General features: G+C 37.8%; 2 protein-coding genes across 3 annotated transcripts; both read right to left on the reverse strand.

Moving 5' to 3' along the window:
• Positions 1–1872: 1872 nt before the first annotated feature.
• ARHGAP20 (Rho GTPase activating protein 20) lies at positions 1873–124940 on the reverse strand. Of its 2 annotated transcripts, none has more exons than XM_050757658.1 (15): positions 124630–124940; positions 105544–105626; positions 50694–50858; positions 44570–44719; positions 37259–37300; positions 36255–36339; positions 33361–33438; positions 31021–31087; positions 28599–28787; positions 16622–16800; positions 15268–15429; positions 10783–10892; positions 8340–8529; positions 7145–7259; positions 1873–6034 (listed from the first exon to the last, which is right to left on the reverse strand). In XM_050757658.1, exons 1-15 carry the CDS (start codon positions 124732–124734, stop codon positions 4179–4181), a joined length of 3576 nt encoding a protein of 1191 aa, XP_050613615.1. In that variant the 5' UTR covers positions 124735–124940; the 3' UTR covers positions 1873–4178. The 2 variants fall into 2 exon arrangements, with proteins under 2 accessions (XP_050613615.1, XP_050613616.1); XM_050757659.1 differs by lacking the exon at positions 124630–124940 and adding an exon at positions 124168–124593.
• A 76370-nt stretch (positions 124941–201310) lies between these two features.
• Positions 201311–203204, reverse strand: LOC126935801 (heterogeneous nuclear ribonucleoprotein A1-like). The gene is made up of 2 exons (XM_050757748.1): positions 202995–203204; positions 201311–201715 (listed from the first exon to the last, which is right to left on the reverse strand). The coding sequence occupies exons 1-2, from the start codon at positions 203202–203204 to the stop codon at positions 201311–201313; spliced, it is 615 nt and encodes a 204-aa protein (XP_050613705.1).
• Positions 203205–288358: the final 85154 nt, after the last annotated feature.

A 288358-nucleotide genomic window follows, 5' to 3' on the forward strand; every position in this document is an offset into this window, starting at 1 on the left:
CACTCTGGGAGGCCATGGCGGGTGGATCACCTGAGGTCAGGAGTTCGAGACCAGCCTGACCAACATGGAGAAACCTCGTCTCTACTAAAAATACAAAATTGGCCGGGTGTGCTGGCACATGCCTGTAATCCTAGTTACTCGGGAGGCTGAGGCAGGAGAATCGCTTGAACCCAGGAGGCGGAGGTTGCCGTGAGCCAATATTGCGCCATTGCACTCCAGCCTGGGTAATGAGGGTGAGACTCCATCTCAAAAAAAAAAAAGGAGCAATGGTCATCTAATACCATCATCTGTGTGTACTTCTTTGGGATTTCAAAACAAGACTTTACAAATTACAACCCAGAGCCCTCTGTCAATTAATTCTATCATAACATCTGACATTATGGAGGGCAGAGCTAAGAATTCATGGTATTTAAAAAACAAAACAAAACAAAAAAAACCTGAATGCAACATGAAGGTGGCTCAGGAACAGGGTAAAATGCTAGCTCAGGGTAAGTCAGCACAGAACTCAAGAATACTTAGAAACTTACCTTATGAGAAATCCTCACAGCCAGAATAGATGTTGAAGAAAGTAAACATTTTATCCAACTTTATTATTCAGGGAATAAAAGTAATTTACTAAATTTTTTTTTTGTAATGAATTTTTCTTTACATTGGAATAGGCAGTTTGTAAAGATGTTTTCTGTGTCATTAAAACATGAGCTGGCACTTTGGGAGGCCAAGGTGGGTTGATGGCCTGAGCTCAGGAGTTCGAGACCACCCAGGGCAACATGGTGAAACCCCGTCTCCACTAAAAATAAATAAATAAATAAACAAACCGGGTATGGTGGCACGCACCTGTAGTCTCAGCTACTTGGGAGGCTGATGCAGGAGAACTGCTTGAGCCCCAGAGGCAAAGGTTGCAGTGAGCTGAGATCACGCCACTGCACTCCAGCTTGGGCTACAGAGTGAGACTCTGTCTCAAAACAAAAAACAAAAACAAAAACAAAACAAAACAAACAAAACATGACCTGGAAGGAAAATACGAATTAAACACTTGCCACCAAAATTTGGATGAAAATACATAATATTCTTAGAATTTTTTTTTAGCAGAAACAATATGGCATTAGTTCAAAGATATACATTAGATCCCTTTGAATCAATGTTATGTCATGAAAAGTAGAAAAGCACAAAGGAGATAATCTCTTAAATTCAGTGCTTTTAGATTAAGACTCTTTTTAAAAAGTGAAATTAATTATTGTGTTTCTGAGAGAAATCAACACCAGTGTGTGTGTACATTGCCCAAATATTACCTGACTGGAGTTGTGTTCTTTTCCACCCAGTTAGAAGAAATTCTTTCTGGACTAAAGTAGTATATGTTTTTGAATCGCTTTGAAATAGTGATTAACTTTACACAGAGGGGAAACTCAGCCAACTTTAAGACGGCAAAGCTGTAGCAGTCATGACAGTCTTGTCATATTAAATACATTTATATGACCTGAAAAGCAGAGACGTCTTGGCATGTATCTGGGGTCATCTGGGTATTCTGGCTAGAATGGTCCAAACTTAGATAAGAAAATCTCACACAATCGAAGTGATCTGATGGTTCTTTGACATAAAAATACTGACTATATCTCATTCCAGGAGCACAATGAAAACATAATGCCTAAGAAAATGAAGACTTTGTATCTAAAACATGACTTGTTTGGTAAATAACATTAGAAAAAAATATTTTATAAAACCACTTTTCCTAAAAAGACAGACTGACCATGGGTTCTGACTAAAAGCTCAAGGTTCAAATTCAACATTAATTATACTCTATGAAATTTCCAATGTTAGGCAGAGACTAGGATCATTAACTAGAACAATTCTACAAAGGGCAATATTGCTCTGGTGGGATGGTTAATTCTGCAGAATGGCATTTTATTTAACAGACAGCATGGACTTCATACATATCCATTATCAGTGCCTTGAAAACCAAACAACTTTAAAAGTTAGCAGCAGTTTCTGCAAGTACAAAAATACACATTTATTACATAACATATGGTAGTAAAATTTGTCAAGATATATTATACAAACTCAAAGCATTTTAGATAAAGCATCAGTCTAATATATTATAGATTGATGGAGTATAATAAAATGACATATAGTCTGTCTTCAAATCATACAATATAATACTTTACAGTAATATTAACAAACTATTCACATTAAGAATTACAGGAGTATCTAAGGGAACACAGATAGTAGGAATGGTTATTAAAAAACCTCAGCAACTATTTTCTTCGATGCTTCAAACTGGGTGAATGATTTTTTTACCTGCTAATATGAAAAAGAAAAAGGCAATTTCTTCCAGAAAGACACTCCAAGCCATAAGAGCTTCATTCACATCTTGCAGTTCTGACAGTAGTATGCCTAAGGGAAAGGGGAGTCCCTGCTGACTTTATATATTATACCAAAAAAGATGCATATGGCCACTTAGGAGTCTTAATATGTGGGACTGGTTAGTTATAAAGTGAAATCGACTTCACATGTGTGACTGAGATGGCCAGTGTCATGAAGTAGCTCTTTGGATGCAGAGTTCTTAAAGATCATTGTAATGGTTAGCACAAACAGGGCCATGTCCCCACGAGGTAGGTAGCACCTATAGCTAATACTGAAATAACTTCTTCTATCTTAGAGAAAACATTTTTTCCCTATAACTGAAAATGCAACCTTTAGAACAAAAAAGAAAGAACATTTGATATGACCATTTTCTGGCTGATTGATAAGACAAATAATTTGGAATAAGCTAGCTTGTGAGAGAAAGATCCATCTGGTGGTGAACTAAAGAGAATGGGCTCAGAGCAACTTCTTATAGGTAAGTAGTTAATGTGAAAGAAGATGCACATCCATTTTCAGTGCCGTCCCTGCATACTAGTTGGCAAGGCCTGATAATCTATTCCTAGGTGATGAGATGTACTGCTGTAAACTTTAAGTCAAAAAAGTGGAGAAAGGTCCATGGATATAAAATAAATCAATTAGGGTATAAGCCATGAAACATTTGGAGCAAAAATACGAAACAACGTCTGGAAGTAAAACCCAAAGCAAATGGCTGTCTGAGAAGGCCTGGTGGCCACTTTGTTGGGTATTCTATTGTGGGACTCCTTATAATCTGCCACCCTCTATATTGCTCTCTCAATTGCCAAACTATAAAAATCAGAAAAGGGATGATTTATGTTTTTTCTGGCTGACTATAACCTAAGAGGCAGGACTGTGCAGAAACATTTCAGCAAAGTGATGCCATGGTTTGATCACGTTAACAGCATTCGTGTAATTGAGAAAGGACTGTTGTTGTGGTCTTTTCCCGCACACTGAGAGTGAATGCTGTCAGGAGGTCACCTTCTAAATAGAGAAAGTTGCTTTTCTGAAGAATGTTTCTAGCCAGAGACACCTTTGAAAAGGGTACTGACATGAGCAGCCATTTTCTTCTTTCTCCTCACAACTCTGTTTCCTGAAGCCTTTGCAAAGCACTTCAACACTAATGAAAAAACAAATTGACAAATACAACCAACAAAACTGATTATCATGGTACCCATGGCTTTTGAGTCACTCTGTTTTTCTCCACTCTAGCTGTAGCAATGGCCTGGTTCCTGGAATGATTCTGTAAGGACACATGATTAGTAAGATCCCACAAAAATGGCCACTGGCTTGGATTTAGGGAAAGGTTTTACATGATGTTCTTCATTACTGGACACACTTAATGCTTTGATTAGTGGCATTTTTCTTGCCTACTTATTAAAAACATTCCATGGAATGTAGATGGTTTCTCTGTACCCTTCCCCTCTCTCCTCAGGCCCCTATTCCTCATTCATGATATCTTGGTCTTCTCAGGACACCAATCTCACAGACTGTTCCCATAAGTGGTTCCTCTACAGAAGATGCTTTCGCTAGCCCTCTGTTAGTATCTCTAAAACCACATGACAGGACCAATCCCAACCTTTAATAAGAAAAAGCCTCCTAAACACTTAGGTGACAAAAGTTTTAGCATAAAGTTATTTGTCAAGTAGTCTCAATAAAGAGAATTATTTCATTGTCCTAAGTATTAGCAATGATAATCCTTATGCTACCTCTCCCAGGTATCTTATACAAAGTGGTCACAATAATTATTGTCTATTATTATTAACCCAGTTCCTGTTCTTGTGGACATCAGATTCTTATTATGGTTAAATGTCTTTGGTTAAATACCTGTCCTCAATGTCGCAGACCACTGTAGGCCCTGAGTCTGGGCTGGTCACATCCTCTAGAGTCCAAGAGCTGGCTGAGGCTCTTTCCCAAGGGAGAGAACCAGAAGAGCTCTGACTACCAGGCTCTATTTCCTCATGTGACTTCATACACAGCTTGAGTCTGCTCTCCACCAGGCTGAATGGAGAGCTACAGTGTCTCTCTGAGTCCTGGAAGGGAGAAGAACTACAACTTTGGGCTGACTGCATGGGGGCCAGTCCTTCAGCTGCCCTTAAGGGCAAGTCTTTTTGTTCCTCTTGCAGTGAGTTGGCTTCTGGAACACCAGAAGCATGTAGGGGTGGCTCTAGGGGTCCTTTTGGAGAATCTGTTTTCTTTTCCTCTGGTCTGGCTGCCTTTGCTTTCTTTTTGAGGGACCAGTTTTTCAAACTGGCCACACCATTTCTCAACCATGTGCTGGGATGAAGAGTTACAGAATGCATTTGTGAATGCCACTCCATGGTGTCCTTCTTTGTATAGGCTGGGCGGCTGCAAGCCTGCCCTGATGAGGGACCGGGCATTCCAGAAACATGGCTGGCATTGCTAAAGTCAGGAGAAAGCTCTTCCCGTTTTCTCTGAGCCTGAAAAGTACAATCTATTGGAGAGGAAGTCTCAGTGGGTGTAAACACAGAGTGTTCAGAAATCTGAGAAAAAGCACTGTCTTGGGAGCTTACTGATGAGCCAGATGGGGAAGTGCCTGGGGAGGATAAGCTGGAATAGCTGGTCCTTGGGCAAAGGTTTAATTTTGGGGGTAGAACCTTCTCAGTGTTTTGGTTTGTGGCACTACTCTTGCCCACCTCAATCCCCATGACTAAACTCTGATTAATAAGCTTCTGCCCCTCCATTTGCAAAGACTTATGCCGTTTGAGATAATCCTCCTCTCCATGCAAGAGACCAGCTTCACAGCTGGTTTTATGTTGTTTCTTTGAATAAATTCCCCTGAGATAGGTCAGCTTGCGGTTCTGGTCTTCTATGTTGGGCTCTGAGCAGCGCCGGTGTGTCCTTGGACCCTTGAGGGCATCTGCTGTGTGTGGTGGGGAGTATCCAGATGTATCCACATCAAAGGGCTGGTTCTTGGAATGATCCTGTGAGGACACAGGACTATAAGACGCCACAGAAATGGCCACTGGCTTGGACTTAGGGAAAAGTTTCATATGATTTCCTTCACTACCAGACAAGCTTTTCTTCTTAGTGTTTTGAGTAGTGGGATTTTTCTTGCTGACATCAGTGCCTGTGACTAAACTCTGTTTAAAACATGTCTTTCCCTCTTCCTGGAGGGGTTGATTCTGCTTCAGATAGTCTTCATCTTTTTGAGAAAGAATTGTATCACAGCTGGACTTGCGTAGCTTTTTCTGATAAAACTCCCTGAGGTAGGAAAGCTTTGAATCCAGATAGTCGATGCTGGGCTCTGAGCAACGCCGGTGTCGCCTCAGGCTTTTTGCAGCATTTGCTGCAGCTGTGGACAGGTAGCTGGGTGTGCACATGGCAGACGGGGCCCTGGCATGATCCCGCAGTGGGATCTTTGTGTACACTAAAATGTTCACTGGCTTGGATTGAAGAGGCCGTTTCATTTGAACATCTTCATCTTTAGAATGGGCCAAGTCAAAGTCACTTAGGGTTAAAAGGCCTTCCACCTCGGGCTGGTCAAGATCATAGTCACTGAGGGTTAAGACAGAGTCCATGCTTCTGCTCCCCTGGCCAAGTTTCTTTACCAAGTCACTGCATGGTGCATCAACATCCTCATTTAGCTCATTTTCCAAGCTGTCATAGGAGGAGTCATTCAGTTGAAAGCAAGAAATATCTGTCAAAAAAATTAAACCATAATTAGCATGTTTACTTACCACAAATATACTTATGCTTCCTTAAGAACAAACTATAGTGCTTAGCTGAATTCTCTTTTCATGTGGAGTGTGCAAATTCCTGCTCTCAAGAAAGAATCTTTCACAATCTCAATTGTTAGTGAAGAATAAAAATAAAATTACGGGGGTATAGGAGATTTATATCAGTTCCTGACGAATGGGCTTTCCTTAAAATTTTCTTAAGGCAATGAACATGTCATATGACCAAGAAATGGTGAAACATATGAAGGAATTAATGCTTTCATAGTATAAGTATATCCAGATTCTGAGTGAGACTCTGCCTTCTAACAGGTTGCTGGTGGTTACACATACTTAACGCTAGTCTTGGGGAAACCATTTACTAACTCTAACAATGTCCTTTTACAAAGTTCTTTAATACCCATTACCTTATTTAATCTTTACAACAACCAGAAAAGTTAGACATTATTTTTATCCACATTTTAGAGATAAAGACAATGATGTTCACTGGCATAGAATAACCAGCCAAAGATAACATATCTAGTAATTGATGGCACAGGGATTCAGGTTCTGAAGGCAGCTGTATGTCTTCGAAGTCAATGTTCCCCCACCCTCCCAGCCAAATGATGCTAGTTGTTTCAAACTGTTTCATAGCACACTAGAATTCTGAGGTGCCTGAGGGACCAGTATGAGGAAGGAGAGGACTAAAAACAAACAAACAAACAAACAAAACCACTCATGCCTCCACTACCTCTGGGCTTTCTACACCAGTTTCGCCCACAGCAGTTCTGTTATACATACTAGGGTTATTCATAAAAAGCCCATCAAAAACCATCATACCACAGCATGCTGCCACTAACTTATTGAAGGCTGGAACCTAATCTTTATATAGTTCTTAATCCCACTACACTGTTAGCACATGCTAACCTATTGGCAGGCCATCTAAGGAAGGATCAAAAGCCCTGGGCCCCACTGACCTGGATCAGAGGCTCCCTTCACTTCAGCTGCTGTGGACTCCAGGAAAACCCCTATCCCAGTATGTTTACAAACATGTGTGTGTTTCTCACAAAAACCAATCCAATTATTCAAAATACCTGAGGCATTCTCTCTAGTGTCACATCTCACTGAAACCTCTCTGAAGAGGGAAGTGATTTCTTCTCCAAATATCCTAAGGCAATTCTCAATCAGAAATTGTATAAGCAGAGAAACCTGTAAGAAAAAGGACAAATGAAGTATTACTTTTCATATTACATGTTTATAAATCACATTTCATATATAAATCCTGATTTTAACAACAAAAAGCACATGTACCCACAGAAAACTTCATATCTGCTTTAAAAGTACATTAAACAGTTTCCCCTAAAAAACTATAATACTTTTAAAAGTACTTTGGGCATAGAAATGTAATCGGTGGACTAAAGTTATTATTTGTAGCCTTGCCTTAATGTTAACGTTTTATACCAATGGCTCTGTTTGTAAAACTGGGTAAAGAAATATACTTTGTTATTAAAATTTATAAAGCATCATTAGACAAAGACTTATAAAAACCATTTATTGTGTAAAGGGCAGGCTGTCATAAACTTGGGAAGAGGGCTCATCTGTGAGTGCACTGTGAAGGAGAAAGACAGCTAGGAAGAAAACTTGTGTTCCTGACTAGTCTCTACCCAAGCATTTGGCTGACAGGTCTATCCATGTACTGCCACCTTCTGCTAGGCTCCCTAACAAGAGGTGCTTGTGGGGAAAGGTAAGAGTTTATTAGGGAGCTTTGTGACTCCATTGAGAGGTACTGGAACCTTTCTGAAGTTTCCTTGCCCCAGTAGCTGAAGCCAAGGGGCAGGAGAAATGTTAAGAGCAAGGGAACTGATATCCCCACACCCCTTATTAACTGCCCGGGACTACAGGAGTGTGATTTCAAATAACTACTGTAATATCACCGACTCCATTTTATTTCTAGATGAGGACACTGTAGGTCAATGTAACTTTGCCCAAGACTATACATCTGGCAAGGGGGTAGAGCTGAGAATGAAAGCTTGGCTGTCCTAACTCCAAAGTCCTTTTTTTTTTTTTTCATTTTAAAAATCATATCAGCTGCTTTCTCACTTTATGGTTTTAGTCATAGTGTTTAGCCTCCTTAAAGGGAAAAGAGAAGTAACCCATCTGCTATCATTTCCTACTTAACAAATCACTTTCCTAAAGTTATTTAAGAAATCATCTTTTAGAATACCCCAAATTTCAGTTTCAAAATGGGGACTCAGTCTCCCAGGGCATAAAAATGAAAAACTTCATTACCTTTTTTGTAAATTCGTTTTCTAGTTCTGGGCGGGAGGAAGTAGGAGGCCAAAGAATACTTGGAGCGACACACACAGCTAAATTAAATGCAGTCATCTGATTGGATGAGGAATGTTGCTCAATGTTGTGTAACACCCCAAAAAGATACCTTAGGAGAACAACATTGGCTCTCGGAAGCTGGTCTAATAGCCTAAAGACAGAAAAATTACTCTTTAAGCAAGACATTTCATTTAAAAACTTGTAAAGACAAGCAACTCTCACTTTGGATGGGGAAGAGGGCAAATCAAGAACATAGTTCAGATATGCAAGAGTTTCAGTTAACATGGTACCATACAAAGTGAGGACTGCCTGGACAGAAAGAAAAAATAGGCATTGGGAATTTATTTTTTGTTTTTTTTAATATTGTCTTCACATCTCAATGAAAATGTAAAATAATGCAGAAAAATGTTTCATTCAAAAAAATGCTACCTGAAATATTTCCCTGAAACTAGCATAATGCAAACTTAGGCCAATCCTGTAACATTTCAGAATATTTTCAACCAAAAACGACAAAAAGCTTTTTGATAAAATTAAACAGTAATTTATAAAATGCTCCTTTATTTCCAAGTAGCAGCACAGCAATGCTGTCTCATGGTAAGAACCCAAACCTTAGCTATCAAGACGTCCAGGTCCATTTTGAGAGCTTATGCTCTGCTCCACCAGCTTCCAAGGTCAATTTTGTCCTAAATCTGTTTCATCGTATCACTTTCACATATAAGTTGCTTATAGTAGTATATTTTCTACTGTTCTCATGTTGTAATTGATAAGGAATTTTTAAATGATCAGTCACCAAAAATGACTACTATTATCCAAAAAAACTACAAATACACTGATATTCATGACTCTTTTTTTTTTTCAATAGAAACTTGCAACCTAGGGAAAACAAGATAGTCTGACTGCTGCTTGCACAAATAACAGGGAGGCCTTTCTTCAGTACAATAGACCAACAATGAGCATAGTTTTTGTAAGGGTAAGTTATGAAGGACTTTGAAATAGAACAAAAGATTACTGGGTGTATTCAATGGAAAATAAGGCATCTGGCATAAGCGTTTGGGTTTTCTGCTTCTATAGGGCCCTAAGATTTTTCACAATAAGAGGTATTTTACAACTCTGTGTAAGTTGTAAACAACTGATAGCAGAGCATCTAATACTTGTCTAAATATGTGAAAATTCCTGTCTGGTGGAGAGACAACTGATTTATCTGCACCCCTGCCCTGACAGAAAAGGTCAGTTTTGTTTGTATTTATTTGCAAATTCACTTTAGCATTTCTGATTCATATATATATGAATATGTATATGATTATGAATATATGAATATATATGAATGTATATATGATTTCAACTTTGAAATCTCCTTTGAACTGGTTAACATCTTACTAGTTCCCTCATAAATGATTTAAACAAAATATTTCACGTGTTCATATTTGCATGAGAGTCATAATTTTACCTTTTTCCAAAAAAAATCATTTAACAGCTTATAGGATATATAGTGTTTTAGACAATTAGCAACAAAGTTTAGAATTTGATGCTCACTATCTGAATGGTTTACGCCAAACTATAATGGAAGTGGAGGTGGTGTTTTGTTAAACGGCCTTGGTTTCTGGTGTCTTCAGCAGCTGTACTATGTTCTACTGGTGAAAGATGTAGATAGTTCATATATGAAAGTTGCTTAAGAAAAAAAACCAACTGTACTAAACAAGCAAATACAAGTAAATAATATTGAGATTCTTGAGTATTCACAGAAGTAGAAATATTGCTTTTTGTTAAGGGACGTTTCTTTCCTATTCTCTTATAATGCAGGAAACATTCAGGAATGGGGTAGTGAGTTCTACCAGCAATTTCCCTTTGCATGAGTAGAGACAGCACATCCTTTATGATCAGATGTACTTTGCAACTCTGCTTTTCCTTTCCACTTTTCAAGGACTTAACTGTGCCTTTGCTGTGCTTCCACAACACTCTCCAAATCTCCCCCCTAGCACTGATTGTACTGCATTGTAATTCTTGATTTTTCTATCTACCTTACCAGGCTGTGAGTTCTGTGAGAAGACAGAATAGCTCATTTTCTCTGTATGACTTCAGTTGGTGAATGCAATATATGATGAGTTGTCTGGTTAAATATTTACAAAAATTAAGATCATAAACTGAAGACTGGGCCTATAGTACTAGCTAGTGGACTAATGGATTTCAGCTCCCATCAGATTCAGGTATATGGAAGGTATACAGTGTTCAAGTATTACAATGTTCAACTATAAGATTAAGGAGGAAAACAATGACAAACTAGCATAAATCTATTTCTAAACTGGTCCACATGGATATGACTTTGATAGCTGTCATTATTTTAATAAATAATCTTATAAAATATTTTAAAAGTATATTTGAGACATGACCAAATTAGAATAATTACCTTTGAACCGTATTTATTTTCTCTTCATCATTTCCTTGATCCATTACAGAGACCCAGTGATCATAGAGATCTGATGAAAAAATACTTCCTGGAATATTTCGCAGAAAATCCTTAAATAGATTGAAAAACAAATATTTCAAATCATTATCCTCATGCCAAACATGTATTAGAGAAAGTAGAAGACATTTTGTTGAAAAGTTCCCTTAAGTACTCTCTTCTGTGAACTACACAGCTCTGCACCAACTCTCCACTGACTTGGGGACACAGAAACATGTACTTTGATTTTCTTACAGCAAAAATCATTGGGATAACTGGAGTCTTCATTATTGTGGGAAAATAAAGGACAACCCATTTGGCTGAAACTTCCTGTTTGCATACATTTTAGTGAACTAGTATGACATAAGAAGGTCTGGCAGTAAACCATCCTAAATTCCTTTCCTCTGTCCCTTAGACGGCTAGTTTGAGGAAATGCACCAAGGTATCTATGAGGTTCATTGTCTGATAGTCATTAATTCAATCATTCTATGTGCATTTATTCATATGTGCCAAGCACTATTTAAGTTGCTGGGGATAGAGAAGTGAATAAAACAAAGTATCTGTTACCTTAGAACTTTATATTCCAGTGGTATTAGTGCACAGTTGCATAAAGAGGTACTTAAGGTTTCTCCCTGTATTCCCTGTAGAAAGGTTCTCATATATTTGGGGAGAGAGAGCATTTCAGGTGATGGCTGGGTTCTAGAAACTTGGGCAGCACACCCATGCCTGATGTACACTAAATAACATGTCCACAGGATATTATCCTTTTCTAGGAGACCCTATTCTGCTGAGATCACTGGCAGGGCTGAGTGTGGTAAGGCTGAACTATGACACAAACAGCAAATGACCAAGGATGTTTGTTGTTTAGCTTTTGTTGTTTGGTTTTTGTTTACAAAAAACTTAAAAATAACAAAATTTGGTTCTTGTCCTGGTCCTACAGAGTTGACTCTAGGCCAACTGTCTCTCTTGCTTTTGCTGTGGCATTACCAAGGTCAAGCTTACAGTCTGATCTCCACCTTAGTAAACTTTAGCCAGAGTAAACTCAATATCGTGTTTAAGCACCATACACATGGTTGGCTACCCTCTTGCAATTCCCTGCTTACAACATGAGGACAGGTGAAAGTCAGCAATTGGGCAATTTTAACTCTTGCTAAATCAAATCAATAATTTTACCTATGTGCCTTATTGAAGGCAACACACACCTTGTTACTTAGATATCATGTTTATAACAGTAATATAGAAGCTGTGATAACTTATTGCTACAATTAGCTGATTGTGTGGGCATCTTCCCCACTTGCTTATGAGCTCCTCCAGGGTAGGGACAGACCCTTACCTTCTTTGTACATGTCAATGCCAAGCACAGTCCTAGTCATAGTAGAGGTCATTAGTGAACTACTGCTATATTGCATATGGCCAAATATTAATGGGAGCCAAGAGAAGGCCAATCAACTGTAACTGAGATTTTAAGATAATCTGAAAAGCCTCTTTGTAGTCATGTCACTTTATTACCATCCTTTTTTTTTTTTTTTAGAATGTTTAACAAGAAGGAAGATTGACTAATTCAAAGTCTTCTTCTGTTCTATTATATCTTCTAGCAGAAATGTACTTGCATACTTGTGATTCAGGTATATCATTACAAAAGTTACCTCTTTTTGGGTAAAGTGATTTAATTTTCATAATTCCAAACTAATTTTAGCTGCTGTACCCACTTTAGAAGTTAGATTTAGAAGAGGCAAAATTTGTTATTTCAAAATGTGGTAGGGACAATAGCTCTCTTTTTAAATCTCCGTGGAAAACATACTTATGATCTGTCTTGAAGAAAAACATCATTAACATCTTAAACCTACACTTGAAAGATAATAACTCGTAACATCTCAATGAACTCTCCCACAGCTGGAATAACAAGTTACGAAATACAACCATCATCACAGCTGAGAAGGATGTGAGAGCCGATTCTGAACTGCAATCACCAGCTCACAGCACTTAACTGAATGTCTCCTCTCCTCCAAAAGCAGAGCCAAGGCCATCAGCAGAACCCCCAAATTCATTTGAGATGAGATACTGCAGGATTAAATATGAACTCTTCCTCAAAGGTTTGATGGATCAAAGTTATAGTGTCTTAAGCAATTTTCATCCAATTATAGTTTGAAGAGTTAAGCTTTAACTTAAACTTATATTTAAGCAAAACCAGCATAAGTGAAAAATTAAAGGAAAATGTAAGTACCACTTCAAAACAGATTTAAAAACAAGAAACAAAACAAAAGCTTAAAAACTTTTGCTAAAAATTATCTCCCTTTCTGCAAGCACTTGGAAGAAAAGGGGGTAAAACATACGATAAAATGCTAATTACTTGGAACACATTTAACCAGATTTTTCAATCAGTTGGATCATTTTTTGCCTTTTGGTTATTTTTGGACAAATATTTCTACAATTTGAAACATAATTTAACTCTTCTAGAACCATGCTTCTTTGCAATAGCATCAACAGTTTAGCACAAAATTTTAAGAAGTGTAATGCTATGAAGAACAGCACAGTAAGAATTTTTTTTTTTTTCTGCAGACATTCTTGGTTGTTTAAAGAAAATTGTTTTAAAACACAAGCTTGGCAGGCCGAGGCAGGCGGATCATGAGGTCAGGAGATTGAGACCATCCTGGCTAACACAGTGAAACCCCGTCTCTACTAAAAATACAAAAAAATTAGTTGGGTATGGTGGTGGGCGCCTGTAGTCCCAGCTACTCTGGAGGCTGAGGCAGGATAATGGCGTGAACACGGGAGGCAGAGCTTGCAGTGAGCTGAGATCACACCACTGCACTCCAGCCTGCGTGACAGAGCGAGATTCCGTCTGAAAAAACAAACAAAAAACCCCAAAAAACACAAGCTTTACCTTTGTAAATTAAGAGATATATAAAAAAAATTTTATCATGCATAAAAAACCTTGGCATATATATCTGGCTACATATTTTTACATATGTGTATATGTAAAATACGTATTCATATTTTTAGTGTGTTCCAGGACTGAAGAGTAATCATAAACCCTGTGCAAAACAGATGAGATGACCTTAGCTTCAACCCTCCAGTTCTCTTGCATGATATTTAATTGCAAAAATCTATAGCAGGGTTTAAGAGCAGATATGGCTTATTTACCAAGAAACATCTGATTGTATATAAAGTCATGAAGTAACATTCTATAAGCACCTGGGCACTTAGCTGGAGTAGGGGTATGCAAGAATCTTCTTCACCATATTTTCCTTAACTTGGTTTTCATGTTTCAGCCTGAGATACAGGCTGGGGCCTTGTCTCGACCCCTAGCTCTGGTGCATTCTAATTCTTTGGGACGTGGGAGCCTGACACAGGTCTGCAGAAGATACTGCTAAGGTCAAAAGCTCTGCTTAAAGCTCATTTTGACTGTAGGTGTTTCCAAAAATGTAGAGCATTTCCAAGAATGTGGGGGCAGAAAACATTTCAGAACTCTGTATCTCTGTAACTATGGACGTGACAAGTAACAATGGGTAAAGTGTAAGAACCATAAAGAATGCCAAGTGTGGTAAAAGTGAAAGAAAACTTAGATGCTGAAGTCGTTCCTACTCCACTTTTAAAGTAAAAGGCATTAGGTCTGGTGCGGTGGCTCATGCCTATTATCCCAGCCCTCTGGGAGGCTGAGGCGGGCGAATGACCTGAGGTCAGGAATTAGAGACCAGCCTGGCTAACATGGTGAAACCCCGTCTCTAGTAAAAAAACAAAAATTAGCTGGACGTGGTAGTGCACGCTTGTAATCCCAACTACTCGGGAGGCTGAGGCAGGAGAATCACTTGAACCCGGGAGGTGGAGGTTGCAGTAAGCTGAGATCATGCCACTGCACTCCAGCCTGGGTGACAGACTGAGACCTCATCTCAAAAAAAAAAAAAAAAAAAAAAAAAAGGTAAAAGGCATTAGGGGACAAGGGAAGGCATGATGATTATGAAAATAAATAGAATTTTCAGTGATTTCAGCAATTTTTTATTTCAATTGTGAGGCAAATGTTTATTATGGCAAACTTCTTTACCTATTTTCAAACATTTAATGTTTATATTTGAAAACTGCTTTCATTAAGAACGTAGTGAGATAGTGAGGACATCATAAGCAGGATGTCTCTTTTGGTATACGTGTGTTTTTTGATTTTTTAAACTTAAAATTTTTATTTTTTACATGGAGTGGCAGAAGTAAAGATGAGATCAGTGTGGGATAAAAAATTTAAAAAGCATATTTGATATGTTATATCATCAGTGGTAGCTTTTAAAGTCCAATGTTGACTTTGTGAAATGTTTTTTAAACACTTTTTAGTGTAAAAATTATGTTAAATCTATTATGGGTCTTTGCAGATAGAAATAATGTTCATAATGAAAAAGTAAAACACCCTTTTCTTTCTCTAGAGCTACACCATGGGGTGGATAAAGGGAGGACTTTTCTTACCTTTAAGACAGATGCTATCACAAAAATAGATTCACAGTCTAGGTGTACTTCAACTCCAGAATTCAATTTCTCTTTTAGTTCTCTGCAGGATTTCACATTGGCCGATTGCCGGAAGATACCTTTGGTGAGCGGTCCTTTTTGATTAAGAAAGAAAAGCATATCCTATGGGGAAGCAAAGGAAAATAAACAAAATGATACTTCACACACACAAATAAGGCAATGTATATACTTGCCCTCTTTGGATGCCAGAGGCTAGGGTGTGCTAGGGTAAAAGCACTGAAGGATTGGAGCTAAATAAATGGCTGGAAAAATTAAAGTCACCTTTTTGGAGAGTGGAAGGGTGGTTACCAGGGGCTGGGCGTGGTGGTGAGGTTGAGGAGATGTTGGTCAAAGGATATAAAATTTCAGTTAGGAGGAATAAGGTCACCTGATCTATTATATAACATTATCATTATAGTTAATAATGCACTGTATTCCTAAAAATTGCTCAGAGAGAGTTTTAAGTGTTCTCTAATTTTGCTTTCTATCACTATGTCCTCTGCTTACAGTGTAAGAAGAGAATGGGTTTTGAACACAAGCAATCCCTGGGATTCAAAACCTAGTTATGCCACTTAGTTACTGTGTAACATTGAGTACAGTACTGAGGCTTTAAAACAATTTGTAAAGTAGGGATGGGATGACGACATGATAATAACTATCCCCTAAATCTGTTGTGAAGAATAAACAAAGTGGCTAGACAAGTGTCTGGCATTTGTAGATGCATAATACAGTATAAAATGCCATATATCTAGTATAGTGCTTGAAGGATACTGGAGACTCAATAAATGCTGCTTAGCAGTGATTATTTAAAATATCAACTGGAGATAATATAAACCCAGTGGCTTTCATCTGACCCACTCTATATACAAAAGATAAACAAATGCCAGGGAATGTATCTTAATGCCTGAGCACTTGAAATAGAAATAAAACGGATTTAAAAACCTAAGTGTGACATTGAGTAGCTTCTGCTGCTACAATGATCAAAGAAGACTTTGAGAACAATGTGACGTTCAAGAAAGGATTTGTGAGGAATAATGTGAATTCTCTGTCTACAGAGCAAATTCTACTTTATCTGAGCAGGCTTACGTGGCTCTTTCCTGAAATCAGTAGGCTAGGTTATCTCTCCCTATTATGTCTTCCTTCTGATTTCACAGTAGCTAAATCTGATTTTGTTATTTGGAGGAATAATAATGAAGATTCTTAGCCAAAGACAATGATGTCTATAATTTTTCCATTTGGGGGCAGATTTACCTTGCAGAGCTCTCCTTTCCCAAACACCCTTCCCCGTCAGTTTACAGACCAAAATGAGCCTTACCAAGACAGGTTTGGGCAGATTGTCGTTCTCACAAATATTTGGCAGAGAAATTCCAAAGAGCTGTCCTGGCATAGGTGATGTTGGCGATGTGGGCAAGTTGTCCAGGTGAGTGCTAGAACCTCGCCAGAAGGCCCAGTTTATGATAGATCTTCTCCTTTTAAATGTCTTATGACCTGAATCTAAGGAAGAAGTGAGCTTATTAGAAAAATGAGTTTCATTCACTTAATTTTATTTCTATAATTTCCATTTTATGGTATGTTTGTTGCTATGGTTCAAAGAGAAAAAGATGCTAATATGTGGCTTTTGTCATTGAAAATTCAACCTATAAAATTTCATTATGGTATCTTATAAATGAAAGACGAATCAATAAAGGAAGAATCAAATGTTTGGATTCTTCTCCCACCCAGTTTTTGGACATCACTGGTCTGTTCATACAAATCCATTTATTTTCCCACTTTAAAGAGGAGACTAAGCATATGAAAAGTTTAAATAAGACTATAGTTAAATACTGAGAAAAAAAGGAAGTGTGAAGAGGGAAAGATAAAGGTGGAAGGGGAAGCAAGAGTAAGAGAAGGACAAGATGAAAGGGAAATGGAGGAAGAAGGAGGAAGAGAAGGGAAGTGGGGAGAATAATGAGGAGAGGAGTTTTCTCGGTTAAGATGTTCTTTAGAAATAATGCTTTAGTATCTGACATCTTACTCTCCTCTTGAGAACACAGACAGGAAGCTAATGTCCTAAAGTTTTTTCCTTCCTTTGCAACTGCAGACTTTTATGTTTCTTTTCAGTTCTTGACTTTAAAGTATGTTTAAGGCAGCATGGATAGACACAAACATGAGTGAGACTTGCCGTTACTGATGAAGTTTATAATCTAACAGAGATGAAGAACTGGTTGGGGTGGAGAGAAAAGCAAGTATGTTAATAAATATAATGTCATAAGGTAGGAACAAAGTACTAAAAGCATTCAGAGGAAAGTAAATCACATGTGGTCAATAAGAGGGAGGGGGTGATCCTGGGAGTGTTTGCATTTGACTTGGATTTTGAATGAACAAGATTTTAACAGGTAAGAGCATCTGGCATAGTGCCTTCCATCTAGTAAGTACTCGCTAAGTCATTATTAAACAATAATTGAAATTGAGGAGGGATTTAAGTAGAAAAAGACAACATGAAAAAGAATAGGCAGAAGAAAGGTCAATAGTAAGGTATGGTTTTATACTATAGTGCCAAAATGTTTTTGGTGTCATTTGTGTCTAATTTTAATATGAAGTTTAACAGGTTTGCTTATGATTCAATAGACAAAAAGCTCTTTAAGGTTCCACTTTTAAAAGTGGCTGACCTCTCTGTCCCCTCTTCCCAACAGATACACACAAGTAACAACTATAAACTCTGGAAAACCAACCAAAATAAACCTAGCTGAAGGCACTAAAGAGTGAACAAAAGAAGGTAGATATAGAGGTCAAAGTGTGACACTTGGATGAAGGAAATGGCATAGCACTGGGTCAGTTTTCTAATCTTACAGCTTTTAGGCTGAGAGCAGGCCCCAGGGTAATAGGGGTGACTAAAAGTTGGGAAGAAACCTCTACTCTTACTGGCTTGAAGAACTAGAGAAGGGAGACAGAGGTACCCACAGCTGGAAAGTGAGGGTGGATCCCAGAAAGAAGAAAACCTGATAGTGGGAGCCCTAAATATTGTGTATAAATTCTGCCCACATCTCTGGCTAACCCCTGAAGCTTGCATTCATGGGGGCAGATTCAAAAAAGCTTGCAATTAAGGTTGACAGAACTGAGATCTGAGGAGCCATAATGCCTAGGTAGTGCCCACTCATGGTTTGACTCCTTTTTTTCCAGTGAGAGTGCATGGGAATTGGTAATTAGACTGGCTGTGTGGCACTGTTCTTTATGACGCCAAACTAAACCAACATTCCCTGATAATGAAATACTGAAGGATTGATCTTTTTAAGGAGGACACAGTCAGCAGTCTTGTCATTTCAGTGGAATTAGACATGTTAATTCCAAAGAAGTCTTCTATATTGTTTGGCTATAATGAACCTTAGAATTTTATTTCCTTAGAATAACCTACTTAACTCAATATTTAAAAAGCCAAGTTGTGGGAGGATAAATAAATAAGCAACATTTTACCAAATGGCCTTAAGACCATCATCTACACACCACTTCCTTGAAATACAGCAAATGCATCATTGATGTACACACACACACAGGTATGTAAAGCTCTTTGGCTCCAGAGTCAGGAGCTTCTCTGCACTCACAGTTCACTTATTTAGACCAAGTTACTTAACCCCTTTTCTTTCCTCAACCTTAAAATGTAACGGATATGAATTAGCCCTCAAAGGCTTATTGAAAGGATTGTATAGGACAGTCTCTGGAAAGTACTACTTTGTCACAGTGATCTTGATGAACGTTGCCAAGATACCAATCTCCTCCCCACAAAGAGGACAACCTCTCTGCACCTCCTCTCCATGTGGTTTCACAGCCTTCAGCAGGTATCCAGTTATGAAGGAATACCAATACTCCACTTAACTAAAGCAGTTTCTTCCTGTCCTGACATTCCCAACCTCCATTATTTAAAAAATAAAACAAAAACAGAAAAGGAAACTAAACCTTTTCTGAAGTCCAGGAAGGGGTTCCTGTATTAGCAAGGTCAATCTATGCAAATGTGTGCTTAATATATATGTGAATATATATGTTGAGTACTTGTGCTCAGTTGTGGTTTGCTTACATTTACTTGATGTTTATTTTTTATTTATTATTTTTTTAAGAGATGAGGTCTCACTATGTTTGCCCAGGCTGGTCTCAAACCCCTGGGCTCAAGCAATCCCCTGCCTCGGTCTCCCAAAGTGCTGGAATTACAGGCATGAGCCACTGCACCCAGCCCTGATTTTATTTCTAAAACAATCAAAATAAAAAGTTATTTGATTTTTTTTTTAGCTTTCACATACTTAAGAAGAATGCTCTATTAAAAAGTTATATACTTAGCTACCCTATGAGTGTTGACAGAGGATAAAGTAGAAATTGAGTCCTTTACTTTATCATAAATACTTTCAGCTGTAGCCATGCCTTTTGCTATATATATGGCATTCAACCTGAGCGTTCAGGATTCCTCTGGGTCTGAGAGAAAAAAAAATTCATTAAAGTTTACTTTCTTACAGAGCTTTTAATGCACAGATCTTACTTTCTAAATGTCACAAAGGCTAATGAAAAAACGTGCTATTGCTATAAAAAATACGAGTGATGTAAATAAATGTAAAGCAAACTAAATTCAAGTAAATCTAGTTTTCCTAAATGTCCCTGGCAAGATTCAAGTTAGTGTGTTTACATGCTTAAATTAGATAACTGAATGTTAAAATTTACAGTGCTTAAAACTTTGTGTTTATATAATAATAATCATAACAAAAATGTTAGAAATTCTATTCCGGCCATATAACTTCCCAAATTAAGAATATCCCCACCTTTTTTTTTTTTTTTTTCCTAGAGTAGAAAACACAGAGGTGAATACTGGAACTACAGGGTAAACAGGTAGAAAAAAAGATGTATCCCGTATTTTACCAGCCACCATAAAAGTTCAATTCTAGTTCAGTCCTAAGTCTGAAGTAGGTGTGGAAAGTGAACCTACTTTGGGCATAGAGCTGGGAGTTCAGGACAGACTGGAACTCTAAGAACTATTTCAGACTACACTCACAAAGATTCCATTTAATTCCAGAACTCTTCCACTCCAAGTTTTTCCATACTAGGGATGAGTAAGCCATTCAATCTTTCATTTAATTTCTACTCTGTTCTATACACTAGACTAAGCCCTGGGATGAGTTCCCAGGTCTTAAGAAGGTCATTGTCTAAAGAGACAAGTAGATTATATAAACAGATAATCATAATGTGATTTTAAAAAATGTGTTACACTAGAGATATGTATAAAGTGTTACCTGCCTGAAAGAACGAAGAGTTCCTAGAAGTAATGATGGCAGCAGTGGGCTGTCTGGAGCAGCTGCTGCAATCACACTGGCTGTAGCGGGGAGGCATGGCCAGGGCTGCACACTTCATGGAGCTGGCAGGCGCTTGGGACAAGTGGGAGCCCTGCCCCTTCTGAGTTGGGTGGGAGGTACCTGGGTGCCTCTGTAGACACCCAAGCCATGGCTATGGACGTTGGCATCCCTGGGCTCTCAGGACCTGGGAGCAGGTGGGAGCCCTGCCCTCCCGGGTACAGCTGCAACCACCTAAGTTGTGGTTGCAGGCCTGGGCTTCTCACTCCACAGAGCAGGTAGGAGCCCTGCCCTCCCAGGAGCTGCAGCTACCCAGGTCATGGCTATAGACCAGGCCTCCCTGTGCTCTTGTAGGGGGCAGGTAGGAGCAGGCAGGAACACCGCCCTCCCAGGTGCAGCTCCAGTCACCCAAGTCATGGTTGCAGACCCAGGCCTCTTGCTCCATTGAACATGCAGGGCCCCATTCCCCATCCCCCAACACAGCTGTAGCCAACCAAACTGCAGCTGTAGACATAGGCATTTCTGTACTCTTGGGTGCTCTGTAAGGCCACCCCTGCCCTCGCAGGCTCAGAAGTGCCTGCTACCACTGCCTGGCTTCTCCCTACTGTCTGCACCTGCTCTGATCATGGTGCAAAGTTGGGTGAGCCCAGGTGCTGTTGCAGCCCAGCTGGGTTGTGCACACACTTGGGGCAGTGCTGACATGCCAGCCCCCTGGTGCTTTGGCCTGCTCTGGACTTTGGGTGCCAATGAGCATAGCAGGAAAGCCAATGGGGGGTTGAGGCAGCTCAGCACTGGCCTGCAGGCGCCTCTTTGCACCTATAGCCCAGGCACCATGAACAGCAGCAGGAGGCAGAAAGGTTCCTGGGCAGAAGGGGGTGAGTCCCTGGTGAGGCCTACTTTCAGGCCAGGGAGGGCCTGAAGGCTGGGAGCCAGGCTGCCAGTCCTGTGGACTGGAGTGGGAACTTGTGGTGCTTTTTCTGGGCCTGCCCATGGCTGCCCATGGACAAATAAGCATGCTCTTCCTCCCCTCTGAGGCCCATAAAGCTCCTAGGCTCAGCCAGAGCTAAGCAGATGTCCTGACAACCAGCTGCAGAGAGGACTACCCACTCCAGGGCCTCCTTTCTGCTGAGAGCTGCAGACGTGAGGATGACCATCTGCAGAGAGGAGCTACCCACTCCAGGGCCTCCTCTCTGAGAGCTGCACAGATGACAAAACCAACTACAGGGAGGAGCTACCCTCTCTGCTAGGAGTTGGACATCTGACGGGACAACCTGCTTGCAGAGAGGAGCTACTCTCTTTGCCAGGAGCTGAACACTTGATGGGACACTCTGGCTGCAGAAAGGAGCTGCCCCCTGTGGGTCTCCTCTGAGCTGTTCTATTGTTCAATAAAGCTCCTCTTCATCTTGCTAACCATTCACTTACTTGTCTGTGTGCCTCATTCTTCCTGGTCACAGGATGAGAACTTGGGACCCACTGAATGGTGAGGCTGAAAGAATGGTAACACAAACAGACAGGGCTGAAACATGCCCCTTGCTTACCACGTTGTGTGTGAAGAGAAGGAGATAAGAGCGGTGGCCCTTTGGGAAGCCCAGACCTGGGAGCTCCCTGAGCAGGGCTGTGGCTCCCACTTTGAGTCCCTGCAGTTCCTGGCATCTCCAAGCTTCTGGGCACCACTGTGTTCCCTGGTGCCAGCCATGGAAGCTGCTGGTAGTGTGCCTGATCTGGCTGCAGCCTCACAGCCAGCCAGCACCCGTGCAGGCACGTGGAGCTGTCCGCTCGACTGCAGCAGTTGGTCTGACTGTGTGCAGTGGCCAGGCCCCAGGCTCACTCACACACCCCTCGCCACTCCACACCTGACTTGCCTCTGGCAGGCATGGGATCCAGGCTGGTAGTAAGAGCCAAGTGCAGCCTGCAAGGCCGAGTGGGTGGAATGAACCCAGTGGACTGAGCAAATCTTGGGCAAAGGCGTCATTGTCCACAGAGATTTCTGGCCGGAAAAGTGACAACCCCAAAGTGTTGTAACAGTAACATCTAATAGTAACATGCAACGGTAACAGTAACCTGTAACAGTAACATGTGAGTGGGGCCTTGAGGTCAGAACTTTGAATGTCTATATCTTGAACCTTCACAATTAACACTAGAGCTTTCCCACTGGGGACCAACCATTCCAAAGACGAGTTACAGATCTCAGTCTCAGAGGGGGCCTTCTGAAAGATCTACTGCTCTTATGTTTTCAGTATAAGGCTGTTTACTAGGAGGCCTTCTCTACACTGAGGCAGAAATTTGAAAAACAGATTGGCAATGACTGTGTTCACCAATGGTTATCCTGGTTAACAGGGATATTTTCTGAAAGCTTATTAGAGAAAGCTTTATATTTAGTTTAAAAATAAAATATTTTTCTCAGACAATATTCTAACAGAAATCATTAGATTTTAACCCTTTGTTTCCAGGGGAGAAAACAAGACATGTTTTTCACATTAGAGACCGTGCAAAATACCCATTTCCTAGGACTAAGCAATTTAAGAATTTATGAATTCTGTGGATTTTAAATATACAGGCCACAAACAAGTGTGAAAGATTCTGACTAGAACAATTGGCACTTGGTAAATAAGGCAAAATTCTATGTTTATACTATGTGCCAAAAAAGAAGTATTAGCTCATTTTTCCCCATTAGAAGTCAGGTTAATAGCTGGTATGTATGTGAACAAAGGAGCATGAAGATACTCTTGCTCAAATTAGAACATGACAAAGAAGTAACAGGCAAAGGAATGAAGACAAGTCAAATAAGATGGCTGTTACTTGTGTGAGCTGTTATAAAGTCTTGCAGAATATGGAGACTTTAGCTGGCATGTTTTAAATTATGCATATTTTAATCATTCAATCAGAGGGCACAAACTATGCTCCCTGGACCAAATCTGGCTTGCCACCTCCCTTTGGATAACTTGTGAGCTAAGAATGGCTTTTACATTTTTAAAAAGTTGAAAAAAATTCAAAAGAATAATACGTAGTAACACATAAAAATTATATGGAATTTAAACTTTAGGCCAGGCGTGATGGTTCATGCCTGTAATCCCAGCACTTTGGGAGGCCAAGGCGGGCAGATCGCCTGAGGTCAGGAGTTTGAGACCAGCTTGGCCAACATGGTGAAACCCCATCTCTACTAAAAATACAAAAATTAGCCAGGTGTGGTGGCAGGCGCCTGTATCCTAGCTACTCGGGAGGCTGATATAGGACAATCACTTGAACCCGGGAGGTGGAGGTTGCAGTGAGCCAAGATTGTGCCACTGCACTTCAGCCTGGGTGATAAGAATGAGACTTCGTCTCAAAAAAAAAAAAATTCAAATTTTATTGTCTAGAATAGTTTTACTGGAACATGACCACACTTATTCATGTAATGTCTATGGCTGCTTTCACTTCACACTCAATAGCAAAGTAGCTGTGACACAGATGGTATGTGGTGCGTTCATTACTTTGCACTGCTGCTCGGGGCACTACAAATTGCAGTGACCCTGTTACATCTTGACTGTTTCAAATGCCACATGTATCATGATACCACAACATCTTTTTTATTACTTATTATGTAAAAACAATAAAAGAAAAGTGGACTTCTTCTAATGTTAAATTTTTAAGGCAAAGTGAAATGCAGATAACTTTGTTAGGAACTAATGGCAAAATATTATGTTTACTGTGCAATGAAGTAACAGCTGTGGTTACAGAATATAATATATGTCAGTGGTTAACAGACCAATGGTTAATCATAATGTTCCCAACTCATAAGCAATGGATCAGAAAAATATTTAATATGAAATATATCATTACTGCAGCATTTCCTCACAAAAATAAAAATGAGGCTACAATAAAAGTTTCTGAGTGGCTCATTTGTTAGCCAACCAAGGAAAGCCATTTACCCATTTACCAATGGTGAACTGATTAAATCTGTGTGCTTGCAGTAGATTAAGAAAGAGGTCCAGAGAAACTAGATTTAAGATTATCAGCCTTTTAGTGAGAATAGATGATTGAATAGTTGAGGGCATTAGGAGTAATATCAATAGTAAACTAAAAAACAAGGCAAGTGACTTTCCTTGTTTCTTGATGAAGTGACAAATGTTACCAATAGCACTAAGTTGTCTAGCTAAGAAGTCAATGCTGAGTTTGAAGTGACTGAAGAAATAACCTTGAATAGTCTGCATAGAACAACTATGGGTAAGAATATTTTCAAAGCATTTGAGAAAACAATAATTCAGTACAACCTGAAGTGGAATCTGCTGTGTTATATTTCATGGTAGTGAAAATATGTAGAGCAGAAAAAGATGTAATTTGACAAATTTAGAAAGCTTGTGAAAATTTAAAGTGTTTAATACCTATGATTATTCATTGTATTGTTTTGATCAGTGGTACTGCCTGAAAAATATGGAAATTTATCAAGTGTTACTGGATCAGTACTGTCAACAGTGAACTTCATTTACTCTCATGGACTTAATTATTGTCAGTTCTGCGAATTTTTGTTAAAAATAGATGCTAAACGTTATCCTGCATTATGCTATCACACAGCATTTCAATGGCTCAGCACTGCTAAAGTTTCATAGTGATATTTTGAACTCAGGGCCCAGATTGAACTTGTTATGAATGAGAACAGCCTTCGACCTCTATTAATGGACACTAAATGGCTTTGAAAGTTAGTTTTTGCTGTAGATATGATGATGTTTCATAATAAATCCAACCTAAAATTACGAGGCAAAATAGTGCTTACATACAAAGTTTTTACTGTAGTCATTTGGAAAACAATGAATGTTTAATTACAAGTAATATTAAGCTGCTTTATACACTTCTTGTGCCATCAAAAGTTAAAACAAGAAGCAAGATCTTGATTCACATAAAAATTTACAGCAGATATGTTTTTTGAGTTCAAACTACAGTTTGAGTAGTGTTTCTCAATACAAGAGCAAAGGCGATTTCCATATCTCAAAATCCATTTCACTATGCAACTGAAGAGCTTCCACCTAACCTTCAATTGAAAGTGATTATCTGCAATGAAATGATATGCTAAAAGGCAAATATCAGGAGAAGAATCTAACAAAATTCTACAAATGCCATGTAAAAGAGACATATGCTGAACTGAAATTAGATGCTTGTAGAATGATATCAGTATTTGGCAGTACCTATGTGAGAAAATATGTTTTCAAAGATGAAATATAAAAATTTTATTATAGATCAGAATGTTTGTACTCAATTTTGATGGCTAGATCACTAACTTTAAATTCCAACTAAGTGAAATGTTATCCCTCCAAAGAATTCACTTCTCACTTATTGGATTTGTATTACATAAAATTGTACTCAATTGTTGTTATATTTTGAATTCTATCAATAAAATTTGGTGGAAATTTGTTTTTTTCTCCTGTTACATAACACTTACATAATATCCCTGATTTGTGATACTGACCTGCAAAATTTTACTATCTGTTCCCTTACAGAAAAAGTTTGCTGACCCCTGATCTAAATCACTGGTAAAGGCAGTTGCTCATCAAATTCTTTTGTACTTAAAAAGAAACAACATTAGTGGTTCACCTGTAATTTTTTACACAGGTGATTCTGATGCTCTTAGCTGGCCCTTGGCATCACTGGTCTATAGTTGTTCCATCCCTCATCCCATTTACTATGAATCATTTACAGCTGGAATCATCTAGCCTCCCTTCCAATAGAAAGAAACTAAGCAGAGGATGCCTGCAAGTTAGTTGAGCAAGCCATTAGAAAAACTGGTTAAAACCCTTAGGATTCCTGATTATTATAAAATAAAGTTGACAAGGACCCAGAAAAACAGTTTTGAAAAACATAGGTACAAAGGTAGAAGAGTAGAAGATTATTCTCCTCCTCAGCCTAGTTATAAAGATACCCTATGTATCTTTAATGAGCTGACAACAGACCTATTATTCATTCACTCAATAGATATTGATTGAATACTTATTTGTATATGCCAGGCACTTTTCCAGGTACTGGGGATATAGAAGTGAACAAAAAAGACCAAAATCCCTGCCTTCATGGAGCTCACATTTTAGTGGATGGAAAGACCACAATGTCTCAGTGTTCCCCTTTCAAAATTACCCAAGGTGAGCAAAAAATTTTAGAGTCCAAAATCTCAATTTACTATTATAGAGAGATGACTGTTAACAAATTCAAGGTAAATTTGTGTATCTGATGTTGGCAAGATGAGGGAGTCCCTGATGATTGGTCTACTGATTTACTAATGCCTTTGGTAAAGTATAAATTTGAGGCTACGTCATCAACAGAAAGTGACAGGCTGGATGTCCACGTGGGTAGAAATTTATATAAGACAGTTGATTCAAGTAGCTGGAGAATGCTGCACAGAAACAAAGTTAAGACTACTCTCCCAGTATGAAATGTCCATTAAGGTTGGTCACTAATGATACAGAGTAGCCCTGATGCTATATGATTTCTTCCAACCATGCAAAGAGTTCATCTAGAGATGAGATTTTAGGAGGTGTATAGGAATGTAGAAAAGAGGGTGAAAGAAAAAGAAGTTTTCTGCTAGACAGGGATGATCACCATAACCATGGAATTCAAGCTGCATAAGGAGGAAAGTAAAGACGGACAGGGGGACTAACAGATGGAGAAAGTGGTAGAGTTTAGTAGGTTTGAAAGAAGCAGAAGGAATCTGGGCTTCCAGAGATGAAAAATAGAATGAACAAAGGCTGGTTGAAGAAAACAGATGGTGGTTACAACTCTTTTTGTCCAATAAAATGTCAAAATCTTGAATCAAAGGGGCGAACAGGAAAATAAGTTTCACAATGCTGTTACAATTTCTTGATGTAGTTATTTCAGAAACTATGTTTTAGTATGAAATATAAATTAGAAATTAAACAACTTTAAATGCATTAGAGGAGATTCTGTTTAAAACAATCTTGGTGTGTATTAACACTTAAGGCAAAAACAAAAACAAAAACAAAAAAACTCCTTACAATGAGTGATTTAATTTGTTTTCTATAAGTTCAGATAGGTACATACAAATGTTTCTTAAAGTAGGGTTGTTCTGTAATGAAGATAGAAACAGTATGAGCTAATTTTTCATTAATACTGTATCAGTTGAATCACACACAGATGAAGGATTTCAGACTTTCCCCTGGCACTCAGACGATGCCAATAATCTGTCAAGTGGCAGGAAGGTGGCCTCAGTGATCTCTCAAGGTCTATGTCATCCCTTTAAACTTACTACGCCTGGGGTCCAAGTTTGGTCCTTTGCAAACACAAATCCTTGGGTCTCCCAGTTCACACTGACAAAGGTAGCTATAGAAATTCACAATCAATTTTCTACTATCTCACTCATACTTTTTGGTATCAGTTTTCTTCTGTTGCTTATACAATCTTCCTTTCAGACAGAGCTTAAAGCTCAAACTTGGGTTAGGGTAAATTACGGTTCTCTTATATTGAACATTACTTTTATCATTCCAGAGTCTTTACTGTGGGGTGGGTAAGAGGCTGCTATGTTCACAGGGAATTCATATTAGAGTAGTAGGCTAAGGAGAGACTTCTGTAGAAATCATCTTAGTCTTCACATACTTATCAGCACCAGAATCCAGGTAGGGCATCACAATCTTCTGACACCCATCACTGACAGCCTCCTTTTTATAATGCAGCCATTTAGGGAGAACACACAGTTGGGAGTGTATTACAGTACAAAGAAGGCATTGAAGCACCTGCAGTACTGCTTAGTGCCTTTGACTCTGCAGTAGGAATAAGGTTAAAGGGGAAAGAATGGTGAAGAAAGAAGGAACAGACTGTATTGCTACTAGCTGCTAGCTGCTGATTCTTAGTCAATCATGCCTATTGCTGATTTATAAAACCATCTTTTTCTAAAAGTCCATCTTTCCTTTTCAAAATACTTAGCAAATTCCAAGAAAAAATACCTCATCTGGCGGGAGGTTTGAGTAGTAAATTTATGTTCAGGAATGAAAACTTTGGCTAGAAGCAACTCACCGCTCAGTTGCTGGGCTGCAGCCAGGCGGCTGGGCTTCAGGATGAACTGGCACTGCATCTCTCGGGGGAGCTGTTCCATAAGGAAGGGCTCTTGGAGGTTGAAAGGGGTGGTAGAGTCCTTTGATCCTGGTGTCAGGAGTGCAGTGTCTCGAAGATGGCTCATTTTAATTCCATATGGATATTCATGCCCTACACAGAGAAAAATCTAAATGTAGACTTCAGGCTGACTGGTACTGTTAGCATGTGTACTACAAAATAGGAGTGTACTGCAATTTACTCCTGGTACTTTTGGCATAAAGAATCCCTTTGTTTGACAGAATGATCATTTACACTCTTACAGTTGGAGACCAGCATGCAGGTGGTCCTACCAAAGTAGTTTTAAGGGGAGGAGGGAGAAAAAGAAGAAAAAAATCTTTAAAGATTATCTTGTTTGGAATGAATGCACAGATCAGTTTGTGAGTTCCATAATGCTGACTTTTCCAATGTGTGCATCTAAGGATAATTAAAGGTATTCTATTGTCTCCTCTGACATTAACTAGATCTATAATTTTTCAGCAAATACATGTCCTTGCTCAGTCTCAAATCTGATTTAAAATATTTTTTCTACCTACCACAGAAGTATAAGGATCTATATATGTCAAGTATCACTATTATTAATATTATTTAACACAAGATGTTTGCCTAAAAACATTTCATTAGTTTTTATTAGTTATATAGTTAGTTACTCAAGAGCATTGGGACTGGTTTGATTTATGCTTCTCTCTCACTGCTGCCCTCTGAGATTGATGTTCAGAGGCAATAATCAGAAGGAAGACTGCAGGGGATCAGAAACACAGAAACAGATGCAAAAAGGAATGTACAAACTATAAAAACTAAACCCTGGACATCTGACTACAACATGATTTTAACTCTTTAGTATTCTAAGTAATTATGTCCTTTTAGTGTGATCCTCAAATACCACTGTGATGTAGATTTTTTAAGTACAGAGAGCAAGTTCCCTTCTATTCCTGACTTATCACTAAATGTAACTCAGCAAACTCTTACTCTTCCTTTTCACCTGGTCTAGGCATCAAATGTCAATGTTTCATTTATATCAAGTACTACAGCAGCTTCCAGAGATTAAGGCAGAAAAAGGCTTCTATGACAATAAAATGAAATCAATTTATCAAAATAGCTGGCAGTTAATCTATAATTGAGGTCTACAGAGCACATTAAAATAATGATTAAGCATTGCTGCTAAATCATGGGACAATAATGTCCTATGTCCCATTGTTTTTCAGTAAGAGCTAGTCGGGAAGCTTGGGGCTGTCATAAGCCTAAAAGTTACCATCTACATAGTTTTCATTAATATATTTTATTAAAATAATTATTTTAAGTGTTTGATTTTTAATAACTTTAACTATTGCTCATTGACTATTACAAAAATGACATTAAAAATTTGAAATACAGTCGATTTTGTCTTCAGCTCTGTGCATGATCACTTTCTGTATTCTAAATCTGAGCATATACATTTGTAGAAAAATTTGGTTTTAGATTACTAAGATCACTTGAAACACTGAATTACACAGTTGTGACCTCATAGATAAATGAAATAATTACATGAAATAATGCATACAATATGCTCTGCATGATGTCTGGCAGGTAGTAAGCATTTTAAAATTGTTAACAGAAATTCTCATCATCATGATTATCATCGTCATCATCATCATCTCAAGATTTGGTAAAGATACTGTCCTTTAATTGTTCTATTTCTGTTACCCACACTGAATGAAATTACTGATCAAGAAATATTTTTTTAGTTAACGGCTTAAATAAGGTAAAATGGAACATATTTATCAACAATTCCTTATGACAAATGCTGGAAAATCTGACTAGAGAAATAGCAAAACAATTAAGTTATTGAAGTAGCAGATAATAAAGACTTTTAGGAGTCTAAATGGGTTAATCTGATTTTCTTCATGAAGCTTAGGAAGGTTCTGGGTATATAGCAGGTGTTACATACTCACTGATGAATTAAGATGCATGGTTGTATTTTAGATGGTCTTCCATAGAGGCACATAGTAGGTAAGGGAACAGGAAATGTAAAAACTGAATATGAAAAACAAATGTATGGAGAAAAATACCAATACATATTTCTTTCTTAGAAAAAAATTTAAAAAGCTTTGGCAGGATGACTCTTGTCAAATGAAAAAGCAGAGAGAAAAGTTTGTATTTCTCTTCCCAACTATACCATTAGCTTGAATGAGGAGATATTATTTGTCTAGTACAGAGTAAATTCTTGATAGATATTTATTAAATGAACACCATGAAATTTCCTATTTAATAGTATTTAAGCTTAGGACCATATGACCAATTCTCGGAGACACTTAGACTTATAATTAAAACACAATCGATGGTATCTTAGACTTCTGCAAAAACTTACCAATGAGTGGGTATGGAGCCTCTTCTTTTCCAGAATTGACCCATAATTGGTAATCTCTCTCAGAGCCCTTAGAGATAAAAAGAGTTAAATGTCACAATAAATCTTTCACATCTGATACTTGAATGAGGACACATGTTTTTTTTTTTTTTTTTTGGTTTTGTGTCCTCCCTCCTGCCCCCTACTCAGTGATGGTTAGAGATCCATGAACTGCAGTGGAATCAGGCCTTCACTATATAGGTAGCCTACAGAGTGTAAAATCATAGTTAGGCCCCTTTACAAAGGAAAAACAATCTTCCTGGCTCTAAAAGGCTAATCTCTCCTTTAGAGTCCTGACTTCTGCTATGTTCCTCCACTTCTCAGAGAATATTGGGCTTAACCTCCAACATGCCCCTGCAAAGACAACCTTATTATCCAGAAAACCACAAAACACTGCTGTGTCTATGATTAAAAAGTAATATCTCAAAGGCTGATTATTAGCTCAGCTGCTTCTGAGCAGGAGAATGACCAAGAGGCTTTGAGGAGATAAGTAATTGGCACAACCTCTACTGGCTTTAGTTTAGGCAAGTTCAGTCCTGGGGAAAGAAAGGACAAGAATTCTATTCTAGAGAATAGGCCCAGTCATGGAAAACAATAAAATTGTTCACTAGCAGAATTATAATCCGGCAACATTATAAATCCCACTTGAAAGAAATGATACTAAATTATACAGATTTTTCTGAATTCTCTAGGAGGGATAAAGCAGAAATGTTTTAAATGAAGCTAGAACAGATAAGTCTGTTGGCAATATTTCATATCCTTACCTTTAACTTCTGATAAAAAATCATGGCCCTGCCCTTATAATACCATAAAAACCATTCCATTCCCCCCATACTCAGTTTATCTGTTACTTCCTCCCTGCCCCATCCCTCCTAGTCAAAAAATTTATTGTAAATAGGAAGACCAATCTAATAAAAATCCTTTCTTTTTATATAGTGTCCAAACACACTGTAATAATCCCTTAAAACTGGTATAACCAAATAGTCTCAATTCTTAATTAACAGTTTTTTTTTTTTTTGGTCTGAGGAGATTAATAATTTTATCCAAAGGAAAAGCATAGATAAGAGAATGAATCCTGTCATTAATTCCGCTACATACCTCTAAAACTATCTAGTTTCTTCCAAAATATATTCATATAGCTTAGAAATTAATGGAGGTGCCTACTTTACCCAGTGCATATATTTTAAATGTAATCAAATTTATATCACTAAATTTAACTAATTATCAGATTATCCCAAATTCTAGTTGTCCTGAGTTCTAAAGGGCTTACTATAGTACTGTGTATAAGCAAATCTAAACACAAGTAATCAAACTATGGCATGTCTTAAATATGTGTCATGAATTGCTCTGCAAACAGTGCTCCTTGAATGATGTAACATGACACATATTTAAGACATGCCATAGTATTCCACAGTATTATTAACTGTATTTAGATTTGCTTATATACAATGTACTTTCATATTTACAGAGAATCTCACTGAGGGAATAGTGTTTTTAAGTGCTTCCTTTAGTTATCATCCTTTTGAAAGTCATTCCCTTTAATGAAAGTACTCATTGTGTGGTGTTTATACAACTGGTAGCAAGGTGATGAGGACAGTCTTCCAGTTCTCCTTCCTCTACCTCATCCTCAAATGTTCTAATCTGCTCCACTCCTAAAATTCTCAAAAATTCACCTCTATCGCAGAAAAGAGAAAGATACAAAGCTAAAAGTAAAACAGGGAAGAATGTGGTGTGCACACTAAAGCTCTCCAAATCCATGATCTAATTCAAAACTTGTCTTTTTACTAACCAATTTATCAGAGGTATTAACCATATCATGCTTAGGTCCTGTAGCCAGCCAATATGGTTTTATGTAAAAATTCTACCACAGAACAAACTCTTCAGAACTCATCATCCTAAGACTGACCGAGTCTTGGGATAATAACAGGATAATTATATAAGGGAAAAGTCAAATTGTGACCAGTAGCAAGGAGAGAAGGAGTATGACGCTTTATTAAGAACTTTATACCAAAAAAATTTATATATATATATACAGCATACATAATAAAATACATGTTGTCACTTTAAAATTATAGTCCAATCTTATAATTTTCAGATCACACAGATTTTAAAATAGGAGAACAGCACCACCCATATATTAATCATATTAAAGCTTTAATGTTCTTATTTTCTATATTTTGGGGAGTAAAGTATGACTTTGGTATCTCTAATAATCAACTGCCTTATGATGGAAGGAAAATACTTACATAAATTTAAATAATCAAAGTTTATTTTTAATTAAGAATATCTAGCAGAATAACTTACAGTTATCCCTAGCATTGGTAATGACATGTTGATAACTTCATTCGCTGTATCTGAATTCATTACTGTTATAGTTTTAGACTGTAGAAAAAAATAAGAAATATAGCTATAAAATAATGAATTTTAAAACAGGTTAACAAATAGTCACTGTCAAATGATTATTGAAAGGCAAATCTTGATTTCAAGTGTGGACAGAGTAAAGCATAAGATTTAGGGAGAACATAAAACTTTGATTATAATTTGCTTTCATTTCCTTATAAATTATGCCCTCTAATAAAACATTTCTCTTAAAGGATGCATGGCTTACAGAATATAAAAACTTAAGCAAGTAAGAAAGACTACATATATTTCAGAGAGAGTACATGGACCCAGCTCCCAATTAAAAAAATAAATCAGTGAGGTTTGTCCTCTGTCTTATTTCCATAAGGCAATGGGTAATTAAAAAAAGGCAAGAGCTGAATCTCTATTTCTTCCTTAGTAGTGTTTTCACAATACAGGGTTTTATTTCTTTGCATGGTATAAAGTCAGGTTAGGTAGAATTAGGATAATAACTGGTTGCAAAAGATGTTTAAGGTTTTGAATTTTTAAAAGTCACTACTGGGAACTTTCCATGTGTCACACACTGTGGCCACTAAGATTTTAATTGTTGAAATCTCTGGAGGACATAAAAAAATAAGTCTAGAAGAAAGAATTGAAAATTTTAGAAAGCTCAATTCTATTATCAACTCTGCCAATCAACAGAATATCTATAAAAGCTCTGTGCTAAACTATACTGAATACTTTTACTTAAAAATAGACAATTTGCAGCAAACAGTAAAAGAGTTAAGAAGATTCTGAGATATCTATAGAGATCGCTGAATTCCAAAATGCATTACTTAAATATAAATGCTATGTTGTAAAAAAACTTGATATATACATAGGTTTTACACATGAGAATTATAAGATTAAATCAGCAATTAGGGCTGTGTCCCTGATAAAGAAGGCTTAAATGGCATAAAAAAGTAGCATAAATACAAAAATGATACAAAAATATAGGTAACTGAAATCTGATAATTCATTATTTATCTTTCCATTAATAGAATTTCTCTGAGTGAATTATTTGATATGATGAATTGCCTCTAAAAATTGTTTAATTGAATTTTAATTTAAAAAAGCATTTTAAATGCACAATTTCAAACTGTTCCTGGTAGCCCCAAGGATTGTGCAAAATTGTCTGAGTGAAACAGGGAGTCTCTGGAGCACTCAACCCAGTGTCTGTCTTCTACCAGAGCGTTATAGTTATATGACATACTGGGTTTTAACTTGAGAGATAATTTTTAAAAAGGCTTCTGATTTTTAAAAAGTCTAAAATTTTTTCCATTTAATTTAAAGAAACTCTCCCATGAAGTCTTGTAACGTGAAGAATCTATCCTCCCAATAACCTGGTTTCTAAGATAATAGTTTTTCTTAATACTAGGCATATATGTTCAAAACATAATTATAGAAAGTATATTTTTTTCCTACATGCTTTTCCAGTATACAAAACAAGTGAATTTCAGTAGAAAGAACTCTTTGGCTAGTAAACAAATAACAGACAAAACTGAAAATGTGGCAATTTTGTTCCATATTGGCATAATTTACTGACAAGGTGTGTATAACTAGAGGGCAAAGATAAAGAATGCTTCCCACACATGCACTCCTATTTGGGGGAATCGCTCTGGAGGCAGGGCTCCCTGAACGAGTGTCTTGTTATGAAAGCTACTTTAGAGAGCAAAGGACAGAGTATGTTACATCATCCTTGACTTAACCAGGGTACTAGTGATAAAAACAGAGCACCCAACCTGACCATATCTCTTATCTTCTCTTTCAAAATGACAGTGGGACATCAGTCCTTTCTCAAGTACACACTTTCCATATACTGAAAAGAAAGTGTTAAAAAAAATTAAGGGATTTTACAGGAAATCCTGAATGTAACCAACTGCCACAACTGAATCAAAGCAGACAGAAAAAAACAGGGTTTTTGTTTTGTTTTGTTTTACTTTGCTACAGATCTCTGTAGTCTCGTACTATAAAAATTTGAGTATTTCCCTCAAGCAGTGACATCTGGCATTCAGGAGGTGGTCAGAACATTTGCATAACTTTTGCTTTTGGCCAAAACATAACTATTTTGCACTACATATTTTTCCACACACAAATAAAGCTATTCTGTGTGATCTAGAGCTGCTGTGAAGTATGACAATTGACAGTATCATAAAATATTCACAAGTTTTCATATTTTTCATAATTGATAACATTTATCTCTTGTACTATGATTTCTGTCATCAAATTATACATAATAGCTGGGGTTAAAGACTTAGCATTTATGTGATTGATATGATAGACACTGTGAAGTAGTAAAGTGCTGATCCTTTAAAAATGTCACCTCTCCTAGATCATCCTCCTGTGAACCTAAGGGATTCAATCCCTAAAAACTTAAAGAATGAAGAACTTTTCAAAACCACTTTCTGCTTAAGAAGTGACAAGTTGGGAAAAAATTGCTTAATAATAGTAGGAAATACTCCTGTGGAAACAGCTTTACTACAAGCCTCTGCAGCTGCTATTGAAAAGATTCAGAGAAATATTCATAGCGGAGGGAGGAAAGAGACATCTCACAAGCAATGTTCTTTCCCAGCGTAAATGTTAAATACTGTAGTTCATATGAATTTCTCTTGCTTCATTTTCTCTAGGGCTTATTTTTCATATATATGAAGACATACATATAACCAGGAAAAAGGATTTTCCCCGTGGTATTTCTAAATGCCTACCTTTCATAGCACATACACAGTCTGCCTTCCTGCCTGCCTGTCTCTCTTCTTATCCATAGTGTTCTATCTTATGCAGGGACTTGGAATTTAATTTTCTGGCTTAGAAACACTTACATAGGCACAATTCCCAATGTCCTTGGCGAAGATTTTGAGGGGAATGCTCTTCGGATAGTCCTTTTCTTTCTCTAGATTGATGTATCTAATCAAATGCAACAACAACCCAAAACAACACTGAGTCAGATGGAATTCGCTAATGGCTTATTTTAAAAATCAACCTATTTTGCTAATATTTCCAATATACTTATATGCTATTTTTTAAAAAGATAGATGAGAAGACTCAGCAAAGTCAGATTACATTATGGGTTGGAAGAGAATAAAAAAATTCAGGACATTAGGCATGGGCACAAAAAAATAGGACATCCAGGTCAAGTGAGGTTTGAGAAGCACAACCAGGTTAGGGCACCTCTGGGTAATGTTTTACCCTCAAAGTTTCCCTGTCTTCTTTGGACAGGTCCAGCACCTTACTGATAAGTATAGGAACATATATAATAAATATTTTATAAGGTCAAACCAAAGCAATGGCCTTGTACTTCTCATTTAACTCCCCAGTAGGGTGTAAATCTTGGTTATCCTATTGTGTGGAGAGGGAGAGAGGACAGGAGGGAGGGAAGGACTGTAAGTCTAATAGATGAGCCTAAATCAATCATTCTAGTCTGCATGCTCAATGGTAGGGATAATAACTACCATTATTTTTGAGGTGCTTAGCAGAAAACCCTGCATTTATGGAAACTTAATACATACTTTGAGGAAACTGTTAGCTCCAATTGGTAGGCTGGAGACAATGGAAAAAGAGAGGAGATTATTGACTAACTTCTGTCTAAAATGATGTAACTAGACCTCAATGTTCTCCTTCCTAGAAAGTTAAGAAATACATGTAATGAGAGAACATTATTTATAGCAAGTAAGTAGCTAGTGTACAATATAAACAGCAGCTTATTTAGAGGACAAATGAACAATTTCGACTAAGGAGAAGGGGAATAATTTGGGGCACATCTCTGCAGAAAATGTCTTCATTTATTAAAGGTTAAAGATTAAAAATATGAATACTGAAAAAATACCTCTGAAGGAGAGAGAGCCATTTGTCCTTTTGTTCTGGAGAACTGCAATCAAAGAAAATGGGAGAGAAAAATTAAACCACATAAAATACCTATGCTAACAGATTTAGGATTGTCAATCCAGATGAAAATGTCAACAGCCTGTTGTTACTAATGCAGTTGCACACATAAGCTGCAACCTTGGCATAATTGTGTTCTGGAGAACTCTGCAGTGAAAATATCCCTTTGGAAAAACTACAGTCAAACGTAGTTTTATTAAATCCTTTTGGATGGATCTAAGACAAACCCTCTTTTCTACTTTACTGCTTTTTTACAAGTGGTATCATATCACTGAGAGAGAGTTCCTATAGTGGAAAGAGTACTTGATTTGGAATCTAACACTTGGTTTCAAAATTATATGCAAGCTAGACAATCATGGGCAAGTCATTTAACCTCTAAGCCTCAGTTTCTACATCTATGAAACTGGGTTAGTATTTTTGTAGCTCAAACGGCCATACAAATAGAAAGTATGGTTAATATTGAGAATACAGAGATTAAGAGAAATTTGGCATGTGAATGGAAATCTCTTTGCCCAGAAACCAGTTTGCTATTAGGAAAAGAAACATTTTTAAAAATCACATGCAGCAAGGTTATCATTTAGTAAATCTGTTAGTTGAAAACTTATTCTTAATAACTATAACCGTCTGATTAAGATCAATTTGCAACTAAATTAGCATTAATTTTTATGCTGATTTCACTATTAATTCTTAAGATTAAAAATAATTTAAAGTTTATTCCTATGTAGTCTTGTCACTAACAAACTTTTAAAATCATATTTCTCTCTCATTTTTTTTAAAGACAGGGGTCTTGCTCTGTTGCCCAGGCTGGAGTATAGAGGCATGATCATGGCTCACTGCAGCCTTGAACTCCTGGGGCTCAAGAGATCATGCTGGCTCAGCTTTCTAAGTATCTGGGGTTACAGATGCATGCCACAAGGCCTGGCTAATTTTCTAATCTTTTTAGAGATGTTGGAAATCCTAGTTATTATTTCCAAAAATACATTTATTCACTAACTTTGTTGTTTAGCAATTTTCTCCATAAGCAATCTGCCAGGATTGGCCATCAGAAAGTGTATAACTTTTTTTTTTTTTTTTTTTTTTTTTACCATTGAGCATACATTTTCCATCTTTCACAATTCCTTACTATCTTTTGATGTACTCTCTTTTCTAAAATAGATTTTCTGGGTTCACTTATGTCAAGTCTTGGATTTATTTAGCAAAAATCTGTTGAGAAATAGATAAGAGGTTTGCTTCAGACCTGCTAACGTTTTTCAAAGCAGTTAAAGAAAATTGCCCCTTTAAGACACTTAGTATTTTTAAAATTTTTAACTGAAATAAAAGATATATAGAGAAAACTGCACAAAGCTTACATGTACAGCTTGAAGAATTTTAACAACCTGAACACACTCACATAAACCAGCACCCAGATCATGAAATAGAAAATCACCTTGGAAGGTCCCTTATGTTCTTTTCCAGGCAGTAGTTTCCACTATCCTGACTTCCAATAGCATAGAATAGTTTTGCATGTTTGGGTACTTTATATAAATGTAACCATAAAGTATATACTATTTTGTGTCTGGGTTCTTTGAACATTATGTTTATAATATTTAATTATATTACTATATGTAGTTTTAGATAATTTTTTTTTTCTTTTTCTTTTTTTTTTTTTTTTTTTGAGACGGAGTTTCACTCTTTTTGCCCAGGATGGAGTGCAATGGTGTAATCTTGGCTCACCACAACCTCGGCCTCCTGGGTTCAAGCGATTCTCCTGCCTCAGCCTCCCGAGTAGCTGGGATTACAGGCATGTACCACCACGCCTGGCTAATTTTGTAGTTTTTAGTAGAGACAGCGTTTCTCCATGTTGGCCAGGCTGGTCTCGAACTCCCAATCTCAGGTGATCTGCCTGCCTTGGTCTCCTAAGGTGCTGGGATTACAAGCATGAACCACTGCGCCCGGCCAATTCATTTTCATTGCTGTGTTCCCTTGTTTGAATATATAGCATATATTACTTCAAAATATAAATTATGAAATGTGTCAGGTTAACGTATGGAGATGAATTTGTGTAATCTTCTTATATATTTCCCTTTCCCCCCTGCTCTATACCTGAATCCAGGACTCCCTTTCTTTAGTAATTCTGAATCTCAGGCATTTTTAAGGGACTAAAAATAGAAGTACTTCAAAGTCAATGGCTATCTCTGGGTTTTATAAATACTTAAACCCCTTAAAAAGATAGTAAGATCCAAGACAGGAGAAAGCAGTGTATCTTGGAAAATAAAAAGGGCATGGCAGATTAGAGGAGATAGAGGCCTGTCATCACTGACAGTGAGCCGGGAACCATATGTCACTCAGTTAAGGTGCCCGAAGGAAACAGAAAGAACCCAGAGGAAATGACTTTAAGGAGTCATTAGGGAGGCTGGGTCCTAGGCACCAAAGTTTTTATATCAGCAAAGATATCTTCCACCCACCCTCTGCCCGCCCCTTATGGCAAAGAAGCAGAACATCTCTGGATATACAGGGACAACTCTGAGCATAGAAAAAAATGTCAGCAGTGACTACAATAGACTAAAGTCAGAAGCCCTTTGTCTGTTTTGGAGGCATCTTAGAAATCTCCTGTATTATAGTTCTACCTTACAAAAACAGCAGTTCCAATAAAGAAGAAAATCTGATTTCCTACCAGCCTGGCAAAATGGGGGTTTAAGATGAGTTTTAATTTGATCTATAAATAAACATGCATACCTGAGTTTGTAGTCTAAGATTCACAGTAGGTACTTAAGTTAACATATTATTTTCTGATTCTTATAGACAGACTACTGTCAGATTCAAGTACTTCCTGTGTTTTTTGAATAATTTTCCCATTCCATAGTACCATTATTTGTAAAATCAAGGTGCAGCACCTATTTTTCTGGTAGATATAGATCCTAAGTTGGTGAATCAGAGTATATGTAGTGATAGAGATGAAATTCCTTTTGGGCTTTTTTGGGATGTGACTACCCTGTTTTCAAGTAAAGCATGAAAAGTTCACATTGATTGTCTGCTCTTTCCTCAATTTGACTCAATGGAGAGTTTTTCAAAGATTCTGGCAATTGTCAGTCTTAGATTTCAATGCTATTAGTTTTTACTTTTTATTTTTATTTTTTTGAGACCAAGTCTTGCTCAGGCTAGAGATATTGCCCAGGTTGGAGTGTAGTAGTGCAGTCACAGCTCACTGCAGCCTTGAATTCCTGGCCTCAAACAAAGCTCCTGCCACATCCTCCCAAGTAGCTAAGACTACAGATGGGTACCACCATGCTCAGCTAATTTAAACATTTTTTTAGAGATGGGGTCTATATTGCCCAGGTCTATGGCCTCAAGCAATCCTCCACCTCAGCCTCCCAAGTAGCTGAGACTGCAGGTGTATGCTACCATGCCTGTGTAATATTTTGACTTTTTTTTGTAGGGATGGAATCTTGCTATATTGACCAGTCTGGTCTCAAAACTCCTCCCCTCAAGTGGTCCTCTCACCTCAGCCTTTCAAGCAGTTGGGATTACAGGCACCAGCCACTGTGGCTGGCTACATTTACAAAAAACACTTATTATAGTAACTGGAGAGACTGCTTCTTTAACCCGCTACCCGATGGAATTTTAAATGAATCATGACCTAGATTTCCCTAACATTTCCAATGATTGCCACTCCTTCCTAAAGATCTGAGCTTCCCTCTTGTATTTCACTTCAGTGTGAAAATTTGTGTTAACATTTTTTTTTTTGGTAAGACAGTTCTGCTAGTAATAAATTATTATAGTTTTTTTTTTTTTAAATCTTCACTCTACCTTCATTTATAAATAATATTTTTGCTGAATATTGTATTCTAAGTTAAAAGGTTTTTGTTTCAACACTTTAAAAAATATATTCCATTGTCAGCTGTGCATGGTGGCTCACTCCTGTAATCCCAGCACTTTGGGAGGCCAAGGCAGGCGGATCACCTGAGGTCAGGAGTTTGAGACCAGTCTGGCCAACATGGGGAAGCTCCATTTCTACTAAAAATACAAAAAAATTAGCTGGGCGTGGTGGTGCGCACCTGTAATCCCAGCTACTCAGGAGGGTGAGGCAGGAGAATCACTTGAATCTGGGAGGCAGAGGTTGCAGTGAGCCGAGATCATGCTATTGCACTATGGCTTGGGTAACAACAGCAAAACTCCATCTCAAAAATAAATAAATAAATAAATAAATAAATAAATAAATAAAGTTCCACTGTCTTCTAACCTCCATAGTTTCTAATGAAAGGGCCATAATAATTCAAATTGTCATTTTCCTATTTGTAATACATTGTTTTTATCTGACTGCTTTCAAGATTTTTCTCTTATCTTTGATTTATGGTAGTTTATAGTAGTTTATAACATGACCAGGTATAGTTTTCTTAATAGTCACATTGTCTAGAGTTCAGTGAGCTTGCTGAATCTGAATATTTATGCCTTTTACCAAATTTGGGTAGTTTTTAAGCACTATTTCTTCAGCCCCATTTCCTCTCCTCTTTCTGTAATTCCAATGAGATGTATATTATACTTTTTGATACATTCCCACAAGTCTGTGACACATTTTTCCTTTAAAAAATCTTTGTTTTTTTTCTGTTCCTCAGATTAGACAATTTGTATTGATAAACCTTCAAGTTCACCAATTCCTCTTTCATTTCCATTCTGCAAAGAAGGCCACTCAGAAAATATTTTATTTAAAATATTGTAGTTTTCAGTTCTAGAATTTACATTTGGCCCTTTTTGGTATTTTCTATTTCTCTGCTGATATTTACTATCTTTTTATTAATTTAAATTGAATTTTCCTTTTACCTGCCATGCTTACGTATGAAAGCTGTTTTAAAATTCTTTTCTGGTAATTCAACATATGAATCATTTTAAGATTGGTCTCTGTTGATTATCTTTTTCCTTGTTCTTCATATGTCAAGATATTTTAGATTGTATTCTGGACATTCCAAATGTTTCAGAGACTGTATTCTGTTATATTTGTGGAACGGTGTTGATATTTTTGTTTTAGCAGAAACTAACTTGATTAGATGATGCTACAAACTCTATTTCATCTGTGATGGGTTGCAGCTCAGTTCAACGCTTTCAGTCTTAGCTCAAGATGCTTTCAGTCTATCTCATGCATGTGGGGTTTGGTGACCAGTCAGAGATTTGGGCAGTGTTTATACATAGAATTTGGAGCTTGCCTTCTCTGCTACTTTCCTTTTTGAGATTCTCCCCCTCATCCCACAATAGCTGTGGATGACATGGCTTCTGTCCTCTGGTTCTTCAGCTCAGAAAGACTGTTTCTGCCAGTTTTAGTTGTCCTACACCATGATGTAACTGTACCCTGCCCTCAGGCTAAGGCCTTAAAAACAGGAAACTCACCCAGTACTTGTGCCTACTTCCAAGTTTAAATTCCTCTCCAAAAGACTTCACTCTGACATATCAGAGGCAGAACTCCTCAACACTTCACTTTTTTAAAAAAATAAATTCAGAAATTTTAGATTTCCATAAAAGTTACAAAGATAATACAGAGATTCCCTACATAGTTCTGATGCTGTTTAAGTTTAGAGGAATCTAATATTATTCTTTTACATTATCATGGCCCATTTGTCAAAACTAAGAAACTAATATTAGTACATTACTATCAAACTCTTGACTTTATTCAGATTTCACCATTTTTCCCATTAATGTCCTTTTTCTGTTCTAGAAGCTAATCTAGAATACATTATAATTATTATATCTCTTTAGTAACTGATCTATGACCATTTCTCAGTCTTTCTCTGATTTTGTTTTTTTGACCTTGAGTATTTTAAGGAGTGCTGGTCAGGTATCCTGCATAATGTATCTCAATGTGTGTTTGTTCAATGATTTCCTCATGATTAGACTGGAGTTAAAGGTTTTTGGGAGGAAGATCACAAGGTTAATTGTTCTTCTCATCACAATATACCAAGGAGTACATTTTACCTACGTGACATCACTGGTGATATTAACCTTGATCATTTGGTTAAAGAACCATAGTTTGAATAATATAATATAGGTAAAACTTGTTTCCACATTTTCCCCTCTTCTTAAGATAAAAGAAGTTTCACGAAAATTCCTTGATTAAAAATGTCATGTAGTCATACCCTCACTTAAAATTACGTCCTTTCACCTGTAACTCCAAGGAGATTAAGCAATAGGAAATGATAATATCTAGAGAAATCTGTCATGGAAAAGATATGTTGAGAATGAAACAAACACTTTTTTTTTTTCCAAATTAGTTCTTAAAATCTTGTGGTAGGCCAAATAGTACATAATAGAATTTAATGACATGCCTATCTTTTAATAGATTAACATCGTGGAAAATTTTAGTTGTCTGGCTTTAGGATGATGTCCTAGGAGTTTTGTGGTAGCAAGAAGAGAAGCAAAATAAAAAGCATCATGTGCATGGGATGAACACTTACTTTAAGTGTAAAACAAATACTGGAGAGGTTGGGACACAGTTATCCAAAATCACAGGTTGTGACTGTGATTGTTCACTCTGAACTGGACGGTGCCAATTAAGCATATTCATTAGAAGAGGACAAATATTCTGCATTCATACATTCTCCAACCCCATCCTAGCACAGGAATAAGTCGTGGGAAGCTCTGACTCCTTAAAATGATACCTTTGCTTTTCGTTGTCACATCTCTATAGACACCAACTGAAAACCTGCTACACAATTTAAGTAACCAGTATTTCATGACATTAGTTTTATTTGTATAATAAAACACTATTTAAAAATTCGAGAGTATAAACCACTTACTGAAACTTAATTGGACTATACAATTTGCTTCAATGAAGGTCTTTTTCAGTGGTTTGAAAAGACTGATAAGACTTAAAAGCTCAATATGTAAAACAAATACCTACATATTAAGGAAGAGGATGTTGAAGAGGGGTTCCTAAAGATGGGACTACTCTATTCCCCTTCCATATTCCTGGAAGTTCCTGTTTTTTTTTTTTCCACAAAAATAACAAGTCAAACCAAGGTAAATGATCCCAAGAGTTCCCAATATTTACCATTAATTTTCACATATTTTAATCAAAAGCCCATTGGGAGAAATATATGGCATACAAGTATTTTGGTTGGGTGTATGTGTCAACAGATGAGTTACTGACTTAATACACAATCAGAACAAAATACTTCCCTCTTAAAAATTAGATGAATAACATTTGATTATTATTTTTTTTTAAATTTCAGTCCTAGAAATGATCATAGTAGCTAACCCAGGTAAATAGAGGACAAGCTGTGATTCTTACCTGAAAGTGGCCACAAAGTTCACCGTGGGCCAGCCCAAAACAAAGGATTTCATGGCATTGGTGTTGCCTTCTCCCACTTCATCCACACAGCTTGCTGTCCACATATCAGTTAATTTAATTTTATTTTTTATCTTAAAGTTATTGTTATATCTAGAAAGATAAAAACCAAACAGAACCTTTTGTTATTTTGTTTCTTAAATTTTATGGGAGCTTCTCTGGAAGCCATCATCCTCAGCAAACTAACACAGGTACAGAAAATCAACTACCACATGTTCTCACTCATAAGTGGGAGTTGAACATTGAGAACACATAGACACAGAGAGGGGAATAACACATACCATGGCCTGTTGAGGGGTGGGGGCTGAGGGGAGGGAACTTAGAGGACGGGTCAATAGGTGCCGCAAACCACCATGGCACACATATCCCTATGTAACAAACCTGCACATTCTGCACATGTATCCTTTTTTTTTTAGAAGAAAAATAATTTATGGGAGCTTCTGTACTTGTGATAAAAGGACCATTTTTCACTAATCATGGGCCAAGTGTCTTATTCAGTGTTTTTATCTTCAGTGCCTAGAAGAGTAAACTAAAACAGGGTTGGCTACCTTGGCCCAAGACGATCTTTGAAACATTGGTGAAACAATTAGTCCTCATGCCTGCATTTATGGCAAGAAATAGCCATAAACTGGCCACCTTATTTTTCTGTATGTCAAGCACTGCATTAAAAACCTAATTTGTACTGCTGTTACAAAATATTAATTCATTTATTATTTATAACTTGCTAATTTCCAAAACGATTTGGCTGAAAACAGAAAATACACAGGATTTATTAAAATGTTTATAAAATTTTCATTTTAAGAGAGATGCACTAAAAAAATCCCTGTAGTTAATTAGAATAATTTATAATACATTTTCAATGAAGTGGTTACAAGATTTTCTAGGCTTTAGAAGCATAGGTTATTTTAAATTTCCTTTCTTAGATTTTGTTCAACCATTTCCCCTTATATTCTGGCTAAAAGTAAAAATCTGCAGCCCCCCAAAAAGAACCTAAACCAAACTTGAAAAAAAAAAAAGTAGGATTGACACAATTAACATTCATCTCTGGGGACCTTGAAGGTGATCTATTTTAATTCAAGTGAAATTGCTTTTAGACAATTTCTACCTAATCCCCGTAGACTCCTGATATGGAAATTGTCAGGTTTAATGCTAGCAGGGACCTGAGACTTAAATAGAAGGCAACAACAAGGATAAAGAGAATGCTCAGGAAAACATGGGTACCTCTTGGCATTCAGAACCATTTGTGTAAATACTAAAAGTTAAAATGAAATCAAAGGTAACTTATATGGAAGTATCCCTAAAATTCCTCTGATTCATGGATTATTTAAAGTTAAAAATTTTCAGTGAAATTCATAAGATGAAAAAGGATTTTGCAGGAACTGAAGGAAAATCTAGATTCAAAGCCTCATGTATGCTTCCCATAGAATTTAAGTGTAATAGAAAGTGTCTTGTGGCATTAAGGCTTCTTCCTATATTTCAATATTTCCCCCCCTATTGTTATGAATCTTTAGATTTTAAAAATAAAACAGACCCAATTACAGACCAAATCTTATTTGTTGATGCCAACTGTTTGGGTAATATAAAACTAAAACTACACATCTTTTGAAAAAACAGGTATCTTTCCATATTTGTTTTCATGTATTTTGTATTTTCTGATGCAAGTCTCTATCTTAGTAGATACTGCAGATATCATGTGGGAACATCCACATCCATTGACCTGGGAAAAAAGTCATCCCAAAGATCCTTTCCCTAGATCAATAAGGTGCTACATTATCTACCCCGATTTCCAAAACAAGCAACTGTCTAAAAGTATGAACAATGACTTCCATTCTCCTATAATAAAAACAACGGCTAATATTTATTGAGAACTTACCATATACTATTGTTGTAAATACTTTACACACATTATTTAGCTTGATCCTCAGGAATTTTATAGGTAAGGAAATGGAGTCGTAGAGAGGTTAACCTGCTAAAAGTCACACAGCTTAAGTAGTAGAGCTAGAATTTAAACTTGGACAGTGCTGACTCCTGAGCTTATTTATGCTCTTAACCACTAGACATCTATAAAAAGTCCTGGATATCGCTATTCCTAAAAAGCACCTGAAACCTGGGTGAAATTATATTTTCCATGAAGTTCTCTTCAGCTTTTCTATCTTTGGCTTTTTGTTTTTTTAATCTCTGCAGAGCTACACGGCTTTCTGATATGGCTATTATGGAGGTGGAGGAAGAAATCTCATGAACACTTATGAACATAAAGCTAGATGGACTAGTTTGAAAATATTTAAAAGAAGTATTCCACTAAAGTTTTATATTAAAATGGGCATTCTTGGGGTCATAGAATGGTTCTTCAGATTTTTCACTTTCAATTTCCAATAGTATTAGACTATAGAAATTAAAAAATGCTAATTTAATGTGGACTGGCTCCAATAGCATGACAATGACTATCTCCAATAGTATTACAAAGACAGGAATTAAAAAGTGTGAATCCAATATGAACAGACTGAACAAAACCCCCTAAAATAAATTTTTTTTTTTTTTTTTGAGACAGAGTTTCACTCTTGTCACCCAGGCTGGAGTGCATTGGTGTGATCTTGGCTCACTGCAACCACCACCCCTCAGGTTCAAGTGATTCTCATGCCTCAGCCTCCCGAGTAGCTGGGATTACAGGTGCCCGCCACCATGCCCAGCTACTTTTTTTTTTCATATTTTTAGTAGAGATGGGGTTTTGCCATGTTGGTCAGGCTGGTCTCAAACTCCTGACCTCAGGTCATCTGTCTGCCTTGGCCTCCCAAAGTGCTAGGATTACAGGTGTGAGCCACTGCACCTGGCCAAATTCTTTATTTCGACAATGTAGTCCCTTACTACAAATTTATTAAGCTGACAGATACACTTTGCTTTCCTATCCTCCTATCTTCATACTGGAAAAATTTCCAGTGAACTGATGAAATACACAGGATTCCAGGGAGATTTCTCCCCATTCTAAGATAGGGATGTCTTACCGAATACGTTTTAGGGTAGAGATCATTATATATTCCACAAATATCTGATGGTAATTCTATTAATAAATTTATTTCATCTTCTTCACCTAAAGAGAACTCATTACTATTTGCTTATTCTCATAAAATATGATAATAGTGATGACTTATGAGCATGTGAGGTAAATACAGTCATTCATCCTTTCTGTAAATTCCATATGGGTGCTCCATGGTTATTATCAGAGAGAATAGTAAACTTCTTTCTAAATAATTTAATGTTTGTAAAACAGATCCTGTTTTTTTAAAAATGAAAACTCATGATTTTATTGGAAAAGTAACCTATTTATCTTCCAAATGAATATAAAAAATGGTCCCCAAGTACCCATCTGGCTTTAATACTTTACTAATTTAGTATGGAAAATAATTACCATAAACTCAAAACAATTTTCAGCAAATACTGTCAGCATCCAGTACAAAACAGATCAAATATAATAATTCAGTCAATTGAAGGAAGCATTTAACACCCGCTTTATTGTTGTACTTACTAAAATTCGCTGAACAAATATGTAGCAGTTGATTATTTATCCCACTCAAGTTTATTTCTCTAGGCCCAACCTAAGGACTGAAAGCAGTAACTAAAAGAAGCCTGAAGATGAGCTGATGTAGTATGGAACCTAAGGTCCCCTCCTTGTCTCCTATGGCTCAGTAAGAGACTTAATTGCTAATTTCAGATTATTTCAACAAATTAATTGATCCAGGGTAACACTCAATCCTTCATCCAAGGGTAAGAAGTGACCTAAAATACATAGGTTTGGAATTACAGGGACTATTTGCTTTTGGTTGTTATTTCATAAAAATTAAGTTCTTTCATATTAAGAAGGATCTGTGAATATAACTAAATCTTTGCTGTGGAATGATCATGTAATCAATTTCCTAAAAAATGGTGGTCAAAACTTTTGCAAAGTGGCAGGATTTAATAATAATAATAATAATAATCTCAAATATGTATGTTCCATCTCAGGGGTTTTGGATTTATGCCAAAAAATAACTTAGATCACTCACACTTTTAAATATTCCCAATGGGTATAAAAAGTACTTAAAATAATCTTTCATAATTTGAACCTCTTAAATAACAGCATTTAAATCAATTGATAGACTTTTTTTCACTTCACAAAAACACTGAAGTGGATACAGTTATCTCAAAAACAGTGTATGGGAAAAAGTGGTATAACCTTATGTGAAAAAGGGACAATCAAAATAAAAAGTCAGCTACAGAAGCAGACAATGAGTACACATTTTGCCAATATATCTAAAAACAGCAATATTCTAGTGGAAAAGAAACTGTCTTTCTATAAAATATTTTTAGCAAAACATAGGTTCCATAAAAACAACTTATATGCTAACAGTATACAGAACAATAAATAACCTCAGGTAAAAAAACAGAGGTCCTCTATTCTAATTATCATTGTAACTGCTAAGGGGGGAAATATCCGAAAAAGGTGAAGGAAAATACATTCTTCCGTAAGAACTGAATGCATGCTATAAGTAAATCGTCTTTAAGATCTTAAGGTTCAGAAAACTGGTTATTATAAAAAATTATGTTGTCTATTTATCTACCTCCAGGCTGAGCTATATACCTAATGAGTACCATGTGCTAAAAAGTATAGAAAGAGCCAGCCGTTGGAAGTAAGGTCTAGATTCAAACCCCAGCCCTGCCATTTCTTAGTATATAACAAACCTTCCTGAGCCTCAGTGTTCAATATCTGAAACAACTCTTATCTTGGAGGATTGTCAGGAAAATTAAATGAAATCTTTGTGATTCTCCTATTATAATACTTAGCATAGAGAACTCATCTAATAATTTTTAAATAAGGGAATAACTGTTTTTTGAAAATAATGACTTGTTCCTCTATTAATAGTTTCCCAACTTAGAACTTCAAATGGACCTAGTGCAAAGATGTGGCTGGAGAAACTTTTTCTTCCTCTTTATTCCTATAATACCATATCCACTCCAAAACTACATCTGTAGGCATTCCTTCTATCCGAATCACATTCCTAAACAGTTCTCATCATTATGCTTGCCTTTAATTTAAAAAAAATGTATAAACAATTCACTAAGCATTCTATACCATCTCTTATAAATGGGTATTTAGTTGGAGCCTTTTACTCATCCATGTGAAGAGGAACTCAAGCCTCTGGCCACAAGCTACTGAGGAACTAAGGCTAACAGCATCCACTTGAGTGAGCTTCGAAGTAGATTCTCCAGCTCCAGGTGAGCTTTGAGATAACTTTAACCCAAGCCAACAAGCTTGAGGGCCCTCATGAAGGCTCATAAGCCAGAACCATCCAGTGAAACACTCTCAGACTCCTGACTCAGAGAAATGCATGAGACATTTATAGTTTTAAACTGTAATGTTTTTGGGTAATTTGTTAAATAGCAATAGATAATTAATATAGCCTACAAAGGTCCTTATAACCTAACCCTTATCTACTTATCTAATCTTAATTCATCTTACTCTCCTTGGCTTGTTATGCTCCAGTTACACAGGCCTTCTTTTAACTCCTCCAAGGGCCAAGCTTTCCTCAACTACCTTTGCACCTGCTGTGCCCTCTCCCTGGAATGCTCATCCTCCCAATATCTGAATGGCTGATTGCTTTTCATACTTCACTGAATTTTTCCCCTGACTACACCTACCTAACATATATGCCATCTTTTACTTCACCCAGCACCCTATTTTCTTCATAGTACTAATCACAATTTGTCATTCCCCCTCATCCCATGCATAAGACTGTAAGCTCCCACATTAGAATATAAGCTCCCAAAGAGCAGGGACCATACCCATCACATTCTTCATTGAATTTTCCTACATTTATTCTGGACATGGCACAGAACAGAACCTAAATAAACACTTGTTGAAAAAATGAACAACCTTTTTTTTTTTTTTGTGCAAAAAAGGGCATAAAATCACTTTAGACATTACCTATAGTAACAGAGGCAAAACTTTCTTACAGTAAGCATTGAGTAGAAAGGGTATCTTTGTTAGTAAAAGTGCAATTTTATAATGATGATCAGGAGTATATAGTATACGTACTTGATTTTGGCCACAACAAACAGATCATTGAATAGAAAAAGATGCCGCTCCTGCCTCTGGAGGCCTCTTTTGAGTTCTGCCCGGCCATCAATCAGCAGAGTCCTACTGGAGCACACAAATGATGACAGAAATGTGCACGTGTCAACACTAGCAGAAGGACTTTCCCTGTAACAGATCAAATGCCACAGATCAGTTAGTCAAATGATCATTTTATAGTTGGTCAAGAACTATAAAACTCTGTAATGTTTTTTAATACAATGGTATAGCATCCTAACTGGTCCTGAGTCTATTCTACACACAGTTGTCTTTAATATTTCATTATGAAAATTTTGAAACAAAGAAAAGTTGAAATAGTTTTATAATAAACACATGTATATGTATCTCAATCTAGATTCTACCATTAGTATTTTACTATACTTGCTTTATTAAATACCTATCCAACCATCCATTGAATAATTCATTTTATTTTTGGCATTTCAGTATAAACTATATACAGGCAGTACATATCCCCCTGAATGCTTCAGCATACATATGATTAACTAGAGTTCAATGATTTATTTTGAATTTTTCTTTTGATATAAAATTTACAACAAAATGCACAAATCTTAGGTGTATATCCACTGACTTTTGACAAATGTACTCATCTGTGTAATCTAAGCCTCTAACAAGATTTAGAAAATGATCATCACTCCAAATAATTCCCTCTTGCCCCTTCTCAGATATTATATAAATTAACCAAATATAGTCTCTATGGATTGGCTCCTGAGTTATTTCTTTACTGCAGGCTGAGACCTGTTAGTTCAAAACCTCATTAGTACCAAACTCAAATTTTTATATATCGAAGTATTTTAAAAATAGCCCAATCAATCAGATTTTTAGCCAGTAAAGCCTGCCTGCTTTGCATACTCCATCGAACTACACCCAGCACCTGCTGGCCATTGATAAGAGAGTGTCTGTGGTTATGAAACCCCCAAGATGCTCCTGCCCTTTAGAGCTCTCTGACCTAGCCATTCCACACTACTGAGGAATGGACATGTTCTCTCCAGAAATATCTGCTCTGATTCTTTTCTCCCCTGCCCTCCTTCCCTTCTGGATGGTGGCCCCTTGCCATATGCCTCTGGACAGTCTCATACTGTGATGAATTTACTCTCTCATGCAACCCTGTACAATGGTCATATTTTAAATCTTTGGTCAGATCCCAAATACCTCAAACTATACCAGTCAATCCTTACTTGATCACCCCAGAGGTAACAACTATTCTGATTTTTTTTTTCCCATGGAAGACTGCCTGTTTTAGAATTTTATACAAATTGAACCACAGTATCTATTCTTTTGTGTAAGATATTAGTTCCTCATCATATTTTTGGAATTCATTCATGTTATCACATTTATCAGTAACTCATTCCTTTATCTCACTTAGGTATTCAATGTATAAATATACCAGAGTTTATTCTTCTATTGTTGTACATTTGGGCTGTTTCCAGTTTTTAGCTATTAATAATAAAATGGCTATTAAACATTGGTACTAGTCTTTTTGTATCTATGTTTTCATTTCTCTTGGGTAAATACCTCAGAGTGGAATTGTTAGGTCACAGAGTAGGTATATGTTTAATTTTAGAAAAACTACCAGTTTTCCATAACGATGGTACCATTTTACATTCCCAGCAACACTGTAAAAGAGTTCCAGTTGCTCCACGACCTTGCTAACACTTGGTGTTGTCAGTCTTTCGAATTTGGCCAGTTTAGTGGATGTATAGTAGCCTTTAATTAGGATTTTTTTTTTCTTCGTTTGAGACAGTCTCACTCTGTCACCCGGGCTGGAGTGCAATGGCGCGATCTCCGGTCACTGAAACCTCCACCTCCTGGGTTCAAGCAATTCTCCTGCCTCAGCCTCCTAAGTAGCTGGGATTACAGGCATGCATCACCACGCCCAACTAATTTTTGTATTTTTAGTAGAGATGGGGTTTTGCCATGTTGGCCGTGCTGGTCTTGAACTCCTGACCTCTGGTGATCTGCCTGCCTTAGCCTCCCAAAGTGCGAGGATTACAAGTTGAGCCACCACACCCAGTCTTTAATTAGGATTTTAATTTGCATTTCTCTGCTAATTTCTTTCACGTTCTTACTGGCCATTTGCATTATCTTCATTGGTGAACTGTCTTCAAGTCTTTTGCTCATTTAAAACAATTTGGGTTATGTGTTATTATATACATATTATCTATTGAGTTGTAGGAACTTTTTTATGTATTGGATCCTAAATTCCAGTCCTTTGTCAGGTTACATGTTTTGGAAAGTATTTTTTCCTAGTCTGTTGCTTGTCTGTGAACTTTCTTAACAATGTTTCTGACAAAAAGTTTTAAATTTTGATAACGTTTATCAAATTTTTTCATATGGTGTTTACTTTCTGTGACCTTTCTAGGAAACTTTCACCTATCCCCCACTCATCTCCAATGCATTCTATTAAAATATGTATGATTTTTAGTTTTTACATTTAAGTCTATGATCCATCTCAAATTAATTTTGGTTAATAAGGAAAAGGGCCAGGTTCATTTTTTTCTATACAAATACTTTATTTTCCTAGCACCATTTACACCAAAGACTGGGTGCTTACTCATATGTAAAGTTAGTTGGACTAGGACTATAGATCTTTAAATTCCCTTCCTCAATGGATTGCTTTGGCACCTTTGTAAAATTACATGACTAACAAGCATAGGTCTATTTCCAGGCTCTCTAGTCTGTTGCACTGATTCATTGATTCTTATGCTATAACCACACTGTCTTATTGTTCTAGGTTTATAGTGAATCATAAAATTACATAGTGTTAAGTCCATCAACTTTTTCTTTTTTGAGACTGTTTTAGATAATCTAGGTCTTTTGCATTTCTATATATTTTTTGACTCACCATTTTTTCACTTTATGATGATGTGAAACTGATAGGCATTCAGTAGAAACTGTACTTCAGATTTTGAATTTTACTCTTTTCCTGTGCTAGGTTAGGTGTATTAAATGCATTTTCTACTCATGATATTCTCCACTTATGATAGATTTATTCTGACATAACCAATTGTAAGTTGAGGAGCATCTGCACATTTTAGAGATTAACGAAAATGAAGAACAAAGGAGGGAAAGCCTATAGTGGCTGGGAAAGAAGAGACGACCTCAATTTCAAATACACTGAGTCTGAAATTATCAGTGGGCTAGGTGGTATGGCAAAATCAGGTAGGCATGCAGCACTTGGAAGAGATGTCAGAAGCAGAGATGTCATACAAAGACAGGTGCATAAATAACTCTTTGTAATGGCTAGAACTGCCAAGGGAAGGAGCACAAAATAAGAAAAAGGCAGAAACATATCCCTGAGAAAAGATGTACGTTGCAGAGATGAAGGGAAGAGAACCTATGAACAAAGATGGAGACTGGTGAATGAAGTAGCAGAAAAATAATAAAAAGTAGTGGTGGTCACGAGTGCTGAAACTGACAAAAGGGATAACAAGCTGAGGTCTGAAAAGATGTCTCGGGGTAAAAAGTCATCAGTTGGTCATTAAGACCATTGAGGAAACAGTTCCAGGAGAATGGTGTGGGCAGAACTCAAATGTCTGGAATTTGAGGGGTAAAAGGATGAGAAGTGAGGAATTAAGGGCAAAAACTCTTGTTTTTTTAGCAGCTGAACACGAGAATGTGACTTTAAAGATTCTAAAGTGGGTACAGCTGGTGAGGAAGGAAAGGTAAGAGATAAACAATCAGCCCTGAAGGTAGGTATTACTATCCTTCATTTTACAGATTTGAAGCTATTTAGGGTAGCCAAAATATACAGCTACTAAGGTGATTTACAAGTATGGTTTCACATACTGTAAAAAATTCTATATAGTCTTTCAAATGGGCAAACACTGCATTGACTCAGCTTCCTCCTCCAGCCATGGTGATTGAGTTCAGTGGTTTAGGATTTAATGACTTGGGTGGAGTGCTAATCCAAGTCTTCTTGCTAAGTAGTGTGATATGGCAAGTTACCTGGTTGGCTTAGTTTCCTATATGTAAAGTAAGTTAGTTGGACTAGGACTAGAAGATCTTTAAATTTCATTTATAATTTACATATGGGACTAACTAAACATATATCCAAAAGGTGGAATTAAGATTATTGATGAGAGGGAAATGGATAATGGATATGATTAGCTATCTCTGTGAGAACACTCCAATCCTAAAATATAGTTTATAAATATGTAGCTAAGCATATTTGAGAGTCACTTCAGGGAAACAATCCAAAGTTGAACTAAATTAAACGCCATGCAAAAGTTATAATAATGACAATGAGAACAGCTTTTTTTTTTTTTTTTTTTTAAATTAGTCTAATTAAACGAGGAGCTCAAAGAGCAAGTATTTGTCAGGGTCTCCAACAACGCATAAGGTGTAAGAGGCCATGACTTGTCAGCTCAATTATCGGGTTCATGTGGCAGCTATAAAAAAGGAGAATTATGGCTTATCTATGTTTCTTGTGTTTGAATAGTATGGGTCACAGTGTCTGATCTCCCCTGGGTATACTAAAAGTATGAGGCCTATACACTATCCTAATAGCTCTGAATTAATCCCCAGTGGTCAGCCATCCCTTTCTCTATTACATTCTCATTGTGTGGACTCCTGATCAGCATCATCATCATCAACCAGCAACATGTTTTAAAAATGCAAATTCTCAGGCCTTCCTCAGGTTTATGGAATCAGAAACTCTGGAGGGCTGGTTCAGCATCCTGCAGTTTAACAGGCCAGTCAGGTGATTCTAACGCACACTGAAATTTGATTCTGACGCACATTAGATCAACTCTCTATCATGAGTCTACAACGCATTCTAGCTCTAACATTGTAAAATTCTACAATAGTGTATTCCAAGTAAGTATAAGTAGTTTATAGTTCTACTTCAGCTAAGTTGAACTTTTGAGAGTTATTCCATCATTTCCTATGATTTCTCAGCTATAGCTACCCCTTCCAGGAAGTGAAGTCTACTATGCTCACTAATTGCTAATTAACCACATACTATGTATAACTTAAATACATACAGGTGAATGACAAGGCAAGTAAATAAATCAAAGTCCTGTGAAAGAAAAGGGAAAAGGAGTTTCTATGCTTGATATTATAGGTTGGAATTAAGCAGAGAACAAAGAAAAGGCCTACATTCACCATCACAGAAAAAAAAAAAAAATCCTTTCTCAAGTTCTTTTGGGGGAGTGGAAGAAGGTATAACTTTGGAATCTTTTAGTACATGTGATTTTCAAACGTATAGAAAACAAAAATAAAGCCTTCACTTGTTGAAACCGAGCAAGCACAAGGCTACTAAGCAATGAATGGATGAAAGAATGGCTAAAATAATATTTTGCTGAGCTTTAATTTTTTAATTGCATAACAAGAAAACTTTGCAAGAGGAAAAAGCTTCTGCATTTTGGTTTAGGTATCCAACAAATAACTGCTTCTTGATTATATGAAGAAGCCATCAGATTGCAGTATGGCTTAAACTAGGGACCTTCAAACTATTACTCAAAGGGTCTGATGATAGTGTAAGTTTTGTAGGCCATACCCTGTCTGTCAAAACTATTCAACTCTGCCCTTGTATTGCAAAATCAATCATATACATAAATGAACAGGTGTGGCTGTGTTCTAATAAAACTTTATTTACAAAAATAGGCAACCTGTCTGGGTTATGGTTTGCGGATCCCTGGTTTAAACAATACTTCCAAAACATTTAAATGTTTATAAATAAAGGCTAATCTGAAGTAATTGGAAAATTATTATTATTATTTTGGGTGGGGTTGGCCTAGGCCAAAGATTAATTAGGTTATTTAAAAGTTTAAATTTTAAAGCAATCCCAAAGGATTTTCATACACAATAACTCATTTTCCTCCTCATGATATTGCTTTCAAATAAGTGGACTGGTGCTGGTGTCAGGGAGAATTCACAATAAAATTAAACGATTTTCTTTTTCTGTGTGCATCTATCAGGCTGTCATTTTAAAAACCTATATGTAAGTGTGGCGAGAGATGCCTGAAGACTTTAGTCAACTAAGTATTGGTTAAAAAATTCATGCCGTACACTAGAATAAAAGTAAACATCTCAGCACTCACATAATTTAAAAGGAAAAAATTTCCATGGAAGGAAACAAAAACACAACTTCTGTGTTTTTTTAAATACAATATTAAAGTCTCCTACTTAAAAACGTATTTCTCAATTTTACGACTCTGAAGTGTTTATTTTTATTCTGAGTGAAGTGTAGATGTGTTTATTTTACTCTTTTAGAGTTGGAAATGGGGAAAGGGTAAGACTAGAAACTTCTATTTAGCCTTTTAATATAGCCTAATTAGGACTTACGAGTTATAATTAACAGCTCTAAAATAATCTAACAAATACAAGCAGAGTCTAGGAATTCACCTGTTGCCTGCTTTTTATGTATTAACATTCCATTTTCAAATGGGCTTGTGAAATCATTTCTGAAAAGCAAAAACAAGTTTTAGAAACTTGATTATTTTTCACTAAAACTAGAAAACAGCTTTCACAAAACATGGCCACAGTAACATACCAGTATTTATAACTAAAGTTCATTCTAAAAATGAGCCCACTTTCAGCTAAAGTTTCAGAGGCAGTGTTGCTTAATCATAAATTATAAAGAAAATAAAATTCAGAATACTTGGAAATGCCAATGTTTATTAGTAATCAATTAGAGATTATGATAAAAAGTACTAGATAGGATCTGGATAACTTTAAAGCCTGGTAAAATAATTAGCACATGGTCACTGATCGATAATTGTTGAATAACTAAATAAAATTTACCTTCCAAAAGTTTACCCATTTCTCAACGCCCATTCTAAATGTCAACTCTTTCATGACTTTTTATCAACTGAATCCTTGCTTGGCATCTCTTATATGACATCTAACACCTATATTCTGCTTTATATATCGTAAATATTCTCATTCAACATTTATTGTGCATGCAATTACCATATAATAAATTATTTGTAATAGTGATAAGTGTTTTCTTCTCTGGGTACCTGCCATGTGCCAGGCATAGGAGCTAGATTGGGTCCTTGGCCTCCAGGAGTTATCAATCTGATAGATAAGTCAGACAAGTAACATGATGATAAACAAGGGATGTAAGTGCAATAAAAGAAATGAGGAGTGCAGGAGTACAAAAAAGCAAAAACAGGAGACCCTATCTCAGACTGCATTGGCTAGGAAAATTCCTTAGAGGAACCAAAGTCTAAAGGATAAACAGAGAGACCAATGAAGGCTGAAGGGCACTTTAAGAAGGAAGAGCGTGTCAAATATGCACCTTGTGCTTCAGTAACTGGAAAATTCAGAACGGCAGGGGTTATAAAGGCTTGAGAAAGATTAGCAGCAGATGAGAAAGTGGTACACTCATCAGTGTTTCTCCTATCATGTAAGGGGCTTAGATTTTATCTGGAAGTGCTAAAGGATTTTGAGCAGGACATTGCATTTTGTAATACAGGTTGAGCATCCCTAATCCGAAAATCCAAAATCCAAAATGCTCCAGAATCCTAAAATTTTTGAGCACCACTATGACACCACAAGTACAAATTCCACACTTGGCCTCAAGTATACAAATTTTGTTTCATGAACAAAATTAAGAAAATTGCATTCAGGCTATGTATATAAAGTATATGAAATACAAATAAATTATGTATTTATATTTGGGTCCCATCCCCTAGATATCTCATTATCTACATGCCAATATTCAAAAATTAAAAAAACTGAAATTCAAAAATAAAAAACACACTGAAATTCAAAATACTTCTGGTCCCTAGCATTTTGTAACAGGGATACTCAACCTGTACATTGAAGAATACACAGGAAGGCAACTTAGAGGGAGTGAGACCATTAGGAAGTTACGGCAGTAATCTTAGGTAAGAGATGTTGCACACCCAAGTTGGCAGTGAGAAAGGGATAGGAAAGACAACAGAAAACATAAAAGATAGAGACTGTTAAAATTAATACATTGATTTACTGGGGGTGGGGTGAGCTGGAGATGAAATTGACCAAGAAGAAGAACATAACCTTACTGTCCAGACTTTATTTCCTTATTTTTAATTTTTCATCAAATAACTGAGCATCTATATGTACTGTCTAGACACTGCTATATTAATATATAGAGTAAATAAGTTTGATTTTTTTTCTCTACTCTTGTGGAACTAGTTTAGCTGCTTGGCTCAGTTTCTAGCAGAGGTTGGAAACCACGGCCCACACTCATATTTTATTTGACACCCTCACAATAAGAGTTTTAAAAAAACATTTGATTTTGAATGCCCAGTTAGCCACATTACCTCTGTTACTTTACTCTGTCTATTGAACCTCCGAGTTCTCTGAAAGCATTAGTCTATGGTTCTTACACTAGTGTGCTTTTTCTTTTTTAAACAAAAACAAAAAACTAGTATAAAAAACACACGTAAAATATTGCAATTGTGAACATTTAAAAATGCATAATTCAGTGGCATTTAGCACATTGACAGTGTTGTAGAACCATTATCACTATTTAGTTCCTGAATATTTTCATTACCCCTGAAGAAAAACCATATAGGTTTTTCTATAAGCAGTCTATAAGCTTTAAGCTTATAGTCTATAAGCAGTCTGTAAGCTTTTCTATAAGCAGTCATTCCCCATTCCCCCTAGTCCCTGGCAACTACTAACATCTTTCTGTCTCTACGGAGTTGCCTATTTCGAGTATTTCACATCATGCAGTATCTATCGTTTCATTTATGGTTTCTTCCCATAAGTATAATGTATTCAAGATCTGTTCATGTTGTAGCATGTATTAGCGCTTCATTCCTTTTTGTTGCTGAATAATATTCCGTTGAATGGCTATAGCACATTTGTTTATCCATTCATTAACTGATGGACATTTGGGCTGTTTCCACCACTTAGCTATTATTGTGAATAGTGCTAAGGATTCATGTACATATTGTTTTTGAACATCTGTTTCCACTTCTTTTGAGTACATACCCAGGAGTGGAACTGCTAGATCATACGGTAATTCTATGTTTAACTTATTGAGGAACTGCCAAACTGTTTCCCACCACGGTTACACCAGTTTACATTCCCACCAGCAATGCATAAGGATCCTAATGTTTACCTTTAGACTCTCCCTCTTTTGCTTCCCACATAAAGTCACTTGTTATGTTTTGAGAATATTCTAATTAAAAATAAAATTTCTTGACTCTGGATCTGCATAACCTATAGTTTATAATAAACTCCTAACTGGATTATCTAATTTTTCCCTCTCTCTTTTCTCCAATCCATATTACTCGCCTCTCTCAAATTAATCTTCTCAATGCATAGTACCAATGATCATAGCATAGACACTGTCTAAAGGGTAAGCACAGCTCATTAGCTTATCACGTTCCAGCATCTGTTTTACCCTACCTGGTTCTGACATGTAGGTTAGAACTTCCTATATCGCCTGTGTAACAGCTAACTCTGCAGAGTGTTAGGGAATAAATCAGTCCAGATATCATTTGGAATAAAAAGACTACTGAAATGAAGCTACAAAAACCACTCTCAACATCAAAACTCTATCTTATTCAACAATGAAATCCTATTATTTATTTATGACTATATTGGACACCTAGAACTAAAAGTGTATTATATGGAAATCTAATCTATGGCAATTATCTGTCTTGAGATCAAACATGAGAAAGTACTCTTACATTCTATTATCTTGATAAAATCACATTGAAATTACCAAAAAAAAACCCACATAGTGATGATAACAATGTGATTGTATGTAATATATACTATAACTTCAATGATTAAATAATAAATCATGTAGTTCATAGTCTGAATTATGACTTGTATTATGAGAACAGAGCCTAGTGATAATAGTAATACCAGCATCAAAATGAATGAAGACAGGATAAGGGCTTGGTAAGATAGGTGGACAAACGGCTAGATAAACAGAGTGAGCAAGGGCTTAAAAGCAAGAAATATATAAAGGAGCACTTTTAAATTATCAAGATGCTGATGGAAGCATATGTGATACAATGAGATCAATATATCAACAATGATACTAATATTTAAAGACCAAGGAAAACATAAACATTAAGTAAGTGAAGACAGAACAGAAAGATGGAAGGAGAGAGTGAAGGTCAGAGAAGGACACTAATACACAGAGTTACACTAATAGAGTGAGATCCATACACAAAGTTATTATTTCCAAAGAAGAGAGTAACTACGAAATTTCCTCCTAACCTTGACACAGAAGTTGTTTAACAACATCTATTAGGAATTCACTTAGTACAAGGCACTTGATAGAACATTATCAAGAAAGAAAGGAACAAGATTTTATGAGCACTGTCTCTAAAGACTTTAAAAGGAAACAATTTATATATGAACTATATATATTGATGCAAGACCACTAATCAAGAAAAAGCAGAGTATTTGAACTTCAAAGAGCCTAGTGAAAATGGCAACCCTTTAAGATAGTTCTGCTGCATTATGTTTTCTTCGCCCCCACCCTCAGAGGCTGTAGTGAGCTATTACAACGCCACCACACTTCAACCTGGGCAACGGAGCAAGACCCTATCTCAAAACAAAAAGTGAAACAAAACGAAACAAAAACAACACAAAACCTTCATTATGAAAGAATGAGAAGAATGAGTAGAAACAGATCCCAACTAAGCATTGGAGAAACCTCCAAACCAATTTAGTCATCTTTGTGTGTGACTTAAAAATACTACCTCTCTTCATTATCCACTGAGTAAAATTTGTTTGGGTACTCATTTTGAATTCAAGCTACTCAAAGAAATTTATATGTGTAATGATTACACTGTATGTGGTTCCGTTAGTTTGTTTATGGATTCAACAATGAACAAGGTCACCAATATACTTACTGGGAACTCCAACAGTTTGAGTTTTCTTGAGATAATAATTACATAATGGTACACTTAAAGGAACGAAAGAATTAAACCTGATTAAAAATAATTCTATATATAATTTCTGGATCTCCTAAAGCTAAAAAAATCACTGATTTTGCATCCTGAAACTTCACTGAAATTGTTGACCAGTTCTAAGAGCCTTTTGGTGAGTCTTTAGGGTTTTCTAGGTAGAGAATCATATCGTCGGTGAAGAGAGATAGTTTGATGTCTTTTTATATTTGGATGCCTTTTATTTCTTTCTCTTGCCTGATTGCTCTGGCTAGCACATCCAGTACTATGTGGAATAAAAGTGGGGAGAATGGGCATTCTTGTCTTGTTCCGGTTCTCAAACAGAATGGATCCAGCTTTTGTGTATTCAGTATGATGTTGGCTGTGAGTCTGTTATAGACAGCTCTTATTATTTGAAGTATATTCCTTTGATACCTAGCTTGTTGAGGATTCTTATCAGGAAGAGATGTTGGATTTTGTTGAAAGTTTTTCCTGTGTTTACTGAGATAGTCACATGGTTTCTGTTTTTAATTGTTTATGTGGTGAATCATGTTTATTGATTTGTGTATGCTGAACCAACCTTGCATCCCAGGAATAAAGTCTACTTGATTGTGGTGAATTAACTTTTTGATTTGCTGTTGGATTTGGTTTGGTAGTATTTTGCTGAGAATTTTGTGTCTATGTTCCTCAGGGATATTGGCCTGCAGTTTTCTTTATTCATTGTTGCTTTACCAAATTTTGGTATCAAGATAATGCTGGCTTTGTAGAACAAGTTAGGGAGTCCCTCTTCCTCGACTTTTTAGAATAGTTTCAGTAGAACTGGTACAAGCTCTTCTTTCTATGTCTGGTAGAATTCGGCTGTGAATCCATCTGGTCCAGGGCTTTTTTTGGTTGGTAGGCTTTCCATTACTGCTTCAATTTCAGAACTCATTGGTCTGTTCAGGGTTTCAATTTCTTCCTGGTTCAATCTTGAGAGGCTGTGTATTTCCAGGAATTTATCCATCTCTTCTAGATTTTTTAATTTGTGTGTACAGAGGTGTAATAGTCTCAGGATCTTTTGTATTTCTGTGAGATTGGTTGTAACATCACTTTTGTCATTTCTGACTGCACTTATTTGGATCTTCTTTTTCTTTGTTATTCTACCTAGCAGTTTCTCAATCTTGTTTATTCTTTCAAAAAATTAACTTCTGGTTTCACTGGTCTTTTGTATAGATTTTTATGTCTCGATTTCATTCATTTCTGCTCTGACTTTGTTTTCTTCTGTTAGCTTTGGGGTTGCTTTGTTCTTGTTTTTCTAGTTCCTCTAGATGTGACGTTAGATTGTTAATTTGAGCTCTTCCTTCTTGATGTGGGTGTTTAGTATGATAATCTTTCCTCTTAACACTGCTTCAGCTGCATTCCGAAGACTCTGGTATGCTGTGCCTCTGTTTTCATTAATTTCAAATACTTTTTTTGATTTCTGCCTTAATTTTATTGTTTAACCAAAAGTCATTCAGGAGCAACTATTTCAATGCAATTATGTGGTTTTGAGAAATCTTCTTGATATTGATTTCTATTTTTATTGCATTGTGGTCTAAAAGTATGCTTTGCATGATTTTTTTTTAGTTGATTGAGATTTGCTTTATAGTGAACATGTGGTCAATCTTAGATAATGTTCCATGTGCAGATGGGAAGAATCTTCTGTGGTTGCTGGGTGGAGTATTCTGTGGGTGTCTATTAGGTCTAATGGGTCAAGTATCAAGTTTAAATTTGGAATTTCTTAGTTTTGTGCCTCGATGATCTAACACTGTCAGTGGGGCACTGAAGTCTCCCATTATTATTGTGTGGCTATCTAAGTCTTTTCATAGGTCTAAAAGAACTTTTATGAATCTAGGTGCTCTAATGTTGGGTGTGTGTAGACTTAAAATAGTTAAGTTTTCTTAGTGAATTGAACCCTTTATCATTATAGCATTTCTATACAACAATAATGACCAAGCTGAGAGATAAATCAAGAATGCCATTCATTTACAACAGCCACAAACAGAACACAATACCTAAGAATACAGTTAACCAAGGAGGTGAGAGATCTCTACAAGGAGAACTACACTGCTGAAAGACATCTAAGATGACACAAATAAATGGAAAAGCATTCCATGCTCATGAATTGGAAGAATTAATATCATTAAAATGACCACGCTGCTCAAAGCAATCTACAGATTCAATGCAATTCCTACTAAACTGCCAATGTCCATTTTCACAAAATTAGAAAAAAACTATTCCAAAATTCAAATGAGACAAGAAAAGGCCCCAAATAGTCAAAGCAATCCTAAGTAATAAGAACAAAGCTGGAGGCATCACATTACCTGACTTCAAACTATACTACAAGGTCACAATAACCAAAACAGCATGGTACTGCTACAAAAACAGATACAGAGACCAATGGAGCAGAATAGAGAGCTCAGAAATAAAGCTACACACCTACAACCTTCTGATCTTTGACACAGTCAATAAAAAAAATCAGGGGGTAAAGATGCCCTATTCAACAAATGGTGCTGGGATAGCTGGCTATCCATACGTAGAAGAATAAAACTGGACCCATATCTATCTCCCTATAACTCAAGATGTATGAAATACTTAAATGTAGGACTATAAAAATCCTAGAAGAAAACCTAGGAAATACCCTTCTCAATATCGGCCTTGGCAAGAAATTTATGTTTAAGACCTCAAAAGTAATTACAGTAAAAACAAAAACTGACAAGTGGGACCTAATTAACTAAACAGCTTCTGCATGGCAAGAGAAATGATCAAAGGAGTAAACAGACAATCTAAAGGGTGAAAGAAAATATTCACAAACTATGCATCTGACAGAGGTTTAATATCCAGAATCTATAAGAAACAAATCAACAAGCAAAATCAAAATCAAATAACCCCATTAAAAATTCTGTGACCAAAGGACATGAACAGATACCTCCCCCCTCTCTCTCTCTTTTTTTTTTTTTTTTTTTTTTTTTTTTTTTTTTGAGGCACAGTCTTGCTCTATCACCCAGGCTGGAGTGAAGTGGTGTGATCATGACTCACTGCAACCTCTGCCTCATGGGTTCAAGTGATTCTCATGCCTTAGCCTCCTGAGTAGCTGGGATTATAGGCGTGAGCCACCATGCCTGGCTAATTTTTGTATTTTTAGTAGAGACGGGGTTTCACCACGTTGGCCAGGCTGATCTTGAACTCCTGGCATCAAGTCATCTGCCTGCCTCGGCCTCCCAAAGTGCTGGGATTACAGGCATAAACCACTGGGCCCAGCTGAACACACACTTCTCAAAAGAAGACATACAAGTGGCCCAAAGACATATTTTTTTAAATGCTTATTGTCACTACTTGTCAGACATGCAAATCAAAACCACAGTGAGACACTATCTGACACCACCAGTCAGAATGGCTTCTGTTAAAAAGTCAAAAAGCAACAGATATTGGTGAGGCTGCCGAGAAAAGGGAACACTTATACACTGTTGGTGGAAATGTCAACTAATTCAGCTACTGTGGAGAGCAGTTTGGCGATTTCTCAAAGAACTAAGAGTTGAACTATCATTCAACTCAGCAATCACATTACTGGGCACACACCTAAAGGAAAAGAAATCATTCTACCGAAAAGACACATGTACCTGTATGTTCACTTCAGCACTATTCACAATAGCAAAGACAGAATCAGCCCAGGTGCTCATCAATAGTGGAAAAAGAAAATGTGGGACATATTCACTATAGAACACTATGCAGCCATAAAAAATGAAATTATGTCCTTTGCAGCAGTATGGATGCAGCTGGAGGCCATTATCCTAAGCGAACTAACACAGAAACTGAAAACCAAATACTCCACATTCTTACTTACAAGTGGGAGCTAAACACTTTGTACACATGGACATAATTATGGGAACGATGGACACTGGGGACTATTAGAAGGGGGAGAGAGGTAGCGGGCCAAGGGCTGAGAAACTGCCTATTGGGTACTATGGTCACTACCTGGGTGATGGATTCGTTCATACTCCAAACCTCGGCATCATGCCATATACCTTTTTAACAAACCTGCACATGTACCTCCTGATTTAAAAATAAAAGTTGAAAAAAAAATCACCTAATAACTCCTATTTAGGAAATTTATAAATATTGTATTATACATACACATTACAAAGTCCTCAAGGCAGTATACTCTAGGCAGCAACTTACCTACTACCTTCTGCTCACTTATGCCAAAATGTCAATATTCAGGTTGATACACAAATGAGCTGATGCAATTAACTGATTCATAACTAAAAGAGCTGGCTTTGAAAGGAAACTTTTAAGTACTATCCTGCCAAATATTAACACCTACATTTCTTGATCTTTCTCCTCTCTAAGCACATAAACTATATGAAATCTTTAAAAAAAAATCTCTGTGTCCCTGGTATATGAGCAGTATCTGACTCATAAATGGGTGTTATAATTATTTGTTGACTAATATACGTATAGGCTACAATGTGCTACTTAGCACTTAATTATACATCTTTCATGTTTTCTACTTATATCTATATGCCATGTTTTCTCAACTGGATGGTAAGCTCCTAGTGGGCACTTTAATTACAGTATGTATCAAGGTAGGATGCAAATCTTATTTCTGAACCCCTGTTCCTAGAACTGTGCCTAGTACAGAGGATTCAAATGTTGCAGAATGAATAACTAAACAAAACAGCATCCTTAGTTTCTTCTTTAACTACGAAAGTAGAGAAATCCTAAAGCCACTTTGATCTGAATCTGTGGTGCTACAAATAATCTTTTTTAATTGGAGTAGAGTGGGGATGGGAAAGGGAGGTTTTTCTTTCTTTTGGCTGGTAGTCACCACAGTTCCAGTAACACAATGGAGTAACTAACTCTCTTGAGTGGCGGCAGACTTATCTGCTTATCTGCTCCCATTCTCTACCTTTATGACTGTAGTCTCACCTCTACATCCACACCACTCTATTGCTGGAATTATTTTCCACTAGTGCTTCTAAATAAAAACAAAACAAAGGAAGAGGGGAGAATTCAGGAAAGATGAATGCTTCATGCAATTTAGTTCACAGCAGCAGGGATTTTTTTTCAAGTGATGAAAGCATTCTAAAAAGTGAGAAAAAGTTAAAAGCTATTTGAAATAACTTTAGCCAACTGTCTCTCTTGCCCATGCTAACAGACTCTAATTCAGACTTGCCCCTCTCAAAGACCTAGGTTGTGCACACATGTGCTAAGATGCCCAATGTAGTTTTGGAATTCTAAGTCCTGATGCGAGGACAAATCTTTCAATTTTGCTACTTACAAACTACAAAGCCTGGCCACATGGCACTTACTCTAAAACTGATTACATAATTGGAAGTAAAACACTACTCAGCAAATGCAAAAGAACTGAAATCATAAGTTTGTCAGACCACAGCACAATCAAATTAGAACTCAAGATTAAGAAACTCACTCAAAACCACAACTACATGGAAATTGAACAACCTGCTCCTGAATGATTCCTGGGTAAACAATGAAATTGAGGCAGAATCGAGAAGTTATTTGAAACTAATGAGATTAAAGAGACAATGTATCAGAACTTCTGGGATGCAGCTAAAGCAGTGTTAAGAGGGAAATTTATAGCACTAAATGCCCACATTAAAAAGCTAGAAAGATATCCTAACATCACAACTAAAAGAACTAGAGAACCAAGAGCAAATAAACCCCAAAGTTAGCAAAAACAAGAAATAACTAAGATCAGAATGGAACTGAAGAAGGTAGATATACGAAAAACCCTTCAAAACAACAACAAATCCAGGAGCTACTTTTTTTAAATTAATGAAATATTACTAGACTGCTAGCTAGACTAATACAGAAGAAAAGACAGAAGAATCGAATAGATACAATAAAAAAAAGATAAATGGGATATCACCACTGACCCCACAGAAATATAAACAACCATCAAAGAAAATGATAAACACCTCTATGCAAATAAACTAGAAAATCTAGAAGAAATGGATAAGTTCCTGGACACATACACCCTGCCAAGACTGAACTAAGAAGAAGCTGAATCCCTGAATGGACCAATAACGAGTTCTGTAATTGAGGCAGTAAGAAACAGCCTACCAACCAAACCAAACCAAACCAAACCAAACCAAACAAAAAACCCCAGGAGTAGACAGATTTATAGCTAAATTCTACCAGAAGTACAAAGAGGAGCTGGTACCATTTCTTCTCGACCTATTCCAAACAGCTGAAAAGGAGGAACTCCTTCCTAACTCATTTTATGAGACCAGCATCATCCTGAAACCTGGCAGAGATACAACGAAAAAAGAAATCTTCAGGCCAATATCCCTGATGAACATCGATGCAAAAATCCTCAATAAAATGCTGGCAAATTGAATCTAGCAGCACATCAAAAAGCTTATACACCACGATCATGTCAGTTTCACCCCTGGGATGCAAGGCTGATTCAACAAATGCAAATTGATAAACGTAATTCATCACATAAACAGAACTAAAGACGAAAACTACAAGATTATCTCAATATATGTAGAAAAGGGCCTCAATAAAAATACCTAATTGTTAAAAACTCTCAATAAATTAGATATCGAACAAACATATCTCAAAATAATGAAAGTCATTTGTGACAAACCCACAGCCAGTATTATACTGAATGGGCAAAAGCTGGAAGCATTCCTTTGGAAAACCAGCACATGACAATGATATGCTGTCTCTCCATTCCTATTCAACATAGTATTGGAAGTTCTGGCCAGGGCAATCAGGCAAGAGAAAGAAATAAAGGGTATTCAGATAGGAAGAAAGGAAGTAAAACTGTCTCTGTTTACAGATGACATGATCCTATGTCCAAAAACCTCCTTCGTCTCATCCCAAAAGCTTCTTAGGCTGATATGCAACTTCAGCAAAGTCTCAGGATATAAAACAAATGTGCAAAAATTACAAGCATTCCTATAAACCAACATCAGACAAGCAGAGAGCCAAATCAAGAATGAACTTCCATTCACAACTGCTACAAAGAGATTAGAAAATATCTAAGAATTCAGCTAACAAGGGAAGCGAAGGACCTCTTCAAGAGGAACTACAATCCACTGCTCAAGGAAATCAGAGAGAACACAAACAAATGGAAAAACATTCCATGCTCATGGATAGGAAGAATCAATATCGTGAAAATGGCCATATTGTTTCAAACTATACTGCAAGACTACAGTAACCAAAACAGTATGGTACTGGCACAAAAACAGGCACATAGATCAATGGAACAGAATAGAAAATTTGGAAATAAGACTACTCATCTATAACCATCTGATCTTTGACAAACCTGACAAAAACAAGCAATGGGAAAAGGATTCCCTGCTGATAAATGGTGCTGGGAGAACTGGATAGCCATATATGCAGAAGATTGAAACTGGACCCCTTCCTTACGTCTTACACAAAAATTAATTCAAGATGGATTAAAGTCTTAAATGTAAAACCCAAAACTATAAAAATCATAGAAGAAAATCTAGGCAATACCATTCAAGACACAGGCATGGACAAAGATTTCATGATGAAAATGTCAAAAGCAATTGCAACAAAAGCAAAAATTGACAAATGGGATCTAATTAAACTAAAGAGCTTCTGCACAGCCAAAGAAACCATCATCAGAGCGAAGAGACAACCTACAGAATGGGAGAAAATTTTTGCAATCTATCCATCTGACAAAGGTCTAATATCCAGAATCTACAAGGAACTTAAAACAAATTTACAAGAAAATAAAACCACCCCATTAAAAAGTGAGCAAAGGACATAAACAGACACTTCTCAAAATAAGACATTTATGTGGCCAACAAACATGAAAACAAGCTCAACATCCGTGATCATTAGAGAAATGCAAATCAAAACTACAATGAGATGCCATCTCATGCCAGCCAGAATGGCGATTACTAAAAAGCCAAGAAACAATAGATGCTGGCGAGATTGCAGAGAAACAGGAATGCTTTTACATTGTTGGTGGGAATGTAAACTAGTTCAACCATCATGGAAGACAGTGTGGCAATTCCTCAAAGACCTAGAACCATAAATACTATCTGATCCAGCTATCCCATTACTGGGTATATACCCAAAGGAATATAAATCATTCTGTTATAAAGATACATGCACACATATGTTTACTGCAGCACAATAGCAAAGACATGGAATCAACCCAAATGCCTCTCAATGGTAGACTGGGTAAAGAAAATGTGGTACATATACACCATGGAATACTAGGCAGCCATAAGAAGGAACAAGATCGTGTCCTTTGCACGGACATGGATGGAGTTGGATGCAAACTAACACAGGAACAGAAAATCAAACACTGCATGTTCTCACTTATAAGTGGGAGCTGAACAATAAGAACACATGGACACAGGGAAGGGAACAACATACACTGGGGCCTGTCGGGGTGGTGGGGAAGGAGAGCATCAGGAAAAATATCTGATGCATGCTGGGCTTAATACTCAGAAGAAGGGTTGATAGGTGCAGCAAATCACCATGGCACACATTTACCTATGTAACAAACCTGCACATCCTGCACATGTACTCTGGAACTTAAAGTAAAATAAAAAACAAAGCCTGGCACATACTCACAAATATTGGCTGAACTGAAGTCCAAACTGAACTGAAGGAAATCAAGAAACATTAAAGTACTTACCTATTGGACACCAGTTATGGGGAGCCATCATATTAAAATCATCATATTAAAAGTCATTCTCAAAAACATTTTCCTTATGTTCAAATTATCAAGAGATTAATCACAATGATCATAAATTAGTGCTAAATAACAAATGTCTTAATTTCTATTTTACTTAAAACCTTTAAAATTTTAGTAATAATGAAATACTTTTAAGTAATTGCTGATGCATGTTAAAGTGTGAAAACCATGTATTAGAAGCCAGACAAAATAAAATTGATAGCTTAACTAAAACCAAACCACATTTTAAGTCATTTTTCACATAGTTAAAATGGCATTATTCCCCTAACAAAGCAGAAAGCATGTATTGCATCTGTGTTGGTAGAACGAGCAAACACACATGTGGTCTGATTTATTTCCAGACTGTGAGAAGTTTAGTGCAATGCTATAAGGTCCTTCCTCTGAACATTCAGCATAAGTGCTAAAGCAAAATTCCCCAGCATAAAGGCCTATCTGGAAAGAGAGGTTAGAGGGAAAGTGCTCAACCAATTCTATCATTCCCAATATAATTATATTGTAAGTAAATTCCACATGTTTCTCAATCTAGGGGTTGGGAGAAGATTTGAGAATAAATCTTTAAGCAGAATACAATTAGATTCCAGTAGAAGTTTCATTCTCATTCTTTAGAAAAAGCTTCTCCACTGACTCCAACTCTGGATATCTACATGGTGAGAGTTAGTATTCCACAACAACAGATTCAAATTAACTACATTTGAGCTATCCGAGACTATATTCTTCTTTATTTAGCACCAGGAAGCTAAGTAGTCAGCTTTCTGAAAGAGAAGAAAACAAAAAGGGGATTGGGAGAAAGCCTTCTTCTCTCCTGGAACCAGAACTGAATGTGCCCAAAACATGAGCAGAACAACTCAGAGTCCCTTCTTTCATGAAGCTAACAATCTAATGAGACAAGGCAAGGACACATGAAATAATCAGGGAACAGAAAATTTTAAACTAGGCGGTACCAACTCCAAGTATAGTAGGAAGAGTCACTGTCTTATAATAGAATTCTAAAGTTTAGTGAGAATGAGATTTAAATCTACCTTATCAATTAACTACTAGCAGTAAAACCTACAGAGAGGAAGCATGAAAGACGTATATGTGAATTACAGCTAGGATTAATGTGTTTTGCACTGGAACGTTCAGGTAAGCTCCACAATGCCAAGGGTTTTTGTCTGTCTTGATGACTGCTGTGTCACCTGAAGTGCTTGGCCATAGGAAATACTCAATAAGTATTTACTAAATAAATTATGATCATGAATATCGATCTTGTTATGGTCTTGTAAAGCCCCTTGTAGACAGTCATGGGTTTCCTCTGAAGGTGGCAGATACTGTCAGGGTTAGTGATCAAGGAAGAGGCAGGTCTTTGAAGTGGGTGAGAGTATCTATCTCTAATCTCTCACTCTTTAATCTGGAAGCTCCTTGAGGTTGGCACAGAGATGACAAAAAAGAGGGGAAAGAAGAAGTACTATTTTATAAATGACATTTCCTAAGGCTATGTGAGTGTCTCTATTTCCCTTAGGGCCAGGCATTTTTCTGAGTATCTGCCATGGGATGTTAACAGGTGTCTAAGATCAGGGAGGCCTTTCCTGACTATCCTACCCTAGTCACTCTCTAATTGTCCTGGTTTATTTTCTCATACTAGACATGAGAACAACTTTACCTTCTACTACCTTAATTTGTGTGTTTTGCTATCCACATCCCTCCACTAGAATGTAAACTCTAAAAACGGAGGCCTTAATGTGTTGTCTGAGATGCTAGAGAGTTTTTTTCACTGTTGATGCTCTCTCTACTTTCAACTTTCAGCAGTCCCTAAATGCTAGGACTATGTGCAGGGGGTGGAGGGAGTCTCTTGTAGCTACTGCTCCTGCTCCAGCAGTAGACTCCTACTGCTTGTTACTCAGTATTTGGCTTTTGGTGGGAGCACGTGGAATTCTTAGTCCTTCTTTGGCTGAGCCTGTGTACCTGAGCCTCTGAGGTAGGGTCTTCTCATTTTCCTGTCCCTCCTCAATCCTATGCCTATCAAATTCTACTTTGAATTGGTGGAAGCTCTTGGGCAAAAGAGTTTCCAGTTTCCCCTTTAGTGGTAGCAGACCTCTGCTTTGTATTGGTGCAGAATCCAGAGACCAAGAGGCTTTTCCACCTCCCCCATATATGGCCTTTATTTCTACTTCTTCCCCAGTGGGTATTTGCCTGAGTCCTCTTAGTAAGGGAGAGAATTCCCTCTCCAAGAGGCAGATGGGTTTTGCTTCTACCTCTCCCCAGGAAGTAACAGAAGTTCACCTAGGCCCTGGGGATGAGAGGGTTTGGTGCTCCTCCATTGTGAGTATTAAAAACGTTCTGAGAAAGAAGCCAGTGCTTCAGGTGTCTCGCCAAGTCAACAAATCAATTTTTGCATGCTCAGCCACTGAGATGGGCTCTCTTCCATCTCCTGGACTACCTCCAAACTTTTTTTTGGGAGAAAATCAGTGGAGGCCCATGGAAAAGAACCTGCACATGAATGTCAACTGTCTTTGTGTTCTCGGGATCCCAGTTACTAAACTGATACTTTAGCCCTTACTTGGTGCCTTTAAGAAATGCATTCAACTTTTAATTGATTTCTTTTTACCCATTTTGTTGACAGCTACCTCTTCCTCCCATGCTCTTCCAAAGGTAAAACAGTTTATGCATCTTATCTCTTTTTAGAGGGGCTTGCTACTCTGAAATTTAGTTCACTTGGTTGTTTTACAAACTCAGTTCACTAATGGATTCAATAGAGGTTATAATTTTTAAGGTTATATGGCCTTTATTCATTGCTAAGATTATATGGCCTTTATTCATTACTAAATAGAAATCATGGTCTCTTGAGGATTTATTTCATTAAGGAAAGCAGCAGTTTTTAGCCATTTATTTTTTTCAATCCTTGGTCCTTTAAGATGTGAGTTAAATTTTTGTTGTTGTTAAGTCCATTCTAGTTCTAAATTTCTGATTCTGAGATCACAGAAAGGAAATACAAAGCTAGAGTTATCAGGACAAGCGAATAAGAAACTAAACCTGGCTATGAGGTAGTCACTGGCTACTGAGAGGCAGAAACCTAAAGAAATGATTATGTTAAAATGTGTGGTGAAGGAGATATAGTTTACATTAAAAACAAATGGGAATTTAGTGTGAGGAGTGGGAGAAGCTTGAAGAGGAAAAATAGGATGATCTGGCCAAGAGAAGTATCACAAGCATCAGCTGAACTGACCCTTGAAGTAATTATCTAAGAAGACAAACAGAAGGGGAGTATATTCAAGGTAAAGGGAGGCAAATAGACCTTAGAAATGTCTAGGGCTGGGCAGGCACAGTGGCTCATGCCTGTAAATCCTAGCACTTTGGGAGGCTGAGACAGGTAGATCACCTTAGGCCAGGAGATGAAGACCAGCCTGGCCAACATGCAAAACCCCATCTCTACTAAAAATACAAAAATTAGCCCGGCGTGGTGGCACATGCCTGTACTCCCAGCTACATGGGAGGCAGAGGCAGGAGAATCGCTTGAACCCAGGAGGCAGAGGTTGCAGTGAGCCGAGATCATGCCACTGCACTCCAGCCTGGGTGACAGAGCGAGACTCTGGCAAAAAAAAAGAAAGTGAAAGGGATAGGGAAACGGAAACGGAAACGGGAAGGGGAAGGAAAGGGAATGTCTAGGGCTGAAGTATGGGGAGGAAGTTCCAGGAGATGAGAATTAAGAGCAAAATTTAACAGTCAGACCTGAGTTTGAAACTTGACCTACCACTTAAAGACTATGTGACTTTGGATAGTTGGGTAAGCCTTTTAAATTGCATTTTACTGGTCTGTCAAATAGAAGTATTCATGCCTACTCCTCAGGGTTGTTGTGAGGATTAAATGAGATAATCCAAGTAAGGCACTTAGCTAAACACATCTGGAACACATCTGTGCTGATACATAATGGCTGTTACTACTGATAGTAATGGTTCTCCATCACAGAGCAGTAGTAGCATTAAACATCCTCTGCAGCCCTATTCATTTGGGACTTTTCTAGAAACCTGAAGGAGCCAGAGGGTCACATGCTTTAGGAAAATATTTGTCTCCCTGTGGCTCGTGAATAATTCTCTTCTTCCTTAAGGTACTACAGTTCCTATCTCCTCGTTGGCACAAAAACTAGAATATATATTTAAAAGTAGCTATGGAGAAAGATCCTCCTACTAGGAAACAGTAAGTAATAATTTATGCCTGACAAGTCGGAAAAACTACTAATTTCATCTGTTTCTCTGCCTGTATGTAGGAAGGAAAGCAGACAAAAAAGGGATAGGCTAAAAAATCATTCTTATTTACAGGGTAGAGTTTAGCCTAGGATTACATAATGCAAATACAGTGAAAAACAGATAATATATTGTTAGGCAAGGACTTCATTTCTGCACTGAGAACTGAGGTTTAATCCATTCCTCCAGCATCCGAGTACTCAGGTTGTTGTTGTTTATTGTTTATTTTTTTTTTCCTTGTCTTGGGGCCTGCAGTAGCTCTCCAGACACTCAGTAATCCTAAAAAGGCTTGGAAATTGCCCTTCAAGTGTTGCTAAGGAGTTAACTATATTACCTGAAACTCATTCCCTGGGCTATCCCTCCTGGCTACTGCTTAATCACTTCTAAGTAATTTAACCTGGAAAATGCCCTAGGTCAGTGGTTATCAAATTTTTAAGCCTATGTCAGAACTACATATAGGGCTTGCTAAAACACAGAATGCAAGGTTCTACTCCTGGAATTTTTGACTCATTATGGGGCAAGGCCCTAAAATCGGCATTTCTAACTTGTTCCAGGTGATGCTGAAGATACTGGGGTTAGGACCACACTTTGAGGACCACTACCTTAGGAAGTTTTTGTTTTCACAAGAGTGGTGTACCTTCCAGGTACCTAATGGGTGAGTCAAGTGACCAGTCACTGGCCTACAGAAAGAACTGTGTGAACCAGATACAAGTACATAAATAATAACACGGTAAGGCATGCTGAAAAAAAGAGATGATTTGTTCTTCCAACAGTTTTCAAAAGGGGTTGAATCTGCAGGTTTAACTTGGGGGTAGGTGGAAAGAGCTGGCAGGTCAACCTTTTTTTTTTTTCATATTATTTTCACTAGATCGTGGGAGCACAGAGCCAATTTTTCCAAGCCCATCAACAGATCTACCCTGTCTCCTATACCAAGACAGAGTGGTTATTCCCAGAAGTACAATCCCTAAGGCCAAACATCCTGACCTCTCCGCAAAGTCATTCCTCTCAGAACTAAAAGAGGTTACTCACATTCCCAGGTGAGTATTTTTAATGCCTTAGGAAACAAGCAGGTGCTGTTGCTATTCTTTATGAATGTCCTGTATGATTATGTTGGTCTTTTTTTTTAATATACTTTCTTATTTTTAAGGCCAAATATGAGGAAAAAAATTGGGGCTAGAATGAGGACAATGAAAACTTGGGCCCTAACTCTAGTTCTAACACTCCTTGCTCTGTAGCCTTAGGCATTCAATCTCTCTCACTTTTAGACTCGTCAGTCATAAAATAAAATGCCCAGTGAAAACCGACTGCAGATTTTCTATGCCACAGATTCTGAGGCTCAGTTCAGCAGTTTACATAATTCCAAAACAAATACATCAGAAGACCATTGTCAAATCAGTAGTTTCACTTAAAAGTTATTCCATCTCTTCAGTGTTTGCTGGGGTTTAAAAAATAAAAAGCTATTACTCATTCCATCTTTTTTTCCTGTCTTTATCCTATTTTCATTTTAATAAAAAGCAGAAAATTATTAAGTCCAAGAGGAATTAGTCTATTTCAGTATCCAGGTGCACAAACATAACCATAAACTCATTTTTATATAATAATGAAGAACTTATGTGTTTATCTGAAACACAGAAGGGAAAAAACACAGTGGGGAAAAACAGCAGGAGGACAAGAAATTCATTCTCGCAATTCAGTTGAAAAGGGCCTTTAAAACCAATGATTTAAGTTTGCAAGTTCAGTAATAGTTTACTTCTTACTGTAATTCTGACATAAAAATATTATCTGGGTACAAATGCCCAGTTTAAGAAAAATTCAGTAACACTCTCATCATTAACATACCCAAATTATACTTTAAAAAAACTCTCATCACTAATCCAAACTATACTTAAAAAATGGATATAGTAAAAAAATTCAACACTTGTTTTTATATAAAGAACATTATTTTCTCTACTGTACTGATGAATTCTTATTTTTATATGATAAATTTCCTATGTTTTCATGGCAAAATAAACATAATTCACATTTATTTAGGATAACATGTAACTTAAAATGTTTTTACTTCACACCAATAGATATTTATATTAAAAGTATTCTGATATAACATATTAAGACACTCTCTTAGTGAGGCTGTGGTAAAAACAGATATTCTTCTATGTCACTAGCAAGAATGGAAATGGTACAACCCTTATGAGGGAAAAGTGGCAATATTTAACAAGACAGTATACAGCAATCCACTTCTGCAATGTAGAAAAAATAAAAAAGAAGCACAAAGTTTTTTCACTACAGGATCATTTATAACAAGAGATTGGAAACAACATAATAATTCATCAGTAAGGAAGTGGCTGAATAAACCATGGCATACATAAGCAATGAATTTCCAGGAAGCTGTAGAAAGAGAAGAAAAGTATCTCTATGTACTGGTAAGAAGTGATCCCACAGACATATCGTTATGTGAAAAAATAGGGTGGAAAAGTATATAGTATATTTTTGTTTATCTAAGAAAGATATATATAAAATTCATAGTTGCTTATATCAAAAGGTTAAAATTTTAAGGTTACCAATGAAAGGAAAAAAACAGTGTTGAGAAGACAGAAATAGAAGCTGAAATTTATCTGAATACATCTTGTTTTAATAGATTTAACTTGAACTATGTAAATGTTTACATAATTATAAAACCAAATAAAAACTTTGTAAAACTATAAAAAATAAAATTAAAACAAATTAAAATTTGTGTCCAGTTAGTAGCATAACCACACATAGAAAAAGTAGTCCAAGCGACTTTAAAAAACACTAATATGGTTATACATTATTACTAGGATATGCCGTAAAGATAGTTGCCAAAACAAATCTTAAACAATTTCCAGGAATCATATTGGTAGTGGTAGTGTCGATACTGCTTTTCTGAAACTATTAATAGTCTTATACATTATAAGATAATGTGAGTAATTATGTGATATTTTAATTCCTACATTCCCAGTGTCACTGAGAGTGGTATTTTCAGCATAAAAGAAACATGAATGTTAACATTGGACTAGGTTAACTTAAACAAACATCTGTAGTGCTGAATCTGAATTGGAAATCAATATAAACTCAGTCATGACATACTTTTTCCTCTAAAGATAATTTTCCTTATTATGTGCACTGAAAAGATCTGGAAATGATGATCCTAGTAGAAATGAATGACCCTTGTCCCCAGAAGGTAGTCTTGGAGAAACAACTGACTTCAGGTCTGAAGTAGGAAATATACAAGATGAACCAAGAACATCTTCTCATATTAAAAAAAGCCCTTTAAGCAATCCTATATATCAAAGAAGAAATCAAAAAGAAAATTGGCAAAGTGTTGTAAACTTAATGAAAAGAAAAACACTACATCTCAGAATTTGTCGAATACCAATAAAGTAGTACTTAGGGAGAAATTTATGGTACTCAATGCCTAAATTAGAAAAGATCTTAAAACAACTACCTCAATTCACACCTTAAGAAACTTGAAAATAACAGCAAATTAAGTGAAAACAAATATGAAAAGTATAATATCAGAGTGGAAATCAATGAAATAGAAAACAGAAAAGTAATAAAATAAATGAACTCAAAGCTGGTTCTTTGAGAGTACTCAAAAAATTGTAAAAACTTTGCTAGACTGTTCAGGAATATGAAAAAATACACTAATATTACACAATATATTATATAATACTAATATATAATATGCTTATATATATAATATACTATATAAGACATTAATACTGTAATTACTAATATCAGGAATTCCAAAGGTAACATTGCTACAGATGCTACATAGGTTAAATGAAGAACTTATGTGTTTATCTGAAACACAGAAGGGAAAAAACACAGTGGGGAAAAACAGCAGGAGGACAAGAAATTCATTCTCACAATTTAGTTGAAAAGGGCCTTTAAAACCAATGAATTAAGTTTGCAAGTTCAGTAATAGTTTACTTCTTACTATAATTCTAGGTTAAAAGGATAATAAGGGAATATTATGAAAAACTATATGGCTATAAATTAGATAACTTAACTGAAATGGAAAAAAAAAATCCTTGAACTACATAATCAACCACAGCTTACTCAAAAAGTAATAAACAACCTGAATAGCATTATTAAGGAAATTGAATATTTAGTTAAAGCCTTCCCAAAATGCAAAGGAACGAAAACTCCAAGCCCAAACAGCTTCACAGTTGAATTCTACCAAATACTAATGAAAGAAATAAAACTAATTCTATATAAACTCTTCCAGAAAATTGAAGGGGAGAGAATAGTTCCCAACCCAACCAAGAGGCCAGCATTATTACCCTGGTATCAGAGCCAAAGACATTAGAGGAAAAGAAAAGTGCGCAACCAACACCTCTCATGAATACAGAGGCAAAAATTCTAAAAATACCCATCAGCAAACTGAATACAACAATATATGAAAAGGATATTACATCATGACCCAGTGAAGTTTATCCCAAGAATGTGGAGTCATTTTAATATTAAAATTCATCAATATAATTCACATAGTACAAATTTAAAATGAAAAATCATATCATCTCAGTAGGTAATGATGGTGAAAAGCATTTGACAAAATGTAATACTCATTCAAGATAAAAAGTCAGCAATCTAGATATAGAAGTCAACTTCCTCTTTCTTCCTAATATTAGGAATAAAACAAAGAGGTCCACTAGAACCACTTTTCTTCAACATTTAACTGCAGATCTTGGCCAGATAAATCAGGCCAGAAAAGGAAATAAAGGGCATCTAGATTGTAAGGAAGAAGTAAAACAGTACTTGTTCACAGATGACATGGTAGTCTATGTGGAAAGTTCAATGGAACCTACAAAAACAATCCACTGAAGCTAATAAGTGAGTTTAGGAAGGTTGCAGGATATAAGACATTATACACACACACACACACACACACACACACACACACACACACATCAATATCAACTGTATTTCTAGATATAGACAACACACATTCAAAAAATGAAAGAAGGGGCCAGGCACGGTGGCTCACGACTGTAATCCCAGCACTTTGGGAGCCTGAGGCAGGTGAATCACGAGGTCAGGAGATTGAGGCTCCTGACTAACATCCTGGCTAATATGGTGAAAACCCATCTCTACCAAAAATACAAAAAATTAGCCAGGAGTGGTGGCAGGTGCCTGTAGTTCCAGCTACTTGGGAGGCTGAGGCAGGAGAATGGTGTGAACCTGGGAGGCAGAGCTTGCAGTGAGCAGAGATTGTGCCACTGCACTCCAGCCTGGGTGACAGAGCGAGACTTAGTCTCAAAAAAAAAAAAAAAAAAAAAAAAAAAAAAAGACAGAAATTGTTTACACTAGCAATAAAATATGAAATACTTAGGGTAAATATGTAAAAAGATATAAAGCACCAGTACACTGCAAACTACAAAACACTGTTGAGAGTTATTAAAGAAGACCTAAATAAGGGAGAAATATATCTTGTTCCTATGTCAATTCTACCTCAACCGTCTATAAATTCAGTGCAATTCCAATAAAAAATCCCAGTAGGTACTCTGCAGAAATCAAACACAGCATGTTTTCCAATTAAAATAGAAGTAAATTAAGAACCAATAACAGAAAGACACCAGGAAAGTACCCGTAAAACAAAAACCCATGGGTATAAAACGAAATCACAGGGAAATTAAAAAACATTTTGAATGGGATGAAAACAAAAACACATATGTAAAAATGAATTTGCATATCCAATTTTGTGAAATGCATCTAAAACAGTGTTTAAAAAGGTCTCATATTAGATACAAAACACCAAAGGTCTAAAATCAATAATCTGAGTTTTCATTGTAAGAAACTAGAAAAAGGAGAATAAAATCTAAAATACATGAAAGGAAGGAAATAATAAAGAATGAAGGTCATTTAAATAGAGATTTCTGTTCCTGATTATGCTAGAATAATTTAACCTAACAACAACAAAAAAGAAAAAATATATAAAACAAAAATGTTCAGACATTGGACAACAGAAACGCAGAACAATGATTCCTAAGAAAAGAGAAAAAAATGAGGTGAGGTCTAAGATTGTTTCAGATAGCAGCCTAGAAAGAGATTCCATTGCACAGTGCAGGGAATAAGAAACCAAACAGAGCCCAGCTTGAGGAGACAGGGTTGAAAAATCAAGAAGGCCAACTTGGATGGAATTCACAAAACAGAGTGCCTTGAGAAAAGAGCTGTCCAGAGATAGAGCTCAGAGATCTGCAAAGTATTCCTCACAAGTTTCATCTGAGAATTGATCAGTGCATGTATGCGAGGAAATTACCTGACGCTGGGAAAATAGCCACTAGGAAAAAGCAGGTAGACAATACTCTAAAACTCATAGGGCTGGGAAGAAGTGATGTACCCAAAGGTACATATATATATGTATATATATGTGTGTCTACAGACACACATATACACACACACATATATATACACACACGCTGATTCATTCCACATACTACCATTGAACAATTGGAATTTGAAATGTAAGAACTGTGCCATTTACAACAGCATCAAACAATATAAAACACCTAAGAATAAATTTGACAAAAATGTGCAAGACATTCAGAACGATACAATACTGAGAGAAATAAAAGCTCATTGAAATAAATGAAGAGATACTGTGTTCATGGATAGAAAGACTCAATATTGCTAAAATGTTGATTTCACCCACACTGATACCAATGAAATGCAATCACTATTGAAATCAGTAGCACTATTATTATAGAAATTGTCAAGCTGATTCACAAAATATATGAAAGTTTATAGGACCTAAAATAGCCAAATTTGAAAAATAAAAACAAAGCCAAAGGACTTGCAGAACATGCTTTAAAACATATTTTAAAGTTACTATAATCAGGAAAGGGTCATATTGGCATGAAGAACAGCACAGAATCCAAAGTAGACCAACACTTACACACCCCACTGATTATAAACATACCTTGTTTTATTGTGCTTCACTTTATTGTACTTTGTACATTTTTTACAAATTGAAAGTTTGTGGCAATCCTGCATCAAGCAAGTCTATCAGCACCATTTTTTTCCAACAGCATGTGCTCACTTCACATTTCCATCACATTTTGATAATCTCACATATTTAAAACATTTTCATTATTATTACTATTTTATCTGTTACGGTGATCTGTGATCAGTAATCTTTGATGTTACTATTGTAATTGTTTTGGGGCTCTGTGAATGAACACATGAGTGATAAGAACGTGATTATAGCCTTATTGCTGATACGGGCAAAGTTTTAGTGATCAGGATAGATCAAACCAGCCACAACATTCCCTTAAGTCAAAGCCTAAACCAGAGCAAGGCTCTAAAACTTCAATTCCATGAAGGCTGAGATCGGTGAGTAACCTGCAGAAGAAAAGTTTGAAGCAAGGAGACGTAGCTTCGTGAGATTTAAGGAAAGAAGCTAACTCCATAACGTTAAAGTACAAGGTGAAGCACTACGTGCTGATGTGGAAACTGTAGCAAGTTGTCTAGAAAATCTAGCTAAGATAATTGATGAAAATGGCTACACTGAACAACCAAATTTTAACGTAGATGAAACAGCCTTATATTGGAAGAGAATGTCATTTAGGATTTGCATAGCTAGGGAGAAGTCAATGTCTAGCTTCAAAAGACAGGATGACTCCTTTGTTAGGGGCTAATGCAGCTGGTGACTTTAAGTTGAAGCCAATGCTTATTTACCATTCTGAAATTACTTTCTGCTAAATCTACTCTGCTTGTGCTCTATCAATGGAACAACAAAGTGTGAGTGACAGCACATCTGTTTACAACATGTTTTACTAAATATTTTAAGCCCATTGTTAAGACCTATTACTCAGAAAAATAGATTCCTTTCAAAACATTACTGCTCACCGATAATGCACCTAGTCACCCAAGAACTCTGATGGAAATATACAAGAAGATGAACGTTGTTTTCATGCTGGCTAACAAAACATCCATTCTGGCAGCACATGGATCAAGAAATAATTTTGACTTTCAAGTCTTATGGCTGCCATAGACAGTGATTCCTCTGATGGATCTGGGCAAAGTAAACTGAAAGCTTTCTGAAAAGCATTCACCATTCTAGATACTATTAAGAACATTTGTGATTCATTTGAGGAGGTCGAAACATCAATATTAACAACAGTTTGGAAGAAGTTGATTCCAACCCTCATGGATGCCTTTGAGGAGTTCAAGACTCCAGTGGGGGAAGTCACTGCAAATGTGGTAGAAACAGCAAGATAACTAGAATTAAAAGTGGAGCTGGAAGAGGTGACTGAATTGCTACAATCTCATAATAAAGTTGCTTCTTAAGGATGGGTAGAGAAAGTGGTTTCTTGACGTGGAATCTACTCCTTGTAAAGATGCTGTGAACACTGCTGAAATGACAACAAAGGACTTAGAATATTCCATAAACTTAATTGATAAAGCAGTAGCAGAATTGGACACGACTGACTCTAATTTTGAAAGAAGTTCTGTGGGGGAAAATGCTGTCAAACAGTTCTTCATGCTATAGAGAAATCTTCTGTGAAAGGAAGTCGATGTATCAAACTTCATTGTGCTCTTATTTCAAGAAATTGCCACAGCCAATCAACCTTCAGCAACCACCATCCTTATCAGTCAGCAGCCAACAATACTGAGACAAGACCCTCCACAAACAAAAAGTTTGTATGATTGGTTGCATTTTTAAAAAACAATAACGTATTTTTAAATTAAGGTATATAAATTGTTTTTCAAAGATATAATGCTGGACTGGGTGTGTGGCTCACACCTGTAATTCCAGCACTTTAGGAGGCTGAGATGGGCAGGTTGCTTGAGCCAAGGAGGTTGAAACTAGGCTGGGCAACATGGCAAAACTGTTTCTATAAAAAATAAAAAAAAAAATTAGCTTGGCATGGCGGCACACACTTGGAAGTCCCAGCTACTCAGGAGGCTGAGGTGGGAGGATCACCTGAGCCCTGGAGGCGGAGGATACAGTGAGCCAAGATTGCACCACTACACTCCAGCCTGGGCAACAGACCAAGACCTTGTCTCCAGAAAAATAAAAAGAAAAAAGAAAAGAAAGAAAATATACAATGCCATTGGCACACTTAATAGACTACAATAATTTACACATAACTTTTATATGCACTGGGAAACAAATAAATTCATGCAACTCACTTTATTTTAATATTTGCCCTTTTTGGTAGTTTATAATTTAACTTGCAATATCTCTGATATATGTCTGAATTTAACAAAGATACAAAGGCAATTAAAAGGGAAAGGATAATTTGCTCAAAAAAAATGGTGATGGAACAACTGAATAGCCATGCACAATAAAAATGAACACTGACCCTTATTTCATAAAATATATAAAAATTAACTCAAAATGGATCATAGTTTTAAATGTAAAATCTGAAACTATAAAACTTCTAAAAGAATCCATAGAAGGAAATTTTGACTTTGGATATAGAAAAAAATAGGACACAGAATGCACAAACTCAAAGAAAAAATGATAAATTGGACTTCATTAAAATTTAAAACTTGGCTCTTTGATAAACACTGTTATGAGAGAAAGGCAAGTTATATACTAGTGTAAAATACTCGCATGCCATATGCCCAGCAAGGGATTTATATATAGAACTGTGCTGCCAGTAGAATTTTCTGAGATTATGGAAATATTTTATCTCTGCACTGTCTAATAGAAAGTCACTACTCATATTAGGCTAAATGAGCTCTTGAAATGTGTTTAGAGTGACTTGGGAACTGAATTTATATATTCAATTTTAGTTAACTTGAATTTAAATTGCCAGTACTTAGTGCCTACCATACTGGATAGCACAGATTGGGAACATATGAAAAACACTTAAAACTGGACAGTAAGAAAAAAAAAAAACCAATACAAAATGAGGAGATGTGAACTGACTCTTTTTTAAAGATTATCTAGCGATGTCAACTAAGCTCATGAAAAGATGCTCAACATCATTAGTTATCAGAGGAATACAAATTAAAACCACAAAGAAATATAAGAACGCACACATAGAATACTTAAAATTAGAAGGTCTGACCAGAGCAAGTGTTGACAAAGATATGGAGCAACTGTAACATTGACACACTGCTAGTGGAATATAAAATCATACAACCACATTAGAAAATAATTTGGCAGTTCTTAATATATACGGCTACCTTACAACCCAGCCATTCCACTTCTTGGTACTTATTGAGAAGTTTGAAGCATATGAGTAAGAGTACATACAAATACTTGTAAATAATTGTACAAAGCAACTTTATTTTTAATCATAAAACTAAAAAAAACCCTACTGTCTACTAACAGATAAAAGGAATAAAGAGGTTTTGGTATACCTACACAGTGCAATAGTACCCAGTAATAAAAAGTAGCATGCTATTTATATAAAATTCTCAGAAATGCAAACTAACCTATCAAGCAGCTCACTGATTGCCTGAGGATAGGCTTGTGGTATCAAGGAAGGATGGATTGCAAAGGCACACAAGGAAACCTTTGGAGGTTATGAAAATGTTCATTATCTTGACCATAATGTTGGTATATAACATAAAAATTCATCAAAATTGTACACTTTATGTGTGCTTCATTGTACATAATTATACTTCAAAAAAATCTCTCAAAAATAAACCAATGAAATATAAAATCAACACAATACAGAAAAGCTACAAAACTAGAAGCTGGTTCTTTGAAAAGATAAAATTGATATGCCTTTAACTAGACAGATCTGGGGGAAAAAAGAGAATTTAGAAATTATCAATATCAAGAATGAAAGAAGAAACATTATAGCTCCTACACCCATTAAAAACATAATTAAAATATTATGCATAACTCTGCATCAATTGACAACTAGGAGGAAATAGACACATTCCTTGAAAGACACAAATTACCTGAACTGACTCAAGAGGAAACTGAATACTCACTCAATAGTTCCATATCTATTAAATAAACATCATAATTAAAAATCTTCCCAGAAACAAAACTCAACCTAGATAACTTCATTGATAAATTCTACCCAACATTTTAGGAAGAAATAATGACATTCCTTCATACAATTTTTCAGAAAAAGGAAGTGATAGTTCCCAACCCATTTTATACCAAAGCCAGACAAGATAATACAGGAAAACTACAGACCTCTCTCTCTCATGAACACAGACTGAAAAATACTCCATAAACTCAGAATCCCTTTCTAACCACAAGAAATAATCAGACAAATTCAAACTGGAGAACATTCCAATTACCTGACTGGTCTTACCTAAGGTCTAAGAAAAACTCACAGTTTAGAAAAACTAAGAAAACATGATGACTAAATCTAATGTGGTATTCTGGGTAGGATCCTGGGATATAAAAAGTACTCTAGGTAAAAGCTAAGGAAATCTGAATACAGTATGACCTTTAGTCAATAATGTAATATTGGTTTATTAGTTATAACAAGTGTACTGTAACATTGTAAGATGCTAAAAATATAGTACACTGGTTGAGAAATCTAAAAAAACTCTGTAATATTCTTGCAGCTTTTCTGTAAATCTAAAATTACTCCAAAATAGAAAGTTTATTAAAAAATCAATGGAATCAACCATATTAAGACTAAAGCAAAAACCCCAACAACATGATCATCTCAAAGTTGCAGAAAAAAGCATCTGACAAAATTTAACAAACATTCGTGATTTTAAAAAAACACCTCATATACTAGAATTAAAGGGCACTTCCTCCACTTTATAAAGAACATCTACCAAAAAATCCTAAAGCAAACATCATACTTAATGGTGAAAGACTGAATATTTCCCTACTTAAGATCAGCAATAAAGACAATATGTCTGCTCTTACCACTTTCAACAATACAGTAGAAATTTTAGTACACTGAGGCAAGCAAAGGAAATAAAAATCAAACAAATTACAGTGGAAAGAGTAAAACTATTTTTATTCACAAATGGAATTAATGTGTATGTAGAATATCCTGAAAAATCTACATTAAAGCTAATAGAACTTTTTTTAGATTTAAAAATAGGTCAATAACAAAAAATCAATTGTATTTCTATATATTAGCAATGGATAAATGAACATGAAATATAAAAACAGTCATAATATCGACAAAAACAAAGATTTTTAGAAAGCTAAGTAATCAAGATATTATAATATCAGTATGGACAGACATGTAGATTGATGGAACTGTGTCCAGAAGTAGATGTATACATATATGGCCAACTGATTTTCTACAAAGGTTCCACAGTGAAAACATATGTACTTTTTGGGAAAGTACACTGGGAAAAGAAACTCTGTTTCAATAATTGGTACTGTAACAACTGGATATCCATAGGAAAAATAATAATTCTCTACCCTTACTTTATGCCACAGACAAAATTAATCAAACTTGATCCCAGGCTTAGTAGAAAAGAACATAGGATAACATCTTTGAGACTTTCAAGTATTCAAATGTTTCTAAGGTAGGACACAAAATTAATAAGTTTTACAGCTTGATAGAAAAAAAAATTAGACTTTATCATAATTAAAAACTTCTGCATCTAAAAAAGTACTGTTAAGAAAATGAAAAGACAGATTTAGAGGAAACATCTGATTATATATATTGAACAAAGGACCTATATCCACAATATATAAAAACTTTCAACTCTACAAGTTTACACATGAAAAAATGGGCAAAAGGTTTAAACAGATCACTTCACAAAGAAAAACATACAAATGGGCAATATTTTATAAAATGATGCATAATATTATTTGTCTTCAAGAAAATGCAAATTAAAACCACAATGTGATGGCACCATACACCCACCAGATGGCTATTTTTTTTCTCTTTCCTTTTGAGATGGAGTCTTGCCCTTGGCTCACTGCAACCTCTGACTCTCATGTTCAAGCGATCCTCCCACCTCAGCCTCCCAAGTAGCTGGGACTACAGGCATGCACCACCACACTTAGTTAATTTTTTCATATTTTTAGTAGAGACAAGGTTTCACCATGTTAGCCAGGCTTGGCTGAAATGTTTTAAGGTATCAAGCCAAAATGTTGGTCTTGGCGAAAATGTCTTAAGCTATTATTACTAAGTTTTGGTGAGGACGTGAAACAACTAGAATTCTCATACATTGTTGATAGGTATGTAAAATGGTACAACTACTTTAGAAAATAGGTCTTGTGATTTCTTTTAAACAAACATTACATGATCTAGTAATTCAACTCTTAAGATATTTGCCCAACAGAGTGAAGACATATGTCCACATAAAGATCTCACAAATGTTGACAGCAGCTTTCTTCATAGCAGCCCCAGATATCTCAAATATCTCTCAATAGAATAAACTAATTGTTTCATATCTATAAAATGGAATACTAGTTGGCAATATCAAAACAGAACAAACTTCTGATACATACAACATAGATGAATCTCAAAAAAATCCTGCTGAGCCAAAAGGGAACACAAAAGAAATATATAGGACAAAAAGAGAGATATTTCCATTTGATAAAAGGTATAAGACATCAAAAGATCCTAAACTTTATGAACTTAACAATACATGTTCAAAACACGGAAAGCAAGAAACTAAGAAGAAGAAATTTACAAGTCCACAACTTAAGTGGCAAAAGTTTCACAGCCCTTTTAGCAAATGACAGAGCAAGAGGACAAAATATTAGGAAGGATATTGATGATTTACACAATCAATAACATACTTTTCAAACACATATCTAATACAGTACTCATAAAAACTACATTATCAAGTCATAAAAATTTAAAAATCAGATACGATACAACCATATTCTCTGATACAAGCCATAAACTTAGGTATCTACATTAAAAATTATGGCCATAAAAGAAAACAAAACCAAATAAAATAACATTTTAACTTACTGCTTTATACTAGGAAATATCTAAAGATAAGTAAATGAAAGAATTACACTAAGCAGTATAATTTATAAAAAGAATTGGCCTCCACATTTAGAGATAAAAGTCAGTGATTGGTAAGTGGCAGAATCATTTCTGAACCATTGTGTCACTTTCATTTAAAGTGATGATCTCTGATATGTCTACATGGAGCCAGAACAGACAGAATCTTATGGCCACCATATTATAATAGTAACAGTGAAGTTTCTTAAACCTAGTCCTAGGTACAGTCTTTATCTTACCAAATAGAAAATTCTCAAAACAGGCAGTCTAATATGATGGCTAAGGTAACAAATTTTAGAGTCAGAGGGAAGTAAATTTAAATTTCAACTCCATTACTTCATAGTTGTGAGAACTAAGGCCATTTTTTTTTTTTTTTGAGACAGCATTTCACTCTGTCGCCCAGGCTGGAGTGCAGTGGCATGATCTCGGCTCACTGCAATTTCTGCCTCCCAGGTTCAAGCAATTCTCCCGAGCAGCTGAGATTACAGGTGTGTGTCACCACACCCAGCTAACTTTTGTATTTTAGCAGAGACGGGGTTTCACCATGTTGGCCAGGATGTTCTTGATCTCTTGACCTTGTGATCCACCCACCTCGGCCTCCCAAAGTGCTGGGATTACAGGCGTGAGCCACCACACTCAGCCGGCTATTTTAAATCCCTAAGATTAAATATCTTTATTTGTAAAATGAAAAAGCCATTCAACAATGTATATACAATATACTTAGAACCTGGCAACTAGTAAGCACTCAGTTTAAATTAAAGCAATTATTAGTACGGGTTGAGCATCCCTGACCTAAAAATCCACAATCTGAAATGCTCCAAAATTGGAAAAAATCTGAGCGCCCACATGATGGCCTAAGTGGAAAATCCCATACTTGATCTCACGTGACAGGTCACAGTCAAAATGCAGTCAAAATTTTTCTTTATGTGCAAAATTATTTAAAATATTATATAAAATTACCCTCAGGCTATATGTATAAGGCATATATATTTTGTATAAGGCATATATAAAACATAAATGAATTCTGTACTTAGAAATCCCCAAGATTTCTCATTATCTATATGCAAATATTCCAAAATCCAAAAAAAAATCTGACATCCAAAATACACTTCTGGTCCCAAGCATTTTGGACAAGGGATACTCAACCCTTATTACCAATACTAATATGTTGTCCTACACCTCAAAACTCACCATGTTCAAAACTTGTTCAAGTTCTTGATTAGCCAGTCAGTTAATGACTGATGTCATCACCATCTACCCAGTCTTCAAAAACTAGAAACTTCATTCTTAGCTCCTCTCACTTCTTTTTTTTTTTAACTGTGATAATGAATTATATATATCATCTCATCTTTATTATTATACTTTAAGTTCTGGGGTACATGTACAGAACATGCAGTATTGTTACATAGGTATACATATGCTATGGTGGTTTGCTGCAACCATCAATCCATCACCTTTACAACCAAATCTTACTCTCATTTCTAAATATCTCTATTTTTCCTCTTCACTGCTTCAGTTCAGATCTTTATTATCATTTGCTTCAATGATGTTCAACTGTCTTCTAAATGGTCTACCTGCCTTGTCTGTCTTCCAATCAGCTATTTGATAGAGCCAGTTTTCAAAACCACAAATCATATCACTAACTTTGATTTTCTCAGAACATTTCCCTACTATATAGAAATCTAAGGCCCTCAGACTGACAGAGACCACTTCTGACCTGGTCCTTACTTACTTTATTGGCCTCATCTCCTTTCTCAAAGTATGTCATGCCTTTCTACACACTTTGAGCTCTAACTTAAAATCTCATTGCTAGAACATTGTATCACCTGTTGTCTCTGCTAGAGCAGTGGTTCCCAACCTTTTTGGCACCGGGGACCAGTTTTGTGGGAGACAATTTTTCCATGGATGGTGGAGAGTTGTGGAGGAGGAGGAAGGACGGTTTCAGGATGAAACTGTTCCACCTCAGATTATCAGGCACAGGGACTAGATTCTCATAAGGTGCACACAACTTAGCTCCTTCACATGCACAGTTCACAGTAGGGATTGTGCTCCTAGGAGAATCTAATGCCAGTAATCTGACAGACGGAGGAGCTCAGGTGGTAGGTAATACCTGCTTGCCTGCCACTCACCTCCTGCTGTGCTGCCAGATTCCTAACAGGCCATGGACCAATACTGGTCCGTGGCCTGGGGATTGGGGATCCCTGTGCTAGAGGACTCCTACTCATCCCTCAAAACCCAGCATAGATAGCAGTACCTCATGAAGCTTTCCCTCATGCCCTAATGCAGCTGCTTTGTTCTCTTGTTTCTACCCTAATTATAACACTTATAGTCTATTCAAGTAATTTACTTCTGACAAATGTTTTTCCTCCACCAGGCTATGAGCTCCTTGAAGGCAAGCACAGAAAAGCAGATCTAATTTGATAGAGTGCCTGCCTCATGGTGAGCAGTCTTTGAATGAATCACAACATTTTTGTAAGGAAAAGCTGAGATGCTGAAAATAAAAATATATGGTATTACAACTCCTGCACATTTATTCCACAACTCTCTACTTCATGTTAGAAGTTTAAACAAATCCATATAATTGTATTTACTTTCAGCATGTTTCCATATGAGAAACACATAAATACAGTAAGTAGAGAATATTTCAACCATATATAGCATCACATTGATCATGTTTGTCATCAGTTTCAAAATACATAAACTTTGAAGCTGAATGACAGAAAGAGGTATTGTTTTAGTCTGTTCTCATGCTGCTAATAAAGACATACCTGAGACTGGATAATTTATAAATGAAAGAGGTTTAATTGCCTCACAGTTCCTCAGGGTTAGGGAGACCTCAGGAAACTTACAACCATGGCAGAAGAGGAAGCAAACATGTCCTTCTTTACATGGCAGCAGCAAGGAGAAGAGCCGAGCAAAAAAGGGAAAAGTCCCTTATGAAACCATCAGATCTCATGATAACTCATTCACTATCATGATGGTAACGACCCCCATGATTAAATCACCTCTCGCCAGTTCCCTCCCATGACATATGGGGATAATGGGAACTACAATTCAAGATGAGATATGGGTGGGGAAACAGCCAAACCACATCAGGTATAAAGGTTGATATCCCTGAATATAAATCAAAAATATTTTTGTACCTCCCTGAATTTTCCAAATTTTCCAAAATGTACATATGTTAATTTTATGATAAAAATGTATTCAACAATGAAAAGTAGGTATTCTATAAAATGAAAATTATAAAAAAGACCTAAATATCCTAAAATAAGTTTTTTTAAAATTGACAAAACATATAGATTTATAGATTTATGGTGTACAACATGATATTTTGATATATGCATATAATGTGGAATGGCTAAATCAAGCTAATTAACATTATTTTATAGACTCTATATCATAGAAACCTGACAAAGGATCACAGTTGGATTCAATGTATAGAAATTATTCTTTTCCAAAAACAAAGTTAGACTTGATGAAAAAACATACCAACCCAAAGGCATATAAATACAAAATACAGAATGAACTGGACAATTCAAATTTAGCTGGTCTTCATTATCATGATGTTTCAGATTCAAGTGCTTTGAGGACTTACAAACTTCAAATGAAATGCTTTAATCCTATACTTTGCATATACACATATAATATTAAGAACAGAATTTGACAATAAAGAACTCCTAAAACTCATTAATAAACACTCAACCCAATTAAAAATGCCTTAAGTTTTAAATAGAAATTCCTCCCCAAAGACATACAAATGACAAATAAATACATGAAAGAATGCACAACATCATTAGAGAAACACAAATCAAAACCATGATAAGGCCACAGATGTTGTGGCCCATGCCTGTAATCCCACCATTGTGAGGCCAAGGTGGGCAAATGGCTTGAGCCCAGGAGTTTGAGACCAGCCTTGGAAAGATAGAGAAACCCAGTCTCTGCAAAAATTAGCCAGATGTGGTGGTGTGCACCTGTGGTCCTAGCTACTCAGGAGGGTGAAGTGGGAGGATCGCTTGAGCCCAAGATTTTGAGGCTGAAGTAAGTCATGATCGTACCTCTGCACTCCGGCCTGAGTGACAGAGCGAGACCCTGTCTCAGGAAAAACAAACAAACAAACCCCACAATAAGCTATCTCTTCATACCCACTAAGATGGCTATAATAAAAAAGATAGAAAATAACAACTGCTGGTAAGGATGTGGAGAGACTGGAATGCTCATATATTGCTGGTGGGAATGGAGAATGGTGCCATTGCCTTAGAGAATAGTTTGATGGTTCCTCAAAAGATCAGAGTTACCATGAGACCCAACAATTCCACTCCAAGTGTATACCCAAGAGGAATGAAACACATGTGCAAACAAAAACTTATACATGAATGTTCACAGCATTATTCATAAATAGTCACAATGTGGAAACAACCTAAATAAATGTCCATGAATTAACGAATGAATAAACAAAATGTGGTATGCCTATCTATACAATAGGAAGTAACGAAGTACTGATACATGCTACAACATGGATGAACCTTGAAAACATCACACTAACTGAAAGAAGTTAGCCACCAAGACCACACAGCACACAATTTCAGTTATTTGAAATATCCAGAAGAGTCAAAGTTATAAACATAGAAAACAATTGAGTGGTTGCTTAGAGCTGGGGATGTGGAAGTGCAGCAGGAGAGAATCAGGAATGACAGTTAATAGCTATGCATTTCTTTTTTGGGGATGAAAATGAAGATATTGGTGATAGTTTCACATCCCTGTGGATATAGTAAAAACCACTGAAGTATACACTTTTAACTGGTGAATTATACCATATGAACTGTATTTCCATAAAGATGTTGTTTTGTTTTGTTTTAAAAAAGATGTCTGGCCCCTTTTCCAACAAATTACATGATCTGGGGAATTGGCCTTTTCATTTATAAATGGGAATAGTATCTGTTTCCACCTCTAGCTGTAAGAATACATAAAACATATTAATACACGAGAGAAACATTCTAGAAAGCTAGTTTCATAACTTGAAGACGACTGTATTGATCTATTGCTGCAATAACAAATTACCCCCAAACATAACATCTTAAAACAACAAACATTTATTTATTTTTTCTGAGACAGGGTCTCATTCTGTTGCCCAGGCTAGAGTGCAGTGGCACAATCATGGCTCACTGCAGCCTCAACCTCCTGGGCTCAAGCAGTCCTCCCACCTCAGCCTCCCAAGTAGGTGGGACCACAGGTGCACACCATCATGCCCAGCTAATTTTCACATTTTTCTTTTGTAGAAACAGGGTTTTACCACATTGCCCAAGCTGGTCTTGAACTTCTATATCATGCAATTCCACCTGCTTTGGCCTCCCAAAGTGGTGAGATTACAGCCGTGAGCCACTGCACCCAGCCAAACAAGTATTTATTACCCTACATAATGTATAAGGATCAGAAACCTGAAAGTGTCTTAGTTGGGTGGGTCTTAGTTCTCATGAGGTTGCAGTAAGGTTTCAGCCAGGGCTGGCTGCAATCTCTGAAGTCTTGACTAGAGTGGGAGGGTCTGCTTCCAAGAGCCTTCATGTGGCTATTACAGGCTTTGGTTTCCTACCTGTGGGTTTCTCCACAGGGCTGCTCATGACATGGCTTCCTCCAGATCAAGTGGTCAGAGAAAGAAAGTGTGAGAGCAATCAAGAAGGAAACTCTGCCTTTTGTAACCTAATCTCAGAAGTGGGACATCACTACTTTTACCAAATTCCATTGGTTACACAGAGCAACTCTGATACAGTGTAGCAGGGATTAGACAAGGGTATGAATACTAGGAGGTGGGAATCACACTGGAGGCCATTGTGGAGGCTAGTTACCAAAACGACATGAAAACGAGTAGACCAAAGATTCTACCTAAGCAAATGTTTGACCTTTGCACTGAAAGAGGATACTACTTACTCCTCAACAGTGTGACAGACACACTCAGAGATGTTTTATGAGTTGCAATGAAAGGGTGTACAAGAACATTCACACTGATTTTCATTCTTCTTGTAACTGAGGTATGGTTAGAATAATGAAAACACAAAACTATAGAGCTGGGGTGAAAGAAGTACGAAAAGAATTTAGTCAACTTTACTCTCCCCTCCCCTAGCACCAACAGATGAGGGGAAAAAGTCCTAGTCATGGAAAGAATGGGTGGCTCCATCAGGGTCACACAGTGCTAGAGCAAGAGACTAGAATCCATTCTCTGTGTGTTCTCATCATACTCAGAACTATGTGTCAGAAAACCAAAGGCAGTGAGTGACTCATAATCCAGATGACATGGTGAACACGTAAGCATTAATTCAATATACATTGAACAGCTGGTCACTCCAGAATGGACATTTCTTTCTGTGGCTTTTCAACACTTTGAGGAAGTGAACACTTTCTCAGGCAGCAGTAGACTCTTACCCTCTTTCCATCCAACTAAGAGTTGACCTATGGTCAAGTTGAGGCAAGACCTAAACCCGGAACACTCGGCAAATTAGACATGTGACAGGAGACCCTAAAGATTTATATATTTTTAATAATTTTATTTAATGAAAAATTATATAACAGTTACAATATGCCAAATACATTATAATATTAACTCATTTAATCCCCTATGAAGTCTTCCCCATTTTACAGATGAATAAAGTGAGACCTGAAGAAGTTAAGTAACTTGCCAAAGTTCTCACAGCTGGTAAGAAGAAAGGCCAGGGTTGAAACCTAAAAAAGAATGGCTATAGAGTCCACACTTTCTTAACCACAATAATATGAAGCTTCTCAATAATAGTAATAATTGCTCTTCTGCTTCCCTAATATGTCTTTTTCTCAAGGTTCTGAAGGAAGGTCAATCATGTAATGCCAAAACTCTGAGAAATCCTAGCTTTCAAGTTGTACAGGGGAAGGGAGTATCTAGTCCAATATAGCAAGGATGTCATAGGACAGACTGCTATCCCTATGAACAGGGGTGAGGAAGGGCAAATAAACATGCACTAACGAGGTAGTGCTTTCCTGGTACCAAAATGAAAGACATAATTGAATCATAACTGCAATTAGCAAATTAAGCTAAAGTTAGAATTAAGAAATTAAATGGATGTGCTGTTCTGTAGCTACAAAAATAAATTAATTTGACTCCATCAAAGCCCAGTAGAATGTGGAGGACTAAATCTCCTAAAGACTTCCTACCAGAATAATACCACAAGAAAATTAGCACACTGCACCACAAACAGATGTATTTGATCATTTTTTAAAGAGTATGAAAAGTAGTTTGAAAAGAATAAAGCAATATATGGGCCTGGAAACCTTTTGTCTAACAAAGTAATGAGTTCCATTTTGGTAAAAAATTTGCCAATTTTGCCACTGTATAAAGCAATTGCTGTCTCTTTATATCTGAAGTTTACAACTTTGAAAAATGCTCATTGCAAGGAAAAACGATGGGGTTTTGCAGGCTACTGGCAATCTTCACATATTAAATTTCTACTTTGGTGTTCTCATCACATACCTTGGATCATTCACGGAACTCTCAATTATAAACCTCACAACATATTGTCCAAAACTGTAGGAATGGATCTGATGTAGAGCCAGCTGGCATGTAATGAAAGACAGCACATGGAACAGTGTTTGGCACAGAACTCTTCTAAAATAACATGTCAGTATAGTTTATGGTAATTTTGAAAAGGTCTTAAAGATTTTTAAAATTTCCTCTAAAGTTCAAAAGTTTATTTAAGTCTTAAACCAAGAAACCATATCTAGGTATAGAAAGTTTATAAAATTCCAAAAAGTCTAGTAAGTTCTCTTTTAATTTTTCCTTTAAGTGATGTCAATCATTATTACAACTACCTTAGAGTCTCAGCATGAGAGTGGCCTTTATGAGGTCGTTGAGTTCATTCCCATTACTGTATCTGGAAGGTCCACACTAAACTATCATAGGTAAAGGCAGTTTTTCATTCTGTTATGAAAGTAGATTTTACTACAATCCTCAGTAAACCACTGTAGAGTATAAATGTATTTCCTTCATTCGAAAGTATGATAAGCTATTATCCACTTTAGGCTAATATTGAAGTTACGATGCTAACATGACAGAAGAAAAAGGAAGTGGAATACTGAGGAATTTGTAGAACACAATGGGGGATAGTCAGAGTAGGACAATGTGAGCATGGTGGTGTGTGGTCATGCACAACAGAAGTGAATGGACCCAAAGGAAGTGGAAGCCAGTTAGCAAATGGCGCTTTCCTAGTTACAAGTGCCTTCTGATTGGGCTCTCTCACTCTATTATCTGTACCCTAAACCAGCCAATTCTACAAGTACCTAAACTTAACTCACAGCTTTGGCACATATAAACCTCCTAGAGCCTCTTCATCTTAAGTGACTGAGCAAAGCAGGTCAATCTTCCGTGGTGCAAGCCCCCATCTCCCAGAGTCATTCTAGGCATACTGAGAACCTCTACATAGGGAGAACTCAAGAGTTGTCAGGGTCTACCAAAAATAAATCCAAAATATCCTGAGTTAATCCTGCTTTAGGCCAGACCTAGAAATATAATTGTCTTGCTAAAATGAATTTAATATTAGACTCTAGCAGGCTTCCAGATTCTCCATCTTTCATCTTGTTAATTTCCCATCTGCTATGGTCTTCAAAGAGTCTCTCTATGAGAATGTGTACTTCCTTCTGCTGCTACTACTGCTACTACTACTAACAATAATAAATAGCTTACATACATATGCAGCACTGATTATGTACTAGAGACTACTTTAAGAACTTTACATATATGAGACTCATTTAGTTCTCCTTAAAATCCTATGAGGTAGGTCTTATTATTATCTCTGGTTGAAAAAGTTACCCAAGATCACACATACCTAGTAAGGGGAAGTACCAGGATTCAGACCTGGCAATTTGGTTTCGGAGTCTATACACTTAGGCACTGTATCATATTCCTTTAAGACCAGACACCTGGGTTCTGGTCCTGTCTCTGACATTAATCAACTATGTGACCTAGAGGAAGTTTTTGTCTCAATTTCTGCTACGTAATAAGCCAGGATCAATGATCCACTTCTAGTTATACAATGCTGTGATGATAAAGTAGGTGCTTTTTATTAACAAGCTTGACATTAATAGATGAGCCAGAAGGCTTGAGTCTTAAAAGTTTCATATATATATATATATATATATATATATCTCATAGGTAAAGGCAGTTTTTCATTCTGTTATGAAAGTAGATTTTACTACAATCCTCAGTAAACCACTGTAGAGTATAAATGTATTTCCTTCATTCGAAAGTATGATAAGCTATTATCCACTTTAGGCTAATATTGAAGTTATGATGCTAACATGACAGAGGAAAATATATATATATTATATATATTATATATATATAATGGAAGGGAAGGGAAGTAATAATAACTAAGTTAATATTCTAAGCATTTTTACTTATTTCCTCATTTTATGTTCTATGATGTAAGCATTATGATCCATATTTACAGAGGAAAACATTGAGACTCAGAGATTAAGTAATTTATCCAAGGTCACACAGATTATTAGGATAGAGTGCCAGCATTTAAATGCAACCAAAGACCAAGCACTTTCTCCTATACCACAATTCTTCCCTGGTGTTGTCTTTCCCTCCTCTCAGCAAGATTTAAAAAGTAAGTCTTGCTAACAGCCCAAACACAATAAATTAACTTGGAGGTGGAGATGGAGATAGACAAGTGAATATCAACTTGAAAGTGGTAACAGGTTGTTACCCAAAACAAAAGTGGATACATTTTTGTGCAATTTCTACAAAGTGGGCTGTTCACCATATCAAAATAATATATTTTTGAAGGGAAAGTTTGTATGACTTGAATTCATTCCTAAATAAACAATGAAGAAATACCGTAAGAATGCCAATATATATGAGATTTCTAAACCATATACATGAGCTCTTGTGGTATTTTGCTGCATGAAATTACTTCCTAACAATAACAAAGAAACATTTTGTTTAAAAAATCTCCATTTTCCCTATCAAGACTTTCACAAATACCAATGAAAAAGTAAAGTGTCTTATACATTAAAGGAAGTCAGGAAAGTCAGAAACTACTGTGCTAACCTATTAAATTCCTCTTTTGGTTTGCAAATGGAGACATTAATTTATTCACTAATTCATCCAACAAATAATAACTGAACAGCAAGTATGTACAAGGTATTATTTTATTAATAAATGTGTGCTAGGACACTACAGGAAACATGCATATAAGGAGATTCCAATGAAGTATGATTGAGTGCTATGATTAAAAGATATATAGGGTGGTTTTCACACTGTGCCCAACAAATATATACAATTATTATGTGCCAATGTTTTAAAAAGGTACTGTTATGACTCCTATTTCACAGATGAGGAAACTGAGGCTTGGAGTAACCAGTTGTTATGGTGTGAATGAGAGTGATCATCTTTATAGATTTTTAACAATACAATTCTCACCCAAGTTCAAGTGTTGCAACTTAATTACCAATGTGATAATATTAAGAGGTGAGGCCTTTTGGAGGTGATTAAGTCATGAGGGCAGAACCCTTATGAAGAGAATTAGCTCCCTTATAAAAGAAGTACAAGGGAGCTGTTTGCCCCTTCCATCATGTGAGGACATAGTAAGAGATGCCATCTTAGAAGCAAGACTCCGTCTCAAAAAATAAGAAAAATCTATATGGAAGTATGGAAGTTTTTCAGTATTAAAAATAAGTTACATATCCAAATCCCAACAAGTGAAATGTACCAAAATACTCAATGTCACTTTCTTCCGAGCACTTAGCAAGTTCTCAGACTCAGTAGTTTTTCTCACCTACCCCCAGAAGACATACACTTTAGTCACCGGGTTGATCAAGAAATGTAAACTCCTTTTAAGAGATGCCTAATCAAAATTTAATTAGGAAGTCATTCTGCCAAATAAAAATACAGTGATATATTTCAGTGTCATATATAAATGACATCTGCATTGTTTGCATCAGTGTATCCCGGCTTTAGTGTGGATAAAAGAGAAAGGTTGTATCTTCACAGTTTAACACTGATTATCTAGAAACCTCAAGGGACAGTATTTTTTTAGGGGAGGTAGATAGAGGAAACAGAATTAATCAGTATAGCTGTCTTTAATTCTCTACTATAGATGTAAAAATTATTGTTTTTTAACAAATTTTTTAAACAAATACACAGTTTTGGGTAAAATTTTTTATTGGAAGCTTGTGAATATGAAGTGTCCTAAGGTTTTTCAGTTGAAAGTAGTCCTTATGTCATAGAAGCTTTAGCCTGAGATCAGGAACCAGTAATCATCTTCCCCCACTGTACCCCAGGGTGAGAATCTGCGATAACTATACATGCAGGTACTGAAAGTTCATGCAAACCAGTGGTTCATGGGAGGGTGGGGGTGGTACTAACCTCTAGGGAACACTTTGGAATTTTGTGGAACATTTATGCTTGGTCAGTGATTTAGTGACAGCAGCCAGGGATGCTAGGCATCCCCTGGAAAGCACAGAACATCCTGCGTAGAGAAGAATTGTGGGTTCCTGCATAGCTTTTGAAAGTCCCCTGTGTAGCATATGCATGAAGAGGGGGAAAAAAATCTTTATCTCATTATCTATTCCTGTAACCTATTTTATATATAAGCACAAAGTATTTTTATACATTTCAATAAACACTAAATTTTTCAGAAATGTAGCTACCTTGTACATCAACAGATAATTGTACTCTGTATTGCTTGGAACCATTTCTAAAAATCACCGGGCTTCATTTTTCTGTGCTTGTTACATGACATTTCTTATCTGACTTCTCTTAAATCTGAATATATTAATTGTAACTAGTTGTAAGCATCTTTACTTAGATGTCTTTAGTGTAATCATATCTGAGCATGTACTTATTGAAATACATACTTTATTAAGAACTACTTTCATTTTTTTCTGTATGTTACTGTTAGAGTGTTTTATTATTTTTGACTTTTTAAAAATATCTGTGAATTTCATTTCAGGATATAAAAAGAGGAATTTAAACACATATATAGACTTTTGTATAACCAAGGGTCATTGGGTTTAATAGAATCAAGAACTACTGACACAGGTGAAGTGCCATGCTAGGGAAAACGCTAACACTTATCTGACTCACTGAAAAATGCCACTTCTTATTGTTTTAAGTTGAGAATCAATATAATAATATACAACAATGCCCTTCCCCACACTGCCTCCCTATCACTTCTTCAAGAACTGGTGTTTACATTAGAGCCAGTTCTCCCAGATTCTTAGCTTAGTAGTAGCAAATTATGATGAGTAGCAAGTTATTTTGTGTCAAAATAACTATAAGGAAAAAAGTCAGTTTGGCTGGACACGGTGGCACACCCCTGTAATCCAAACCCTTTGGTATGCCAAGGTGGGAGGAACACTTGAGCCTGGGCAACATAGCAAGACTCTGTCTCTATAAAAAAATAAATTAGCCAGGCATGGTAATGTGTGTCCCAGCTACTTCGAAGGCTGAGGTGGGAGGATCACTGAAGCCCAGGAGTTGGAAGCTGCAGTGAGCTATGATTGTGCCACTGCACTCAGACCCTGTCTTAATATATATATAATATTAATAATAATATACATAATATATAAAATAACATATAATTATATATAAAGACAGGGTCTGAGTGCAGTGGCACGATCATAGCTTACTGCAACTTCTAACATATATATGTATGTTTTAATCTTCAGTTAATTTCCTGGAAGTTTCTCTAGATCAGTAATTAGGGTGCACAATGCTAAGGAATGGGACCTTCACCTCTCTCATAATCTTATAAAGATGAGATTATGTTTTTATTTTGTGCAGCTCTTGGTGCTTGTACTCTGAAGGTATGCAAAATATTTGTAAGCAATACAATTTCAGGATTAGAAAGAACCTGAAAGGGTCCTCTAGTTTAGTGATTTCTAAGCCTTTCTAATTCGGTATTCTACAGTGGGATACAGACATAGGCATATTTTTCAAATCCATAGTTAATTCTGTGCACTCTTTTTAAAAATTGTAGTAGGAACACTTAACATGAGAGCTATCATCTTTATAGATTTTTAAGTATAGAATATAATACTGTTATCTATAGGATTCTAATGAATGCTTGGTGGAGGACCACTGTTGCATGATATAAAAGAATGCTTTTATGTTTATTTGCTTATAAAAAGGAATATGAGATAGAATTTTAAGTATTTACAATTGACAGAAGTAATACATATTTCTTATAAAAGAAAACAATATGGACATGTATAAAACAAAAAGTAAAGTCCCTACTCCATCCCCAGGGGTAACTACTATTAATCATTTGTATATCCTTTTAAATTCTTGCCTGTTCAGAAGTGATTCAGATTTTTGTTGTCCCTCATGTTTAAATCTCACTTAAACGCAGATGTAAGAGTTCTTTTCAAATCTCTTGCAGTTTTTTTAAAAAGTTGGAGATCAAATCCTATTATAATAAACATTCAAGAAAGTCTTTTGAATTTTGTCCACTTTTTTTATAATGTATGTTCCTGAAAAGTTACATAAATCAGATTTTATGAATTATTAATGAACTTGTTATTTTAAATAAATCCTATAGTTAAAACTTAAATTTTATAGTGAAAAACTAAATAGTAGTATTCAGTGATATACTTCTTTTTCCAAAGTTGTTACAAATAATGCAAATTTTTGCAAATAGAATTTTGCTTTCCTATCCATTATACTCCAGAAATATGAGAAATGTCTAAAGTCCAAGATGATAACAGATCTATTTCAAGTAGTACTTTATACAGCAAAATTCTCATAGCCTTCCCCCTTAATCATTTCTGTCTCTTGCAATGTAACATGAGAACTAGATTGCAAAAGATTTGTGGGCAGTGTTTCGGCAGACAGTAAAGAAATAGTGTTTCATTTATTGACATTTTATAGTTTTGGAATTACGCCCATATTTGATTTTGGCATTGCTGTAGAACCTTACTATTTTTACTATTGTTCCATAGTTGTTACTTAGTAATTAATGACTTGTAGATGATAAAGCTTGCATGTAAATCTGCAGGAGATATCAAAGAATCCGTTTTAAAAATAATTTAATGAACAAGAGCTGGATTTGGATTTAAAGAGGAAGAAAGATTTAAATTAACTGATGAGTTAACTGTATTTATGTGTTAAACGTAGTTTTGTCTCCAGTGTTCTTTGGTGAATGCATAGAGTACATAAGGAGAGGCAGTTCACAGATTTTAACATTTTTTTTTTAATGTGACACCATTCAGAGCTGCTGGAGGTGGTTTCTCTAAGTAATTATTATATTAGGAAATGTGACAAGACATCTTTCATACTAAGAAGGTTAGATGTTTTCTAAGGTGAGTGGTTACATGGCTGCAGTCAACTACTTTTACTCTTTGACACAGTAGTGTTCAGTTCTGTGTTTAAAGATGATCTAACGTTGTGTCATAATCATCCTTGTGTTAAGATAAGACTCTGAGCGCATATGTTAAAGGGTTTAGTTTTCTTAAAAATAAAATGAAAATGTTGAAATATATTATTTGTTAAACTTCTTCTAATTCTATGATCATATGATTATTTGTTGAATACAACAAATCAAAAGATTTCCCAGAAGACTGTGTATTTTCCAATATGGTCTTAATTTTATTGTTTCATATAATTTTTCAGTGACAAAAACCTCAACCTCGTTTTTTAAATTTTAGATTCAGGGGTACATGTGCATGTTTGTTACATGGGTATATTGCATGATGCTAGGGTTTGAGCTTCTATTGAACCCATCACACAAACAGTGAATGTAGTCCCCAGTAGTAGTTTTTCAAGCCTTGCCCCCCACTTGCCTCTCTTCTTTTGGAGTCCCTTGTGTCTTTTGTTTTCATGTTTCTGTCCATGTGTTCCCATTGTTTCCTCCCACTTATATGTGAGAACACACAGTATTGGGTTTTCTGTTTCTGTGTTAATTTACTTAGAATAATGGCCTCCAGCTGCATACCTGTTGCTGCAAAGGACATGATTTCATCCTTCGTCCTTTCTTATGTCTGCATAGTATTCCATGGTATATATGTAGCACATTTTCTTTAATCCACTGTTGATACTTAGTTTGATTCCATGATTTTGCTATTGTAAATAGTGCTTCAATAAACATAAGAGTGCAGATGTCTTTTTGATAAAACTGGTTTTTTTCTTTGTTTAGATACCCAGTAATGGGATTGCTGGGTTGAACTGTATTTCTATTTTTAGTTCTTTGAAAATGTGCCATACTATTTTTCATAGGGGTTGAATCTACATTTTTCAGAAAAATACCACTCAGATGCTAAGAAATTAAAGTATGGTAATATATAACAAGAATATAATGTCTACATAATCAATATGAACATTGTTTTAATATACTCAGCTGTTATTTTCCCCTTTTTGAGAAAGAATTTTGAATAGTTTCTGAATACTGTTACTTTAAAGGTTCACTAATAAGATCAACCTGTTAGCAAAAACAAACGACTTCTGTATATATACTCTGAATTCTAATGTTTGCAGTTTTCTAAACACATCATACTCTCTAGCCTTCTCTCAAAGGTCACTTCCTTCAAAAACTCCTCTAACTCTTCATAAATAACATCCATGCTCCTATAACACACTGTATATCTTTTTATATATAAATATTAGACATTTATTGTTCATAGTTCTGAAGGTTGGCAAGTCCAAGATTAAGGCACTGATGCCCAGGCTGGAGTGCAGTGGCGCGATCTCGGCTCACTGCAGCTCCACCTCCCGGATTCACATCATTCTCCTGCCTCAGCCTCCCAAGTAGCTGGGACTACAGGCACCCGCCACCATGACTGGCTAATTTTTTTGTATTTTTTTAGTAGAAACGGGGTTTCACTGTGTTAGCCAGCATGGTCTCCATCTCCTAATCTCGAGATCTGCCTGCCTTGGCCTCCCAATCATATAGATTTTATATTAAATTAGCACAATTTGAAGAAATGTCATAGTAACAGATATATCTTCACTTTAAAGTTGGTGAAGCCTTCACTTTACCTAAAAGGATTCACAGCTTAGAGAAAAATCATTGTAACATTCCTTGAACATAAAAACTCTTATGAGTTAAAATGCCGTTTAAAAATTAATGAATAAATTAACAAATATTTGAATTTGAAACAATGAATAAATTAATGAATAAAATAATAATGACTATTCAGTTTCAACACATTATGAAAGACTCTTAAAATGTCTATTGAAATGTTACGGTAGTCAGGTGTGAGCAAGGCGGGAGAGGACTCCCCGCAACACACACCAGGAGTATTGCGTGACCATCAGTTGATGGTCAGGTGGTTGTTAACCATTTCTCTAAAGTAATAATTGGTCACAGCTGGCACTAGGGAAAGGCGGTAGCGTAATAGACAGAAAACACCTGAAACTGATCAGCAGCTTCCCAATGAGATTCCAGAATTATGCCAACATACAAAATCCCCAAGTCAAGAGGTCAAGCTGCGTACTTGTTTTCTCAAGTCGTCTGCTTGGGCCTCTTTCAAGTTGTACTTTCCTTTCTGTTCTAAATCTTTTTAATAAACTTTTGCTCCTGCTCTGGAAAAAAATGTCTATTTCAATGTCCACTGAAATAGTAATTAGCCTCCATCGGTGAAATGACTCTGTTCACAGATATTTAGCTTATTTTTCCACTTTGAATTTCACTAATTTAACCAATGCCTAAAATAAATCAATATTCCATTTAAAAAAATAATCTTAATATGGTTATCTTCCTTCATATCTAAAGTTGGTAAGAAAAACTGCCTATCCATGCACAGCCATCACTTTGTGTTGATTTAAAAACATGCAGTTTTGTGTGAAACAAAACATTGATTTTTCAGTATTTTGATTTCTATTTTACAAGTAAATTTTGTTAAAATGTGGAACTTTCAAGTTTATCTACGTTCTGGGGTGAAATTCACTTTTGAATCAGTTTTAAAGCAACTGAGCATATATACCAGCTGGGCCCTATTAAATAACCTCAGAACAAAAGTTGTATTTTCTACTCTTAAACAGAGAATTCTGGTGGTGATAACAACCTCTATACATTAAAGAATATGTGATCTGAAAAACACTTCATCTAATATAAAGTTCCAAGCACGTACTAAATGTGTAATACAAAGCTTTGCACTTACCTGGTAGTAGGCCGTTTTTGTAGAGCTTTATCCAGGATAAGAGATGGAGCGCTCCTCCTCCTTTCTGCTAGTGTTTTCATTTTCTGTTGATGAAACAAACCAAAATGAAGACCACGTGGCTTGTAAGGCAAGACAATGTTGATTTTTTTCAATCCAATTTAACAAGTTTTGCATTGCCTATCTTTGCCTATCAAGGAGTCTACAGTTTCATTATGGAGATAAAACTGTAACATCTAAAATAGAATAGTTTAAAAACAAAACAGGACAATAAATGTCAAAAAGTGGTAAACGCAATAAGTATTTTTTGTGGTCAGAGAATAAAGAGGTTAAATGTTTACCAGAATATTTGGGAGAAACACACCATCATAACCATTATTACTGGTTATCATGTGTCCGGTTCTACGCTAAAGGCTGGACATGGATTATCTTATTTATAATCCAAAATGTCATCCAGGTAGATACTACTATCTTTATTTCACAGGCAAATTTGGCTTCAAGGAAAGACAAGTAAAGGAGAGGCAAAAACAGTTAAAGCCAAAGCACAGAGACTAGATTTTTGCAAAAATATTAACACACTTGGGAATCCCTTCTTCCAAATAGACTTTTTTTAAAACAGTAACTTCAAACAATAAAAAATCTTTTTTTTTTCCTAGGTCGTATATAAATATAAGCAACTGGATAATTCAGGTACTCTGTTCCAATGACCTAAAATTGCAGTAAATGAAGTTTATTCAACTTGAATTGTTCAGATAATTACTCTCTAAACTTAGTCTTATATATTTAACATATCTAGATACAGCCACTAGAGGCAGATGAGTAAAATTAACCATATAGTCACAAACAGCCATAAGCGAAGTTCAGGCTGTATTATCAAAACCATTCTTCTCACCCTGTGTCTTTATGCCCTTTCATCCCTCTCACCCCTGTATCCTCGCCAAAGGTCTTACCCACTACCTCTAGGTCAGTCATGCTTGGGAACTGGATGTTGCTCCGATGGGAACCATATAAAACTAGCCAGCTCAGTGTCAGTATCCTATTATGTGATTCATAAAGGAACGGCTTGTAGTTTTAAAAGTAAAACAATGATTCTAGCATAGGAATAAAGAATCATCCAGTGGGAAGAGGATGCTAGACTTCTTTGGCACAATTCTTATCCCAAAAATTCTCCATGCTCCTAGGGATCTCTCCCAAATTATTGTCACCACTGCTCTGGCCTCGGTGTTGCTATTCCACTCCTTAATCTTTTGGCTCACATGTGGAAGCTATAGGCCCAAATCTCCTTAGCACAGCTGAGACAACAGCTGAAATAATTATGTAAAACATCAATAAATGACAGGAAACATATGGGTTAAAAATAGACACTATCAAACATCTCAATTGGGAGTTATTAACCACAAATAAATTTCAGGCCAGGTTACTTATATAAAAAGTTTTTGCATGATGTATATTTGATGTCTTCCTTCTAGAGAAACAGCCCAGAGTTATCATCAGATTCTTAGAAAAGTCTAATCCTTTCCAACACTGGTGATTTCAATAATCTAATTTATATATTATAGTGTGCAAGCCCCATCTCACTATTTCCATTACTCACACCTCTTAGGAACATAATCTTCAGGAATCTAAGATCCTTAGGCTCGTGTGACTGCAGAGGTTACAAGCAGAAAGGAAAACTGGGAGATAAGTATTTGTATTGCACTTCCTCATGTGAAGAATCTCAATACTGAAAGACGGGATTGATTTTACTAAGAAAAGTGGCAGTTTGTTCATATCCATCAAGCTATGTTCCCGATTTTTTGCAGGGTTGTGTTTCATCTTCAGGCCTGGAATTGATTCCTACTCTCTATCCTGATTCCCTTTACAGGACCAATTTACTACTTTGAAGTGTGAAATGTACCCACTCTTGCAAGCTTTACCTTTGTCCCTTACACCCTCTGTCTGCTTTGTCCTTGAGGATCTGCCATTCAGCAGTTTTACATCTGCTTTCTCTAACCTTCTGAAATCACTGTCAGCAGATCCAAGATTCTAAACTAGATCTTCATTAGTACATAGTTTCTAATTCTGAGCTTCTTGGCTTTCAGGTTTATGAAGACTTTGGAAAGGATTCAAAAGACAGTGTAAAATGATTTAAAATGTGAAGAAAAAAACCTATGAAAAAGGATAAAATGATCTGAGATCCTTCATTTAGAAACAGTAATAATCTCTCAAAATTAATGCAGAACTGTAATATGGAGGAAAGCAAGCATCTTCCAAGGAAGATGAGGCAAAAAGAAATGGGGAGAAACATGGAATGAAAATCCAGGTTGACCTTGGGTAGTGGTTTGTTGAGAAATCTATAAAAGTTGTGAGCTAAATTTTGCATGCAACTTCAGGGGTTCAGAACGCCCATAAAATGGATTCCTTAGGGATTTATGAACCTCAAGTTAAGAAACTTTCTGATGTAACAAAATCTTCCCGAGAATGATAGCTGTTAAACATGAGAATGGATAATCAAAGAAGGGTGACACATTTTCTTCTGAAAAGGTGCTTTTGAAATGGGTGTTTTTCATGTAAATCTATTGTAGAAGATCATTTGTATAATAGTGAATAGACCGTATTTTCTGAGTTTTAAAATTGTCAGATGTGTAAGGGGTCAAATACTGAGTGTAGCCACCTCATCCAGCTTGATTTATATTGAAGAGAATGCAATCAAACTATCAGCAGGTAGTTTATTTTTATTTCAGGTTCCATTGTTCACACTCAGACTTACTCTATCATTAATGAGACGTGCAACCCAAGGCAATTCAGCCACTTCTCTGGGCCTCCATTTCCTTACCCACAAAATGAGACAGTTTGGACTACACAGTCACTTAGATCCCTTCTATTTCTGATAGTCCCACATTAAGTGTCCACCAAACATTCACCATGGATATGAAAGAAAATAAACATTACATGAACCGTACATTTAGGATTCACAGGATTCATTCTAAATAAGTAATAAAAGTCTTACAAGCAGCCAATATAACTGGGGATTAATAGATTTAGATATTAATTCATTCAAAATACACTGATCTTTTTCTTTTGCTCAAAAGTGTAACCAAACAAAGGGCCAGTAATAACTTCAAAATAAATTCACTGATCTCTTAAAGAATCTGTTGTCAGGCAATGAAAACTTAGATTTTCTTGTTTATAACAACTATGTGAAATACATCAAAATAGAATGAAACTATTGATTGTTTTACAGATGTATAATAGTACAAGCTTATCAGGACAGGTTTAGGTTATGCTTATCTTAGCACCAACAAATTTCACAGTTGTTCTGTGACAGGGATAACTATAATTCCTTGCCTCGCAGAAAACAAAGTAAACTACAAACAGTATATGGTATATATTTTCTGTTGTACTTGATGTTTATAACTAGATGACCTCATACATAGTGGATACCACTGTGAAATAGAATATATTTAAAAGGTAATGTTTTAAAGAAACGATAAGCTATACATTTAGGCAAAATACCCAATTAATTAATTGCATTAATCTTTTGGGAATGAGTTTAATATCGTACCACTTACCTAGTGTTAAGTATCCCCAAAAACTAAATAATAATTTTATGTGAGCTAAGAAACAAACAAATATGAAGTAGTATCTATCTACTCCTCTGTCCCCGAAATGGGAAAAAATGAGGAGGAGAATGGAAGAAGTTCTAAAATGGAATAAAGAGTGATTAAATTTTAAAAACTATTGTCTATTTACAAATGGCCCTTTATTAAGAAAGTATAACATGAATACTAGAGGGAAATTATTAGGTTGGTATACAAGTAATTGCTGTTTTTGCCATTACTTCCAAAGGATCTTTGACCCTCTGCTGTCTCCTCTGCAGTTATATTCAGTATTGGAGGTAAAAAAAACCTATTATGTCTAAGAGTAAATGAATAAAGGTCATAACTGAATATGAGAAACAAATGTCAGTAATTTGTTTTTATCTTTTACATTTAAATAATAACACAAATCTGCAGCAACATTATCAACTAATCTGCAAGGTGCTTTCCACTTCAAGTCATTTTAAATACATGGATTAATTACATATGCAACTCCCTGTGTTCCTTCATATATGATGCCTCAGTAGTAGCATTTCATATTACACTTATGTTTCTGACCCTTTCTAGAGAGCAGGGGCTATGTCTTCTTCCTAAATTTTCTCCCTTCCTTCAACAATTATTTACTGAACTCTACTCTGTAGCAAGCATATTTTTGCATTCCCAAATCCTGGTATAAGGCCTGGCACAAACTATACACTCTATAAATGAGGGTTTTATGTGAATTACAAAACCCAGTCATTCACCACATAAATACTGCCATACCCAAATGCACACATATGAAAACAAACAAACCTTTAAGGGGCTCTGCTGGAATGGTGTCATTAAGAAAAATGTAAACATTTGCAAGAGTATATCTGTGCACTGCAAACTACACCTTTTGAACACAGTGTTGACACTTATCACTTTGAGCTACATAGTAAACATCTGCCTGACAATAAAGTTAATCATTTGTCAACAGAAAAAATGGTGCTAATTGGATATCCACATACAAAAGAATAAAGTTGGACCCCTACCTCAGACTATATACAAAAATTAACTCAAAGACCTAAAAGTAACAGCTAAAAACTATAAAAGTCTTAGAAGGAAACACAGGCATAATCTTGTCATCTTGGATGAGGCAGTGGCTTCTTATTAATAGATATGACACCAAAAGTACAAGCAACAGAAGAAAAAATCTAGACACCATCAAGATTTAAAATTTCCATGCTTCAAAAGACACCATTAAGAAAGTGAAAAGACAACCCACAGAATGGGAAAGATTTTATTGCAAATCACATATCTGACAAGCGACTTGTATCTATTATAAAGAAATATTAAAACTCAATAATAAAGGCAAATTGCCCAATTAAAAATGGGCAAAGGATATGAATACAGTCTTCCAAAGAAGACACACAAGTTGCCAATAAGGATATGAGAAAATGCTCAACGTAATTAGCCATCAGGGAAATGCAAATAAAAATTACAATGCGATACCACATCACACACGTTAGGATGACTATAATAAAAAAAGATAATTACAAGGGTTGGTGAGGATTGAAGACTGGACTCTCATACACTGCTGGTGGGAATGAAAACTGGTAAGACAGAAAACAGTTTGGCAGATCTTCAAATGGTTAAACATAGAGTTACCATATGATCCTGCAATTCTACTCCTAGGTACATATCCAAGAGAAATAAAAACATATGTCCTCAAAAAGACTTGCATATAATTGCTTATAACAGCATAATTCATAGTAGTAAAAAAGTGGCAACATTACCAATGCCAATCAACTGATGAATGAATGGGTGAACAAAATGTGGTATATCTATACAGTGAAATATTACTTGGCAATAAAAAGATATGAAATACTGATACATGCTACAACATGAGTGAACCTTGAAAACATTATACTAATTGAAAGAAACCATTACAAAAACCATATATGATTTCATTTATATAAGGTGCTCAGAATAAGCAAATCTATAGAGACTTAAAGTTTTGTGCTTGCCTAGAGTTTGGGGAGACAGCAGAATTGGGGGATGATAGCTAAGGGGGTTCAGTATTTCTTTCTGAGGTAATGAAAATATTCTAAAATTTACTGTGGTGATGAATGTACAATTCTATGACTACACTAAAAGCCACTAAACATAACGTTAGGTGGGTGAATTGTACGATATGCAAATTGATTTGGTTAATACCAAAGAAACCTAACTATCAAATTACTAAACCACTGGGCTCCAGTCCAGCAAACTGGTCCTTAGCCATAAGTTATAATTTTCTTCTTATCACAATCATTTGAACTATATGAAAATGGATATTTTTTTTTATCCAATATATTTTTTGTACAAAAAGTTTCAGTGGCTCTCCATTTGAGTTCTTCAGAGATCTGAGGAATTTGCCCACCTGCTTATTGTTTTAATTAAAATTTTTAAAAAACTCTAGATTCATGTGCATGTGCATTACATCAGTATATTGTGTACTGGTGAGGACTGGGCTTCTAGCATACTCATTACCCAAATAGTGAACAGTGTATCTGATAGGTAGTTTTTCAACTCTGGCCACCTTCCCACCCACCTCCCTTTTGCAGTCTCCAGTATTTATTATTTCCATCTTCATGTCCATTTATATCCATTGTTAGATCCTACTTATTAGTGAGAACATGTGGTATTTAATTTTCTGAGTTAGTTCATTTAGGATAATGGCCTCTAGGCTCCACCCATGTTGCTGCAAAGAAAATGGTTTCATTCTTTTTTTGGCTGCATAGTATTCCATGGTGTATATGTACCACATTTTATTTATCCAGTTAACTGTTGATGGACACTGGGGTTGGCTCCATGACTTTGCTAATGTGAGTAGTGCTGTGATGAACATAGAAATGCAGGTGTCTTTTTCTGTTTAGGTGTCTTTATAATGATTTCTTTTCCTTTGTGTAGATACCCAGTAATGGGATTGTAGGATTGAATGATATTTCTATTTTTAGTTGTTTGAGAAATCTCCATATTGTTTTCCATAGATATTGAACTAATTTACATTCCCATCAATATTGTATGTTTCCTTTTCTCCACATCCATGCCAACACCTGTTTTTTTTTTTTTTTTTTTTTTTTTTTTACTTTTTAATAATAGCAATTCTGATGGGTGTAAGATAATATTTCATTGTAGTTTTAATTGGCATTTCTCTGATTAGTGATTTTTGAGCATTTTTTCATGTGCTTTTTGCCACTTGCTTTTATTCTTTTGAGAAATATCTGTTCATGTCCTTTGCCTAGTTTTTAATGGAGCTGTTTTTTTCTTGTCGAGTTCTTTCAGTTCCTTGTAAGTTCTACTTGTAAAGTTCTACTAGTCCTTTGTCAGAGGCATAATTTGTGAATATTTTCTCCCATTCTGTAGGTTGTCTGTTTACTCTTTCTTTTGCTTTGCAGAGGCTGTTTAGTTTAATTAAATCCCATTTGTCTATTTTTATGTTGCATTTGCATTTGTCTAGTTTCATTCTTCTGCATGTGGCTAGCCAATTTTTCCCAGCACAATTTATTGAATAGGATGTCCTTTCCCCATTGTTTATTTTTGTTGGCTTTGTTGAAGATCAGTTGGTTGTAGGCATATGGCTTTATTTCTGGGTTCTCTATTCTGCTCCATTGATCTATATGTCTATTTTTATACCAGGACCATGCTGTTTTAGTTGCCATAGCCTTGTAGTATAATTTGAAGTCAGGCAATACGATGTCTCTGGATTTTCTTTTTGCTTAGGATGGCTTTGGCTATTTGGGCTGTTTTTTTTGGTTCCATATGAACTTTAGTATTTTTTTCCTAATTGTGTGAAAAATGAAATTGGTAATTTGATAGAGATAGATTGCATTGACTCTGTAGATTGCCTTGAATAGTGCGGGCATTTTAATGATACTGGTTCTTCCAATCCGTGAGCATGGGATATTTTTCCATTTGTGTCATCTACGATTTCTTTCATCAGCCTATTTTGTTAAGGGTTTTTATCAGGAAAGATGTTGGATTTTATTGAATGCCTTTTCTGCATCTATTAAGATGACTGTATGGTTTTTGTTTTTAGTTCTGTGTATGTGGTGAAACACATTTACTGATTTGTGGATGTTGAACCATCATTGCATCCCTGGGATGTAACTCACTTGATCATGATAAATTATCTTCTTCATGTGCTATTGGATTCGGTTTGCTAGTATTTTGTGGAGGATTTCTGCATCTGTGTTCATCAGAGATATGGCCTATAGTTTTCGTTTTCTGTTGTGTCCTCCCCTGATTTTGGTATCAGGGAGATACCGGTGTCATAGAATGAGTTAGGAAATAATCCCTCCTCATTGGTTTTTCAGAAGTTTCAGTAAGATTGAATGCCAGTTCTTTGTATGTTTGATAAAATTCAACTGTGAATCTGACTGGTCCTGGGCTTTTGTTGTTGTTAGAAGATTTTTACTACTGATTCAATGTCATTACTCATTATTGGTCTGTTCAGGACTTCTATTTCTTGCTGGTTCAATCTTGTAGGGTTTTATATTTTCAGGAATTTATCCACCTCCTCTAGATTTTCTAGTTTATACACATAGAGATGTTCACAGTAGTCTGTGATGATCTTTTGTATCTCTATGTTATCAATTGTAATGTCACCTTTATCATTTCTGGTTGTACTTACTTGAATTTTCTCAGTTAATTTAGCCAGCAGTCTGTCATTTTTGTTTATCCTTTCAAATAACCAACTTTTTGTTTCACTGATCCTTTATATCTTTTTTTTGTCTCAATCTCATTTACTTCTGCTTTAATCTTTGTTATTTCTTTTTTTTTTTAATGCTAGCTTTGGGTTCCAATTGGTCTTATTTTTCCAGTTCCTTGAGGTGTGACATCAGGTTGTAAATTTAAGATCTTTCTATCTTTTTGGTGTAGACATTTAAAGTTATAAACTTTCCTCTTAGTTCTGCTTTTGCTGTATCCCTGAGGTTTTGATATGTTGTGTCTCTATTTTCATTTGTTTTGAACATTTTTTTTTTATTTCTTAATTTCACTGTTTACCCAAAGGTCACTCAGGAGCAAGGTGTTTAGTTTCCACATAGTGTGTGTTTATGAGAGTTCCTCTTGGTCTTGATTTCTAATTTTACTCCACTGTGGTCTGAGAAGATGCTTGATATTATTTTGATTTTTTTGAATTTATTGAGAGTTCTTCAATGGCCAAGCATATGGTCGATAATGGAAAATGCTCCATGTAGAGCTGAGAAGAATGTATATTCTCTGGTTGGCTAGAATGTTCTGTAAATGTTTGTTAAGTCCATTTGGTCTACAGTTCAGTTTAAGTCCAGAGTTTCTTGGTTGATTTTCTGCCTTCATGATTTGTCTAGTGATATTAGTGGGGTATTGAAGTACCCCACTATTATTGTATTACTATCAATGTTTTCTTAGGTGTAGTAGTATTTATTTTATGAATCTGGGTGTTTTGGTGTTAGCTGCATATATAGTTAAATCTTCTTGTATTGAACATTTAATCATTATATAATGCTCTTATTTGTCTTTTTTTTCTATTGTTGGTTTAAAGTCTGTTTTATCTGATATGAGGATGGCTACTCCTGCTCACTTTTGTTTTCCATTTACATGACATATCTATTCTTACTTCCTGTCTATTGTGATTTGTCACCATTCCTCCCCTATTCCTCCAGTGTCCTTAGGGTTTTCACATAGCAAATTCTCAATAGTTGTGAATTGAGTGAATGAATTAACATATCCAAAATCTGAGATTTTAAGGTGGTAATACAAGTGTGCCTATGTAGAAAAAATGAAGTTGTAAATAGGTAACTGAAGAAAAAAAGTTTTGTTGTTTTATTTTCAACAATGCAGAAAACACTTTTTACATAAAAACCTGTATGCAGACTCTCACTGGAATTTTAACTTCATGACAGCCAAGAGATATAGTACTATTTTTGGAACCTCTAAATCACTCTGAATCTGCTCATTATTAGTTCTCACAGAGATTAAAGAAAAACAAAGCATATCAAAAGGAAGGAACAGGATGAAAGATTAAAGTTGGAGGTGAACTGCAATTTTTCATGCTTTGTTTTGTTCCAGTCACTTTATGAGGGAAAAAAATCAAGCATTTCAGTTGAATTATGGATGGTGAAGTCACTTTCAAGCATTTAAAATAAGCATAGTATTAAAATAGGGGCACTGGGAAAGCTTTTATAGAACTCCAAATTTTCAAGGCTAGAAAAAATAAGTAATCAAATTTACAAATTAGCTTATCCAAACTTGACTATTAATTCTTTTGTGGCTAGTCTGTGCAATTTGGTGAGCATTAAAGTATTTCTTGTCTTCCCTACATGCCTGTAGCATTTACTTGTGGAGACATATCCAAGCCACTGAATAATTATACTTCAACAACACTGGCTCTGTAAGGGAAAAAGAGAATTACTTTTAACCTTGCACCTTGCTTCTGGATCCTACTATCACAACAAGGTTTTGACCACTAGGTAAGCTGAAGCTTCCCGCTCTTGTCCATTTGGTCTGTGATAAATACGATCTTCTATTTACCTCTAAATCATCCCAATCAGAACCAGTTTAAACATTTAGCTAAAATAAATGTAATCGCAGTACAGACTACTGTAAATGAATATACGTTCCTTTGTGAAGAAAGAAATGATTTTACTTTTCAGCTCTTTCCTCTTTCCGAAGGACTATTACCACGTTGAAATACAACAATAAATATGATAATCTATGTAATGCAGAAGAATGGGCACTAGGCTAGGAGACACTGGACCTTAATTCTGGACCCTAGTTCTACCACTTAATTTCTCAGATTTTCTCTAAAATGGACATAATACCTGCCCTACTCACTATATAGATATATTCATTCATATATATATGGATGAAAGTCCTCTGAAATGAAAGGCACTGTGATAATGTAACATATAGACAGTAAATTTTTAAGTGCTTTAGTGCTGTACATAAATAAATATAAGGATATTAGAATTTCCCTTATACATTATTCTTTGTTTCCTTGCCTCCATCCTCACACATGCAGGATTCATGGAGCATCACCATGGGTCTTCATGCTGGCTGGATTTTTTTTCTTTGGCAAAGCTACAAGTTTCAACCTTTGGTCATGATAATCTTTAAGTAGCACCCTGGAGTAGGTAGAGTCAATCACCAATGTTCTCTGCCTAATAGTTTCTTGCAGGGCAGGAACCTGCCTGTAAAAAATAGTTTCTTCCTACATTTTTCACATAATGGTCCATACAAAATGATATTTGTACAACCATAACACTCTATGATAAACAAAGGGGCACCCTGGCTCCCCAGTATCCATCCACTCACCTGAAGGCCAAGGGGCTAATTGTCAGACACATTTGCAACAGTTGGGAAGCTTTGCCTTACGGTAGCCCCTCATTGTTTTCAACGCAGAGGGGAAAAATACTGTGATCAAATCCTAAAACCATAATGATAAAAAACTAACGGACTATATCAAAATGAGAAAAAAAAAAGCAGAGCCAGGTCTATCTAGATTCAGACATAGTGTTACCTACCCGGTGATGGCTATTGTTAAAGCTGAGGTTCGAAAGAGTGAATGTAGGGATAGGAGAGGAAATAAAAACACACTCTCCTAGGTGTAAATTAGGACTCAGGTAAATAAGGAAAGCAAAAGGCCACAGAGCAGCTGTGTTTTCCAGATCTTTGATATGTGAGCTGGTGTGGGCACACATACGTTCCATTTTCAGAGTCCACACACAAGTGACCAGACATCCAAAAACAAGTTTTACATTTCAGTTGTGTCATGTGACAGGTGTCTGTCAAAATTAGGTCAAGGCTGCTCTCAGCACACCACTGACCTACAGTGCTGATGAGGCTATTTCTGCTGTCAGTTAGATGTTTCTAACATAAACTTGTCCTAGATAAAGAAAATAAGACTGAAACAAAATATAAAATAAACTGGGCTGTATTGCCTGCAAGCCCCATTATTGATGGTTGACCAAAGGCAATCATCTCTGCTCCCTTTCCAGTCTCCTACATTGTGGCAAAGTCTCCTGCAAGTAAACAAAAGCTAAAGATCAACCCTATCCTAGTTTGCTTCAGAAAACTGTTGTAGTTGCCACTACCAAATTGAGCATTCTCTCTGCAGGCTTTCTGCACACATCAGGACCTCTAGAATCCCTGTGATCCTAAACACTTGAAGTACCAACAGAACAGGAGAGCAAACTTTTCCTTCACTTAAAGTTTACTTTAAAGGTTTATACTAAATGCTCTGAAGACATGAGGGGTACGAGTAATCAAACTCCATTGAATCATAAAAATATGTATTTCCTCAAAGCACTGTGCATATTATGAGTATACAAGTGTTATGTACACACATATAACTTTGATATTATATACCTATTTTTTGTGACACTTTATAATGTATTTTAGCGGCAATTTAAGTTGAAATCTAGTATATTTTCAGCTACAGATATCTTCTAGGAAGGCAAGTTTTACAATTACATATTTTTGTTAAGTTGTATGTAGTCCCATAAGGTATAACATGACTTTACTTTGAAAAGGATAGCCTCCAAGTCCTGGATGGAAAGGTAAGAATTGTGAAAGAATTCAGACATCTAAGTTATTGATTGGAGAGGATTTCATTCCTGTAGATACCATCAGTTTTCTCAGTTCTCCCCCATCTACTGAACATGTTCCACCTTTTGTCCTGCAGCCCTTTTGCCAAATCATAACCCGGGAGAATGCTGAAGGCACAGAGGGTGATAAATCGCTTCATGACAATCTTCACTTTAGAACTAAAAGCAACAACTGCACTAACTATTTAGGTATCTATGACTTGTGAACTTTCAGTCTACGAATTCCAACTGCCTATTTTAACTTAGGGGACTCAATCTTCAAAATTAATAATTACTTTTTACACATATATAAAAAGATTATCCTTTACTTTTATTTTATACAACTACAATTTATTCTAGTCTATAAACTTTAGAGTCACAAAAACTAATTTTTCTTCTGCTATGGTAAAATGCACTATTGTATTCACATTTTAAGTGAGAATAACTATGGACACAAAGTTTTTCCCTCCAGACTCAGTGGGGCAGTGATATAAAAGTTTACTGAGTTGAGAGAGTTTCAACTGGGTTTCCACATGATTTTCCACAGTGGAATCATCTGAGGCTTAGGATTCAGTGCACCCACACATAACTTTGAAATAGACTCTTCTGAGTTTTTCTGGAGAATATGGCAATCTTTCCAATAGCAAGCAAGGCTGAGGTATCAGCATAGAGATCAGGCCGGCTAAGAGCTCTTCAAATACATCTGCCTTATACAAAACATCTGAAAATGTCAGACACCCAAGCATAAAAATCACCAAAGTAATTAGACCAGTGATTGTGTCATTCATTGTCACGAAAAGTCAATGTTTACCTAATATTTACCTACTGGTAGCAGTGAACATAACATTCAATGGTAGACAGAGAGGGTAGAAATGCCACTCTCCAAAGAATGTATACTCTTTTTTTTTAATTGAGAAAAGGCCCTCAATTGTACTTTTCTTAGCTGGATACACATAATTCAAACCTACTCTCCCCTGTATCTTATGTTACAAACAATAACAAATGCAGCAACAGTCTCATTGAAAAGAGAAATGGAGTTGGAAGAACTGGGTTCAAATTCCAGTTTTGCCACTTAAACTGTACTGTAGCATTGACATGGTTCAGTTCCTTCTTTAGGAAAAAATTAATACCTGCCTCATATAATTGATGTGTTTTAAATATAGTTAAACATTCACTTAAAGAGATTTTTAAATTTTCTTTATTCTTCCATAAGTTATAGTCAACCCTTATATTTTTATTCAAGTTTCTGCCTCATGGTATTTTATATTCATGGCTTCCAATGACGACTGCTTTAAAGGATGGTATACATTCATATGCATGTACATGTTCTGATGTTACATTTTTAAACTCAAACTCCTGTTGTTGCTTTACACCTACGATCACAAGATACACTAATAACTCCTGCACTTTTGGAAAGTGTTTTCATTTACCTTTCATGACCCATAAAAACCAGCCTTGTGAGATGTGCAGGATTGGGGTTATTACCCCATTTTACATACAAAGAAACAAAGCCCAATCGGAAGTTCAGAGGTCACATGAGGGATAACAGAGGCCATTCCTGATTAATCTAATTTTATTTTTATAATTCTAGGATCCTCCTTGACAAAACAATCTCACGTATCTGATTTTATGCAACTCATTTTGTGAGTAACACCAGATAAGAATTGAGTAGGATACTAGTTTAACTATGGGCATAATATTTTTCTCAGTATTGAAGAGTAAAACTAAAGCTTACTCACTAAGATGTTTAATTCGAGCCCCAGTATAAGACACACACATGGTCCAAGTTCGCCCTTGTTTTACCATGAGGTATTATAAACAGATTTGGACCCAGAGAATTAGAAAGAAAAGGCAGAATGAAGTTTACAACAGCAGCTGCTACATTTAAAAATGTTAGAGCTATTTTAAAATTATTTTCCCTTGTCTGGCTTTCTGGGCCTATAAGTCTCTTTTCCCTATTCCAACACTCATCCTATTTAAAGATTTTTCAATTAGTATATGAAACCAAAAGGTCAGAGTATTTGAGTCTGATACAAATCATTCCTAAAATGATTCTAATATGTGCTTCCACTTCATTAAAACTATTCTGTGAAAATGTGGATATCCTCAAGGATGTATGATTCCAGAATAATTTAAAGTATTATCTATGCTTTATCTATATGCTATTATATTTTAGAATCCAATTTTTAGGAATTACTGTACAAATTTATTGTATATTCTTTGGAAGTGCCTCAGTGATAGAAAAATCTTTGTCTTCTGAGAGTGGATTTGATTTTTGGAAACAATGAAATCCTCTGAGTAGTGAGTAAAAGTGAATGATCTAGCTAGGCAATTCTGCTTGAGATTAAAATAATAAATGTGGCTATACTATTAAGAGACTGACTTCATTTACAGCATCTATATATTAGCTCCTCAAACATATCTACCTCAGGACCTTTGAACTTAATGCTCCCACTTCTTTTTATGGCATGGTCTTTTTAAGCCATAAGAGAGTTAAGGGACACTTTAAAAAGGCCTTCCCTGAACACTCTAATGCAGAATGATCTAGCTCAACAACCACATTTGTCTAATTCAGGGTTATGTTTGTTCCTTTAATAACAGTTTTCACCATTTATTAATTTTTTTTGTCTCTTCCTCTGACCGGTGCTGTCCAATACAGTAGCCACTAGACACATGTGGCTCTTCAGATTTAAATTCAAGTTGATCATAATTAAGAAGCTTACAGAAAAAAAAATGACAAATTGTATTTCACCAAAAATAAGAACTTCTGTTCTTTTGAAAGACACTCTTAAGAAAGTAAAAAGACAAGTCACAGACTGGGAAAAACACAATTAAAATTGGGCAAAATATTTGGATACTTCACCAAAGATAACATATGGATGACAAATAAGCACATGAAAAGATGCTCAATGTCACTGGTCATTGAGGAAATGCAAATCAAAACCATTAGATAGCATTTTACATCCACTAGGATGACTGTAATAAAAAAAGGCAGATAATAATAAGTGTTGGTGAAAATTGGGAGAAGTTGGACTCATATGCACTGCTGGGGGAATATAAAACCATTTTGGAAAAAACAATTGGACAGATTCTTAAAAATGTTAAATATATACCTAAAATGTTATATATATATATACACACACACACACATACACACACACATATATATACATGCTTAAAATGTTAAATATGATCCAGCTATTCCACACCTAAGTATTTAACCCCCCCAAAATTAAGTCCATGCAAAGACTTGTACATGAATGTTCACAGCAATTTTATTTGTAATAGCCTAAAACTGGAAATAATCCAAATGCCTATCAACAGATGAATGGATAAATTGTGGTCTATTTACATGATGGAATACTGCTCAGCAACAAAATGAACTATAGATACATGCAAAACCATGGGTAAACCTCAAAGTAATTGTACTGAATGAAACAAGGCAGACATAAAAAGAATATAAAGTATGATTATACTTACAAACAATCTTTGGAAATGTGAATTAACCTACAGTGACAGAAAACAGACTAGTGGTTGTGTGGGAATGGGGAGGGAATTAAGGAATTAGAAAGAGACATAAGGAAACACTGGGGGATGATGAATATGTTCCTTAGCTAAACTGTGGAGATGGTTTCACTAGCGTATATATATGTCAAAACTATTAAATTTATATACTTTAAATATGTGCAGTTTATTCTATATCAATTATACTTCAGTGAAGCTGTTAAAAAATTTTTAGTTTCTCAGTCGTGCCAGCCACATTTCAAGAGCTCAATAGCTACATGTAGCTAGTGGCTACTGAACTGGACACGGTAGATAAAGGAGTTCTATCATTACACAATGTACTACTCAGTGGCACTACTCTCCCCTAGTCAGGAGAGAGGAAACTACACCACAGAGACTCCCACTTGTTTCTCCAAACTAAGTTTTATTACAACGCAGCTATGTCCATTCATTTCTACGTTGTCTATGGCTGCTTTAGCACTATAATGGCAGAACTGAGTAGCCTGTAACAGAGGGCCTACAAACCTTAAATATTTAGTATCTGGTCCTTTAAATAAAGGTTTGCTGACCCTGCTCTGAGCCATAAATTCTGAGGCCAGGGTCCACATCTGTCCTGTTCACTGCTGTACATAACCCAACTAATATTTATGGAAAATCTAATTAATATACAGCAGACACTATTCTAGGCACTGGAGAGGCGGCCTTAAGCAATACAGATAAGGTCCCTATTATCATGGTTTTCACAATCTGGTGAGGGATGTGGGTAACAGATGACAAGCAAGTAAATAAGAAAATATCAGGCAAGGATGAATGCTAAGATGATAATAAAGCAGAAGGCACACAGAATGACTGAGGAGCAACTTCCACTTAGGTAGTCAATGGCAGGCCTCTGCTAGCACCTACGATCTGACAACAATATGAAAGTCAAGACTGCAAAGACCTGGGGCTGAAGCACAGAGAAACACCATCAAGGCCTCAAAATAAGAATGAATTTGATGACTTGATACATGAAGAGGAAGAAGGCCCGTGTGGTTGGAGAATACACAAACAAGGAGGGACGCGTAGATGAGGTGGGAGAAGTAGACAGGGCCAAGAAAAAGGGGTCTGAATTTTATTACAAATGGATGAAAAGTCACTGCAGGATTTTAAGCATGTGAGCAACATGATTAATTTACATTATGAAAGATTATTCTGGTGCTAAGTGGTGACTGGATCAAAAAAGGGCAAGAAAGGTGTTAGGCAAGTTAAGACATTTCTGCAAAGGTACAAGTGAGAGATGGCGGCTTGGCTTGGACTACACTGGGAACAGTGGAGATGAAGTGGAGAAATTCAATACACATTCGGATTGACAGTAGCTTCCCTGATGGATTGGTTGGTGCAGAGAGAGGAAATGAGTTGAAAATGAATCCTAGATTTTTGGCTTGAACAACTGGGACACAGAGGTATGAATTACAGATACAGGAATATTGCAAACAGTAAGTGCTAACATTTATTAAGTGTCTTTTATATGTCATTATTTACTGAATTTCACATTTACTTTTCCCAACGATGTTGGAAAGGTAGGTACTGGTTTGTTAATGTGTGAAGCTGTTGTTTCATAACAAATGACAGCATCTTAAGGATAGTGACTACGATGAGTAAAAAGAACGTGAGAAAAGAGTGAAGCAACCCTGCATTTATTGGACAAGCATTACTTGATAAATGATAATGAAGTTCCTCTCTAATGCTTCCTCCCTTTGGCTGTGTTACCCTTAGCTAAAAAAAAAAAAAAAAGAAAAAAAGAAAAAGAAAACTGTTGAGAAAAATAAATCTTTTTCTTCCAATTCCTTACGTTTACAAAAAGAAAATGTTTTAAGTTTTAAAATTTATGTCAGTAAATGTAGGGCTAGCCTGATAAATTCACGTTTTATTTGGGAAGACTTGACTACACACACACATTCCCTCCACCTCTGAAGGGGAAAAGCGACAAGGACAAACCGCAGCCTCAATACATCAAAGGCTAAGCGGGCACTACAGCCCATACATCATCAAGTTCACGGACACCCCTCGATGGCTCCGTGACACGGTCAAGGTCCTTGGGAACTCCCACACATTTCTATACTCGGCACACCGATCACCTCTCTTCAACTGACCTCTAGCCAACCCAAGATCCTGGTGGGAAGATTTATGAAAGGCAGTAAAATAAGACAAGCAGGGAACCTGCGTAACCCCTTTAAGTCTCTAATGAAACAAATGCAACCCCTTAAGATATTTCTTAAGGAAAAGCTAGAAGATGCCTCTAATCGCCACTTGTTTCCAGAAAAGCTGGAAGTGCACCACTAAGACAAGGAAAAAAATGGCCAAATATCAGAACGTCTTATACTGGGGGCGGGGGTGAGGAGGCGGGGGATAGGCAGACAGGGCTAGAAACACCCAAATCAATTCCTCAGGGAGCGGAACGGCCGAGGCTGGCAGCCCGCGGCCCACGTGCACTTGCTAAGGGAACCGTTCCAACGAAACCTGACCCGGATCGGAATCCTCCCGCAGCACCGCGGCTGTGTTTATTGGAATGGAACGCTACAAGTTGTCACCTGCATCCATCTCCCAGCTTTGACAGGGAACACGCGCTGCCCCCACGCCCACACCGACACCTGGACCCCTCTCCAGCCCGGCCAGAGTCCCAGGGGCCAGGGGACCAGCGCAGGGAGAAGGCCCCCGCCTCAGCCCTCAGGACCCCCAACCACAGCCCACCCGCCCCCACCCTGCCCGGTTCTAGGCCCAGCCAAACCTACATGTCACCGTAGAGTCGACCGTTAGCATCCACAGTCTCCCCTCCAACTGTGACCCCCACCTCGGAGACCTGGAATCATCCAGGATCCTAGTGTGGGGGGCAGTACCCCCCTATATCTGCCCCCCGAAAACTGCCATGGAGCAGCCGCGCCTCGGCGGGCAGGTGAGGGGGCCGACCCCACTAGCGCCGCAGCCCCGCCGCCTACCTTCTTCAGCGCCGGCTGCCGCTCCCGGGCAGACATCGCCGGGCCTGACTTCGGGGCTGACCCCGCCAAAGGGCAGTGTTCGCCCAGGCCACTTCGGGGGGCCCAGGGACACGGCGAGGGGTCGGGGAAAGGCGATCGCCCACTCCAGCCCGCGCGCCTCGACTGAGGGAGGAGCCGGGCTGCCGATCCGGCGGCGGATGGAGACGGGAGGGAGGCTGCGAGGTCGCTCGGGGAAAGATTAAGGCTCTAGAAACGGAGAAGCGGGCGCTCCGCGGGAGGTGGCGGCGCTGCCGGCCGTCAAGGGCGGGAAGTGTCCTGGGACTCCCGTTAGGGGCCGCGAGCCTCGAGCGTCAAATCCTCGCGGCGTCCGCCTAGCGCGCTACTGTGGCGGGCGCGGAGGGCGCGCGCCGGGAGTGGGGGCTGCGGCGGCGGAGGGCACGGGCCCCCGCTCAGCGTCCTCACCTTCTTGGTGCCGCTGCCTCCCGCGAGCCGAGACACTCCTGTCAGGGAAGAGGAGCGCCCCGGCTGTCCCCCTAGAGTCTCCTGCTGGGGGGACATCGCTTCCATGAAGAAAATCTTCAAACAAATCCTAGCCCAGGAGGAGGCTACACGATCATGTCCGCGGGCGGCCGGCCGGAGGGGCGAGGACGCGCGGGCCGAGGCGCGGCTGCCGTGCTCAGGCGGGGAGCCGAGCTCCGGGTGCCGGCCGCGCGCCTCCCGTCGGGGCCATGTACCTCCGCCTGCGCTCGGCACCGCGGGCTGGAGGCTAGTGCAGCGTCGACAGCCAGTCAGCGCCGCGGCCCGCCCCGCCTCGTGCCCGCCCCCTCCGCTCTGGGCGCCCAGCGCCGGGGCCCGCCCCCGCAACCCTCCTCAGCCCTCCTCCAGCCTGGGCCCCAGTCGCCTTGTCCCAGCCTGCGGCGCGCCTGGCTGGCGTTTCTCTACATAGGTTAGCGCACCGACCGCCGGCTGACCTTCTCGGTCTGTGAATTCGCGTGGGTGCAGCCCGCAGGAGCTCACCGGCCTGTGTCACGCACCGGGGCTTCCAGTGCACGGACACGCGCCTCTACCGCCACCTGCCCACTCCCACCCGACCCCATCCCTTCCCGCGCCACGCCGTGCCCGCGGCGGCGGAAGGCGCCGCTGCAGCGCCTGCATCCACGGAGCGGTGGCGACCTCAGCCTAAGCAGAGGAGTTGTAGTGATTCCTGCCTCGCTTTCAGGGGACTGCGGAGGGTATCCCCCGCCCCACCCACAGTCCCGAGGCCTCGGGATAGGGTGGCATGTCGCAGAGTGTCGCGGCTGTGCAAATTTGGAAGCCCACAGCATCGCCTGACCTCTTGTGCAATCCCCAACGCTAGCCTGTCTAACCCTGAGTGGGCTTCAGCAGCCGGTCGTGTCAGCGGCCCCTGCACGTTTGCACCCGCGGTTTCCGCTGTCTGCAGGCTGCAGAGACCAGGGCATTCCAAACGTGAAAGCGCAATGAAGGAAAATGCAGACTGAGCGAGGACGCCGAAATCTGGCTAAGCTATTGAGAAGGCTACAATATGTGGAAGTGTTTATCAGATATCTGGGCCGAGAGCATAACTTCCTGTCAGCCCAAATAGTGGCAAAAATATTTTAAAGGCCAAAGAATAATCAGAGGCAGGGGATTTGGAGCTGACCGGCGTTGAGCTGAGTGTTGCTGCACTTTGCAGGGCTGCTTGATTGGTACGGATGATTCGGTAGATGGCATTCTTCCCTTGGAGTCAGGACTAGAGAAGCAGTGGTGGGTTAGTGAGGAAGGACACCGCGCTATGATACTAGGTTGTGGAAGGGGTTTGGTTTGCTTTTGTGGTAAGAAGAAAAAAATCGAGGTTCCTGCCTGGTTAGGCTGTTGATAGGACAGGTTGTAGAAGAACAGGACTCTGGCCGGCTCTGTTCCAAGGAAGGCATGCTGTCCAGCACACACTCGCGCGCGCACACATCATCACCACCATGCCCAGGAATTGTTTATTGTGGAAATAATAGGGGGAAAATGTTCCAGCCCGTTTTAAGCCTTGTCCACATCATATTGTTTAAAGTAGGCTTACATAGGCTTTATAAATCACACACACGTGTAAGTCACATCTATGATTTATAAATCATCTATTATTGTGTTTGTGTATGTATGCATATACATACACAGTTTTTCCTGGTGACTCTCTTTTTGCAGCTGAGACCCATGTGCAGCGACAGGACTTTGCCCCCAGCATAGAGTTTGTCATGAATTCTACACTGCAGAGGACTTTGCAGTTCCTTTCATTCCTTGCTGAAATCATCCACTTACAACTTGTTAGCTTCTTTTGGTTCCTATCATAAATGCACGGTCCCAATTTTCCTTACTCTGTTTTATTTCGATAGCACTTAATCTCCTTCTAATATATCATGTAATTTACTTAGTATGTTTAGTGTTTATTATCTATATCTCGGAGAAATGCAAGCTTCCAGAGGGCAGGAATCTTTTGTGGGTTTGTTGTTGTTGTTGTTCTTTGTTGTATACCAAGCGCTTGAAGCAGTGTCTGGTGCAATAAACGTTCATTTGCTAAAGGAATTAAGGAGGCACACAAGGGTTATGAGATAGGTCTTAGAAGGGCCAGGCTGGTAGAGTTGCTTGTTCCACTCAGAGTGCCCCATGTTTCCTTTTGTGATCTTTTTTTCACATGTTTCTTTTTGTGATCAATACTGCATGTTCCAAATCAAAGTAGTATTTCACTGCATATTTGGAAAACTCACTTTTACTTCTTAATTTTTAAGTGCTTTTACTTCAAAACCCATTAGTTTTGGTTTCCATAGAAAACTGTTCCATACCTAAAGAAAACTGACTTTGCTCAGATTAATATTATCACCAGAGTCGTGTTTTAAGAACACAAATTTGATCACATCACTCCCCTGATTAAACCCTTCTTTGGCTCCTTGTGTTTACAGGATAAATTTCAAATGCCATAGTATGATGTATATGCAAGGCTGCCTATAAACAGACACCCTTGCCTCCACTTGTTTCTCTTGTCATTTATTGCGCTGCTTCAACTCTCACCCTATTCCCTGTCACATTGAATTCGCCAAGAACTCCCCTTCCAAGAACTCGCCTTGCCATCTCACATCCTTGTGACTTTGAACCTGCTGTTTGCATTATGTGGGAACTTTTCCTTTTATATTTCCAACCCCTATTACTTTACACTTAAATATCTAATACTTGGCGCATAGTAAATGCCCAGTAAATATTTGTTGAGGAAATAAATCTCCCAGACTTGAATCAATAATTATTAGAAAAATCAGTTCCTGACTTTATTTCTCCTTACCTAGCTACCGCCACACACCAACCATACAGGTGGGGCATCTACTGTAGGTAACATTTATTGATTGCTTACTTAATGCCAGACACTATTCTAAGCATTTTGCACACATTAATTTACTTATATCTCTATAATCTATGAGGTAGCTTCTTTTACTACCCCATTTTATAGATGAGAAAACCAAGCCACAAGGATATTAAGTAATATGCTCAAACAGCTAGTAAGTAGTCGTGCCAAGCTTGGAACATGGGAAGTCTGCTTCAGAACCTGTGTTCTTAGCCACGTGGCCAACTGCCTCTCCTGTGTGTATTTCTTTCTCTTTATAGCACATATTACATTATACTATTACCATCTGTTTTACTTGCCTTGAAATAAAAGATCGTATTTTGTCTTTTCTTCTTTATGCCAGGCACACAAGTATGCTCTCAATGAATTTTTTTTCAATGTCTTACCTTTGAAAGAATGGATGCAATATTAGAAAAAACCATCTTCATCTCCATTATTATGCTGTACAATTTAAGGAAGATACTTTGATGGGAAAGAAACAATTCTGGACTATTCCTTCGACTGTGAAACTATTTTCCATGCACTAGGAATGTTATGTTGTAGAAAAGGGTGGTGCCAGAAAACAAAAGTGATAAGACAGTTAAGGGAGTGTGATGACCTATGTCTGACAAAAGCAGGAAGTATCCAGAATATTTCGAAACAAATCTTAAAGCAAACTACTAGGAATAGCAACACTTAACAGCTGGGAAATGCCAATAGCAGACCTTTAGCAGAAACTAAGAATGAAACCAAAATGTTTTGCCAACCATTAGATTAAATAACAGTGAAGAAATTTAACTATAAAAGGAAATGTTTGGGCCAGGTACAGTGACTCATGCCTATAATCTCAGCACTTTAGGAGATTGAGGAGGGAGAATTGTTTGAGGCCAGGAGTTCGAGACCCTGTCTCTACAAAAAATAAAAAAAAAATTAGTAGGGTGTGGTGGCACATGCTTGTAGTCCCAGCTACTCAGGAGGATGAGGCAGGGGGATCGCTTGAGCCCAGGAGTTTAAGGTTACAGTGAACTATGATTGTGCCACTGCACTTGAGCCTGAGTGACATAGTGAGACCCTGTTTGTTAATTAAAAAATAAAAAGATGTTCCTGAAACTCTTTCATTCGATGTATATTTATGTGCAGGATACTGTGCCAGGCGCTTGGGGTACAATCAAGATGAATCCCCAGAAATAGTGCTTGCAAACCCCAAGATGCACACAAGAATCATTGACTGCTATCCAAATACCCTACATGAGTGATTGCAAACTGATGGCCATCTGGGTGAGTTCGGGCATGTTTTTCAACATATGCACTTTCTTTTCAAACTTATTACTAACCTTAAAAATCAAAATATTTCAAATAGAATTCTGGGTTCTGTTGAAAAAAAAATCAAGAAGTTAACAACGTTAAACTCAACTTCTCCAAGGAACCAATCAGCTAAAACTGAGTCATAGCTGTGTTATTTCATTAAATGCTCAAAACAACCCTAAGGGAAATGAACTCTCATAGTCATCACTGTCCCTAGTGCTGGGAAACTACTAACAAATAAGGCAATGGAAGGTGAAAAAGTGGCAAGAGACATAGAGAAGAGGCCAGGGAATAAGAAACACAAAATGGATGCTTTTTTTTAAAAAAGTAAGCCAAAGTGATAGAGTTTTTCAAGAACAGAAACGGTTGACAGTATCTTTTGCTGCAAGAGAGTAAGCTGGTAAAGACTAAAGTATAATGAGAAGAGAGAAAGTTGAGACTACTCTTTCAAGAAGCTTGGGCCAGAATGAATATGAGAAAGGGTAGGAGCTATCAGAGGAAGATGAGATCTATTTTATTACTAAAGTACAAGGCAGATCTGTTAAGAGTGAGGCAAGATGTTAGTCTTCACTTGGAAAACAAAGCCAGAAGGAAGTGTGTTTCTAGAAGGAGAAAGTGATCAGTAATGTCAAGAAAGATGACTGAAAAATATCTATTGAATTTATCAACCAGCAGGTCATTGGTGAGTTTATCTGGAAAGACTCAAGTGAAATGAATGGACCAGGGATTTAGAAGTGAGGAAGAACTGAAGACAGTGAATGTGCACAACTCTGTTGGGAAGTATGATTGGGACAGGGAGGAGAGAGAGCTGGAGGGGATAGGAGTTTGGAGGAAAGCCACATGGGTGTAACTGTAGACGTGAGTATATTTAAATAGTGATGGGAAGACATTAGGGGTGACCCAGAAGCTGAAGACACTGGGACCAATGGGATGGGAATGGGACCTCTAGAGCAAAGATAGAAGAGTTAGCCTAGATCAGAGCAAGAGCAGTGCTTTCATTATCATAATAGGAGAGCAGGAAAGAATGGGTGCTAAGATAGAAAGCTCTTCTGATGTGTTCTATTTTCCCTATAAAATAGGAGGCACTGAAGACAGTTTGAGGCTGGGAACTCAAAACGTATGTGTTCCATTTGTGAATCAGTGAAGTCTGCTGAGATTGGGCAGCAGGGTGAATCTAAGGGTTGGAGGTTGGAGGAGAGTTGAATGTTCTAAACAGACACTGAAGAGTGAGAATAGGCAAGGATAAGTTTGTGTTGAGGGCTCAGCCAAAGTATGTAGCCATGAATTTATAATGGACTGCCTACAAAGCCTATGGTTTCTCTTCAAGGATTCATTCAAGGAGAAGGTATGCCAGCTGGGTGTGATGAAGAATAATGCGAGAGAGTTGAGAATGCTAGTAAGAGAGTAGTTGATGGGCAAGACCATGGCCTGGGTTCTTCCTCACTCCTTAAAAATCACTAACATGTATTTCTTCTGGTTTCCTTCTCAAATAATTCTGTGGTCTTATTCCTTTTTTCTTCCAGCTCTGAAATACTCAGGGATTCACCCTCACTCTTCCTGGTGCCCTTGGAACCCTCTGTGATTTTGCCCTCATTCCTTGCATGCGATACCAACGGAGTCCTTTTTAATTACTTCCCTGACTACCTCCCAAACCTCCCTATTGATCACCCAAACTGACTCACTTATATGCTCATATGATTTGGCCGTGTCTCCACCCAAATCTCATCTTGAATCTTGAATTGTAGCTCCCATAATCCCCACCTGTCATAGGAGGGACCCAGGGGGAAGTAATTAAATCATAGGGGCAGGTTTTTCTCATGCTGTTCTCGTGATAGTGAATAAGTCTCACGAGATCTGATGGTTTCATAAAGGGCAGTTTCCCTACACACACTCTTTTGCCTGGCACCATGGAAGACGTGCCTTTGTTGCTCCTTTGCCTTCCACCATGATTGTGAGACCTCCTCAGCCATGTGGAACTGTGAGTCCATCAAACCTCTTTTTCCTTATAAATTATCTAGTCTTGGATATGCCTTTATTTGCAGTGTGGAAACAGACTAATACATATGCCTTGAAAACACTTCAAACTCCAATAGGTCTAAAGTTGAATTGATATTAACTCCTTATCTCCTTCTGCCACCCTCACCAGTTCTCTGTAACTTCCACCATCATCTTCCTCAGTAGCTCAAGCTTAAAACCTTGTGAAAATGACAGATTTCTCTTTCTCTTCAAAGCTATTCAACAGCCTCTCACCCCATTGCAGGCCAGTTACTGTCATCCACAGAGGCACGCAATTGACCACCGCGTTCTCCTTACTCTTATTTTGTGCACCTGAGATCTTTCCCTTCATTTTTATTTGCAGCCATACCCACAGAAAACTTCTGTACTAGATTTTTTTTTTCCTAAAGAGTTTTCCTCCCCCTTCATATATTCCTGGGGGGAATAAAAAGTGGTGCAGTTTGGTGATTCGTAAAAAGTGAAACATAGAATTACCTTATAACCCAGAAGTTCCACTTGAGTGCTAGGTATATACCTCAAAGAGTAAAAATCAAAGACTCAAATGGATACTTGTATGCCAGTCTTCATGGCATCATTATTCACAATAGCCAAAATGTGGAAACAACCCAGCTGTTCATCAGCAGATGAATGGATAAATGAAACGTGGTATACACATAATGATGGAATATATTCAGCTTTAAAAAGGAATGAAGCTTTGATACATGCTACAATATCAATGACCCTTGAAAACATGCTAATTAAAATAAGCCAGATACAAAGAACAAGTATTGTATGATTCCACTCATATGAAATATAGATATTTCATATTCTAAAGAATAGGCAAATTTATAGAGATAGGATGTAGGTAAGAGTTTACCAGGAGCCGGGGGAGAGAGGAATAAGTTATTGCTTAATGATTGCAGAGATTCTGTTTGGGGTGAGAGAAGAGTTTTGGAAATGGATGGTGGTGATGGCTGCACAACACTGTGAATAATTAATGCCAATAAATTGTACATTTAAAAATGGTTAAAATGACAATAATAACAAAAAGTCTCCTTGCTTGTACCCTTGCCTTCCTCTAAGCAGTAACACATATTCCATCTTTCTCAAACACCAGTCTGATCACGTTTGTGTGCTCCTGGAAACCTTCAGTGGCTCTCCATTACTCTCGGTACTCAATCCAGACTCACAAATGTCCTATCAGATCTTCCTGCCTGCATCTCAGACATGAATTCTTGCCTCTCCCTGACCTGCACTCAAGCCTCTTCCTCGACCCTCAATTCTGCAGAGCAAGAAGACAGCTGTGTAGAGTCTAGATGCTTCTCTAACCAGTCTAAGTGACACACAGAAAGCCTTGTGACTTTTTGTCATTTGAGGGCACCAGTGACTCAGCTCTCAGGGATGACTATGAACCTTGATCTAAGAGAGCTTTTGACCTTAAGTAATTATCAGGACCAAATGTGGAGCTCTCTTTTTCTTTCTTGTATTGGAATTTAAAAAGGGGCTATTTCCTCAAAATACATAATCCCATTTCTAAGAGAGGAAGCTTATGGGCTGGAGTTAGGGAATAGAGAGGAGGAAGAAAGGAGAAAAGGGAGTATAAAGGAGAAAAGGGAGTATAAGTGAGAGGGTGTTTGGAGCTAGGGCTGGAAAAAGAGCTTGGGGTCACACTGTGAAGGACCTTGGATTCCATGGTGAAAATCTGGACATTATTTTCTAGGGAAAGTGGTAGACAGCAGACTGGCATTTGATGAGTGCCTCCCGTGTGTTAGGTATACCTTACATACTTCATTGTTACCAAAAAGGTAGGTATTATACTCATTTGAAATATGAAGATGAGGTTCAGAGAAACTAAGTGACTTTCTGAAGTCATGCAATCAATTAGTGGCAGAGCCAAGATTTGAATTCAGGTCTGATTGGGTTCAAAACATATATGCTTACAATATCAACAGTGTTACAGTATTAACAATAGCTACCATTCACTGGTATTTGACTTTGAAGGATAGGGAGATATAAATTTGGCAATCAAACACTGTTCTAAGTACTTTATACACTACCATCATCTTCAAAAACAACTCTAATGGCTTGTATTTTTATGCCCACTATACAAATGAAGAGCCATGTACTTAGAGATATTAAGCCACCTGTCAAAGATCATATAGCTACTGAGCACAAGAGCCAGATTCAAAACCAGGACACCAAAGCCCATGTTCTTAACTACTAAGACTTGATGGTGCGGTCTTCTTTTTGTTCCTTATAACTGGGGAGCATCATAAATTGTGTTGCACTCATTTTCATGTGACATAAAACTAAATACGACCCCAAACCCTCCTCCTTGGTCCATGATCAACTTGCTTGCTGGTCAGAGGCTTAGCCTCATCATTTTAAAAATGTATTTTACAAAGTAACTTGATATTTTAACAAGAAACAGCAACAAGGAGGAGGAATGTCTGTTTTCCATCAAAGTTTAGATTGCTCTGTGAACCAGACCAAATTAATTAACTATTCATCATTTATTGTCTACTGCATGCCTCATGCTCTTGCCCATTCTTTGAGTGTAAGTACAATTTGTGACACTTCTCTCTGTCACAAATCACTTTGGGTTTCTTTTCTTTTTCCTTTTGGTTTTTCCTAGGCATTTCGATTGACTGGATGTTTGTTAGTCCTGTCTATGTTTATGGTGTAATCCTCTCCAGAGATTTGTGGAAATAGTCCTTGTAACCATACTCCTAATTCACTGCTACATTTGCTGCAAAGTTGATTATTGTCTGTGCTGATATGGTAGAGTTAGGAAGCTTGGTCTCATGAGTAAGTTTAGTGAGTTGTGCAAGATTGTTCAGCTTAATAGGTGGTGGAGCAGCATTCCAATCCAGTTCTGACTCTCAAAAATATGAGACTTCAGTCCTTTTCCTTCAATCCTACTTAAGTTACAAGTAAAAATAAACTGTTGCATAACTTCAATAGAAAATAACAAAAAATGATATTGACAATTTGAAAAAGCACTATTTTAAAATGCTTACATCAAATAAAAGATAAGAAATTAGATGCAGGCATTCTGAAAGAATTTTTACTTTAAAGCATATTTTGCAAAGTATGCTATAGGGAACAGGAATCCCTTAAGATGCTTTACAAAAAAGGGTTCCAGAGTCAAACAGGTTTTGTAATACTGCTCGTGTGACAATTGTAATGTATATTATAAAATGTGTATATTAAAATCATTGATATATTCTGCAAAGAAGCACTCCTAAATTCCTTCTTAATTTTTTCTTCTGTCTCTATGTAGTTAACGTACTGATATAGTCCTAACTATATTAGTATGTTGTTACCAAAAAGGTAGGTATTATTAAATTCATTTGAAATATGAAGATGAGGTTCAGAGAAGCTAAGTGACTTTCTGAAGTAACGCAATCAATAAGTGGCAGAGTCAAGATATCTATCTATCTGTCTATGTATCTATCTGTCTGTCTATCTATCTATCTATCTATCTATATCTTGGTCTATCTATCTATCTACTATATATAATTAGTACTAATATAGTTAATATGATAATGTAGTCCTATCAGCAACACTGCTAGTTACACAATGAATTTTCTCTTTTTAAAAAACTGTTATTTTAAGTTTAAAGGTACATGTGCAGGTTTGTTACACGGGTAAACTTGTGTCATGGGGGTTTGTTGTATAAATCATTTCATCACCTAGGTATTAAGCCTAGTACCCATTAGTTTTTTTTTTTTTTTTTTTTTTTACAATCTTCTCCCTTTTCCCACCCTCCACCCTCCAAAAGGCCCCAGTGTGTGTTGTTGCCCTCCATGTGTCCATGTGTTCTCATCACTTAACTCCCACTTTTAAGTAAGAACGCTTGGTATTTGGTTTTCTGTTCCTGTGTTAGTTTGCTAAGGATAATCACATCCAGCTCTGTGCGTCTCCGCAAAGAATATGATCTCGTTTCTTTTTATGACTGCATACTATTCCATGGTGTATATGTGTTAATACCACATTTTCTTTATTCAGTCTATCATTGATGCATACTTAGGTTGCTTCCATGTCTTTGCTATTGTGAATAATGCTGCAATGAGCGTACATGTGCATGTGTCTTTACAATAGAATGATTTCTGTTCCTTTTTGTAAGTACTTAGTAATGGGATTGCTGGGTCAAATGGTGTTTCTTTCTTTAGGTCTTTGAGGAATCACCACACTGTCTTCCACAACGGTGGAACTAATTTGCACTTCTACCAACAGTGTATAAACATTGCTTTTTCTCCGTAACCTCGCCAGCATCTGTTATGTTTTGACTTTTTAATAATAGCCATTCTGACTGGTGTGAATGGTCTCATTGTGGTTTTGATTTGCATTTCTCTGAAGATCGGTGATGTTGAGCTTTCTCTTATATTGTTGGCCACACATATGTCTTCTTTTGAGAAGTGTCTGTACATGTCCTTTGCCCACTTTTTTATGGTTTTTTTTTTTCTTGTAAATTTGTTTAAGTTCCTTTTAGATGCTGGATATTAGACCTTTGTCAGATGCCTAGTTTGCAGCAATTTTCTCCAATTCTGTAGGTTTTCTCTTTATTCTATTGACAGTTTCTTTTGCTGTGTAGAAGCTCTTTAGTTTAATTATATTCCATTTGTCAATTTTTGCTTTTGTTGCAATTGCTTTTGGCATCTTCATTATGCAATCTTTGCCTGTACCTATGTCTTGAATGGTATTGCCTAGGTTGTTTTCTAGGGTTTTTATAGTTTTGGGTTTTACGTTTAAGTCTGTAATTCATCTTGAGTTAATTTTTGTATATGGTGTAAGGAACGGTCCAATTTTAATCTTCTGCACAAGGCCAGCCCATTCTCTCAGCTCCATTTATTGAATAGGGAATCCTTTCCACATTGCTTGTTTTTGTCAGGTTTGTGGAAGATTGGATAGTTGAAGGTGTGCAGTCTTATTTTTGGTTTCTTCATTTTGTCTCATTGGTCTAAGTGTGTGTTCTTGTACCACTACCATGCTATGTTGGTTATGGTAGCCCTCTAGTATGGTTTGAGGTTGGGTAATGTGATGGCTACAGCTTTGTTCTTTTTGCTTAGGATTGCCTTGGCTATTTGGGCTCTTTTTTCATTCCGTATGAATTTTAATATAGTTTTTTCTAGTTCTACACAATGAATTTTAATGGAATGGGGATGGGAGAATGGGATATGCGCTCATTTAATCAATTCTTCTCCATTGGTTTCTTTCCTTTGAAAGAAATACTTAAGTATATTGACAAAATATACCTAAGTCTTTACAACTTTTTAAATATAATTTTATTTTCAGAAGACTTTACTTTTTAGTGTAGTTTTAGCTTTACAGCAAAACTGAGAGGGAAATACAGAGATTTTCCTCTACCTCCCCTCCCTTACACATTCATAGCCTCCCTCATTATCAGCATCCCTCACCAGAGTGGTATATTTGTTACAACTGATTAACCCACCTTGACAAATCATAGTCATTCAAAGTCCATAGTTCACCTTAGGATTCACTCTTTGTGTGGTACATTGATTTCCTATTTTCTTAATGATTTCCTGTTTTCAATTTCATTGATTTCTTCACTAATTCTTATTCTTTATTTTCTTCTGCTTGCTTTAGATTTAATTTGCTGTTCTTTTTCTAGTTTCCTAAGGCAGAAACTCAGCTTATTGATTTTCAGTCTTTCTTTTTTTTCTAATATATATGCCTCAATGCTGTAAATTTCCCTCTAAGCATTAATTTTGCTGCATCTCACAAATTTTGATAAATTGCATTTTCATTTTTATTTAGTTCAAAATACTTTAAATTTTTTTGAGGTTTCTTTTTTGACCACTGTGTTATTTATTATAAATGTGTTATTTAATCATGTTTTTGTATTTCATAGTTATCTTTCTGTTCTGTTTAATTCCATTGTGATCTGAGAACAGACATTGTATAATTTCCATTTTTGTAGATTTGTTAAGGTGTATTTAATGGCCCAGAGTGTAGTTTATCTTGGTGGATGTTCCATGTGAGTTTGAGAAGAATGTGTATTCTGCTGTTGTTGGTTGATGGAGTTTATAGATGTCCATCCTATCCAGTTCATTGATATGCCCTTACTGATTTTCTGCCATATGGATCTATACATTTCTGAGAGGAGTGTGTTGAAGCCTCCAACTATGATAGCAGATTCATCTGGTTCTCCTTTCAGTTCTGTCATATTTTTTTGCCTCACATGGTTTGATGCTCTGTCGTTAGACATATACATGTTAAGGATTGTTCTGTCTTCTTGGAGAATTGACCCTTTTATTATTATGTAATACTCTTTTTTATCTCTAATGTTCTTTGCTTTAGAGTCTTACCTGTCTGAAATTAATGTAACTACTCCTGCTTTCTTTTGATTAATGTTAGCATGGTATGTTTTTCTCCATCAATTTACTTTTAATCTGTATGTGTCTTTATATTTAAAGTGGGTTTATTATAGACAACATAAAGTGGAGTATTTTTAAAAAATTAACTGTGGCAATCTCTGTCCTTTTTTTTCCTTTCTTTTCTTCATTATACATTAAGTTCTGGGGTACGTGTGCAGAACATGCAGGTTTGTTACATAGTTATACATGTGCCACAGTGGTTTGCTGCACCCATTAACCCGTCATCTACATTAGGTATTTCTCCTAATGCTATCCCCCCGCCAGCCCCCAAACCCTGACAGGCCCTGGTGTGTGATATTCCCCTCCCTGTGTCCATGTGTTCTCAGTGTTCGACTCCCACTTATGAGTGAGAATATACAGTGTTTGGTTTTCTGTTCTTGTATTAGTTTGCTGAGAATGATGGTTTCCAGCTTCATCCATGTCCCTGCAAAGGACATGAACTCATTTATGTCTGCATAGTATTCCATGGTATATATGTGTCACATTTCCTTTATCCAGTCTATCATTGATGGGCATGTGGGTTGGTTCCAAGTCTTTGCTATTGTGAACAGTGCTACAGTAAACATATGTGTGCATGTGTCTTTATAGTAGAATTATTTATAATCCTTTGAGTATATACCCAGTAATGGGATTGCTGGGTCAAATGGTGTTTCTGGTTCTAGATCCTTGAGGAACCGCCACACCGTATCCACAATGATTGAACTAATTTACACTCGCACCAACAGTGTAAAAGCATTCCTTGGCCAGGCGCGGTGACTCACGCCTGTAATCCCAGCACTTTGGGAGGCCGAGGCGGGTGGATTGTGAGGTGAAGAGATGGAGACCATCCTGGCCAACATGGTGAAACCCCATAGTCTCTAGTAAAGATACAAAAAATTAGCCAGCCATGGTGGCGGGTGCCTGTAGTCCAACCTACTCAGGAGGCTGAGGCAGGAGAATCACTTGAACTAGGGAGGTGGAGGTTGCAGTGAGCCAAGATTGCACCACTGCACTCCAGCCTGTCAACAGAGTGAGACTCCAGTTATTTCCTGACTTTTTAATGATCGCAATTCTAACTGGCATGAGATGGTATCTCATTGTGGTTTTGATTTGCATTTCTCTAAAGACCAGTAATGATGGGTTTTTTTCATGTTTGTTGGGCACATAAATGTCTTCTTTTGAGAAGTGTCTGTTCATATCCTTCACCCACTTTTTGATGGGGTGGTTTTTTTCTTGTAAAGATGTTTAAGTTCTTTGTAGATTCTGGATATTAGCCCTTTGTCAGATGGATAGATTGCAAAAATTTTCTCCCATTCTGTAGGTTACCTATTCACTCTAATGATAGTTTCTTTTGCTGTGCAGAAGCTCTTTAGTTTAATTAGATCCCATTTGTCAATTTTGGCTTTCATTGCCATTGCTTTTGGTGTTTTAGTCATGAAGTCTTTGCCCATGCCTATGTCCTGAATGGTTTTGCCTAGGTTTTCTTCTAGGGTTTTTATGGTTTGGGGTTTTACATTTAAGTCTTTAATCCATTTTGAGTTAAGTTTTGTATAAGGTGTAAGGAAGGGACCCAGTTTCTGTTTTCTGCATATGGCTAGTCAGTTTCTCCAACATCATTTATTAAATAGGGAATCGTTTCCCCATTGCTTGTTTTTGTCAGGTTTGTCAAAGATCAGATGGTTGTAGATGCATGGCATTATTTCTGAGGCCTCTGTTCTGTTCCATTGGTCTATATATCTGTTTTGGTACCAGTACCATGCTGTTTTGGTTACTGTAGCCTTATAGTATAGTTTGAAGACAGGTAGAGTGATGCCTCCAGTTTTGTTCTTTTTGCTTAGGGACAATCTCTGCCTTTTAATTAGTGTGTTTAGACCACTGATGTTTGAAATGATTATTGATATAGTTGAATTAATATCTACCATATTTGTTACTATTTTCTATTTGTTGCCTTTGTTATTTTTTTCTATTTATGTCTTCCATTCTTTTTCTGACTTTTGTAATTTTAACTGAGCATTTTGTGTGATTCCATTTTCTCTTCTTTCTTAGTATATATATATATATATATATACACACTAAGCTATATTTCTTTTTTTAAACTTTTTAAAATGATTGTCCTAGAGCTTTACAATATATATATATTCACAAGTAATCCAATTTCACTTTCAAACAACACTGTATTGCTTTATGGTTAGCACCAGTACTTTATAATAACAAAATAATTCTAATTCTTTACTTCTGTCAATTATATCATTGCTGTCATTTATTTTGCTTATATATGCATATATATGATATATACATAAGTGTGTGTAATAATACTATTATTTTGAATAAGCTGTTATTTGTTAGATCAATTAAGTCCAAGAATATTAAAGTTTCTATTTTACCTTCCCTATTCCTTCTTTGATCCTCTTCCTTTCTTAACCTAAATCCAAGTTTCTGGCCTAAATTATTTTCCTTCACTCTAAAGAACTCTTTTAACATTTCCCATAAGGCAAATTGCAGGAAATTCCTACTGGCAACAAATTCCTTCAGTCTTATTTGTCTGAGAACGTACTTATTTCTCCTTCACAGTTAAACAATAATTTGACAAGGTACAGAATTCTAAGTTGGCTTTTTTTTTTTCCTTTCAGCACTTTACATATTTTACTCTACTCTCTCCTTGCTTACATTGTTTCTGAGGAAAAGCTGGATGCCATTTTTATAATCATTGGCTCTCTGTAGGTAAGTTGTTTATTTTCTCTGGCTTCTTTCAGGATTTTTTCCTTACTTTTTTTTAATTTAATTTTTTTTTTTTGCATATATCCTGCTTGGTGTTTGCTGACCTTCCTGGATCTGTGGTTTGATCTCTGACACTAAATTGGGGAGATTCTCAGTCAATATTTTTAAACACATTTCTTCTGTTCCTATCTCTTTTTCTTTTCCTTCTGATATTACCGTTACATGTATGTTACACCTTTTGGAGTAGTCCCATAGTCCTTGGATATTCTGTGCTGTTTTTTTCAGTCTTTATCTTTGCTTTTCACTTTTGAAAGTTTCTACTGATATATCCTCAAGCTGAGATGCTTTCCTCAGCTATGTCCAGTATACCAGTAATCCCATCAAAGGAATTCTTCACTTCTTTTAGAGTGCTTTTGATCTTTACATTTTTTGTGTGTGTTCTTTCTTAGGATTTTCATCTCTTTGCTTACACTGCCCAACTGTTCTTGCATGCTGTCTACTTTATCCATTAGAGTTCTTAGTATATTAATTATATTTGCTTTAAATTCCTTCTTCTAATAATTCCAATATCTCTGCCATGTCTGGTTCTGATGCTTCTCCTATCTCTTCACATTCTGCTCTTTGATTCTTGGTATATCTTTTAAGTTTTGTTCACAGTCAGACATCACATACTGGATCAAAAGGAACTGTTGTAAATAGGCCTTTACAATATAATGGAAAGGGGTGATGTAATGAAAGAGGGAAAGCATCAGTACTATGACTAGATTTCAGTCTTTTACTGAGCTTATACCTCTGGACTGTGAACTTCACAGATGTTTCTCAGTTTCCTTTTTCTCCCTTAGGTGGGGCAGAATGGCTAGAATAGGTTGGAGTTGGGCATTTACCTTCTTCCAAGTGGAATGCTAGAGGTGACTCGAGTTGGGTATTTCCTTCCCCATGGATCATTAAGGCCCTGTTAATACTCCAGCAGGTTAGACTCTGGTTAACTAATTTTCCTGAGGGCAGAACTTGTTAAGAAGAACAGAGTGCTCTGCCATATTTTAAATCCTTCTTTTGCCAGAAGCATGAGGCGATTTTTTTTCCTGACGTTTACTATGAGGACCCGATCGAGTCTGGAGGTAGAACTCATGAAAATGTGGAGGCCTCTCCAAGACTTGGACCCCTAGAGATTTAAGTCTCATCTTTGTCTGCCCTGGGATTCCAGCAATTTGTTAACTACAGTTCAGGTTTTCCTCACCCAGTACTGGTTCCCCTGCAGTTTCCACTTGTGAGTCTCTGCTCCAATTAAACTGTGACTCCCTATGTTTGCCTCTCTGTCTGTCCAACCTTGCGGCCAGCAGTTACCTCTGTGTCTTTTCCTCTCTCTGGATCCAAGAAGAGTTGTTGATTTGTTTCCCCTCTGTTCAGCTTTTTAATTGTTGTTAGAGTGGAGTGGCAATTTCCAAGCTCCTTCCATGTGGAACCAGCAACCAGAAATCCAGGTTTTCATTATTCTAAAATAAAACTTTTTTTGCAGCATGCTTCCCTCTTGAGTTATCACTTACTACCCTCCCTCCACTTTCTTTTTCTATTCTTTGCCAACTTTTTGAGAAAAGAATTCATATTCGTTGCCTCTACTTTTTCATTGCCTTCCCTTCTTGCTAACATGAGATCCCTTCTATGATTTCCCAATGATCAAATGCAATAAATTTCACAATCAATTTAAGGATGACTCTTTGTAGCATATGACTTGCCATTCTTTTCTTGGCAGCTATGAAACTGTATGTCTCTTTTACTCATTCATTCATTAATTCATTCACTTCACAAGTATATAGGTTACCGAGGTTGTGTTAGCCACCATCTTAGGCACTAAAGGTATAAAATGAACAATTTAGATGTGCTTTCTATCTTTCTAAAGCCTGAATTTAGTTGTGCTCCTATTTCTCTGACTTCTTTTAGCTGTCTTCACTGGAGCCTCTTTTCCTGCCAATATGTTTAATGTAGGCATCTCCTAAAGTCCTGTCATTTCTCTTTTCCTACCACATATGTGGGCAAAGACATGCACACAAACTGCACACATGCACACACACATATACCTTCAAGATGTTGAACAGAAACATGACTTTAGATCCCATAGACATTTGTTGAAAATGTGAATTTATGATTTTCCTAATACTGGATATAACTATAGCACTTGTACTACTCTTATTCTTACTAAAAATGAGGACTATTCTATGATCTATGAATGAAATAGAGAGGGTTTTGCTTTGTTTCCTGTGATAAATAGGTATGTGTTGAGTGAGTGAAAGGCAGAAGTGGATTTCAGAGGACTGTACCATTTATATGAAAAATAACTTAAGCAATTAGCAAATAATTATTGAGAACAGTTCAGTTTCCTGTTAAGAAGTGCTTAAAAGTGTGGCAAATTATAATTTTATCATAGAATTTTTCTCCAAAAGCATATCACAAGATAAGCAAAAAGAATTTGTTTGTTTGTTTTTAATCTCCTATAGCCACCAAAGAAGGAAAGGAGCATGTCCTCAGCTTGAAGTTCTCAAGCATTCAAACCACTATGGGAGCTTTTAAGAATAATATTTGGGCCTAGCGTAGTGGCTCACGCCTGCAATCCCAGCAGTTTGGGAGGCCGAGGCAGGTGGATCACCTGCCTGGTTCGAGACCAGCCTGGCCAACATGGCGAAACCCTGTGTCTAATAAAAATACAAAAATTAGCCAGGCTTGGTGGTGAGTGCCTGTAACCCCAGCTACTTAAGAGGCTGAGGCAGGAGAATTGCTTGAACCCTGGAGGCGGAGGTTGCAGTGAGCCGAGATCACACCCCTGCACTCCAGCCTGAGTGACAGAGTGAGACTCGGTCTCAATAAATAAATACATACATACATACATAAAATAATAATATTAATAATAATATTTTGGTTTCTTTCCATCAGAGATTCTGATTCAATTTGTCTGGGGTACAACCTGTACATCAAATCTTTAAGCTTCAGGAATTTTTAAAGCTGCAAAGGTGCATCCAAAGTTAAAATCCATTGACCTAAGCCAAAATTTCAAAACCTGGTTACTTAGAGGGGAAACAATTCTGTAGAGTAGTAAGGAAGAGTAATAGGGCTGCCTTCTTCACCTCACTCCAGATCCTAGAGAATAAACTTCTGAAATGGCTAAATATAATTCTGCCCAATATTGCCTCATCTACAAAAAAAATGAGTAAGCAGTTTCGTTTATTTTTTCCTTCTGATCAATAATTAGCATGAACTGCGACTGGAGAGAAATAGGTGATACAAAATGAATGGTAAAGCTGCTTCTCTTATGGGAAGGAGGACTCTAGGCTATACATCAATTCAAAGAGTGATCCAAAACTTGAGGGTCTTTCCCCACCAGAATAGTATACCATCTGGCTGGGCGCGTATACTATATACCTGCAATCCCAGCAGTTTGGGAGGCTGAGGTGGGAGGATCACGAGGTCAGGAGATCGAGACCATCCTGGCTAACACGGTGAAACCCTGTCTCTACTAAAAAATACAAAAAATTAGCCAGGTGTGGCGGCGGGCACCTGTAGCCCCAGCTACTCAGGAGGCTGAGGCAGGAATAGTATACCATCCTTCACCCCAACCAGAACATATAATAAAATCTCAGAAGAGATAGAAAAAAATGAGCAAGGTGAAACAAAATGGCATGACAACTATGCAAAAATACTATAGCACAGCATGAAATCATGCGTTGCATGCAAAAGAGAGAGACAAACCTAAATGCAAATATAACCTAATGGAACAGGAAGTAATTCTTTATAAACTCTGCCTTCTATAGAGCAAATTAAGTAATGAAACAAGTGTTCAAAGATGACATTACATATGAAATGAAAAGAGAGGTTTCATACATAAGAAGATAAAACGAGGACCCAAAGCAATCAAATAAATTAAACATAAAAATTTAATCTGAGGATTGAAAAATCATCCTATGTCTTGGTAGATTTAATACTTAGCATCAAGACTTACCTTTATTAAGCTGTTAAACTTCAAGTGTTCCAGTATAATGTGAGCTTCATGATGGCAGGGAGTATTTTGTTTGTTTGTTTGTTTGTTTTTGTTATTGTTGTTGCTGTATCATCAGTGCCTAAAACTGTGTCTGGCAAATTGTAGGTACTTAGTAAATATTCGTTGCATGCATAAAAGGATGAGGAACTTCAGATTTCTCTGCAGCCAGAGGAAAACACATTAATGGAAGTTTTGCAAGTAAAAGTGATTCCAGAATTATACCCAGCCAAAATGGTATTCTGAAATAAAGGCAACAAACGGATATTATCAAATGTTATACAATTTGGGGGAACACAGCATTATTGAAAAAAGATCTTGAAATATAAAGCTAGCCAGCTAAGAGATGAATCAAAGAATTCATGAATATGGAAACCATAATAAAAAGACTTGTGGGTAAGCAATGAATCAACTTAAGTATAAAACCAATATAAAATATTTCAGGTATTATGGTAACAGGAGAAGATGCAAAAATAGCAAAATATTAACAATGTAAAGGTAAAAAAGAACTAAAAACTTTTTGAGAAATCAGAGGAGTAGAGAGGGAAAGAAGATTTAGTCTTCTTTAAAGCATAGCATCAATGGATATTGAATAAAATGGATAATTATATGTTTAAAAAATGACAGATTTTATTAATATTTCATACTCTCTTTTTTAAAACCCTCATTTCCCACATAAAACCTTAAAGAGCTGTTTTGGAAAATAATATCTTTTGAGGAGAAATATTTTATCTGAATGTGACATTCCTTCAATTTACTTGTTTTCTTTTAAAAAAATTCCAAGAAAATATGATTTAATTTTTTTTTTTTTGAGATGGAGTCACCCAGGCTGGAGTGCAGTGGTGTGATCTGGGCTCACTGCAACTTCTGCCTCCCAGGTTCAAGCAATTTTCCTACCTCAGCCTCCCGAGTAGCTGGGACTACAGGCTCCTGCCACCACGCCCAGCTAAGTTTTTATTTTTAGTAGAGACGGGGTTTCGCCACATTGGCCAGGCTTGTCTCGAACTCCTGACCTTGTGATCCACCCACCTCAGCCTCCCAAAGTGCTGACAGGCATGAGGCACTACACCTGGCCCATTTAATTTTTAAGTAATTTCTCATCCATCCATCCATCCATCCATCCATCCATCCATCCATCCATTCATCCATCAATACATACATGTGTTAGTCCATCTATCTGTAGTTATATAGAAAATATCCTGAATTATCTTCTCCTAATATTTATAATAATAATTTCTGGGTAGTGGAGTTTAAAGTGATCTTAAAGCTTTTAGTCTCTGGATTGTTTGATCTCTTATACTTAGCATGTATCATCTTTTTAAAAGAATAGAGTTATTTTTCTATAGAATGAAGAAAGAAAAATAAAGTGAATCTGCTAAGATGTTAACCATAATTAATGTTGGGTATGGAAATCTCTTATTTTCATTTTCTTATTGTACTTAACATTTTTTGTTTCTAAAAAGTGTTAGTGAAAGATATTTTTAAAAGTCTTTACAAACTTGTTTAGTAAACAAAAGCAGTTACAAATGAGCACATTATGTAAGTTTCACACTTCAGAAGGAAATTTAAAATGAATTTTTCCCTAGGTTCCTTAATTTTAGTAATGGAGAGTTTGATCATCAAATGGATAAGAAGTTTAGTGAGAATAATCATAAGATTGCATTTGGGAACTGAAGGGAAAGGGAAAAAGATAATGATCATTTCAAGAATGCCTACTGTGTACTCGGCACTGGACTAAGTCCTTTATTATCTCCTGTAGTCTTCATAAAAAACCCAGGAGATGGGCACTATTATTATTCCTGCTTTTAGAAATGAGGAGTCTGAGGTTTTGTGACAGTAAATCACTTGCCAGGATTGTGTGAGGCAGGATTCTAACCCAAATTGTATAACTGCAAAGCCCATTACATTCATTCTCTCATTTAATCCTCATAATCTTTGGAGAATTTTCCCCCTTTAGATCAGGAAACGGAAATGTTAAAAGGTAAAATAATTTCCCCAAATCACATGACAGAGCCACCACTTATGTGCTTTCCAGGGAGAGAGAGTGTGCGCGTGTGTGCGTATGTGGTGTATGTGTGTACAATCGTATATATGCTACTGCAGAAACAGAAATAAACTTTTACAGAGATTTAATTATTACTTTGATATGTTTATATCGATTTTTCTTCCTTCCTCACCCTTTCTTGGAAAATATGCTACACAGAGAAATCATGATTCCTAAGACTTTCCTTAACAACCCAATTGTATGACCTAGTAAACATGCCCAAGGCAATTTTCTTTCAAGATCAGAGCTGGCTTTGTGGTTACAGAGCTTGTGGTTCTAGCTGTGCTCCAGAAATGGAAGAAACTAGAGAAGGGCAGAGAGTGTGAGGTTCTCACAGCATAACTAAACATTTCTATACTTAGTTCTTCAGCCTAGAAATATTTTTTGTCCTGAGGAAAATAAACAAACAAACAAAACTTAATAAACTGTTTTTTTCTACCTGTTCAGATACTTCATTACTCTTCCTTTGTTTTCTTTCTTTCTTTTTTTTTAAGGCATATTCATACATATACAATTTTAAGATTTAGAATTAAAAGTTTCTACTGAAAGATGGACAGATCGGGAAATGTTTTACAGTATAATTCTATGAAGCAGTAGCCAAGTGCTATGTTTGTGAATTAGAAAACTGAAATTGCCTTGAAGAGGCAATTGCTTTGAGATGGGTTCTGTGAAAATAAAAGAAGTTTGATACGTGTACAGACTATACTACAGTGAATTTGCTTCAGCAATGAGCAAATAAATGAATATAGGTTTTATTTTGTGAATGAGATAGACATAGTGATTAGTAATTTGTGTTCTGATTTATCCTACTGTGTAATAAACCCACATTCTGAGGGAATGGGTCATGGAAAGAAACTCCTATCATTATTTGAATTTGTTCTTTAGTTTCTTGTAGAGAATGACATGCCTTCCAAGAATCATAAATCAGAAAAAATAAATCAGAGATGCTTCTCTGAAATTTTAAAACTAAAAGACTTAAAACAAATTCTTCTGCAGGCAAAATAAGATTATCCAGTAATGGATCCAGCATTCAAGTAATCCCAAATTGCGGATTATCTAAAAAGCAATTTATATTTTGTCTAGAAATATGTTAATTTTTTTATAATACCAGTAAAGTTTCTTTGCTAATTGTCCTATGTTTAGATTAATGTTAAAATGGATCCGATTTCCTACAATAGTGAATGTTGACTGCCTGATTCAGAGAGGCAACTGATCTAGGATTATAGCTTTGCAAATAGATTCTTTTCTGGGTAGCAATTAACCTTGAATCTGTTCACCTCATTACTTTCATACCTAGAAGTAGGTTGGGCTAACAACAGCATTTTATGAAATGATCATTCTATGAAGAGACATTTTATAGTTGATTTAAAGTATGAATTCTGAAAATGGCTTTATTCCAAAACAATCAAGAAAAATACCTGCTGGGGAGGAACAAATGACTAGTCCATAAAAATATTTTTAATGTCCACAAGCATATTTATATCATTTTTTTCAGTCACTGTACATTTTAGGCATTTTCATGTACAATATTGCTATCCAATAACTCTTGACTACCTAGCATTTTATTTATACCGGAAAGTTATTTTGCCTTAACAATACAAATTTAAAATCACCTAAATTTATGAATTTGCTCCTGGTACTTTCCTTCTGAGGCCCATTAATCCAAATCAGGGAACCTCTGTTCTTAGAGATCTTAGTTTGCTTTCTGGCTCCATACCCTATGTCTTAACTGTGTAAACATGGGCAAATTACTTAACTGCTCTGTACTTCAATTTAGACATATTTAATACCTCAAGGGTTTGTTGACTTGGTATATATGAGATGAATGTAAGTACAAGCATGTTGTGTAATGCAAAGCACTACACAAAAAATGGTATTATTATGATCTTCTGTTTAATGTGGACATGAATGTCCTGGGACATTAGTTCTAGGTTGGGGGCCACGAGTTAATTCTGGAGTTCCTTGACTCTCTAAGCCTTGGAACAGGCACAGGATCTCCTGAGAGAAGAAGTAGAGGAGGGGAGGAGGAGAAGAAGGGGAAGAAGGAATCCTTCCATCTTTCCCAAGCCATACAAAAAGACCTTACAAAACCAGAGTATGCAAATATGAGTGAAACAACAGGAAGTCACATCCCTGTAAATTAAACTTGCCAGGACATTTCTTTCCTATGTGAGCTTTCTTTCCTATTATTAAGGCACTGTAGGCTGTTTCTACAGCTCCAGTGATAAAACATGGCAACGTTAAATTACTGAATGGCACCATAACTCGAAGAACAGAGCAGGAAGTGGAGACTGATGAGAAAAGAAAATACTTGTATTTACACATGGAAATGCTTTAGTAATAAGCAAAAAAAAAAAAAGGAAAGAAATAAAATATACATGATTGTTTAATGGGGTTTTTAGCAAATTAAATTTGCAGACATGTGCTTAAGCTGTGGCATAGCTTAAGGGCTTGCCTTGTCAGGCTGGGTGATCAGACAGAGCCTTTGTTTGCACACTGTGTGTGGCAGGGAAGGGAGAGAAATACACATTCATTTTCTGAGTATCATATGATTGCTGAATTAAAGTACCAATATATTTTCTTTTAAGTCTTTTGGTTGGAAAGTAATGTTAGGCATCATCCACACTGAATCCAAGGACAAGGTGAGAAAATAATGCTCTGTAGAAAGAAGACATCAAATGAAGACATATGCAATGTATCACAGACTGTGTTGCTATAGGCACACTGTTGCTCTGTAGGAGGATGTTAAGAGGAGTCAAGATAAAATTACAGCTGATACAGCATTTTTATGTTATCTTGACAAGAGCAACAGCAGGATTTAGCTTAACCAAATATTAACACTCTTCCAAAATGCTAATGAAATACAAGTACAGAAATTGGAGGATTCTGAATTTAAGTATTTTATTGGCAGACGCTTTATATGCATATCTTGTTTTGTGCTAGAACACAGAAATAGACACAGGATGTATTCACATTCCATGGATGGTCATAGTCAACTTGCTTCCCTTTAAGCCTCCAGCTTTATGTTGAGAAAGAAAGAAAGGGAGAGAGAGAGAAAAGAAAAGGGAGGGATGGAAGGAGAGAAGAAAGGAAGGAAGGGAGGAGAGAGAGGGAGGGAGAGAGGGAAAGAGGAAGGGGGACAAAAAGCAAGAAAACAAGCAAGAAAGAAGAAACTCATGTGCAAACAAGCATTGGCATACCAAACCTAGTATGTCCTGGCAAGTTTAATTTGACGGACTGATCTAAGATTGGGAGGCGGAAGAAGACTAGGTCTTTAAACACGTTGTTAAGAAATACCCTATGGTGGAGAAGTAACACACAGAAGCATTTTCAGTCCTTTCTGCAGTACATTGCGTATTTATAACTATTGTGGCTGCCTTTTCCTAAGGAAATAAATCCAATACAGATGAATATAGTATTAATAGCCTAATGGCCTAAAAAAGCATATGAGAGAGGGGCTCAGCATATTTAAATTTCAAAAATACACTTTTCCCAAACTGCAGATGGGTTGAGGAAAGTAATGCATAACAAGATAAGCTGATTTGATCAAATTGTCTTATGGAGTATTTTTCACATAGTCTGACACGTTTTGCATGCCTCTGATAGTTCTGTGCTTTTAAAGTCTATTTGCTTCTCTGCAAAATAAAGAGATTATACTTTGACTTTAGAGAAATAGTTTTATGTATCTGTCCATTGCAACTATGGTCTGGTATATTAAAAATATCCTATTTATTTTACAAATCTCTCAACCTGGTAGATTATACAATTATCTTTCAGCCCGTTTAATTACTTTCAGGAAAAAATATCATAAAGATTGATCATCTCACAGAGCATTCCTGATATCAGACCTCAAATCTGGAAGTGGAATAAATGAAGATAAGAGAATAATAGTGTTATATTATCTTTACTGTTGGAGTTTAGTGAGCTCATCCTTACCTATAGGCCTTGTGTAAGAAAAATCTATGCACAAGGATGACTGAGGAGTGGTTGCTACTCACTCAATTTACATGTTTTCTATGGAATATATTAAAGTAACTACATTTCCTTCAGATGTACACCATCACCTCAAATACAACAGGTCTAAGCAAACACCTTCTCTTCCCTATTATGCTATTCGCCCTTCTTTTCTCTCAGTTGCACAGCCATTCTATCAATAACCAGAGGTCTAAATTTTACTCCTACCTTTCTCTTAATTTCCACATTGAATCAGAATGGAATACTGCTTCTTCTCCTTTTGAAATCCCTCTCAAATATGCATCTCCTTCCCCATCGCACACACACTTTCTCAGCCAGGCCTATAACATCTCTTGCTTTGGTACTTAACAATTTCTAGCTGGTCTTCATACCCCCATTCTTTTAATATTTCAGCCATGCTACAAACTACATAAAGTAACATTACAGTTGCAGGTCAGATTCCCAGGAAATAGACTCTAAGATGCTGAGATATATATGCAGGAGGTTTATCAAGTGAGTGTTCACAGGCACAAATCTGAGGGAGCAAAGGAAGCAGGATAGGACAGATAGAAATGCAGAAGTGGGATGCAGCTTGCAACAGAGGCCTCAGCTAACCCCACAGGGAACTCTGAAGGGCTGGGACTTCAGAGATATCCACACTTGAGGCAAGAGGGTTGAGTTCTTGTAATCCCACATAGACCAGTTATTAGATGTGGACTTTCCTGTGAAAAGGGAGCATAACTTTGGACAAAGTAGTACCGTTTCACAGAGGGCAAGGTCTGGAGGGAGACACAGCTGTGAGTAATTAGCAGCAAATACTCCTGGCTACTGATATTGTATGTGCCTTGGTACTGAAAAAGAGCCTGGATGGTATACCAAAGAATCCACTAGAATTGACCTCTTGGGATGTACAGATCCTCTTGTTTCACATAGGACATCTGGGATGGTCCCCAGGACTGCAGTTCGTCTCTTTTCCTGGAAATTTGTAAGAGGAAGATTAGTAGGACGCAATACAATCTCTGCATCTACAGCTGTTGTGAAAGTCACACCTCATATCCCTCTACTACCAGCCTCTCAACAGGCCTATGTGGCTTAACTGGTGGGCTCATTCAGTCAGTCACTCATACCTGAGGGGTATGAGTGACTTGGTCACCACACCCTCCTTAGGCTATGGATGCAATATTTGTCCATTTACCATCAAAATTGAGCAGAGGAGTATCGCCCCAGTGGCCCACCAGTGGCCCTAAATAGAAATTGTCTTGGCCTGGAGAATGGCACTTTATCCTTGTAGTGTTATCATCTCTGTATACCCTCAGGTAGTGGCACTAGCTGAGGCCCTGTGGGTGGGAAAGGTAAACCCTACCTGGAATATGTGTCAATTCCAGTCAAGAAGAATTGCTGTTCTTTCCAGCATTGAGAGAATCTACTGAAATAAACTTGTGAAGTAGCTGGTTGCTAAGTGCTGCATTAGGACTCAGATTGGTCTTTGTTGCTGGCGCATGGGACCTTTGGCTATGGCAGTAGCTGAACCAGCAATTGGACCTATGAATTAACTTCTCTTTTTATAAAGCAATTGTGCTTGCACTTGTTTGTCCAGTGGCCAGAGGTTGGCTGACATCAAACACCAGGTCATTCTATCTACTTAGTTGTTAAATGCCTCTTTTGTGGATGGATGCCCTCTTGTGGACCTTAACATGGGATACAAAGATCTTCGCTCATCATGTTCTCTCCCATACATCTACCCACATGCCTCTTCTGCAGACTTGTATACAATCATCCAATCTATTTCCTCCAGACCTCTGATCAACTAGCCAAGTCAATTGTCACTGCTTTGAAATTATAACCTTGGTCCACTTCTCTTTTCATACAAAGTGACCAGTATACTGCTCAAAGATTCCCCTGCATCAGCTTACTTATCTCCTTGAATTGGCCCTCCATGAGTTCAATTGAAAATGTACTATTTATATCTTAAGATGGATTGATGCTGGAAGAGTACAACCTTGTGACATGGTGGGTCTGACAGAATGAAAAACTGTTCTACCCTCATAGTCATTTGATGTTTCATGATCAGATGCTCTCAAGGGTTCAGCAGCACATTTGGAGCTGTTTATTGATAATTTTGTGCTATCGATGGTATGGCTTTGAGCAAGAACCCTCAGATCTACTTGTGATTCTCCTATTGGTGCTTGCCAGAAACTCTACACAGTGTCTTTTCCCACCAGAGATACCATAGGGTCTGCTGGGTCATATGGCCCAAGTGGCAAGGCTATTTACACAGAGCTTGGACCTGCTATAGAACATATCCTTCATCTGAGCCACAGTGAAAGCTGGTATCCTTACAGGTTACACACTAAATCATCAGAGTACCATTCCCAAATGGGGCATAGGCTACCTCCAGGATTCAAAGAACCAGGTTTTGTGGTTCTTTTTTCGTAACAGGAAGCCAAGATGGAATAATTTGTCTTTTACTTTGACGGACTTGTCCTAAGCTCCTCAATGGTCCCTTAAACATTTCATCGATCTGGTATATCTTTGAATCTTTATAGGATTTATCTCCCATCCTATACAGTGCATGTTTCTTACCAAGGCTTCCAATGTACTTCCACTTATTAATCATCTTGTTAATTAATTATGACCATTTGACTACTATGATATTCTGCAGAATGTCTAGATGGTCCAGGTTCATTTGGACTGTATTAAGACAGAGAACAAGAGAGTGAACATACCCTGGGGTAAGACTGTAGTAACTTTATACTGGTGTCTTTCCCACATGATTGTGAACTGATTCTTATCTTCCTTTCAGATAGGGTTAAAAAATGTGTTAATCGGGTCAGTAGCCTTATACCATACTAAGACGGTGCTAATTAGTTTTAGCCATATCTGGCACAGCAGCTGTATTTGGACCTACTGCTTCATTTATTTTGCTTTAGTCTACTTTCATCCTGCAGGACCCATCTGGTTTTTGTAGGGCCCAGACTGGTAAATTAAATGAGGTCCTATGATGTGGGTCACTATCTCTATATCCTTTAGGTCTTTAAGCATGACAATCTTCTCTTTTGTTCCTCCCAGGATGCAATTTTATTTTTGGTTTACTCTCTTTCTTGGGTTACAAGTGAGGAGTTTCAGAGGTTTCCACTTAGCCTTTTTAGTATGATATTTCTTGCTCCACAAACCAAGGAACCAATATGGAGGAAATAACCAGGTGGGTCCATAGATCCAATGGATCCACTGTGAGCCAAACCTGAGCCAGAATTCTATTAGTTGGCCTCCATAAGCCCCACTCTAAAAAAATAAATTAAGGATGAATAATCAGGCCTTTAGCCTTCTGATTATTCATTCATGATTTATCTTGATGTTAAATATTTAACAATATTCTTGTTGACTGTGTATCTTGCCCCTGGGAGCGCCATGTTCTATTAGTCTAGTGATTCTCAATTTGTGATTTCTGAACTAGCAGCATTAGTATCACCAGAGAACTTATTTATTATTCATTATAGCAGGTCCCACCTCAGAACTACTAAATCAGCAAGGCGGTGGGTGGAATCTAGCAAGTTGTGTTTTTAAAAACCCTCCAGGTAATTCTGATGCATGCTCAAGTTTGAGAACAATGGTGTTAACTAATGCTTTAGCTCTCTTCAGATCCAGACCTTCCTGGCTGCTACCTTCACCTTGCTGCTTATTACCATGATTGCACTTATTTTGCTTTAAACAGGTAAGCACAACCACCTGGCTCGAGAATCTCAGGCTCACCATTGTTATCAGGGAGCCAGGTCCTGTAATAGCATCTCTTGTAGTCAGCTCAGGCCTGCAGGGGGTTGCCAGCAATAGGTAGTGATATTGCTCCCCTTCTCATCCACTCAGCTCATTGGTTATTGCTTTGGTAAATGGAGTGTTCTTCAGATCCTCCCATGGAACAGAGCCATATAGTAGGTGATATGATTTGGCTCTGTGTCCCCACCCAAATCTCATCCTGTAGCTCCCATAATTTTCACGTGTTGTGGAGGGACCCGGTGGGAGGTGATTGAATCATGGGGGCGGGTCTTTCCCATGCTGTTCTCATGATAGTGAATGGGTCTCAGAAGATCTGATGGTTTTAAAAATGGGAGTTTCTCTATAAAAGCTCTCTCTCTTCCTGCTGCCATGTAAGAAGTGTCTTTCACCTCTGTCATAATTGTGAGGCCTCCCCAGCCACACGGAACTCTGAGTCCAATAAACTTCTTCCTTTCATAAATTGCCCAGTCTCAGGTATGTCTTTGTCAGCAGCTGAAAAACAGAAAAATATAGTAGGTTTTCTGGCCTTTGATGTGGTATATATACCCTAGTCTGCCCATTTCTCTGAGACTTTTGATTCCTTCTTCTTCTGTCTACCACAGCAGTTGTGGCATTTTACTTCACTTGCTATGAGCCATTGCTTTCTCCAAGCTTCCAAATACTACCCTATCAGTGTGCCGGCATTATCTCCCAATCTTCCCGAATTAGGGCCCTAAGCTTGGTGTATCAGACTTGCTAAAGTCGAAGGTGGAGAATTCAACATCCTTTGAAGCTCTGCTACTCTGATTCTTAAGTTTGTTTTTGCTCTCTAGCCACAGGAGAGGAGAAGAGAGGAGATACCACAAGGATATCTTCTGGTTTTTGTGATTAGCCTTTAATTGATGATTCATTACTATAAGTGTCTTCCATCCAATTCCACATGGTGCTTATAATTACTACTTCCCCTGTACTTTCCAATGCTTGACAAGTTGTACCCACTAGTGCAGTCCCTTCCATTAGTATTTCACCCCAATTAACCACTGAAAGTTTAAATAATTGCAAGACTGCTGCATGCCTGGGGCCATCCATATCCCACCACAAGTGAACAAATGCTTTCATTTCTTTGGTTAAATACCTAGGGATGAAATTGTTATAATGTATTATAAGTATGTATCTAGCTTTATAAGAAAACTGCCAAACTATTATTCAAGTTGATTGTCCATATCTACATTCAACGATGAGGATTCTCATTGCTCTATATCCTCACCAACACCTGTTATTATTTTAAAAATAGCTATTTTAGAGGATGTGTAGTAGTATCATGTTGGGTTCAATTTGAATTTTTTTATGATTAATGATGTTTACTATCTTTTCATGTGCTGATAGTCATTTGTATTTGTCAGGATTCTTCAGAAGAAAACAGGACCAATAGAAAACAGAATATTTATTTATTTATTTATTATGAAGAATTGACTCATGCAATTATGGAGAGTGGAAAAAAGTCCCAAGATCTGTAGGACTGTCAGGCTGGGGACCCAAGAGAGCCAATAGTGTAGTTCCAGCCTGAAAACCAAAAGGCTCAAGACCCTGGCTCAACAGGAAGAGCCAATATTTCAGTTAGAGTTCAAAGGCAGGAAATAGCCAATGTCTCAGTTCAATGTGAGTCGGACAGGAGGAATTCTTTCTTACTTGGATAGGACTAACCCTTTTCTTCTATTCAGTTGATTGGATGAGGCCACCCACGTTAGGGAGGGGAACGTATTTTACTCAGTCTACTAGTTTTAATGGTTATCTCATCTAAAACACCCTCATAGAAATGTCTAGAATAACATTTGATCAATTATCTGGGCACCCTGTGACCCAGTCAACAAATAAAATTAGCCACCACACCATTTATATATCTCTTTTTTTTCCCCTGGAATATATCCTATTTTATCATTATTATGTTACCTATTACTGGATTCAATTTTCATTGAAATTCAGTGTTTCTCTCAATTATGATTATAGACAACAAAACAGTAACATTGGGTATATTCATGATATATTCAACAGTACAAGTTAGAGATATTTTCATATCATTACCATTATCTCGAATATTATGTATACTCACCACCACATTGATATTATTGATCCTCATTATTAAGTCCTATGCTTTATCATATTACTTAATGAATTTAGAAAATTATCTTTTATTATATCATTTTTTAGTTTAATAACTATATTGTACTACAATTTGTTGTTTCTTTTGTAATACTCTTTCATGCCTATAGAATCATTATCCTGTGATAGGGCTCTTAGGCTTAACCAGACTGCCAAGAGGGTTTATGACACCAAAGTTTAAGAATCCCGGGACTACAGCTAAAAATTTCAGAATCCTTAAATTAAAACATGTGGGACTAAATAGGATTACCCAGAGAGCATAGATAGAGAGGAATAGAGAGTGGAGGACAAAGTCCCAAATTTCTCTAACATTTAGAATCTGCTAGAAGAAGAGGACCTTGGCAAGTACAGTGCAAAGTGGAGTAGGAGGAAAACCAAGTGATAGTGGTATGAAAGAAGCTTAGGAAGAAAGACTCTGTAATCACAACAAATACTGCTGCTGGGTGTTCACAAAAGATGGATATGGAGAATACCGCACTGGCAAAGTTAGGTCACTGATGTGCTGTGGGATCGAAAACACAATCAGCGTACATTGGAAAGTGAATGAGAGGTGGGCAAGTCGAGACAGGAGTTTTCTTCAGAAGGGGATCTGAGAAACAGAGCGGGACCTTGAGATGTAGAGTCAAGGAAGCCAAGTTTGTTTTTTAAGATGGAAGACAGTAAGGGATGTTTGTATGTCAATGAGAATGATCCACTCAAAAGGCAGACATTTATGTAGGAGAGAAAAGGGTGCAGGTGCAAGGAAATTGGTAGGATTATTAAGCAGTGAGGTGGCTTTTTTTAATTGGATTTACATTTTTTATGAAGTATGAGGTGAGGTCTTTAGCTGGAGGAAGGAGGAGGGGTAGTTAGAGATTTGAGCAGGGAAGAGAAGATGTGAAATAGTTGGGAGAGTAGAAAGTTGAATTTCTTAGGGAGGCACAATAGGATTATTTTCAGCATAAATACTCCATTTGACTATAAAGCCTTCAGACGCTTGCTAAATAACTCTTATTAGGTATTAGGACTGTCTTCAACCACTGTTGTCAAGACAAATGTTATAATTTAGTTTTTTGTAGGCAGAATGCAGTCCTAGAATCTTTTCTAGTCTTCCCTGCAGTACAGGTCGTGTGGCTGTTTTGGGGAAAGCACAGGGAACAGAACTGCACTACCACTGATAACAAATAGCCCTCTTCTAAGCCTACCGAGTCCGATTCTACAGGCAAGAGTTTTGTCCTGTAGATTATTTTTCAGGTGCTTAGCATGTTTAGTTTTGCAAGTTTCCTCTAAACCACATTTCATCCCACCATCCTCCATGATTAACCTTTTAGCAGAAGTTTCCATTATCTGGCTATTTGACATCAGCCAATTTCAGGGTTTGAACTGTCACTTCCCATATATAAACTAAAATGTCATAAACACTGGTTTTTGACATCTCTAAGTTAACAAGAAGACAAGAGGATTCTCAAGCCAATTTTTAAAAAGATAATGCATCTTTCTTGTTTGGAGTGATCAAAAAGGAAATACTGGAAAAGCAAACGATGGCTTAATGAAGTTTTGGGAAAAGATGTCAGTCTGCTTGTAGTAGCAGTGTTATTATGTGGCTTTGATAGTTTCTGTTTTATCTTTGGAAAACAAAGTCCACCTAACAGCATGGCCTCTTGTAATGTTCTCTTAGGGCCCCACATACTTCCCATCCCTAGCGCCTCCTTCTGAAAGACAATCTCTTGGTGACAAGGGGCTTCAATTTAACGTCATGAGTAAGTTCTCAAAAATCTGTCACTCACCTAACATCTAGGGTTACCATTAGTGGAAGTTGGTGATAGGAGTTTGGGGAGTCTTTTCTGTTTCCTAAATTGTAAAATGTGCCTATATGTATGATCAAATGCTGTATGTAGAGAACACAATTTCTCTATCACACAGCCAGAATAAGGGTTGAAATGAACTTTAATGTTCATTGGTTTCTGGGTTTTGGTCTCACTGAGAACTAAATTTTTTAAAATGTTGGAATGCTAGAGGGTGGAGAACAGAAAAAGTTGCTAATTTTTAATTTTGCCAATTAAGAACGTTAAACCAAACTGAACAAAAGATCCCCACTCTCTAAATATTCATAGTTCTCTTTTCACTTTTTAAGAAGGGTAATTTAACACAGAAGTACATAATAACATAGTCTTAGAATAGTTTCCCAAGAAAGAATGCTTGAAAAACTTACCCCCTACCCTGCCTACAACACTCTCACACACTTGGGAACCATGGATCTAATCCAACCATGCAGCTAATGTTCTACAAGATTCCATCCCAATTGTCAGAGTTTATTTGTAAAAGCTTTTAAAAACAGAGACCATGCTATTTTTATAAATACTCCTGAAGATTATATTAGATCTTTTAGAGGACATATAACATTGTTCTTCATGATTATGTGACAAGTGCTGCTAGATTCTTTGGCTATAAAGATTCAAGATAGTTCCTGCCTTCAAAGAGTTCACAATCTAGTGACACAATGACATACATAATTATAATGCATGTGGTAAGAAGAAGTATAGAATTCAACACACTTAGAGTGCACTAGGGATTGGGGTGAGGGTGTCTGGATCAGTAGGGCTTTCTGGAAGTAACTCTTTAGCCAGGCTAAGTGTGGGCAGGTGGAGGTAGCACAGACATAAAGAATAGCATGTGCAAATAATCATCAACACTATTTGTGGTGCTTACTATGGGCCAGGCACTTTACATGCACGATCTCAACTGATCCTTAGAACAGTCCCAAGAAGTAAATATTAATGCCCATAAATTACTGAAGCTCAGAGAGCTTAAGTAACTACCCCCAAAGCCACTTAGCTAGTAAGGGGGAAGAGTGGGTTGCAGACAAGCCAGTGTGACTTGCCCAAAGCCGTTGCATTTAGTAGCGATGCTATATTGTTACAGCACAGTGTGTTAAGGTTTTAAGGACAGTATGAAAATTCCTAAGACTGTTAAGCTAAATTCACCTTTCTGTACTGGGCAGGTGGTCATCAGTATGAAAAAGCAGGACTCTGCATTAATTGCCATTAAAAGCATTTCACTCTTTCTACAGAGTGAAAATGAAATCTCAAAATGACATATTTTCCTTGTCTTCAACATCTGATGTAGGTTTTTTTTCCTTTACATTTTTTTTTATTGTGGCAAAATACACACAACATAAAATGTACCATCTTAGCCATTTTTAAGTGCACAATTTGTGGTATTAAGTACATTCATAACATTGTGCCACCATCAGCATCATCCATTGCTATAATTCTTTTCATCTTGCAAAACTGAAACTCTGTACTCATTAAATTAAATAGTAACTTCCCATTTCCCTCTCTCTTCAGCCCCTGACAACCACCTAGTATAATTTTAAAATAAAAAAAAATCTCTAAAAACAAACAAAAACTAACATAAAGGTGGCATAGTGAGATTATAATGAAAAAATGTTCATTTTTAACTTTTCCCTGTGGATGTCTGGGTAGTTTATTTTGTTATATTTGGATTTAGAGACTGATTCTAATTGTTTTATTTTATATACTTGCTTTCTCTTCTAGATTCAAGTTGGTAGTGTTGGTACTGGTGGTGGGGTGTGTGTGTGTGTGTGTGTGTGTGTGTGTGTGTGTGTGTTTGTTTGATCATCTGTCATCTATACATTGGTAAATGGGGTTGAAGAAATGCCCCAGGGAACTGCTCATTCCCTGTGCTGAGGTCCTTTGCCAAGAGAATCACACAAGCCTCAGGTTCTCAAAAAAGCCAATGCTCAAGCCGACTTTCAGAGGAATGTCTCAAGAATGCTGGCCTCCCTGCAGGCTTCCCAGGCTCTAATAAAGTGAGCTTCATTATCACCTTTCTTGAGGGCAGAGTGACCCCTTATATCCTCTTTGTGTCCCTGGAGGCACCTTGCACAATACCTGGCCTATGCTAGATGTTCAGATGCATGCTTATTAAATCAAAATGAATTAAACACAGACTAGGACTATAACTATTACTGCTTTGGAAAAGCATGGTCACTCTCTCTGACTTATTTTGTGATTATGTTATTGTGATAATGACAAAAAGTCTTTAACACAAGAGGATTTGTGTACTTCTTCTTTTTTTTTTTAATTTTACTTTAAGTTCTGGGATACATTTGCTGAATGTGCAGGTTTGTTACATAGGTATACATGTGTCATGGTGGTTTGCTGCACCTATCAACCCGTCATCTAGGTTTTAAGCCCCCTATGCATTAGGTATTTGTCCTAATGCTTTCCCTCCCCTTTCCCTCACCCCCGACAGCCCCTGGTGTGTGATGTTCCCCTGCCTGTGTACATGTGTTCTCATTGTTCAGCCCCCACTTAAGAGTGAGAACATGCAATGTTTGGTTTTCTGTTCCTGCATTCATTTGCTGAGGATGATGGTTTCCAGCTTCATCCATGTCCCTGCAAAGGACAAGAACTCATTCTTTTTTATGGCTGCATAGTGTTCCATGGTGTATATGTGCCACATTTTCTTTATCCAGTCTATCATTGATTGGCATTTGGGTTGGTTCCAAGTCTTTGCTATTGTGAATAGTGCTGCAGTAAACATACGTGTGCATATGTCTTTATAGTAGAATGATTTATAATCCTTTGTGTATATATCCAGTAATGGGATTGCTGGGTCATATGGTATTTCTCGTTCTAGATCCTTGAGGAATTGCCACACTGTCTTCCACAATGGTTGGACTAATTTACACTCCCACCAACACTGTAAAAGTGTTTCTATTTCTCCACATCCTCACCAGCATCTGTTGTTTCCAGACTTTTTAATGATTGCCATTCTAACTAGCCTGAGATGGTATCTCATTGTGTTTTAAAAACACCAAGAAGAGAACAAGTGAAATTGCATTTCTCTCTAGCCATATGTAGTCTTAGATGAAGAATAGTAACAAGGAGAAGGCCAATGGTGATAGAGTTTAAATAGGTAGGTAGAGAAGATGAAAAAATAAAGGGAATCAGTAAGGTTAGAAAAGTTGCTATAAGAGCTTATCCTCTAACTGTTCTTATCCATATCATGATAAATATGTTGAATGGGCAGGGCTAAGAGCTGAGCTCTGAAGCTAGCCCCTAGAGACCTCCTTCCAAGATGAGGATCCATTAATCAGCCTCTTCTGAATATGATTATTTAACTGGTTTACTATGGACTTCCTTAATCTTATCCTCAAGGTTACAAGAGATCTCATAAAATCAGCAGTTGTCATCCAGATTCACCATAGTTGATGACACCGTTGACCACAATTTTCTTTTAAAAAATGTAATAGACATATTAGGAACCTTTACCCAATAATTAGAGTCCATGTGGTCAATTCCTGTGATTCGTGATAGTTATACTCTATAAAGTCCCCATGAATACCGCCTTGGCAAATATTGAATTATTGGTCCTGGGGAAATATAAGGTTAAGTTCCTGCAAACCTCTGACCATAATATTTTTATCACTCAATTCATATGTCACTTTGTTTTATGTGTATTTCTGTTTAAAGGCACCTTATTTAATATATATTATTGATTCATTGACATTGAGCAAGGTCAATGGCACTATACCTTATGCCTGGAGGAAGCTTATCTATCTAACATGTATTTTCTGTGTAAGGCACATCTCGTAGCCTTCTTGCAGTTAAGGACACTAGACAGCACTTTATCGTTGTTCTTGGAAGCCATTATAAATAACAAAATCACCAAGAAAAAGCACAATAATGCATGCAAAAATCGTGACACTGACTAGGTTGTGAAAAGGACATTTGTTTATAGTATAAGAGCTAAAACAAGAAGATGGGATGTCACCTTGTTTGACCTCGGCTGAGAACATGAGCATTGAACAACTAGATTTTTTACTGCTCTGTGCATGTCCTCAAATGACCGTGAATGCACCGTGAGTGTTGACTTTGGGATCACAAATTGTAGTAAGTGAATTCACAAATATGGAATCTGTGAATAGTGATCAACTATGTTCTTAAGCACACATGGAGCATTTACAAATATTGACTTCATTCTAGGTAAAAAAACAAAAAACAAACGAAAAAAAAACACCTCAGCTATCAAAGGACCAGTATTACACAGATTACATTGTGTGTCTACAGCCTAATTAAAGTAAAAACTAACCTTCTGTCCCCTAAAAAAACTCATTAGAACTAAATAATAATAGTACTAGTGTAATTCAAAATGTGTGGGATATAGTTAAAGCAGTAAAGAGAATTAAAAATATATATATATTTTAACATTTATTGTAGGTTCAGGAGTACATGTGCAGGTTTGTTACATAGGTAAACTCATGATTTGAGAGTTTAATGTACAGATTACTTCATAACCCAGGTACTAAGCATAGTACCCAATATTTTTTTTACCTGAACCTTTCCCTCCTTCCACCCTACTCCCTCAAGTAGGCCCAGTGTCTGTTGTTTCCCTCTTTCTGTCTATATGTTCTCATTATTTAGCTCCCACTTATAAGTGAGAACATGTGGTTTTTGATTTTCTGTTCCTGCATTAGTTTGCTAGGGATAATAGCCTGTCATTCCATCCATGTTCCTGTAGAGGACACAATCTTATTCTTTATTTACGACTGCATAGTATTCCATGGTGTATATGTACTACATTTTTTTCTATATTTCATTAGTTTTGGGGGGAACAGGTAGTTTTTGATTACATGGATAAGTTATTATTTTTTTTTCTTTGAGACAGAGTTTCACTTTTGTTGCCCAGGCTGGAGTGCAATGGCACAGTCTTGGCTCATTGCAACCTCTGCCTCCCAGGTTCAAGTGATTCTCCTGCCTCAGCCTCCCAAGTAACTGGGATTACAGGTGCCTGCCACCATGCCCGACTAATTTTTTTTTTTTTTTTTTTTTTTTTTTTTGTATTTTTAGTAGAGATAGCGTTTCATCATGTTGACCAGGCTGGTCTTGAACTCTTGACCTCAAGTGATCTGCCTGCCTCAGCCTCCCAAAGTGCTGGGATTACAGGTGTGAGCCACTGCACCCGGCCAGGTAAGTTCTTTAGTGGTAATTTCCAAGATTTTGGTGCACCCATCACCTGAGCAGTGTACACTGTACTCCATGCGTAGTCTTGTATCCCACACCATCCTGTCTTCCCCAATGACTCTCCAGAGTCCATTATATCATTCTTATGCCTTTGTGTCCTCATAGCTTAGCTCCCACTTATGAGATCATATGATATTTGGTTTTCCTTTCCTGAGTTACTTCATTTAGAATATTGGTCTCCAACTATATCCAGGTTGCTGCAAATGCCATTATTTCATTCCTTTTTATGGCTGAGTAGTATTCTATGGTGTATATATATCACATTTTCTTTTTCCATTTGTTGGTTGATGGACGTTTAGGCTGGTTCCATATTTTTGCAATTGTGAATTGTGCTGCTATAAACATGTATGTGCAAATGTCTTTTTCATATAATGACTTATTTTCCTCTGGGTAGATACCCAGTAGTGGGATTGCTGGAAAAAATGGTAGCTCTACTTTTAGTTCTTTAAGGAATCTCCATACTGTTTTCCACTGTGGTTTTACTAGTTTATATTCCCACCAGCAGTGTAAAAGTGTTCCCTTTGTACTACATCCATGCCAACATCTATTATTTTCTGATTTTTAAATTATGGCCATTCTTGCAGGAGTAAGATGGTATCGCATTGTAGTTTTGATTCATATTCAATTAGTGATGTTGAGGATTTTTTCATATGTTTCTTGGCCATTTGTATATCTTCTTTGAGAATTGTCTATTTATGTCCTTTGCCCACTTTTTGATGGGATTATTTGGTTTTCTCTTGCTGATTTGAGTTCCTTATAGATTCTGGATATTAGTCCTTTGTTGGATGGATAGTTTGTGAATATTTTCTCCCATTCTTTGGGTTGTCTGTTTACTCTGCTGATTATTTCTTTTGCTGTGCAAAATCTTTTTAGTTTAATTAAATCCTATCTATTTATCTTTGTTTCTGTTGCGTTTGCTTTTGGGTTCTTCGTCATGAACTCTTTGCCTAAGTCAACATCTAGAAGAGTTTTACCAATGTTATCTTCTGTAATTTTTATGGTTTCAGGTCTTAGATTTAAGTCTTTGATCCATCTTAAGTTGATTTTTGTATAAGGTGAGAGATGAGAATCCAATTTCATTCTTCTACATGTGCTTGCTAATTATCCCAGCACCATTTGTTGAATAGGGTGTCCATTCCCCATTTTATGTTTCTATTTGCTTTGTCAAAGATCAGTTGGCTGTGAGTATTTGATTTTATTTCTGGCTTCTCTATTCTGTTCCATTGGTCTACATGCCTATTTTTTTGCTAGTATAATGCCATTTTGGTAACTATAACCTTGTAGTACAGTTTGAAGTCGGATAATGTGATGCTCCAGATTTATTCTTTTTGCTTAGTCATGCTTTGGCTATGTGGACTCTTTTTTGGTTCAAAATGAATTTTAGGATTGTTTTTTCTAGTTCTGTGAAGAATGATAATGGTACTTTAATGGGAATCGCATTGAATCTGTAAATTGCTTTTGGGAGTATAGTCATTTTTACAATATTGATTCCACCCATCCATGAGCATGGGATGTATTTTCATTTGCTTGTGTTGTTGATGATTTCTTTCAGCCATGTTTTGTAGTTTTCCTTGCAGAGATCTTTTACTTCTTTGGTTAGGTGTATTCCTAAGTACTGTATTTTATTTTTTACAGCTGTTATAAAAGAGATTGAATTCTTGATTTGTTTCTCAGTTTGGTCGTTCTTGGTGTATAGCAGTGCTACTGATTTGTGTACATTAATGTTGTATCCTGGAACTTTACTGAATTCATTTATTAGATCTAGGAGCTCTTTGGACGAGTCTTTAGATTTTCTAGGTATATGATTATATCATCAGCGAACAACGACAGTTTGACTTCCTCTTTACCAATTTGGATGTCCCTTATTTCTTTCTCTTGTCTGCTCTCGCTAGGACTTTCAGTACTATGTTGAATAGAAGTGGTAAAAGTGGGTATTCTAGTCTTGTTTCAGTTCTTAGGAGGAATGCTTTCAACTTTTCCTCAGTCAGTATAATGTTTGTTTGTCATAGCTGGCTTTTATTATGTTGAGGTATGTCCCTTCTATGCCAATTTTGCTGAGGGTTTTAATCATAAAGGGATGCTGGATTTTGTCAAATCTGTAATTTCTGCATCTATTGAGATAATCATGTGATTTTAAAAAAAATTTTGTTTATGTGATATATGACATTTATTGACTTGCATGTATTAAGCCATCCCCACATCCCTGGAATAAACCCCACTTTATCATGGCATATGATCTTTTTGACATGCTGTTGGATTCAGTTAGCTAGTATTTTGAAGAGGATTTTTGCATTTATGTTCATGAGGGATATTGTTCTTTAATGTTCTTTTTTTGTTACATCCTTTTCTGGTATTGGAATTAGGGTGATACTGGCTTCAGAGAATGATTTAAGGAGATTCCCTCTTTCTCCATTTTTTGGAATAGTTTCAATAGGACTGATACCAATTCTTCTTTGAATATCTGATAGAATTCAGCTGTGAATCCATCTGGTCCTGGGCTTTTTTTGTTGTTGTTGGCAATTTTGTTATTACCATTTCAATCTTGTTGCTTGTTATTGGTCTTTTCAGAGTTTCTAGTTCTTCCTGATTTAATCTGGGAGAGTTGTATATTTCCAGGAATTCATTCATCTTCTCTAGGTTTTATAGTCTGTGTGTGTAAAGGTGTTCATTGTAACCTTGAATTATCTTTTGTTTTTCTGTGGTCTTGGTCTAATATCTCTAGCTTCATTTCTAACTGAGCTTATTTGAATTTTGTCTTCTTTTCTTGGTTAATCTCACTAATGACCTATCAATTTTGTTTATCTTTTCAAAGAACCAGCTTTTTCTTTCATTTATCTTTTATGTATTTTTCGTTTCAATTTCATTTAGTTTTGCTCTGATCTTTGTTATTTCTTTTCTTTTGCTGGGTTTGGGTTTGGTTTGCTCTTGTTTCTTTAGTTCCTTGAGGTGTGACCTTAGATTTCCTATTTGCACTCTTTCAGATGTTCTACTGTAGGCATTTAATGCTATGAACTTTGCTCTTAGCACCGCTTTTTCTATATCCCAGAGGCTTTGATAAGTTGTGTCACTATTATTGTTCAGCTCAAAGAATTTTAAAATTTCCATCTTGATTTCATTGTTGATCCAAAGATTACTCAAGAGCAGGTTAATTTCCATGTATTTGTATAGTTTTGAGGGTTCCTTTTGGAGTTAATTTCCAGTTTTATTCCACTGTGGTCTGAAAAGATACTTGATATGATTTCAATTTTCTTTAATTTATTGATACTTGTTTTGTGACCTATCATATGATCTACCTTGAAGAATGTTCCATATGCTGAAGAAAAGAATGTATATTCTGTTGCTGTTGTGTAGAATGTTCTGCAAATATCTGTTAAGTCCATTTGTTGTAGGATATAGTTTAGGACCATTGTTTCTTTGTTAACTTTCTGTCTTGATGACCTGTCTAGTCGTGTCTGTGGAGTATTGAAGTCTTCTACTATTATTGTGTTACCATTTATCTCATTTCTCAGGTATAGTAGTATTTGTTTTATAAATTTGGGAGCTCCAGTGTTAGGTTCATATATATTTAGGATTGTGATATTTTCCTGTGGGAATAATCCTTTTATTATTATATAATATCCATCTTTGTTGTTGTTGTCATTGTTGCTTTAAAGTCTGTTTTGTTTGATGTAAGAATAGCTACTCCTGCTCACTTTTGGTGTTCATTTGCATGGAATATCTTTTTCCTCCCCTTTACCCACCTTAAGTTTATGTGAGTCCTTATGTGTTAGGTGAGTCTCTTGAAGAGAGAAGATTCTTGGTTGGTAGATTTTTATCCTTTCTGCCATTCTGTATCTTTTAAGTGGAGCATTTAGTTCATTTACATTCAGTGTTGCTATTGAGATGTGAGGTACTGCTCAACAACAATGTTGTTGCCTTAATACCTTGTTGTTGTTGTTTTCTGTTGTGTTATTATTTTATAGGCCCTGTGAGATTATGCTTAATGGAGGTTCTATTTTGGTGTATTTCAGGGTTTTGTTTCAAGATTTAAAACTCCTTTTAGCATTTCTTGTAGTGCTGACTTGGTAGTGGCAAATTCTCTCAGCATTTGTTGGAAAAAGACTTTATCCCTCCTTCATTTATGAAGCTTAGTTTTGCTGGATACAAAATTCTTGGCTGACAGTTATTTTGTTTCAGGAGGCTAAAGAAGGGACTCAGTCCCTTCTGGCTTGTAAGGTTTCTGCTGAGAAGTCTGCTGTTAATTTGATAGGTTTTCCTTTATTGGTAATCTGATGTTTTTGCTTCACAGCTCCTAAGATTCTGTCCTTTTTCTTGAATATAGATAACCTGATGACTATGTGCTCAGGCAATGATCTTTTTGCAATCAATTTCCCTGATGTTCTTTGAGGTTCTTCTGTAGATCTCTAGCAAGGCTGGTGAAGTTTTTTCTCAATTATTTGCTCAAATAAGTATTACAAACGTTTAGATTTTTTTCCTCAGGAACACCAGTTATTCTTAGGTTTGGCCATTTAACATAGTTCCAAATTTCTTGGAGGATTTGTTCAGTTAATTGTTTTCTTTGTCTTTGTCTGATTGGGTAAATGTAAAAGCCTTGTCTTTTGCTCTGAAGTTTTTTCTTCTACTTTTTCTAGTCTATCATTGAAACTTTGCCCTTCATTTTGTATTTTTTAAATGTGTTTTCCATTTCCATAAGTTGATTGTTTTTTCTGTATGATACCTATTTCTCTAGAGAATTTTTCATTCATATCCTATATTTTAAAACATTTAATTGACTTTTACTTTTCTGTGGTATCTCCTTGATGTACAACATTTTCTTTATTCAATCTACCATTGAAATGGGCTTTTAGGTTGATTCCATGTCTTTGCTATTGTGGATAGTGCTGCAATAAATGTATGTGTGCATGTGTCTTTTTGTTAGTACAATTTATATTCATTTGGGTATATACTCAGTAGTAGGATTGCTGGGTGCAATGGTAGTTCTGGTTTTAGTCCTTTAAGGAATTGCCACACTGCCTTCCACAATGGTTGAACTAATTTATACTCCCACCAACAGTATATAAGTGTTCTCTTTTCTCTGCAACCTCAGCAGCATCTGTAAGTTTTTGACTTTTTAGCAATAGCCATTCTGATTGGTGTGAGATGTTATCTCATTGTGGTTTTGATTTGCATTTCTCTAATAATTTGTAATATTGAGCATTTTTTTTCATATGCTTGTTGGCCACATGTATGTCTTCTTTTGAAAAGTATCTGTTCAGGTGTCTTGTCAACTTTTTATTTTTTTTTTTTTTTTTGCTTGTATGTTTAAGTTCCTTGTAGATTCTGGATATTAGCCCTTTGCCACGTGTACAGTTTGCAAATATTTTCTCCCGTTCTGTAGGTTGCCTGTTTACTCTGTTGATAGCTAGAGAATTTTTTTTATAGCTTTAAATGCTTTCATTTCAAAAGAAAAAAATGTAAGGCTGGGCAAGATAGCTCACACCTGTAATCTCAGCACTTTGGGAGGCTGAGGTAGGTGCATCACTTGAGGCCAGGAGTTTGAGACCAGCCTGGGCAACATGGCGAAACCTTGTCTCTACTAAAAATACAAAAAATTAGCCAGGAATTGTGGTGTATGCCTGTAATCCCAGCTATTTGGGTGGGGTAGGCATGAGAATCACTTGAACCTAGGAGGCGGAGATAGCAGTGAGTCAAGATTGTGCCACTACACTTCAGTCTGGGTGACAGAGCGAGACTGTCTCAAAAAAAAAAAAAAAAAAAAAAAAAAAGAAAGAAAAGAAAAGCTGAAATTTAATAAACGAAGGGTAAAATTTAAGGTAGAAAAGAAACAAAACTGATCTAAGGAGATTAAAAGTAATGAGATAACTGAATAACACCCTAAAAAAGCAAAAAATAAATATACTATAATTTAAGTTAATATAGCCAAAAATTCATTGACACATCTCAAATGGAACTGATCATGAAAAGAAAGGCAGAACAAAAAAATCTTAGGTATAAAAAGGGGTCATAATACAACATAGTAGAGTTAGTGAGACAATAATAAATTTTACATTTTGCCCACAAACTTTAAAACATATACAAAATGAACATGTTATTCAAAGAGAAATGAAAAATTAAAGTAGCCCTATAACTTGAAAAAAATTGCTCAGTAATGAACAATCATCCTGGAATGAAAACACCTTACTAAATGACTTTGTAATTTCTACAAAACTATAAAGAGCAGACCATTTCAGTCCTATACAAAGTCTTCAAGGTGACAGAAAAAAGGGGAAAATATTCCAACTCATTTCATAATATTAAATAACCTTGATATCAAATTTGGACATAGGAAAATAAAAGTAAATCAAAGTCCAATCCACTTATGAACAGAGATATTAAAGTATTAAACAAAATATTTGTAAATTGAATCTGGAAAGAATATATAATAATGTAATAGATCATGTTGAAAATGTTTTATCTCAGGAATTTGTGGTCACATTTATGTTAGAAAATCTAATAATGAATGTATTGCATTAATAGAAAGTAAAAATAAAAATGACAATATTCTCAATAGATTTAGAAAAATCATTTGGTTAAAAGTTCTTTGGTAAATTAGGAACAGAAGAGGCACTCTACTTCAAGCTTCAGCAAATAGTTTATATAATGGTAAAATGTTAGAAACATTCTTTGTTGAATCAGATATAACACAGTGTTCTGAAGTTCCCCAAAATGAAATGAGCAAAAATTGTGCATGAGACTTCTCTAAGAGCTATTGTTATGGTAACTGTGGTTTAAAAACAACAACAGATGAAGTCCTGAATTGGTAAATCAAACCTACCCATTATCTTCTGCAGAAGGTCATTTTTTCCTTCTTCAGTTCCCCAGATTGTATCTAAATATTTTGAGTAAATAAGAGTTGAGGATGTTATTCTAGGACGGTTGGCTTAGGAGTTAAGTGACTCTAACTCTGAGCTGCCAGCAGTAGCTAAGCCTGGGTGGTTACATATTCTATAGGAGTGATGGATCTGGAGCTAATCTCCATGTTCATAAAATTCTTGACATCCAGATGCCAGCGACTGACAGAAATATTTATCCAAAGTGCTTATGAGGGGAAGGTCCTCATCAGGGGTCTCCCTAAATCTCTCTAAGGCTGTAGCAGAGTAATGAAGATTTCTCAGGTCTGAAGAGAATTGACTCTGGTTCTATGTCATCCTTAGCTTCCTTGGTCTTGCTAAACAATGAGCAGCTGTAGAACCTGGCCGAGCTCCCTGGGGAGGCTTTTATGGGCCCTGCTTGGGATGATTCCCTTTAAACCACTGGGAATATTGAGCTGTGCCTTTGGGGCTTGAATAGTGATAAATGGCATGTGAGGCGTGGGTAGCCTTCTGGGGAACAACCCATTCTTTCCTTCTTGACTATCCATCTCTTAGGCATCACAGTCTTCTCTAGCTTTTCCTCTTAACTTAAAATAAGTTAGAAATCTAGATTGTCATATGAAAACTTCCAGCTTAAAATGGTGCCAACTAATTAAAACTGCTTTAAGAAACACTGTGTTGGCCAAACAACAGTTGCTTGGTGTGTATGATTTGTGAGCCAACATTTGTAACCCCTGCACTCGGTTAAGATTGACTGGGAAGGACCATATTTGTCCTGTTCACTGTTATATCCCTAGCACTTAGCACAGTGTCTAATTGGAGTAGGAGTTCTGTAATTGATGAATAATAGAAAAATCAGCCCAGAACATTGTCAAAGAGGAAATGAGAGGAGTTTAACTGGTCTTCTCTAAGCTATCACCAGTTTCTTTTCTGGGTGTTCGCAAACCATTCCTTTTACAGTCTAGAATAATGCCAAGTGACATAATCTACTTTTTTTCTCTTTAGAAAATTAGAATGCTATTTACCTTTACCTATTCTAGGCTTCCAAGACTTCTCAACATATTTTTAGAGGCCGCTGGTAGACCTAGAATGATTTTATTTGCAAGATACCTGAGTTCCCTGGTTTTAATCCACATAGAAACTGGAACTCATTGGGAATAGGCAGATTTCTTACAATCTCTATACCTATCTAAACAATTTTATTCTAATCTTTTCAACATGGAGACCATTCTCCTTGAAAAGGCAGAAGTAAAACAGAAATTGAGCTGCATTTTCTCTTTGTTATCCATTAACATTACACCATTATTCCTTTTTTTTTATTAGTATACTTTAAGTTCTAGGGTACATGTGTAAAATGTGCAGGTTTGTTACATATGTATACATGTGCCATGTTGTACATCATCATTTCTAAGTTAGTGACTGAAATTATTATTATTATTAATAACCCATAACCTAATAAATTCCAAAGAATGATCGCATACTTGGCCTGGAATAGTTATTGTAATTTAGTGAAGGAATATGCTGGATAAAACTTCACCCTAAACCAAATAGGACAGATGGTTTTATTCATTTATTCAACAACTATTTATTGATCATCTATTATATGTCCAGAAGTATGCTAGGTGCTATGGACAAAGAATTATGTTTCTGACCCAGAGGAGCTCACAATTTAGGGGATGGGGAGGGGTGGGATGAGGAGTTGGAGAGGTAGGATAATCATCAGACAGTTTAGTACTAGGAAAGAAAGTGGTGATTGTTAGGGGTCAGAATGAGCCATTAAAAATGATTTATTTTTATTCCTTGATAGGGTTTTGGCTTAATAGATCAAGGAGCACTGTATAGGGAATATATCTGGAGTTTAGCAAAACACCATAGTCTCTTATTACCTAACTTATAAAATAAAAATTCAGTAAAATATAATGACAAGCAAAACTTAAAAACATGGACTGAATCATAATACAGTGAGGCCAAACTTATTTTAATACAATTTGTTGAATATCAAAAGGTTGATTAATACTTAGGTACTAACATGAAGGGATGTCTTTCATGGTGCCATGGGGCTCTGTCCTTGACTGTCCTCTTCATAAACCTAGTGAAGAAGTGGATGACATGCTCATCAAATTTGCATGACACAAAAACCTGTGAGGGAAAATGAGGGTTATGGATGATATTTAAGATTTAAAGAAGTGCTGACAAGTTGGAATGACCTGCTTAAAGCAGATGAAATGTAATACAGAAAAAGACACATTTAAAAATTTCGATTGCATATTACAGGATAGAGAAGAGGCGAATAAGTAATAATTCACATGACAAAATCCAGAAATTTTTCTTGACAATGAGCTCAATTTTGGCCAATGGTTTGATAAGCCTAGCAGAAAGTTAATGCATTCTTATGCTATGCTAGTTAAAGTATAATATGAAAATATGCTTCTGTATATGGCTAATTTAGCAAATACCAAACTGTATTAAAATTATTTGTTTAGCATGTCTTGCACTAGATTGTGAAATTCTTAAATATAGAGACTGTGAGTTGTTTATTTTCATATTCCCAAGATTTAGCTCACTTCTTGAAATGTTCAAGGAATAATTGCCAAATGACTAACAAATAATAATTATGTATAGAGGCTGCTCTAAGCACTTTAATGTATTTAGCTTAACTACACCTATTGAGGAAAGTAATAGTATTATTTCCATTTTACAGGTGAGAAAACCAAGGCCTCCATATGTGGCTTATGAATTAGAGGGTGCAGGAAGGAAAAATACACAAAAGCTTTTGGAATATCAATATGGAAAATAGTTTTAGATTTCTTCCTTCAAAGTTTTCAAAAGACACAAGTAACTTGTCCAGTGTCACATACCTATAAGTGACAGAACTGAGAGCTGAACCCCCTGAAGTCAAACTTTTAAGCTTATGTTCTTACACACTTCGCTTTACTACAGTGTTTACATAATGATATGCTGTTGGACTGAATGCCTCAGACCATAGTAAGGTTCAAGGGTTAATGGAGATACTTTTCTTTCCTTTCTTTCCTTTCTCTTTTCTTCCCTCTCTCCCTCCTTTTCCTTCCTTCTCTACCCTTTTATAAAAAAAGGATTCAAATCAGCTTATAAAAATAAATACAACCTTTTTTTTAGACAGAGAAATTCTGGCTAAGGGAAAATAGGGGTAGGTAAATAAGATGGAGCCATAGTAAGGTTAGTACACAAAACACATACAGTGAGGTCCTATCTCCGTAACATTCTTTGTGACTTCTCAACTCCATGTTTATATAGCTCCCTTCCCTCACCTTCTATTGCATTTCTTGTCTACATGATGCATTTGTCACTCTGTCATACATTTCTAATACTTTTGTGGGTGTAGCTTTCATTTCCTCAATAAAGTTATATGCTTCTTGAGGCAGGAACCTTGTCATATCATCTTTCATATGCTTTTGGACCTTAATATAATGCTAGATTTACAGTGGACTCTCTCTAAACATCTGTTGAATTGAAAGGACTTTTAATTATTGAGAGGTAATCAACATCTGTTTTTGGACTTTTCTCAAATCCTTGTTTCTTTTCTTTCTTTTTCTGTTTTCCTGGAACTCCAGGCAGAATTAGCGATACTGAGTGTTCCTGCAAAAACAAAAACAAAAACAAAACAAAAAATAACTGTATATTTTAACTATAAAACTTTGAACTACTAGTTATATTTCTGTTTCCTTCTATAGATTGTGAATTATTTGACAACATAACTTATTTATGCTCATACTTCACTCTGAGGTCAATTACTAGTAGATATTAGGATTCAATATGTTTGGGAAGAAGGGGAAGAAAAAAGGAGAGAGAGAGGATTATTTTTTTCCCTTTTGGCCACTCTATTGCTGATTATCAGCAATGCCAGAGAGACGGTAGAAGAAAACATTCAGGCAACAAAATTATGAAAGAGGCATCTTGAAAGAGTCTTAATGAGGGGGAATTAGTTAAAATTATTTGCTATAATGAGATTTTAGAGTTTGTATGTTTTACTTTTCTATACCCCTTTTTATAAATAGCATAGTAATTAAGAGTATGGAGCTCTACCAACTGGGTTCAAATGCTGGCTATACTACTGCATAGCTATATGACTTTGGTCAAGGCATTTATTTCTCTGTGCCCCAGCCTCATCATCTATAAAACGGAGTTAACAAAAATATCTATACTTCATAGGGCTAATAGTGTGAATTAACTAAAGATATATAATTCAGGAATAATTTGGAATGGTGCCTACTACATAAAAAGTGCTATAGAAGTGTTTGCTATTATCATGACCCCTGTTTCTGAGAGATTGAATTTCTCATCTTGGACTGCAAAGTCTGGAATACCAGCTACTACTAAAGGATCAACTGCTCTTTGTGAAGAACTGGAAACACTCCAAGATTTACTTTCAGCCAGGCACTCTGTACTTCCTGGAGCGATGCTGGCCGCAAAAGCAATGCTCATAGAAGATAATGAAGTACCACATGATTGCGAAGTCAAGAATGCCTAACCCCTAGAAACACCCAAAGAAACTTGGTTTAGATTTGCCCTATGCTTGAAAGCCTAATTGGTATGAGGCAGGCAAGCATCCAGCTAAGGAGTGGCTCAGGCTGTGGAGAGGAAACCCTGTGGATGCGAGGATGGCCCCACAGAGCACCCTGACTCAGCTGTGACATTCCTGACAGCTGGACAGAGGAACTGGCTCCAGGACCTGAATCCAAGTTTACAAATTCCTTACATTAAAAGTGATGGAACAGAGGCAACTGATGCCATGCAGATTTTTATTCTTGTAACAACTTAACTTGGTGTAGTCTATTGAAGTTTACAGAAGCTCTTTCCAATACATTATCTCATTGATTTACTTGTGAAAGATAAAAGACAGATATCTTTATTAAAAATTCAAATATCAAAATGATCGTACACGTTTACATATTACCCTCAAAATCATTATCAGTCTGTCTCCTCTTATTCAAGGGGATACTGTTTTTCTTAGAGATATGGATATATTACTTCTTGGGCCTAGAAATAGGGAAACAGATTAAGGAAAATGGAATTATTGAAGAGCTTCTCAGTTAGGTGAGAAGAACAGTATTGGTTCCAGAAACAGAGCTCAAATGTTTAGATTTGGCTATATAGCCTCAGCCTGTGCAGAAAGTGATGGCAGACACATGCCTCCAACTGATGGTTTGTGGCTTCAATCTCACCCCAAACTCTGATTGGAATCTACTCCAGATCCCATCTTGCCCAAGCTGCCCAACACTGTCTACTGCCCATTCCAGATACTCACAATAAGAAGTGGTAATTGAGGAGCAAATAGCCAGCAAATTCAATTCAAATCAATCCAATTCAGCTTTATTGAATTAAATTCAGTTAAACATTCCAGTAGTGACCTCCTTATAAGTTATATGAATGTACTAATTTATAGAAATAAACTAGGTTTGGTATTGAGCATACAAAAATACTAATATATTATTCCTGCCTTTAAAGAGCTCATAATTCAATGAATTAGACTTACATAAAACTAATGAAAGCCAGGTTGTAGGGTATCTTATAAGAGACACAAATAAAATGGGCAACGATAACACAGAAGAAGGAACAGTTTTTGCTGATGGGGCAAGTTAAGTGCCCTGATATACAACATTTCATATAATCCCATAAAGTCATCAAGGTAAAAACTGATTATCCCCATTTCAGATATGGGGCAACTGAACCTGAGACAAGTTGCCCGAAGTTATGCAGGAAGCAAGGGAACTTAAACTTGAACTCAGGTCTTCTGAAGTTGAAGCTTGTGAGTTGCTCACCGAAATTTCGCTGATGATCCCAGTTCCTGATTATGGATTTGTAAACTTCCACTATAGGGTTCCTAAGACTATACATACCATGGAAAGGCAAATGACTTATGCTTAGATGGCCATGGGACTACCTTGATGCTACTTATGGGGGAAACTGAATTAACTAAAGATATGTAATTTAGGAATAATTTGGAATGGTGACCGGTACATAAAAGTGCTGTAGAAGTGGTTGCTATTATCATGACCCCTATTTTTGAAAGACTGAATTTCTCAATCTTCATTTCTCAGTGAAGCAATGTAGATAGATGACAAGTAAGGCCATGCTAGGGAAATGCGAGTCTCTGCTTGGAGTCCACTCAATAAAGAAGAGATGCAAATTCCCAGAAATCAGCCCCAGTAATGAGCTCTGCTCCCTGATCTCATGTAGTGCTTCTGTATCTGCAACAAATACTGACGGTGCACACCTGTACCACTGCCACCACAGCAACAAACCTGTGGGGTGTGTGTGTATGTGTGTGTGCACGTGTGTTTTCAGGGAGAATAAGTGAATGCTATGGACTTGTTGTAGAACTGTTTTTCTGTAGACTGTTCATGGCACTCACCTTAGGAAGTTAATACTTCTAAGTGATGCCTAGGCAAACTGCCAGTTGTTTTTGCTTATCATTAATATGTGCTTCTGATTTGGTTACCATGGTTACAGGAAACTTCAGTGTTGGCTTTCATTCAAATCAGCCATCCTGTCTTTTATCCATGGTGAATGCTGCACTCTGACCCGGCATTCCAGTCTGGTCCCATCCAAGCAAGGAGCCACATCCCTATGTGTTGTTATAGTTTTCAAGGGTAGTAAATTGTGTAAGGGAGCCCTATATATTTTTGAAAATTATGGCGTACTTTTATAATTAGGTGAAATGCTACCTCTTAAAAGTAAAACAGGATATTTATTCCTAATGGGAGCCTCGAACCCACTTCTGGGAGAGGGGCCATTGACCTCCGGTGGTGAGGACTTTACCCCCAAGGGGAAGATTAATTTTCTTTGCATTTTTCCTCCAAAGCAATCAGAATTCATCAGAATCACTCTCCTTTATCACTACATAGTGGGAGATCCTAAATATTATCATTGGTCTCAACTTTGTTTATTATTACCAAAGGCAGAATCACCACCAGCCCATGAAATTACTTCCCATTTTAGCAGGGTGACCTTTTAGAACTGCCAGCCTTCAAAAAAGTGCCTGGGGAATCCTTCGCTCGTTCTTCTGATTTGATGCCTAGCTGCCTCTGCCTGTGATACATGAGGCATTCAAAGAAGGCACCAGCTAAGACACTGCAAGCTTGAAAACAGGCATGTGCTTCATGGGTCTATAATCAGCTCCCCACGGGCTTTCCTTCACCATGGCTTCTCCTCTTCAGCACGTGCTATGTATGGAGGTTGTTGGTAGGGCCGTCAAGTGTACCTCTCCAACTCAAAGCTGCCCTTGCCATACATTTTTCGGTTTCATCTGCATACAAGTATTGGGCAGGGTAGGTGAGGGATCCACTTACACTGATTGGTCTTGGGCCCCACCATCAGGTTTTGATCACAATAAGAAAATGCTCTTTCTCATTAGATATCTTATTTTGGTACATCACTCTTTGCAGTGACTTCATTTTGTGCTATCTGGAGGGGACCACGGAGAATTATTTTACTTTGTGTGTTTAAAATAGGAACCCCTTACTCGGCTCCCCTAAAACTCAGGCAGCAGGCAGCTCTGGCAGTCCCCCAGAGTAAATAATGACTTGGTATTTCAATATTCATTCTGAGCATTGTCTATTCCCCTGGGCGGTCAGGCACATGGCCCTCTAGAAATCAAATAGCAATAAAATCCAGTTGGAGCTGGTCAAAGTTAAGACATTTCGGGGGAATGTGGGCTTGTTTTTTTCTACATGCATAAATCTGACCACACCACTATCTGTAGCTTCTTCTCAAGGACAACAAGTGAAGTTGCTATATTCAGGAATGAATCTGACTTGGGCAAAAGGGCTCAAATTAACTAGTACCTTGCTTGACAACCAAATATTTCCCAGAGCCAAAGTCACAGTAAGGATGTCTAATGAGGAAAGAAGAGGTAACAATTCTTATTTGCCTGCAGCCTGATTTCAGCTGGGAAAAGTTTAATTTAGTGCTTGTGTGGGCGGGCATGTGCAAATTTGCAGAATAACTTGCATTAACTGTTTATTTACTTGTCCTTTGGAATTTGGCATGCAGCCTGGCAGCCAGTCACTGGCCAACACAGCAAAAGTGGGGAGTAAGGAAAGTTTATTTTAGGCAACCCTGCTGCCTCTTTCTGCTCCTTCTTTCCACATCTGTGGCATTCCCTTCCCCAGGTGTCCTGAGCTATTATCTTCTCTCTCTCTCTCTCTCTCTCTCTCTCTCTCTCTCTCTCTCTCGCTGTCTTGCTCTCCATCTCTCAAACTTGCCCTGGAAAATATGAATAAGTCATTTGTTCTAAGTTATGAGACATCATCCCAAGGGAACAATAACATCTTTTTTATTCAGCAGTATTAGAAAATGAGGTATTCTACAAAAATAAAATTTCTAGATCAATAAAAATGATAATTTTAAGAGCCAATTAAAAAATTAATTGGCTTGGATAGACACATTTAAAAATGCATTATTTGTATTACTGTCTTCCTTCACAGAGTGCTAAAAATAATAATGAACCAATTGTGTAGCATTTGACACATTACAAAGTGCTTTCATATACATTTTCTCATTGATTTTTCACAAATTTAAAAGGAAATATATTAATTTGTTTTCATGCTGCTGATAAAGACATACCTGGGACAGGGTAATTTATAAAGAAAAAAAGAGGTTTAATGGACTTACAGTTCCACGTGGCTGGGGAGGCCTCACAATCAAGGCAGAAAGCAGAAGGTATGTCTTACATGGTGGCAAGACAAGAGAGAATGAGAACCAAATGAAAGGGGAAAGCCCCTTATAAAATCATCAGATCTCGTGAGACTTATCCACTATCACGAGAACAGTATGGGAGGAACCACCCCCATGATTCAATTATCTCCTACAACATGTGGGAATTATGGGAGCTACAATTCAAGATGAGATTTGGGTGAGGACACAGCCAAACTGTATCAGGAAGATTCTGGGTTCATGTTTGCGGTGTGGGAATTATTGTTTCAAGTATGAGTTGCTATGCTGTAATTCATGCTGCACTGTAATACAATGATGTCATATGTGTCTATTCAGGGTGTACAATATTTGCCCCTTTCTCAGGTCCCAATTTGCTTATTATGCTTTCCAGTCCTTGTGGCCACTACCTCTGTAGAATCAACTCCTATTTCTTATTGCAGGACATCCTACATCCAGCAGCTTAGACCATCTAATTTGGTTTCATATATATATGCCTCCTTCAATTAACTGCTTCTAACTTCATGTGGGCTGGGAAATCAGATGAATTAGTTTATTATAATAGTGTCTTAAAATAAGACCAAAGAAGCTATCCATTTATTTCAGCTTGACCCTCACACTCACTTTATTTCCAAAATACAAAGGATTAATATTTTCCTGTCTGACCACATTTTCTCAGACCATGACCCTGTTCTGGCTTTTATATACTTCCCTATCCAGGCCGGACCTCGTGTCAGTGATGCTCATGATGCTACAATTAAGATTCTCAAATTTCTTTACTTCTGAGAAAACTCAACTATTAGCTTTCTCTGATTCTGTTCCCAGGCTGCTGAATGTTCCTAGGGAAGTTCAGAAAACCATGTTGAATAGTACATTATAACTTAAAGCTTTGTGAAAGTAATGCATTATTTATAGAAAATATAGAAGATGAATTTTGAAATGGTCCCTTTCCTAATAAAGGAAACAAATCACCGAGTCACCTATAATTCCCATACTCCAACCCAAGCTCTGTTGGGAGGTTTGGTCTATTTCCCTTCGGTTCTTTTTCTATGTGCATACATGCACATGCATGTGTGTGTCTGTATGTGTGTGCATTTAGATAATGCTTTTAATTTTTTCTTCTTTTTTACTTGTTTATGTCATTGGCATGTTCCCTTGTCATTGCATGGTTTTTATACCTATTATATTTAATGATAACATAATAATTTGTCCAGTAGTTGTATCACACATATTTTTATGAGAATTATGTCTCTATTATCATATATGTAGCTTCTTTATTTTTTATGGTTTGTGATATTATAAATAACTCTGCAGAAAACATTTATATTTAGGACATTTTCTCTAATTAGGATTGTTTCCTAAACTCCTTAAAGTTGAAATTACTGGATCAAATGGCAAGAACATTTTAAAATCTTAAGTATTTTCTTCTTCACTTACATTTTTATCTTTTCCTATTAAATATGCTCACTAATTGGACATTATCTTGTGTCTATTTCGTGTCAAGCACTAGGGATGACAAGAGGAATAACACATGGTCCCCATCCATAAGAGAGCCTCACTTTGCTGTTATCCTGTGATCAGTGCAACAATGAGATGGCATTTACTTGGCATAGTAGTGACACAGAACAGAGAATATCTAGCTCTTGACAGAGGAGACCAGATGTGTGCATTAAATTTTGAAGAATAAGCAGGAATTCATCAGGCAAAGGCATAGATCCTGGAGAGTCATCTTGTGTTCCGAAAATTACAAGTACTTCATTATCACTAGAACATAGTGGGGCACAAATAAAATAAGAACATCTGCTACAATTTATTGCAAGTTGTACACCAAGTATTTACTAAATATTTTATTGACATCATCTGCATCAATCTTTACAACAACCTTGTGAGATAGGTACTATTAGTCTCATTTTAGAAAGGAAGATTACTTAGTGATTCAATGTGGATAAGTAGCAGAACTTGTATTTGAACACAGGTGCACATGACTGTATAGCTTGTGTGCCTAATCATCATGTTACCACTTGGATATGAGTAGAGTTATGGGAGCTGAGGCTGGTAAGTAAGGAAGGACCAGTTCATAGAGGTTCTTCTAATTCATGCTAAGGAGTATGGACTTTTTGTTCCCCTAATGCAGCAAGATTGGTTATTTCCTCTTTTGTTCTCTTGTCAGACCTGTATAGATTTCTATTGCAACACTCATACGTATTGCTAGTGTTATGTCTCTTCCATTGAACTGAGATCCTCAAGCGAAGGGCTTGTCTCTTTTTTATATTCATCTGCTCTCTAATTAGCTCAGGGCCCAGCAAAGAGCAGGCATGGCATCAATATGAATGAATGAAGAAATTGTGGATGTTTTTTCTTTTCTTTTTTAAAATTATATTTTAAGTTCTGGGATACATGTGCAGAACATGCGGTTTTGTTACATAGATATACATGTGCCATGGTGATTTGCTGCACTCATCAACCCTTCATCTACATTAGATATTTCTCCTAATGCTATCCCTTCCCTAGCCCCTCATTCCCCTGCAGGCCCTGGTATATGATGTTCCTCTCCCTGTGTCCATGTGTTCTCATTGTTCAACTCCCATTTATGAGTGAGAACATGCGGTGTTTGGTTTCCTGTTCTTGTGTTAGTTTGCTGAGAATGATGGTTTCCAGCTTCATCCATGTCCCTGCAAAGGACATGAATTCATCCCTTTTTATGACTGCATAGTATTCCATGGTGTATATGTGCCACATTTTCTTTATCTAGTCTATCATTGATGGGCATGTGGGTTGGTTCCAAGTCTTTGCTATTGTGAATAGTGCCACAATAAACACACGTGTGCATGTATCTTTATAGTAGAATGATGAAATTGTGCATTTTTAAGCCAGAACATTGATGTGCTGGAGCAGACTCTTTCTGGCTTGTAATTGTCAATCATTGTATTTTCAGAAATTATCTGAGCTTGTTGTTAAACACAGCCATTATTAAAAATTAAATTATATAAGCTTAAAATGAAATATACTATTAAAATCAAAGGTAATACACACTGTCAAGACTCATAACAATTATTTTACATAATGTATGCTCTTGAGGGTATTTCACTTATTGCCTTTGTATAGTAGAAATATTCTACCATAGTGAACATCTCTTTTCACCTCCTTACTCACATTGGTAATTTGAAATTGTTCATAGTGCCAACCATCTCTTCTTTTGAAACTCCTGCTTAGATTTTGTGATATTCATTGTGCTAATTTCCCGGTTTTTCTGACCATTCCTCTTTCCTTTACGAGTTCCTCTCTAAACTGTCTTTCAAAAGTTTTTTCTTTAGTCCTCTTAAATCTTCTTACTTTTCATCAATTTTATCTACTTCCAAGGCATCAACTTCTGTCTCTATACAAATGACTTTTATGTTCATATATCCAACCTCATTTCTCTTTTTAGCTGCAAATGCATATCTCATTTCCAACTCTCTGCTGGATATCTTGAACTAGGTATTCTAAAATATGTCTCAGACTTCACCTATCATATAACAGAGACCAGCCCCCCATCCCTTGCTGCCATTCTGATTTTCATAGTTATGTTGTTGACAACTCCTTTATTTAACTTAATGATCTGGGCTTGAATTCTTAACATTATTTTTGTTTCCTTCCTATCATTTCCCCTTGACATTTTTCTTAATCTTTATCTGAGAGTCTTTTCCTTCCTACTGAATGTGGTACAGTTGAGATAGCTTGACTACATTTTGTCTTCTACTATAGTTACTTATGCATTTGTCTTACACTTCTTAGATTAAGAAGTCTTTTAAAAGGCAAGAACCAATATTTAGAATGTGCTACCTTACATTGCAAGAGGGACTTCATAGATGTGATTAAATTAAAGGCTTTGAGATGGGAAGATTATCCTGGATTATTAGAGTGGGCCCAACATAATCACAAGAGTCCTGATAAGAGGGAATCAGGAGGTATGAGTCAGAGAAGTGAGGACAGAAGACAAACTCCAGCATTACTAAGGGGACAGGGGCCACAAAATGCAGATGATTCCTGTAAGCTGGAAGAGGTAAAGAAATGAATCCTCCCCTAGAGACTTTGGAAGAAGCACAGCTCTTGAATTTCACAATAGTATATAAAATAGCATATATGAGATAATGTGTATTTTTATATACACCATCTCAATTGAGCTTTATAAAAGTTTGGCAAAACAGGTTATTATTATTACTAGCCCCATTTTATAGAGAAGGAAAATGGAGTTTAGCGATCTAAAGAAATTAGCCAAATCTACTCTTTGTGACTCCAAAACTAATGCTCAGTTTCATCTTCTACTTTCACTTTTTGTTTCACCGTTACTTCTTTTCTCCAAAGCACAGATATCCTTAGTAAGACATTAAATGTTGTTGTCACTGTAATTCACATGGTAATCTGCCTCTACTTAATGTCCAGTGACTCTACTGAGAATAAAGAAGAAATGTGCTGAGAAGCAACTTCAGCAAAGTCTCAGGATACAAAACCAATGTGCAAAAATCACAAGCATTCGTATACACCAACAACAGGCAAGCAGAGAGCCAAATCATGAATAAACTCCCATTCACAATTGCTACAAAATGAATAAAATACCTAGGAATACAGCTAACAAGGGATGGAAGGAGCTCTTCAAGGAGAACTACAAACCGCTGCTCAAGGAAATCAGAGAGGACACAAACAAATGGAAAAACATTCCATACTCAGAGAGAGGAAGAATCAACATCGTGAAAATGGCCATACTGCCCAAAGTAATCTATAGATTCAATGCTATTCCCATTAAACTACTGCTGACATTCTTCAAAGAATTAGGAAAAACTACTTTAAAATTCACATGGAAGCAATAAAGAGCCTGTATAGCCAAGACAATTCTAAGCAAAAAGAACAAACCCGGAGGCATCATGCTACCTGACTTCAAACTATACTACAAGGCTACAGTAACCAATATAGCATGGTACTGGTACAAAAGCAGACACATAGACCAATGGAAAAGAATAGAGAACTCAGAATAAGACTGCACAACTACAACCATATGATCTTCAACAAACTTGACAAAAAACAAACAATGGGGAAAAGATTACCTATGTAATAAATGATGCTGGAAGAACTGGCTAGCCATATATGCAGAAAATTGAAACTGGACCCCTTCCTTACACCATATAAAAAATTAACTCAAGATGGATTAAAGACTTAAATGTAAAGCCCAAAACTATAAAACTCCTAGAAGAAAATCTAAGCAGTATCATTCAAGACATAGGCATGGACAAAGATTTCATGACAAAAGCGCCAAAAGCAATTGTAACAAAAGCCAAAGTTGACAAATGAGATGTAACTAAACTAAAGAGCTTCCACACAGCAAAAGAAACTATCCTCAGAGCAAACTGACAACCTACAGAGTGGTAGAAAATTTTTGCAATCTATTCATCTGACAAAGGGCTAATATCCAGAATCTATAAGGAACTTAAATTTACAAGAAAAAAACAAACCCATTAAAAAATAGGGGAAGGAAATGAACACACACTTCTGAAAAGAAGACATTCATGTGACCAACAAACATGTGAAATAAAGCTTAACATCACTGATCATTAGAGAAATGCAAATCAAAACCACAACGAGATACCATCTCAGGCCAGTCAGAATTGTGATTATTAAAAAGTCAAGAGGCCGGGTGTGGTGGCTCACACCTATAATCCTAGCCCTTTGGGAGACCAAGGCAGGTGGATCACCTGAGGTCAGGAGTTTGAGACCAGCCTGGCCAACATGAAGAAACACTGTCTTTACCAAAAATACAAAATTAGCTGGGCACAATGGTGCATGACTGTAATCCCAGCCACTTGGGAGGCTGAGGCAGGAGAATTGCTTGAACCTGGAAGGTGGAGGTTGCAGTGAGCCGAGATCGTGCCATTGCACTCCAGCCTGGGCAACAAGAGCAAAACTCCTCAAAAAAAAAACAACAAAAAAAACCAAAAACAACAACAACAAGAAACGACAGATGCTGGTGAAGTTGCAGAGGAAAAAGGAATGCTTTTAAACTGTTGGTGGGAGTGCAAATTCATTCAATCATTGTCGAAGACAGCATGGCAATTCCTCAAGATCTAGAAGCAGAAATACCAGTTTACCCAGTAATCCCATTACCGGGTATATAACCAAAGGAATATAAGTCATTCTATTATAAAGATACATGCACACATATGTTCACTGCAGCAGTATTCACAATAGCAAAGACATGAATCAACCTAAATGGCCATCAATGATAGACTGGATATAGAAAATGTGGTACATGTACACCATGGAATGCTATGCAGCCATAAAAAGGAATGAGATCATGTCCTTTCCAGGGACATAGATGGAGCTGGAAGCCATTATCGGCAAACTAACGCAGGAACAGAAAATCAAACACCACATGTTCTCACTTATAAGTGGGAGCTGAACAATGAGGACACATTGTGGGGGAAACAACACACACCAGGGTTCGTCGGTGGGGGAGGGAGAGCATCAGGAAGAATAGCTAATGGATGCTGCTAGGCTTGATACCTAGGTGATGAGTTGATCTGTGCAGCAAATCACCATTGCACACATTTACCTATAAAGCAAACCTACACATCCTGCATGTGCACCCTGGAACTTAAAACAAAAGTTAAAAAAAAAAAGAGATGTGGGGCCGGGTGTTGTGGCTCACGCCTGTGATCCCAGCACTTTGGGAAGCTGAGGTGGGCAGATCACAAGGTCAGGAGATCAAGACCATCCTGCCCAACAAAGTAAAACCCCGTCTCTACTAAAAATACAAATATTAGCTGGGCATGGTGGTGGGCACCTGTAGTCCCAGCTACTCGGGAGGCTGAGGCAGGAGAATCACTTGAACCTGGGAGGTGGAGGTTGGAGTGAGTCAAGATGGTGCCATTGCACTCCAGACTGGCAACAGAGCAAAACTCTGTCTCAATAAATAAATAAATAAATAAATAAATAAATAAGAGAGATGTAATGTTTATTGCTCATCTGATATGTCCCAGACATGGTGCTGGTTACATACTAACGAGTTCCTTCAGGTTGAGACTTATTCATCTCTCTCTTCTCCTTCTCCTCACTCAAATACTAAAGAGTGGACTTTCAAAGAGCTTGATTTTTGCACTTCTTCTTTTCTCCAGCCTGCTAACTCTTGGGTGATGTCATCTAGTCATGGCTTTAAATGCCATGCATACCCTGATGTCTCCCAAATTTATATGATCAGCCCTGGCCTCTCTCCAGAGCGCCACACTCATTTACGTAGGTGCCTACCAGATGTCTCTACTTTTCATATTCAGTCCAGCCTTTACAAAGCTGTACTTTTGACTTCCTTTCCCCTTAAACCTCTTCCTTCTCATTCATTGTGAATGATGCTTATATTCATCCAGATACTCAGACCAAAAAACTTGGATTTTTTTTTATTTGTCTCTTTCTCTCATACCTACTTTATCAGGAAATTCTATTAATTTTATCTTCAAAACATCCCCCAATCCAACCACTTCTCAGCATCCCTGTCACTAACCAGCCAGCCTTAGTCATCATCCTTGTGCATAACCTGTTCTAACTCTTCCTGCTTCTATTCTTGTCTGCCCTCCTCTCAGGTCCATTCTGCATGCAATAATCAGGGTGATCCCTTGAAAATATAAACCATATCTTATCACCCCTTGCTCAAAATCCTCTAGTGGCTTCCCACAACACTCAGAACAAAGTCTGAATCTTTTTTCAATGTCTCCAAGGCCCCACCCAGTCTAGCCCTCGCACACCTCTCTGACCTCATCCCTGCCACACTCACCTTTGCTTGCTCTGCTTCAACCACAGGGGCAGCCTTGCCTTTCTGTGAACACACCAAGCATGCTGTCACTGCAAGGATTCATACCTCCTGTCCCCTCTGCTGAGATGCTCTTCCACCAGTTGGCCGCCTGGCCTGCTCCTTTACTTCATTCCAGTTCCTTAATGTCTCAAACAGTCCTTCCCTGGCCACCCTCCTTCCAGCAGGCCTACTCTTCACCCTCCCTCACTTTCTGTCCCCTTATCCCACTCTATTTTTCTTTAGAGCACTTACTAATGCCTGACATTAGACATATTTGTTGGGTTAGGTGTGGGGTTTTTTTTTTTTTCTTTTTTTTTGCCTGTATTCTTTAGTAGAACATAAGTGAGAGCTTTGTTTTATTTGTTGAGTTAATAGTAGATACTCAGTAAACATTTTGTGAATGAATTCATCTTTTTACCCTCCTACCAGTACCTAATTCCAAGTCTAGAACATAAGAACTGCTTGGTAATGTTTTATTGGATTATCTCAATTTTCCTAACTAACTTGAGATGTTAATATTCTTCTTATTTGACAGAGATATTACATAATTTGCCTAAGGGCACTGAGCTGAGCAGAAATTTTATTCCTGACCTCTTCAATTTCAGAGCCTCCATCGCTGCCTCTTCCTCCCAGGGTTTCCACTTCCCCATTCTGTGTCTGAGGTCTTAGAATGGCTCAAATGACAACTAAAGGCTCCTCTGCATTGTGTTCATAAGAGGAAACTAAGAAGAGCTCAGGTAGATAGGATCTGGGTCTCTAGGAGCCCAGAGAAACACAGTTGGCAAATTCCAAGTGCCGTATCGTCTCATGGGTGCAGGCAATAGCATTCTTGCCATTTTACTGCTCAAAGAGCTGTCTCAAAATGCATACTGTGAGTTTTTTTCCTGGTCAATCAATGAAATTCCCCCAAATAGCAGTCTCAGGCCAAGTCCTGAAGGCTTCAGAGCTCACATCCTATTTCAGTTCTCTTCAGCTCTTGGGAGTGGTGATGGTGGATAAACGGGGTAAATCTTTAATGACATTCTGCGTGCTCTGCAGGCTAATTTCAACATTCCAAAGAAGCTGTGAGTGGAAGTGACTGTGGTTCTTCATACTTATAGGAAACATTAGTGAACCAAATAAATTACTTTTCCAAATGTCTTCATATAAGTAAGCCTCTGAAATAAGACTTTTTGGTATAGCTATCATTTTCTTTGTAACAACTGCTTCCAAGGTTGCCCAATCTAAAGGGTTCTCTTCAGTGGGTACATGTCTTGGATCCCTAACTGGATTGGTGACCCCTTGAAAGCAGGGGCCACAGTATACCTTCCTCTGCTGTCTTTTTTTTTTTTTTTTTTTTGCTGTAATCAGCATATAAGCTCATCTCTGAGGAGGTGTCTGAAATAATCCAGGCCAAGGTAAAGTCTATATTAGGAAGCTTCCTACCCCACTCTCCCATATCCCATCTCAACCAGGTTTTATAATCTAGAACGAATTGTGCTGCATCACTTATATGCCTGGAGGGAGCCCTGGTTTCTTGCCTATCCAGTCACAGTATTCCCTGAAGACTTCTTACACAGGTCACATCAGAGAAACTAGGTGTATGCCCAGCAGTCTAGTTTCAAGCAGAGACTGAAGCCCCTTCCTGAAATCTAGTTCTGACAATCTGTGGGGTTCATGGCCAGCCTCCTATTCTGGGCTGGGCACTCTTCTCCACCTCAGCCAGCTTCTGAGTGCAATTCTGTATTGACCAGAGCTAATTTGCCCATACCCAGTTGAGTATAATATCACCTCTACTTGGACTCCCCTGCCACTGGCTCCACCCACTGGTTTGGTTCTGAAGCATCTCATAGTTTTGGACACTGGATTTAGACAGCAGACTCTGAAACTCAGGAACCTGTTGCCCCAGTACTAATTCCATTTTCTCACTTTTATTGTTGACCTGTGTTATTGAGTTCTTTGCAAGCCTTAAAGCTCTTACCAGTTATGACAGCAATAAAGCAGGTACTCAACAATACCAGCTAGAATAAAAAATAAGCATTTTTCTGTTGTGAATCTTCATGTAACAAGAAATGTTGGTAACAGAGGTTGATATTTCAAGCTTCACTTTGTCGAGGAGAAACTAAAGCTTCCCTTATAGGAGAACGGAAGATGCTGGTGGCAAGGAAGATCCTGCTGGCACCATTTTCAAACCCTTCAATGCCTCTGACTCAAGGGCCTTAAATTTGACCTATCAAGGTACTTCAGATCTCCTTAGCCCTTTAAAGTATTATGGAACAATAAAAACTGGAATACTCTATTCTGTGTCACTTAGCATCTTTAGTAAATCTGCCATTTACACCCTTTCCAGAGGTGTTAAATGATGACCATTGTCTCAGTTTAAAAGGACAGCTTGAAGAGTTCACATTTGTATACAGAGATGGTACTCCTGACCCTGACAGGAGAACATGCACTTAGAGTCACTTTTCCAGGAGTGGGGAGCAGCCTGCTCTCCACTCTATGCATTCTCTCAGTCAGCAGTGTGAGAACGGTGGGAAAAGCACAGGATCTGTTTGGTTTGAGATCCAGTGTTCTCACTTACTGACACTTTAACTTTTTTTGTTTGTTTGAGACAGTCTCGCTCAGTCACCCAGGCTGGAGTGCAGTGGCATGATCTCAGCTCACTGCAACCTCTGCCTCCCTGGTTCAAACGAGTCTCGCACCTTAGCCACTGGAATAGCTGGGATTGCAGGCCTGCACTACCACACCTGGCTAATTTTTGTGTTTTTTGGAGTGATGGATTTTGCCATGTTGGCCAGGCTGGTCCTGAGCTCAAGTGATCTACACAACTCAGCCTCCCAAAGTCCTGGGATTACATGTGTGAACCACCAAGCCTGGTCAACCCTTTAACTTTTGACAAGACATTTAACCTCTTCCAGTCTCAATTTTCTCTGATTATCTCTGAGGGTTGTTTGTGAAGATTAAATGCTATAGTATATATTAAAGAACTTCAACAATTATAAATTTGTTTACCATATTTTTAGATATTTTAAAGATAACAATAGCCAAGATAGATGTGGTAATGGGATGGAATTTTCCTTTTGTATAAAGCTAACTGGCTCATCTGGGCATTAAAACCATAAGCAAGTTTTCTTTGTAAGGAAGAAAACTATCTCAGTGTGAGGTTTTTTGTTTTTTGTTTTGTTTTGTGGAAGTAGTTCCTAAGACAAAGATTCAAGGGCAAGTACTGTATCTGAGAGGTGACCCCATGAAACTCCAGCAGGAGAAAGAGGAAGTGATGCAGGAAAAGGAAGGCATCAAGAAGGGATGTGTTATGGCACCATCTATCAAAGTGGGTGATGGAAGGTTATTCCCATGGGAAAACCCTAGGAAACACCATGAAACACATGCCTTGGAACTATCCCAATGGAGGATGAGGGAGCTGGGTGCAATTTGTGCACTCACACCCATTATTCATTGTTGAAATGAGTACTCACTGCTGGAGGTGAGGTTGTTAGTTCCTGATACTTCCAGCCTGTGCCCTATATGTGTGTGAGTGTGTGTAAAGAGGGTGGCTAGAATTCAACCTTCTACAAAATCCTTAGGTACAGAACTCATAACTGGAGGTTGTGTGTGGCACACTGGGCAGGATATTGGCAGAATCTGCTATGAAATTTGTCTGTGGTACAATAGCAAAGACATGGAGTCAATCCAAATGTCCATCAATGATAGACTGGATAAAGAAAATTTGGTACACATACACCATGTAATACTATCCAGCCATAAAAAGGAATGAGTTCATGTCCTTTGCAGGGACATGGATGAAGCTGGAAGCCATTATACTCAGCAAACTAATGCAGGAACAGAAAACCAAACATTGCTCATTCTCACTTATAAATGGGAGCTGAACAATGAGAACACATGGAAATGGAAAGGGAACAACATACACTGGGGCCTGTCAGGGGAGGGTGAGGAGAGGGGAGAGCATCAGGATAAATAGCTAATGCATGTCAGGCTTAATACCTAGGTGACAGATTGATAGGTGCAGCAAACCACTATTGCACACGTTTACCTATGTAACAAACCTGCACATCCTGCACATGTACCCTGGAACTTAAAATAAACTTACCTGTGGTATTTGAACTCTATGCCAGGCACAAAATTAAGTATTTTCCTCTAGTTAACGATGATGAACCCATGGCTCAGAGAGCTCATATCTAGTTCTGTACTGAGTTGTAATCCCCTTGAGATCAGGGATTGGCTGGTACCTCTTATGTTCCCAATGCTAGACACAGGGCCCTACACCTAACTGATGCTCCTTAAATGTTTGAGCTTGATAATTATGATGATAATTTACACAAAGTCAACTGTTAATGAATGAATTAGGAATCATACTTTTATATCTATGATTTAATTATACTTGAGTTTCATAATAACTTTATGGGTTATTATGAGCAAGAATTGTTATTATAAGCTGAATTCTACAGATGAGAAGCCTGGCAGTAAGTCATGATATATTTAAAAGACTGAAAATAAAGAGTTAAATCTTTTTATCTGGAAAATGTAACTCACAGAAAAGTTACAGTAATGATAAAAGCTAATAGTTGGTCATTGAGAAAATACAGTCAACATTGCCTGGAAATTAGAAGCAAAATTCCTTTTTATTTAATAAAGACCATTTAATATAAACTTTAAAAAAGGGTTATATGTGTTTTAATTGTTCTTAAACTGTTTTTGTAAAACTGTTGTCACATCTCCAGCATTTTTATGGAAACCTGAGGGGAAAAAATTAGTCTGTGAATTTTTCCTTTTCTTATTAAGGCAAATAAACAAATAAAGATGGAACTCTGTGCATGCATCTGAGACCCAGATAAGGGTTCCTTTGTCGTTCTCACTAATATAGAAAAATCTATTTAAATTTTCTTACTTCCCCTTTCCTTTCAAACCTGATCCGGTTAGTCTTGGCTCCCACCCCCTCCTTCCCCAGTTATAAAACCAAACAGAAAGTTTGTACTGAAGGAACAAGTCCCTGCAGTGACTCAGAGGAAACAAGCATTTATAAACCATGTTTCCCTAATGCCTCAGTACAAACACGGCTGTGGCCCAATTCCAGATTGGACGAGGCAACACTCACTGGTGTGTCCCCAGCAAAACTGAGTGTCAGAGGGGGCTAACCAGAAACAAGACCCAAGCTGCAAATGGCCTTGAGGCAACACCACACCCTGGAGATCTTTCATCACCAAGAGTCAAAACAACAATGGCTGAAACGAAGTCAGGCAAAGAAATGTTGGACTTTGCTGGAATGGAAACTTCTCTTTTAATTTTCTATATAGGTTGGCCTGGCTGCAGCTTCCATACTAGCTAATCTCTTCTTTGTGGTGTCTGCGAGTTGTTTTCTTTGTATAGTATCTTTGCCCTAGGTTCTAGGTAGACCGTATCTGCCTAGAATACAAAGGGTTACAAGGACAGTTTGGTTTTGGCTCTGGAGTCAGTCACATCTAGTTTCGAATCTCAGTCCACCACTTCATATTTCACTTGACAAATGTTTACTAAGGACCGATTTTGTGCCAGGACTCGTTCTAAGTGCTGAGAATGAGGAAGTGAGCAAGATAGTCTGGGTCCCTGCTCTCCTGCTGTTACATTCTAATTGGAAGAGCTATGAAAAACAAACAAAAACAAAAACAAAACCAGAGAGACTGTGTGGCAGTGATGGTAATAATACTATGGAAATAAATCAGAGAGTTAGGTTGGGTGACCAGGGAAGGCCTTCACAAAATGGTGAGGAGGAGGCTTCCGTGAAGAGATTACATTTAAGCTGGGAGCTTAATCACATGAAAGAGCCAGTCAGGATAAGAACACTCCTGGCACACACAAAATCCTGGAAGAGGAATAATCTTGGCCTATCTGAGGAACAAAAAGAAAGTACATGTGGTGAGTGAGGGGAGAGTAGTATGAGAAAAGGCTGGAGAATGTGATAGATGAGAGATGGCCTCCCACTCTTAAAGATGCCTCCCATAGACATGTGGGTCTATTTCCCCTCTTCTTGAATCTGGGCTGGCCTCTGACTATTGTGACCACTACAGCATGGCAGAAGTGATGTGGTGCCCATCCTGAGCCTAGTCTTTAAGATGACTGGCAGCTTTTATCTTTGTCCTCTGTGGCCCTAAACTGACATGTAAGAAGGCTGAAAACCTGCTGCAGGGCCACATAGTCAGGCCCTGAGAACACGTGAAGAAAAGAAGGCCTCAACTGAGCCCAACCTTTCAGCTGCCCCTGCCAAGGTGCCAGACAAGTGAGTGATATTGTCTTGGACCAGCTTAGCCGCAAACTTAATACCACCATGTGACTCCAGTAAAGGCCACATGAGACAGAAGAACCATCTAGCTGAGCCTTGCCCAAAGTCCTAACACAGACAAAATCATGTGATACAATTCAATGGTTATTGTTTTAAGCCACTCAATTTTGGGGGTAGTTTGTTTCTTAGCAAACGATTTCCAGGAGAGAGAGAGAGAGAGAGAAAGAGAGAGAGACTGTAGCAAGGCTACTTTGACCTTGACCCAGAATAGTTTGGCTTGATATGGATGAGAAATCATGGGAGGGCTTAAGCAGAAGGTGTAGAGCTTATACAAGCTACAATGTGAAAATTATATGTAAATAATGATAGTTTGCCTGTTTCCATTTCAATAAGAATTGTATATTATTGTTTTTTATTTATTTTTCCTGTTTTACCCCATTATCTAGGGTTTCTGGTTAAATGTTTAATGGAAGTGGTATTATCAGGAATTTTTTTTTTAATCTTCATCAAAAATGGAAGCTTTAACCTTAATTCCAATACTAAATGTTAATCTTATTCTAGGCTGGATATTGGATATTGGACTGGTAATTACACTACTAAATTTGATATTTAAACTAGATCTTTTGTTGACACTCTTTTTTGTTGTTAAGTCTTTGGAAGTTTCCTTTTACTACTGATGTGCCAAATTCTTTTTTAATCACAAATAGATTTTGGAATTCATTAAACTTTTCTCAGCCAAAAGAAAGCTCCATGGTATTTTAAAACTTAATTTGAGTTCTATTTGCCCCTGGCTTTCTAGTTCTTTAACCTTGCTCAAGTAAACTGAACTATCTGTGTTTTAGTTTCTCAAACTGCAAAACAGGAATAATAATAGTATTTACATCGTAGAGGTGTCTGGGGATTAAATAGTGTAAAATCATTAACATAGTATGTAGCACCTGGTTAAGGGCTCAATAAATGGTAGCTGTACACAATATGCTATGTGCAAGCATAGTGTGCTATTTTTATGGCTCAGTTTCCACCTGAAGAACTGAGGAGACTCCAGCTATATTCAAATTCCTCTCAACTAGTTCAGGAAATCGTTAGAGGAATCATGCACACATTCATATACAGGGCCTTTGTCATCCCAGTTGCATATCCATTAGAATTGGCCAGCACAACTGCCATTTGGTATCCTCCAGGGCCTCTTCTTCTCTGATAATGGTTCCATGGATTCTCCAAAATGGCAAGCCCTATTAGCCTACTGAACAGTGGCTGCTTTGTCCCTTCCAGCAGGGGACATTCCAGGCTGCAGCCTCTCAGGCTGTCAGTTGAGCTGCTGCCACCATCAAGCTCAAGTGGGGCAAACATCCTCACTTTCTCCCCTTTGGAAAGAAACTGCCAAAAGAGTGATTACTTGACCTTCCAGATCCCTGTAGAACTTTCTGTGTTACTATTATATTGTATTATAATTTATTTCAGCGATGCCTGTTATAAGGTGATACAGTCCACTTGTACTCTGTGAGCAAACCTGTTCACTGGCCCTCTACTTGGCCTATGCTCTCTACTTGGCCTCTGCTGCCCTTCTCTTCACCCAACTTCTATCCCAGTTTGTTCCTTAGATGAGTTTTTTCAAAGTTGTGTTGAAAAAACTTTAGTTCACTTCTTCAGACATGCCCCATTAAAGAAAAGTGCTCTTGACAAAATCCCTTTTTCTTTTTACATCTCCGTTTCATAGACTCATAGTGCATATCAGCATAATAAGACCCCAAAATATGCACTAGCAAGAAGCACTCTTTCACTTGGCTTAATCCAGTATTTCATAAGCCTATTTAAACACAGAGTGATTTTGAGTCTCTCTGATGAAGAATCCATATTCAATAAATGTTGTTTGAGAAATGCTGCATTTCATTCCTTCCCTACTTCCAGGGATCATAAGCTTTTAAAATTTAGTTGTTACCTTACTTCTTTCAGTTACAATAAATACCAAAGTAGTGCAGATTTTTTTTTGTTCTTCTAGGGGTTAGTCCTATTACATAATGAAAATAGACTGCCTGCGTTTGAGTCCTGAATCCATTACTTACTTGCTACATAACTGGACAAATTACTTTATTTGCACCTCAGCTTCCTTGTATGTAGAATGAAGATAATTGTAGTATTTTTTTTTTCAATAGGGCTATTGTGATGATTAAAAGATATCATGCATAGAAAGTGAGTTCCATATATTCTGCTTATAGATGTTAGTTGCTATTACTATAACTATTATATGATTATTATTATAATTATTATTCAAAACAAAAGAGCCAACAGTTAAGGCCTATAAATCTTTCTTTTATACACAATTTTTCTTGAGACGAAATTGATCAATACTAGATTTGTCCAGCTTGACTTAAATGTCATCCTGTTTTTAATCAGCATTGCTCAACGAAATCTGATTTTAGAATTGATGTGATATTGTACTTATGTATCACTGAAATCAGAAGTTATGTATCACTGATATGAGAAGTGTGTTAACGAAATGTTTTTCCTCTTTCATTCCTACCTATGTAATATATTATGACAATTACATTTGCTATCTTACTAGCATTAATGCCATAATAGAAAAACCCAATGTTGATAGTACTATTTAAAATATAGTTATATGCATTTAGTATATTCCAGTCACTACACATCAAATATCCCTGAAAAAAAAATTTGGAGGATTGTAAGCCTCATGTTAGCCAATTGTTTATTCTAAGCACTTAGAATCATTCTAGTTATTAGTTCATATTATGTTCAGGAGAGCTGTGTGTGTTGAGTAGGAATCAGTGTTAATCTCATTTTCTAAATGAAACCTTCAATGCATATGGAAATTTTATTTTTATATTTCTGATGATGGAAGTGGAAAGACACAGGCTAGTTATCAGGGTGGAGGAAACCATGATTAGGACCTTGCCAGGATAAGCTGTTACTATTAAGGGTCTTTTGTTTGGGAACTCAGAGAATAGGAGCGGCAACTCTTTAATCCCAATCACCAGACAGTGTGTACAAAACAGGATCTTCTACTTTATAAAGGAAACATAAGGCCAGGGAAATAGGGAAGATGAGGGTTGAATTGAATAGAGATACAGTTTATCAGAAACTAAAATTTAGTGATAGAAGAGGCCTATGTCCCATATGTTTCCTAAATCTTGCTCTGTATGTCAGTTTTCCTTAAATTATGTATATATTATCAATAGGAGAAAAGCAGGTTAGATCTTCTATTCAGTGTCTTCTGCCTTTCCCTGCAGGCAGCTGCCCAAATAGGAGGGATTCTGTATATGAGAAAATTTTCTAAAAGCTATCCTTGAAAACTTAAACTTATTCTAATGGCAAATGTACATGATACGATACTATCATTTAATAATGTTTTATTGTTTTTGTAAAACTCTTGATTTAGAAGCAATAAGCTTTTGGGCAAGGGTTCTTTGGCTAATGTAACGATGGAAGTGATTTTATGATGCACACAGCACAAGGGCTCCTTACAGAATTGTTACTGTTAATATTATTATTTTTGCCTGAATTTCATGGCTACATTCTCTTTATCCTTGAACAGAATATGATTTTCTTATGATTGGGAAGGGCAGGAGTCCTAAGAAGATTATTTAACTTCCAGTAGGCAGGGCTGTACCTATCTTGTTCACCACCGAATCTCCAGGGCTGAATGTATGCGTGGAACCAGAGAGTCTCAGAAAATATTTGTTGAATAAATGGATGAAGGAATGAGTAGATAAAATGTTTTCTCCTCCAATTATCCAAATAAGCTACTTAGAATTCAAATTACTGAATAATTTTTCAGTCTTCCGCTTTGCTTGGACACTGAAAATTGCTTTTTGAAAAGTCAAAAATTAATTTGGAGCCCTTTTCAAGAGCAACTTTTTCTAGAATCCAATGTATAATATAAATATAAAAGATGTCTTATTTCCTATCTATTGCTATCTTCTTAAGTTGCCAAAGGCAAGAAGACAAGTATCTCTCAAATGCAATGCAGACAAACTGCCTACTGCTATTTAATGAAAAGGAAACAAAATTGATCTTACACTGTACTTTTATATAAATAAAAATATTATTTAAACCCTCAAGCCAGAAAACTTCCCTAGAGTAATATTGAATGATTGCTTGGTATTTCTTTCTTTACAAAAATATCAATATCAACTCTCTATAATATATGAATTTTATCTTCTTTTTCCCAAAGTCAAACCAGAAAATAATTGTTAGCATATATAATATACATAGGTCTTTGTTGCTGGAGGTCTTCTCAAAAACTTGTACTCTGAGATTTATCTCAAAGGCAATAAAAATAAAGTTATAAAAATATTTTAATTGGCAATATATTTTTTCCTGCTGTTTCACAGAACCAAAGAGTGAGAAAAAAGACTCACTGGAAATGCATTTGTTAATAATTTACACATAGAGTATCATGGAATATTTTTCCTACAAATAACTTTATATTAGAGATTAATCTTCCTACAGCTTCTAATTCAAACCATGTATTCTGGATTTAATATTAGGAGTCACTCTTAACTATCCCACATGAAGGACAGGGACTAGATCAAAGATGTTTTGATAATAATGGAATATAGTTATAAAAAGAACCAAAATCAAGAGAAAGATTGCCATAGCCTTCAAAATGTATAAAATTGGCATTGGGCTTGTTGCTTTGGATAGGTATAAACTCAAGTTAAAAAGTTTTTTATGAAAAAGAAAGAATCTTTAAAACCCTAAGCAAAGCTACATTTCCCAGCTTTATTTGTTTTATCTTTATTGACATCCAAAACACAAGTCACACATAAGCTTTAGAGATTAAGTCTCACTCTCTCCTTCTTGGTGTGTCTATGTGTGTATGTGTGTGTGTGTATGTGTGTGTGTGTTCTTCCCAAAGTAAAGTAATAATTCTATTGCTTTGCAAAATACAAAACATAGGGATTATGGGAAAATGGCCAAGTTTATGGGAAAATGTGCTGGTTTATATATACCATTAGTCTCATTAATTTAAAGCACTTTTCTGTGCAGGTATTTTTCTATTCCCTGTCCTTTCATTCAGAAAGCACACATGGAGCCTTCTATAAAAGTATGTCCGTAGCTCTTTTACTGAACCCTCTCTATGGACCCAGCACTGCCTTAGGCTTTACGAGACATGATTCTGGCACTCAAAGATCTCATATTCTAACTGGGGTTAGTGGATGATGTGGTTTGGATCTGTGTCCCTGCAAAATCTCATTTTGAAATATAATCCCCAGTGTTGGAGGTAGGGCCTGGTGGGAGGTGTTTGTATCATAGTGGCCAATCTCTCTTGAATGGCACAGTGCCATCTCCTTGGTGAGAAGTGAGTTTATGACAGTCTGGGTTGTTTGAAAGTGTGTGGCACCTCCCTCCTCACTCTCTTGCTTCTGCTCTGGCCATGTGATATGCCTGCTCTCGCTTTGCCTTCTGTCATGAGTAAAAGATCACTTAGGCCTCCCCAGAAGCCAAGCAGATGCCAGTGCTATGCTTGTACAACTTGCAGAACTATGAAACAATTAAATCTTTTTTCTTTATAAATTACCCAGTCTCTGGTATTCCTTTATAGCAATACAAGAAGGGCCTAACACAGAAAATTGGGACTTAGGAGTGGACATTGCTATAAAGATACTTGGAAATGTAGAAGCAGCTTTGGAACTGGGCAATGGGCAGAAGTTGGAGGAGTCTGGAGGACTCAGAAGAAGGCAGGAAGATGAGTGAGAGTTTGAAACTTCTTATAGGCTGCTTAAATGGTTGTGACCATAATGCTGATAGTGATATGGACAAGTGAAGTCCAGGCTGCTGAGGTCTCAGATAGAAATGAGGAACTGATTGGAAACTAGAGAAAGGTTACCCTTGTTATTCTGTAGCAAAGGACTTGGTGGTTGTATTGTGTCCATGCCCTAGGGCTCTGTGGAAGTTTGACATTAAGAGTGACAACCTAGGGTATCTTGTGGAGGAAGTTTCTATGCAGTGAAGCATTTAAGATATGGCCTGGCTGCTTCTAACATACTATACTCAGATGCAGGAGCAATGAAATGACTCAAAATTGGAATTTATATTTAAAGGGGAAGCAGAGCTTAAACATCTGGAAAATTTGCAGCCTGGCCATGTGGTAGAAAAAGAAAGACCATTTTCAGGGGAAGAATCTAAGTGGGCTGGGGAGCAACCACTTGCTAGAGATATTTGCATGGGTAAGAAAGAACCAGGTGCTGATAGCCAAGACAATGGGAAAAAGGCCTGAAAGGCATTTCAGAAATCTCTGAGGCAGCTCCTCCCATCACAGGCTCAGAGGCCTAGGAGGGCTAAATGGTTTCATGGGTCAGGCCTGGGGCCCCATTGTCCTGTGTAGTCTTGGGAAACTGCTCCCACATCCCTGCTGTTCCAGCTCCAGCCATGGCTCAAAGGGCCACAGATACAGCTCAAGCTGCTGCTTCAGAGGATGCAAGTCATAAGCCTTGGAGAGTTCCATGTGGTGTTAAGCCTGTGGGCATGCAGAGTACAAGAGTAAAGGAGACTTTGCAGTCTCTCTATAGACTTCAGAGCATGTATGAGAAAGCCTGGGTACCAGGCAGAAGACTGTTGCAGGGGCAATCCCTCACAGAGAACCTCTACTGTGGCAGTAGTATTGAGGGGGAAATTTGGGGTTGGAGGCCCCACAGAGACCCCACTGGGGCACTGCCTAGTGGAGCTGTGAGAAGGAGGCCACTGACCTCCCAACCCCAGGATAGTATATCTACTGGCAGCTTTACATCTTGAGCCTAGAAAAGCTGTAGGCACTCAATTCCAACCAGTAAGGGCAATCACTGGGGCCGAACCCGGAAATCCACAGGAGTGGAGCTGGCCAAAGCCTTGGGAATCCACCTTTGCTACATTATGTCTTGCATGTGGGACATGAAGTCAAAGGAGATTATTTTGGAGCTTAAAGATTTAATGACTTAAAGATTTAATGGAGCTTAAAGATTTAATGGGTTTCAGACTTGCACAGAGCCTGTAGCCCCTTTGTTTTGGCCAATTTCTCTCTTTTGGAATGGGAGTGTATACCCAATGTCTGTACCCACACTGTGTCTTGGAAGAAATATATATTTTTTAATTTTATAGGTTCATAGGTGTAAGGGACTTGCCTTGTTTCAGACTTTGGACTCTGGACTTTTGAATGATGCTGAAACAAATTGTGACTTTTGGGGAACTATTGGCAGGAGATGATTATATTTTGCAATGTGAGAAGAACATGGGATTTGTGGGGGCAGGGGCAGAATGATATGGTTTGGATCTGTGTCCCCACCAAATCTCATGTTGAAATATAATCCCCAGTGTTGGAGGTGGGGCCTGGTGGGAGGTTTTTGGATCATGGGGGCAGATCTCTCATGAATGGCTTAATTGCATCTCCTTGATGATGAGTGAGTTCAGGATTGGGTTGTTTAAAAGTGTGTGGCACCTCCCTCCCCTTCTTGCACCTGCTCTGGCCGTGTGACATACCTACTCCCACTTCATCTTCTATCATGAATAAAAGCACCCTTAGGCCTCTACAGAAGCTGATCAAATGCCAGCACCATGGTTGTACTGCCTGCAGAACTGTGAGCCAAATCAGTTTATTTTCTTTACAAATTATCTAATTTCAGATATTCCTTCATAGTCAGGCAAGAATGGTCTAATACATTGGACTTGCAAGGGAGACACCAGTAAACAAAATGACACTGTGAAAAACCAGGTGCTCACATAAAAAACAAATAAGGATCCAGAGGATGATGGAAGGTGTGCTTCCATTTCTAAGTCCTTGCTCATGCTTTTTCTTCCACTTTGAAAGCCACCATCTTCCTTTAGAAATCCTGCCCATCCTTAGAAACTGGCCCAATGCCGTCTTCTTTAAGATGCATTTCCTTATCACCTAGTCAGATTGATCTCTCCCAGCCCTGTAGTCTTACCTTTTTTTCTGTACTAATTCTACGGACGTTATTACATACGGGTTCATATTATAAATATTTACATATATTAGGAAAAAATATCTCCTTTGGTTCCCAAACAGCCAAAGCTAGATTTTTTGTATCTTGGAATGGTCCACAGTGTCAAAAACAGTGTCACTCATTTATTGAGTAGGTGATCAATATGCTTATTGAATGGATGATTATGTAATTGAATGATTGAGTCACAGGATTTTGTATAAAAGCTACAAGGATATTTGTATTATTACTGTTTACTAAGACCTTCCCCATACATTATATTTCTTAATTCTGTAAGGTAGTAATTATCATTGTCACCTTACATATCAGTTAACCAAGGATCAGAGAGGTTGAGAAACTTGTTTAACCTCAGAAAGCAAGTAAATGGCATATCTGATATTTAAACCTAGGTCTTTTGACTCCAGAAAAAAGGTCCAGTACTCTTCCCTTTCCTCATTCTACTTCTTTTTTTTAAAAAAGGCATTTATTCTATTCAGCATCATGATCGGATTGTTACATTTAGCAATCAACAACATGGGTGCCAAAAAAAAGAAAAAAATTAAAACCCTTTGTTGGAATTCTTTAACTTTTCACAGAACAGAAACTAAAATAACCTGTTATACAATTAGTCACAAATACAGTCCTTGAGGTTTTTTGCTCGTACACATGAGTATTTGTCTAATTTGTCTAAAACATGTCTTCTTCATAGCAGCTAAGTCCTGCCACCACTGTGCTTGACTGAGTTCACAAATCTGTTGTAACCTATAGCTTCCCTGTCACTTCTCTGGCTCTCCTCTCCTGCTAAGCTTTGTTTCCTAATTAAAATCTTCTGCCACTGCCATAGCTACTGTTGCTACTGGAACCCCCATAGCCCCTTTGGTTTCATGGTTTGGCTAAGTATTGGCCTCCACCATCATAGGGGCAAGAGCTTCTGCCTCCAAAGTTTCCTCCCTTCATAGGCCCAAAATTTGAAGACCGAGAGTTGTAATTGCCAAAATCATTGTAGCTGCTACCACCTCCAAAATTCCTTCCATCATTACCAAATCCATTATAGCCATCTGCACTGCCACCATATCCACCACCACCATGGCTGCCACCAAAGCCAACACGACCACGGAAGTTTCCTCCATGACCAAAGTTGTCATTCCCACCAAAACCACCTCCACGACCATTACCAAAGTTTCCAGAACCACTTCGACTTATTTGGCTGGACGGAGCACTAGCCATCTCTTGCTTTGACAGGGCTTTCCTAACTTCATAGTTGTGGCCATTCACAATATGGTATTTCTGAATTGGCAATCTTATATGTGGAGTCATGGTTGTCAAAGGTTACAAAGGCAAAACCCCTTTTCTTGCCACTGCCTTGGTCAGTCATGATTTCTTTCTTTTTTTTTTTTTTTAATTATTATTATACTTCAAGTTCTAGGGTACATGTGCACAATGTGCAGGTTTGTTACATATGTATACATGTGCCATGTTGGTGTGCTGCCCCCATTAACTTGTCATTTACATTAGGTATATCTCCTAATGCTATCCCTCCCCCATCCACCCTCCCCACAATAGGCCCTGGTGTGTGATGTTCCCCTTCCTGTGTCCAAGTGATCTCATTGTTCAATTCCCACCTATGAGTGAGAACATGTGGTGTTTGGTTTTCTGTTCTTGCAATAGTTTGCTGAGAATGATGGTTTCCAGCTGCATCCATGTCCCTACAAAGGACACGAACTCATCCTTTTTTATGGCTGCATAGTATTCCATGGTGTATATGTGCCACATTTTCTTAATCCAGTCTGTCACTGATGGACATTTGGGTTGATTCCAAGTCTTTGCTATTGCGAATAGTGCTGCAGTAAACATACGTGTGCATGTGTCTTTATAGCAGCATGATTTATAATCCTTTGGGTATATACCTAGTAATGGAATGGCTGGGTCAAATGGTATTTCTGGTTCTAGATCCTTGAGGAATCGCCACACTGTTTTCCACAATGGTTGAACTAGTTTAGAGTCCCACCAACAGTGTAAAAGTGTTCCCACTTCTCCACATCCTCTCCAGCACCTGTTGTTTCCTGATTTTTTAATGATTGCCATTCTAACTGGTGTGAGATGGTATCTCTTTGTGGTTTTGATTTGCATTTCTCTGATGACCAGTGATGATGAGCATTTTTTCATGTGTCTATTTGCTGTCTGAATGTCTTCTTTTGAGAAGTGTCTGTTCATATCCTTTGCCCACTTTTTGATGGGGTTGTTTGTTTTTTTCTTGTAAATTTGATTGAGTTCTTTGTAGGTTCTGGATATTAGCCCTTTGTCAGATGAGTAGATTGCAAAAATTTTCTCCCATTCTGTAGGTTGCCTGTTTGTTCACTCTGATGGTAGTTTCTTTTGCTGTGCAGAAGCTCTTTAGTTTAATTAGATCCCATTTGTCAATTTTGGCTTTTTTTGCCATTGCTTTGGGTGTTTTAGACATGAAGTCCTTTCCCATGCCTATGTCCTGAATCACTTCAATTTTTCCATACTGTTCAAAATAATATCTTAGGGGATGTTCTTCAGTGTCTTCTTTAATGCCACCAACAAATATCTTTTTCATTGTTAAGTGGGTACCTGGTCTTTGAGAATCTTCTCTTGAGACAGCTGTCTTTGGTTCCACAACTCTTCCATCCACCTTCTGTGGCCTTGCATTCATGGCTGCATCCACCTCCTCCACAGTGGTGTATATGACAAACCCAAAGCCCGTGGAGTGATTGGTGTTTGGATCTCTCATTACCACACAGTCTGTGAGCATTCCTCATTGCTCAGAATGGCTCCTCAGGCTCTCATCTGATGTTTCAAACCTCAACCCTCCAATGAAGAGCTTCCTCGGCTGTTGTTTGGGCTCTTGAGGAGACTCTGACTTAGACATGACGGCAGGGAGAAGAGAGACTTTAATGATGTGTCCTCAGCGGCGTCCACGGGCAGAAAGGAGTAAGCTGACAAATACATCTCCTCATTCTACTTTTTATAGTTATTCACTATAGGGTTTATTTAAATGAATTTAAAAACCTTTAGTAACTGGAGATTATAAGGAGTGTGAGGAAAGACTATTGAGGCTCTGAGTATTCTTAAAAGACTAATATAACAACTCATTTGTATACGTTTTAATGACTCTGATGCCATTTTAAGAACCAGTATCACTGATGTTTCATTGGATGTCTCAGATTGAGGATCTCTTCAAATGATAAGGTTCTTTATCTCTCTTCAGAAAGCAGCTGTTGGGTTTTTCATCTTGTTACCGGAATTTTTTTTTTTCATATATCAAACTTGCATTCATAAGTAAAGTGCTGTGATACTTAATACATCAGTTGATGTTATTAATAAATAAGACTCTCTGTAGCTTTTCTGTTATGAATAATAGTCTTCAACATTCATCTGAATGATGGATATTTGGCATGCCTTAAGTTCAAGTTTTTGGTCTTCTTATAGCCTAGTGGCTACAAAATAATAGTATCAATCTACTTCAAAGGCAGTCTGACAGAGTGTAAAAGGGCTTCACTCGGGTTCAGATGTGAGTCAAGACGAGTCAACTGTCCTTTCTTCCATTGAAAGGAGCTGTGTGATGCCAGGCAAATCCTTAATGTATGTGGGTCTTCTTTTCTCTATCTGTGAAATGAAGGAATTGAAAAGGTTGATCTTTAAACTCCTTCCAGCTCTAATGTTCTAGGATTTATTTGGTCTTTTGTTGAGCAAGAAAGCCCTGTGCTTCCAAATGGTTATAGGAGCATTAATTTTAGACAATTAAAGACATCTCTCCCACTGGCAAGTTGTGTGAGATTAAATAAATCACTTAAGCTCTTCCTTGGTTTACTCATCTGAAAGCTAGGGATAATAATAACTACTATACAAGATTTAAAAAAGACATTATAAGAAAGGCCTTTGTAAACTTCAGTGTACTGTAAACATCTTCTTGGCTGCCTGTTGCTCGAATATAAAATGCAACTTTGTGATATAAACAATCTGAAATGATTTAAAAACATAATTCTAAGTGTTCTTCTCGTATATGTCTTAAATTATGTATTGTCATATATTTGATAAATACACAATAATATATGTAACATATATGGAAGTTTTGCAGCATAATAATAAAATGAAAACTCATGACCCTACCACCCATCCTAGATGCTAAACCATTCTCAACATCAACGAAACAGCCCTGTGTGTTTTTCTCTGATCCAACCCTCTACTTTCCTACTAGAGTTTGCATTTTTAACCATCTAAAATATGTTTACCACATATGTATGTATTCTTGAAGAGTATGTCATTTAGTTTTGCTTGTTTTTTTTTTTTTTTTTTGGTTAAAAAATGACATGATAGTGTATGTAGTCTTCTGTGACTTTCTGCTTTTCCCCACTTAAGGTTATATTTTTATCATTAAACTATATTGTATCTGGTACACATAGATCATACATTTTTGCTGTTGCATAATATTCCATTCTGTAACTCTGCCACGCAGTATTTATCCATTTTCATGAAAATGAGCAGTTAGGTTGTTTGCAGTGTTTTTACTGTTGAAACCATAAAACTAAAGCAGATGAGCAAGGTGTACTCTCCTGGTGCACATGAATAATTGTTCCCACTTCCATCTATGCTTTATTTTTCTCCTTAATATTTCTTACTATTTAGCATTATGGGTGCATGCACCCACACACATACATAACACATCTCAACGTATATACAGGCATACACATGCACATGTGCGTGCACGCGCACATGCACACACACACACACACACACACACTAGTCAAAAATCAAAAATCCACAGGTGCTCAAGTCCCTGATGCAAAATTGTATTTGCATATAACCTATGCACATCCTCCTGTGTACTTTAAATCATCTCTAGATTACTTTTAATACCTAATACAATGTAATGCAATGTAAATATATATATTCATACACACAAATAATTAGCTGGAATCACAATTGAAATATAACATTTTTGTCTATTATTTCCCTGCTGTATTCTCAGTACCTAGAAAAGGTACTGAGAAAGGGCTCAGATAATATTGAATGAATGAATTAATGAATAGGGTTTTGTTGCTTGATTGTTAAATAAATAAATTATCATGTTAGGATTTACTGTTGATGCAGAAATGATCATGGAATATTGAAAAGACACTGAATAAATGTCTTCTCTCCACATTCAGTTATTCAGGGTGCTTAGGTTCTAGTCCCAGATCTGCCACCAACGAGCTGTGAAACTTTGGGCAAGTTAATCTTTCTGATTCTGATTACGAACATTTATATGAAGTTAACAGTCATTTCTGTGTATTGTGATGATTAGCATATGATATTGATACAAATGTTTTATGAACCATGAACTGATACATAAGGACATGCTTGTTGTCATTATTCCTATGGCAAAGGTTCCTCACATTTACTGAGATTTTAAAAATAAGCATGAAGTTACTTGTTTCATATCAAGAACTTTTGAGGTTGGGCAAGGAGACTTTGAGAAAAATATGATATTGGAGAGTGAAAGAGCCCAGTCCTGGGGGCCTAATCTGGTACACTTTGTGTTGGATGTGCGGTATCAAGCTTTTGCTGTAAAATCAAGCTATTTTTAACCCCAAGTAAGCATAAAGAATCTTTTTTAAAGTAGGGCAACCAAGATAGTGTGTTACCCTTTCCAATAAGCCTGCCTAAATGAAATATTCATCTTTTATGTCAAAATAAGAAGTGATATATATATAATTGAGGACTAAGAAGGGATAGAGTCTTCTGAGGGTGAATCCTTAAAAAGTCCTGCATATAAAATAACTATAGCAGAAATACCCATTAGTATTGAATTACATTTCTATATTGTGGAGAAGTTAGATTTTCTCCTTTTTTCTTTTATCTCAGACTTGCACGAACAGGCAAAGGCAGAGGTGGTGATGTCTGAGAGAAGCTTTTTACCTGCCTGTTTCCAGAATAGTGCAATGAAAAAAAGACCCCTGGATTTGTGCTGCTCAAAATTAATAGCTTCGGCCTCCACTTTACCATCTGTAAAATAGATTAATAAGCATATTGTCCCACTCCTAGTGGTGTAAGAATTAAGTATAATAAGGTGGGTGAAAGCCCTGTGTAAAGTGTAAGGTGCGATGCAGATGCTGATGTTATAAGATCAGGATCAAGAGACAGAAGCTCGAGGCAAATGCATGTATTTGTATTATGAGAAAGACCCTAGGGAAAAGCATGAAGTGAACGTTTTACCGTTGACTTCTTCCTGTAGCCCGTGCCTTTTTTTTTTTTTTTTTTTTTCTTTTCCGAGAGAGTCTTGCTCTGTCACGTAGGCTACAGTGTGCAGCAGCGCGATCTCGGCTCACTGCAACCACCACCTCCCAGGTTTAGTGCTTCTCCTGCTTCAGCTTCAGAGTAGCTGGGCTTACAGGTGCACGCTACCACGCCCAGCTAATTTTTGTGGGGTTTTTTGTTTGTTTGTTTGTTTTAGTAGAGACAAGGTTTCACCATGTTGGCCAGGCTGGTCTTGAGCTCCTAACCTCGTGATCCGCCTGCCTCGGCTTCCCAAAGTGCTGGGATTAAAGGGGTGAGCCACTGCGCCCAGCCACCCATGCCTTTTATGAGGTCTTCCTTCTTTCTTCCACATCTTACCTTTCTCATATGTTCCTGGCACTCCCGTTTAGCCGCTTACTGAAGGTCTTCTTCACCACAGACTTAGAACTTTTATTTCCTTGGAACCAAAGTACCCCTGCCCTATGCATCTATCCTGTGTTCCCTTCCCCCTTAATTCTGGCCCTGGCCTCTCCTTCCTAAAGCAGTATCAAGGACAGCAGAGGGGAAGCCCACAGGGTTATTTGGCTTCATGTTCACTCAGAGCTGCAAGTACTGAGTTTTGATACAATCTCTGGTCGAGTTTTGCATGGTCACAGAGATCCACTGACAAGCCCGAGGAAGAAAAGGTCCACCTTTTCTTTAAAAAGCTAAACTAAAAGCTTTAACTTTTTTATAAGTTGCACATAGGTGTTTTGACTTTTTACATATGCCAGGAACCAGTTGGAAAAAGCACAGGCCTCTCTCACCCTTTGACAAGGTCTGGGTGATAGAGTTACTATGAGATCGTTGCTAATAGATGCTCATGGAGTAGTGTCTATGGTTTTAATTCCATGTTTCATAGTCACAGTGATAATTTAAATAGATCAGTTAGGAGAAGAAACAGTGGGTTCCTTAAGGAAAAAAAGAGGTGTTTAAAAACTTTTTATAAAAACAAAATATGAATAGCCATGTATGGATGGGAGCTGGAACAGAAAGCCAGCTCTAGGGGCCTTCTGCCTTCTTGACTCTCTCTTTTGGCCCCATATAGTTTCTCTCTTACTGTCTCAGCTTCTCTCCACATTCTTTTCCATTCCCTTCTCCATATTTCCTGAGCCAAATTCCAGAGGAACTTAGCTTGGCTAGCTTAGCTCATTCTACTGCCATTGTTGGGTGAGATCCTTTGAATAAAGCCACCTACTGGTTTCCGGTCCACCTACTCTTGATTCAACCAGCAACCAGTGCTTTGTGGCGAACAACCTGGCCCTGCCTTCCTGGGAAGAGCTGAGAGTCTGCAGGTTTCCAGTATAAGAGAAATATGAGTAACAGACCCAGGACACCAAAGTGTCAGGGCTCATTGAGCATGAAGGAGAGAAATTGCTTTGAGCAGATCAAGGTCTTAGCTTGAAAGGCCATCCAAAGATACAACTGCACAGCCCCACTTCCTCCCATCTCTACCATGAAAGATTGTTCCTGCAGATTAGACATTAAGTCTGTCTCTCAGATATGTATTCCATTTCCCGAAGGCTCCAAAAAGTGGGCAAATCATTCTGGTCTTAGGGCTGAAGTGGGAAGGCTCTTTTTTCTGTTTTTTTGAGACAGGGTGTCTCTCTGTTGCCCAGGCTGGAGTGCAGTGGTGTGATCTCGGCTCACTGCAGCCTCTACCTCCCGGGCTCGAGCGATCCTGCCACCTTAGGCTCCCTAGTAGCTGGGACTACAGGTGCACCACCATAGCTGGCTAATTTATAAAATCTTTTTTGGTAGAGATAGGGTTTCCATGTTGCCCACGCTGGTCTTGAACTCTTGAGCTCAAGCGATCTGCCCGCCCCACCCTCCCAAAGCGCTGGGGTTACAGGTGTAAGTAACTGCCCGGCCGGAAGGCTCTTTCATAAAAATAAAGCAGCCCAAAGGATTCACTTAAGATTGTTAGAATTTGGACCCAATATTGAATTTTTTTTCCATCTCAAATCCTAGATCCTATTCTTCCACTTACCAGTTGTGGGACATTGAAAAAGTTATTTAAGTCTCAGTGGTTTCATCTGTGTAATGGCCATAATGCTAGTATTCACTTCCACATTTTTGTGAGGATAAAATGAGAGAACACATGGAAATGCCTAACTTAGTTCCTGGCACATAGCAAGTGTTCAATAGATTTCACCAGCAACCAGTGCTTTTTGGCGATAAACATATTGTGGTGAAAATTATCAATAGATTTATTGCTTCTGCTTGATTGCTTCATTTATTAACTCTCCAAATACATCATTTAATCAACACTTTTTGAAGGATTACTCTGTGGAGATATTTCACTGAAGCACTTCAGGCACCCCAAAATTACTTAAAATACCCAAAATGAAAGTGATTTAAAAATTTTAACAACCATCTTAACCGTTAGCATTTACACTAATGTTTTCAGCAAAGTCTTTCTCTACGAATGCAGAGTCTTATTATATAATATGAGTAAATTCTGGTATGCTCTAAGCTACAAACTGAATAATCTTTTTAAGTTTATAATTGTGAATCTATGTAACTGAGATGGAATTTTATTCAAAAATTAATTTTTAAATAATGATAAAATTCATAGCACTGAAATAGATTGAGAAATTGTGCTGAAAGAGACAGTCTCAAACTTTAGAAAGCACACATGGCTTAAAAGTTATGAATCTGTGTAATTTTTGCATGACATTTCTTCTCAAAATAAATATAACACTTTTTTCCCTTGAATGAAAAATTCTGTGCTAACTCATATCCTCCCAAACATTTCTTGCCCACAATAACTTATCAGTGTGTGTACAGGATGGAGGAAAAAAATGCCAAGGAAGTAGTTTTCAGTTTCAAGTTTCCAAAGGGTTATTACAAACAACCATCAGTATGCTTGAACAATGGGGCTTTTTAGTTAATTTAATTTTTTGCTTACCTTTGGATTGGCCTAAATACTTTTTCATTTTAATCCATGCTAAAATGCACTGGAGTATGGTTAACATAAATGAGTCTTAGATAGTTTGGGGCGCTGGGTCATGAGCAAGAATGCTAATTCTCACATAGGCATTCAAGAAACTTTTGTTGACTGGATGTACTAAACTGTACATGTACATGGTTCATGGGCAGAAGATGTGTTAACTGAAGGACATTTCTAGAACAAGGCTTTCAAACATATTTTAGGGAAACCCACATTAAAAAAAAATTTCTATCACAATCCATTACCAATAAACGTGTGTGTGTGTATTCACATAAAGAGTTGAGACAAAAATTTTGCAAAGATGTACCTACCAGCTGCAATGTATTCTGATAATTATCTTTTTAAAATTGTCTTTCACTTTTCAAAAGGGATGCTGTTTGTGACTTACTGAATTGATTTTATGATCTCAGTGGATTATGACCTGTAGTTTCACAAACATTTTTAAAAGCAAATTTCTTATATTAGCATGTGTTGTGTTATTTTGCATGATTTACCTAAGCATTGAACCCTGAGAAAAAAAGTTTTGTGGTTATTTTCTTTTGTAGATTTTTCCAACTTTGGAAAATTGGAACTAAATTTCTTGATTAATACTAATATTTGAATTTAGATGAACTTAAATTAGCTTTTGGTTACTCTACTTAAAAAAACAATCTATTCCAAAGACCTGAATTTAAAGAAATTGCTTAAATTTGTTTTACCAAAATATCCAAACATGAAATAATAGGTTTATACCTATCTGAAACATGAAATAATTCAATGATTAATGAAAGCCTTTGAAAAATAGGAAATTATTAATTAGGGATTACAGTAAAAATTATGACCTTAAAGTGTCTGAAATGCTGGGCATGGTGGCTCACTCCTGTAATCCCAGCACTTTGGAAGGCTAAGGTGGGAGGATCCCTTGAGCCCAGAAATTCGAGATCAGCCTGGGCAACATGTTAAGACCCTGTCTCTACAAAAACGTACAAAAATTAGCTGGGCATGGTGGCACACACCTTGGAGGCTGAGGTAGGAGGATCACTGGAGCCCAGGATGCAGACATTACAGTGAGCCAAGATCATGCCACTGCACCTGGGTGACAGAGCAAGACCCAGTTTCAGAAAGATGAAAAGAAAAGTAAAGAAAACAAAAGAAAAGAAGATTAAAAACGAATCTGAACCAGGTGAGTGGTGTGCGCCCGTAGTCTCAGCTATTCAGAAGGCTGGAGTGGGAAGACTTCTTGGTCCAGGAGTTCAAGACCAACCTGGGCAATGTATCAAGACACTACCTTAAAATAAAACAAAACAAAACAGCAATAAAAAAAACTCAATATGAGAAAAAAGTACCTCATCAAGCTACTGAATAGCTTGAGCACACTCCAGCATCTGTTCTGTTGCTTGTTTGTTTTTGCTTTTACTGGCATCAGGAATTATTTCTATAGTTCCTCTGGCATGTTCCCCTGACATGGGATATGCCAGGCACATGTTCTTAAAAACAATTTCTTAACACAAAGAAATTTAGCATGTCAAATCCTTAAGAGTTGGAGAACTTAAAATCTCATATTAGAATAAAAATTGCTGCTTCTACTTTCATAGGCCTTTTGATTAAGGGCTTACTACCCTGTCTCTACTAAAAATACAAAAAATTAGCTGGGCATGGTGGTGCATGCCGGTGGTCTCTGCTACTCTGGAGGCTGAGACAAGAGGATCACTTGAACCCAGAGGCAAATATAGTGGGAGTCGGGGACAGACATGGCTCTTAAAGGCAATGATTTGGCCAGTTGTCAGGTTCAGTTGTCAGAGTTCTATCAAGGAGACAAGCTCCCAGGTATTTATTGGGTGCCTACTGGAGTTTTAGCCAGTCTTGTGCTTCTAAAAGTATTAAATATTACGCTATCTTGGGATGCATTGTAGAACCTCATTTTTTTTTCCCCTTCTGGCTTCCATATGGCCCTTTATATGGCCTAAGTGGGGCAGTTATGAACCACATCCCCTCTCACCAGTCACAGTGTGTTCCTGGTGCCAGAGAGGTGGTGGGGCAGGTCTGAAGTCTCATAGGAAAAAAATACTCAGTCCACGTTGATTCCCAGGCCAGATTCAAAAGGGCTGTCTGATTTGAGAAATTACCCTCGTTGTGCTTCCCCATTCTCAGAGAGTAAAACCACAGGGCAGTTCTGGCTGACGGGATTGCACCTGTCAAGTGTCTGCTCCACTGTTTCTGTCATGCTGAGTCACAGGGCATTTATTAGTGACTGCCTTGTGCAGTGCAGTGATGTAGTGAGGAGTCCGTAGCCCTAGGCCTGAGTGGGTTGATCCTGGTGGGAATTTCAGTTGTGGAGCACTGGCTCTGTGAGGCTGGACACATTACTTTAGTCCTCCAAACACCTTAAGTTTCTTCGCCTAGAAAACGGAAACAGGAAGGGTAATATCACACACCGGGACCTGTTGTGGGCTGGGGGGAGAGGGGAGGGATAGCATTAGGAGATATATCTAATGTAAATGATGAGTTAATGGGTCATGGCACACCAACATGGCACATGTATACATATGTAACAAACCTGCATGTTGTGCACATGTACGCGAGAACATAAAGTATAATAAAAATAAATAAATAAAAGACAGAATAGGAGAAAAAAAAAAAAAGAAAATGGAAACAATAGTACCTACCAAGTAAGCTTGTTGAGAAGATTAAATAAAAACTAACATGTGACTGGGTGCAGTGGCTCAGGCCTGTAATCCCAACACTTTGGGAGGCCGAGGTAGGTGGATCACTTGAGGTCAGCAGTTCGAGACCAGCCTGGCCAACATGGTGAAACCCTGTCTCTACTAAAAATACCAAAAATTAGCTGAGCGTGGTGGTACATGCCAGTGGTCCCAGCTACTTGGGAGGCTGAGACAGGAGAATTGCTTGAACCCGGAGGTGAAGGTCGCAGCGAGCCAAGATCATGCCACTGCACTCCAGCCTGGGTGACAGAGACTCTGTTTCAAAAACAACAACAACAACAACAACAAAAGCTAACACATATCAAAGGCTTATGTACCAAGTACTGTTCTAAGCACTTCTTAGTTTTACATATGTTAACTCCATGAATCTTTACAGCAACTCTCTGAGGTAGGAGCTGTCATCATTTCCATCTTACAAAGGAGGAAACCAAGGTTGATTTGCATAAGATCACACAAGTAGGAGGTGGCAGAGCAGGGATTAGAATCTAGGCAGCCTGACGCCAGAACCTATGCTCTTAATGCAAAATATTCATGTAGGAATTTAGAAACATAAAAATGTTTTAAAATGGTTCTACTGCATCCAAAATTCATTCAATGAATATTCCACAAATGTTCCTCAGTGCCAACTGGGTGAGAAGCCCTGTGCCAGGTGCTGTGGGAAAGCAAAATTAAGTAAGACATTGTTGTCACATATAATGGGGAAGAAAGATTCACTGGCACCCCTAAAAGGGGAAGTAGTACAGGGTGATTGCTGCAGGAATTTGGGAGTGGGGGTTGGGCAGAGATTGGGAGGTCTGGTGTTGGCTGCTGATTGGCTGAGGGTGGGACAGAACAAGGGGAGAGGTCGAAGAAATTGCTGAGATGTTAAAAAGGGTGAAAATCTGTCTGAAAACCAAAAGGATGAGAACTCAAAAAAATGCTGATCCCATGAACAGCATGGAGGGATACAGAGGCACTGGAGTGGCCGGGAGAGGAAATGCCAAGGTCACCTGGGGACCTTGTAGGACTCTGTGAGGTCCAGTGGCGTGGTGGGTGGTCCTGGTCATGCTCGGCTTCCCTGTATACCCCGAATTACGTCATATAGACAATGCTGTCATTGAGCTGAACACGCAATACATGCTTGTTCCTCATTAATTCATTCCACAAGTGTTTAATCAGCATCTATTTTGTATCACGTGCTCTTAGGGTCTGAATCTTTCTCATCTCAGAGTTCACATTTACTGTGAATTTGGAGAGGGAAGCCTTTTAATCTATTAGTCTTTTAGGTTTTATCTTTTTCTTTCTTTCTTTTTTCTTTTTTTTTTTTTTGAGACGGAGTCTTGCTCTGTCTCCCAGGCTGGAGCGCAATGGCGCAATCTTGGCTCACTGCAACCCCTGCCTCCTAGGTTCAAGCAATTCTCCTGCCTCAGCCTCCCAAGTGGCTGGGACTACAGGCAGGTGCCACCACACCTGGCTAGTTTTTGTATTTTTAGTAGAGACAGGGTTTCACCATGTTGGCCAGGATGATCTCCATCTCTTGACCTCATGATCCGCCAGCCTCAGCCTCCCAAAGTGCTGGGATTACAGGCGTGAGCCACCGTGCCCAGCCAGTTTTATCTTTTTCTTTCTCAGTTTTATACACTGACTATCGTTACTACTGCCTCCTCACATTAAGGGTGCCCAGGGCAAGAGCGTAAGTGGAAGTCTAGTTACAAGGCATGTTTTAATTTTTAGTGTATAAATCAGGATCACAAACAAGTGAAAAATGTTCTATCCTCTTACTTTGATAAAAATACCCACTAAGGACTTGGAAGGCCAGGTGGGAGTTTGTGATTGTCATTTGGCTTGGAGAAGTGCACCGAGACATGGCAGTTTGGAGGGACAGCACTGGCCGGTGGCCCACTTCCTGCTACACAGTGAGGAACCTTGGGAGCTTGTGTGGGGCCATCCCTGCCTGTGTGTTTGAGCTTTGTCCACTCCCCACTGCCCTCTACTACTACTTGGCCATCCTCTGGGACTAGACCAGTCTGCCCTTGACCCAACAGAGAGGCTGCAATTAGTCTTAGAAGTAGGATTGCCAGACAAGGCGGCTCATGCCTGTAATCCCAGCACTTTGTGAGGCTGAGGTGGGTGGATCGTTTAAGGTCAGGAGTTTGAGACCAGCCTGGCCAACGCAGTGAAAACTCATCTCTATTAAAATACAAAAATTAGCCGGGTGTGGTGGCGGGTGCCTGTAATACCAGCTACTTTGGAGGCTGAGGCAGGAGAATCACTTGAACCCCAGAGGCGGAGGTTGCAGTGAGCCGAGATCCCAGAAGGGGGGATGCAGGCTCTGGGTGGACACATCCTTTTTGTCTAGTGGGGAGAAATGGATGAAGGAGGCCGGAGTGTGGCCTTTAACTTGTGGAGCTGAGGGCAGGGCCCCATTTCCCTTGTGTTCAATAGTAACACCAACCAAATGGAATCTCATCACTTGTACCCTTGCATTTCTCAGGTGAATAATGAAAACATGTGTTTTCCTCCAAGTTACATGGTCCCTAGCCTATCTCTTGAAACCTGTCCTAAAGTTTTCAAATACTCATTTGTGTAGACTTTGCCAAAAAAATTAAAAAAAGCAAAAGCAAAAGCAAAAAGGTATTCATGACTCCAGTCTTATTGAAGACAATTGCAAAAAAGAAAAAAAAAAGTCTCAGATTTTTAACAGTCAAACCAAAGCCAAAGAAGATGGGCTTCATTTTGCTGCAAATTCCGTAGACATTGCTTTTACACATAAATTCAGGGAAACCCCTGATTTGCATTATTACATTTTTCAGTTTTCTGTAATTTATTTCCCTTTTAGTTTCTCCTAATCATTAATTTCCTATATTTGTAATTTGTCTTCAGTTATTAGAGCTGATGTGTAGCATCCCATCATTTGCTGTGGATCTCCATCTGAAAACCAGAAAACAGTTTTTTTTTTTTTTAATGTTACTAATGAGGGCTTTGCCAATTGAAACCATGCACTGCATCCATTATGCTGGGTATTGCGCTTACCCCTAGAAAGATCTGAATAAATAAGACCTGATTATTATCCTCAAACTGCTCACAGTCTGGTGGTTCAGACACATAAACATATCAATTACAATAAAGCACAATAAATGCTACTAGAGGGGGCTATGTGAGGAGAGAGGACTGCAAAGTTGATCTACCTGGGGGAGTCCACGAAGATTTTAATAGGGAGTTGGCATTTCAGCTGGGACTTAACGAGGAGCAGGAGTTTGCCAGACAAGTGAGAGGACCATTATTGTTCATTTTCCTTGTGAATTATTTATTTTTGCTACTTCATTATGACTCATGAGATATCTGGGCATTATATGCCATTGCCCATAAATTTAGATTTTCTGTTTTCTCATTTTCAGCCCCCATTTCACATTTGGGAAATAGTTTCTTAGGTAAATCTCAGTGTTAACATCTATAAAATGGGACCTAACAGTGCCTATGTCTTAGAGTTGTTTTGAGGATTTAAAGAAATAATGTGTCTAAAGGCCATGAACTGTGCCTGTGGCTGAGCCAGAAGGTGCTTGGACACAAGTCACGGAACTTCAACTCTTGTGGCTTAACCAAGTTGGAATCTGTTTTCCTGGGATGTCAGGAAGTCCTGAGGAATATACAGGACTGATGCTTTGGCTCTCAGATGGGGCCAGGGTCCTGAGCTCCTGCTAACTTTCTGCTCTTGGCTTTTTTCACACGTGTTCAGTGGCCACTCTGCCTCCAGCCTCCTGTCCAGTGCAGGAAGAATAAAGAGGAAGGAAGAAGGTAGTGCCTTTGTCAGGAAAAGCAAAAATTTACCAGGAAATCTCTATCAGACTTCTGCTTATGTGTCAGAGGCCAGAGCTTTTTGACATGGCATCCCCTGATTGTAAGGGAATCTGAGAGGGCAAATATCTTTACTGGGCATTTTGGCATCCTAAGCGATACTGGGGTTCTAACACTGAAAAGGAGAATGGCTATTGTTTAGGCAACAAGAAGTCTCTGCTACAGCCCGACACACAATTAACACTCAATAGTTGTCTGTGGGTTTGGAGTTGAGGTTACGTTGGTCCAGATCTCTCAGGGGATTCAAGATGACATCTGGTCTACAGGCATATATCTTATTCTATTACTATGAATGTATTCTCAGTAAACTATATTGCATTCATTTGTTAATAGGAATAATTATCTATACATGCATATTATATACTATATTCTTCTGGCTTTATATATAATATTATTTCATTTTACATGAAACCTTTCTTCCAAAGCCTTTCAGGCCATTTTAGAGGACTCAGTGTATTTTATAAATTTCAACCTCCGTTAAGGAGCATCATCCTTATGTTCTATAATTGTCATAGGGTTGTTATGATCATACCCCCTCAAATGCTTTCACAGAAAATTATTTTTCTTCTTCTGCCTAATGCCAGAAACTGACATAGATATCCGAGCCAATGGTCAGTGTCAAGTCCAGAAATAAATGTTGTGAATTTCCAACATATTGTATAATCCAAGCTTTCTGAAATGACTGATGCTGTTTTAAAAGAAAGAAGTAATCGCAGTGTGTGCTGTGCTTTATGACTTGCCATCATTGTGGATCAGAGGAGAAATACTGGCCAGATCTTAGACTGGGCTGAGTCAAATAGGATCTGAGTACGGAGTTGCTATCCTCTGTGTGAAGTGGCTCACAAACCTCCAGCTGAAAGACCACAGTATGTAGGGATGCTGGTTGTAAGATTTCACGTCCTTACTTTGCAGTCCTTTGGCATTTACTGTGTGCTATAGCGCATAAAAAGATGGAGAACATATGATCACCATGAAGGTGGTAGAAGGTGGTTAAAGACGTAGCATTTGGTTCAGTCCTATTTTCCTCTGCTTTGCCTCTTTCCTCTTTAAGCATCAGTTTCTTCATGTGTAAAGTGGTGGTAATTAATACCTACCCCCATAGAGTTGTTTTAAGGATTAAGAAGAGATGATACATAGAAAGCAGTTAGCACAGAGTCAGTATTTAGGAACTTCTCAATAAGGGAAGCTATTACATTTTATTGCTATCAGATCAACGAACCTATTCATTGGTGTGAAAAGGCACCTACATAAAAATAATGGAAGGTTAAAGTAAAAACAAGGAAGATATAGCAGAAAACATCTATACAAAAATTACATGCATCATGTAGATGATTTTGTGTAAATGTCTTGATTTGAATCTAATATTGCTACATCTACAAGCATCTTGAAAGTATTTCTATGAACAAGTGACCTAAGTATCTAGTACATAAAATGAAAATTGTTTGAAAAATCAAATTCTCACAATTATGTAGATAAGCTCTATGAAATTATCTAGATATTGATAAGTTAATATATAACAAATCACGATATGATATACCACCCAGCTCTACTTCTTACCTGTACTCAGCTCCCGTTCTAACTGCTGTGCCTCATGGGAGGCAGTATATGCTGTTTTGATTGATAGCATGGGCTTTCTTTCTTTTTTTTTTTTTTTTTTTTTTTGAGATAGAGTCTCGCTCTGTCGCCCAGGCTGGGGTGCAGTGGCCGGATCTCAGCTCACTGCAAGCTCTGCCTCCCGGGTTCACACCATTCTCCTGCCTCAGCCTCCCCAGTAGCTGGGACTACAGGCACTCGCCACCTTGCCCGGCTAGCTTTTTGTATTTTTTAGTAGAGACGGGGCTTCACCGTGTTAGCCAGGATGGTCTCGATCTCCTGACCTCGTGATCCGCCCATCTCGGCCTCCCAAAGTGCTGGGATTACAGGCTTGAGCCACCGCGCCCAGCCTAGCATGGGCTTTCTAGTGAGGAAGACCTCAGTTGAAACACCAGCAATTGCTGAACTTTTCTGCGTCCTTTGTATAATTAAAAACGGAATTATCTACCTCGCAGTGTTGTGAGAATGTCTTAAGAAAATGCCTCTTAAGTCCTTAACAAAGTGTCTACCATATATAAAGCAGTTCATAAGTGGCTGTTATTTTTATTATTGAAAATTTATGCTGCATTCCAATGAATGACATTCTAGTCTTTCACTTAGCTTATTAGTAATGTACTCAAGCATCTTGAAAGTATTTCTATGAACAAGATGCAGTTTATATACAATACAGATGTTTACAAATCGAGCATTGGTTAGATCAGCATTTCTTGAAATGTGGCGCAGAGCTCCCTGGGAGTTCCAGGGACTCATGTATGGGGTCCCTGAGACACTTTCAGGAGATCTGGAAGATCAACTTTTTCTTAATAGTATTACAACATCATTTGTCTTTGTTATTCTCATTGTTTTGTAAGTAGACAGTGGAGTTTTCCAGAAGCTACATGATATGTGATATCATAATAGATTGAATGAAAAGGGGATATTCAGCTGCCTTTTTATGTATTTATGTATTTATTTATTTATTTATTAATTTTGAGACAGAGTCTCGCTCTGTCACCAGGCTGGAGTGCAGTGGCGCGATCTTGGCTCACTGGGTTCAAGCAATTCTCCTGCCTCAGCCTCCCAAGTAGCTGGGACCCTACAGGCACACATCACCATGCCCAGCTAACTTTTGTATTTTTAGTAGACACAGAGCTTCACCATATTGGCCAGGATGGCCTCAATCTCCTGACCTCGTGATCTGCGCGCCTTGGCCTCCCAAAGTGCTGGGATTAAAGGAGTGAGCCACCACGCCCGAGTCACCTGCCTTCATTTAAGCCAGGTTTTAGAACACTCCAAAAATATAAAACAATGCCACTCTTCACACTAAAATTTTTTATTTTAGAAAATATCATTTTTCATAAAAAGTTGTTTATATATAATTGGTTTATTATTCTGTTGAAATGAATGGATAAAATATTTTATAGTTTCTCAGTTTTAATTTGTAATATGATAAATATTGGCAGATATAATGCACTTAAACAAAAACTCTTTGGAGTATCCAATAATTTTTTAGAGTGTATAGGAGTCTTGAGACCAAAATATATAAAAACCACTGGATTTGATCATATGGAATATTATGTAGTCATTAAAATGTCACAGAAATATATTTGTTGATATGGAAAACTATTCATAATATATTAAGTGAAAACAGTAGGTTACAAAATGGTGTGAGATATTACCCTATTCTTGCTAGAAATGTATATAAATATAAATGAAAAGATGATTCCAAATATTTTATATTTGTTTTGTCTGCATTTTCTGTCTTTTCTCATAATGAAGGTTTCTTTAACAATAATAAAAAGATAGAAATAGGTAAAACTTAATTTTAAAAAATAATTCAATTCACAAATGATCCATTAGTTGCTGTAAAGCCAACACTCATGACTCTGAAGATGTATGTTTCTTCCTCTATCTGACTCCAATAAAACAAATTGTTTGAAAACAGTACAGTATAAATTCTAATAAAATTGTGCTGCATATTTTTGGGATAATTTGAAATAATTTTTAAAAATGTTCATTCAAAAGAAATTTGAATGAAATTGAAATTTGACCAAATATTTTCAAAGCAACTGAACCAAATATTAAGATTCTGGAAAGGCATAGTGTTGTGAAACTAGAACAAGTTAATCATGGCTTAGTCTCATGTCCTGTTCTGAGATTATTTATTTTTCCTCTTCTTAATACTATAGAATGGTGACTTGTATCATTCTCCAGTCGTATCATGTGTATTTGTTTTATCAGCAGCAGATTATGTGGTCTTCCAGAGCAGGAACCAGGTCTTAAAATTCTTCTGCCACAATTATAGTACCCGGCAGAGTTCAATATACAGCAGACACCGAGTGAACACTTGATAAACGATTTAAGTGTTTCATTTTTCTTGCAGTCTTTTTTCCATTAACTCCTTCTCATTCCATATAAAAGTCTTTAAATGTCTTCATTATTGTATCATAATTTAAGCCTAGAGGGACCTAAAGAGTTCTTAACAAAATAGCCCTGCAGTTTAAAAAATCATCTTCTATGATCAGATATAGATGTTTATTACTTAAAAACAAAATAAAACTAACACGGTCCTCTCACTGATTTAGTAGCTAACGATTTCACACTCTACAGGGCTAATTGCCTTATTTATGTCTATTTTTCCATTTGAAACACAAGCACTAAAGCAAATATATGAGCAAATTGAGGTTATCCTGAAGAACAAACAGTCTTCTCTAACAGCTATCATGCTCTGATAATTTCTAGAAGAGAGGGTGTGAGGCAGAAAACAGCTGTAGGGTTCAAGTTCCAAAGACTGCTAGCCAGTCGGGGACTGCAGCAGTGCCTCCCGCAAGTGAACCTGTGCTCTGACAGGGCAGTGCTAGTGGGGATAGCAGGTGGGTTCAATTTTCAGATTGGAGCAACATAATTTGGTGATGGCTGGATGCGAGGGAGAAGGAGGAGTTGAGAATGGGTGACAGGAGATTGGAAATGCCATCAATGATGTTCATGAGGCATGGTGAGGAAGTGCCTAGAATGGGCTTAGATAAGGACGCATTGAGTGTAGGTTCAGTTGGGGACTTCTGTGGTTTGTGAGTAGCTAACTTCTTAGAATTTCCTCTCCACTAATGGTTATTGTCCTCCTGAAGGCTCTCCTACACAATGTTCCCTGAGAGTAGAAACATCTCTAATCCCTGTTCCCTCGATTTTATCTGTGCCTCTTGAGTGTCCACCTTCTACATCTGCCAGAACCTCTCAGAAAGGTGCCAAATTACCTCGTTTCTTCCTGTGGACATTTCTTTGGATGTCATATTAGAACATCTGTTTGTCCAATTTAATATGCAATCTGTGTGTCTTCTATTTCCACCTACACACAAGTCTTAGATTGTGCTTAGATTATGAGTGCCTTAAAAGCAAGGCAATTGTCTCTCTTTACAATCTGACTGAAAGTCTTGAATAAGCAAATGGCACAATATTCCCAATCAGGGAAACAGTGCATTGATCTTCAGAACCTGAAGTATGGGAATAAACTGTAGTTTGTAATGGGCAGAACCCCACAGCGAGGCTCAGAATAACCCAATTTATTACAGTTGCTCTGCCCCTAATTAGCTGTGTGAATCACTTAATCTCTCCAGGCCACAGTTCACTCAACTATAAAATTAAGGAAAAAGATACTCATATAACAAGCATAGTAAACACGTATTGATTATTTACTACATAGCAAGCACCATGCTAACCATGTACAGTATCTCCCTTATCAGCAGTCCATTGTAGTGAATGAGTACTGTTTCTGCTCCCACTTCAGAGATGAGAAAACTGAGCTTAGAGAGTTTAAGCAATGTGCCCAGATTCACAAAGCTAGTAAATACTGCATCTGAATTCAAATTTGGATCTGTCACCCTCCCAAGCTTTTGCCCTTATCCACTAAACCACTGCTTCTCCGGGTCCCAACTACTTCTTTCCGAAATTTTCATATCAGAAATAAACAAGCTAGCGATCGTGGAAAACAGAATCATAGTGATTTTCCTGCCTTGCGAAAAATCAAACAACAATGTTGGAAAATCAGAACATCTTTACAAACTTGAACGGGGCCAATACTTGGTTTCAGTTGATCCTGCAGCATGTTGAGAGTCTAGCCCTGTATCATGGAAGGACGGTGGGCACCACCTGGATTCCTGTTGGCACTGAGAGGAGGCCAGGAATCGCAAGGGTGTTGATCAGGCTCCATGTGGTGGTGAGCTACCACTGTCCCTGCCTCTAGTTAGAGCTCACGATTTATACAGAAGTACTGTGTGCATGATGTAAACATCACAGCACTGCTGCAATGCTTGGGTGGCTGTGCTGGTGACAGAGCTGTTGCCCTGGGAACATTCCTAAAGGGAGTTTAAGATATTGCTTGTAGTTGTTGAAAGGTGCTTAATGATTATTATTATAGAAGAGTCTAATTTCTGTGTCAAAGTAGTAAATCTAGAAAACGACACTTCCTCCCAAATTAATTCAAGTCCCTGAGCACCTCCTGGGGGCCAGGCAGAGGCTAGTTGTCGGGGGCATGAAGCTGCACAAGACATCAAGTACCTGCAGGAGCCTACACAGAGGACGCAGACATATAACAAAAATATGGTGTGATGAGTACTTTGCCGAGGGAAGCACAGAGCACTGGGAGCACAGAATAGGCAGAATCTAAAATTGAGTTCAAGGAGGAGATACATCTATGGACAAAGCTCCCTAAATAGAGGTCCTGTATTTACTTTCCAGATACCCATCACAGAACTAGATAGTAATCCAGCGCAGAGATTTTTATGCTCCTCTCTGAAGGAGAAGCTGGAGGACAGATGCAGCTGGAAACCAAAGAATGTGCTATGAAACCAGGGAGATCCTTTAGAGTCTCATGAGTATCTATTAAACGTTTTCTGTGAAGGGCCAAATGTTTTCAGAAATTAGGTCACAAACATCTGCGAGGAGATTTTTAACATAACAAGACCAACAGCAATGGATTGTACCATTGCATTAGTTAGAGGAAACTACTGTTGTGACAGAAAAACAAGTTCGTGGTAGTTCCAGGTAGATCTGGAGGACTCTGCAAATTAGTTGGGGACTCAGATTAATGGAGGTTCTGCCATCTTTGGTACGTGGCTCTTGAGGTGGTCCTGGGCATGGATGTCTGGCCAATTTAAGGAGAAAGAACATGGAGGATCTTATATAAAAGGATTTTGTGGGCTAGGCTGGCCAGGAAGTGGCACAAATCACCCCTGTTCACCTTCAGTCTTTGGGCCACTGCTAAGTGGCCAAAGATGGTTGGGAAAGATAATCAGCTGTGAGCCCAGGAGGAAGAGGAAATGGTTTGGTGAATGGCTCACAGTTTCTGCCACAACCATGGATGGGGATTGCAGGACTAAACCAGAGAGGCCTTTTAGAAACTACTGGAAAGAGGAAAAAAGTAGAGAGAAGAGAAAAAGATGATGACCTCTACTAACACAGTTTAAGTTCTTTATTTCTCCCTGGAATAAAGCTGAATCACAGAGCAGTATACACTTCTGGATTTTGCAAGTGAATTTTGCAGTGTGTCTTTATACAATATATACCTTTAATGTAAGTTGTGGATATTATGTGGTGTATTCTAATTGTTGTACTTATAACATCATGTTCAAATGTCATAATTATAATTTCCAGGGGTGTTGGATTAATTAACCAAAATTTGCATAAAGATGCAACATTGCATTTTTTAAAGCGAACATTTTATTCAGAATACTTTTAGATTTAGAGAAAAATTGAGATGATAGTGCAGAGTTCCATATATTCACACTCAATTGCCCCTATTTTTCAAGTCTTACCTTAGTATGGTGCATTTGTTATAATTAATGAAAGAATGCTGATACATTATCATTAAAGTCATTATTTTGCTTTCCTTAGTTTTACCTAATGTCCTTTTATTACTCCACAGTTCCATCCAGGATACCATATTACATTTAGTCACCATGTCTCCTTAGGCATCTCTGGGCTGTGATGGTCTCTAAGGCTTTCCTTGTTTTTGATGACCTTGACAGTTTCAGGAGTGGTGGTCAGATATTTTGTAGAATGTCCCTCAGTTGGGATTTGTCTATACTTTTTCTCATGTTTAGATCGGGATATTGTGTTTTGGGGAGGCAAATCTCAGATGTAAAGTGCTATTCTAGTGACATCATATCTAAGGTACATACTCTCCATATGACTTATCACTGTTGATGTTAATCTTGGTCACCTGGCTCAGGTAGTGTTTCTCCACTGCAAAGTTATCTTTTTTTTTTCCAGTTAAGGATTTTTAAAAATTTTACTTTTCTATAGGTTTTTGGGGTACAGGTGGTGCTTGCTTACACCTTACCATATTGTACCCTTTGGAAGGAAGTCACTGGGCACAGTCCACACTTAAGCAGTGGGAAATTATGCTCCACCTCTCTGAGGGCAAAGTATCTACATAAATTATATAGAACGTATTCTTGCATGGGAAACTTACATTGCATTTTAAAAAGCAGCAAAAATGCAGAAAGACTAAATTAGTGCTGTTGAATAGCAAAACAGTTGAGTGCATGGACATGTCTTACATTCATTTATATCTTCTACAGCACTCATCACTTCATAATAATAGTTAACACAACTCAACGTATTGAGTTGTTGTCAAGCAAATTCAATCTTCTCAACAAAACTATTGAATTACTACCACGATTACAAGAATTTTGCAGATGAAGAAACTGAAGCTTAGAGAGGTTAGATTTATGAGCAGTTACCATAAATCACATGACGTTACTTTCCTGCTTAAAAATTTAGTGGTTTCTGGTTGCAGTTATAATAAAGTTCAACCTCCTTATCTTGGCCTTCAGACCCTGTATAATACAGCCTAACTTATTGCTCATGCTTCTCTCCTACCAATCTTCCCCTCCTTCACTATGCTTCAGTCTCAAGGGCCTTCTTTCTGTTGAAACCTCAAGGAAATCTTGTTTTAGAGTCTCTGGATTTTCTGTTCTCTTGGTCCCAGATCTTTGAATGTCTAGATCCTTCTTATCAATGTTACTTTTCTGCTGAAGAATTTAGTGATTTCTGATCGAGGAGTGGTGGTTATTTTGTAGATCTATCAGGTTGCAGGCCAAATCTCATCTCTTAAAAGGGGTCTTTCCTGACACTCCATTTTAAATTAGTTCTCTTCTTCCCAGAATCTTTCTCTATCCCTTCCCCTGTGTCATTTTCTGCATAGCAGTTGTGACTCTGGAACGATTTCGGTAATGCATCTTTATTTGCCTCTAGGTTGTGAGCTCATGAGAATATGTTCATGCCTATTTTGCTCACTGCTGTGTTCCCAGAGCCTAGAACAGTACCTGGCATATAGAAGGCACTTGGTCAATGTTGCTGCAAGAACAAAGAAAAGAATAACTTGGCCCAAGGAACAACATAAGTAGGCAACAGAGCTGGTATTCAAACTCATGTCCTTCTGATAGCAGAACAAACTTGGAACATTTGCTGAAAACTCAAATAGGCACTCAGTAAGCAATGCTGATTTGATCCAGCAACAATATACTCAGACTGAAGACAAGGACCTGATGGTTCTTAACTCCCATTAGTAACCTCGGGTCAGGATGCCCTATTTTCTAGCCCTGTCATTTGAGGCAAGTTACACAACTTGCTAACTCTGAGTTTCTCTGTCCATAAAAAGGGATAAAAATACTGCTTACCTCACACAGTTTTTGTGAGAATTAAATAAGATAAACATATGAAAAGTGTACTGAAAACTAAAAAACATGATATAAAGTTTAATTATTAGTTTTTATCAAAAAGAAAAATACACATTTTTTTTCCTGGGTCCTTCCCATGGAGTATTGTTTGTTTTGATTTTTAGTCTCACTCTGACACCCAAGCCAAAGTGCAGTGGTGTGATCTCGGCACACTGCAGCCTCGACCTCCATGTGATGGGGAGATGTGGTGGTGAGAAGAGGACCAGGTTGGGAAGGAGACACTGAGCTCTGTTTGGACTGGCTTGGATGATGTCATGACTCTGTATGCTGAGATGTCTTACATTCATTTATATCTCCTACTACACTCATCACTTCATAATAATAGTAGTTTATATAACTCAATGTATTGAGTGGTCAAACAAATTCAATCTTCTCAACAAAACTATTGAGTAGCTACTATGATTACAAGAATTTTGCAAATGAAGGCAAATGAGGCCTACAAATACATGTTTTGTCAGTACATTCACTTTAGCAAATGTTGGAAGCAGAATATACTACAGGTGTTTAAGGTTATTTTTCTCCCCTGGCTTCTGGGGATACACTGCCTACTGTGGGTTGAATTACATCCCCTTAAAATTCATATATTGAAGGCTTACACCCTGGTATCTCAGAATGAGACTGTTTTGGAGATGAGGGTCTTTAAGGAAGTGATTAAGTTAAAATGAGGCTGTTATGATGGACCCTAATCCCACATGACTGGTATCCTTACAAGAAGAGGAAATTTGGATACATGGAGAGATACTAAGGATATGCGTAGTATTAGTCCGTTTTCATGCTGCTGATGAAGACATACCAGATACTGGGAATTTTATAAAAGAAAAGAGGTTTAATGGACTCATAGTTCCCACGTGGCTGGGGAGGCTTCACAATCATGGCAAAAGAGCAAGGGAGAGCAAAGGGATGTCTTCCATGGTGGCTGGCAAAGACAGAATGAGAGCCAAGCAACCGGGTTTCCTCTTATATCACCATCAGATCTCATGAGACTTCCATTCACTATGATGAAAACAGTAGTGGGGAAACTGCTCCCATGGTCCCATTATTTCTCACCAGGTCACTCTCACAACATGTGGGAATTATGGGAGCTACAATTCAAGATGAGATTTGGGTGAGGACAGAGCCAAACCGTAGCATACATGCACAGAGGAAAGGCCATGTTAGGACATGGTGAGAAAGCCATGGTCTGCAAGCCAAGGACTGTGGCTGCAGGAGAAACTAAACCTGCCAACGTCTTGATCTAGACATCCAGTCTTCAGAATTGTGAGAGAATACATTTATGTTGTTTAAACCACCTGAGCAGACTATTACATTACCCAAGTGAAAATTCATTTCCCTGAGAACTAACCACTACGTGTGATTCACTCTGTAGTTTGAAGAAGCCTGTGTGTCCCAGAGTGTGGGGACAATTACCCCCAACAGGAATATGCAACGGGACATGTGCATAATCATGTTTTGGACAGCAAGTTCAGTTTACTACCCCAGAGCTTAAAGTGAATTTGTATTTGTAGCAACGGTGGTGTTCAAGAGTGGATGGATTTTTGTCAGATTTCTCTTGCAATTTTTCAGAGCTCAGTATACTGAATTGTATTTGCTTCCTCTTTTAGGGTTTCAGTAACACACAAACAAGATGGTGAATCTCTGCTTTAAATAGATGCTTAAAATGTTTTCCTGTGTGGTGAGAAGGAATGGGTAGGGTCTCAGTGATTTGGTCCACTCAGCTCACTTTACAAAGGACACAATGTGGTACTTGTTTTGTGGCAAGAGTTGGAACTAAAATGCAAGTCCTCTGACCCCCAGAGCAGTGCTCTGGCCATACCTTCTATTCTAGATTATATGTTGGAAAATAGTCACATTTTTATAATTTTTTTTCAGCTTTTGCACTTGTTCCCTTATTTTTGGTACTTGTTTCCTCATGTCACCTGCTACTCTTCAGTTCAACACTAACTTTCGTTGAACAGTGCTGTATATTTATTTCTGTCTTGTAAGCCTGTGTGTATTCTCCTGTACTTAATTCATTGCAAATGCAGAGATTTGCTTGAAGAGATGTCCAGAAGTCCTTTGTAGCTGCCAGAGGGCTGGTAATCTTAGAGTGTAAGTGGAAATGATTCTAAGCCTGCTCTGGAAGTGCTTCTCAGCCAAGAAGCCATTTAAAAGAAATGTCTTTTGTAAGCTTCAATTAAAAGAACTTCTAAATTATTTGTTTTGTGTATTTTTCTTATTTAACTCATGAATTTAGAGGCTGATAAAATTTTTTAAGTAAAAAATTTTTAATTATGGCAAATTACACATAACCTAAAATTTACCATGGTAATTTTTTTTTTTTTTTTTTAAGAGACAGGGTCTTACTCTGTCACCCAGGCTGGAGTGCATTGGTGCGATCATAGCTCACTGCAACCTTGAACTCCTGACCTCAAGCAATCTTCCTATCTTGATCTCTCAAAGTGTTAAGATTACCACCATACTGGCCTTTTTAAGTGTACAGTCCAGTAGTGTTAAGTATATTCACATTGTTAGGTAAACAATATCCAGAACTTGTTCATCTTGAAAACAGAAACTTTATACCCATTAAACAACTCCCCATTATCCCTCTTCCCCCAGCCCCTGGCAACCACCATTCTACTTTCTGTCTCTGTGAATTTGACTACTCTAAGTTCCTCATGTAAGTAGAATTATACAATATCTCTCCTTTTGTGTCTGGTTTATTTCACTTGGCATAATGTCCTCAAGGATCTTTCATGTTGTAGCATGTGTCAGAATTTCCTTCCTTTATAAGACTAAATAATCCATAGTATGTACGTACCATGTTCTGTTTATCTATTCATCTATTGATGGACACTTGGGTTGCTTCCACTTCTTGGCTATTATGAATAATGCTTCTATAAAGATGGGTGTACAAATATCTCTTTAAGACCATGCTTTCAATTCTTTTGGGCATATACTCAGGAGTGGGATTTCTGGATCATATGGTAATTGTGTATTTAATTTTTTGAGGAACCACCATATTGTTTTCCACAGTGGCTATATCATTTTACATTTTCATTTGCACAAGAGTTCCAATTTTTCTACATCCTTGTCAAAACTTATTATTTTCTGTTTTGTAAATGTAGTCACCCTAATAAGTATCAGGTAGTATCCCACTGAAGTTTTTATTTCATTCCCTTAATGATTAATGATATTGGGTATCATGTCATACAGTTGTTAGCAGTTTGTAAAACATTGGAGATGTGTCTATTCAAATTCTATGCCTATTTTAAGATCTGATTATTTATTTTATTGTTCTTGAGTTATAGGATTTCTTTATATATTCTGCATATTAATGTCTTATCAGATATGACTTGCAAATATTTTCTCCCATTCCAAATGTTGCCTTTTCACTCTGTTGATGCTATCCTTGATACAAAGAAGTTTTTTATTTAATAAAGTCCAATTTGTCTATTTTAAGTTTTGTTGCCTATGTTTTTGGTGTCTTAGCCAAAAAAAATCATTGTCAAATTTGATGTCATGAAGTTTTCCTTGTTTTTCTTCTAGGAGTTCTATAGTTGTAACTCTCAAGTTTAGGTTTTTGATGCATGTTGAGTTGATTTTTATATATGATGTGAAGTAAGGGTCCCACTGTATTCTTTTACCTGTAGAAATCCACTTTAACTAAGCCATTTGTTGAAGAGACTTCCTTTTTTGTTGGTATCCTTGTCAAAAATCATTTGACATTTGAGCGTATATGTAAAGGTTGACTTTGGGGGTTTCTGGTCTCTACTTAATTCCATTTGTCTATATGTCTGTCTTTCTGCCAGTTCCACACTATTTTGATTTCTGTAGCCTTGTAATAAGTACTGAAATTGACAAGTGTGAGACAGCCAACTTTGCTCTTCTCTTCTAAGGTTGTTTTGGCTATTCAGGGTTCCTTGAGATTCCATATAGATTTTAGGATAAAATTTTCTATTATTTGTGTCTTTAAATATTTTTCCAGCATCATTTTGTAGTTTTTAATGTATAAATTTTTTGCCTCCTTGGTTAACTTTATTCAAAAGTATTTGATTCTTTTTTATGCTATTATAAATGAAATTATTTTCTTGTCAGATTGTTCATTGTTAGTATATAGAAATGTAACTAATTTTTGCATGTTGATTTTGTATCCTATAACTTTGCTGAATTTCTTATTTTTTTCTGTATAATCTTTTCAGCTTTCTACATATAAGATCATGTTTTCTGAAAACAGAGATAATTTTACTTCTTCCTTTCCAATTTGGATGTCTTGTCTTTTATTTATTTTTCTTGTCGAATTTCTCTGGCTAGGACTTCCAGTATTATATTGAATAGAAGGGGCTAAAGTAGACATCTTTGTTACTGAATAAAAAGTTATCCTGTGTCAAATAAATAGGAACATATAGAAAACTGATTTCAAAGGAAAACACTGAAGCTGATAAAAGTCAGAAGAATTTCTGTAGAGAGAGCTATAGGCTTTTGAGTTGCTTTCCTGTGTGCTCCAGCAAGGACAGTAGCCTAGGTCAAGATCACATTCAACAAACATTTGTGAACAAACAGATGTTAATCTAGGTAATGAAGAATTAGGGAACAAGATGGCCAGGTCCCTGCTTTCATGGAGCTTACAGTCTAGTTACAGTGAATACATATACATGTCTTGGGGAGGGGCAAACTACAATCAGATAACAAAAACATTTTTAGAGTGATAAGTTTGTGGCCCAGTCACACTTGAATTACTCACCTTTACATGAAGGACATTAAAATTTTCATCCATAGAGATGTCTCCTCTAGGACTGCAGAAGATTTTCCTCTAGATCCCAGATGATTCAGCTTGGAGGTGCTGCTTAGCAATCATGATGGTTAACGATTTTCTTGGACTCTTGAATCTTAACATTTTATTATGAACTCTTGAAAGAATAAGGTGTCTTTATCTAACTATTCCCTGATTTTTGAGTCTTCCTTTCCACATGGAAAGTTAACTGCCTCCTAAAGCAAGTGACTCATTCCATTTTTTGAATGGCTCTGTGTTAGAAAGATCTTCCATATATTAAGCCAATAGTTATCTCACCATAATGTCCTCTAAATTGTTCCTATTTCTTTTTGTACTCTGCTCAAACAGGTATGGAGCTGGAATTTTGGCCCATCTTACATGTGATATTTAAACAACACTGAAGGCTGCTTCTTTTCCTTGGCATAGTGATATATAAAACAAACAACCCCATCACACTTTTGCCAGGAAAAAGTAACTGCCTGGCAAGGTAGAAAAATTCAATGTGAAGAAGCCAAAAACAAAAACAAAAACAGACACAAAAACAGACAAAAAACCAGAACCCCCAAAATACCCTCAAATCACCATAAAAATGTGTTTCTTTCACTGCAAATATTTCAGCAGGGCCTGTTCCTGACTGTAGTGTAATTTTGGTGAACTCTGCATTTAATCCCCAGGGCTGACCAAAGCTATGGTGATATGGTTTGGCTCTGTGTCTCCACCTAAATCTCATCTTGAATTATACTCTCATAATTCCCATGTGTTGTGGGAGGGACCCAGTGGGAGATAATTGAATCATGGGGGCAATTTTCCCCATTCTGTTCTCGTGGTAGTGAATAAGTCTCATGAGATCTGATGGTTTTATTAGGGGTTTCCGCTTTTGCATCTTCCTCATTGTCTCTTTGCCTGCTGCTGTCCATGTGAGACATGACTTATTCCTCCTTGCCTTCCACTGTGATTGTGAGGCTTCTTCAGCCACATGGAACTGTAAGTCCAATTAAACCTCTTTCTTTTGTAAATTGCCCAGTCTCGGGTATGTCTTTATAAGCAGCGTGAAAATGGACTAATACACATGGTGAGCACCAAGCACAGAGGTTAACAGAATAAGGAGAGAAAGAAAGAGGTCAGATTTGGGTAGTGAACTATGCCGAATTAGCTGCTCTGCTTGGATCCATGGTTCAAGCAGAAGAAAGAAAGGCGGCCTTCATAGAAAAGACAACTGGGAAAGTGTCTTTTTAAAAGCAGAAGGATTCTTTCACATTAGTAAGAGAAAAAGCACACATTTGGAGAGAAATAATTAGCTATGCTTAATATAGAACATTCTATACAAATGCCTGTACCTAAGAATGGCTATCTAAATACTGCATGTACATTAATTATAATCATTAAAACATGAAACCATAGAAATATAGACAATGGAGGACTGCATATTGAACATAGTTCAAGAAGGTGATTTTTTTCTTTGCATTTTTTGAGCAGTGTAGCTTCTCAGAACTGGAGAGTACATTTTTGCATTATCGTACCAGTTTTTTTTTTTTTTTTTTTGATGGAGTCTTACGCTGTTGCCCAGGCTGGAGTGCAGTGGCTGATCTCTGCTCACTACAAGCTCCACCTCCCAGATTCAAGCCATTCTCCTGCTTCAGCCTCCGGAGTAGCTGGGACTACAGGTGCACACCATCACGCCTGGCTAATTTTTTTGTATTTTTAGTAGAGATGGAGTTTCACCACGTTAGCCAAGATGGTCTCAATCTCCTGACCTCGTGATCCACCCACCTCGGCCTCCCAAAGTGCTGGGATTACAGGATACCAGTTCTTAATCTTTGATCCATACAGTTGTTCTCAGGATCATGCCAACAGCTAAATTTTACTGAAGCACCTATGAACCAATGTTTTCATACCATCCTATATAAGGCTCATTTTACAAAGTGAGTATAATACTCTCCATATTTTATAGGTGTAGAAACTAACGATTTGTGGAAGCAAGCAAATTGCTCAAGTTCACACAACCAGTGAATGACAGACCCAGGCTTTGAACTCAGCATAAAGGCCATAGAGTATGGGCATGTGATGTCCATCCTGGCCCTGTCCAGCTGTTGGTGAGCAAGTAGGACCAATGGAGAGAAAAGCAAATGAAATGGTAGACACCCATGTCTCTCCTAAAGGCAATCTTGGATCTGAATGAAATGGCATCTGAGATGAGGCTTGAGAGATAAATAGCTGGTGATTCTGCATTAGAAGGCAGAAAAAAGGTTGGAGGGAACAGTGTGTGCAAAAGCATGAAGGAAAGTGAATGTATGTGACACTATGAAACATCCATATACATGAAGTGTGGCAAGGACAGGAGAGGAGTGGTTGTGACAGTCCGTACTTTCCAAAGATGACTGCAACAGTATCTCCTGTCCTGTATGCCCTTCCACAACCTTGCCACTGCCCCATCACCCGATAGAATCTGATTTTTCTGCCTTTCAGTATGGGTGAGCTTATGACTCGCTTGTGCTTAATATAAAGCAATGGAAGTGGCACTGAGTGGTTTCTGAGGTTAGATCATAATACATGATGCAACTTTTACATTGTTAGCCGGGATACTCACTTTTGGAGCCTTGAGCTTCCATATAAGAACTGCAATGACCCTGAGGCCTCTATGCTATGAAGTTTGGGCCATGAGGAAAAGTCATTTATAGGTGTTCTGGCTGAGAGTCGTAGATGGAAGTCTCAGCCGACAGCAAGCATCAACCACTAGACACGTGCGTGGAGACATTTACAGATTCTAATCTCTAGCTGTCAAATCACTCTAGCCTTTAAGTCTTTCCAGCTGAGGACCCAGACATACATCAGAAATAACTGTCCTCACTGTACCCTGTCTGGGTTGCTGATCAGTGTTTTATGCCACTAAGCTTTGGGATGACTTGTTATGCAGCTATAGTAACTGGAACAGGTGGTTGTATTATGTAAACAGTTGATTAAATGTGTCTGGAATTTGGAAGAGATATATGGGTTGAAAATTTAGCCCTCAGAGTTTTCAGCATTATAAGTGATAGCTGAAATCTTAAGAGGAAATGAGATAATCCAGAGGATTATGTAGGATTAAAGGAGAATACCAACCCTGGTAAATACCAACATTGAAGAACAGAAAAAGGACACAGAACAAGAAAAAGACCAAGAAGAAAGCATCAGAGGAAGGATTGGAACCTGGAAAGGGAGTTATTAAGGAAGGCAGTGCATGAGAATGTTTTATGACAGATGAAGAGGTCAACACTCCCAGATGCTGTAGAGAAGGCATTGGAAAGGTGACCATGGGTTTAACAACCAAAAGATGACATTGTCCAGAGCAGCTTCAGAGAGAAATGAGGATGAAGGACAGTCTGAGGTATGGCAAAGATTGGGTGCCTTGTATAGGAGGTGCTTGATAAATATTTGTGGAATGAATGAATTTGAGGTGATGAAATAGAGGAAAGTAAGTTGTAAGAAGAGAGAAAGTAGGTTGGAAGAAGAGAGCTGGAAAAAAGTGAGGATCAAAAGAGTTGAGGAAGAGGAAGAGAAGAGATTTTAGCATTTGTAGCATTTGTGGGTGGAGCTGTGTAACTCTCTCCCACCAGTTAGTTGCCTTTTGCTGGCCTCTCTGATACCAGCGCTGAGGTGGGACTTGTACAGGGCCTGCTGCAAGCACTCCAGAGTAGCAAGGCTGCTCCAAAGTCCCAGCCCTGAGCACTTTCCACCACATAACAGCACTGTCTGGATGACAGCGACATGGGTGAGTTGCTAACACATGCCAGAACGTGCAGTCTTTAGTTTAATAAGGGAGTAGGGATTGGAAGGAGGGAGCAGTCAGCCGGCTATAAAACAGGATCATGAACTGTGGTCTAATATACAAGGGCCATGGACAAAGTTAAGAACAACATCTATTCTGACAGCACCTCCTTTCTTCCAAGAGCCCATAACACTTAATCCAGCACAAGTCCTGTGTGAGTAATTGGGTTGGGGAAGGAGGAGGGATGCAGAATAATCCTTTCAGACAACTTCATTTTCTAATTTTCCCTTGTATCCAGGTTTAGAACCAAACACTTTGCTGTTTTCCTGTAATAGACTTTTTATTGACTTTACAGTTTCTGTTTTACATTATCAATTTAAGCTGGTGTTGAAGTAAATTTGCCTGCCACAGATTCTTGACAAGTTGGCTTAGGAATGATTTATGCCCCAAACCCAACGTTTACTAAGTAAGGAGAATCCTTGTCTAAATATACGTTGTAATACAGAATTAGAGGGATATATTTTCTCACCGTATTATCCAAGCTGGAGTGCAGTGGTGTGATCACACTGCAACTTCGAACTCAGGCTCAAGAGATCCTCTTGCCTCCCCTCCCAAGTACCTGGGACTACAGGATCACACCATCATTTCTGGCTAACTTTTTTTCTTTTTGTAGAGACAGAGTGTCATTATGTTACCCAGGCTGGTCTTGAACTCATGGCCTCAAGTGATCCTACCACCTTGGCCTGCTGGGATTATAGGCGTGAGCCACCATGCCCAACAGATACTATTTTAATTTGGCTTTCATTTAAGCCTCACTGATTTTCTGTTGAGCTGAGGTCTGTCCTGGGATGGAAGAATTCTAGGTTGATGGAAAATTATGAATGCTTAAAGCTGGTTTCGAAAATGAATTACTGATCTTTGCAAAATCATGTGCTTAAGAAGCCAACTTTTACTAACCAGGATAGCAAAAATCCTTTAAGAAATGATAATTAAAGTACTTCTGCCTTGTATTTGCTTGCAAATATTGCAGGGGGATAGACACCTCCAGGCTATATTCTAAAGCAGTTTCTTATGAAAAATGGTTAGAATTTCCATTGACATCAAATAATCAACTTGTTCTAAAGAAAGATCAGTCTTTGATTCTTCTCCACACCCTGGGACCTTGCTTGCAAATGAGTGCATGACACTGTTGTCCTCTTACTATGCCACTAAAACCAAATGAAGAAGCTGTCAACTGCATGCCATTTCTCCTGTTAAATTATCATGAGACATAAGTGTCTCATAATTTGCCTCTTCCAATTTCCCCAAACTTGATATAAACTTGATATATAAACTATATATATATATATATATATATATGCTTGAGAACATTTCTTTCATCCTTAACTGGTGTTAGTGTTCAAAAGCCGTATTTCTTTACATATAGGCAATGGCTTCATTTAAGAAGAACACAAAAATCAAGTCTAGGGGTCGACAGGGTGGCTGCATCCACAGACATGACAGATTGCATAATGGGCTGTGTAAGGTGGAATCTGCCAGGTGGACACCAGGGAAGATACCCCAGTCTGTGTCTGGAGTGACAAGTTTTCAGGCTTAGCCTTGCTGGAGCTCTTCTTCCTTCCCCAGATGTTGTGATGGTTAATTTAATCTGTCAACTTGACTGGGCCACAGAATGTCCAGGTATTTGACTATACATTATTCTGATGTGTCCATGAGGGGTTTCTGGATTAACTGAACGTTTGAATCTATAAACTGAGTAAAGCAGATTGTTCTCCCCAGTGGTGGTGAGCCTCATCTAATCTGTTGAAGGCCTGAATAGAACAAAAGGCTGAGCAAGAGAGAATTTGCTCTCTGTCTGCTGGCCTCTTAGCTGGGACAGTCTTCTCTCCCCTCCCTTCAGACTCTGACTGGGTCTGTAATTTACACCATAGGCTCTCCTGAGTTTCAGACCATCAGCCAGCAGATCTTGGTCCTTCTCGGCCTCCATAATCATATGAACCAGTTTCTTTATCATAAATCTCTTTATGTATAATCTTATTGGTTCTGTTCCTCTGGAGAAGCTCTGTCTAATACAGGCCGCCTGTCATGTTTTTCCTGGCCTACTGTGCAGGCTGCAACAACAGATGGGAATTCCGATAAAGTCATGATGTTGCGAACTGGGCATTGTGACCCAATGTTTCACACACAGTGGAGGCCTCTCTCGCACCCAGAGAAGAGGCTGTGTTTCTGTCAATCAGATTAAATTGGTGGGGGCCATCACATGATTACATGATGATCTCCCTCCCCCTTCCAATCTTTCTTGGGTGTTTTGATGTGAAAGGTCATTTACAGGGATTTTGTAGAGAAAAGTTTAGAGCAGATGACCAACCACTTGCTAAAGCAATTAAAAATTCTTGACCATCTTGGTCTGAGTGTCTAGTTCGTCAATTATTTAGGCTCTTTAATGTTGGTCTCTCCAGCTTCTCACCTGCTTGCAGGTTATTTTAGCATGAACTAGCAACTCAATTTGAAGGAGGCCATGAGGCATAGCATTGGAAGAAAGGAAAGTAGAAGCAGTTGATGTTGCTGCTTTCCTTCTTTCTGGTCTAGATGAGGTTAGAGATTATACCTGGATTTTTTGGTACTCTTTACTAGGGGAAAAAGGGAAGAGTATGCCTCACCTCAAAAGGTCAGTTCCCATTCCTATGCTGTCACAATTTAGGAGACAGCCATGTCAGCAAGTTTGTTAAAATGGCAACTGGTAACTTTGCAAATTCAAGGAGACCTGGGGGAGAGGTTGTGTGAGCCTTCAAGGGATGATACATTTCAAAAATATGACTCAGGCACTCAAATGCTTGCTTAACATTTATTTGAGACGTACGAAATATTTCCACAAGAAAATCTAAATAAACCCTCAAATATTGAGTAGACAGGCACAGAATGGAGCATGAGAAAGAAACCAAAAGGAGGCATGGGCAGCAGTCAGACCTGACTCCCTGCTTACAGTGTGGTCTTGGGTACATCACTCCACCTCTCTGGGCTTCTACTGTCGTGATGCCACATGAACCACATGAGGAGATGGGTTCTGATGAGTGCTTTTCAGACTGTGTGTCTTGATGTCCCATTGTCTGCAGAAGTGAGGATAGGCTTGTAGGGTGGGGGAGTTCTCCATGATCCCTACCCCTACTTCAACTTGAGAAGCTCCATTTTTATCTATTTTATATACATGTTGGGCTTCCACACGATATTTCATTTAAAGGAAAGTTTCCATAACTAAAAAAAGCTTACATACCTTTGACGGGATGACCTCTAAGCCTCCTCTCGGCCATCATAGTTTGTGTAATTATTTCAGTGCTCAGGTCGGGGTTGCACCTAAGTGTTTACAAGTGGCCATGGTTTTGTTATCCATTCATTCACCATGTTTTGTTGTTCACCATTGCAATTTTAAAAGTTCCTGTAAGAAACAATGGTTAAATTTATCATAAATTTTTCTTTATGGTCTTTTCTCACTTTTACTTCTTTAAGTGTTTGATTTTATTTTGGAGTCTCACAAGTTCCGAAATTAGATATTATTTCAGTCAGAGAAAACAACCAAAAGTTCCCCAAGTCCAAGATAAAATGTCCAAAAAAAAAAAAAATTTGGCATGCATGTTAATACAAATGGGAGTAATTCCCTGAAACTTCATCTACAGAACCGAAAATCGCATTTAGTACATAATGTCTTATTGGGATAACTTAGCATCTTCATAAGCCTTCTATTCTCCAGGCAGAGTTAATAAAAGTTCTGGGTCTTGCTGGAGAGAGGATATCTAAATCTTATCTTGTATTAACTTTTTCTCTGCTATAAAAATGACTTATGACATAATGAGATACATTTATAGAAAAAATAAAAGCAAATTGGCTGAGATGAGAGGCTCTCTTGAGCCTGGGAGGTCAAGGCTACAGTGAGCTATGGTCATGCTGTCATGCCACTGCACTCCAGCCTGGGTGACAGAGTGAGACCCTGTCTCAAAAAAATAAATAAATAAGTAAAATAAAAACACCCGCAAAGATGTGTAAAAGTAGAAATACTCAAAGCTGCTAAGGAAACAATGTGACACTCTTAAACACTTTTCTTCTTTGCTGGTGGGAGCTCAGATTGGTAAATTGTTTCTAGAAAGTGAAACCTTAGCTGCAGTGAGCTATGGTTGTGCTCCCACCTTCTAGCCTGGGTGATAGAGTGAAACCCTGTCTCTAAACACAAAAAACCCCCCCAACCTTATGATGTCTTAACAAATGCAGAATCTTTTATCCTTGGTGTCTCAACCAGTTTTAATTCTTTTAGAATTTCTTTTAATGTATATACAGTCTATTAAAGAAATAAGACATTTTTAGGGTCATAAAGCCAGGTCTGCGTTTTCAAAGAGTAGCTTGAAGTACGTATCTCCAAATGTTGCTACTGCCTAAAAAATAAGAATTAACCTCTTTATTATTGCTGTTGTTGTTACTGTTTAAAAGTGTCCCAGGAAAAACTCATAAAGTAAAAACATTAGACTCTGTCCTCTGGTCTTTTAGATAATTTTCATTTATAGTTCCAAGATTCCATAATGAGGCCCTCACTAACCAGGACAAAAAATGGAAAAGTTCCCTTTATCAACATTTAGGGAACCATCTTCTATCTGCTTTTAGTAAAGTTTTTACAACTCTTGCCAAAACTCCATGAGGAAAATTACTCAGCAATTACTTAGTCAAGCATGGCTGCTGATAAACCCATTCTTCTTGGTGATCTGCTCACTTTCCAGTCTCACAGACAGATGTGGTCATTGTCATCAGAATTAGTAGGAGCAAAACCCTATTTATAAAGACCACTCATGAGCAAAATCAATCTAAGGAAAGGCATTCCATCTTTATCCGTCTCTATCTCTCTATTAATCTCCATCTCCTTCCCTATCTCTCTACATCTCTATCTCATCTGTCTCCCTCTTCTATTCATCTATCCCTCTATCTCTGTCTCTATCTCTGAATCCTATCTATCTATCTATCTATCTATCTCATCTATCTATCTATATCTATCTATCTATCTATCTATCTATATCTATCTATCTATCTCCCATCACCCCATCTATATCTATCTATGTATCTGTGTATCTATCTATCTATCTATCTATCTATCTATATCTATCTATCTATCTATCTATCTATCTATCTATCTATCTATCATCCCATCCATCTATATCTATCTGTGTATCTATCTATCTATCTATGTATCTATCTATCTATCTATCTATCATCTATCTATCTATCTATCTATGTATCTATCTATCTATCTATCTATCTATCTATCATCTATCTATCTATCTATCTCCCATCCATCTATATCTATGTATCTGTGTATCTATCTATCTATCTATCTATCTATCTATCTATCTATCTATCATCTATCACCCATCCATCTATCTATCTATCTGTGTATCTATCTATCTATCTATCTATCTATCATCTATCCATCTATCTCCCATCCATCTATATCTATCTATGTATCTGTGTATCTATCTATCTATCTATCTATCTATCTATCTATCTATCTATCTATCTATCTCATCCATCCTATCTATGTATCTGTGTATCTATCTATCTATCTATCATATATATCTATCTATCTATCTATGTATCATCTATCTATCTATCTATCTATCTATCTATCTATCTATCTATCTATCTATCTATCTATCTATCTCCCATCCATCTATATCTATCTATGTATCTGTGTATCTATCTATCTATCTATCTATCTATCTATCTATCTATCTATCTATCTATCATCTATCACCCATCCATCTATATCTATCTATGTATCTGTGTATCTATCTATCTATCTATCTATCTATCTATCTATCAATCATCTATCACCCATCCATCTATATCTATCTATGTATCTGTGTATCTATGTATCTATCTATGTATCTATCTATGTATCTATGTATCTATCTGTCTGTCTGTCTGTCTGTCTATCTATCTATGTATCTATCTATCATCTCCTCAATCTGCTGTAAAGCTCAGGAGTACAAGGACTTTATTTACTCATACCTGTGTGTCCCACAGCACCTTAACTAAGAAATGAGACAATGTTTGAATAATTTAATTACATAGCATCATTTTCCACATGTCTAAAAACCAAAATTCAAAACACAGAAAGATAGCTGTAGACTTCTTAACCCAATTATCACCATTTCTAATCAGATAAGTTAAAATGGACATATTCCCAAGAAATTGTAGCAATAATAACAAACTATCACTTATAACAGGTACCAGAATCTTTTTAAAAGCATGTTAACAGACATTATTATTATTTTCCCAATGTGGTATTAACATTATTCTGCTCATGTTACAGATGAGAAATCTGAGGCTCAGAGATTAGATTCCTGTATGGTCCCAAATACATACTGGCATTATAGAAATGTTTCATTTACAAAATCCTTCTTTCTAAAAGCCTGGGTCTCATGAGTTACTGCCAGTATGGCCCAAAAGATAATCATTTGAATATGAATATTCTCCACCAAACCACGGTATTTTCAAAACAGAGAACTGAAACAAAAATGGATTATAAGGCATTTCTATCTCCTCTGTATGAATAGATGCACCAACTACTACTCCTTGGCAGTAGTATCTACACAAGGAATATATGGGTAAGTGACTATTATCTCAAGCCCAAACAGGTTTCTAAAGCCGACAAACTACTCTGTGAACACTGACATTGTGTAGGAATCTGTTGCTATGCAGCAAGTCTTCACTCATGAAAGTCTTTCTGACAACATTCTGGGCTAGGGCTTGGCACATTGCAGCCTCTCTATCCTTTATCCCATTTCTCTCCTCTGGAAATTCTGCTAGTACTTTCAGCAACTGAAACTAGATTGAGAGAGCTTCATATTTTAGTACAAGTGTCTGATGAGTCTTGCTTACTTGCATCTGGACCACATGGCCAAGTAAAAGCTGCAAATTCTAAGCTTCTGTAAAGATGAAATAAGGAAACAAACCATCTCGAAAAGACAGATGGTTCACTCTGGTCTAAGAGAGATAGGTGGCTACCAAAAAGGTTAGAGCAGTGACTACTAAGTAGAGAAGACAACAGGCAAATTTAACAATCTTACTCCAAGAGAAGAGAAGAGAAGAGAAGCCAACCCACAGCTGTGGCACCAGGAGGCTTTCAGCAGTTTGGGCTGTGATATCATGATGTCTATTACTATGACTAGATTTCTCACTGTACTTACTGCTCTTTCAATGATGTGCCTTAAGTTTTTGCAGTAGTAGCTAAATTGACTCTCTGGTTGATTTAAATTTTTAACTGAGCCTATGCTTGGTTTTTAAGGTCTAGGGAAGGAGGGCAATGGGAAAATGGATGTGGTTAAGAGCTTCCTGGGGTGACCTGGTGTGTGGAAGTTCAAGCAAAAGGACAAAGTCTTTCAGCAGTCACTCCTTCCATGAATGAACCCTCTACTTCTCTTCCATTAGGGTCTATATTCTCTGCTGTCTGTCCAGAGAATTAATCTCTCTAAAGCCTCTTCTGGACAACTATGCTGGTGTTCCACTGTCCCAGGAACAAAAGTCAAACTACCTTACAGGGCATTTCAGGCTCCTGACTGGAGGATCCAACCTACCTTCTAGTCTTATTTCCTCTTCCTACATTCACATTTCACATAGAACCATTAGTTATTCCCTGCATATTAACCCCCATCCCACATAGGCCATGTGCCCTTAGGGCCTTTGTAATATTGCTCATTCTGCCTGAAAATACTCCTTTCCTATTTCTGTATCCCTAGGTCCTATCTCCTCTTCAAGGCTCAGCTATAGACTTCTCAATGAAGCCCTCCCTGATTTCCAGGCTCATACCAACCCATATAATCACCTGTAAGTTGAAAGTTCTCTCCTTTGTCTAGAATCTGTTGTTTATGTACATGTTTTATCTTTCTGGGCTGACTTGAACCAGCCCTGCCTCTACCCTGATGCATTTTCTGCCTTTCACTGCCTTGTTCCATGTGCTGGGATGCTGATCCTTATCCATGTTGCCAACTGGCTCCCTTGCCTGCAAGCTTCCACTTGTGTTCAGTCAATGAAAGGTACCAGAAGAAAGATCAGCTGTTGGGAGCAGAGGTCTTCCCTCTCCTCGCTGTTTTAGCACTGTGTATGCACCAGTAGTCACCTCCCTCCAAGATTACACCTTCTGCCAAGTGACCCCTCTTCTACTCCTCAGTTCTCATGAGTCTCCAGTTACACTCTTTCATTCTCTTGCTCCTTTGGCCATAGGAGTAGTAATGGCTCATCCCATTGCTAGTGTCTGGGTGCCTCCACAGCCCTTGTTTATTCCTATGACATACACCTCTGTAGATGGCCCTTTCATGAAAGTCTTTTTACACATACCATCTAGAGTGAGCTCTTATCAGATATTCATCTTGAAGGCTTATTTGCATGGCACAGGGAAATAATGTGGGGTGAGGGTCAGTTATCTGTAGAGACTTTTAATCAAAATACAGGGTATGGTGGATTGAATGGTGGCCTTCAAAGGAATATGTCCTTGTCTAATACCCAGACACTGTGAGTGCTACTTAATGTGGAAAATGGGTATTGGTAGATATAGTTACATTAATAATCTTAATTACATTAAAATATCATCCTGTGTTATTTGGGTGGGCTCTAAATCCAATGATAAGTGTCCTTATAAGGACAGAAGAGAAGACAAATACATGAAGAAGAGTGGTGATGTGACCATGTAGGCAAAGATTGGAAGTCAAAAAATGCCAACAGCCCCCAGAAGCTGGAAGAGGTAGGGGAGAATTCTCCCCAGAACCTCCAGAGGGAGTGCTGCCCTGCCAACACCTTGATTTTGTACCACTGACCTCCATAACTGTGAGACAATACATTTCTGTTGTTTTGCACTACAAAGTTTGCAGCCCCAGGAAACTCATGCATACTAAAAACAATATTTGCAAAAATCCCAGAGGAAAATCCATTATGGGTCATTGTCCTCAGTAAGGTCCAGTATACTGGAACAACTTAGACCACTTGAAGTGATGGCATGACGTCCCCAAGGACCACAGAAACTTAGAGGGTTACTGCAACCCTCGATCACTTGGGCAAACAGAAGAGAGAAGTCTATCCAATTCTCTCAGAGCAGAAGAATAACAAAGTCATGTAAAGGCTACAGGGATGGAAGCATATATTAAACCGCATTGCTAGAGGTGTTTGGATAAATGACAAACCTGTCTTTTGGATATGAACATGTTTAGTTGTGAAATAAACAGTCTTGGGTCCTAAATGGTCCTGCTGGAAAGAGCTGAAGCTGTTGAACAACGTTGAGATGATGCCCAAAATGAAGCTACCCTTAAGACAGCCTCAGAAGAATGCTGCAGAAAACTCAGGGAAGTTCTGTGTAAGGACAAGAGACATTAAAATTGTGCCTAGTAAGGGCTGGAGCCAGGTGAACTTGGAAAGTTATCAATTGTGTGTGGGAATAAAGTTCACAGGCACATTCCACATGAACATCTTCATGAAGGTGTTTTGCGGTTTGGAATCACAGCAGTTCCTGCACACACTATTTCTTGCTTCCAGTGGAAAGCTAGGAAATTTTATTTACACCTCCTCAGCCTGCCTCTTCCAAACCAAAGATCATGCCTAAGGGAATTTGTTCCATTTCCCCCTACAGTAATTTATCTTTAGAGAACCTCAAATATTCCTTTGATTGAAGACCAACATTCTGTAACAAATCTCTGCATCAGGCCAAACCTCTGCAAGTAATACTTCTTGGTGCTGGCCAGTTCATGCACAGAAGGCTTTATCCTCTTTCTTCTTTACCTTCTTTTCAATATTTTTGGTCTTCTGAATTCACAATCATTTTGTTGTGTTCTTACTATTTTGTAATCATGCTGAACAAAAATTACAACTTCTAACATGTGTTGGGAGTGGAGTTAGTAAGCTTGATGCTCTCCTTATGGGAGGCTGGACCAGGTGGGGTCCTAGAGGCTAAGGCTGGTTTTAAATAGGGTGGTTATCCAAAAGTGGACCCAAGTGGAAGCTAGTGCAAAACTCGACCTGAAAGAAGAATGGAAGATTGACAGCCAGAAAAGCTATTCCTGGCATCATATCTGAAAGCTGAGAGCAAAGCAAGGATTCAGGGTCCAGGTGGAGCCCTAGGGAAGGATGGGGGCCTGCAGCAAGTTGGGAATTGGCATCCAGGACTCATTTTTATTTAGTGCTGGCCATGATGTACTGCAAGGTCAGCTCAACTTAAGGGAGAAAAGTCAGGGCAAATAAGAACAGATTTGGGCAGTTATCCTGTCTGTGTTGGAGCCTCATTCAGCAAGAAAGGGTATCCCCCTGTCCCCATTTTTAAAAAAGCTCACTAGAGCACCTACTGTATCAAAGAATGATTAAATAATACTAATTAATTAACTTTTAAACATTAAACAATAAACGATACCTAGTTTGGAGACTAAAATGACTGAATCCATTTTAATTCTTTAAGGATTAATAATCTGTATGATATCATTCAATTAATGGTCTGTGATTAATCAGAACTACCTAAGACTCACCATTTACGCTCCATGTCAGGTCCATAGATGCTTATTTATTGCTATTTTCACAATAGTATCTTTTAAATGTTCTCTTCATTTCATTTTTACATTGATCCCTTTTAAAGTCTTGCATATACTAGTAAAGCTGATTTTTTTCTTTTTTTGAAATGATAGCCACATCTCTCCCAAACTCCTAGACAAAAATGCTATGTGTAACACTAAAGGGTTGCTTTAGTATTGATATTGTTACCTTTGCCATATGTTCAGAATATGATTTTCTGAGTGCCTTTGAAATGTGGTCACCTCTGGTATATCACACAAATAAAAAAAATCAAGAGACATCTCATCTACTCAGTCTAATTCCCACAGGTTCTGTGGAGACACTGAGCATGCCTAGCTCCAGATGGGGATGTATATTCTGAACCGCTGGTGAGGCCAGCAATGAATAGATCAAGCACAAAAAAGAAGGCAGCTGAGCAAAATGAGGCATGACATACAGTAGAGAAGGCTGCAGCTAGAGTACAATGCACGCTGCACCATCACTGTTTGAAATTGTTGTGCAGATAACAGCTAATGGTATAAAAGAGTGTTGGATCCCATTTGCTTCTATACTTTGAATTATACCACAAGCCAAAATAAGAGACAAAAACAAACCCCAATCTAAGATGTGGCAGGGGGTGGGTAGCACTTTGAGTGCCAGAACTACCTTAGCAAATGAAATTTAATGAAAAGAAACAATCTGGAGCTAGTTATACTTAAGAAGGATTTCACAAAGAGCTGCCTTCAGTCAAAAGTCCCCAGATATTTATCCAGGGTTTCTATTCCAGAGGTCCTAATTTGAGACTGGTCCTGACTTTCAGGAAATCTTGTGTTCAATTGCAGATCCATTACTTGGGAGGAAGAGGAAGTGACTTCTTGATGAATAGTGTAGACCATGAGATAGTCCAACATTCTTTTAAAAAAAATCATTCCACAGTAGGGCGGGGGAGGGAGAGCATCAGGATACATAGCTAATGCATGTGTGGTTTAATATCTAGGTGATAGGTTGATAGGTGCAGCAAACCACCATGGCACATGTTTGCTTATGTAACAAACCTGCATGTCCTGCACTTGTATCCCAGAACTTAAAAATAAAATAAAATAAAAATTATTCAATAAACATTATCAAATGCCTACTATGCACCAGGCCTGGGCTAGACATTTCGGCTGTAACGGTGAGAAAGACATGGTCGCTGCCTTTGAGGAGTGTGCAGTTAGAGTTGGAGACAGAGCAGGGCGTTACAGGTAGCTTTGCCTGCCATGAGAGGAGGCGCAGCACGGATAAGAAGGCAGGCTCCAGCCACATTCCTGCATTTGCATCCTGGCTCTGTCACTTCCTGGGGTGAATTACTTAACTTCTTTGGACCTCTGTTTCCTCATCTGTGAAGTGAGGATAGTAATATTATAATACCGTATACGGTGTTGGAGAGGATGAATGAGTTAACGCATGGAAAGTACTCAGAACACGGCCTGGTGCATATAGAGCACATATGTATTAGTCCGACGGAGAGAAAAATGGGTGTTATGGAAAGCATGGGAGCAGAGCATTTTGAAGTATGGGAGTTGGAGAGGCCTCCTTCCCAGAAAATGACATCTCAATAGAGTGCCAAAAGTGAGTAGGGGTTAGCGGGTGGGCGAGTCATTGGAGCCTTGGGAAAGAGGGGGTCGGCGTGTGCAGTGAACGAGGCAGAAGTGATGTCGGCAGACGTCCCCTCAAATAATTTACTGTTCTCATGTTGCCTGATTCATTTGGCAAGAAAAACAGGTTCACAAGTTTGCTGCCTTCACCAGATGACAGATGATGGTTTCTCCAACACCTCCTCTGTGAAATTGTCCCTGCCTGCTTGGGTTAGCTGTTCTCTTTGCTGTATCTGCATACCCCTTAATGACAGAGTCCCAGGACACTGCAAGTGTTAACCTGTCAGTCTCCCCGACCACGCTGTCAGCTCCAGGAGAGCTGGTAGTGTTTCTTTTACAATACCCTGGTGTTCCTGACGTCTAGAACAAGATCTGGCTTACCTTGGGTGCCCAGGAAAAATGTATTAAATAAACATCACAGCCCTTTTGTGACAGAACAGAGACTCGCTTCACAGTACCATTTCTAATCTTTTATTCTTTTATCAGAATCCAACATCAGAAAAATCTCAATGTATCCATTTCCAAATGTTCTATCCTTTTCGAATAGAACATTTAATTTCTGTCTTCTTTCAGGTGCCAAAGTTTGGGCATGATTTTTCCCTCCTAAATTAAGTAGCTGGTATTTTGCTGCAATGAGGTAAACATTATAAAAGAAAAGCAAATTAACAAAATATATTTAATTTCAATGAGCCTCAAATTTCTGAGAATCTTGGCATTCATGATGATTCTCTTGCATACTGTAGAGCAACAATACAAAAGTAAACCTCATATTGCTAACTTCGCCCCAAAAGTCAGAATCCTTTTTTCAGCCTTCCTTAGGTTGTCTTAGTTAATTCTCCTTCATGCATTTTTCAAGGGCCCGTTCAAGAAGCCCATGAACTACTCACTCATGGATATTCTTCCTGGCCTTTCTCTTTCCTCCCTCTTTTTGAGGCTAGAGGTTGGGATTTTAAACCTGCATAGCACTGCTAGCCAAGGAACATTTTTCTCCTCACTCAGAATCACTCAGCACTTTTACACAGTTCCTCAAAAGACCAAAGTTTAGGAACATCCCCTATACATAATTGGGAAGACCATTTCTATATCATAAATAACCAATCTTATGAAATGGGGGTGAGGCACATATTTGGCTTGGTGACTTCCTGCCCACACACTGCAACCAGCAGGGGAGAAGACCCTCTAAGATCTTTGTATGGGAGGGTTAGAGATGGAGACCTTTGGTTGTCATTGTACATGAGGGGGATGCCTCAGGCCTGCCAGGGTTTGACCTCAAAGGAAGATATAAGAATTATTGATTCATTTATTTATTTAACAGAGATGTATTGAGTGCCCTGTCTGGGCTCAGCATTGTGTGCTTGGCACTGAGGATATACCAGAAGCAAGATGGACAAGGACTCTGTACTCGTGGGGCTCACATTGTCATGGGAGAGAGACAGACATTAAACACATATGGAGATAAACAAATAAGCTAATTCCAGATAGTGACAACCGCTCTGAAGCACATAGTTCGGGGAAATAGCGTAGAGAGTGATCAGGTCCGAGAGGCACTTTAGCTAGGGTGGTTGAGGAAAGCTTCTCTTGGAAGTGACATTTCCGCTGAGAGTGAATGTTGAGAAGCATTCAGCCATATGAAGGCCTGGGTGGGGAGGAGAATATTCTAGGCAGAAGTTAGTGACAGAATAGGACTGGCTGTATCTATGTCTTCTGTCTTCCTGCAAGACTTACTGATTACACCAGAAAAAAAAATCACCACTTGACCATTTCCAGATTACTTAGGGTCTCTGTGTGACACCACTCAGAAGACATCATGTACACTCTGATGTTTTGCCCTTTTGCTGTGAGTGTTGGAGCTCTAAGACAGGAGTGGCTGCTTTGTTGTGGGGTCGGGGTGGGGTTAGAAAGAAAGATGCTGTGGCTGGAGTGGAACAAACAGGGATGGTGGTTTGGTTTGATTGCTGTAGTCAGGACCTAACAACAACACAATAAAAATTGCTATTAATAATTTCCATGCTGATCCTCCAAAAGCATTATCTTGTTTGTCACAAAAGCTCTAGAAGGTATTTGCTATTATGTTCTCTTATGTCCTCCTTTTATAGACGAGGAAATGGAAACTTCATAGTAACAAGATAAGAACTAGAGTTTAGAAAGCAAAAATGATCAGACCATGAAGAAACTATTGACAAAGTTATAGAAACAGGCAGAAAGAGTCCTGACGTGCCCTTTCCATTCAGTTTCTGGAGGTTCTTTTTTCCTCTGAGAATGGCTTCCACTTAAGCTAATCATGTTAGCCTTGATGCATCAGAGTGACTCAGTGTGAATAATACTTCCCGACATTTGACTTAATGGTACTGGCAGCATCACACAAAACATTTTTACCCTCTTTGAACTCTGTTAGGTAAGGTGATACTAACATTCACTAAACACACTTCACACTCAACTAGGAAACTATGCTCAGAAAGAATATGGAGTTCCCCACACGCATATGTAATTCTGTAGAGTGAAATTCATAGAATATCACTTAAGTAAAAGCCACACACAGATTGGAAAGAACCCCCATCTGATGGATGAAACAGCTGATTATTTTCTGCCTCATTTGGTGATTCATTCTTAAAGATTATGTAGTACCTTATCTCTAAAGCCATGATTTTCCTCAGCCCCCAAGCTTTCTTTTTTATTTACAGAGAGCTTTGATTAGAGAATGGACCATGTTATTCTTTCTCTAGAGCATGTGGACTACACACCAAGGCCTAACCTCAGGGCAGAAGGATCCAGAGGGCTCTGAAGGGTCCAAAAGCAACAAAGCTCCAAGAAGCTGCCTTGATTAAACATGGTAATTACCCTTCTATATGAGACTTCTGATTGAAGAAAAGGATTTCAGGATACTAAAAGGCAGGTCAAACTCTGCCCTTGACTAGGAGAGTAGAGGCATTCTGCCAGTGGTCCTCTTTCCACAACAAAGAGGAAAGTGAACTTCAAAGAACTTGGGTCTGTGTGCAAGAACTTTATCAGGAAAAAATGCCATAGGATGTGTGTCTGCTCTTCCTACATCCATGATCACTGATGATGCACATTTTAATTGGGGGTCCTGCTTATATAAACTGCCAGAGCTACAGAATGCTAAAGTACAGAAATGAAAATGGAATTAAATCCCATTAAAAGACACATGTAAAATTTAACAGTAGTCTAATTCTACATCAAATTAAAAAGCTTATTTTAATTCAAAATAGCTATCATTTCTTATATGGTTAAACTTATTTATCTATAAAATGGTTTCTTGCTTTTTAACACTGATTGATGTGAAATAATTTTACACAGTGCATTTTACCCAAGCCCCCAAGAAGAATACCTCATATGTAACTGAAAATTCTCAAGAAAAGCAAGGTTAAAACTAGTCCCAGTGCTGGAGTGACATGCTTTCTGAAATCACAAAACCAAACACATAAGTTACACTTATATTTACATAAATTAACTCATTTATTTTTATTATGTATTTATTTATTTATTTGAGACAGGGTTCCACTCTGTCACCCAGCCTGGAGTGCAGTGGTGCAATCTCAGCTCACTGCAACCTCCGCCTCCCAGGTTCAAGCGATTCTTGTGCCTCAGTTTCCTGTGTAGCTAGGATTACAGGCATGCGCCACCACACCCAGCTAATTTTTGTATTTTTGGTAGAGACGGGGTTTCACTATGTTGCCCAGGTTGGTGGTCTCGAACTCCTGGCCTCAAGTGATCCACCTGCCTTGACCTCCCAAAGTGCTGGGATTACAGGCATGGGCCACTGTACCCGGCCCCTCATTTAGTTTTTATGATTTCCCTGTGCCACAATTGTTAAAGATTGTTAACTCTGTTGTATGGATGAGGACTCAGAGGCCCAGGGAGATCATGTAATTTGCCCAAGGTAATGCAGCCAGTAAGTAGAGCCAGGGTTTGAAGGGAGCCAGTCTGCTTTCAGAACCTGACCTGGTATCCACTACAGTCAGTCACTTCTCAATTTCATACTTTCTCTGCATTATCACTAAAATATTTGAAATCATGCCTCTTCCAAATATCCAGGGCATATTGCAATGGTACTGAAATAATCACTTTTAGAAGTCTATTATTTCTATCTTTAGTTAAAAAAAAAACCCACAAAAGTAATATGCATTCTATAGAAAAATTCAAATAATGCAGATGTGTTAAAAATAGCAAAAAAAATCATAGCCTGATCTTTAAAGGACTCCTATTTTACAGGTGATGGATTTGGTTTTTAAAAAAATCGATGTCTTGTTATTTATTCTGGGTGATTATCTCATAACTTTGTTCCCCTTCATCTGTTCTTTTCCACCTACCCTCCACCACTATTTCTTACTGGCTGGACTGCTTTCTGTAGACAGTCCAAGACTTCACTCCTTGCTGATACAGTGACAAGATATGCTCTGCCCTCTTACTCACCCTTATCTAGAAGGTTCTTGAAAATGGAAGACCACATGGGAGTTCTGTAAACTGTGTATGTTTCTTCACTATGCATTACAGAAAACAAGCTGAGTGCACATATGATAAGAGGGTAATCAAAAAATATCAAACACATATCTATGTAGAGGGAATTTCTTCATGTTTTGGTGAATTAGCTGGGAGGTTTTGATATCATAGAACCAGAAGTCATCTCATAGATAATCTAACCCAAACCACTACTTTACTGATGACAAAATGGAGACCTAAAGAAATGCAGAGGAAAGAAAACATACTTTGGCATCCAAAAAAGAAAAATTTGAATCCTGACTCTGCAACTAATTGGCTGTTCAATCTTGTCAATTTCCCTAACCTCTTTGAACCTCAGTTTCTTTTTCTATGAAACTTCGAAGAGGGTTACCACTTTACTCCACTGCCACCAACATCACTCTTTCTAATAGAACACACCATGTTCCTTTAACTGGTTTCTGAATAGCCACTTCACTTGTTACCACTTGAAATCTGTTCTTAGTCAAAGTGGACTTTAGAAAAAAGCATAAATCAGATAATGTCACACTTAAAGTTCTTCAAACACTTTTCATTGGCTCCAGAATGAAATCCTACAAAGCCTCACATGCACTGATATTGTTTAGCTGTGTCCCCACCCAAATCTCATCTTGAATTGTAATCCCCATAATCCCAGATGTTATGGGAGGGACCTAGTAGGAGGTAATTGAATCATGAGGGCAATTTCCCCCATGCTGTTCTTGTGATAATGAGTGAGTTCTCAAAAGATCTGATGATTTTATAAGCTTCTGGCATTTCCCCTGCTGGCACTCATTCTGTTTCTCACTACCCTGTGAAGAGGTGCCTTCTGCCATGATTGTAAGTTTCCTGAGGTCTCCCAAGCCATATGGAACTATGAGTCAATTAAACCTCTTTTCTTTATAAGTTACCCAGTCTCAGGTATTTCTTCGTAGCAGCGTGAGAATGGACTAATATATGCACTGACCCAGCCTTCCTTCCTACCTCCCTTCCCTTCTTAGCTTTCCTTGGCTCTCCTCTGGCCACACAGGCCTCCTGGAACATACAGAGCTCTTTCTGGCTTGAAGGCCTTTGTGTTAGCTGTTCCACTGTCTGGGATGCTTTCCGTCTTGTTCTTCCATGGATAGCTCCATCTCATGCTTCAGGACTCAAGTCAACCCCCATCCATGCCTACCATTCCATCTGAAAAGGCCCATCTATTGACCTTTATGTATCATATAACTTTGTGTATTTCTTTCACAGCACTTTTCATCATCTATAATTATCTCTCTTATATTAATAGATAAAATATATTTAGCCTTAATTATCTGTGTCTCTTCTTAACAACACAGCATCCTTGTGGATAGGGCCCTTATTTGACCAGAACAGCATCTGATGCTCAGGAAACAACTGCTCAAGTGACAGATGCTTTTTATTAGTAACAATAATAGACATCTAATCACTTTAAGTGAAATCACAGGAAACAACCCCTTGCTCCAGTGGGACTTCCTTTGGGCTAGAAGAGTCAATCTTTAGGGTTTTGCTATCTCCTGGGGACTAGGCAAGTCAGGGAGGGGGAAATGCTGGGCTGGGATCAGAAGATTGAAGAAGGTGTGCTAGAAGAATTCTGGCGCACACAGTCAAGACCAAGGAGTCAGTGTTAGTAATGGCAAGTAAGGCCAGGGTCTGGAGTGTCTGAATTCTGCTCAAACCCTTCCCCTGGCCATCCCCACCATGACTATACTCCTCACAGCTGGATGTCCAGAGAGCACTCTAGGACATAAAATGCTTAGCATTACTATCTGGGACTCTTAGTTACCAGGCACTTTTGACTTTGGTTACAGGGAGGCCCGACTTGCAATCTTCATCCTCTAGCATTTTGGTGACCCAGTCACAAGTCCTTGCCTAAGTCTGAACATTTCCTCCTTAGAGGTGGTACAAGAAGGTAATCAGAGCTAGCAAAGAAGAAATGCTCAGTCCGTAACAAAGCCCGGCAATTCCAGTGCAGAATGGAGGCCTCGGAGTTTCCATCAGCAAGAGGGCAGCCTTGAGGTGCCACACCTTGAGGTTTCACATGACCCTCAAGGGTCAGAGAGTTATGATTCCACCTGGGGGGCCTCTTGGAGCCCTCAGGAGAAGTTTTGTCCAGTATAATCATGGAGTAAGGGAACTGGGAACAAGCTAATTCCTCAGAGCAGCACTTTTATGTTTCATCAAGTCTGAGATAGAAGGAGGGGGTGAATATTTAATATCTTAAGTAAATTTCCAACATGGAAAGAAGGAATGTACTAATTGTATCTGCCAAAAGCCTGGGAAGCTTGGGCTAGGCTTGATTACCAAGTTCTCTTTGTCAAAGCCTGAAAAGGCCAGAAGGAGTTCTGTGCTTCCTTTATCTCTCTCCAGGCTCCAGCCTGGATGGTGGCCAACTTTTTATTCAGAGTGGGAGTGAGGTGGAGGTACACAGGCTTTCTTAAACACAAGGTTTATAATTCATAGGCAAATGCCCACTCTCTCTCTCGCTTCCTCTTCCACTCCAAAAGTGCTTTCCCCAGCTCTCCTCTCTTTATGCACTTATATTTCTTGTGACTTTTGCATTCTGCACATCAAATCCATCTCCGTAGTCTTGACAGCTGAACTTGCTTCCTGTGCTTCTTCTGATGATCAGTAAAGAGGTTGTGGGTTTATCGTAGGAGCTTATCCTGGGTCCCATATGTGTTATTTCTGATAAGCAGCTCAGAGGGCAAAGGCTTTTTTCCTCCCTCCTAGGCCACCTCCCTTTATCCTAATTATCTCCATCTTATTATTTTTTTATTTTACTTTAAGTTCTGGGATACATGTGCAGAACATGCAGGTTTGTTATATAGGTATACATGTGCAGAACATGCAGGTTTGTTATATAGGTATACATGTGCCATGGTGGTTTGCGGCACCTGTCAACTTGTCATTTAGGTTTTAAGCCCCGCATGCATTAGGTATTTGTCCTAATGTTCTCCCTCCCCTTACCTCCCACCTCCCGACAGGCCTCAGTGTGTGATGTTCCTTTCTCTGTGTCCATCTTATTTAATCAGGTACATTTTGGGCAGAGAGTGAGAGAAGAGATAATTTGCTGTGGAGTGTGAGTTACCACATTGTACTGTCAATTACAGGCAAGGTCAATACTAAGACAGTGCAGTCTCCAAAGGTACTGCTTGGAGATGAGCTGGACTTAGACCTTCCTGCATCCATTAGGATCATGACTGAACTGAGCACTTGGATTTGAGACTTTCAGGACTGAGGTGGTGATGGGGGAAAAGTGGGGGTAGAGGGACTAGATCAGTCTTTGGTACTAAACAGGCAAAAGAAGGTCCTGGGCACCCATTTGAATTCCTTGGTCTATCTCTCTCCTCCCTTCTCTCTGTTCTTTCAGAGGCAAAGTACCCCTTGGCAGGACTTTGGTACTTCTCCAGTTAGACGCAGAAAGCCATCTCAAAGCCTTCTTTTCTCTGAACTCTTCGGGTTTGGCCAGAACATGCCTAGCACCATTACTCAAGAGAACATTCTCCTCACACTGTATCTTGCTTCCAAGGGCCCTTTTATCTTCTTTGATCTTCCTCTCCTGAATCCTCCTGGCAAACTGCTTGCAGGTCCATCCTGAGCATTGATTTGACCTCATGGGAAAAGCTTGTTTGAATCCCCAGTTCCCGCTTTGACTCTCTCTGATATGGTTTGGCTCTGTGTCCCCACCCAAATCTTATATTGAATTGTAATCCCCATAATCCCCATGTGTTGAGGAGGGACCTGATGGGAGATGATTGGATCATGGGGACGGTTTCCCCCCATGCTGTTCCTGTGATAGTGGGTGAGTTCTTATGAGATCTGATGGTTTTATAAGTGTTTGACAGTTCCTCCTACTCTCTCTCCCTCTCTCTCTCTCTCTGTCCTGCCACCTTGTGAAGATGTGCTTTCTTCCCCTTCTGCCATGATTGTAAGTTTCCTAAGACCTCTCCAGCCATGTGGAACTGTAAATCAATTAAACCTCTTTCCTTTATAAATTACCCAGTCTCAGGTATTTATTTATAGCGGTGTGAAAATACACTAATACACTTTATATGTCAGAAAAGATGTCATTTGGAATAAAATCACACAGAATAAACCTGGAACAATTACAGTCTAGTTCCTTCCTAATTCTAGCCTATCCCTTCCACATGAATGTGGAATTTTAATTCTTCAAACATCCCAGGACATGTGCACATGTGGTTTTCTCAGCCTAGAAGGCTCTTGTTCACACTCTTCACAGAAGAGGCTACTTAGAGGCCACTTTCTCGTAAAAGCCTTCACTGAGTGCCAGTCTTAAATGGTCTCTGGTGTTATAGTCCTTCTTTTTTTCCCCTCATAGTACTTCTCTTACTGGATGCTTTTAAATATGCAGTGTATCTGTTTATTTAATGTCTGTCTTCCCCCTCTGGGCTATATCCTATAGGAGGGCAAGAACCATGTATGGGCTGTGCATCTCTATCTATAGAGTGCCTTGCGCGGAGTTCTATAGCATACTAGGTACTCAATAAACATTGGAAAGCAGTATGGCAGAATAGTTAAGCATATGAACCCTGGAATGAGATTGCTTAGGTTATAATCCTGCTTTTATAATTCACTGTGTGACCTAGGGCAAATTAATTAACCAATCCTTGCCTCAATTGTCTCATTTATACAACGGGGACAATGATACTTTACTCATAGTGCTACTGCAAGTAGACACAAAATGTTTAGCAGAATGCCTAGCAATTGGGATGTCCAGGTTCAAGGTCTTGCAAGGGTAGTGAGAAATTGGTTTAGCATACACAGAGCAAAGATTGCTTAGATATGGAACCCTCCCAACCATGGAGGTAAAGAACATAACTGCCTATATTAGAGAACAATGGAGCAGAGAGATAATGTATTTTATCTCATGCCTTATATGTGTGTCAGATGCTATGGTGGGTAGTATGTGCTAGAAGTTAGACAGTGATTTGGCAGTGGTGGGGGCAGGAGATCAGGTGATTCAAACGTAGGTAGCAAGGCCATCAAACTTTGTGAAACACTGGTTTAGACCATGGGTTTCAACATTTGCTCTGCCCCAGCACACCAGCATCATATTACGCCTTCTGTCAGTAACAGTGGCTGACTATGAAGGAATGTTCCCGATGGTGGGGCAGGTAGTGCTGAGGAGAAGAGGGATATGTGTGTTTGCCAGAGTCTCATCTTCAGGGAGACTGATGTGGCCTCTGCAGGAGAGGGGGCTGGTTCCCATCCTGTTGGGCATCTTTGCAAATAGGTAAAGAAAAGCAGATACATAGATTCACCTACAGTGATTATAATGGAACACGATAAGACCAAATAGACACACACAGGCTCCAATGGCAACACCAGGGATGGAAGCACCTTACAGTATCTTGGGACTAGAAATGGGAGGTGCTTAGGGAAGAAATCAGCCATGGCTTCATTGTTTATTGGAATCCAGGGGAGAGTAGGCCAGGTGGAGACGGGGAAGATAGATGCAGGTAGATGGAACTAAGTTTTCAGAAGTATGGAGGCATGTTGGCCTGGCTGAAGGGGAGACTATCAGGCAAATTCTTCTGCTGTAAACCTGGCTCTGCCATCTTCTGTCTTGATCACCATGAATGTATTTGTGATGATCCGCCAGTGACCTTCCACTATGAAGTAGTGAACTTGGAATTGTTCTTGACTCTCTTCTCCCCATTGAAATGCATCTACTTTGATTTTCATTCTCAGGGCCTCAGTTGTTGCTAGAGGGCAACTTATGCTAATGCACTATCGAAATATCTAGAAAACATAAAATAATTCAGTTTGTTATCCTCCCCTGACACCCCATGGAACTTTCAAGCCTTTAGAAGGCCCAAAGGTGAAACACTAAGGACAGGGACTCCATTGATCATGTCACGCTGGTAAGAGGATAGTTCTTACAAGACAGGCTTATTTTTGCATCTCAATGACAGTAGCAAGCCCTCAATAAAAGTTATAATGACAGCTAACACTTTTTGAGCACTAAGTACTATGCACTCTAGGAGTTGCAATGACTTTTTTGAGGTAGGTGTCTTATTCATATTTTACCTATAATGAAACAGAGGCTTAGAGGAGTTAACTTGCAGAGCTAGTAAGTGGCCAAGCCAGGCTTTCAGTCAGGTCTATTTGTCTCTGGAGTCGCTTGGTGGGGTTCTGCAGAGGACATCAGCAATACTTCCTCCCAGGCTGGACTATAAGTGCTCAAGTACTTGTTGCTCTTGATTTAAGTAAATGTTTCTGGTTAACAGCAAATCTAATTTTAGTAACATCCTCAATTTTTGATTGAGGGAGTTGGGGGCTTCATCTCAAGGCCAATCTAATTTTCCACATCTAAAACCCAAACAAGCTTGAGGTTCTTAGACCATATAAGGATATCGTGGATGTGCACTGAGTGTTTCCATCTAACTTAATGTCATTTTCCAATTTCAGAAGAAATTGTCCCTGTACAACCTCAAAATGAGAGTTCCCTTGCCTTTTTAGAAAGAACACTTAGATTGACCTTAGGTCACCTTGGATTATATCAGTTCTCAACTACTTAAACTTAACACTCTAATACAATCTCTGCAGGCTTGTTTCATTTCTTTTAACCTAAACAGAGTTTCCTGTAGCTCCCTGACACTTATATCCCTAAGATGAAAAATATGACAAATAAAAACCACTCTGCAGTTTATCAGTCTTTTCCCATGCTATTGCTCAGCAAAGTTCATATTCTACAAAACTCATTTCCTCACTAGCTTTTTTTTTTATGATAGTATTTTTTAATGGGGGATAGAATCATTTTTAAAAATTATGAAATGCAAAGGACCTCTCTATTATTTTTGCAACTTCCTGTGACTCTAATAATTTCAAAACAATTTTTTAAAAAATTGCGAAATACACACCCAGAAGAGAATATTAAAAGAACATGCGTGGCTAAAAGTGAACGCCAATGTGCTTGCCAAACTGGTTAAAAAAATATGACATCCCGTTGCACTGGAAACCTGCCGCACACCATGCCATGTGCCCCTTACCAGTCATATTCCCTTGTCTCTTCCCCAGAGGTACCACCTTCCTGACTTTTATGTTTACTGTATTCTAATTTTTATTTATTGACTTACCACAAATATTTACATCACTAAAAAATTTTGTATGTTTACTAGTTCACATCAGTGGAATTATTCTGCATTATATGAATTTTTCTATGATTTTTAATCTAACATTGTATTCCTGAGATTCATCTATCTTATTGATGTAACTTATTTACTTTCAGTGCTGTGTAGTAGTCCAGTGTAATAAACCACAGTTTATTTGTCCAATCTCTTGATGATTGGCATTTGGGCTGTTCTCAGTTCAGGGAACAATGGTGCTTTAATATTCCTGCCCATGTTTCTGAATGCACATAAGCAAGAGTTTCTGTGGAGTATATAACCAGGAGTAGAATTAATGGATTATAACATAAACACATATTCAACTTTACCAGGTGGTAGTAGAAATTCAAAGTTTGTACCAATTTACTCTCCCACCAACAGTGTATGAGAATCCCCATTGTTCTACATCTTTACCGAAACTTGATACTACCAGACTTGTTTTTTCTTCTACATAATGAATATGTAATGTTTTTTATATTTTTTATCATATATATTCAGCTTTTTTTAACTTTAAGTTTAGGGGTATATGTACAGACGTACAGGTTTGTTACATAGGTAAATGTAGGTCATGGAGTTTGGTTGTACAGATTATTTCATCACGCAGGTATTAAGCCTGGTACCAACTAGTTATTTCTCCTGATCCCCTTCCTTTTCCCACCCTCCACCTTCTGATAGGCCTCAGTGTGTGTTATTTCCCTCTACCTGTTCATGTATTCTCATCATTTAGCTCCCACTTATAAGTGAGAACATGTAGTATTTGGTTTTCTGTTACTGTGTTAGTTTGCTAAGGATAATGGCCTCCAGCTCCACCCATGTCCCTGCAAAAGACATGATCTCATCCCTTTTTATGGCTGTATAGTATTCCATGGTGTGTATGTACCACATTTTTAAAATCCGGTCTACCATTGATGGGCATTTGGGTTGATTCCATGTCTTTGCTATTGTGAATAGTGCATTCAGCTTGTTTGTAACAAAATTGAGCATCTTTTCAATAATTTATTGGTGGTTTGAATTTTTCTTCTATGAAGCGTCTGCTCAAGTCCTTTGTCCATTTTTTGTACTGGGTTTTTGGCTCTTTCTTATTGATTTGAAAGATTTAATATTTCTCAGATGTGAGTACATTCTTGTTTATATGTATTGCAGATCTCTCAGTTTTTGGTTTACCTTTCACTCTCTTTATGGTGTCTTCTCAAAAATAGATGATCTTAATTTTAATGTTGTTAAATTTCCTAATCTTATCCTATTTGTGTTTTCTCTTATTTAAAACATCCTTCCAACCTGAAGTCATGAAAATATTTCACTGTATTATTTTCTGAAAAGTTTGTAGTTTTGGTTTTTATGGGTATATCTTTAATCCACTTGGAATTGATTTTTGTGGATGATAGGATCTAATTTTACTTTTCTCCTGTGGGTAACCAAAGCTGAGAAGTCTGTTCTGTCCTCAGTACTTTGACCTCTGTCATATGTTAAGTGTACATACATATGTGAGTCTGATTCTGGGCTCTCTATTGCATTCCATCACTCTGTCTATGCCTGCTCCAATTCACCACTGTCTTAAATATGGTAACTATAATATGCTTTGATGTCTGGAATAACAAGTTTCCCATCTTCATTGTTGAGTGACTTGCCTTTCTTGCCCTTTTGAACTATTAGAACCAGATCATCAAGTTCTATTTAAAGTATTTTGGAAGAATTGGTGTGTTTTATATTACTGAGTTTTGTAATCCTTGAGTTTTGTCTATCTCTCATTTATTTGTGGATTCTTTAATTTCTATAACAGACATGATAGGCCAGGTTATGCTGTGGTTACTGACAATCTCAAAAGCTCAGTGGTGTAATACATTAAGGTTTATTTTCTGCCTATGCCACATGTCCACTGTGGGTCATCTGAGGGTCTGCTCTGTGTTATCCTCACTCTGAAATCTGAGCTTGCCTTTTCTTTGAAGAAAGATTTTTGTTAACTCCTTAAGTGTTAACTCTGAAACCTGGGCTGATGGAGCATCCACCATCTACACCTTTGCTGGTAAAGTGGCAGTTGGAAAGAGAGCTGAACAGCACATTAGTTCTTAAAGCTTCCACTTGTGTTTCATTGCTCACAGGAAATCTCATTGATCATGCCAAGAGCAGGAGGTATTCAGAAGAGGCGAAACAGACACAACTGTGAATACCAGAGTATCTTTCAGTCAACTTTCACACTCTCCTAACCATCTTAGATTTATTCCAAAGTACTTCATATGTTTAACGACATTGCCAAACATATGAAATACAAAATTTAACTTTCTATTTGCTTCTGATATATAGAAATGTAATTCATTTTACTATGTTGATTTTATATTTGGCAACTTTGATAAATTCTCTTATTAATTCTAATAATTTATCTATAGTCTGTTTTGGATTTTCTACACACTGAGCCAAGTAATCTGTGAGCAATAATACTTTTGTTTCTTTTTTTTTCTATTTTGACCTTATTTCTTTTTCTTTCTAACTGCTCTGGCTAGAATCTCTAATACAATGTTGAATAAAAGTGATAATAGCAGATATCTTTGCCTTGCTCCAAATCTCAAAGCTAAAGTTTTTTTTTTTTTTTTTTTTTTACCATCAAGTATGATGCTTTATGAAGTATTTTCCTTGGTAGAAATCCCTTTAGTAGTTTCTCTTCTATGCCCAATTTGCTAAGAGTTTAAAAATAACCATGAATGACTGTTAGTGAATGCTTTTTCTGAATCTACTGGGATGATCATATGATTGTCCTTTTCTTTTGCTGGTGAATGTGAAGTGAATAACATTAGCTAATTTTCTAACATTAAATAAACTTTCACTCCTGAGATAAACCCACCTTGCTCTTAAGAATGCATTAGCTTTTATATATTTTTTCTGCATTCTGTTTTTACTATTTTATTTAGGATTTTTATACCTGCATTCATGAGATAGATTGGTCTGCAATTTTCCTTTTTCATACATATCTTTGTCAAGTTTTGGTATTGAGGTTATGCCATTATGCTATATATAACTAACTTGTCAAACCATCTGAGCTCTCCTTTTCTTTGAAGAAAGATTTTTGTTAACTCATTAAGTATGTTTTTGTCTTGAATGCATTTTAAATAAATTCTTAGTATTCATCTCTCTTATGTTATTTTTCCCTCATTCCTTTTGACCTGTTGTTTGATATTATTTAATGTTACAATTATTTATTAAAACTGAGCACACAATGTGTGTCTACTTGTCTGTGGGTATAGGAAAGATAACTTGCTTATTAAGCCAGGGACCTATCCCCTACCCCACCAACACATAGTCTCTGTTATGGATAACTTCTTAGGTAACAAAACAGGAGCGAAATCCTGACACTTGATCCTTCTTATCTCTTAAATCTCAACTGCCCTCAGCCACTATGTTTCCTGCAACTTCATCTTTCTCTTCTGATTCTACTCCCATCCTCTGCAAAATCATGTCAGTGGTTAAGTGCTTGAGTAAGAAATTGTTGCCACCCTTAGTTGGCCCACATGTGGCGCTGACCGTATTGTCAAGGTCCAGGCTGTTTGAGCCTCTGCAGTACATTTCTACCATTCCCAGGTTTTTCCATAGTGATCTACCAGAATTCACTCCAGGATTTACACCAACATTTCTCTCCTTTTATCTTCTTTTAGTAGAAACCACCTCTTTTTTTATAATTATTATACTTTAATTTCTGAGACACATGTGTAGAATGTGCAGGTTTGTTACATAGGTATACACGTGCCATGGTGGTTTGCTGCACCCATCAACCAGTCATCTACATTAGGTATTTCTCCTAATACTATCCCTCCTCTAGCCCCCCAACCCCTGACAGGCCTCAGTGTGTAACGTTCCCTTCCCTGTGTCCATGTGTTCTCATTGTTCAGCTCCCACTTATGAGTGAGAACATGTAGTGTTTGGTTTTCGGTCCTTGTGATAGTTTGCTGAGAATGATAGTTTCCAGTTTCATCCATGTCCCTGCAAAGGATATGAACTCATCCCTTTTTATGGCTGCATAGTATTCCATGGTGTATATGTGCCACATTTTCTTTAATCAGTCTATCATTGATGGACATTTGGGTTGGTTCCAAGTCTTTGCTATTGTTAACAGTGCTGAAATAAACATACATGTGCATGAGTCTTTATAGTAGAATGATTTATCTGCCAGTTAGAGTGGCATTAAAAAGTCAGGAAACAACAGATGCTGGAGAGGATGTAGAGAAATAGGAATGCTTTTACATTGTTGGTAGGAGTGTAAATTAGTTCAACCATTGTGGAAGACAGTGTGGCAATTACTCAAGGATCTAGAACCAGAAATACCATTTGACCCAGCAATCCCATTACTGGGAAACCACCTCTTAATAGCACTAGGTCTGAACCTAAGAGACATCAAAAGCAAAATTATGCCCGTGTTTTAAAAAAAACAAAAAAAGTATTCTCTGATAGTAGTTTGTATTTCTATGGGATCAGTGGTGATATCCCCCATATCATTTTTCATTGTGTCTATCTGATTCTTCTCTCTTTTCTTCTTTATTAGTCTGACTAGTGGTCTATTTTGTGGATCTTTTCAAAATACCAGTTCCTGGATTCGTTAATTTTTGAAGGGTTTTTTGTGTCTCTATCTCCTTTAGTTTTGCTCTGATCTTAGTTATTTCTTGTCTTCTGCTAGATTTTGAATCTGTTTGCTGTTGCTTCTCTAGTTCTTTTAATTTTAATGTTAGGGTGTCAATTTTAGCTTTTTCCTCCTTTCTCTTGTGGGCATTTAGTGCTATAAATTTCCCTCTACACACCGCTTTAAATGTGTCCCAGAGATTCTGGTACGTTGTGTCTTCATTCTCATTGGTTTCAAAGAACGTCTTTATTTCTGCCTTCATTTTGTTATTTACTCACTAGTCATTCAGGAACAGGCTGTTCAGTTTCCATGTAGTTGTGTGGTTTTAAGTGAATGTCTTAATCCTGAGTTCTAATTTGATTGCACTGTGGTCTGAGAGACTGTTACGATTTCCATTATTTGGCATTTGCTGAGGAGTGTTTCACTTCCAATTATGTGGGCAATTTTAGAATAAGTGTGATGAGGTGCTGAGATGAATGTATATTCTGTTGATTTGGAGTGGAGAGTTCTGCAGATGTCTATTAGGTCTGCTTGGTCCAGAGCTGAGTTCAAGTCCTGAATATCCTTGTTAATTTTCTGTCTCGTTGATCTAATATTGACAGTGGGGTGTTAAAGTCTCCTACTATTATTGTGTGGGAGTCTAAGTCTCTTTGTAGGTCTCTAAGGACTTGCTTTATAAATCTGGGTGCTCCTGTATTGGGTGCATATGTATTTAGGATAGTTAGCTCTTCTTGCTGCATTGATCCCTTTACCATTATGTAATGGCCTTCTTTGTCTCTTTTGATCTTTGTTGGTTGAAAGCCTGTTTTATCAGAGACTACTTTTTTTTTTTTTTGCTTTCCATTTGCTTGGTAAATCTTCCTCCATTCCTTTATTTTGAGCCTATGTGTGTCTTTGCACGTGAGATGGGTCTCCTGAATACAGCACGCTGATGGATCTTGACTCTTTATCCAATTTGCCAGTCTGTGTCTTTTAATTTGGCCAATTACCCCATTTACATTAAAGGTTAATATTGTTATGTGTAAATTTAATCCTGTCATTATGATGCTAGCTGGTTATTTTGCCTGTTAGTTGATGTAGTTTCTTCATAATGGCAATGTTCTCTACAATTTGGTATGCTTTTCCAGTGGCTGGTACCAGTTGTTCCTTTCCATGTTTAGTGCTTCCTTCAGGAGCTCTTGTAAGGCAGGCCTGGTGGTGACAAAATCTCTCAGCATTTGCTTGTCTGTAAAGGATTTTATTTCTTCTTCGCTTATGAAGTTTAGATTGGCTGGATATTAAATTCTGGGTTTAAAATTCTTTTCTTTAAGAATGTTGAATATTGGCCCCCACTCTCTTCTGGCTTGTAGGGTTTCTGCAGAGAGATCCGCCATTAGTCTGATGGGGACCTTTCTCTCTGGCTGCCCTTAACATTTTTTCCTTCATTTCAGCCTTGGTGAATCTGACGACTATGTGTCTTGGGTTTGCTCTTCTCGAGGAGTATCTTTGTGGTGTCCCGTGTATTTTCTGAGTTTGAATGTTGGCCTGTCTTGCTAGGTTGGGGATATTCTCCTGGATAATATCCTGAAGAGTGTTTTCCAACTTGGTTCCATTCTCCCTATCACTTTCAGGTACACCAAGCAAACCTAGATTTTGTCTTTTCACTTAGTCCCATATTTCTTAGGGGCTTTGTTCATTCCTTTTATTATTTTTTCTCTAATCTTGTCTTCCCTCTTTATTTCATTAAGGTGATCTTTAATCACTGATGTCCTTTCTTCTTCTCGATCAATTAGGCTATTGTTACTTGTGTATGCTTCATGAAGTTCTCATGCTGTGTTTTTCAGCTCCATCAGGTCATTTACGTTCTTCTCTGCACTGGTTATTCTAGTTAGCAACTCATCTAATCTTTTCTCAAGATTCTTGGGTTCCTTGCACTGAGTTAGAACATGCTGCTTTAGCTCAGAGGAGTTCGTTATTATCCATCTTGTGAAGCCTACTTCCGTCTTCGTCAGACCATTCTCTGTCCAGTTTTGTTCTCTTGCTGGCGAGGAGTTGTGATCCTGTGGAAGAGAAGGGCTATTCTGATTTTTTGAATTTTCAGCCTTTTTGCATTGGTTTCTCCCCATCTTTGTGGATGTACCTACCTTTGGTCTTTGATGTTGGTGACTTTCAGATGGGGTCTTTGAGTGGATGTGCTAATCCTTTCTGTTTGTTAGTTTTCCTTCTGACAGTCAGTCCCCTCTGCTGCGAGTCTGCTGGAGTTTGCTGGAGGTCCACTCCTGGCCCTATTTGCCTGGGTATCACCAGCAGAGCCTGCAGAACAGCAAAGATTACTGCCTGATCTTTCCTCTGGAAGCTTCATCCCAGAGGGGCACCTGCCAGATGCCAGCCAGAGCTCTCCTGTATGAGATGCGTGGAAAACTTATTTCATTCAAAGGAGAATGAAAGTGAGACAGAATGAAGCTATGGCCAGTATATCAGTAATGATTTTATGTCAAGTGGATTTTAAAGAATCCTATAATATATTTTTTGAGAATGCCTATGTTTATGGAGCGTATGTGTCTGGGATAGTACTAAGTGCTTTGCAGGTACTATCTCATTTATCCCCATGGTATACTAGCTTATATCCAATTTACAGATCAAGAGACTAAGGATAAATGACTTGTCCAAGGCTATGCAGTTAACTGCTAAGTGCCAAACCTGGAACTTAAACCCAGCTCTGTTTGGCTCTCCAACCTTGAACTTAACCTCTACATGACCCTGTTTCTATCACACATCAGCCCACACAGTTCAAACAACGGAGGGACTCCATTTTGACAAGAACTTAAAAATGGAGCAGCTAGAAGCAGGTAGAACTGATTAGTTCCAGAGCCAGACATCTCATGTGGCATATCATTCTGCCTGGCAAATTCTGAAGAATTAATTATAACTGTCAGCAAACAGTCTGAACCTTACAGGTTTGTGTTTGGTATTAAATCCCTGTTACTAAGGGGGAAAACTTCTTTCATTCTTCACCTAATTTCACTGTCAGTACATGTTTCTTCTGTCACTCATTATAGATATTCTGGAATTGCATGCTTGGATGCAACAGAGGTGTGGGTAGGGGGAGAAAATAGGGGATGGTAGATGCCCCAGGTTTCAGTCGGTTTGAAAATCCATTCAATCATTAACTGACAACTCTTCTTGGGTGTGAGAAATTCTTTTTTAAAATAAATAAATAAATATACTTGGGACTGGTATAACCTGTATGCCCTTTTACCTTAGATTGGAGTTCTCTACCTCTCCGCTGTTTGCTATGTAGGCTTTATCTACTGATTCTTAGTATCAGGAGAGAAACTAATTGTTGTGAATGTTGACCCCTTTTTCCAAGAAGTTGGTGTGCCTTGATCCTAATAGGAGATGATTTATTAGCTCCACCCTCAAAAGAGGACTCTGAAGGAAACCTCCTCTCCTGCCCCAGAACGAACTCTTCTAATCTGTGGTAAGGGTCACATATGGAGACTCAATCATCTCATCTCCCCTGATATCCCTCAGCAGCTTTCCATGAGACACGGGGTTTTTGTAGAGATTGTGAGATAGGGTAGTGATGGGGCCAGACTGGGAGGGGTTGTGGAAAGTAAATAAAAGCATAATTCTTATATGCCTGGGCTAGAGATATTACATTGTGTGTTCTCTGACGTTTGGTGGGAATCATGAGATCAGCAAAATTCCTGAGGATTCTTGTTGCCAGATTGATATCTGTATTCTTTATGTTATTCCATCATCCTGAGTCACAGCTCTGTGTGTGTGTGTGTGTGTGTGTGTGTCCGTGTGTGTGTGTGAGAGAGAATAAGAAAGAGAATGCAAGATCCCACGAGAGTAAATGAATGGATTTGAATAGAATTTAAACGAATCAAGGTATCTTAACTTACCTTTGCAGCAGATAGTTTTTTACACCAATGTTAGATATAATCCAAAAACAAGGGACAAGACTAGTGGCTCCTCTAATGAAATATATCACTTATCTCTCCAAATCATGCTCCTCAGAAGAGTCACTGGGTGTCTGATGAGCTTGCATTAGTAAAAAGAATAGGTGTCTCTCATGGGCGGCAGGATGGATCTGAGAAGCTCTGGGATCATGGATGTCTGAAAGAGTGTCAGGTCATCCAACTTCAGGTAGAAGTTGTCCCTGAGAATGTCCCACTCTAAAGCCAGGTCAAATGGGCATAGTCATTATACAAAGCAGTACTAGTATAGGAATCATCCTCATCTCTCCACACTGGGGCCCTGTGACCTGACACAGGGCTTACAAATAGAGGCAATGCCTCTCTCAGCTCTTTTGGCTTTCAACTTACCCTATGAAACAATTATCCCCTGACTTGTTCAGAGTAGTCCAGTTGTGTCATCCTTTTGATTGGTGATTGAGTATTTGTACAAGATAAAACTGGAAAGCTAAATTGTATGTGAATCTTAGAAGGCCTTTAATGGTCTGCTAGGGTGTCGCTGCAGGTTGTGGAGGAAAAAGGGCAGCTGATCACAGTGCACCTTAGGAAGTTTCCTTTGGTACAATTGAAGGGCAAATTGAAGATAGAGAACCTACTTCTGATGCTAATATAGTGACCTAGGGAAAAAATACAAAGGGTTTAATTCAGTTGGAGCATGGGAAGAAGAGAATACACCTAAGAAACACTAAGAAATAGAACAGGCAGAAATTGGCAGTGTGGGATGAGTATAGCAGATCCAGCACTTATTTTCTTCTCCTCTTATTCCCAACAAATTCTCAATTTTGTTTAGAAATGTGCTCCTAATCACTGGAATCTGGGAGGCAGAGCTTGCGGTGAGCCGAGATCACGCCACTGCACTTCAGCCTGGGCAACAGTGTGAGATCCCATCTAAAAAAAATGCAGTCCTTCTCCACATAATTCTGGGTTTCAGGAGAAGGAAGTTGGCTCCCTTCTAAGTACCTGTGGGTAGATTCTAGTTACCTCATAAGTCAATTGTGCCTTTTCCAGGGATTGGTTTAGAGGTGGGCCTGTGTCTGCTTCTAGCCAGAGTGATGTGAGGTAAGCTGGTCTTATCCTCATAAGGTTATCGTGAGGACCTGGTCAGATAATGCATATGAAGTGTTTGTCACTAACAGGCACTGAGTACATTTTGGCTGTCTAGTGTCTCAATTCAGTATTTGTCATGTGGGTCCAGGAAAGTGGTTTTTCCCAAATCGACTAGTCCGTCGGTGTAGACCTTAGCTTTAGCACATTGCTATACAGGATAAGGGATGGATAAAGACTGAACTGAAATGAACCAAACGTGAGAGAGCACAGAAGGATGAAGGTGGTGGTTGCATGTGGGGAGGGAATTGGCTGGCTGTGTTAGGAGGAGGGCTAAGTATTTTTGTAAAGGCTTAGTTTAACTGGGTGGTGCAGTATCACATGGGATAAACTGCAGGCCGTTTTAAAAGGGAAAAATTGAGTTAGCCACTTGTTTCTTCTATGTTACTACAAGCACCATATTTGAGGGGTTTTAATAGTAGTTTTAAGTGCCAAATTTGTTGGCACTGGGAAGCATAAAGGAAGGGGCCATAAGATTACTAAGCCTCGGGCAGGGCATGGTGGGTCACGCCTGTGATCCCAAAACTTTGGTAGGCCAAGGAAGGCGGATCACGAGGTCAGGAGTTCAAGACCAGCCTGGCCAGCATGGTAAAACCCTGTCTCTACTAAAAATACAAAAATTAGCTGGGCATGGGGGCAGGAGCCTGTAATCCCAGCTACTCAGAAGGCTGAGGCAGGAGAATCTTTTGAACCCGGGAGGCGGAGGTTGTAGCAAGCTGAGATCACATCATTGCACTCCAGCCTGGGCAACAGGGCGAGACTCCTTCTCAAAAAAAAAAAAAAAAAAAAAAAGAATAATAAGCCTCACATTGTTTAGTTGTTACAAATCAGGAATTAAGAGACTTGGGATTTGAGTTCTGTCTAATAGCCTCTAAATCTGTCAACTAAATGAGAAGCAAAATCACATAACTGCTTAACATCGTGTAAGAAATGCAACTTGGTATCCTTGTTCAATTAGATGGGTGGCTGTGATGTTGCATAGCACCAACTTCAGTCTTCCTTGTTACTGCAGGAGCCCAGTTCCCCATGTTTGTAAACATGTGACATGCAAAGATCTGGGTACTAGAAGACAGGCTAGCTATGTGGCAATAAGCAGGGATCTGAGGGAGGCCCTGATTTCCTGTTTTTGGTTAAATCAGTCATGTCCAGTCTTCTCATGGGCCAACTCAATGCCCGAAGGAGCCCCAGTAGATACTAAACATCCAGTGAAACTGCAATAAACAGAAATTGACCTCATTTGCTTATTGCTTCAGTGTAGAATTTCTGGACGTAGAAGAGCAGGCTGAATACTAAAACAAATTAAATGACAATTTCAAATGCCGTAATCATATATTTCCTGGTTACAAGGGCTCGGGTGTTTTTTCTGCCAACTGAATAAATCTCATTCTAAAAACACAGATGTGTGTTGGCAGGTCCCGTGCAATCCCAAAACATACAGTTACAGACTCAAATATAGTTATTTAAATTACCTGATGAAAGCATGAGTCCTTGCCCAGCTCAGCTGTTGTAAATGCTAACAACATCCGAGTGCTTGGTCCAGGCCTTGGATCATAATTTTCTTGGATGTAGGTGACAGAACAGTTATGGGAATAGAGATTTTGGAAGTTGGAGCAGAAGTGTTGCTACTTTGTTGCATCCCTTCTCTCCTTCTAATTTCTGTAGCAGTGAGAATAGATATGTCAGATAACTTCGTTCTCCCATAGGATGGAGCCTGGGTGTCTTCATAAAACCATGGGAAATACCCAAAGCAAGCATTTCTCAGTAGTCCAAGAATGATAAGAACTAAAGCTGCAATTGATTATTTGTTAAGTGCCAGCCACTGTGCTTTACCTGGATTATCTCATCTAATCCTCCCAAAAAAATCCCATTAAGGAGAGCACTGTGGTTATCACTGTATTACAGATGAGGAAACAGGTGAAGAAAATTAAGTACCTTGTCCAACATCACACGGCTAGGTAAGTGACAGAACTGAGACTTAAACCTGAACTCAAGTTACTTAGATGCCAGAGCCAACATTCTTAACCCTAGGCTGAATTGCCCTAAACCTACAGCCCAGTGGGTATGGAGCATTGTAACCCCGAGGATGGCAAATAACACAAGGGCCTTTGGATATTTCTCAGTGCTGGGAGACAGATTTTTGGAACAGGACCTTGTGGCTTCTTGAGTGGGTGAGCTGTAGTCATAGGGTCAGCTTAATAAAAAGATTCCCTTTCATCTTTCATACAGGGACAATGGAACATCATGAGCTATGAAGACTCATCTTGTGCTTGGCAAAAATTCTCACAGAGTTAGCTGGAGTAAACCTTAGGTGATTTGGAGTTCAAGAAGGCTCACGAGCTCACCAACCAGAGCCTGGCTTCAGGACTGGCTAGCTCACCACACAGACTCACTCATGCCCAGTGTATGTTATTTCTTAATAGTTGCTTGTTGCTTTGCTTACTGTCAGGCACAGTGTTGGATTCTATTCCTACCTAGATTCCATATAGAGTATTTGGTTCTCTCTTTCTGGCAACTCATTGTTTACTTTTGCTCATTCTAAAAGAAGGAAGGAAGGAAAGAGAGAGAGAGAGAAGAGAGAGACAGACAGAAAGAAAGAAAGAAAAAAAAGAAAGAAAGAAAGAAAGAAAGAAAGAAAGAAAAAGAAAGAAAAAAAGAAAAGAAAAGAAAAAAGAAAGAGAGAGAGAAAGAAAGAAAGAGGAAGGAAGGGAGGGAGGGAGGGAGAGAGAGAGAGAGAAAGAGAAAGAAAGAAAGGAAGGAAGGAAGGAAGGAAGGAAGGAAGGAAGGAAGGAAGGAAGGAAGGAAGGAAGGAAGGAAGGGAGGGAGGGAAAGAAAAAGAGTCTTGCAGGGATCCTTTAATTATCTTGGATTGGGTCCTATTACCTTAGACTCTTCAGAACAGGAGTTTCTCTCCTTTTCTTTGGTCTTTCATGCTGTGGTCAACAGAAGTTTTTTCTAAGTTCCAACCTAAATTTGTCCTAAATTTGTTTAGGCTCTTTCCCTCTTGTCCTACTTGCATTATTATTTGGAAACCAACTACATGGGAAAAGGAAGTAGCTAGAGAACAGAGGGGGTGCTGTGTGGATCGATTGAATCCTGATTCAAGCTCAGCTTTTTAGAAGTTGACAGCTGCTCTGCTTATTCAAAAGAATGTATTCTTTCTATGTCTATTTTTATATCCTTAGAGCACTAGGAAGCCTTCGTTTGAAGGGAGGTGATCTCTCTCAAGAGACTGAGCAACATGAAAAATAATAGGGGTTTCAAGCATTTCAGGTGCCTAGAAATTGCTCTCTTTTAGAAACAATCCTTCTGCTTTCGAAACAGTTAATTGAATAACGTTTACATTCATAACACTACAAGAAATCGTCCAAGCCCATGTGCAGTTGTGACAGCTGGAAAGTATTTTTCAGCCATCTTCATGCCTTAGACCCTATAGACCCTTTGGTGCCCCCTCCCTCCATCTCTGGAAGCCTATAAAATACATTTTCTTCTGCTGACATTGCAGCATGAACTTTCCATAGCAACTTATTCCCACACCACCTGTTAATAATGCCAAGAGTAATGCATTTAACTCCCTGCATACTGTGCCAAAATGTTTACACAATTCAGCTTATTTCAGAGTTTAAAGACCAGACATAAATCCTAAACTAGCTGTGTCCCTTCCAAACACTCAGGGAGTTGGTGGCAACATTTTTGTGGGTAAGATTGGGCAGACTTTTTCCAACTATTTTTTTAATAAAATGGGGGGTACTCCTTTGAGACTACTCTGCTAACTGTTTTGGGCTCATCAAAAGTGAACTGTTTTGCAGAATGTGGACAAGTATGAGTGCATCTTTTCAGTTAAATATCAACTTTATCAGAAATGTCCTTAAAACAGGAATCAAAGCTTCCAAACTGAAAATTTGTTAATATAAATATCTGAAGATTACACCTATAATTCATTGTCTGAATTCATAAGAATATAAATTAACATTTATTTTGTATTTCATTGTTTATAATTTTAGTTTATATTTGTTATTTAGTAATTAATTCTCATGAAAATTTGATACTGCACAGATCAAAACCTACATTTTTTGGCCATTAAATATATACTTTTAATATACTTTTGTCAACTCAGTTAAAAATTGGGGCTTTTAACCCTATCATTAACATTTTTATTACAAAAATGTATTTATATTTATCTGTTTCTATTTCCCTACAATGAAAATGAAAGAATTCTGAAGCATAGACACAGAATAAATAATGCCTCCTTGCTGTTACAATTTACTTGGAAAAAAACATGTCTACTTTATAAACATTGTTAATTTTATCCTATACTTTCTGATTAGCACAGCACAGATATTAAAAATATTATACTTTATAACCTGAAATCTGCGCAGCCTACATTTTAATGCCAATAAACCTGAGACTCACACTAGGAGGATATCTGCCTAAGTTCACACAGCTTGTAGGTGATAGAGCTGGGATTTACTTTCTGACGCATTTGCTTTTAAAGCCAGGACTCTTTCGACTACACCATAATTTTCTAAAATGGTTTTCTTTGAACACCATATGAGGAGATAGAAATAAGCATGTCTATAAAAGACTGTGCTGTGGTTAAGTTACCTTTGAAAACTTGATACCACATTCTTCTCTAAAAAATTTACAATGCACATAAGCATACTAAAGGCTCTGAGAAGTACTGCAAAAAAAGAAACCTGTTTCATTCAATGCAATCCAGCAGTTTCCAGACTTTCTTGAGCACAGGGGACTTTTTCCTTAGCACATCTGTCAACACCCAGAGGAGAACAGTCTGTGGAACGTAAGTGTAGGAGACACTGTACTCAGCCAGGCTGTTCCTCAACCATCCTTGAATGCCCCTAGGGCCAGCTCTCCTTTCTTCTTCATTTAGTTTCTAAGTACGTTTTAAAGGGGACATATATAATCCTATTTTCTCTCCTTCCAGTAATTCCTTATTCATCACTCCAGGCATCTCTCTTGGTAATGCCGAAAAGAGATCATTTCTTCTCCATTTCTGCATATTTTGAAACAAATAACAAAATAAGGCATGGATTAATAAAAGCTTAACTGGTTTATTCAGATCCCCAGAGAGTCAAACACCATATTTTCATCTGAAAACTTCTACTTAGTGCAGCAGAACTCTCTGCTTGAGCACACATTTTCATGAGACCCCACATGGTGACAAAGCCAAATGAATTAGTCAATTCCTTTAGAAAGTATTTGGTATCATGTACACATGGTCTACATCTAAAATGATGTCACTCTTGGGTAAATGGCCCCATGAATAATGAATTAGTAATTCCCAAGATTGTGAATAATAACTTTTTTATGAAAGACTATTGTCCACTAAATACCTAGCACTTAAAACTAAAAAACTTGTTTACAATCAATCTAAATATTTGAAGATATCTTAAGTTCTAACGGGAATGCTCACTTTCCTTCCAAATGTCTAGCACTGCACAGATGTAGCCAAGAATTTTGAATCATTGACTAGTTCCTTCCTTTCATTTCTTTAACTTCTCCAGTTTATATTGTACTAATCTGGGTGCTTTATATGATGTAGGCCATCTTATTGTTAGTTGGCTCCATGCCAAAGACATTTAGTTATAAATGTTAATTATCTTTTTTGGCAGATGAGTAAAATGGAAACTTGGTAAAACCAAGAAAGAATAGCCATCCATGCTCCTCCTGAAAGAATTTCGAAGTTAAAATCCACTAAAGCATGCAAATTTCTGTTTTATACTCCTTGATCTTTTCACTCTTAACCACATACATCTAAAGTTATATTTCTCAAGGCACCCTCAAACAAGATTCAAAAGTGAAAATGGGGAACCACAGTTTGGAGTATGCAGCATAGAAAAGTCACCTGAAACTAAACTAAAACGAGCAATTTAAAAACATGAAGGGGCGAAATGACCTGACAAAGACAGATGTCAAAGAATTCTGAGCCAGAGTCCCAGGTAAAAATGTCGAAAACTTGCAGCTAAGAATAAAATTAGGAATTAGAGAAAATGTTGCTCTATTGGGCTGGATTTCCTCCAGGTTAACAATCACTGAGTCATTAAGAAAACTGAGAGTCCAAGAGTTAGTGATTCCCTGTGACAGGCCTCCATTCCCCAGATGAAGTTAGTGCGCTGGCTTAGCCACCTCCGCAGGGCGTGGACACCAGCATGGAGAGCAGAAGTCAAATCTCGCTGTATCTGGCTGTGTTCCTGGTCAGTTTGCATTCTCAACCTCAGAGTGAGGGAGTATGATTTAAATGTGAATGTTTCTTAAAGTTCAGTTAATCCAGAGTGTTTGCAAAAGACCAAATGCTGCAGACCAATGATGGTTTTTTTATACCAAGAACAAAATTAAATGTTGTCTATCAGCTGGACTAGGGAAAATACGATCCAAGCCACATAATATGCTAGTAGCATAACTACATGCTATGATAATCACCATGATCATCTCACCATCAGGGTTGTAATGATTCCAGAGTAATGATGAGGTTGGATCATGCTAGCCATACCCTTTCAGCTGACCAGGCTGATCATCCTTGTGATTAAGGACATTGTCGAGTTTGCTTTCATCAGATAGACCCACATTTGCCCTCTCTTTGGAGAGAGCAGCATCTGTGAATACAATTTTTCTTTTACATGGGAGTTCTGCTGACTTTTTGATGAGCAACTTGCCGAAGTCTGCTGTCATAGAATCCCAGAGCCAGCAAGGTCCCTGGGGAGTCATGGAGGCTGCATGTCCATGCTGCACACAAACAGGGTCAGGACGGTCACATCTGGCCATTGTAGCTCATTTATACAGCTGGGATCCAGAAACATCAGTTTCGCTGTGCATGCTGTGCTAACACCCCACAGAGACCTGGCCTCAAGGAGATGTGAAGAGCTCCATCCACAGCACTGGGTCCTACACACCCAGGTTACTCATGGGTGACCAGGTGACACGGCATGTTATGATTTGAGAAGAACCAGAACTAGTGTTCTCAGAATTTCCTCATCTGCTGGCACCATGCCTGAATTTCCAACCATTAGATTCACTCCTGTGGGTTAAGAGGATGATTTCTGCTTTTTTTTTTTTTTCTCCTTTAGTACAAAAAAACCCTTTTAACATCAAAACACTTTACAAATCTGCCACATCACAGTTATAGTTTTAGTTTCTGATGATTCAAAAAGATGTAAACAACTACTAAAAATTTTTGTTGTGCTTTTATATGGATTCATATCTAATATAATATCTTCATATGTTAGAAAAATAGTCACCCATGTATTTATGAGCTATATTATTTATTAAGTCTAGAAACAGTGGTTGGTAAACATATGGCTTCATGGATCTCTAGTTCTGCATTCTTTCTCCCCTCTCTCCCACCACACGTACCCCACGCTTTATCACCAAGATTTATGATCCACTGATTGAGGCCACTAAGTTAAGCAGCATTTTATAAGCTTGTGTTCTCTGGGACACTGTTCCACAGGGTACAAAATAAGTGCTCAAAAAAATGTTTAGAAACAGCTCGGTTATTCAAAGTCAAATCGTTCTCTTTATTGCAAGACTTCTCAGAGCCTCTAATTGCTGACACACATTTTATGTCACTAAGAAGTTATGGATTTCAGCATTCACTAAACCTCTTGAACCACGGAGGCCTTTCCTAGGCATACCTATTGACATATCTGGCAACAACATACTGAAGAGCAATGCTTTAGGAAATGCTGTCTCCAGAAGATTTCTGTTGAATATAAACATACAACCTGGGTATTTATTGCCTCCAAGAAGAGAAGTTGTTGAATTGCCAAGAGCAACGTCTTAAAGGAATAGCTTCTTGGGCATCTCTGCTCTAAAGAGCCCGAGGCACGTAAACAGTATAGCTTATTGTCTCAAGTGACATTTATGGTGATAATTATTCTCTCATTAAATTTTCCCCCTCCCTTATTAAAAACAAAACAAAACAAAACAAAACCCAGAGGCTAAGAGAGTAAATGGCTCAGAGTCAGTTAGAAAATCGGCCGCAGAGTGAATGGAAGTGTTTTGGTACCACTAAGATAAATGTCCTCTAGATGTTATATAAGAAGACAGCATGTAAAATTCTTGTCTAGGCTGGATTCAGGTTTTGCTTGTTTGTTCTGTACCTCATTCAAGGTGCATTGCAGCGACAGAGTGGAGAGGCCTTTGCTGGCCTTTGCTCCCTTATAGCAAATGCATCATGGGCAGATGTGGGCTGGCTAGAGACTGCCTTCTGATGACTTCACCAAATGTCTCCAAACCCGAACTCCCTCCATTTGTCCACATTCTCTCACCTCAGACATATGCTCAGTTCCCAATTTCACTTGTTAGAGCTTCACCCTCTTTACACTTGAGATTTGGATTCCTGTTGAAATTCTGACCTCACTGGAGCAGATAGAAATTTAAATTCATTATTCTTTAACAATCTTAGCATGAGACCCAAAACAGGACATTAGAGGACTATGTAGCAAAGCAAGGAACAGGCGGGTACTGGGGACAGACCTGCTACAGCCACCTAAGAGGGTGTCTGTCTCTTCATAGAGACCCAAGGAACCCTTGAGAGAGTTTGTTTTGTCCCAGTGAAGTGGCAAGCTTAAACAAAGGGCAGATCATCTGTGCCTGCAGACACAGTTAAACTAATGTGAGGGAGAAAATATGGACAATTACTTAGACATTTTAGAGCCTCAGGCAATTCTTCCTCAATCAAGTGAATATATCAGGTTGGAGATACTTTTGGACTTGAGGTTACTCGGAGAATTGTTTCAATTTGTTATTCTTCGTTCATGTGTAGACCGTGCTAATGAGAACATGTTTGCCACTCACTTTTCTCAGTGGAGACATAATTTTGTTTTATAGCCTTTTCACACGACATCATGTTGATCAGTTCATAATTTATCAAGAACCTCTAGCCAAATATTAAAACAAATGGGCGCCATAACACATCACTATATCTTTTCTTTGAACCATTCAGAGAGATAGGCAGAAAGTCAAATTGCAAAACATCTGTGCTTCTTCATGGTTTTAATATAATGTGATTTTCATTTTCCATGTAATTAGAATGAAAATCATTCCAATTCAAAGGCGTGAACCAATATGGTGCTCCTATTAAGGTGTTAAAACATTCATTCTGTCAAATAGGGAAAAAAATTGGTTCCCTTTGAGATTTTCTCCACTAAACTAGTTTCCTAATTACTACATGCTATTTAAATAGCTTTGACTGCACTTTTTATCTCAAATGATACAATTCAATTAGCCTGTAACAAATTGTATGTCTCTAGTGACAAAGAAATCTCACAACATATCTAATCTATATCAGAGAACATAGATATTTATTAAAATATTCTTAGTAGCTACCATCATTCTTCTTTTCCCTCCTTATTACCCCAAACTCAATTCCATTCTGTTCTCTAAATACAGAGTATTGTAATTACTAGTAATAGCAGTGTCAACTATAATTTATTAAGCATCTACTTGGTACCTGGCAGGTTATATGCATTATTTTATTTAATTTTTAATTGTAGTCCAAGATTATAAATATTATCCACATTTTACATATTAGAAAATGATATTGAGTAGTAATTAGACAGCTTTTTTCATTTGCTTAGTGTCCAAAGTGAGATTTAAACCCAGGTTTTCATCACCAAAGTTTGTGCTGTTAATCCTAATCTTTGTTGGCCCTTCAAATATAATTTATGCAATATAATTATCTATTTCTTTAGTTAATTTAACTGCTAATGTAAGGTTAGAGAAAAATTTTTCTTTCTTTGTATTTTTTTTCAAATGTACCCAAAACTAGAGAGAATAGTGTAATTAATCTCCATATACACACAATTGTATATAATCCCCTACCTATCCCACTTGTTTCTCTCCATATCTTTTTTCAGGAGTATTTAGGGAAAATTTAAGCCATCATGTCATGCTATCCATGAATATTTCAGGATATATCTCTATGTGGAGACTTTTCCAACATAGCCACCATACCGTTATCACACTCAACAAAGTTACGTCTAATATCTCTTCTGCAGGGGGCAAGGTCCTGGTAGGAAACAGATGACATATTCCAAGAGGTAACTGAAGATTTTTTTAATAAAGGGACTGTTTACAAAGGTGTGGCCAGGATAAAATGAAATTAACCAGAGATAGTGCAGTACCTGGAAGCTCATAATCATGAAAAGCTGTTACCATCCATGGCCTAAGAAGCAAAGGGAAGAGGCAAGCTGGGAATTGGAGTCATTAGCCTGATAAGAAGAAAGGAGCTGGGAGAATAAACAATTTTATCACTCTCCTTTCACCCTCAGAGCTCCTCTTCCTCCCTCCCAATCTGAATCTAAAGGACAAGGAATGCCAGGTAATTTAGCTCAGGTGTTGAAAACTTTTTCTGTAAAGGGCCAGACCATTCATATTTTCAGTTTTGGGGCCATATACAGTTTCTGTCCCATTTTCTTCTTCTTTTTTTCTAATAACTTTTCAAAAATGTAAAAATCATTTTTAGTTCACAGACTGTGTGTAAACTGGCCACTGGGCAGATGTGGCCTACAGGCCATTATCGGCCAATCCCTTTTAGTTTGTAAAGACCAGCCTCCTGGGGCACAGAGAGAGTCAAGTAGGGTTTCAAGTGGTTCTGGAAAAGCAAATGGAAAATATCCAGGCAGTCACAGACAAAGACAGCTCGTTCAAATGATAATCCCAGTGAGATCCACACATCATACTTAGTAGCTATGTCTATTTATTCTATAAACCTTCTCCCATCCTTTTGGATTAATGCTATTGATTTGTTGAGAGACAAAAGTTTTGACTAACCGCTTCCTTGTTGTATCCTTCAAGGTGTTTCCTTACTTTCCTGTAAACTGATACAAGGTTTAATTAGATTTAGATTCAAACTTTTAGGAAATAATTCAAAGTTGGTACTATATACTTCCAATTACATCATATCATGAGACGAGTCATGTTTCTTGGTGCCCCACTTTTAGTGATGCTAAGATTGATCAGTGGGCTCAGGCACTGTCAGCCTCATGTCTCCATGATCAAATTTCCTATTAATCTTATATCTACTGTTTTACAAATTCCATTGATGATTGTTTCCTAAACCCATTATTTATTTAATGAGATTTGTAAAATGGGGATATTTAAATTCTATTATTGCTTCTGCATTTATTAGCTAGGATTCTTCTGTAAAGACTTTCCCTCATTAGCTATTTGTTTACCTTGAAATACAGTTCATATTGGAAATGGAGAATACATGCTTAATTTTTTTTCCTTTTTAACTTAGTTCACTAGAGATCCTCAATAGTGATCAATGAGATTTTAAGAAAGGTTATTTTGAATCTATGAGACTGTGCGTGTATACACACACACATATATACATATATACACACACAAATCCATAAATATAAAATGTTTAAAACACGTACACACATGGTATATCAATTTATTGCAAACATTATTCCTTGTGTTTCTTACATTATTCCATCTTATATAAATGATACTTCTTTATGTTAGCTCCTGTGTCTTTTTGTGTGTGGCTTAAAACAATAGAAATTGATATTCTCACAGTTTCTAAATCAACATGTTGGCACAGCTACACTACCTCCATAAGCTCTAGGGGAGATTTTTTCCTTGCCTTTCTTAGCTTCTGGTGGTGTCAGCATTCTTGGGCTTGTGGATGCATTACTCAAGAGACTGTATAGGCTTCTGTCTTTACATGGCCTTCTCTTTTCCTATGTGTTCCCTTTTCTATGTATCTCTTGTCATATGGTCACCCATGACTGGATTTAGGGCCCACCAGATAATCCAGGATGAGCTTATCATAAGACCTTTAATGTAATTACATCTGCAAAGACCCTTTTTCCAAATAATATCACATTCAAAGGTTCTGGGGATTATGATGTGGAAATGTTAGCAGGGGCACCATTCAACCCGCTACAAATGTCTTTTTGTTATTTATTTTGTAATGTTTGATCTATTAACAGAAAATGTGTTTTTGAGGACCATCAATGAGCTACACACTATAATATCATAAATGTCAGAGATATTGGTTGGCATTTTGTTTTATATCAACATCACCGATAGTAAAAGTTTACTGGTGACCTATGACATATGAAATTATCCAATTGATGATAATAAAGCAACTACAAACGAGAAAAATTACATTATTTTTACTAATAAAATTATTTGGTTTTTCTGCCACTGTGGTTCTGTATATGTATTTGTGTAGGGAGGGAGGAAGAAAGGTCAAAGATTAAAAATATAGTAGAATGCATTAAATAGTTTTAATTCCACTTGATCACAAAAACTTGAATTGGCTTGTCCAATTTTCAAGGATTCCCGTTTTCTATTATAAATTTCCTAACCAAATGGTGTCACACCTCTTTTATATAATCGAATGGCTTATCCATTCTGTAATAGCATAAAAACGTTAGAAGACATAGAGGAACCAGATGCGTTTTCTGTATATCTTTTTAAACAGAAAAAGCAGAGAAAATGTTACAATTTTTGTTTGAAATACGCATGACTCTGCTTCAAAGAATCACCATTTCTAAGGGAGAAAACTCTTGAGTGCATCACAAGCATTCAGAAAGATGTTACATTGTCAAAAGCTGCATTTCTTTCTCCAGTGTTATCATAATGACTGAAATGCAGACTTCTGTGTCCTTTTGATAGATTTCTTATCCCTGGCAAAGCAAGATAGCTTGGGCTCATTTTAGGCATTTCTTGCCCTACATCTGAAATCAGCTATTTCTCCCAACAAACCTTGTTCCTTTTAGTAGGAAATTGTATTTAGAGATGACGATGTGAGTGCTAGGGTTATTTACTCTAATGCGTTGTTACTGTGTTCTAGCCTTTATTTTCCTTCAAAGTTAAGCAATCTCTGTTTTTCTTATAATTGGGTGAACTTAAATCTCCTTTATGTCATCTGCTTCTCTTATTGTTCAGACTCTGTTGTCTAGTCTTTCATGTTTCTTCTAGTTTAGCCTTCCTTCCGATTTTTTTTTTCTCAATTTATTTCCCAAACTCTGACAGAACTTTTTCACATCTACTGGCTTTCCACCAGGTAATTTCTGAGACGTTCTGCTCCTTAGTTATGCTAAATTTTCATTGCTTCCATTCTGTTCTTAATTTATCTTAGCTCCTTTTATAATATTAAACTATAGTTTTCATCAGTTTTGTGGTCATACGTTTCTGATATGCTTCATTAATGGTTACTTTAATGTTCCTCTTTTTTTTTCCATACAAGGTCAGCTTTTTCATTTTCTCTTATTTCTTTAAGATGTCATTCCCCACCCACCCCGCCCAAACCCCCACCCCCGCCACCCCCACCCCCCGCCCCCGGTTATTCTTTTAGAAGGAGATTCCTATGGAGAAAGGCTAAGGTAGTTTTCCTAGAGGAATGTCTCTAAGGCTCCCTCCTCTATTGTGACCTGGAAGTATTAAAAATTTCAGCTTCCCAGGTCAACAAGCATGCTTCCCCTCAACTCTGCTCCTCCTAGTATTCAAGCCTTCTCTCCACTTTCCACCATTGTTTCTAAACACTCGATTTCTGTATGCATATCCATTTGTTCTCACAGGAAGAGTCCGTCTTTACAGAGGTGAAGATCTGGCTAGATAACTCTTTGGTTCCTGAGAATGTCAGCTGCCTAGAACCTTCTGATTTTCTCGCGGGTGCTTACTATGTCTTATTTGTAGTCATCTGCACACTAGAGTCTGTGGGGCTTTACAACAGTTTATCAATGGGTTATTTCTAGGTTTGTCTGTCAAGGGTTTCACTCCCGGTAAAGTCATCTCTTTTTAGGCACAAGCATTTGATGGCAATTTCTGTGTTTCAAAGCTCTTAGAACACCAAGACTCTCTTCTATCCTCTCTACTGCTTCTACAAGTGGCCACCCTGTGCGTGTCCTGAGTAAGTTCTGCTGTCGATGGTGGTTTAGTTCTGACCATTTGTACTCTGGAGTCTTCAGGGCTTCAGGAAAAACCCTTGTCATCTTATTTTTTTGAAGATGCCATCCTTTTTATTTTTATTTATTTATTTATTTTATCTTGCTATTCTAGTTTATTTGTCTGTACTTGTGTTTTATAACAAAATTTGGGGATATTTAAACAGTATGCTGCCATAATAATTTTGTTCCAGCTGAAAGTCTGAGGTCATTCCTAAAAACCTGACCTAACATGGTTAGGTTTGAAAGCATAAAAAATAACACAGTACCTCGTAGAATTCAACCCCATGCCCCATGGGGAAAAATTCACTGGTTCTGGAATTAGCTTCCCCACACCAGGCATGATTGTTTGCAGCTGCCATCAGTGCTTCAGGCAAAATAGCAAAGAAGGCACAGCTTGTCTCTGGCTGCCTTCCTCCTGCCTCACTCACATTGTACCTGGGCCAGTGGGCACAGGGGCTTGGGTTTTCTGAGCCTTGCCGTTAAGGGTCATTACTGGGCAGACCCTGTGGGGTATAGGCCATGTATTCAAAGTTAGGCAGGGACAAGAAAAGCTAGGGAGTTGGATAAAGGCAGAGGGATAGCATCCGTGAGCCCAGCCACAGGTGAAAGGGTTCACAGGCAGGGCTGGCAATTGCTTCTGAAGGGCAATTACCCAGAGTCAGAGCAAAGGAGGGCCCATGAACGCTCGCTGTCCAGGCTGAGGCCACTCAGGCTCCCATTTGCTCCTGTCCTTGTTGCCCAGATCTGCTGCACTTAAAATGCTCATTCAGTGTCTGTTACTCAGCAGGGCTATGATCTTGAGCTATACTGGGAAGCATAATGGAGCATCTTCTCTACCTGGAGCCTTAAAATCCTGTCATAACTTTTATCCTTGTCAATGGAACGGCCTTTCTGATTGTAATAATTATCTCACACATGGCACTGTTATGATTTGGAGATTCTCATGCTCAGTATCTGAAGGCAGATGAAAACTATTCAAAACAAATGTCCTTAACTACCTTTTCCTTACCTCAAGGGCTCCATCTCTGCATAATTCTTTTTGTCCCCGACGTGTTGGAGAAAAAGGTGGGTCTGTATGGTAGATGCACTCTGAGAACAACCTTTTATGGCAGAATGTGTGTTCAGAGTTCTGAGCATGGCCAACCGGAGATTCATTCCTTATCTATGAAGAACATCTGAGCCCTGTCCCATCCTATGGAACATGGGCCTTATAAGGAATCAAGGCCCTTTGTTTTAGGTTAAATGAAGATTGCCAGGTAGAGGTTGCTAAGTGAAGGTGCAATATAAACTGCCTGCTTTTTTCAGGCAGGGAGGTTCTCCTGTCCAGCCTGTCACTAAACTGCTCCCTGTATATAAGTTCCCCTCAAAACACCCTATATCTTGTTTGGTGGCTCTGGGTCTATTTCTTGGCCTCTTAAACCTGGTGCCTTCCCTATTGAAATGAGTATGGGTCTGGCACGACAAGGTCTCCTTCTCATGATGACTAAAACCTCAAGTGTTCTGCCGAAAATATATCCAAGAGATAGATGCTCAATGGAAAAACAACAAAAAACCCAGCATTTACTAAATGCTTAATTTTGCCAGGTCCCACACCAGGAGCTTTATTCACATTATTAATTTCATTTACACAACAAAGTTGCGTGGCGGGTGTATCAGTTAAGGTTTAGTTGTAGATCACATAAGCCACCCATTTTAAGAAAGGATTTAATACAGGAAAATGAGGTGCCTACCGTAATTATCGAGTGTTAGAGATGCAGGCTCTAGGCTAGTCTTCCAGAAAAATGCCACAGAACTGACCATCCAACCAGGAACTTCTAACTCTGCCACAATTGAGAAGCTACTCTGAGGATTGCAGACTTCAAGATGCTTCTCTTTAACTGTCATAGAGGAATCGGGAAGCTGCTGCTGAAACTTGGTCCCAGGAATACGCCCCATCACCTATGCCTTGGGGACCAGGCCAGGTGCCAAATGTGCAGGACCAAAGTGGATGTCTTAGGTGCTGCCTCCCCTCTCCTTACTAAACTCAGTTCCAAATGCCAGTCTTGATTGGCAGAACCTAAATTACCACAGCAACCTTTGCGAGAAGGGAGCCACGAAAATGTATCTTAGTTTTCTGGCCTTGGTCATACAGACAGGCACACTGGGAAGGCGATTGGTCCCGTTCAGAGGAGGAAATGGACCTGGGCAACAACCAGAAGAACTAGTCCCAGGAGTAGAACTGGAAGAGCCAGGACTGAATCCAGAGCTAAGCTTGAGTTCCCAACCACCTCACTCTTCCGTCTGCCCTCAAAGGGATCTGTGGTCAAAGGTGTGAAAGGCCATTTTATGAACATGGTCAGAACTTCACTATCAACAAACATCTGTTCCTGACCATGCTGCCTTTTCAAGTGTTGATTATACGCCATTGTTTTCACTTCCACTAACTTCTTCATATGAAGGAGGAATTTTCTAGACCTTGTAATTTATGAAACCTACTGCCCAGCCTTTGTGCTGCTGCACATGGATGGATAGACAGATTCATCATTTGACTGGATTATACTGGTGACAAATTATATTGTGTTAATTCCTCATGGGAAAGTAATTATTTTTATTAGTATAAATTAAGTTTGAGTTAAGACAGGGAATAAAATGAAAACTCTGGTTCCTTCTATAAATGAGCTTCAGGAAATTCTAATTGATATCAAAATGGCTCCAGGGAATTTATTGATTCATTTGCTTCTTCACTTGCTTATTCATCAAACAAATGTTTATTAAGCATCTACTATGTGTCAAGAATACAATGGTATAGTAACAGGCACTGTCCCTGCTTTCATGGGGCTTAGAGTCTAATCTAGAGGAGAAACCCAACATTAAATAACTATGTGAAGAGGGTTAAGATAGGAGGAAATGGGTGTTATGAGAGTAACAGCAGAAAGGTGAGCACATTCTTCCCTAAAGGAGCTTCATCTGAGCTGCTACCTGGAGATGTGTACAGGTTAGCACGACGAAGAGGGAAGGGATGAGTGCTTCATCAGAAGGGGGCTGCCGTGCCAAAGTCTTGGAAAGGAAAGAGAGCAGGGTGCATTTGAGATGGTGAATGAGGAACTGTGTGCTTGGAGTGTACCAATATAAGCTGTAAAGATGGGCATTGGGGAAGTCATGTGCAGGCTTATAGTTAATTGAATAGAACAAGAACTCTCCATTCCATTCAGTGTGGTCAGATGATGTTGCTACTGGCTAAGTCAGATGGAAACACAGGTTGAAATACTGAGCAATGAGGTTAGTGAGGTTAACAGGTCTGCATTAATAGAGAGTAGCAGATGCTACTGAAACATACATGCAATTTTAAGATCTTTTCTTTTTTAGTGCATACTCTACCTTTGTAACATAGAGGTAAAATTTTGTAAAGATCCACTCTTTGCAAAAGCATTTTTCTAATGTTCAGTGGAATTTAGAGCAACAATACAAAAATTATCATTTTAAAAAAACTGGCTCATATATTTCCATATTCTAATAATCAGGCCTTCACTGTTCAGTAGGGGATGGAGGTTTCTATTTTTAAATAATTAATTTTTTATCCTTTATATTTATTCAAAGATTCCCAGTGTTATTTATGAAAGGCTGATTATTTCATAATAATTATTATTTAAAGATGAACTTTATAATGGTAATATTTAACTATTACTTTTGGAGGAAAAAAAAATGTATGTTCCCCTTCTGTTAAAGTTTTTTTTTGTTTTTTTGTTTTGTTTTGTTTTGTTTTGAGATAGAGCCTCACTCTGTTGCCCAGGGTGGAATGCAGTGGCGTGATCTCGGCCCACTGCAACTCTGCCTCCTGCATTCAAGTGATTCTCTTGCCTTAGCCTCCCGAGTAGCTGGAACTACAGGCACGTGCCACCATGCCCGGCTAATTTTTTGTATTTTTAGTAAAGATGGAGTTTCACCGTGTTATCCCCCAAAGTTTTGAATTTTAGGATAGCCTACTGTTGAAGAAGGTGCTGGTGGTTGGGAATGTGATGGAGATGTCCCAGTTGTAAGCACAGAGGTAGATGGAGGGAGGCTAGGCAGGAAGGTGGCATGAGGTCTTCAGAGAGTGTGGCAGCCCACGCAGGACAGTAGCCAGGCAGCAGATGACATCTGCAAAGCTGATATAAAGCAAACATCTGTGGTGTTTCTGGGCCATGGATGGAGCCCAGGTCTACAACCCTGAGATTACTTACTTGACTCTCTGACTCTCAACAGTGTAGAGAAGGTGCCAGAGCTGGTTAGGAGACATTAAGTTCCATAACAAATTCACTTCCATGTGTGTAGGAATGAAAGGAATGACTGTGAGTGGCAGGCAGGGGTGATACAAAACCAAACCATGCTGGATGGGAAGTTTGGGCTTTTTGTCCATTTCCACCTTCCATGGACTCAGTGAACTTTTGCTGCTTTCTCCTTTGTCCCAATTCACTCATTCTTTCTATGTCTCTAGGTGCGGAGGCACTATAGTAAGTATTGAGTCATCAACAATTCATTAAATCATTTGACAATTATTTACTGAATATCTATTATATGCCCACAAAGTTCTACACACTGGTGAATAAGACAGAGGATTCTGTATTCATGGAATTTACATTCTGATGGAGGAGAAAAATAAGCATATAAACAATGGGTATTTGAAAGTAATGTAGAAAAAGTGCTAAATAAAGAACTTTAGGTCAGGTGATGACATAATAACATGGTGATGACTTTAGTTTGAGTGGTAGTGGGGGCTTCTTGGAGGCAATGACCCCTGTGCTGAGGTGTGAACTAGTAAGTCCTTGGAATATCAGGGAGCAGAGGATTCCACACAGAGGAACAGCTAGGATAAAGCTCTGTATCAGGAGAGGCTTTGGCATGCTCAAGGAAAATGTGAGCCTTTGCAGCTGGAACACAGTGACGGGGAGAGAGAACAACAAAGGTTGGAGAGGTAGGGAGAGACATTTGGGGTCTCATAGGCAAGGGAACAACGCTTGACTTTAAGTGCATTGGAAAGCCACTGAGGATTTTTAAAAGCATTGTCTATTTATCCTGTCTATTTATCAATCACCCGTCTGTCTATCTATCATTGCCATATAATACATTGAAATGTATTGTTTGTTTGCTATTGCATAGATGATATGTTATTACAGATGTCATTCTGAACCTTGCTTTTTTCACTTCACAATATGCCTTAGAAAGCTAAGCTGCTCTGGGGATTTTAAAGCAGAGAAATTGTATAATCTGATTTACAATTTTACAAAACATGAGCAGGTTAGGAGACATTATGGAGGAAACGTGTTATGGGGGAAATGCATAGTATGGGAATAAGATTGCATGGAATGTGGACAAGGGAGAATGAGGAAGTGGAACCCTGCCCTCAAGGAGCTCACAGTCTTTCTCTTTTCCCTGCCTCTCAGCACGTTCATTCTCAGTGTCATTGTCAGTCTAGTTGCCTGCATAGCTGTCATGGGTCTCCCACACAAACTGTAAGATCCCTGGGGGCCAAGTCAGTGTCTTTCTTGTTCATCTCAGTGTCTCAAGCACTTACCAAGTTACCTGATTTTTCTATAGGTGCTCAATCAACATTTGTTGGAGGGATGAATTAGCAAAACTACGTAGTTTTCAGGATGATGGACAACAATCTGTGTGGTGAAAGGCACAGAAACTAATCCACATAAAATGGCTGAGAATACGAAGGATATTGGTGCTGGTGAAGATAAGACTCAGGGGAGCATGACAGCTGCCTTTGAATACATAGGGAACTGTCCCACAGAAGACAGCTTGCTTATTTTATCTCATTCCAGGGGAAGAAGGAGTAAGAAGTCCATCTCAGATAAAGAAAAATAATTTTCTACAGCTATCCAGTAATAAAATAGGTTCCCTGGTGACGTAATGAGCACATTGTCACCAGAGATACTCAAACCAAAAAATACATAAGAATTTATCAAAGATGCTGCACAAGTAACTCCTGGATTTTATGTGATGACAACAGTAGCTACCATTGATTTAACACTTACCCTGCAACAGACGCTATGCTAAGGACTTTCCCAACATGACCTCTTAATTTTTATAACAACTCCATGTGGTAGCAGTGATCGATTTTCATATGAGAAGTTTCAGGCTTAGAGAAGCTAAGTGACTTTTATAAGGGCATATAATTAGTAAATGGAGGAACGAGGAGTGGGCCCAAGTCTTTCTGACTCTGAATCCTTTGTTTTTCACCATAGTAGGTGCTGGCATGCCCAGGAAATTTCCAAACCATGGCCTCGATCTCTGTCCTCTCTCAGGCCTAGGTCACAACATTTAATTCCCCTCTATTACCAAGAAGGAGGAGTGGCACTCAAATGCAAGGACATGTACTGGCCAATGTTTGTGGGTGCTAAAAGCGGGATGCAATGAGAACAGTCCTTCTGTTTCTTCCCTCTCTAAAGCTGAATTGAGGGAGACCTGGGGAAGCTCTTCCTGAGAGAAGCACCAGCCATTTCTCTTTCTCCTTGGCCTCCTCTAGTCCTTTCTAATTGTTGCTTCTACAAGACAGGTCCTCAGGTTGGCCTCTGCTGGCCCTGTCAAGAATGCCAGGGCTGGGTCTATGTCCTTTAGGGATCTCACAGGGAGTGGCTGCTAAACAGTAGGTCTTAGATACTCCTTGGTTCCTAGTCCAAAGTCATCCCCATCTTACCCCCACATCCAGACACACCCTGCACCCTCTGACAGTGAAGTTTCTTCCAATTCTACCAGTTTGGTTTTCCAGTATTCTTTTGATATAAGATGATTTCTATTGAGAATTCAGAAAGGGAGAGTGACAGGAAAGATTACTATTTGTTGCTTCATTTTGTTTTACTATATTCATGTTTGTGGAATTATTAAAAGAGAGGAAGTTTCTTTTTTTCTAATTCTCTGGGGTTCTTAGTTTTATTTGTTGGCCTCTGTGGAGGAGAATGTAGGGCTCATGATCTCCACAAAGC

Source organism: Macaca thibetana, chromosome 14 (assembly GCF_024542745.1).
Source record: "Macaca thibetana thibetana isolate TM-01 chromosome 14, ASM2454274v1, whole genome shotgun sequence".
In the NCBI taxonomy this organism is placed as follows: domain Eukaryota; kingdom Metazoa; phylum Chordata; class Mammalia; order Primates; family Cercopithecidae; genus Macaca; species Macaca thibetana.

Excerpts from the sequence above, each read along its gene's own strand:
- ARHGAP20 (XM_050757658.1), bottom strand. The coding sequence starts at position 124,734 with ATGGAAGCGATGTCCCCCCAGCAGGAGACTCTAGGGGGACAGCCGGGG. Across the intron at positions 8,530-10,782 it reads AAAATAAATACGGTTCAAAG|GCTATTAGACCAGCTTCCGA; the intron begins GTAATTATTCTA and ends TTCTGTCTTTAG. Across the intron at positions 6,035-7,144 it reads CACTAGAGAGAATGCCTCAG|ATATTTCTTGCTTTCAACTG; the intron begins GTATTTTGAATA and ends TTTTTTTGACAG.
- LOC126935801 (XM_050757748.1), bottom strand. The coding sequence starts at position 203,204 with ATGCTCACAGACTGTGTGGTAATGAGAGATCCAAACACCAATCACTCC. Across the intron at positions 201,716-202,994 it reads TAACAATGAAAAAGATATTT|AAATACCATATTGTGAATGG; the intron begins GTTGGTGGCATT and ends TTGCCAATTCAG.